Raw genomic sequence first — 288,358 nt, 5'->3', positions numbered from 1 at the left:
AGGGTTTCCACTGCTAACACTGTCAGCACCTCTGACAATGCAGCACTCCCTCACTGCGGCACTCAAGTGTCAGCTTGGCTTGCTGAGCAGTCTGGTGTGAGCCTTGAACCCGTGGCGCTCCAGGTCAGCGGCACCATCAGCAGGGCCGCTGCTGAACCTGGGCTGAAGCTGAATGCGTCGACTTAAATTGGACATTTGCAAGTGAATCATTTAAGAATAATGAGGTGGGGGTGGGAGAGGCAGCTCTCAAGAGGAACAGACGGCAGCAACTTTATGCTGACACATATTTATCAATAAATTTCACTGGCACATTCTTCCTGTGCTGCGAGATGTTCAACGGTCCTGTAGTGGTGCGTTATCATTCCAATACCAGTCACTCCGCGTTTGGTAAAACAGGAAGTTAATCACTCGGCTGAAACTTTCACGAGTATTAGTTTTAACTCCATTGTGAGTTTTGCACTTCTCCTTGTGTCATTGCTACATTTTAGATTCACTTTTAGATATTTTATTTGGGTTTCTCTTTGTACATTTTAGACCTTCTCTGGTTTCATTCCCCTGGCCGAAGGTAGGGGGGCAGGTTTGCCTCTCTGCCACTTGCACCTGACGTGGGTGGATAGTAGGCAACCCTCCTGGTTTACCCTGAAGTCTTAAGAATTGAAATCTAGGACGGAACCCTCCGGCTGTTGCCGGCAGCGCACCCTCACCCACCGGTTTCCCAGCGGCTTGGGATGGCTTCAATGGGAAACCCCATTGACAAGCGGCGGGAAGATAAAATCTCGCCATCAGCGACCAGCGCTGGAGGACTGGAGAATCCAGGTCCTAATCTTCAGCACACTGCTGCAAGCCAAACCCAGGAGGAAAATCATAAGAAGCATTAAAAAGAAATGTTTGGCTTTGACAATACTGATTGTAATTTTCAAGTCCAAACTCCATGTATGTGTTTTATGGCATGTCTCAAAATACCTCTATTGAAAAGTGCACACATGTGCAAGAGATATATTTTCTTCTAAAGCATTGTCATTGTGCAAGCAAGCAAATTGACTTGAAACAGAGAAACTTGACATTTACAGGGTGATAAAACCTTGGTGTTGCAAACAATAAACGACTCATTATTTCATCTCATTTTTCACTTAAGTGAAAGGTTCATGAAATAGATCTGTCCGACAGCTAATTATTGCTCCTTTATTTTGCTTTCTGTTTTTCTAAGTTATAAAATATAACAAACTTGCCGAGTCTGTACGTTCTTCTCTTTCTATCTCCGTCTGTGCATGTGGACTTTTTTTATTTACCCGTTTGTGGAATGTGGTTGTCAGCATTTATTGCCCGTTCTGCATTGCCCTTGAGAAGATTCTGATGAGCTGGCTTCTCCTACTGCCGCACCCATCTAATGTTTGCAATCCCGCAAGCTGCTGTTAGGAAGGGAATTCCAGTGACAGTAAAGGTGATGTGGTTTAAGTCCGGATGCTGTATGGCTTGACGGGGTGTGGGGGAGGTACTTGCAGGTAGCGATGTTACCATGTATCTACTGCCCTTGTTCAGGTCGTGGGTTTGGAAGGTGCTGTCATAGGAGGCTTGGCAAGATGCTGCAATGCACCTTGTAGATGGTACATGCTGCTACCACTGTACACTCTAATACAATAGCGGGGAAAGTGAATGTTTAAGGTGCTGGGTAGGATGTTGATCAAAGAGGTTTGCATTGTCCTGCATGGTGTTGAACTTCAACCATTCCTGGAGCTGCGATCATCTCGGCGAGTGGAGAGTCAGCTGGATCCTCCCAGCCACGTGTTTCTTGACCGCACGGAGTTTGCTGGTGGCAGAATTCTATCTTCCTGCCACTTGTCAATTGGATTTCCCATTGTAACCACCCAACTTCGGCAAAAAACGCGCCGGCAGGGATGTGCTGCCAACGGGAAAAGTGAATCGCAGCAGCCGGAGAATTCCGGCCAGTATTCTAGCACACTGCTTACATGTTTATACAATGATGAGGGGGATAGATAGAGTGGACGTTCAGAGACTATTTCTTCGGGTGGATGTAGCTGTTACAAGGGGGCATCATTATAAGGTTCGGGGTGGGAGATATAGGAGGGATGTCCGAGGTAGGTTCTTTACTCAGAGAGTGGTTGGGGTGTGGAATGGACCGCCTGCTGTGATAGTGGAGTCGGACACTTTAGGAACTTTCAAGCGGTTATTGGATAAGGACATGGAGCACACCAGAATGACATGGAGTGGGATAGCTTGATCTTGGTTCTTGGCACAACATCGAAGGCCGAAGGGCCTGTTCTGTGCTGTACTGTTCTATGTTCTATGTTTTATATCTAATTTTATTCATTACTGACAAAGGTATGAACAAAGGACACACAGGCTGTTTGACTGAGTCATCCAATTGGCTACCAAAGAGCCCCGTCATTGTCCAATGAGCTGCGAGTATGTGGAGGATCCCACGGATGGGAACTGACCAATGGTGGGCAAGCGAGGGCAGGATGTTTGGGGGCAGGGGTCAACGTGGTAATGCATGCAGGAATATACCAAACTGGGGTTTGGCAACGCCCGCAGAGCGTGGAGGAATACCAAGTCACTTGGAACAGAGCCCGCTGATTTCCCTTGGCCATGGAAGGGGAGATCGTGCCATGGTGGTAATGTCACTGGCACAGTGGTAATGTCACTGGCATCATAATCCAGAGGCCCAGAGTAATCCTCTTGGATCACAGGTTTAAATGGCAGCTGGTGGAATTTATTTGGGTCCCTAATGCATGAATCACACAAGGTTAGTGTGCAGGCACAGCAAGTAATTAGGAAAGCTAATAGAATGTTACTGTTTATTGCGAGGAGAATTGAGTACAAAAGTAGGGAGATTAAGGGCTGGATTCTCTGTTTTTGGGACTATGTCCGCACGCCGTCGTAAAAACTGTGGCCTTTCATACCATAACAACTGCCGTGAAATGGCCACATATTCCTCGCCCTGCAGGGGCTAGCAGTGAACCAGTGCGAAACTAGCAGTTTTTGCTGCATACATGGACCCCCGCACTTCCGGGTCATAGGCCGCGCATGCGCACGGCATGCCACAGCGACCAAGCCGTGCATGCGTGGCAGACTCAGATCGTGGAGCTGGACCTTAAAGATAGCGCCCCAGATTGGCCACGTGCCCGACCCGGACCGCCCGACCAAAAATTGCCCCCCCGCCCTCCAGTCAGTCCGCCTCAACCAGGGCGGCCGCAGCTGCCACGCTAGTATCCAGACCGGCAAGGCCATGTTAGATCTACGCCGTCAGGACCTCTGCCGGTCAGGGGGTGCAGAATGGCGGGGCCGGCCTCCAGCAATGGCCGCAGGTAGGGGATATGCGGCCCCTTTTACATTACAGAAAATAATAGCTCTTCTGGAGTTTACTATTAGTCAGTAGAAAGGCAAATGAAAGGAAATCAGCTCTTCACTGCTCATTAGATGGGGCAGTATTCCCAAAATGGCAACAACAGCGGCTCCTGGGGAGGGAAAAAGCATTGAGAACAATTTGGGATCAGATTCAGCAAAAGCTCAGAGAATTTGTCTCCCGAAGACAGTGTGAGCCAGCCTATCCTGACATATCACAAGATAAATTTAGTGAATTCAGAACACCCAACAGAGTCTCATATCTTCCTCCCTCAGGAACGATATAAATGTTCCCTTCAAGAATTGTAGCAGGCCCACGTACACTAGAACCTCAATCCCAACATTCTGCAATTAAACCCTTGCTCCCTAAAGTTTTAAAATCAATTATTAGGTTGAGTCAGTGTTCCCTTGATGCTGGGTCTTCAGATATTCTCTTCCTCAGGCGACCAAAGACTGTGCGGGCACACTGAAGGCGCATACTGTAGTTGAATAACAGAGGATGGGACAACTTTGGATCGAGCCTGCAGGTGGCAGTTGGAAAGATTCCCGTTTTTGGTGTAGCTTAGCTCCACCCCAGCTGAGGGGGAGATGGGAATTATATGCACCACACGGCAATAGTGTTTTTCCGACACATTTTCGTGTCTCGACAGGTATTCCATTTGCTCCAGGTGCCTTGTTGTCAGAGGTGGACTAGCACTTTTGGGGGTCCTGTGTTCTCCTCCATTGCGGGGCCCCACGTCACACCCCGCCCCCTGGAGACGTGGCGGTCAACCCACAGTGACATCAAGCCCTGCCCACATTGATGTCGAGCCCCACTCCAAATGACGTCAATGCCCTCCTGACTCCACCCATCCACAGCTCACACAATGCAGTGATGCGGAGGTGCCGGCTGTGGTGTATATTGTTTTTCTTCCGTGGCTCCGCCCCACTGGGTGTTGTATATAGTAGACTGATCTGTAGCCCTGTCTCCAGTCTGGGTTCAGCAGCAGACAGGCTACATCTTAGAGTATTAAAACCATTACTTCATTTCCTACAACTTGCCTCGTGTGTATTTGATGGTGCATCACCGGCGTTGGACTGGGGTGAGCACAGTAAGAAGTCTGGCAACATCAGGTTAAAGTCCAACAGGTTTGTTTCGAATCACTAGCTTTCGGAGCACTGCTCCTTCCTCAGGTGAATGAAGAGGTAGGTTCCAGAAACATATATATAGACAAAGTCAAAAATGCAAGACAATACTTTGAATGCGAGTCTTTGCAGGTAATTAAGTCTTTACAGGTCCAGATGGAACAGGTTAAAGAAGCAGGTCAACAATGCAAGGCACAGAAATCCAAAACTCACTCCCAGTTTGGTTTCCACCCAGCCCAATCCTCTCACTCCCAACCCCGCTGCCCGGCTGGCCTCCGGCTCCAGTCAAGTCGTCCTGCCCCCACTGGTCGCTGCTCCCCGATTGGTTGCCTGACCGCCCTCCTCAGCCCTGGCCTGGGGGTCGAGAGCCACCCCGCCGCTCCCCTCGACAGCCATTGGCCAGCCCGTCTTCCTCACCTTGCCGAAGGCTTCGAAGTATGGTGGACTTACGTTTTGGGGGCACACACAGCCACCTCTCAGTATGGAGCCTCCCTATTGGCCGGAGCTCCGAGCTGCTGCACTGTGCGTTTCATTGTAGTCCGCCACTGCGGATGTATGTAACCATCAAGACACCAACCATACAGAAGGAATTGGTTACCACATTAGTCGCAGATGAATTCATTCAGGGTCAGCTGGACGATCGCTGTCTTAAATTGTTGCAGAGCTTGGAAACAGGTCTGAGCTGTTATCCGCTCACTACTCTCAGCGACAAAGAACAAAGACTGAATTGATGTGCTGCATCGTATACCTACTAGTAATGTTTACAGATACATGTTCATATTCTTACAGGAATACCACAACAACAATTACTTTATACCCTACAGTATGGATAATAACGGGACTACCTCTATGCTCCAAATCACACATCATGGGAATGATAATGAATTAACACACTAGTGAAAAAAGTACTTTGTCGAGGAATACAACAAAATCGGCCTGTCCTGTTCATGAACAAGGAGGAGAGCGGCCATTGATTTATCAGATCCTGAACGGGTTTTTCTGTCATGTTTTATGAGGTTTGAAGGAAGGAAGGTATAAGAGGAAGCCATTCAACCCTTGAACCTGTTGCATCATCCAACAGGATAAGGGGTGATATGTACCTTAACCCCACCTACCCAGCTTGGAACCATAACCCTGAGCAGCTTGCCTAACAGACGTCTACCAATCTCAATTCTGAAATTTTCAGTTAGCCCCCAGTATCTGCCGCTATATTGGGGGAAGAGTGTTCTAGATGTCCACTACTCTTTTGTGAAGATGTGCTTCATGATGCCAACCCCTGAATAATCTGTGTAATAAGGCCAAAGATGTGCAGGTTAGGTGGATTGGCCATGCTAAATTGCCTTTAGTGTCGAAAAAGGTTAGGTGGGGTTACTGGGTTACGGGGAATAGGGTGCTCTTTCCAAGGGCCGCTGCAGACCCGATGGGCCGAATGGCCTCCTTCTGCACTGTAGATTCTGCGATTCTATGAAGGACACGGGGAGTCTGCACCGAGTAAAAATAAGAACAAAGTTTTATTTCCAAAGACTACATATACACCTCCCGTTAGACCCCTTCCAGGTTTCCTCTGGTCAGTGCTTTACTGCCCAATCTTATACATACTGGGTAATTGAGATATCCCGCGTACTCCACGACAAGCACGGGGAAGACAGGAATTCCCACCCCGTACGTCCCAAGCGGGATATTACAATCCGGTTATAAAATAGATTATTAAATCTAAAGCAAATTAAGTGTTTTCACGGTTCATGACCATGAGGCCACTGTCTGCCCCAATGTGGAGCCATGTTCTTTCACTGAATGTCCGACATGTAGCAAACTAGTATTTAATTCCCTGAGCCATCAGGCCCTGGACAGTCACGACCTTGAAGGAAAGTTTCAAGAATGCAATTCCACTTATTATTAATGCATTTCTCACTCCTCACCGATGTAAGTGTGAGCTCAGAGAAGTGAAACTCCACCAGGCTATTGTCCTTACGGTGGAGGCAACGTTGTTCAGTGAAATTCTTATTCTGCACTCTGCTGCACTTGGTGCAGACGCAGCTACATGGCCATTTCTGACGTCATGGTTAAACCAGTTTGTTTCAATGCAATGCAAAAGCGAAGCGTTGGGAATTACCCACCTCCCCAGCAAATTGCACATCAGGAAGCAAATGCCACAAAGAACCACATGCTTACTGTGCATTCCAAGGAGGTGAGTTGTATGATATGATTTTCTTGAGCGATGACCCTATCCCGACTCCAGATTAACTTCTCTGATTTTAAAACATATGGATCGGATTTAAATGCTACGAATCAGAGAATAATGCCTTTGGCAATCCCCTGCAGAGTCCAGAGAAATTATCACCATTTTGAATCAATTTATGGTGAAATTCAAACATGCAATTCCCTCAGAGCTCCAAATTAAGTCATGAATGAAAGGAATGTTGGTGCTGTACGATCCCAGCACTGACTCACATTACCACGGTGCTGGCGGTCTGTGAAACTGACCATTTCTCCTTGCACACCCCTCGCTCCAATCCCCACTCCCTTCAAAATCTCGGCAAAGGAACGTTTGGATTGAGGACTCAGATTTTGCTAATGATCAAGAAATGGAAATAGCCCGAGACAAGAATGTGGATTGGGATTCGACATGCCCGAATCTTTAAACCACATTCCCATATTTTGTTTTGCCAAAGGAACCGTGGTGCCCTCTGCCTTGATAGTGTGTGTATTCTAACTGGTGATTGGCTGCGGTGATTGTACATGTTGATTGGTCCCTGTGTGTGTCCATCAGTGTGTGTCTGCACCATGATATAGTGGCGTATATTATGACATCCCCCCTTTTATAAAAAAAATGTTGATCTAGGCATGTGATAATAAATAGTGTGGGTGTGTGGAGAATGTACCTAGCTACGTGTGAGGTGCGAAGACATATGTACAAAGCTATATACAGGGAACAAGACTATTTATAGAGGAAGGTGCCTGGTGCAGATGACTACCATGAACTGGAACAACCAACAAATCTATTTACAAATCACTGGATAACGAATGCAACAATAAAGGATATAGGAAAAAGAACATTTCAGAGAGTCCACATGTGTGCAGAGTTCATAAGTTCAGTCTCTGAGGTGGGCAACGAACTCTGGTTGACCAGATAATAATGTCGTCGACATATACCCGGACGCCGTCGGTCCCCTCCATTATCTGCTCCATGATCTGGCGGAAAACTTCGGACGCAGATATGATGCCGAATGGCATCCGGTTGTAGCAGAACCTGCCAAAGGGTGTGTTGAACGTACACAGCTTCCTGCTTGACTCATCTAGTTGGATCTGCCAGAAACCCTTTGAGGCATCCAGCTTTAAGAATAGTTTGGCGTGGGCCATCTCGGACGTGAGCTCCTCGCTTTTCGGAATCAGGCAGTTTTCCCGCATGATATTCTGATTTAGATCTTTAGGATCAATACAGATCCGCAGCTCACCGGACGGCTTCTTGACGCAGACCATGGAGCTTACCCAGTCTGTGGGTTCCGTGACCCTAGAAATGACTCCTTGGTCCTGGAGGTCCTGGAGGTGTTGCTTAAGGCGGTCCTTGGGGGGGCGCTGGGACTCTGCGATGTGCGTGAATGACAGGTGTGGCGTTGGGCTTGAGTAAGATTTTGTACGTGTAGGAGAGCGTGGCCATGCCTTCGAAAACTTCATGGTATTGCCGGATGATGGAGTCGAGTTGCGCCCTGAAGTCTGTGTCAGAGGATGCAGACACATTGCTTGAAGAGAGAGAGTGTACTCTCTGCACTAAGTGGAGCAGCTTGCATGCCCTGCACCAAGCAAGGAGGCTTTTGAGGCAGCAACAATCTCAAACGGGAGAATGGCTGCGTGAGCACGATGTGTCACCTCAAGGCGGCAGGAGCCGCTGGCAGTGATGGCATTGCCATTGTAGTCCAGCAATTTGCAGGCAGATGGCAGGACAGCAGGCTGTACGCAGAGCTTGTGAAAATCAGACAACGCAATGAAATTGGTAGAAGCGCCAGTGTCCAGGCGGAACCTGACAGGGGACCGGTTGACCGTAAGGGTGGCACACCACTCATCATCCTGGCTGACGCTGTGGACCTGGACAGGTTCAGTGCCACGCTTCGGGGACATCCTGTTCGTAGTAACAACGCCGATTTGGAACGGGACCTGTGGGTCATTGCAGGCACAGTCGGAATCAAGGTCGTGAGTAGGTTCATTGATGGCAGGCTGGATAGCCCTGACGTCTCTGTGGGCCTGGGTGGAACTCCTGAAAACAGCAGCCATGGAAGATCTGCACATTGCAGCGTAGAGGCCTCGTTTGCCACACTGTAGGCAGCGTCGGGATTTCGCGGGACATTGCCGCTTTAAGTGGGCGGAGCTGCAGATGCCGCACGGCGGAGCGTCGGGACGTTCGTCGCGCCACCGCGCATGCACGGGGCAATCCAGCGTAGCGTGCACCTGCGCGAATCGGTCGGTGACGTCAACACGCTCGCTGCGTGTAAGCGCGGGACTCCGCGAAAAACGCGCAAAATGGCCACCATCGTTCAGATCCAGAGCCTGAAGAGATTTAATCATTTGGACCCGTTCTGCCTCGTAAGGGGCTTGCCGCACCGTTTCAGCAGCCTGGATGCAGGAATAGTGCTTGGAGGCATGTTCATGAAGCACACAGGTCTCAATGGCCGTGGAGAGGGTGAGCTGCTTTACTTTTAGTAGCTGCTGGCGCAGGGGCTCAGATTGAACACCAAAAACAATCTGGTCATGGAGCATGGAGTCAGAGGTGAACCCGTAGTTGCAGGACTGCGCAAGGACGCAGAGGTGGGTAATGAAGGACTGGAAAGGCTCGTCCTTACACTGAGTTTGCTGCTGAAACATGTTTCTCTCGAAGCTCTTGTTGACGTCTACCGCACAGTGGCTGTCGAACTTCAGAATTATGGTCTTGAACTTCGATTTGTCCTCCCCCTCATCGAAGGTGAGGGAGTTGTAAATGTGCAGAGCGTGGTCACCGGCTGTGAAGAGGAAGAGAGCAATCTTATGTGCGTCCGAGGCAGCTTCCAGGTCCCTGGCTTCGAGGTACAGCTGGAAGCGCTGTTTTAAAAGTTTCCAGTTGGAGCCCAGATTCCCTGCAATGCGGAGAGGCGGCGGTGGGCGAACGGAGTCCATTCTGTAGGATGGCGCGAGACTGGTGGAAGGCAGATCACTAAAAGGTAGGTCTCAGAAGTGCGAGCATTCCTCAACTCCTGGTATCGTGAAGTGTTGGCTAGTGTAGACTTGAGAGATGAACAGACACTTCCAACACTGATGAAGGTTCAACTCAACTTTATTAACTACTTCTAACTAACTAACACACGATGACTGTGGGTCTAAATAATGCTAACTTAAAGTAGAGACCTAAACCTTGTCCGAACCAGTTGATTCTCTCAGCATGTGGTGTGAGTCTGTGCTGGGCTGGATGACTTCTTGTTACACTGAGAGGCAGCACCCAGGATGAGCGGGAACCATGGTGCCCTCTGCCTTTATAGTGTGTGTATTCTAACTGGTGATTGGCTGCGGTGCTTGTTGATTGGTCCCTGTGTGTGTCCATCAGTGTGTGTCTGCCCCATGATATACTGGTGTATATTATGACAATATCCATCTTATTAGAGGCAGAATTGCTTATCAATTGAGTCGTGGCTGACACCAGTGAGGCACCCACGAATGAATTTAAAATAACTCGGACATTTTATCCCATTTGGTTCTAAGAGTCGGCAAGTTGAAGAGACATTCCAGGCCCATGAAAAGAAAATGGAATTTTCGAATTAGTTTGGTGAAACGGCTCGCACAGACACAGAAGGTTGAATACCTGCTTCCAAACATTAACATCTGTGCCAAAAACAGAGCTGCGGGATTCTCCGACGGCGGGATCCTCCACTTCACCGGCAGTGCACCCCCGCCCACAGGTTTCGCGACGGCGTGGGGGTGCCGAAAATGGGAAACCCCATTGTCCGGCTGTGGGAATGGAGAATCTCGCTGCCGGCTAGGGCACGCCGCGCAGGAACACGGGACTGGCAGGATGGAATATCCCGCCCGGATATATGGAAAAACCCAGCAAGTCTGGCAGCATCTGTAGGGAGAGAAAACAGAATTAATGCTTTGAGTCCTCATGACCCTTCTTCAAAACTAAAGAGAGGGAATGATGTGATTATATATAGGGGGGGGGGGAGGGGTGGAACAGCTGGAACAATAATTGGGAGCTGGGAGGGGTTGAAACAAAGATGCAGCAAGGGGAAGCACGGTGGCACAGTGGGTTAGTCCTGCAGCCTCACGGCGCCGAGGTCCCAGGTTCGATCCTGGCTCTGGGTCACTGTCCGTGTGGAGTTTGCACATTCTCCCCGTGTTTGCGTGGGTTTTGCCCCCACAACCCAAAGATGTGCAGGGTAGGTGGATGGGCCACATTAAATAGCCCCTTAATTGGAAAAAATTAATTGGCTACTCTAAATTTATTTTTAAAAAACAAAGATGCAGCAAAACGTAAGAACTAGTGATAAAGGCCCTGTTGGGGAGTGTGTGGGGGTGGGACAAACAAATGCTTGGGATATTAATAAAAAGGTAAAGATGGAGGAGTAAGGTCACAGTCCAAAGGTGTTGATCTCAATGTTGTGACTTGAAGGCTGTAACGTGCTGACTCATATTCTGCCAGACCTGTCGAGATCTTCCACCTTTCTCTGTTTTTGTTTCGGTTTCCCGCATCCGCAGTATTTTGCTCATAACGCCTGTGCTATAGTTAGGTGAATTGGACATTCTGAACTCTCCCTCTGTGTACCCGAACAGGCGCCAGAGTGTGGTGACTGGGGGATTTTCACAGTAACTTCATTGCAGTGTTAATGTAAGCCTACTTGTGACGATAAAAGATATTTTAAAAAGTTTGTCTAATTATTCCCAACTATCTATGTTTTACAAGGCTAATGGCTTGAATAAGACAATGGATCAAGATGTGTTATAGGCCATTATACAGCCACGGGGTTGTATTAAGAAGCATTGATTTAATACAGTCAAGTACAGTTTTTTCCATAATATGATACAATACAATTAAATCAGTGACGAGAGGGATCCCTGCTGTACAATCACTCTGGCTCGCATGAGTGACATGTGTGTTGAATCAAGCTAACAGTGTTGTTTCTAATTAGCTGATTAACATGGCTAATTGTTAGATTGTGATTCAAGTCCAAAGACTTGCTCCCGATGGCTATAACATGGTCCAGGGATTAAACTTTGGAAGCAAAATGCTTGTGACTTGTGAGCATTATCCAGTTTCCCAGATTGCATTGCTGGGCATAACTCAACCTATCCCAGCCGTACACGCACATCAATGTTTCTGATGTCAGTAAGCACTGCTTCATATGAAGGCTGGTGGAGTGGAAATCAGGAACTCTCTACCCCATTGGAAGCCAATTGAATACGTCACAACTGAGATTGATAGGTTTTTGTTGGATAAAGAGATTACAGGTTACAGAATCAAGGTGAGAAGATAGAACAATGATACAGGTCAGCCATGGTCTAACTGAATGGCAGAACAGGCTCGAGGGGCTGAGTGACTTACTCTTGCTCCTGTTTGCTTCTATTAATGGTCACCTTGAGGGCAATTATTGTGGCGTATAACAAATTGAGGGCTTGTGAGTACACCACGGACCACCAGGAATGGAACATCACAAGGAAGCAGGCAAGATCATAGAATCCTTACAGTGCAGAAGGAGGCCATTCAACCCACCGAGTCTGCACTGACCATCCAAAATCACACCCCACCCAGCCTCACACCCCTGCCCTATTCCTGTACCCCCAACTAAAACTTGGACACTAAGGGGCAATTTTACCATGGCCAATCCACTGAATATTTGGACTGTGGGAGGATATCGGAGCTCCGGAGGAAACCCACAGAGACACGGGGAGAACATACAAACTCCACACAGGCAGTCACCCGAGGCTGGAATTGAACCCTGGTGCCTGATGCGATGAGTCAGCAGTGCTAACCGCTGTGCCATCATGCCAGATTTAATCCAGCCCATCATGGTGGGAGACATGGCAGCCGGTCCCACGTGGGGTATTATCATAACTGTAAGAACTTCAAGGGTTAATGAAGTGTCTAGAGTAGCCACTAGAGGGAGTTACAGTCTCAAGTATATAAAGCAGTGATGCTAAGCTTTGTGGGGAAGTGTATGCCATGTGTTAGCTAGAGAGAGTCAGAAGTACAAATAGTGTGAGTGAGAGCAGATTATAGTTTATATCAGTATTAAGATTAGCAGCAGATGAGTGTAGTTTAAATGTTAATAATCAACTAAGTATTCTTTAGGAGTACGTGTCAGATCCAAATTAGTTGTGTTAATAAATTTATAGCTTTGTTCAAGTGCAAGCTATTTTGTGGTCTTTGTGGACACTACACAAAGCATCCTGAAGTTACTAACACAAAGAACACCACACCACAGACCCACTTAATCATGGGAGGGACTGTGCATTGGTCTGAAGACAGCAGAAAATCTCCCTCAATTAAGTCGGGGGCAGGAAGGGGCCGATGCTAGAAACTTGCCCACTTGCACCACGATGTGTGTTAGACTCATTAATGAGCTAATGGCACTAATTATCCCCGAAGCCAGCAGAATTTAGTGGGGGAGCAGGATTTAAATCGCAGTGACCGATCGACTACCCAGCAAACCCAATCAGGACCTGCCATCGAAAGAGGAGGGCTGCTGAAAACCATACCTATGCCCCCAGCACTCTCTGCATCATCACCCTCTCAAATATTTCCCTGCAAGGCAGCAGGGTAGCATGGTGGTTAGCAGGGGCAGCAGGGTAGCATGGTGGTTAGCATAAATGCTTCACAGCTCCAGGGTCCCAGGTTCGATTCCCAGCTGGGTCACTGTCTATGTGGAGTCTGCACGTCCTCCCCGTGTGTGCGTGGGTTTCCTCCGGGTGCTCTGGTTTCCTCCCACAGTCCAAAGATGTGCGGGTTAGGTGGATTGACCATGCTAAATTGCCCGTAGTGTCGTACAAAAAGTAAGGTTAAGGGGGGGGTTGTTGGGTTACGGGTATAGGGTGGATACGTGGGTTTGAGTAGGGTGATCATGGCTCGGCACAACATTGAGGGCCGAAGGGCCTGTTCTGTGCTGTACTGTTCTATGTTCTATGTTAACCCTCCATCCAACCCTCACTTACCTATGTCCAGGGATTCATCCTTGGTGAAGTCTCTGTAGCATTACTTTGACCTGGAATTGACTGGAGCCTGGGACAGTCGGAATCACTTGGATAGATCTATTTTAATGTCCGTCAACTGGTCACTGGGGATCTCAGCTAAGGATATCGAGCTTTGATGATCACTCTGATCTATATATAAACCACATCTGTTTTAATCATTCAAGTACAAGGATGCATTTGGGAATATCGTTGTTTTGTTAAATTGAGAAAGAATCTTAATGATAAACCACTGGATGTAAGATCAATAACCTCCTCACTGCCGTTCAGTTTGGGTTCCACCAGGGTCACTCAGCTCCTGACCTCATTACAGCCTTGGTCCAAATAAGGACAAAAGAGTTGAACTCTAGAGGTGAGGTGAGAGTGACTGCTCTTGACGTCAAGGCAGCATTCGACCAAGTGTGGCATCAAGGACCCCGAGCAAAACTGGAGCAAATGAGAATGAGAAGGAAAACGCTCTTCTTGTTGGAGTCATTCTTGGAACAAAGGAAGATGGCTTTGGTCATTGACGGTCAATCATCTCAGTTCCAGGACATCAGTTCCTCAGGTTAGTGTCTGAGTTTCAACCATTTTCAACTGATTCATCAATGGCCTTCCCTCCAAAATAAATCCCCAGACGCAGGGATGTTCGGTGATGATTGGACAATGTTCAGAAACATTTGCGACTCCCCAGATACGGAAGTTGCCTGTGTCCATACACAGCAAGGCCTGCACAACATTCAGGATTGAGCTGGTAAGTGACAAGTACATTTACGCCACATAAGTGCCAAGCAATTACCATCTCCGACGAGATAGAATCTAACCTTCTCCTCTTGACATTCAATGGCATTACCATCACTGAATTCCCCATTATCAACATCCTGGGGGTAACCATTGACCAGAAACTGAACTGGACCAGCCATATACATACTGTGGCTGCAATAGCATGTCAGTGGCAGGGAATTCTGTGATGAGGAACTCACCTCCTTCAGAAATCCTGTCCACCATCTACAAAGCAGAAGTCAGGAGTGTGATGGAATGCTCTCTCCTTGCCTGGATGAGTGCAGCTCCAATAACACTCAAGAATCTCATGCCATCCAGGAAAATGCAGCCTGCTTGATTGGCACTACATCCACCAGCTTAAACATTCATTCACTCCTTCCACCACTGATGCACAGTCGCAGCAGTACGGACGATCTACAAAATGGACTTCAGCAACTCATTGATCTTCCTTCAATAGCACCTTTCAATCTGTGACCTTTACCAACTAGACGGACCAAGGCAGCAGATACATGGGAACACATCATCCTGACTTGGAATCATATTGCCACTGTAACTGGGTCATAGAATTTACAGTGCAGAAGTAGACCATTCGGCCCATCGAGTCCGCTCCAGCCCTTGGAAAGAGCACCCAATCTAAGCCCACACCTCCACCCTAGCCCTATAACCCAGTAACCCCAGCAACCTTTTTGGACACCAAGTGCAATTTTAACATGGCTAATCCACCTAACCTGCACATCTTTGGACTGTGGGAGGAAAACCATGCAGACACGGAGCGAACGTGCAGACTCCGCACAGACAAGGACCCAAGCCGGGAATCAAACCTGGATCCCTGGAGTTGTGAAGCAACAGTGCTAACCACTGTGCTACCGTGCCGCCCCGTGTGGTTCAAAATCCGAAGGCTTCCATCAATTACACATCATATGCAGATAAACATCAAAGGCCATTCTGACCATCGCTGCGACTACTGCAATCTTCCCTAGAACCTACCATTGCCGGCAGCATCTGTGGTTACGTTGTAGGTCCCTTTAAATATGCAAATCAAGATCCTATGATGTACACATTTGCCTTTCTAAGAAAGTACTGGTGGAGCGTACTCCTTGTCTTAGCCATACTGTTCGTCCCGTCACTCACACTATTGATTATCCATGAGAATTCTTGTGAGAGCTGGTGTTTAGCTTTACATGAAGCAGCCGAGATCATCTGGGAGTTTTGAAAGCCAGAATCATTCCTGTCGTGTTATCAAGGTGGCAACAGGTTACAAAAAGAGCATAGATTTTGTATAGCAGCAGCATATTGTCCTGAACAATTGTCTGGTGTGAGTGACTTAACAGGCTGGTAGTGTTTGAGCTATTCGGGCGATCTGTTAAAACAACCTTAGTTGTCAAGCAATGCTCTACTGAACCGTTCATTTTGATATGCACATAAGATATGTGTGTGTTTTCCAATGGAATTTCTGAGAAACAGTGAAGGATTTATTGAACAAGTCTGATGCACGTTTTACCTGACATATTCCTGTAAATCTCCCCTGACATTTCCTCAACCATGTTATACTGTGTTCAGGGTATCCTAACACTGCCGAGTCCCAGATCACATATTCCTTGTTTGGCATCAAGGCTGAAAGCTCTCACCAACAGACTTGACCAATGCCAACAGACCTGACACGCCCCCTCCCCCCTCCTCCTCCCCCGCCCTTATTGAGGGTCCATTAATTCTCCACTGGAGTAGATTATGTCCACAACTGGAAAAGCACGGATCGAACTGGTGACCTTTCATACTCACAGCTGAGCCAAGCTGACAGACTAGCTCGAGCACACACACACACACAGAGGTTGTCCAACAACACGTCAAGAGGTGGCTCAACCTCAGGCATCACCTGGCCGAGGTGTTCCTGGTAAACCTCCAGCTGAGAGCCTGAGTTCATTCTGTGGGTGGCTCTCTCGCCTGGGAGTCCGAAGTTGTAGGTTCACGTCCCCTCCAGGACCGTGAACACGAAGGTCAACACCCTGGGGAACTGCTGAGTGCATGTTGGAGGTGATACATTTTAGTGGAGACATTAAACTGAGACCCGCTGCCTGCATTCTCAGCTTCAATGTAAGAGATCCTGAGGCATGGTTTCAAAGGAGAGCTGTGAGGCCAGGACCATGATTTATCCCTTGACAGAGGATCTGGTCATTATCACACTGTTGTCTGTGGGAGCCTCCTCTGCACGAACTGGCTGCTGTCACGATAGTGAGTGACTATCCATTGCCTCTAAAATACTCCAGATGGGAAAGGTGCTCTATAAATGAAAGTTTTATTTTTTCTGCCCCCCTTTGTCACAATTCAACTTTTAGTTGATGAATTAACCTTGGACATTTTTTAAAAATTTAGATTAAATTATTAATTATTATTATTTTTAGTTTTTTTTTCCAATAAAGGGGCAATTTAGCGTGGCCAATCCACCTACTCTGCACATCTTTGGGTTGTAGGGGTGAAACCCACGCAGACACGGGGAGAATGTGCAAACTCCACACGTTCAGTGACCCAGGGCCGGGATTCGAACCCAGGTCCTCAGCGCTGCATTCCCAGTGCTAACCACTGCGCCAGATGCCACCCCTAACCTTGGACTTGTTTTGAACATAAGACTTCCTTCAGGGCAGACATGAGGAAAGAATTGGCCGGGGTAGGGTGGGGGGGGGGGGGGGGTTGTTTGCAAAATATTACTGATAATGGCATCTTGGCTCAATTGGTAACCTTTGGGCTGGAAGACTTTGGGTTGAGCCTGAGATCAGGATGTGAGCTCGGATTCTTGGGACAGAATGCTGCCTTGTCTTTCAAACTAAGCTCGTGTATCTTTGCTCAGGTAGATACCGTCCGGTTATTCTGTGGAAACGAAGAGCCGAAGTGGAAATTTGTCATTTGCATTTCGCTCATCTACTTTGAAGAATAAATTGTGCTTTTTTTATCGCCAGCGTCAAACTTTGCAGGAACGTTGTGCCGTAGGCTTATTTTAAACTGAAATCAGATTGGAAGAGACAGAAAACTGAAAAGAAATCGCCTGGCAAAACCAGACCTCCAAATGGAACCATTCCAATTTAACACACCACACTCTCCCTGATCAAATATCCCCTTTAATAATAAATCATTATTGAAAATAACTATTCCCAATAGCTTCGAGCATCTGACTCAATTAGGTCAAGGACTAGTCAGTTTAAATCCAATTCCATCTTTCCTTTCAAATTGAGTTAGTTATGATGGAGTATGTTTAGGTTACGATGCCTGAATGTGATTAAGATAATGTCTGTGATATTTATCTTTAAATTAATCTGAGCCAGACGCAGGCAGAGTCCTCCGAGCAGTCAAGCACGATGAGACCGGGCACACGAGTGCGCCTATCGAGCGGGTAATCTACAAAGGAGTGGATGAGGAGGTTGTTGAACAGTCATTAACTTCAGGAGCGAGGTTCAGGTTAAGCAATGACCTCCACTGAATTCTCTAACTTCGCTTTTCACGGAGCACATCGGGGCCCAGCATCTCTCTCAAGTCAATAAGGTGTCCCAATCCAGGCAATAGCGAGTCTTCAAGGTGATAATACGATTCTTTATGACTCACCACTATGTATTTTTTCTTCTGCAAAGCTTCCCCGCACCCTTTGTTCTTCCCCATGAAATTTACAGTTGCCCTCCCCCAGTGAAAGAGCTGCATTAATATGGCGCCTTCCACGACCTCAGGATATCTTTACAACAAATGAAGGACTTTGACAGTGTCATCACTGTTATAATGAATGAAGCATGCTGGGTAATGTTTGCACAGCAAGCTCCCACAAACAGCATTGTGATAATGACTAGCTAATCTTATCTCGTGCTGTTGGCTGTGGGATTCAAATTGTCCAAGGCGCCAAGATAACCCCCTGCTCTTCCTCAAAATAGTGCCACGGGATTGTTTATGTTACTTAGGAGTACAGACAGTCCTCAGCTTAATATTTCATTCAAAATTTCATTGACACTTTAGCACTTCTGCAGTTACAACACTGTAGTGTCAGCATGGACAGGATTTAACAGGAAAAGTTCTAAGTGCCGTATCAGGCGCGACTTCCCGTGTGCTTCCCAGCGGCCGAGCAGGCGAGGCTGCGGCCCGTATTCAGTGGCACTCAGTTTCGGAAATGATCCCTCACGAGCTTCACGGCGGAAAAGGTTTCCCCGCCAGCTGATTTGCCTGGACCGCATCCGGCACCTCCGCAGCTGCAGAAAAACGTGCCCTCTGGACACACTCCAGTTGGCAGACAGCCATGCCACCACATAAACTTGCTCCACGCTTCGGGGATGCCGAACTGGCCGGGCTGCTGGACGGCGTGGAGTCGAGTCGGGATATCCTGTTCCCTGAGGGGGTCAGACAAGCCACAGAGACGCCAATGCCGCTTAGGAGTCAGTGGTAGCGGCCGTCAATTCGGGCAGCGTGACCAAGAGGACCTCAGTCCAGTGCAGGAAGAAGACCAACGACCTCCACCGGGCCACAAGGGTAATTTGGCACCGACCCTCTGGCATCGGTCCCGCCTGTCACAACTCTGACCTTCACGCCCACACCAGCGCCCCACCAACAAGTCACCGGCTGGCACCTCGCACACCACTCCCCCAGCATATTGCCACAACTGTGCCACAGCACACCCTGATACCCACCTGCACACCCCGCCATGCACAGGGGCAATGCCCACACATGCCACCTACCATCGAGAACCCCCTGATGCACTAAGCTCACCATGCCCACTCAATGTCCCCGCAGGAGGCGCAAGGCCTTAATGGATGGAAAGAGCCCAGACGGGCAGCAGGTGTCTGGACATCAGACCCATCCCCCCCCCCCCCCCCCCCCCCCCCCGGGGGCTGCCCCAAGCCCCCGCTCCCGAGCACTGGGGCAGCAGCTCCAGTGCCCCTGGACTGCACGCCCGAATACAAAAACGGCTAACTCATCTCCTCCGATTCTCCTCAGCAGCCATTGCGCTCGTCCCCCATTTTTAAATAGGAGCGCTAAATGGAGCCCGCGTGACCTCTCGATGGGGAGCCAGTTAGTTCGCGGGAGGAGATTAAATTGGGCTTCCGTCTCGTCATAGAGATGGAGAATGGTCTTAATTGGCAGGATCCGGAACTCGCCAATCGGAGCAGGCCGGATAGATCGTGAACCGGTGGGCCATTTTCCCTCAGGTCAGCTGACTAACCAGGGCACCCGGACCAGCAACACCACAATTTAAAAAATCTCATCCTTGTTTGCAAATCTATCCATAGCCTCGTCCCTGCCTCCCACTGTAACCTCCTACAGCCTTACAATCATAGACTGATAGACATTTATGACAGAGAAGAAGGCCAATCAGCCCACCCTGACTGTGCTGGCCAAAAGAAAGCTATCCAGACTATTCCCAGCTCTGGATCTGTAGCATTGTAGATTACAGCTAATCAAATGCATGTACAGGTGTTTTTATTTTAGCTATGTTGAAGCTTTTGGACTCTACCACATTTTCAGGCAATGGATTATAGACTCTCCCCATCTCGCCCCCACCCCATCACCCTCTAGGTGGAAACATTCTCTCCTTAAATATCCTATAAAATGTCGACCATGTACTTTAAATCTGTGCCCCCTTTCTCGACCTCTGCTGATGGAAATAAATCTTTTGTATCCACTCTACCTAAGCCCTTCATTATATTGTACATCTCGGACAATTCTCCCCCCCCACCCAGCTTTGCCTATTCCAAAGAAAATAACGGCAGTCTATTTAATCTTTCCAGCCTTGGCAAAGGCGGCTTAAATCGCCACTTTGCCCTCGCTAATGCAAACACATCCTTCTGGCTGTGGTGAATGTGTAACCACTATAATTCACACTGTACATTACTGTGTCCCTGTGGGCTCCATCTGTCAGCCGTTGCGCGGCTCTGCCCACAGGGGGAGATGAGGAGCATGTACAGGGCTCCGCCCTTGGCTCCGCCCCCATCAGGAAGTATAAGTGCTGCGGTCCTGCGAGTCCGCCCTCAGTTCAGCACAGTCGCAGGCAGGCTCAGTTGTAAGCCGATTAAAGCCACAGTTTACTCCAACTCGTGTCTCTGAGTGAATTGATGGTCGCATCACTGGCAATGTGTTGACCAGAACTGTATGCAGTGCTCTGGCGCCTAACCAGTGTTTAGTAGTCGCAGAGGAGTCCGGGAAGGAGAGTCAAAAAGAATGGGTTTATTACCAAAGTAAAGTATGTACAAGTAGCAGTCCCAATTTCAGCACGGTAGCATAGTGGTTAACACAGCAGCTTCGCAGCTCGAGGGTCCCAGGTTCGATTCCCGGCTTGGGTCACTGTCTGTGCGGAGTCTGCACGTTCTCCCCGTGTGTGTGTGGGTTTCCTCCGGGTGCTCCGGTTTCCTCCCACAGTCCAAAGATGTGCAGGTTAGGTGGATTGGCCATGCTAAATTACTGTCCAAAAAAGGTTAGGGTTGATGCAGCGGACACTCTTTACAAGGGCTGGTGCAGATTCGATGGGCCGAATGGCCTCTTTCTGCACTGTAAATTCTGTGATTCCAGCCGGGACCACTCTGCAGCTTGGCTCCTACCTGCGCCAGCTTTTAAAGTCCAAACTATCCCACTGAGGGGCCACCTTATAGGTGAGTTGGGGAGTTGGGAGGCCTGGGTGGGTCACGTCAGGGGGTCGATAGATCGGGGCGCCAGTTAAAAATGCACCCTGATCTTTCTCTGCACTGAGGACCTCCACTCTGATTTTGTTTTATTAAATTGCAGCCAACATCCCTGCATCCAGTTTGTCCCACCGGTCAGAATTTAATACATTTCAATCAGGTCCCCTCTCATTCTTCCAAATCCCAGTGAACACAAGGCCAGGCGACACAACCTCTCCTCATCCAACAAGCCTGCCAACCCAGGAATCAGTCTGGTGCACAGGCTGTAACTGTGGAAAGAGGAACAGAGTTAACGTTTCAAGTCGCCGACCTTTCACCTGAGCTGGCAAAGGTTAGAGATAAAACGGGTTTCAGGCAAGTATAGAGGCGGGGAAATTAGGGGCGGTGGGTAAAGAACAAAAGGAAAGGTCTGTGATCGGGTGGAAGGCAGGAGTGGTAATTTTTTAAAAAATATTTCATGGGATGTGAGTGTCTCTAATTGCGGCCTATCCCTAATTGCCCCTGAGAATGTAGTGGTGAGCGTGAGCCACCTTCTTGAACCGCTGCAGTCCATCACCCGCAATGCTGTTAGGAAAGGAGTTCCACAATTTTGACCCAGCGACAGTGAAGGAACAGTGTCTGGCGTCAGGATGGTGTGTGTGGCTTGGTGAGGAACATGGAGCTGGTGGTGCCTCCATATATTTTCAGCCATTGTCCTTCTCGTTGATAGAGATCACAGTTTGGAAGCTGCTGTTGAAAAAGCCTGGGTGGGGTACTGCAGTAATACATCTTGTGGCCACTACACTTTGATGGTGGAGCGAGCGAATGTTTAAGCTAGTGAACGGGGTGCCAATCAAGTGGGCTGCTTTCTCCTCGATGGAGTTGATCTTATTGAGCGTTGTTGGAGTTGCAATGATCCAGGCAAGTGGAGAGTATTCCATCACACTCCTGACTTGTGTCTTGTAGATGGTGGACAAATTGCCCCTTTGTGTCCAAAAATGTGCAGGTTGGATGGGGTTACAGGGTTACGGAGATAGGGTGGGGAGTGGGCCTGGGTAGGGCGGTCTTTTAGAGAGTCGGTGCAGACTCGATGGGCCAAATGGCCTCCTTCTGCACTGTAGGGATTCTGTGATTCTATGACAGGCTTTGGGGAATCAGGAATTCACAGCGTCTGACCTTCTCTTGCAGCCACAGTATTTCTGTGGCGAGTCCAGTTATGTTTCTGGTCAATGGTAACCCCCAGGATGTTTATGGTGGGGGGTTTCAGTGTTCAGTGGGGGTAATTGAATTGAATGTCATTGCCATTGACTGCCAAGGGGAGATGGTTAGATTCTGTCTTGCTGAGGACGGCTGTTACCTGGCAATTGTGTTGGACAAATGATACAAGGCACAATGTATCATTGTCGGTTCAAGGCACAAAGAGACGGGATAGTCACTGATGCTCAGTGAGGGGGAAAGGAAGGAATTGGAAACAAAAAAATTCTCACTTACAAAAAAACAGAATCTATGCATAATGGCAGGAAACAGCAGTTAGGAAAAAACAAGCACACAGCTGTACTATGCTGATGTAACAAAACAGGTTAAAATGGAAAATGCCTTGAGGCTAACCAACAAACAGAAGCTCTTAATGATCAAATTAATAAACCCATAAACTGAATTACAGCAGCGAGGTTGGACCCATATGTCTCCTAAGACTATGGCCGGAGTTTTATGATCCCCTGGGGGAATGTCTGGCCAGTCAAAAGTCCACTGACGTTCAGCAGGACCTGACGTTTCCCGGTGGTGGACAAGGTGGGAAAATCCCGCCCTATGGCTGTGGCTGAACAAGAAAGTCAAGTGACTGGAAAAATGATTAGTCATTGAAAAAGACAATTTTAGAAGATTAATTCTGTCAATAAAAGCCTGTGAAAAGAAAGGTGGATCAGCACCTGCTGATAATGGACACTGAGGGTTGTAGACATTGTAGCAGATTCATTTGACTGACATAAGGATTTGGAAGAGTTCTTGGATAGTCAGTGACTGAGACAGTTGCATAGGGAGTTGGGAAGCAGCAGATTCAATGGGCTGAATGTCCCTATTTTCCCCCAAATTTCTAATGCTCACAATGAGAGATCCTGATACTGACAAAATAATCTGTTTTTAGGTCGTTTTCATTGAGCGATTACCATTGGTCAAGACATGCGATAATCAACTGCGATAGTCTTCAAACAATACGAGCAATCTCAACACGAAAAATCATTTATTCGTGATTACTGACACTGCATTCCATTTTTACTGCTGTATATTTTGTTCCCTTTAAATTTAAAATAATTTTACACTTGATTGTATCTTACCATGTTATCCAAAGGATTGGGATAAAGTAATTCCATTTGTACTCTTTGCAATTAGAGATGCATCAATGAATCAACTAAATTCAGTCCGTTCAAATTGATTTTTGGTCATGAGGTGTGAGGACCAATTACATTCATCAATGAGAAATTGGCGAGTCAGCGTTCAGAGACTACGATATTGGACTATGTGTCAAACTTTAGGCGAGATTAACCAGGACTGGTAAGTTGGCTAGAAAACATTTAAAATTGTCACAACATGTGATTATAAAAAGAAGCGGATAAGAAATCAAAAAATTGTAATTTTGATAGTGGGGAGAATGTATCAGTATTGTTACTAATTATAGGTGAACCATTAAATGCAAGATTTAGTTGGGCTTATCATATTAAAGGAAATTGAGTGAGGTGAATTATTTGATAAGATCTTCAGATAGAAGGAAAACTCACAGAGTATGTCATGTTAATATGATTAAAAGGTGTTTTGATAGAGAAGAAGGAGGAGATGTTAAATGTTGTAATTCAAGGAGAAGAGATGATTCTGAATTTGACATTCCTCAAATTAGATTGGACAATGAGGAAGTGATAAGAAATTGGGTTAAATTACTGAGTTACCTTTCAGAGGAAAAACAAAATGACGTAAAAAATTATTACAGTCACATATAGCTGTATGTGGGAATAAATTGGGAGTACAAAAGTAATTATACATGATGCAGATATAGGAAATGCTATTCCAATTAAACAACATTCATACAAGCTCAATTCACTAACATTAGCACAGGTATAAAAGGAGATTGGAAGCATGCTTCAAAATTGTATTGACGTAATTGCAGTGACTGGAGCTCACCTATTGTGATGGTACCAAAACAGAATGGAACATAACAATTGTGTGTGGACTATAGAAAAGTCAACGCAGTTACAAAGCCAGATTCATATCCTACTCCGCATTTGGAAGACTGTGTTGAAAAGATAGGACAAGCAAATTTTGGTACCAAACTTGACTTATTAAACAATACTAGCAGACAGGGCAAAGGAAGTTTCAGCTTTTGTGAAGCCAAATGGTCTGTATCATTTTATTGTCATGCCATTTGGAATGAAGAATGCGCTAACGACATTCCAAAGATTAACCAACAAGGTCAGTTCTGGACTAAACAATTGTGCAGTGTACATTTGTGGTGTTTGGTCAAACATCGAAGGAGAATTTGGAACATTTAAAGGAATTATTCTATCAACTACAGGAAGCTGGATTGATGGGGTTTTCTTATTTGTTCATGGGATGTGAGCATCACTGGGTGTGCTAGCATTTATTGTCCATCCCTAATTGCCCTTGAGGGGACAGTTAAGAGTAAACTTCATTGCTGTGGGTCTGGAGTCACATGAAATATGAAATGAAAATCGCTTATTGTCACGAGTAGGCTTCAATGAAGTTACTGTGAAAAGCCCCTAGTCGCCACATTCCGGCGCCTGTCCGGGGAGGCTGGTACATGTAGGCCAGACCAGGTAAGGATGGCAGATTTCCTTCCCTAAAGGGCATTAGTGAAGTCAGATGGGTTTTTACGACAATCGTTTCATGGTCATCATTAGACTGTTAATTCCAGATTTTTATTGAATTCCAATTTTACCCATCTGCAGTGGCGGGGTTCGAACCTGGGTCATACAAGGATTATCCTGGGTTTCTGGTTTACAAGCCCAGTGACAATACCACTACGCCACCACTTCCCCTTTCAGTAAACGTGGCTAAAAGTGAATTTGTGAAAGTTCAAGTCAGATTGTTAGGCTATGCAATTGAACATGGTCAGATGGTCCCGTGGAAGGTGAAAATGTTATTGAGGAATTTCCAATGCCATCGACGAGGAGAGAGGTTCTGAGATTTCTGGGCTTGAGTGATTTCTACCAGAAATTCATGCCAAATTTTAGCAGCGTGGTTGCTCCGCTGACTGACTTCTGAAAATAAAACAGAGGAAATTTCAGTAGATGTCAGAATGGCAGGAGGCATTCAACAATCTGAAAACTGTGTTAACCACTCACCAGTGTTGGCGACACCTAATTATGCCAAACAACTTATGTGGCTTTGATGTGAGTTATGTGGATGTTGGTCCTGTACTGCTGTAAGACGATGATAAAATAATAGAATGACCTGTTGCTTACTTTTGTCGGAAACTAAATACTCGTCAAAATAAATATTCAACCATCAGTAGGAGACATTGAGTTTGGTATTAGCGTCACAACATTTTTACATCTATGTTGCTAGCAATTCCTCGAAGGTGATTGTACATACAGGCTATAATTCATTCAACTTTTTGGAAAAGTTATAGGATCGAAATGCGAGACTGTTTAGGTGGAGTTTACTGCTACAACCATTTAACTTAAAATTCTCCATGCAGCAGGAAGAGAAAACGTGATTGCAGATGCTGTATCATGACTTTGACATGTGAGAAGACTGGAGCATTTGAAGGTGGAAAGGAAAAACCGAAATGGACTATGCTCCTGGTTAAATTTGCATGCTTAAATGTAATATGACATGTATCTCATAGAATATTAATTGTGTTTAATAATGAGGAATGTTTAGAGTTGGAAGGCATTGAAAAATGAAGGCATCGGTTTATATTGCTCATCATTTCTTTTTAAGGGGGGAGGTGTGATTAATATAGGAATATCAGATATCTTGTATTATATGTATTTGATGTACTAGGGTTAAGAGTGTATAACTACTGCAGTAGTGATTTTTTAAATCCTCATTTGCAAGACAGTTAGACTTTGTGGGAGCTGGAATTGCAATTAAAGCATCGTAAAAGCTTGGGTTAATTGAGTTTTGTTTGGATTAAAAGGGTTCCCTGTGGAGTATTCAATTGGAGCCACATGTTTCAGCTTGGTAAAATAATGTAACTAATGGGACGAGCAAGAGTACCGGGCACTTTAGCAGAGAAGCAGAGGCTCTCGGATGCCTTCACCAAAGATCCACTTCCAAGGTTTCAATCTCTCCTTTCAGTATTCCTTTGCCCTGGATTGTCTCATACATTCAAGTTTCCACTCAATTTTTCAGTTACCCAGCCATGCCAACAGAACACTACTGTTTCAGAGGCTGTGTTAAGGTATCACAAACCTTAGGACTACTTCAGATACATTGGGCAGGATTCTCTGATCCTGAGGCTAAGTGTTGATGCCATTGGAAACGCCATCGCGTTTATCGACAGCGTCAACACGGCCTCAGGATCAGCAATTCTGGCCCCTACAGGGGTTCATGCCGCTCCAGCTGCTGATCCGGCTGTGGAATGGGCACCTGTGGATGCGCGCATGTGCAGTGGGTCTGGTGCGAACCCGCGCATGCGCAGTCCAACCAGCATAATTTCCACGCATGCGCAGTGTCTCCCTTGTCCACGCTGGTCCCGACCCAACATGGCGCAGGAGTACAGGCGCCAGCGCGGAAGAAAGGAGGCCGAGAGACAGAAAGGCTGGCCCGCTGATCAGTGGGCCCCGATCGCGGGCCAGGCCACATCGGAGGCTTCCGACTGGCGCCGTGCCGACCACGCCGGCCCGAATGGCGCTGATTCTCCGCTCTGCGGAGAAACACGCCCCAGCGTCGGGCCGGCATGGCACGATTCGCGCGGCCCCCCCCCCCCCCCCCCGGCGATTCTCTGACCCGGCGTGGGGTCGGAGAATCCCGCTCCTGTTTCTTGCTAACCAAGTTCACCATGTCTGTCTTTAACTGGGAGCCTCTCTCTCTCTGACCCTTTCTTTAACTTCAGTGAACAGTACTTTGTTCAGATTCCGATTCTTTTGTTCTTTTGTCTTCTGTCTTCCCGGGGTCTCTCTTTCATTCCTGGTTTCTAGAACTATCTGTTCTGTAGCTTCTGGGACTTACTCCATTGTCCTACCTCTGCTTGCAGTTACTTTGAGAACTGTTTTCTTCTCAGGTACCTGGTTCCAACTGAAACACACGTGGTTATGCAGTTCAGTGTGGGCTCCTGGTTGCTAAGCAACAGCCAAGTCTTTCTTTAAACTTTATTTGTTTTCATGTCATTAACTCTTACAATGTAGGCACAGTTTAAAATGAAATGAAAAAGGCAGGTACCTTTGGTTCACATGAGCTAACATCAGCCTGGAGAACCTGAAGATTTTGGTGCAATGGACACTGTGCCACAGTGTCTCCTATACAGCCCATGAGAAACCATGAGAATTTGGACTGTTGGGTTCTGGGGAGATTCGTTCTTATAATATGCCTTTAATTTTAATTTTGAAGTCCAGGTATTGTCATACAAAAGAGGAATTTCTTCATCATCAAAGGGAAAATAATAATGAAATAATAGGCTTGTGTTTAAAATCATGTCATTTACTTAATTATGTATCCAACTTAGTCACGGATATAATAGTAAAACGTGCTTAGTAAACTCTTGGGGTTAGAGGATTATTGTTAGAATGTCTGCTTCTGAAACAGATAGAAACACAAGCATAATAATCTTCAAAACTGAATGGTTACCTCAATTCCATTGAAACCAACATACTACACACACCAGTGTCATAATTGGATGTAATATTTGGCTTCTCCCAGGGGTTAAATGTTTGTCCACACGTGTCTGGCTGCTCAATTTGGCAAGTTTATCCAGTGTATTTCGAAACCATCCTGACCATTTTGGTGGGAGGAATGAGGAGAGGCAATATTAAATTCATGGAAGAATCCACAGAATCCTTACAGTGCGGAAGGAAGGCACCTGGCCCAGTGAGTCTGTACCGACCCTCCGAAAGAGCACTCTACCTAGGTCCACTTCCCCACACTGTCCCCGCAACTCCGTGCATTGATCATGACCAATCCACCTAACCTGCACGTTTGTGGATTGAGGGAGGAAACCGGAACACCCAGAGGAATCATCTCTTCTCCTTCATGCAAGCTCCACTCATTCCCCCCAGGCCAGAATTGAACAGCTTTGCATACAATTTTGGATACAAAATTTAGTCTTGTGGCCCTAGGAGTGGGCCTAGGTCGGGTTTTCCTCTAAAAAAACAAAGGGGTGACACAGTGGTGCAGTGGTTAGCATTGCTGCCTCACAGCGCTGGGGCCTGGGTTCCATTCTGGCCTCAGGTCACTGTCTGTGTGGAGTTTGAGAGGTTCTCCCCGTGTCTGCGTGGGTTTCCTTTGGATGCTCCGGTTTCCTCCAACAGTCCAACATGTGTAGGTTAGTAGATTGGGCATGCTAAATTGCCCCTTAGAGTCCAAAGATGTACAGCTTTGTTACAGGGATAGGGCAGAGGAGTGGGCCGAGGTAGTGTATTCTTTCAGAGGGTCGGTGCAGACTCGATGGGCTGAATGGCCTCCTTCTGCACTGTAGAGATTCTATTCAATGGAGCAATGATAAAAAAGGAACGTGCTGCCAAGGTTCCTCTTCCTATTCAGATCACTCCCGATCTTCATCCCCAAATCCTTCTTCACCAGAATGGATAAACTGATCATGGCCTTCGCTCCTCACTATTTACAATACCACCAAATTTTGTGTCATCTGCGAACTTACTGATCATACCTCCTACATTCATATCCAAATCATTAATGTATACTACAAACAACAAGGGACCCTGCGGAACACCACTATACACAGGCTTCCAGTCACAAAACAACCTTCAACCATCAGCCTCTGCCTCCTACCATTAAGCCAGTTTTGGATCCGTTTTGCCAAATTGCCTTGCAACCCATGGGTTCATGCCCTCTTATCAGCCTCTCATGTAGGACCTTGTCAAAAGCCTTACTGAAGTCCACGTAGACTACATCAACCGCACTACCCTCATCTAACAGTCACCTCCTCAAAACAATCAGTCAAATTTGTAAGACATATCTGCCCTTGACAAAATTAAAGGGGGTACGAGGCCAGACTAAGCTTTGCACAAATCATTAAAGGTGGCAAGACAGATTGGGAAAGCGGTTAATAACTCATATGGAAGCCTTATGGGCCTTATGGATAGAGGCATGGGGGAGAGGGGCGAGGAGGGGGTTCATGGCTGATCTCGCCAATGGGATCTTCCAGTCCTGCAGATGGTGGACCCCGCTGTGGGTTACAGGGGGTGGATGCAATGGAAAATCCCATGGACAGCGGCAGGATCAGTAGACCACCTCAACGGCTGGCCAACTCCCGCCACCGTGAAACACGTCCCGGGTGGGGGAGGGGCGGGGTGCGGGGTGAGGAGTGCAGTGAATCTTCCCCCCCCCCCCCCCACACAACCATAGCAAAGAGGTTATGATGACCCTTTATAAATAAAACTGGTTTGGCCTCAACTGGAGTATTGTTTCCAGTCCTGAGCATCACACTTTAGGATTGACATGTCAGAGACGGTAAAGATTTATGAGAATGTTTTCAGGGCTGAGGGACTTCAGCTACATGCTTAGTTTGGAGAAACCGCTGCTGTTTTTCTCAGGGTACCGAAGGTTGAGAGTAGATTTGATGGGCATGTCCAAAATCACGAGGGGCTGCCTGGAATAGGTGGGGAGAAACTGTTCCCATTGGCCCGGGGGCCATGAGCCGGACGGAGCTGGTTTAAGATGAATGGAAAGATAACCTGAGGCGACATGAGGGGGAAGCATTTTGACACAGTGAGTGGTTAGGACAGGGGTGGGCAAACTTTTCCGTGCAAGGGCCACATTCAGAAATTCACAATTTTAAAGGGCCGCATAGTATATTAAGTAAAATAATTACTTCACCCGGTTATGATTCTGGGCGCCTCATATAGAACATAGAACAGTACAGCACAGAACAGGCCCTTCGGCCCTCGACGTTGTGCCGAGCAATGATCACCCTACTCAAGTCAACGTATCCACCCTATACCAGTAAGTAACCCAACAGCCCCCCCCCCCCCCCCCCCCCATTAACCTTAAAAAAAAAATTTAAATTTTTTTTTTTAAAATTTAGTTTGCCCACCCCTGGGTTAGGATCTGGAATGCCGTGCCGAGAGTGTGGGACAGGCAAATTCACTCGAGGTTTCGGAAAGAGAATTGGGGAATCATCTAAAGGGATAGAATATTGCAGAGCTACGGGGAAAAGGTGGAGGAGTTGTTCCTGCAGAGAGCCTGCATGGACAGGAGGGGCCGAAGAGACTCCTTCTGTGCTGGAACCATTCTGTAATTCCAAAGGGATGATAGGCTTCAGCCCAACTTGGTGTTTATTTAGATGATTAATGGACTCAGACCAGGTTCACCCATTCGGCCCCAGCTCACTGAGCTTTTCTTTCATTGGCATCACTTCAGGGCCGAGGACAACTTGCTTGCAGAGGAAAAATGAGGTCCCAGATGACTGAGCAGTCCAACGAGCCAGCTACTGTCCCTGTCCCATGTGGGGCAGATGGTGGTTGGAGGAGCAGATGGATGGGATGTCCTGGCTGCCAGGCGCTCCTTTAGCTGTTGACGCTTGGCTTCTCGCTCTCAGTGACGATACTCGAGGTTTTCAGCTCCTTCCCGGATGCTTTTCCTCCACGTCAGACGGTCTCGGGATAGGGATTCCCCGGTGTCGCTTGGGAGGTTACACTTCTTTCAGGAAACATTCAAGGAGGCTCGCTGTCCTCCATGAGCTCCCAACCAGCAACGTCTCAATTTGAAAGTTCTGATCCAGTGCTGTACCTAAGGAGAGCTGCACTGTCGGAGGTTCTGTCTTTCAGATAATATTGTAATCTGAGACTCTCTCCGATATCAGCGATGTTATTTGAAGAAAGGGTGGGCGGGATTCTCCTGTCGGGCAACCGGGTTTTCCTGGGCGGTGTGCCCTCGCCGGCAGCGGGATTGTACATTCCCGCCACCTTTCAATGGGATTTCCCATTGTGGTCACCCCAAGTCGCCGGGAAACGCGCAGGTATGGGTGCTCCGCCAGCGCAACGGAGAATCCTGCCGAGGGAAAATCCCGCTGGGTATGTCTTGGGCCTTATTTATCACTCACTAAAACAGATGATTTTGTCATTGTCATATTGTGAGACCCAGCTATGTGAACATTTGTTGTTGTGTTTCCTACATTGTAAAAGTGGTTATGCTTTGGGACGTCCTGAGATTGTAAAAGGTGCTATATGAATGCAAGGGAAGTCCTGAGATTGTAAAAGGTGCTATATGAATGCAAGGGAAGTCCTGAGATTGTAAAAGGTGCTATATGAATGCAAGGTCTTTCTTTCAATACTAAGAAGGAGACACTTGTCCAAGATATTCTCAATAATTGGCACTTATGAAAAACCCCAAGAGATAAAACCTCAAGCAAGATACTCCATCCGTGTGAATAAAGGAAGCAATTGTTGATTTTATGCCGATATCTCGTTTTTACAGTTAAATGCAGAGCAATTGTGGTTGGCCAGTTGCTTGTGATCTAAATACCCACATTTTGGTCACAACTATATCTGGACTTAGCTTTACAAACGGTCATTTACACTGTATTGCGAGAATCACATGTTGCTAATTACTCGGAAGGTTTTGGGGCCTATGTTTAGGCGTTCTGAATAGTTATCTTTGAAAGATTTCTGCTGCATTGACTGATTGTTATCTGAACATGCATTTGTTTTGGTCCGCGGCACAGTTATCTCTTTGTCTTCCAACTGATTCAGACCCACTCAGCGTGAAGCTGATAAACCTCCCTGCATGGAAGTGCCAGGTGATGCCGAGCTCCCTGTCCTGAAACCTGCTGGAGGTGCGATACTTTAATCCATCCTCAGGGTAGTTTCCTTCCTTTCTGTTTGATTTTTAAAGTGGCTGTGCCTTCAGCTACCTAGACTCTAATTTCCCCCTTAAAGCTCTCTCTCTCCCTCCTGCATTCAGCTCCTGTAAGACAGTCATTAAAAACCTACTTGCTTGACCAAGCTTTTGGTCTGCTGTCTGAGCCGAACACGATGGCGGACTCAGCTGGCAGACCTGGACCAACAAACAAGGTCTCAACAATCTGCCCCGCGCCGCTCCATCTAACCCACCCGATCACTGCCCCAGCCACCCATAAGGAACCCCCCCGCCTCGGTACATGACCCCCAGATTGCCACCAGGGTGGCCGCGGACTGAGTCCTCAACCGCCGCGCATGAGTCCCGACCGGCCAGACATGGTTAGAACCATGCCGTCGAGAATTCGGCCGGTCGGGACCGGAGTATCGCTGGAAGGGCCTCCGGCTATGGCCCCCCAGCCCCGTCGCGTAATTCACACGCAAGCGATTCTCCGAGGACCGGAGAATCGCGGGAGCGGCACCGGGCACGATTTCGGCACGTGGCTGCGGTGAATCCAGCCCCAGATTTACAGGGCGAGATTCTCCCATATGGGGAGAAATCGTAAAGCTGGCGTCAAATCCGGGCGGGTTTGACGCCAGTCCCCCCCTTCCCGACCGGGAACCGATTCTGGTCCCCGGTCGGGGCTAGCAGCCCGACGCCGTAAACTCCGGCATCACGGGCTTAACGAATTTCGTTAAGCCCGCTTGCCAGAGTTAGTGCCGGCTGACGCATCATATGACGTTAGCCGCGCATGCGCGGATTGGAAGACTCCAACCCGGGCCGGGATGCCCCTCAGCCGCCCCGCGAATGGATACTGCAGGGCGGCGGAAGGACAAATAGTGCGCAGGCATCGGGCCCGCTGCCCGCGATCGGTGGGCACCGATCGCGGGCCCATGGCACCCTTGGCACGGCCGTGGTACTGCCGTGCCAATCGGTGCCATGGTTATAAAAAGCGAGAGTTTACGGCCGTTTTTACGAACGGCCAGACCAGGTGTGTTTGCCGTTCGTAAAAACAGCCGTAAAGGGCTGGGAACTCGGCCCATCCATCAGCTGTGAATCGCTGCCGGCCGTAAAAAAACGGCGGCAGCGATTCGTGTCGGGAGTTGGGCGTGGGGGGGGGGGAGAATAGCGGGAGAGCGTCGGAACAGCGTGGCCGTAAAATTTTACGAGCCACGCTATTCTCCGCACCGTCGGGAGTGCGGAGAATCTCGCCCACAATTTTCATACCACTAATATCCTGCTCAAAACGTTTCTCGCCATGAAATCCTGCGGTAACGCGTCAATGTACCGCATTCATGTTCCTTAAAGTCCAGATAAACCAGTGAGCTGGAAGGAGATCTGCTCCAAAATAATCATCCATGGAGTGGAGATAGAGCAGGGCTTTTGGACTGAGAGATCTTTTGTCATTCTGGATTTTTTTGTGACCTTATTCAGGTTAAACATGAAGCAGACCATTCAGCCCCTCGAGCCTTACCCCATCATTATCCCCTTACCCTTCAAAGTCTTTACTATCTAGAAATCTCTGCCTTGAACTAATGGGGGAGATCATGGCATAATGGTAATGTCAGAGGGCAGCAGGGTGGCACAGTGGGCTAGCCCTGCTGCCTGATGGCGCCGAGGTCCCAGGTTCGATACCAGCTCTGGGTTACTGTCCGTGTGGAGTTTACACATTTTCCTCGTGTTTGCATGGGTTTCGCCCCCACAACCCAAAGATGTGCAGGGTAGGTGGATTGGCCACGCTAAATTCCCCCTTAATTGGACAAAAAATAATTGGGTGCTCTAAATTCTAAAAGAAAAAAAAACCTTATTCTGAGACTGTGTATCCTGGCTCTTGACCGGCCAACTCGGGGAAACATCCTTCCTACACCGACCTTGTCGAGCCCTGTAGAATTTTGTTTTAAATTTAGAGCACCCAATTATTTTTTCCAATTAAGGGGCAATTTAGCGTGGCCAACCCATCTACCCTGCGCATCTTTTGAGTTGTGGGGGCGAAACCCACGCAGACACGGGGAGAATGTGCAAACTGCACACGGACAGTGACCCAGAGCCGGGATCGAACCTGGGACCTCGGCGCCGTGAGGCAACAATGCTAACCACTGCGCCACCGTGCTGCCCTCCTGTAGAATTTTGTAGGTTTCGATGAGGTTGCCTCTCATTCTTCTAAACTCTATGGGTCTGGATTTTCCATGCCCTGCTCGCTGCCGGGATTGTCCTGTCCCATGAAAAGTCAATGGACTTTTGGCTGGGCTGCCGAATTTCCCGTGGTGGGTCCTGCCCCACCATGGCTGCAAAGTCCCAGCCGATGACCATTTAAAGATTAACTCCTTATCATTGTCAAATGGCAGGGATCCACATTTTCTTTAAGCAAGTGTATAATTTGTTAGAATAGACACCACGGTTCCTGGGTAGGTCGCTGTCTGGTGAGGTGCTGAGAAGAAGGATCAATTTTCCATGTTAGGAATGAGGTTCAGAGACAAAATTCCTTCAAGTTGGAAACTGGAGAGTAGAATCGAAGTAAAGGTATTTCCTTGATCAATGACATCCAGGGAAGGATCTTGCGCAGTCTCCCTTGGCGAGTTTGATTGTGGGGCTGAGGACATTCAATCAGGTGGGAGGGTGACAAGTGGCGGGTGACCATCCGTCGCCAATTGAGGCTCTTACTTGCCTTCAGAGCCTCCACTGGCCGCTGCTGGCATTAACACAACTGTGAGCAGGGGACTCAACCCTTTCATAGTTGCTTGCAGGTTCTTGGGGCAAGGGGCAGGTCCCTGGTTCAAAGGAGTTCACTGCGTGATTGAAGCTCCTGTTGCTGCCATAAGATTCCAACCCAGCATCAGTTAGAAAAGCCTGTAGGACGATAATTGAGAGAGATAAAGAACAGGGGTGGCATTCTCCCCTACCCGGCGTGGGCATTCTCCCCTACCCGGCGTGACGGAGGGTCCCGGAGTAGGGGAGTGGCGCCAACCACTCAGGGGTCGCGCCTCCCCAAAGGTGGGGAATTCTCCCCACCTTTGGGGGCCAGCCCCGCGCCGGAGCTGGCCGAAAGGCTCTCGCCTGTCCGCGCATGCGCCAGCAGTGGTCACTGACGTGACTGCCGGCGCATGCGCGATATGGGGTTCTCTTCAGCCTCCGCCATGGTGGAGGCCATGGCGGACGCGGAAGAAACTAGTGCAGCCAGGGCACTGGCCCGAAGTCTGAGCGGGAGGCCCCGATCGCGGGCCAGGCCACCGTGGGGGCACCCCCCGGGGTTCGATCGCCCCCCGCCCCCCCAGGACCCCGGGGGCCTGCTCGCGCCGCTGATCCCGCCGTTCCAGAGGTGGTTTAAACCTCGGCAGCGGGAGAGGCCTCCCAGCGGCTGGACTTCGGCCCATCCGGGCCGGAGAATCACCGCAGGGGCCTCTCCGATCGGAGTGGCGAGATTCCTGCCGCCGCCACTTCCCGGGTGGCGGAGAATCTCTGCCACGGCGGGGGCGGGATTTTAGCCGCCCCCAAGGCGATTCTCCGACCCTGCTGGGGGTCGGAGAATTTCACCCCTGATTTTCAACATTCTGGAAATGTGAAATGCAGGCAGAAGTTCCAGAGCTGCGGGGTTCTTGGGCAGGCTGGGTTAGGTGGAGATGGTGAGTTGAGGTTCTCGGGCAGGCTGGGTTAGGTGGAGATGGTGAGTTGAGGTTCTCGGCCAGGCTGGGTTAGGTGGAGATGGTGAGTTGAGGTTCTCGGGCAGGCTGGGTTAGCTGGAGATGGTGAGTTGAGGTTCTCGGGCAGGCTGGGTTAGGTGGAGATGGTGAGTTGAGGTTCTCGGGCAGGCTGGGTTAGCTGGAGATGGTGAGTTGAGGTTCTCGGCCAGGCTGGGTTAGCTGGAGATGGTGAGTTGAGGTTCTCGGCCAGGCTGGGTTAGATGGTGATGGTGAGTTGAGGTTGTCGGGCAGGCTGGGTTAGGTGGAGATGGTGGTTTGAGGTTGTCGGTCAGGCTGGGTTAGCTGGAGATGGTGAGTTGAGGTTGTCGGGCAGGCTGGGTTAGCTGGAGATGGTGAGTTGAGGTTGTCGGCAGGCTGGGTTAGCTGGAGATGGTGAGTTGAGGTTGTCGGGCAGGCTGGGTTAGCTGGAGATGGTGAGTTGAGGTTCTCGGCCAGGCTGGGTTAGATGGTGATGGTGAGCTGAGGTTGTCGGGCAGGCTGGGTTAGGTGGAGATGGTGGTTTGAGGTTGTCGGTCAGGCTGGGTTAGCTGGAGATGGTGAGTTGAGGTTGTCGGGCAGGCTGGGTTAGGTGGAGATGGTGAGTTGAGGTTGTCGGGCAGGCTGGGTTAGGTGGAGATGGTGAGTTGAGGTTCTCGGGCAGGCTGGGTTAGGTGGAGATGGTGAGTTGAGGTTCTCGGGCAGGCTGGGTTAGGTGGAGATGGTGAGTTGAGGTTGTCGGGCAGGCTGGGTTAGGTGGAGATGGTGGTTTGAGGTTGTCGGGCAGGCTGGGTTAGGTGGAGATGGTGAGTTGAGGTTGTCGGGCAGGCTGGGTTAGATGGTGATGGTGAGTTGAGGTTGTCGGGCAGGCTGGGTTAGGTGGAGATGGTGAGTTGAGGTTGTCGGGCAGGCTGGGTTAGGTGGAGATGGTGGTTTGAGGTTGTCGGTCAGGCTGGGTTAGATGGTGATGGTGAGTTGAGGTTGTTGGTCAGGCTGGGTTAGCTGGAGATGGTGAGTTGAGGTTCTTGGGCAGGCTGGGTTAGGTGGAGATGGTGGTTTGAGGTTGTCAGGCAGGCTGGGTTAGCTGGAGATGGTGAGTTGAGGTTGTCGGGCAGGCTGGGTTAGCTGGAGATGGTGAGTTGAGGTTGTCGGGCAGGCTGGGTTAGCTGGAGATGGTGAGTTGAGGTTGTCGGGCAGGCTGGGTTAGCTGGAGATGGTGAGTTGAGGTTGTCGGGCAGGCTGGGTTAGCTGGAGATGGTGAGTTGAGGATGTCGGGCAGGCTGGGTTAGCTGGAGATGGTGAGTTGAGGTTGTCGGGCAGGCTGGGTTAGATGGAGATGGTGAGTTGAGGTTGTCGGGCAGGCTGGGTTAGGTGGAGATGGTGAGTTGAGGTTCTCGGGCAGGCTGGGTTAGCTGGAGATGGTGAGTTATTTGCTTTGAACAGAGTGAGAGTGAATGGAGGAAGAACAAGGCTGGGCGATTCACTAGTTGGCAAAACAGAGAAATGGTGATGCCCTCCTGTGGATGGACATGCACCACCGCCACAACCAGTGGCTGCTATTCCTTGGCAATACTGAAAACAACAACCCACAATGTCACTTGGCAGCTTTGTGTGCGATGCTTATGGCAGAACCTACCTCTCAAGGACTGACCTCTGCATCACAGCAAGGTGGCACAGTGGTCAGCACTGCTGCCTCACAGCGCCAGGGACCTGGGTTCAATTCCGGCCTTGGGTGTGTGGAGTTTGCACTTTTCTCCCCGTATCTGCGCGAGTTTCCTCCGGGTGCTCAGGTTTCATCCCACAAGCCCCGAAAGATGTGCAGGTTAGGTGGATTGGCCACGCGAAATTGCCCTTTTGTGTCCAAAGATGTGTAGGTTGGGTGGGGTTATGGGATTATGGGGATAGGTTGTGGGAGTGGGCCTAAGTAAGGTCGGTGCAGACTCGATGGGCCAAACGGCCTCCTTCTGCCCTGTAGGAATTCTATGGTTCTATGGTTCGGCCATCAGCAAAGGTCCACCACATGAAGACATAAATGGATTGTTTGCTGCATGTCCATCACCTCTCATAGACGGGAGGAAGACAATGCACAGAGCAAGAAAAGACCTTGGCCGGGATTCTCTGTCCGGTGGGGCAAACCGGCGGGATGCTCCGTCTCGCCAGCTGGACAATGGGGTTTCCCATTGTGGGGTAGCCCCACGCCATCGGCAAACCCCTGGGCTGCGGGAAAAATGGAAAATCCTGACGCCGTTGAATTCAGCCCCTTACCTGGCCAGTTCTGAAAACAGTCCATGCATCGTAACCTCAATCATGGGTTGCCATCCTCCGACTAAAAACTCCACACCCTCTGGCTGGTTCTGGAGGTACAAGATTCATTTTCAAACAAGCTCTTAACTAGGCTTGTAAATAACTAGTCACTTGCCTTCAATTCTCTGGTCGGAGCCTGGAGCCTGGAAAAATGACATAGACAGTTAAAAATTCCCGTTCCCTTTGATTGGCCAGAGTTTCTCCTGCAAGAGAACTCTGTCAAAACTTTCACCAAATGCGCCTACCAATCTACCAACCGCATTTCAGTAAAACAAACACTCGACGTAATAAAGACGCACTTCAAAGCATGTAGAACGGACCACAAAGGGCTTCATCGTGAAGGGAAACCATATATGCAGAAAGAATTGGTGACACTTTAGAAATGTTGACTGCTGATAATGTTTTAATTTTGGCCCTGTCATTCTCTGCTATGTGAGACGCTGTGCTGACAATGAGCAGAAAACTATGTTGTCAGATGACAAAAAATGCTTTAAATAGTTCATCATGATAAGCACATTGCATTTGATACAAACATGGCCAATGTTATAATCATTACATAACTGCGGTATAACCTTTTCTTTTCATTTCACTGAATTGGTCTATGGACCTGAGGGTACCTCAGCACAAGAAGTAACGACAATTAAACGGTGACTTTGGTTACCCACCTCAGAAACCCCTCGCCTTGTAAATCATATGTCTTTTGTGGTGCGTGCCTCACATCAGCCAAGGGGCCCACAAAGAAGGTTCTCCCCATTTTGCTCAACGGGCAGCTAAAGCTGCTGGGATTCCCGCATGACGTGGGCCTCACCCCTTAGAGGTCAAAGGGCAGTGGTCGGATGAGATCCTTATGTAGTCATTAGCTGGCCACTTAAGAGCCTCTATAGGCCCGAGAGTGGGCATGTTGCCCAATGCCCTACCCACTCCTGGTATTATTTCAGACAGGTCAGGTCAGGCCGGCTAGGTGGCAGGAAGGCCACCCACTGGATTTGTTGTACTACCCGCTGTCATGTTCTTGTCGCATGGCCTGATGTATATTACAAAAACACTTGTAGCTGAAGGTACAATCTATTTATTAACATTAACTTTAGGTAAACTATATACAAAACAGATGAATAACAGTAAAGTGAAGCACAAGCAACCTCTGTAGCTTCCTCCAGCCAGTCTGAGGCGCCACCCGACTCTAACAGAATGGGGCTGGTTTAGCACAGGGCTAAATAGCTGGCTTTTAAAGCAGACCAATGCAGGTCAGCAGCACGGTTCAATTCCCGTACCAGCCTCCCCGAACATGCGCTGGAATGTGGCGACTAGGGGTTTTTCACAGTATTTTATTTGAAACCTTCTTTTTTTTTTAATAAACAATTTTATTGAGGTAGTTTTTGGCTTTGTAAACAGTTACAGACATCAACAGAAAGAAAGCAAAAACATCCACGTACTTTCAATACTTCGATCGTAACATACTGCACAAGCCCGCACCACTCCCGCCGGTACTACCCGCCATTTTATCCCTCCTACTTTACTATTTGAAACCTTCTTGGGACAATAAACAATTTTCTTTTTCATATATATGTTAATGAGACTCCTAGTGGTTAGTTTGTGAATTGCACCACAGCCATGATGTCACTGTACCCGCCCCAATTGCGCTGGAGTAAGGGAGCATAAATTCCAGCCTATGGTGGAGTTCTGCTTAAGAATCTAGAGCACGGTTTTTCAAACCTAGGGTCGCGACTGCGGATGGTTCGCGGGTGTCGGGAGGGTCACTGAGCGATCAGTCATGGCGTTCCCCATCAAGGGAGGAGCGCCCAACGGCCACGACCGGCTTTTAGATTTGGAATGCTGGCCGCATCTACCAGCACCCGCAGCATTTTGCCTTGCTCCAACCGATTGGCACCAAATTATCCAATGGGTGATTAGCTTTCCTAACGTCAAATCCGACATCTACTTGTTCCGCTGACCAATAGGAGGAGGTGGGGCCGGTACCTCCGGCAGTGGGACTGTTGGAGCTCGGAGCCTGTGAAGGACACTGAGAGGGGTAGAGTGAAGTTTGTCATCGTCATAGATGTTTCCAGCATAGATGTTTCCTTCGGCCCAACTTGCCCATGCCGCTCAGTTTCTATCACTTAAGCTAGTCCCACTTGCCCGCATTTGGCCCATATCGCTCTGTACCCACCCTGCCCATGTAACTGTCCAACTGCTTTTTAAAAGACAAATTCCTACCCGCCTCTACCACTGCCCCATGGCAGCCCGTTCCAGATGCTCACCACTGTGTGTGTGAAGAAATTTCCCCTCTGGTCTCATTTGTATCTCTTCCCTCTCACCTTAAACCTCTGCCCTTGAGTTCTAGACTCCTCTACCTTTGGGAAAAGATGTTGACTATCTACCTTATCTATGCCCCTCATTATTTTATAAACATCTATTAGATCACCCCTAAGCCTCCTACTCTCCAGGGAAAAAAGTCCCAGCCTGTCCAGCCTCTCCTTATAACTCAGACCATTAAGTCCTGGTAGCATCCTCGTAAATCTCTTCTGCACTCTTTCTAGTTTAACAATATCCTTCCTATAATAGGGTGACCAGAACTGAACACAGTATTCCATGTGTGGTCTGACTAATGTCTTGTACAACCTCAACAAGACGTCCCAACTCCTGTATTCAATATTCTGACCAATAAAACCTAGCATGCTGAATGCCTTCTTCACCACCCTGTCCACCTGTGTCTCCACCTTCAAGGAGCTATGAACCTGTACCCCTAGATCTCTTTGTTCTATAACTCTTCCCAACTCCCGACCATTAACTGAGTAGGTTCTGCCCTGATTTGATCTACCAAAAAGCATCACCTCACATTTATCCAAACTAAACTCCATCTGCCATTCATCGGCCGACTGGCCCAATTTATCAAGATCCTGTGGCAGTGAGGGGGTGAGAATGATGGGTCACGATGCTGGCAGTCAGCAGCAGTTCACTGGCTTCTGCAAGTACTTCAATGCCTACACCATCACAGGGAAGAGGAACGATTTGGTAGCTACGTAAGCAGGGGTTGCAGCAATTTGTTTGTACTTCAAACTGAGATCCAAGAAGAAGGCACCAGCAGCAATCACAGAAAATTAATTATGTGTAATTCTCCTCTGGGACGGGCAAGTGGAATGTAACACCAGCGTGTGAAATCTGTGTGAATGTTTGAAACCTCTGCAATCGTGTAACTATAATGGTGTATTATAAGTTCTCAGTCTTCACAAATTAAACTCATGTGCTGTGTAAAAAAAAGAAAATTACATCCATATACATAGTTAGGATGCATCGCCTGGAGAGGAAAACTGCAGGGGATGGACACAATGGAAATGTGGAGCATGTTCAAGGAACAGCTACTGCGTGTCCTTGATAAATAAGTACCTGTTAGACAGGGAGGAAGTGGTCGAGTAAGGGAACCATGGGTTACTAAAGCAGTTGAATCACTTGTCAAGAGGAAGAAGGAGGCTTATGTGAAGATGAGACGTGATAGTTCAGTTGGGTCGCTTGAGAGTTACAAGTTAGCTAGGAAGGCTCTAAAGAGAGAGCTAAGAAGAGCCAAGCGAGGAAATGAGAAGTCTTTGGCAGGTAGGATCAAGGATAACCCTAAAGCTTTCTATAGGTATGTCAGGAATAAAAGAATGACTAAGGTAAGAGTAGGGCCAGTCAAGGACAGTAGTGGGAAGTTGTGCGTAGAGTCTGAGGAGATAGGAGAGGTGCTAAATTAGAATTTTTCGTCAGTATTCACACAGGAAAAAGACAAAGTTGTCGAGGAGAATACTGAGATACAAGCTACTAGACTAGAAGGGCTTGAGGTTCATAAGGAGGAGGTGTTAGCGATTCTGGAAAGTGTGAAAATGGATAAGTCCCCTGGGCCGGATGGGATTTATCCTAGGATTATCTGGGAAGCTAGGGAGGAGATTGCTGAGCCTTTGGCTTTGATCTTTTAGTCATCTTTGTCTACAGGAATAGTGCCAGAGGACTGGAGGATAGCAAATGTTGTCCCCTTGTACAAGAAGGGGGGTAGAGATAACCCCGGTAACTATAGGCCAGTGAGCCTTACTTCTGTTGTGGGAAAAGTCTTGGAAAGGTTTATAAGAGATAGGATGTATAATCATCTGGAAAGGAATAATTTGATTAGAGATGGTCAACATGGTTTTGTGAAGGGTAGGTCGTGCCTCACAAACCTCATTAAGTTCTTCGAGAAGGTGACCAAACAGGTGGATGAGGGTAAACCAGTTGATGTGGTGTATATGAATTTCAGTAAAGCGTTTGATAAGGTTCCCCATGGTAGGCTATTGCAGAAAATACAGAGGCATGGGATTCAGGGAGATTTAGCAGTTTGGATCAGAAATTGGCTAGCTGATAGAAGACAAAGAGTGGTGGTTGATGGGAAATGCTCTGACTGGTGTCCAGTTACTAGTGGTGTGCCACAAGGATCTGTTTTGGGGCCGTTGCTGTTTGTCATTTTTATAAATGACCTGGAGGAGGGCTTAGAAGGATGGGTGAGTAAATTTGCAGATGACACTAAAGTCGGTGGAGTTGTGGACAGTGCAGAAGGATGTTACAAGTTACAGAGGGACATAGATAAGCTGCAGAGCTGGGCTGACAGGTGGCAAATGGAGTTTAATGCAGAAAAGTGTGCGGTGATTCATTTTGGAAGGAATAACAGGAAGGCAGAGTACTGGGCTAATGGTAAGATTCTTGGCAGTGTGGACGAGCAGAGAGATCTCGGTGTCCATGTCCATAGATCCCTGAAAGTTGCCACCCAGGTTGAGAGGGTTGTTAAGAAGGCGTACGGTGTGTTAGCTTTTATTGGTAGAGGAATTGAGTTTCGGAGCCATGAGGTCATGTTGCAGTTGTACAAAACTCTGGTGCGGCCGCATTTGGAGTATTGTGTGCATTTCTGGTCGCCACATTATAGGAAGGATGTGGAAGCATTGGAAAGGGTACAGAGGAGATTTACAAGAATGTTGCCTGGTATGGAGGGTAGATCATATGAGGAAAGGCTGAAGGACTTGAGGCTGTTTTCGTTAGAGAGAAGAAGGTTAAGAGGGGACTTAATTGAGGCATACAAGATGATCAGAGGATTAGATAGGGTGGACAGTGAGAGCCTTTTTCCTCAGATGGTGATGTCCAGCACGAGGGGACATAGCTTTAAATTGAGGGGAGATAGATATAGGACAGATGTCAGAGGTAGGTTCTTTACTCAGAGAGTAGTAAGGGCGTGGAATGCCCTACCTGCAACAGTAGTGGACTCGCCAACACTAAACGCATTCAAATGGTTATTGGATAGACATATGGACGATAAGGGAATAGTGTAGAGGGACTTTAGAAGGGTTTCACAGGACGGTGCAACATCGTGGGCCGAAGGGCCTGTACTGCGCTGTAATGTTCTATGTTCTATGTTCTATGTCCCCTCAGGCAGATCCGCCAGTGCACAGACCCGGTGCCCAGTGGAGCAGAATGCCACATCCTGACGTCAGCGTGCTATCCCAGTACCGTCTCCTCCTAACATTAGCGTGTTGTCCCAGCACCAAATTTCTTATTAAAACGGCAGAGTCTTCGCACCAGAAGTTGTGAGAGAGAGCAGCTCACGCGCCCGGCACCGATGTCACGCAATCCGTGCTTTGGCCTCAAAATCCTGAAGGAGAGATTCCTCCATTTTGTAGCTGCCAGCAAGCAACAGGCGTGTGAAAATAACTGAAGATGGATCAGTTTGTAAGAAGGAAGAGAGGGTCAGAGACCCAAACAGGCCAGGATCTCACAACCAAATCTGCTGGAGAGAGCTTCACAGGAGAGTCCACAGCAGGACAAAGAAGTGCTGGTATCCGCTCCCGGGCGTCTGATGAACAACCCATTAAGAAAAAGCTGAAATCGGAAACAAAGCAGTATGAAGATGATTTCTTGAGGTATGGCTTTATTAATTGTGCCGACGCAAATCAGGTTGCAATGCCCATGTGCGTTATGTGCAGGGAAGTACTGGCAAATGAAAATCAAACCCTCAAAACTTCAAAAACATTTCAAGACTAAGTGAGTTTGAGAACAAACCTCTTGATTTTTTTCAAAGGTTGCAGCGAGAACCTAAACCATCAGCTGAAGCCCTCAGCAGAAATGTACCATGGAATGACAAAGCAACTGAAATCTTGAGGACAAAGCAGGCTTACCTGTCGCATTAAAGGTTAGCAAAAAAAGTCATTCACGAAGTTCAGTCAGCATGGGTTGCAAAGGTTGGTCAGTGTGGGTCACAAAGATCGACCGGCATGGATCGCGAAGGTTGGCTGGTTGGTAAAAATGGGTTACGGGCAAAAAAAGTTTGAAAAACATCGATCTAGAGAGTCTGGGTTCAAGATCTCATTTCAATAAATCTGCTCAACAGTGGGCTGACAGTAGATGCTGACTACTTGAAGCTGGCCAGATTATCGAAAAAATGCAACTGCTTCAGGATAGTGAATCTGCTACATGTATCTGTAACACTTTGTGGATGGTCCTTAATGCCCCTAGAAAAGGGGCAAGAGAGCAAAAACACCTCCTAGTTCTGCACCATCCTAGACTTGGACCTTCATTGTTGCTGCTTCCTTGTCACTGGGTCAAAATCCTTGAACAGGATATGGGGGCATCTTCACCATCATTTTATAAAAAAACGTCCATTACCACCTTCTCAAAGGTGAGCGGGGACAGGCAATAAATGGCCAGTGATGCCCGTAACCTTGAATGTAAAACTGGAATATTCTTTTAAACAGGAATGGGCAATAAATACTGCCTTACCTGTATTGTCACCATCCCAAGAACAGTTTATTTCAGATCGGCGCCAGTGGCCATTGGAGTTTATAAGGATATTAGACAAACAAAAACTTGCATTTATTTAGCACCTTTGATCATAGCAAAATGACCCAAGGCGTTTGAAAAATAAAAATGCTGACGGGCGTAGCAATTCTTTGCACGCAAATTAAAGTTTGCGAAAATTAGCAGTCATCCGAATGGCAATCTTTCATAAACAATGTGGAAGGTTTGTACGCTTGAAATAAATAAATGTGACACCTCCATCAATGTAGCAAGTAGGGAAATGTCACGGTAACGCCCTAAACATTGCTTTCTGATGCTGCAAACCTGAATCGGTTCATTTCAGGTCTTCATGCAGAGTGACCCACACTGCAACCATGCAGAGAGGCCAGGGACTGTAAGTAGCTCCCACGTTTGCCCCTCAATCAGTACATGCCGATTAAATTGAGCGCGTTTAGTCAGTAAAAAGGAACAAAGTTCTTAGGAGGGCAAAAGGTTAAACTGGTTTAAAGCTTAAAAGGTGTGAAACATGTTGATAAACCGCCGGCTTTTTCAAATTGCAGCCCTGACACTTCGAGTGACCCAGCTTCGCAGTGAAACCAGAAACGAGACATGCCTGTGGTTTTAATGTTACTGATAAGAGTTTGCATATTCTGGAAACTCACAAAGACAAAGCAGTAACCTTTTGTAACTGGCCAGACCGCGTCTTAAATTAGAATTATTTGGTCGAGGTAAATAGTTTGTTTTGTAATTGTGATGCTGCTTATAGATTCCCAGGTTCTTCCTCGACTTAAATCTGAATGGACTGGATCAGAAATACTTGGTCACGTTGAGGAGCTGCAACAAAATGAAAAGGTACGGTAAGGTGTCACTTTCTCACCTAAAGTTATTGTCCACTTTCATTAAACGGATGGGGAAAATGACTCCTTTTATGAACTGAGAACATCCCAAAGCCTTTAGACTACAACCACCGCTGTAACGCAACAGCAAAATTGCTCTCTCAAAGCTCCCACTAACAGGAATGTCACATTGGCCGAATAATCTGTTTTAAAGTTAAAGATTGAGGGATAAATGTTCGGGAGGACACAGGGGAAGAACTTCAGCTCTTCTGCAAAGTACTGTCGTGGGATCTTCTACGTGCGCCTGCGAGGGCAAACGGAGCCTTGGTTTAACAGTTTTACCCTAAAGTAAAAGCACCTTTGACACTGCAGCACTCCAGCATAATCAACCTGGACCCTGGTCCATGGACGATCTGGCCAGTCCCAAGGGTGAAGGGTGGTGAAAGGTGACAACGATTGCTGCATTTGGCAAAGGTGGCACAGTGATGCTAGTTCTTCAAAGGCATTATCTGTGCCTAGCCACCAGACGTAGCTGTGTGCCAACATCTTCATTTTTCTCTGCCCTGGGTGGGCGCTATCTAGCTCATGAAGGGGGGGGGGGCCTTGGCCTGAGATGGTACGACATCACAGAATCACGCCATCTTCACATGGCAACTCGTCTTGACAAGTGAAATAGGGCTTCTGCTGCTTGGCCGTCTCGTAAGGCCAGCCAGTCTGTATCACTCGTTTAACCTTTGAAAGAATAGGGGGCTGGATTCTCCGATTTGCAGACTAAGCGCTGACGCTGACATGGGAACAGTGGTGTTTTACACCAGAAAAAACGGCGCAACAGCTACGCCGATTCCAGGACCGTTGGGCTGGCAGCCACACCAGGTAAAGCTCCCAGCTCCCACGGCAAAAAATGGCTGGAGAATGGCTGGATCCATGGTCGCGAATGCGCACGGCGGCAACATGGCACCGGACGCGCCTGGACCCGGCCTACCAAATAATGACGCCTAGTTACCCCCCTTGCCACTCCAGACCACCACCCCCCATCAGTCCCCCCAGCTCTCACCAAAGCCCCCCCCCCCCCCCGGCCAGCAGCACAACTTCCCCTGCACCATCACCCCCCCCCCCCTCCCTCCCCCCCGCCTGACCGTGGCGACGCTGGACACAGTCTGCAGCCGGCATGCGGGGTCGACAAAAAAAATAGCATAAGTGTTCCGCGCCGAAGGGCAAACGGAAAATCCAGCCCAGGATCCCTTTGAGTCCAGTTGCAAATGTGCCAAGCGGACACTGCCGGAGTGTTTAGGAAGCTTGCGACCAGAATAATCCCCAGGGGTACAGCTGGTGATGGAATGCTCTTGGGTAGGGGCAGGCGACTTAATGCACCTGCATTAGTAATTCGTGTCCGAGGCTGGCGCTGGAAAGTGTAGATGTAGCAACGCCCAACGCTGCATGCTCACCGCAGCTATGGGCTGTATGAGCTTCTATATAGAAACCTGCATAGAAAATAGGAGCAGGAGGAGGCCATTCAGCCCTTCGAGCCTGCTCCGCCATTCATTATGATCATGGCTGATCAACAAGTTCAATACCCTGATGCCGCCTTCCCACCACATCCCTTGATCCCTTTAGCCCCAAGAGCTAGATCTAATTCCTTCTTGAAATTACACAACGTTTTGGCCTCAACTACTTTCTGTGGTAGTGAATTCCACAGATTCTCCACTCTCTGGGTGAAGAAATTTCTCCTCACCTCAGTCCTAAAAGGATTACCCCTTATCCTCAAACTATGACCCCCTAGTTCTGGACTCCCCCACCATCGGGAACATTCTTTCAGAATCTACCCTGTCTAATTCTGTTAGAATTTTGTAAATTTCTACGAGATCCCCTCTCACTCTTCTAAACTCCAATGAGTATAATCCTAACCGATTTAGTATGGCAGTCTCACCATCCCAGGAATCAGCCTGGTAAACCTTTGCCGCACTCCCTCCATAGAAAGAACATCCTTCATCAGATAAGGACACCAAAACTACGGACAATACTCCAGGTATGGCCTCACCATTGCCCTAATCAATTGTAGTAAAACATCGCTATTCCTACCTCAAATCCTGTCGCTTTGAAGGCCAACATGCCATTTGCCTTCTTTACCGCCTGCTGTACCTGCCCGTTTACGTTCAGCAACTGATGCACGAGGGCACCAAGGTCTCGCTGAGTATCCGCCTCTCTCAATTTACACCCATTCAAATAATAATCGGCCTTCCTATTTTTGTCCAAGTGGACAACCTCACATTTATCCATGTTATATTGCATCTGCCATGCATGTGTCCACTCACTCAGCCTGTTCAAATCTCACTAAACCATCTCTGCATCCTCCTCACAGCTCACCCTTCCACCCAACTTTGTATCATCTGCAAATTTGGAGGGCGCGATCTAACCAAAACAAAATTCTGGGTGAGAATCGAGGGGTTGTTCCCGGCGCTACAAGAGGTAGGAACAACCCCGTTATCTGTCGGCACTTTGTTTCTGTTGTGTGGTCCAGTGGGGGAACCCCGCACCCCCCCCCCCTCCCCCCCGAGGCCACACTCAGTCGCATTTCCTGCACTCTGAGGAGCTCCACTCGCCGGAGGTACTCAGTGCAAGAGGAGATTGGGACGCCATTTTTATATGGCCGTGCAATGGCGCCCCGCTCTCTCGACCCCCCCTAACGCGACCCCCCCCCCAATGCCCCAACTCACCTATAAGGGGGTCCTCAGGCGCTCCCACAACCCACCTCATATGGGCAAGGCACCCTGGGGCTCGGTCCCTGGCAGGGGCAAAATGCCAGCTGACACCTTGGCACTACCAGTCGGGGATCGGGCCCAGAGGTGCCCGGCCCATGTGAGGTTGGGTGTGGGGGGGACCCGAGGACCCCCTCATAGGTGAGTTGGGGCTTTGAGGGGTCGGGGTGGGGAGGTTGAGAGATCGAGTTGCCATTTAAAAATGATGATCTCTTCCCCAGGGTGGGCCGCAGCCTCAAGCCTGCCCTCCTGAACACCGCCTGGGAGGCGGTGGCAGAGGTAGTCAGTGCTGCCAGCCTCACCAGAAGGAGACAGCTGGCGATCTGCAGGGATGTGGGTCATTGCTGAGACCTCAGCCTTGAGGGGGGGGGGGGGGCAGAGAACCAGGTAGGGTTCCGTAGGCCGCAGTACAGGTGTCCTCAGGTTGTGGTAAGCTCTGCTGATCCCCTGCATCCTCTGCAATGGGGCAGCGCTTCTGAGGAATGCCAACACCTGGTGGCCCCCAAGTAATCTTGGCCACACCCATCCCCTTGATGAAGCAGCTGGGGTATGAGGGTGTCCAGAGGGGTGTCTGAGCATTCGAAGGACACAGGCAGCACTCAGCAGTGTCAGCAGCCAGGAGCCTTAAAGTTGCATCAGAGGGGTGCGTTTGAACCACATTATGCTGCAGTGAGCCAGGCCACCCAATACCAAGGGGGGTATCCTGAGTGCATGGACCTGGTACCAGGTTGTTTCCCACTACTGCCCCTGGCCCAGGCAGCCACTCCCAGCAAGCTGAGCAATGTTTGAGGCTTTTTCAGAGGTTTTTTTAGCCTCCTGCTCCCACTCCACAATGTGGTGTAAGTTCATCTTCTTTTAAGATATGAAAATAACAAAGTTTAAAACACAGTATGGACTTAACTAGCGAAATATCGAAATAACAGCAACAGATGGAATTAGAATTAACGACGGTTAAATACAAATATTAGCTTATTGTCACAAGTCCAAAGATGTGCGGGTTAGGTAGATTGGCCATGCTAAATTGCCCGTAGTGTCCTAAAAAGTAAGGTTAAGGGGGGTGGGGTTGTTGGGTTACGGGTATAGGGTGGATACGTGGGTTTGAGTAGGGTGATCATTGCCCGGCACAACATCGAGGGCCAAAGGGCCTGTTCTGTTCTATGTTCTAAGTAGGCTTCAATGAAGTTACTCTGAAAAGCCCCTAGTGGCCATATTCCGGCACCTGTTCGGGGAGGCCGGTACGAGAATCGAACCTGCGCTATTGGCCTTGTTCTGCATTACAAGCCAGCTGTTTAGCCCACTGTGCTAAACCAGCCCCATATACACAGGTAACAACAACTAATGACATCACATCACTTACTGATTACATCAGCAATGGATTTAAATAAGAAGATGCATAATAATAACATTCCATGACACTTCTCCCCACCCCCCCTTAAATTTTAATCCCATTTAAAGGCAGGAATACATTTAAACCAATGTCTTAATTATGGATCAGTCTTTCAGGAGCTTTGCGATTACATTGTGATCTTTGCAGTACCACTGGTGACTCAGTCAACTCTGGTGATGCTCGACCCTGTTCAATTATATATTTCTATTTTTTTTAGATCTTCCAATTTTTTACAAATATCGCAAGAAAGAATAAAAAGGAAGTAATTTACAATGAAAAAGAAGTATTGTACAGAACAAGAATTATTGCCAATATATTAACAAATGAGACAGGATAAATTTAGAAGAAAATACTTCAGGAACGAGTGCCTTAGTTTGATACCAGCTCAATCCAATAACAGGTTCATAACAGATAAAGGGAAAAGGAGGATAAGGCCATGCAAGTATGAAAGGGTAACAGTTCAGGCTACACAATTTTGTACATTGCGAGATCAAGACTTACAATATGGCTCATGGTAAATGCACAAGTCAGACAAGGTGGAGCCTATAAATCTAGGATTGGGATCCTACACACTATGGAACGCATCACATTTAGAATGGATCACAGATGTCCAGGAATTCCATAGGAATACATTCCATAACTAATTAATGCCAGTTATAATGGAAGGATATTTGTCATCAATCCAGGGACTTAGGATATTCTTACGAGCTGCTAAAGTCAGGATATTGTACAACCTTTTTTCATTAGCATCTGTAATCCTCCCACTTGGAAGGCCCAGAATTCAGAACATAGGATTAAACTCTAAGTCTCTGTCAAAGATCTTCTCCAACTTTCTGACTACTCACCAATAGGATTGACTATTAGCATGGGCCCATACACAGTGTATGTAATCAGTCTTGACTACCAGGCACTTTAGGCACATCTAGGATTTAGCAGGAGCAAACCTATATCTAAGAGAAGGCGTGATATTCAAACATCCCTGTATCTTAAATTGAATCTCCTTCATTTTCTTGCAAACAGAAATTTTACTGGCATAACCCCATATACTATCCTATGTCTCCTCATCAATGTTAGTTGCCAAGTCTTTGTCCCAAAGGAGTACCCAATGTATTAACACAGGATCTAGAAGATAAGGAATCATAAAACTTGCTGACTAACTGTCTAGGCTCTGCAGAATTTGTTTCCACCAGGGAAGGTGGAGTCAAGAAGTAAAGTTGTCTTATTAAGGATAAAGTCTCTAAGTTGTAAATACTTTAAAAAGGAGTGTCTTGGGATGTCTAATTATGAGCAAAGATGCTTAAAGGATGATAAGGAAGCATCGCTGAACATGTGTCCTAGCCTACAAATGCCTCTATCCTTCCATGTATCAAATCCATGGTCTATTAGACCCAGTGAGAAGTCTGGACTGTCCTGGATGGAAGAGAGAGCGGAAGTCAGTTAAGATCTCCCTCCTAATTGGAGGACCAATCTCCATACTCCAAGAGTATTAATAATAATAGGATTTCCCTTCCCTGACTTCATTGGCCCCTATTTGTAATAATAGCCTTTTCCTACCAGCTGATTTGGGCTTGACATTTAAGTCTTGGGAGGGGAAGGATTGTGGAGAGGTTTGGGGGATCTGTTCATGGCGGGGACATTTGCTAGTTTTAAGGAATGTGTTAAAAATTCCAACTGCCCGGCTCCTGTCTTTCCATTGCCATCCGCAATGTCGATGAGCTCAACAAGCTGCTGGGTGGGGGGGGGGGGGGGGGGGGGGGGTCACCATCGCCCAGGATGGCGTCCTGCCCACCATCCAGACTGTGCTGCTGCCCTAGAAAGCCAGGAACACCAGCAAGGTTTATGCCTGAATAATAGAGAGAAAAGAAATCCCCAACTCTGCTGCCCCGCCCTTCCTTGTACCCTGATCATCCATTACCCCTATGCTCACGGGGCTACCCTGCCTCCCAGGTAAGCAGCAGCGTTTTAAAAATGCTTTTTTAAATTCTCATCCTGGTTTTCCAGGATTGGTCTGAACGCTCTCTCCACTTCCATAATCTCCTCCTCCGCCACAGCCCTCTGGAAAAAAAACACTGCGCTGCTCCAATTCTGACCCGCTGCACATTCCATGCTTCTTTTCCCCACTGGAAGTCCCTCTCTGCCTCCCTCTCTGCGATAAATGGACACTACGGTAGCACAATGGCTAGCACTGCTGCTTCACAGCGCCAGGATCCCGGGTTCGATTCCCGGCTTGGGTCACTGTCTGTGCGGAGTCTGCACGTTCTCCCCGTGTCTGCGTGGGTTTCCTCCGGGTGCTCCGGTTTCCTTCCACAAGCCCAAAAGACGTGCTTGTTAGGTGAATTGGACATTCTGAATTCTCCTCAGTGTACCCAAACAGGCGCCGGAGTGCGGTGTATAGGGGATTTTCACAGTAACTTCATTGCAGTGTGAATGTAAGCCTACTTGTGACACTAATAAAGATTATTACTATTATTAAGTTGATCCTTGAAACCGACCTCCTTGACTGAGGCACCTGTCTTCATATTTCTTTCTGTGAATCGGTGTCAAATATTGCCCGATTATAGTCTTGGAATGTTTTACTACATTAAAGGCGCACCGTAAAAGTGAAAGTTGGTGTTTGCGAGTTTTGTCATGTGAAGCTCTGGTTGTCATTTCTCCTCTATTTTGCTGATATTTTGCAGTTGTTAGGAACCTACTGCGTGCGAAGGTGCCACTACATTTTATTGCATAACAGCAGCGGCTACACTTCACAAATAATCCTTTGATTGTAAAATCATTTGGGACATCCCACAAAATCTACACCTGCATCTCATTTTGGCTCAGAACACTGTTCTGTTTCTGCCATCTGCTGGACAAAGGGTGACATGTCAAGTGGTTTTAGGCGACGAGTTCATGGTGTTGGACTGCCAGTTCGGCCAATGAACAGGATCACAACAATGGTTACTTTTCAAAATAAAAGTCCTTCATTGACTGTCCGGAGCTCTGGGATGTCCTGAGGTGCTGAAAGACACTTTTCGTCTTTTTCACCACAGTGAGCATCACCAGACTATTTAGCCATGAGGACTTCACAGCCAAACCTGACTTCCACACAAATGCAGTATCAGGGAGATACCCAATGAAAGATCAGCAAACTGAAATGTCAACTCATTTCTTTCTCCCTAGAGCAGGTCAGAGGCTGGGAATTCTGCAGCGAGTAATTCACCTCCTGACTCCCCAAAGCCTGTCCACCATCGACCAGGCAAAAGTCAGGAGTGTGATGGAATAGTCTCCACTTCAATGATGAGTGCAGCTCCAACAACGCTCAAGACATTCAGCAGCATTCAGGACAAAGCAGCCCGCTTGATTGGTATCCCATCCGCCAAATTAATTCACCCCCTCCGCCATCAACGCAGATGCACGCAGCAGTGCACCGCAAACAAGATGGACTACATCAATTCGCCAAGGCTCCTCTGATGGCACCTTCCAAACGGTGCTTTCTGCCACGTGGAAGGGCAAGGGCAACAGACACATGGGAACGCCACCACCTGGAAGTTCCCCTCTGAGCCACTCATCAACCTGACTTGGAAATATATTGTTGTTCCTTCACTGTTGCTGGGGCAAAGCTCTGGAACACCCTCCCTTACAGCACAAGGGGATTTCTTACAACACATGGACTGCAATAATGTGGCAGCTCCCCCACCACGTCCCATTAACCCATCCTGAACAGCTTCGATGGGCGGTTTGCGCAGAGTAGGTTTGCTGCCGCACTGTGCTTTGGCCTCAGAATGCCAGTGATAGGAACGGTGAAATCTCCCAGGGTCTCACTCCCGACTGCTACCCTATCCAAATGTATGAACAATGGACAACAACAGATTCAACCATAAAGCGCCACCCACGGCCACGTTTCAGACCCATGCGGCACAGAGGGAGGCCATTTGGCCCATCATCTCTCTGTCGACTCTTTGAAAGAGCTGTCCAATTAGTCTCACCTTCTCTACTCCCTCACCATAGCCTTTTAAAAATATTCCCTTTTCAAAGTTGTTAAATTTTATTTGGCTGAACTGATCTTAACCACTACTCTCCACAAATTTGACAAGCTCACAAGTAGCCATTTATTCCCTGGAGTTACGCTCAAAGAACAAAGAAGCAACTGTATCCCAACAAGTGTCAGCACCTTCAGGAGAGTAAGTGGGCAAGTCAGAAATCCAACTCGTGGGTCACATTTTCCGCCTCCATTGTAAGATATTGGCAATTGCTTACCCCTTGTTTGCAGCATGGCATCATTATGGGTGGCACAGGAGCACAGTGGTTACCACTGTTGCTTCACAGCAATCTGGGTTCAATTCCCGGCATGGGTCACTGTCTGTGCGGAGTCCGCACTGTTTTGTTATGCTCTTGACGTAGCATAAGCTGCTTCCTTGATGTACACTCTGACAAAGGAAGGTTCAGACTTGGAGATAGCTTTAACACATTTATTATTGTTAACAATTCTCCTACTTGGATTCGACTCGCCTGTTAATCCTGCTATAGCTACTCAGACTGACAAACCAGTCTGCTACAATCCAGGTGGTGGGTGTGATGTGTTTCAATAAACCCTGTATGTACTCACTAAGAGTCTCCACTGGAAAGAGACTGAGCATGAGTGCTGTGTCCTTTTATATGGGTTGGTGTAATGCCCCCCTGTGGTAGTGTCACCTCTGTGTGTGTCGTGACTGCCCATTGGTCGTGTCCTATCTTACTGACCTATTGGTTGACTGTCTGTGTGACATGTCTCTGGTGCGCCCTCTAGTGTCTCGCTAGTCTACGTGTACTTACATTAACCCCTTGTATATTTACAGTGATGCATATCACCACATCCGCCCTTTCTTCGAGTTACATATTTTCTGTACAGTGTTAAAGAAAATTGAGCAAAAACAGGTAGATAAGTGATGCTCTGTACAAGTTATGATAAGAGTGATCAGTAAACAATAAGTCCAAATCATATGCATGAGCCCAGAATTCATTAATTATTATGGTTGAGTGTCTTTCTTGTCTGGTTGGTGAGGTGGTGACGTTGATGGTGGCATTGCTTTGTAAACGCCATCAGTGTCCCTGTGCGTAAGGAACCAAGAAGTGGTCAAATCACTTCGCTGTCTGATGTGGACCCTTTCTTTCTTTCAATGCTTATCCAGTGTACAGGATGTTGAGAGTAGTGAGGTCAGGGATAGGGTTAAAAGTTCGAAAGAGGGCACCGGCAAGCAGGACGCTGGTTTGAAGTGTGTCTACTTCAACGCCAGGAGCATCCGGAATAAGGTGGGTGAGCTTGCAGCATGGGTTGGTACCTGGGATCTCGATGTTGTGGCGATTTCGGAGACATGGGTAGAGCAGGGACAGGAATGGTTGTTGCAGGTTCCAGGATTTAGATGTTTCTGTAAGAACAGAGAAGATGGTAAAAAGGGGGGGGTGTGGCATTGTTAGTCAAGAAAAGTATTACGGCAGTCGAAAGGACGCTTGGGGACTCGTCTACTGAGGTAGTATGGGCCGAGGTTAGGAACAGTAGAGGAGAGGTCACCCTGTTGGGAGTTGTCTATAGACCTCCGAATAGTTCCAGAGATGTAGAGGAAAGGATTGCAAAGATGATTCTCGACAGGAGCGAGAGTAACAGGGTAGTTGTTATGGGGGACTTTAACTTTCCAAATATTGACTGGAAATACTATAGTTCGAGTACTATAGATGGGTCAGTTTTTGTGCAGTGTGTGCAGGAGGGTTTTCTGACACAGTATGTAGGCAGGCCAACAAGGGGCGAGGCCACATTGGATTTGGTACTGGGTAATGAACCCGGCCAGGTGTTAGATTTAGATGTAGGTGAGCACTTTGGTGATAGTGATCACAACTCAGTTATGTTTACTTTAGCAATGGGCAGGGACAGGTATATACCGCAAGGCAAGAATTATAGCTGGGGGAAAGGCAATTATGATGCTATTCGGCAAGATTTAGGATGTATAGGATGGGGAAGGAAACTGCAGGGGATGGGTACAATCGAAATGTGGAGCTTTTTCAAGGAACAGCTACTGCGTGTCCTTGATAAGTATGTACCTGTCAGGCAGGGAGGAAGTTGTCGAGCAAGGGAACCGTGGTTTACTAAGGAAGTTGAAGCACTTGTCAAGAGGAAGAAGAAGGCTTATGTTAGGATGAGACATGAAGGCTCAGTTAGGGCACTTGAGAGTTACAAGTTATCCAGGAAGGACCTAAAGGGAGAGTTAAGAAGAGCGAGGAGAGGACACGAAAAGTCATTGGCGGATAGGATCAAGGAAAACCCTAAGGTTTTCTATAGGTATATCAGGAACAAAAGAATGACTAGAGTAAGATTAGGGCCAATCAAGGATAGTAGTGGAAAGTTGTGTGTGGAATCAGAGGAGATAGGGGAAGCGTTAAATCGATATTTTTCATCAGTGTTAACACTGGAGAAAGACAATGTTGTCGAGGAGAACACTCAGGTTCAGTCGACCAGGCTAGATGGAATTGAGGTTCAAAAGGAGGAGGTGTTAGCAATTTTGGAAAATGTCAAAATAGATAAGTCCCCTGGGCCAGATGGGATTTATCCTAGGATTCTCTGGGAAGCCAGGGAGGAGATTGCAGAGCCTTTGTCCTTGATCTTTATGTCGTCTTTGTCGACAGGAATAGTGCCGGAAGACTGGAGGATAGCAAATGTTGTCCCCTTGTTCAAGAAGGGAAGTAGAGACAACCCTGGTAATTATAGACCTGTGAGCCTTACTTCGGTTGTGGGTAAAATGTTGGAACAGGTTATAAGAGATAGGGTTTATAATCATCTTGAAAAGAACAAGTTGATTAGCGATAGTCAACACGGTTTTGTGAAGGGTAGGTCATGCCTCACAAACCTTATTGAGTTTTTTGAGAAGGTGACCAAACAGGTGGATCAGGGTAAAACTGTTGATGTGGTGTATATGGATTTCAGTAAGGCGTTTGATAAGGTTCCCCACGGTAGGCTATTGCAGAAAATACGGAAGTATGGAATTGAAGGTGATTTAGCGGTTTGGGTCAGTAATTGGCTAGCTGAAAGAAGACAGAGGGTGGTGGTTGATGGCAAATGTTCATCCTGGAGTTCAGTTACTAGTGGTGTACCGCAAGGATCTGTTTTGGGGCCACTGCTGTTTGTCATTTTTATAAATGACCTGGAAGAGGGTGTAGAAGGATGGGTTAGTAAATTTGCAGATGACACGAAGGTCGGTGGAGTTGTGGATAGTGCTGAAGGATGTTATAGGATACAGAGGGACATAGATAAGCTGCAGAGCTGGGCTGAGAGGTGGCAGATGGCGTTTAATGCGGAAAAGTGTGAGGTGGTTCACTTTGGAAGGAGTAACAGGAATGCAGAGTACTGGGCTAATGGCAAGATTCTTGGTAGTGTAGATGAACAGAGAGATCTCGGCATCCAGGTACATAAATCCCTGAAAGTTGCCACCCAGGTTAATAGGGCTGTTAAGAAGGCATATGGTGTGCTAGCCTTTATAAGCAGGGGGATTGAGTTTCGGAACCACAAGGTCATGCTGCAGCTGTACATAACTCTGGTGCGGCCGCACCTGGAGTACTGCGTGCAGTTCTGGTCACCACATTATAGGAAGGATGTGGAAGCTTTGGAAAGGGTTCAGAGGAGATTTACTAGGATGTTGCCTGGTATGGAGGGAAGGTCTTACGAGGAAAGGCTCAGGGAATTGAGGTTGTTTTCGTTAGAGAGGAGAAGGCTGAGAGGTGACTTAATAGAGACATATAAGATAGTCAGAGGGTTAGATAGGGTGGACAGTGAGAGTCTTTTTCCTCGGATGATGTTGACCAACACGAGGGGACATAGCTTTAAATTGAGGGGTGATAGATATAGGACAGATATCAGAGGCAGTTTCTTTACTCAGAGAGTAGTAGGGGTGTGGAACGCCCTGCCTGCAACAGTAGTAGACTCGCCAACTTTAAGGGCATTTAAGTGGTCACTGGATAGACATATGGATGAAAATGGAATAGTGTAGGTCAGATAGGCTTCAGATGGTTTCACAGGTCGGCGCAACATCGAGGGCCGAAGGGCCCGTACTGCGCTGTAGTGTTCTATGTTCTATGTTCTATGTTCTATAGTAGCGATGTATGCAATCTGTCCTGAAAGCCAGGTTGCCTGTTGGTAGTGCAGCAAACGTGAATTGGTAAGATGCATCGTCCTGCCATGGTATGTCATTGTACTGAGCTGAGCAGTAACAGTGTCCCTCATGGGCAGTGTTGTACCATGTCATACCAGTCGTGGTTCCATTGTTGTTGGCTTTGTCGTGCTTGATGTTGACGTTGTTGCCTTTGGTATGCTTCTTGCTATTGTCTTTGATGTTGTTGTTGTATTGGTGGTTTTGTTGTCGTGTTTGCTGCGGTCAAGGACCACACTCTGTGGATAATACGAGTCCTTCACACAGTTACTCGTGTCAGCGTCCTTTGTGGCATCTGCTGTTTCCTTGAGCGTGCCGTCACTGAGTTTGCGGCGCTCCCCGTCTGGAGTCATGTCCGGCTTACTTGAATCAGCTTTGGCTTGTCGATTCTCCCCGTCTGGAGTCGTTTCTGGTTCACCTGAATCAGCTTTGGCTTGTCGATGCTCCCCGTCTGGAGTCGTATCTAGTTCACCTGAATCAGCTTTGGTTTCTTGCCGCTCCCCGTCCGGAGTCAAAACATTCAGGAATGTATTTGCCTGTGGAGAGGCTCGAGCGGATGAGGTTTGAATTAACGTGTTGTCATGGAGTCACCAGTAGTCTCACTGTGATCGCCAAGTGCCTCTGTACACACTAGCTGAGGTCTGTCACGTTGCACATCTTGTATGGGAAGTGGGATGCCGTCGTCGCTTGTCGCACATACAGTGGGTAGAGCCTCAGTGTCTTCTTGTCATTCACTTGAGCTGGGTAGACTGTCAGAGTCTTCTTCTTGTTCACTGGAGCGTGGTAGACTGTCATAGTCTTTCTGTTGTTCACTTGAGTGTGGCAGACATGCATTGCTGCTGGTTGCTCAGAGGAGGTTGCTAGACCCTCATAGTCTTGTTCATGCAAGGACTGCGCTTTGGAGTCTTGCGTTGCTTCTAACGTGGAAGCTGTCCACGAGCTTGCTATGGAGGCTTGTGTCATTCAAGTCACTTCTTGTTCATGCAAGGACTGCGCTTTGGAGTCTTGTGTTACTTCTATCATGGAGTCTGTCCACGAACTCGCTGTGGAGTCTTTCATCGCTTTCTGTGTGGAGTCAGGGTCCTTCGTGGTGCGTGGACCATTCTGTGTGTGGAGTCAGTGACTCTTCATTGTGCGTGGACCACTCTCTGTGGGGCAGCAGGCTGCTCTCTGTGGGCTTGTACCACTCTCTGTCTCTTGGCGTCAGGCCGTAGCATAACCCTGCACTCACGAGTCGGGCTGCCATATATGCTGGGCTGAAGATTCCCCAATCCGAAGAACTCGTCATCGGGGTCTTCAATGTACAACACGTCTAGTTGCGGTTCGGATTTGGTACTGGGGTAGCCACCTCCCAAGGTGAAATCTTCGTCTGAGTCGTTGTCTTCCAAGACCATATCTTCACGTTTGGTGTCGGAGCTGGCATTGGGCTCCCGATGTCTAAAGAAGAATTCAAGGTCTGAGTCATAGTCTTCAAGGACTGTATCATCTCTTTGGGCGGTGCTAACTGCTTGTTGCAGGGTTCTCCGGAGGTTACTTTCAGCTACTGGTCGAATTTCAGGCATTGCGCTGTCGTTCCAGGTGAAAGAATCGCGTTTTACTGCTTTAAAACTTTTTTGCGTGTTTTGGGACATTTCCCCTTTAAGTGGGCTTTGTCCGGGGCCTCTGACGTCACGAAACATGTGAAGTATGTCGTAGGAAGCGATTTTGCATGCGCATATCGCTATGCATTTACTTGGGGCCTCTTTCGCAATTGCGCATGAGCGGCCTCTCGCGCATGCGCAAATGGACCCTCCCGTTCTGTGCGCTCTTCGCGCAACTTTGCCAAGATGGCTGCACATCAAAACTGCCGTTTTCTTCAATGGAAAGCCTACCTTACCCTCGTGATGAGTTTTAGCGCCTCTTTTACTGTTTTTTTTTGTATGTTCCTCGCAGAATCCTTGGAATTTGTCCAGGACTGCCTGAAAGTCGCTCTTGTTTTGCCCCTTTGAATATTTGAAGGTATAGTAATACTAAAAGGAATAAAACTGGAGATGTTAAGATTCAAAACAGAGGTATAAAAACCAACATAAGTGTACTTTACCTGAATGCTCGTCGTATTCGGAATAAAGTAAATGTGTTGATGGCACAAATCATCGTGAATGACTATGATTTAGTGGCCATTACTGAAACATGGTTAAAGGATGGTCACGACTGGGAGTTAAATATCCGAGGGTATCAAACTATTCGGAAGGACAGAGTGGATGGTAAGGGTGGTGGTGTAACTCGGTTATTTAAGGATGACATCCGGGCAATAGTAAGAGATGACATCGGTGCTATGGAGGATAAGGTTGAATCCATTTGGGTGGAAATCAGGAATAGTAAGGCGAAAAAGTCACTGATAGGAGTCGTCTATAGGCCACCAAATAGTAACGTTATGGTGGGGCAGGCAATAAACAAAGAAATAACTGATGCATGTAGAAATGGTCTAGCAGTTATCATGGGGGATTTTAATCTACATGTCGATTGGTTTAACCAGGTCGGTCAAGGCAGCCTTGAGGACGAGTTTATAGAATGTATCCGTGATAGTTTCCTAGAACACTATGTAATGGAACCTACGAGGGAACAAGCGGTCCTAGATCTTGTCCTGTGTAATGAGACAGGATTGATTCATGATCTCATAGTTAGGGATCCTTTCGGAAGGAGCGATCACAATATGGTGGAATTTAAAATACAGATGGAGGGTGAGAAGGTAAAATCAAATACTAGTGTTTTGTGTTTAAACAAAGGAGATTACAATGGGATGAGAGAAGAACTAGCTAAGGTAGACTGGGAGCAAAGACTTTATGGTGGAACAGTTGAGGAACAGTGGAGAACCTTTCAAGCGATTTTTCACAGTGCTCAGCAAAGGTTTATACCAACAAAAAGGAAGGACGGTAGAAAGAGGGAAAATCAACCGTGGATATCAAAGGAAATAAGGGAGAGTATCAAATTGAAGGAAAAAGCATACAAAGTGGCAAAGATTAGTGGGAGACTAGAGGACTAGGAAATCTTTAGGGGGCAACAGAAAGCTACTAAAAAAGCTATAAAGAATAGTAAGATAGATTATGAGAGTAAACTCGCTCAGAATATAAAAACAGATAGTAAAAGTTTCTACAAATATATAAAACAAAAAAGAGTGGCTGAGGTAAATATTGGTCTGTTAGAGGATGAGAGGGGAGTTTTAATAATGGGAGATGAGGAAATGGCTAAGGAACTGAACAGGTTTTTTGGGTCGGTCTTCACAGTGGAAGACACAAATAACATGCCAGTGACTGATAGAAATTAGGCTATGACAGGTGAGCACCTTGAGAGGATTGTTATCACTCAGGAGGTAGTGATGGGCAAGCTAATGGGGCTAAAGGTAGACAGGTCTCCTGGCCTTGATGGGAATGCATCCGAGTGCTAAAAGAGATGGCTAAGGAAATTGCAAATGCACTAGTGATAATTTACCAAAATTCACTAGACTCTGGGGTGGTCCCGGCGGATTAGAAATGAGCAAATGTGACACCACTGTTTTAAAAAGGAGGTAGGCAGAGAGCGGGTAATTACAGGCCAGTGAGCTTACCTTTGGTAGTAGAGAAGATGCTGGAATCTACCATCATGGAAGAAATAGCGAGGCATCTGGATAGAAATTGTCCCATTGGGCAGACGCAGCATGGGTTCATAAAGGGCAGGTCTTGCCTAACTAATTTAGTGGAATTTTTTGAGGACATTACCAGTGCGGTAGATAACGGGAAGCCAATGGATGTGGTATATCTGGATTTCCAGAATGCGTTTGACAAGGTACCACACAAAAGGTTGCTGCATAAGATAAAGATGCATGGCATTAAGGGTAAAGTAGTAGCATGGATAGAGGATTGGTTAATTAATAGAAAGCAAAGAGTGGGGATTAATGGGTGTTTCTCTGGTTGGCAATCAGTAGCTAGTGGTGTCCCTTGGGGATCAGTGTTGGGCCCACAATTGTTCACAATTTACATAGATGATTTGGAGTTGGGGACCAAGGGCAATGTGTCCAAGTTTGCAGATGACACTAAGATAAGTGGTAAAGAGAAAAGTGCAGAGGATACTGGAAGTCTGCAAAGGGATTTGCATAGGTTAATTCAATGGGCTAGGGACTGGTCAATGGGCTAGGGTCTGACAGATGGAATACAATATTGACAAATGTGAGGTTATCATTTCGGTAGGAATAACAGCAAACGGGATTATTATTTAAATGATAAAATATTAAAGCATGCTGCTGTGCAGAGAGACCTGGGTGTGCTAGTGCATGGGTCACAGAAAGTTGGTTTACAGGTGCAACAGGTGATTAAGAAGGCAAATGGAATTTTGTCCTTCATTGCTAGTGGAATGGAGTTTAAGACTAGGGAGGTTATGCTGCAATTGTATAAGTGTAGGTGAGGCCACACCTGGAGTATTGTGTTCAGTTTTGGTCTCCTTACTTGAGAAAGGACGTACTGGCACTGGAGGGTGTGCGGAGGAGATTCACTAGGTTAATCCCAGAGTTGAAGGGGTTGGATTACGAGGAGAGGTTGAGTAGACTGGGACTGTACTCGTTGGAATTTAGAAGAATGTGGGGGGATCTTATAGAAATATATAAAATTATGAAGGGAATAGATAGGATAGATGCGCGCAGGTTGTTTCCACTGGCGGGTGAAAGCAGAACTAGGGGGCATAGCCTCAAAATAAGGGGAAGTAGATTTAGGACTGAGTTTAGGAGGAACTTCTTCGCCCAAAGGGTTGTGAATCTATGGAATTCCTTGCCCAGTGAAGCAGTTGAGGCTCCTTCATTAAATGTTTTTAAGGTAAAGATAGATTTTTTTTTAAGAATAAAGGGATTAAAGGTTATGGTGTTCGGGCCGGAAAGTGGAGCTGAGTCCACAAAAGATCAGCCATGATCTCATTGAATGGTGGAGCAGGCTCGATGGGCCAGATGGCCTACTCCTGCTCCTAGTTTTTATGTTCTTATATTCTTATGGAAGATTTCAGCTGCTTCTGGACCCGCAATGGTAAGTAGAAGCTTTATTTTTCTGCATCCGCCACGCCATCTAGGGCAGATGCTACCAGGTAGATCTCGAATCTTTGCCTGAACCAACGCCAGTTTTCACTGAGATTGCCTTGGTACCTGAGCTGCTGTGGAACCGGAATCCTGAACAGCATCTTGCCTGGCTGCTGTTGCTGGTTGTCACTGTTTGCTGAGTTGTAACTATATGGATTTAAACAGGTCACTCCTGGGTACCATGTTTTGTTATGCTCTTGACGTAGCATAAGCTGCTTCCTTGATGTGCACTTTGACAAAGGAGCGTTCAGACTTGGAGATAGCTTTAACACATTTATTTAAACTGTTAACAATTCTCCGACTTGAATTCGACTCTTCTGTTAATCCTGCTATAGCTACTCAGACTGACGAACCAGTCTGCTACAATCCAGGTGGTGGGTGTGATGTGTTTCAATCAACCATGTATGCACTCACTAAGAGTCTCCACTGGAAAGAGGCTGAGCATGTGTGCTGTGTCCTTTTATATGGGTTAGTGTAATGCCCTCCTGTGGTAGTGTCACCTCTGTGTGTATCGTGAATGCCCATTGGCCGTGTCCTATATTACTGATCTATTGGTTGAGTGTCTGTGTGTCATGTCTCTGGTGCTCCCTCTAGTGTCTAGCTAGTCTACGTGTACTTACATTAACCCCTTGTGTATTTACAGCAGGGGTGGGCAAACTACGGCCCGCCAAAGGTATTTCTGCGGCCCTCCAAGTCATTTAAAAAAATTTAAAAAATTTTAATTTTTTTTTTTTTTTTAATTTTTTTTTTAAGGTTAATGGGGTTTATTTTAAAAAAGAATAAATATTTCCCAGCCGTTCTGATTCAAGAGCTAATGTTGGGTTACTTACTGGTATAGGGTGGATACGTTGACTTGAGTAGGATGATCATTGCTCGGCACAACGTCGAGGGCCGAAGGGCCTGTTCTGTGCTGTACTGTTCTATGTTCTATATGAGGCGCCCAGAATCATAACCGGGTGAAGTAATTATTTTACTTAATATACTATGCGGCCCTTTGTGAATTGTGAATTTCTGAATGTGGCCCTTGCACGGAAAAGTTTGCCCACCCCTGATTTACAGTGATGCATATCACCACATGCACGTTCTCCCCGTGTCTGCATGGGTTTCCTCCAGGTGCTCCAGTTTCCTCCCACAAGTCCCGAAAGACGTGCTCGTTAGGTGAATTGGCCATTTTGAATTCTCCCTCTGTGTACCCGAAAAGGCGCCGGAATGTGGCGACTTGGGGCTTTTCACAGTAACTTCATTGCAGTGTTAATGTAAGTGTTCAATATCAGTAAATGGCTACTCTGTTGATTGATGGAAAATATATTTTGGTTTTGTGAGCCGCCTATAATGCCAGAACTGTATGGTGACAGTGACATTACCTTGGCCAAGTCATTTGGGGTTTGTTTAGCAGAGGGCTAAATAGCTGGCTTTTAAAGCAGACCAAGGCAGGCCAGCAATGCGGATTCAATTCCCGTACCAGCCTCCCCGAACAGGCACCAGAATGTGGCGACTAGGGGTTTTTCACAGTAACTTCATTTGAAGCCTACTTGTGACAATAAGCGATTTTCATTTTCAATTTTTCATTTCATGAAGATAGCTCTTGAATCAGAACGGCTGGGAAATATTTATTCTTTTTTTAAATAAATTTAGAGTATCGAATTCATTTTTTCCAATTAAGGGGCAATTTAGCGTGGCCAATCCACCTACCCTGCACATCTTTGGGTTGTGGGGGCGAAACCCACGCAAACACGGGAGAATGTGCAAACTCCACACGGACAGTGACCCAGAGCCGGGATCGAACCTGGGACCTCGGCGCCGTGAGGCAACAGGGATAACCCACTGCGCCACCGTGCTGCCCTGGAAATATTTACTCATGACTCATCTCTTTGACAAATAGAATGGCTGAATGCAATCAGAAATGCAATCAGAAATTAAATTGGGGGTCAAAAACAGAAAACACTGGACAATCTCAGCAGGTCTGACAGCATCTGTGGAGAGAGAAGGGAGCTAACGTCTCAAGTCTGGATGACTCTTTATCAAAGTTGAAGAGAACTGGAAATAAGGTCAGATGTATACTGTTGTGGGAGACGGCGGGTGTGGAGCAGGAGGTAGAGGGCTGGATAGAGGGCCAGTGGAGATTGACAAAGATGCCGTGGACAGAAGGATAAAGGGAATGTAAATTGGGGTGATCAAGGCCAGGAAGGGTGCTGATAGTGGCACCGTTGAATCCAGCCATTAAAATGGGGTACTTCTTTTTTTCAAGCTACACATTTAGAGAAAACCTATTGCCCCCCCCCCCCCAACATCCCCAACCCCCCCCCCCCCCACCCCTCCCCCCCCCCCCCCCCCACCCCTCTCCCCCCCACCCCTCTCCCCCCCCCCCCGGTCGGGGATGACGATTCGTCGAGCCGCTTATGAAACGCCTCAAAAACCCCATTCACCCTCACCGGTACCACTCTTCCCCTCCCGTCGTTCACCCTCCTGATCTCCGTCGCCGCCTCCTGCATCCTAATTTGGTGAGCCAGCATCCTGCTCGCCTTCTCCCCATATTCATTCACTGCCCTTCTGACCCTCCGCAAATGCCCCACTGCCTTCCCCGTGGACACCAACACAAATTCCATCTGAAGCTTCTGCCACTCCTTCAGCAAACCTGCCTCCGGGGCCTCTGAGTATCTCTTAACCACCTGCAGAATTTTATCCACCAGCCTGTTCATCACTGCACGTTCCACCTTGTCCCTATGCGCCCGGTTCATTATAACGCCCCCTCCCGACCACTGCCTTAAGCGCCTCCCATCGCGTGGTGGCTGAGATCTCATCCGTTTCGTTCAGCTCCACATACCCCTATCTGGCGGCCCTCACCCTCCTCGTCTGCTAGCAACTCCATATCCAGTCTCTACTGCGGGTGCTGCCCCCCACCAGCCACCACTGCAGGCGCTGTGCCCCCACCCCATCCACTTGCAAGTCCACCCCGTGCAGCACATGATCAGAGGCCACAATCACCGGGTACTCCGGATCAACCACTCCAGCCAGCAGCGTCTTATCCACCACAAAATAATCGATCCGCAAATACACCCTGTGCACATGGGAGAATAACGAAAATTCCTTCGCCCTCGGCCTCCCAAACTTCCACGAGTCTACCCCCCCCCCCCCCCCCCCCCCCATGCACTCCATGAACCCCTTTCGCTCCTTCTCCACCGGCGACACCTTCTCCGACCCCAAACCCGACAGATCCAAACTTGGTTCGATGACCGTATGGAAATCCCCTGGCAGAACCCAAACTAAGTGTCCATGAGCAGATTATTGCTGAGTAGCTACCACTTGATGGCGCTGTTTATGACCCCTTCCATCACTTTACTGATGATCGAGAGCAGACTGATGGAGCAGTAATTGGCAGGGTTGGATTTGTCCTGTTTCTTGTGTACAGGACATTCCTGGGCAATTAGGGCAGCACCGTGGCGCAGTGGTTAGCCCTGCTGCCTCACGGCGCCAAGGTCCAGGTTCGATCCCGGCCCCGGGTCACTGTCCGTGTGAAGTTTGCACATTCTCCCCGTGTCTGTGTGGGTTTCACCCCCACAACCCAAAGATGTGCCGGGTTGGTGGATTGGCCATGCTAAATTTCCCCTTCGTTGGAAAAATGAATTGGATACTCTAAAATTATTTTTAAAAATAATAGATGCCTGTGTTGTAGCTGTACTGGAACAGCTTGGCTAGGGGTGCAGCAAGGTCTGGAGCACAAGTCTTCAGTACTATTGCCAGAATATCGTCAGGACTCAGAGCCTTTGCAGTATTCAGTGCCTTCAGCTGCTTCTTCATATCATATGGAATTGATCGAATTGGCTGAAGACTCACATCTGTGATGCTGGGTGAGGTGGATCAAACACTCGGCTCTTCTGGCTGAAGATTGTTGCAAATGTTTCAGCATTGTCTTTTGCACAAATGTGCTGGGCTCCTCCGTCACTGAGGATGGGGATATTTGTGGAGCCTCCTCCTCTAGTGAATTATTTAATTGTCCACCACCATTCATGGCTGGATGTGGCAGACCTGCTGAGCTTAGATCTGCTCACTTGATTGTGAGATCACTTGGCTCTGTCTCTTACTTGCTGCTTATGCTGTTTGGCACACAAGTTGACACCCCATTTTTCAGTGTGCCTGACGTTGCTCCTGGCATGCCCTCCTGAACTCTTCATTGGACCAGGGTTGATCCCCTGGCTTGGTGGTAATGGTAGAGTGAGGGATAGGCCAAGCCATGAGGTTACAGATTGTGATTGTGTTCAATTCTGCTGCTGCTGATGGCCCACAGCGCCTTATGGATGCCCAGTCTTGAGTTGCTAGATCTGTTCTGAATCTATCCCATTTTGCACGGTGGTAGTGCCACACATCACAATGAAGGGTTTCCTCAATGTGAAGATGGGACGTTGTCTCCACAAGGACTGTGCGGTGGTCACTCCTACTAATACTGTCATGGACAGATGCACCTGCGGCAGGCAGGTTGGTGCGGATTAGGCTAAGTAAGTTTTTCCTTCTTGTTGATTCCCTCACCACCTGCTGCAGATCCAGTCTAGCACCCATGTCCTTTAGGACCCAGCCAGCTTGGTCTGTGATGGCAATCTGGGTCATTTTTTCCCAAAATTTAGAGTACCCAATTCATTTTTTCCAATTAAGGGACAATTTAACGTGGCCAATCCACCTAGCCTGCACATATTTATTTTTGGGTTGTGAGCAGAGACTGCCTTACCTTTTTTGTTGGAAGAATAGGTGACACAGATCGAGGCCAATGATCAACATGCAGACAGAAGCAAGGATGACATGAGGGTTGGTTTTTAAATGAGTTGAAAGTGTAGCAAAGGGGTGTCGGGGAGGGGGAAATATAAGATAAGGTCTGGGAGAACGATTCTAAGAATAAAACAGAAGAGTTGGATGAGGAAAAGGAATGAAATGAACAAAATAGGACATTGGAACATCCTCGCGTGCGTTGGCTGTACTTAGTGGCAGTTGAACTGTCCCAGGGGAACTCAGAAGAATTACCACCTATTTATATAAATGGTGCAAATTGCATTGGTTCAATGCTCTGAACGTCACGAGGGAATTGCATGAGGAACACACATGTTAGCGACAGGCTCTGAAACTCGTCATTGGCAGCAACAGCAAAACATTGTAACTTGCATTTACATAGCACCATTTTATAGCCTCTGGAGGTCCCACGGAACTTTCTAACCAAAGTAGTACTTTGGAAGTCTAGTCACTGTTATAATGTAGAAAATGTGGCAGCCAACGTGTGCACAGCAAGCTCCCACAAATGGCAATGCAATAATGGCAGAACAATATTTATTTTAATGTTGATTAGAGGCATAAGTATTTTCCAGTACACCTGGGATAATTCCCCTGCTCGCCTTTCAACTGATGCCAGAGGATGTTTGTGTATATGTTAGAGACCAGCTGGACTTCATAAGAACATAAGAACTCGGAGCAGGAGTAGGCCATCTGGCCCCTCGAGCCTGCTCCGCCATTCAATGAGATCATGGCTGATCTTTTGTGGACTCAGCTCCACTTTCTGGCCTGAACACCATAACCCTTAATCCCTTTATTCTTCCAAAAACTATCTATCTTTATCTTAAAAACATTTATTGAAGGAGCCTCTACTGCTTCACTGGACAAGGAATTCAGTTGAAGCATTGCACCTGAAAGACGCCATCTTTAACATGCCAACACTACTCATCCTCGATTTTCTTTGTGTTCCAGTCACTGGAGTGGGACTTGAACCCACCACCTTTGACTCAAAGGCGAGAGTGCTGGCAACTGAGCCATGGCTGACAAAGGACATTTAACCAAACTATGACACATTCTGGAGGTATTGAACATAGAGGGATAGATATATGACCACTCTTCAGGGGATTCAGGAATCTTCTTACACAATGGTAGTGATAACACTTCAGATGTACATCATTGGCTGTGAAGTGCTTTGGGACATTTATGGATCATCATACAAATACAAACTCCTGATTTCCTAACAAAGGTCACTGGGATAATCTGACACTTCCACACTCCCGGTCAGATCATTAGACCTGCAATGTTACAATCCTATCTCAAATCTAATGCTAATTGCTGCTGTGGCTCTTGAATTGTGGAATTGATCACTGTGCATCTTTTGGGTTTCCTCCGGGTGCTCTGGTTTCCTCCCACATGTCCTGAAAGACATGCTTGTTAGGTGGATTGGACATTCTGAATTCTCTCTCAGTGTACCCGAACAGGCGCCGGAGTGTGGTGACTAGGGGATTTTCACAGTAACTTCATTGCAGTGTTAATGTAAGCCTACTTGTGACACTAATAAAGATCATTAGATTATTAGATTCAAGAGTTTGCCCAAATGAAACAGGAAGGTCGTCAGACTCTTTTCAAATAGCCAGTTCTGTTGTGCGTAATTTAAATGGCTGGTGCTTAGATTTTCCCACAGATGCTTTGAAACGCTAGCAGTAAACCACTGGAATTAAAATGGCCCCAACAATATCAATGTGTGTGCCTCCAAGAAGGTTTTGTTGTTTTAGCTCTGTGATCCACCTCAGTTGCAAATATACTTGAATACCAGCTTAGCCTGAAAATTGGTCTAACTGTGTCATGTATTACAGTAAGAAGCCTGACAACACCAGGTTAAAGTCCAACAAGTTTGTTTCGAATCACTAGCTTTCGGAGCACAGCTCCTTCCTCAGATGAATGCACCTGAGGAAGGAGCTGTGCTGCGAAAGCTAGTGATTCGAAACAAACCTGTTGGACTTTAACCTGGTGTTGTGAGACTTCTTACTGTGCTCACCCCAGTCCAACGCCGGCATCCCCACATCGTGTCATATATTGATAGCAAAGCTATTGGCGAGCCGATGTGAGGAACGTACCACAATTAATTATTACGCTAGGGCCACACTGATATCAATATCGCTAAGAATGGAGTTGCCAGTTTCATTGTGGAAACCACCATCCAGCTGTTAACACGGCAAACTGTGACGCGGGACGAAATCTTCAAATGTCACAGGAGCCTCAGTTCAGCCTCTCATCCGTGGGGTGGCATTTCCCATAATACGGCATTCTCCCCATACTCAATTGCTGTGATCGCCTAGCTCATGTCCTGGCATGGGTCAGAACCTTTGGAGCAGAGCTGGTGCTGACATCTCGTCTAGATGTAGGCTGGGAACAAATGTTTCAGGGTAAATTATCCAATCGCACATTCCACAATGAACAAGGGGACAATTAAAGGTAAATTGGGTGGAGGCAAAGAATGTGCAATCGCCTGTGATCAGTTACATTTTCCTCAATTAAGTTTATGCAATTTGAAAATGTATCCCTTTTCGTCCAATTTTTAGTCTTGTGTATCAGCAATAACAAATTAGTGAATACACTCAAAGACAAGGCATAATTTTAAAGCATTTATTTAATTTAATCAAATTGTGCTATTGTGAAATATGCATTTTTTATATCTCATCATGTTACAATATTTTCTTATTTTCAATATTTCCTATACTTGTAGCTAGCTAGCTAAATATAGATATGGTCATGCCTCAGTATCAGGCTCGAAGGACCGTATGGCATACTCCTTCTCGTAGTTGCTATGTTTTATATTATGAACTTTCAGTCAATACCTTTAAAAACTGGACACAGATTATAAAAATGGCCACAGGGAGGCATGTGCTGTTTAGTATTCTGAGATGCAGGCATCCTAAGTCTCTAGCGAGTACCTAATTAAATATGGACGTTCATGGCCATCTGGGGAATTCACACATCCTTTTGTTTAAGGATGGATCAACATGAAAGAATGATAGAATTGAAGTCGACCTGACTCTATTTCACCCTGGACAAAAGGGGAATATGTGTAAGATACAGGTGAATGGATCCTATAAGCCACTGCATCATAATGGTTTCCCTCAAACAAACTAGACTAGGTGAATCTCAAGGTGTCAGACAAAACAGGATGATTGGAAACAACATACACACTGCCCTTCTGTTTGGAAAAATACTTTAAACTGGTGGTAGCCGCAAGGTGATGGAACCATTTTGCAATCTGCTTTAAAATCAGCAAGAAACTGTTTTGCAAACAGAGTTCCACCCATCAATCTGGGTGCAAGTTCCAAGCAGCCAAGGAAAATAAAACACAGTAAAGTGGGGAGATCCTGACAGAGAGAAGGGTTCCCCAAAAAGTTCACTTCCTAGAAATTCAACTTCAAGCCTGCTGAGAATCCTTTGCTTTACCAGACCTTCACTTGAATTTTAATGCATCAGTTTCATCTAAAAAATACTACAGGCCTGTCAGAAAAGGGACTGAGATAATTATAGGCTGTAACAATATATTACTATCAACTGCTCCTAATCATTGTGTGTGTGAGAGTGTGCGCGATACGTGATGATTAATTCAGGTTAAGCTTGTGAGAATAAATAGCATTCTTTATTTTTAAACTCACAAATTGCTTACTGCTGGAATTATTTAACTGGGACTCTCACACTCGGGGTAAGAAAACATAACTTTGGGGCAAGAAAACATAACTCTCTTGCACAACCATACTGACCATGGGCATTGACAATTCTTCCTTGACAATATTGAGTGATTTGACTGAGCCCTCTATTTAAATTAATCAATAAATGATTACTCACTCATCCCTTGATGCAACCAAATTAAATGTCAAATATATCTCCAGATAGTGTTCAATTCTGGTCGCCACACTACCAGAAGGATGTGGAGGCTTTGGAGAGGGTACAGAATAGATATACCAGGATATTGCCTGGTACGGAGGGCACTAGGTATGAGGAGAGGTTGGATAAACTCGGTTTGTTCTCACTTGAACGACGGAGGTTGAGGGACGACCTGCTAAAAGTCTACAAAATTATGAGGGGCATGGACTCAATGGATAGTCAGAAGGTTTTCCCCACGGTGGAATAGTCAATTACTCGGGGCAAAGATTAAGGTGCGAGAGGCAAGGCTTAAAGGAGATGTACGAAGGCAAATTGTATTTGCCTTCCAGGCTAATGGGAGCCTGGAACTCGCTGCCAGGGAAGGAAGTGGAAGCAGATACGATAGTGAATTAGTGACTTTTAAGGGGCATCTTGACAAATACATGAATAGGATGGGAATAGAGGGATATGGTCCCGGAAGCGTAGAGGGTTTTAGTTCAGACAGGCAGCAGGGTCGGTGCAGGCTTGGTGGGCCGAAGGGCCCGTTCCTATGCTGCAATTTTCTTTTACCTTTGTTCTTTATAACATCACGGCATGTTAATGAATAAGACTACCAACCAAATCACCTCTTCCACAAGCAACACTGCATATTACTAAACAAACCAAGTGATTGACTAATGATATTCAATATAATTAAACAAAACCATAAATATTTAAATCCTCTCTCTTCCAGCTATATTAAATCCTACAGCTCTTTCATTTACTATACATATCAGGCTGGCTGTTTTCCTTTCTATTAATTATCTTATGTTGGCCTCTTTCCTAAGTTTGACACTGAACCTTTGGCTTCTGCTTGGTATTCACATGTATTTGCATTCCCTAACAGAGTTCCCAGAGGGTGCCAACACATGTATTTCCATTTATAATGTTTTAAGCTGCCAACAGCAACACTCCTGGATGGTTGGGCCTGAAACCCGATGGTTGGAATACAAGGAGGTAACAGTCATGCTCAAGTTATACAAAGCCCTTTTTAGACCACACCTGGAGTACTGTGATTCTGGCCACCACGTCTCAGGAAGGATATATTGAGCTAGGAGTGAATGCAGCGTAGGTTTACCAGGATACCGCCTGGACTTCAGGTTATGAAGAGGGATTGCAAAAAACTAGGGTCATGTTCCTTGGGAGTTAGAAGCTTAAGGGATGATTTGACTGAGGCTTTCAACGGACAGTGAAATTGCAATGAGTCAAATTGGTGTGGCATTATGTAGAATTATCTAGAATATAAATCTAGATTCACCTGAGGAAGGAGCAGTGCTCCGAAAGCTAGTGATTTGAAACAAACCTGTTGGACTTTAACCTGGTGCTGTAAAACGTCTTACTGTGCTCACCCCAGTCCAACCAGCATGTTCACATCATAGAATATGAAGGGTTAATGTAATGTCATAATTGACCACTAGATGGAGCTAGATGCAGAACTATGTAAAGCACTGACTCTCAGGCTTCTGGGAGAGGGCTGAAGAGCGTGCAGAGGAGAGGTCTGGAGAGTGAAGAGTGCAGGTATAGATAGAGTGTAGACACTAGTGTCAGCTGAGCAAGGAGCAGTGCTCCGAAAGCAAGTGATTTGAAATAAACCTGTTCGACTTTAACCTGGTGTATTACTTCTTACTTAATAGAGTGTAGTTTGTTGATTACTAAATTATTGCTTGCTAAAGGAATAAGTGGTTGAGCTTTAATAAGTAGTGTAATTAATGTTAACTTTGTTATTGAACTTAGCTTCTGTGGCCTTTGTGAACACTACGACACCCATCCTGAACACCACAATTGGGATAACTCAAAATTCCCATTGTGTCAAAGTCGTCAACCATTCGTGTTGGCACAATGTCAAATGGAAAGATGAATTCCACACTGGTAACTTTGGATTAATCCAACTTGTTTAAACAATCAGAGTGGAGTTAGACCGCACAGGCGTGCAACATCATGGAGCACTGGGCAAGCCATTATTTGGCATCAAAATCTCCCTGTGAAAAGATAGGCAAAACCTGCTCAATCAGTGAGAAATTTCATAGTGTTGTCAATCAGAGAGGAGGCGAAGTTGTCACAGCATGTGAAAAACCTTGGTGTGAAGCAGAAAGTGGATATTACAAAGGAGTTTGTCCATTATTATGAAACAAAAGGCGTGGGGTGTCTTGGTGGCACAGTGGTTAGCACTGCTGCCTCACAGCGCCGAGGTCCCGTGTCTGCGTGGGTCTCACTCCCACAACCCAAAGATGTGCAGGGTAGGCGGATTGCCAACGCTACAAATTGCCCCTTAATTGAAAAATAAAATGAACTGGATACTTAAAATTTTGGGTACTTTAAACTGCCTTGAGAGGCAATCCTCGGGGTATAGAATAAGCCAGAACTACACATGGGAAAAGGGATGACACACCTTACCTTTGCTTGTCTAATTGCCCGCCAGGAAATCCTGCTCGGCTGGCGATCTGCAGCACCACACGCAGCTGTTGACTGGCTGGTAGACCTGTCGGAATTTCTCCACATGGAGAAGATCAAGTTCATCATCTGAGGGTCAGAGTATGGCTTCCACAAAGCGTGGAAACCATTCACCAACTTGTACTAAAACCTGTTCGAAGCCAACAACCAATACAGTGGGGGGGGGGGGGGGGGGGGGGGGGAGGGGGCGGGGGGGGGGGGGCACATGGGAGTCAACGGGACCACAGGAGACGGATAGAAATAGGAGGGGAGGAAATAGAAGGGGGGAGACCAGAGGAAACCATAAAGAAGAGGCCAAAGAGTGGGTGACACAAAGACCAGAGGGCCCAACACAAGGCCACACAAAAGAGAACCCTCAAAAACAGCTGACAACAGGGTGAGGAGGGAGGGGAGGCCAAGTGATAGGGAGGGGGAGGAAGGAGAAGGAGGACACTGCCCACATATAAACACCAGACAACTACCCATGGTGAGGAAAAGGGCCAAGGAAAGGACCCTGAAACAGCGACAGATGGGAGATTGTTTGGGGGCAAGGGGGGAGGGGCGGGGGGGGGGGGGGGGGGGGGGGGGCGGCGACACCGATAAAGAACAATTTGCTAATTGTAATTGTCGCATCTATCTTTAACAAATGTACAGTGTATAAATGTATAAATTTGAATAAACATATTTCAAAGACAAAAGAAAATTTCAAAATGGTTTCCACATTTGGCAAGGTTGCCGACAACCCACCACACACGTCTGTGTAAATAAGCTGGTGGTCTTGAAGCACTGAGCTCATCATTATCGATTAAATTAATGAATTGATTCACTTCATCTTCAAAGCATATGTTGTCCCAGTAGAATTCACTTAATTTCTTACTGCAGAAGATTTTTCTATTCTCACCCAAATCGTCTGTCGAAAAGTACGCAAAATAAATCAAGTTTTATTCAGAGATTCACTTCTACTCTGCAATTGCACCATTATTGTATCCAAGTAACATTGACAGTCTCAACAGTGATCTTCTCTTTCCATTTTAACATGATTTAATTGCCTCTAGTTTCATTGAAAAATAACTTCCTGTGCCTTGTATGGTTCTCATTGTCAGAGGGGCCTGTAATGTTTGTTAATGTCAGTGCCTCTTCTTCCACTGTGCTGTAGTCATTTTGAACTTCCATGCCAAAACTTTTAACTGAGGCTAACAAATGTGCACCATTTAATAAAATGTAATCAACATTTTGATGTGATTTGCTGATGATATTCATCTTTAAGTAAATGGTTCCGCACAACAGTAAAAACAGCAATGTTGTACCTTTCAAACTTCTCTGCTTAGGGCTTTGTTTCAACTTTCATATGTGGTTTCCTTTATATCAACAAAGTTCATTTACAATGCCAAAACAGCATCTGCCACGAATTATTTTTACCGTCAGATGTTTTCCTTGGCCTGCTCTAAGCAAGGTTGCAATATGTTCCACCGATGTGTGGAATGTGGAAAAAAAAGGCAGACACAGTTTAAACAAGGTCAATAAAGTGTACAGCTCCCTCACAGGATTCAGCTGCAGCATTGCATATTAAATTCAGGGTGTGACTGGAACATGGGATGAATGGGGTGCAGGGGCTTGCATTGTTCAGTCTTGCTTGTAGACCTGAATATTTTCTTGCCATATTTGTGGTAATCTAGCAGCTCTGCCCACGTCAGTTTATGATGTTCAAACCTAAATTTGCAATGATTTCCAAAACTGCTGCCTCCGGAGACTCAGAAGTGTGGGAGTGCAGCTGGACAAAGCAAAGAAATGGCTCTTCAACTTCACCATCGCTGGTCACATATTTCAAAATGAATGTTAATTGGTCCACATGACTCACAACTGGTGCTGAATCAACTATTGTTGAATAATATTTTGCATCCGTTAATTCATTAGTGAATTGGTTTCTGAGTTGCTCTGCCACGATAGTGATGTAGTCATTGTGATTCTATGCTTGAAAAAGTTGATCTTCCCTGAGCCACAATATTGCTAACTTCAAATGCTCTTTGAGGAGCTCGTCAAATTCACTGAGATATCCAAGGCAGGCTAAGAAATGACCTTTCCGAGTTGACACCGATGATTCATCATATCCTCTTAAAGGAATTCCCAAAGAAGACAGAAGTTTGACTGTGGCAACAACAGGTCTCAGCACTTTCCTCCAGACAGGACATTCCTTTCCAAACAAAGCCAATAATGCAGAATCAGTCTGTCATAATATCCACTCATGTATATAATGAGATGCAGACAGGCAGTGATTGACACATAGGATGACCAGTAAGCCTACAACACAGTACAGCCAATCACCAGACAGGATACTACCACTATAAATCCAGAGGGCACTAGGTTTCCCGCTCTCTCGGGACCCAGCTACTGAGACAGTCAGAGTCCATGAGCTAGCAAGTGCAAACACCATGCGGTAGCTAGTAAGTCTGGTCAGGCTACTACAAGGTCACCAGTCAGATCAGTGTCGACCCACAGCTGAATATGTATAGCAGTTCTATAGTTGAATAAAACAGTGTCGGATCTTCTCCAGTGTTAGACGTCTGTTTCTAACTTCCCTGCATCGAGTGCAGTCCACATCGAACCAACCAGCCGAACACATCACAGTCCTTCCAGATAATTTACATCTTTGAATGAACGCACACACAGCTTTAATATGAGCTTTGGAAGTTTCATGATCAGTAATATCTCTTCCACATTTCTTCAGTTGGTGTACCCATTGACAAATTATTGAATTATTCATTTTGCTTTGGCTAATGATGTTTTTTAAGAACAAAGAAAAGTACAGCACAGGAACAGGCCCTTCGGCCCTCCCAGGCTGTGCCCGATCATGATACCCAAACTAAAAAAAAAACCTTCTGCCCTTACTCGGTTAGTATCCCTCTATTTCCTTCCTATTCATGTATGCAGATGCCTCTTACATGTTGCTAATGTGTTGCTAATTAGTTCGGAGAATTTATGTTGATCAGCCCAAGATCCTGGAGTACAATTTGTATCACATTTGTTGTTTGAGGTAGTCTAAACTAGAAGATGCAATCTTCTAAGAGTTGTGAGAGAGGGCGCTGAGGACCCGGGTTCGAATCCCGGCTCTGGGTCACTGTCCGTGTGGAGTTTGCACATTCTCCCCGTGCCTGCGTGGGTTTCACCCCCACAACCCAAAAGATGTGCAGAGTAGGTGGATTGGCCACGCTAAATTGCCCCTTAATTGGAAAAAATAATTGGGTACTCTAAATTTATTTTTAAAAAGAAAATTTTTTTTTTAAATTTTAAATTAAAGATGGCAGGATAGATTGAGAAAGCGGTTTTTCACGGTAACTTCATTGAAACCTACTTGTGCCAATATGCACAAAAACAATATATGGGATCCTGGGTACACGCTAAGACTGGGAAAGCAAGGAAGTTGTAAAGAAACTTTAGAAATGCTTGTTTGCCCACAGTGAGTAAGTGAACGCAGTTAAGAAATGAACATAAGAATTCGGAGTGGGAGTAGGCCACTCGACACCTCAATAGGATTATGGCTGATCTGATTGTAACCTCAACCCCACATTCTGCCAGCCCCCTAGTTAATCACTCTAGCTTTGCCTTAAAAATATTCAAAGACTTCCACTGCTTGTTGAGGAAGAGAGTTCCAGAGACGTACGATCCTCTGAGAGAAAAGGTTTCTCCTCAACACTGCCTTAAAAATGAGTGACTCCTCATTTTTAAACAGTGACCCCTAGTTCTACAATCTCCTACACGACGAAACCCACAAAAGGAAACATCCTCTCCACATCCACCTTGTTGATAGCCCTCAGAATCTTAAATGTTTCTATCAAGTGGCCTGTTACTTTTCTAAGCTCCAGTGGCTACAAACCTAACCTCTCCGACCTTTTCTCAAAAGACAACCCACCCATTCCTGGTATTAGTCCAGAAACCTTCTCGGAACTGCTTCTACCGCATTTCCATCTCTCTTTAAATAAGGGGACCAGTACTGTGCACAATACTCCAGATGTGGTCTCACCAACGCCCTGTGCAACTTAAGCATCACCTCCCTACTTTTGTAATCAATTCCTCTCACAATAACAGATTGCAGCATTGAGTGCAACTCCAGGCACAGTTTGAGTTTGAAAATTTGCTGAGTGAGGCAATTTTAGGGGATAATTGTTCATCTCTTTCTGAAGTTCAGGCGTGTTTGCCTTTGGCATTTAACGACACTTTACTGTTAAAGTTACGTTTCTTTCAGTCTTAGTCAGGGATAATCATGCTCCCAACAGGAGGTGCAGCTACAGTTGATGAGGTAACCAGTTAGAGCTGTTTCTCTTGACAGCTGTATTGACTCATCTCTGTAGGATTTCAGCTATTATAAATACAGCTGACCTTGCTCAGCACAAAGAGTAAGCATGCATGAAGATAGCAGTCGCTGATTGCAGCTTGACACAGAATGTGAGCTTGGGAATTTGGTGAGTTAGGAAACAAGTGCTTTTCTGGCTGGAATGGACTGAGAGAGGAGCCGGTGACCAGCAGCTGACAGAAGGCATGAAGCCCAGAAGAATTATTTAGGTGAAAAAATAGGTGAGTGGCTGGTAAGTTTTAAATGTTGTTTCTCTAAAAAGGGCAGTAGTTTAAATTGGTACAGGGGAGATTTAAGTATTGCATTAAATTTACAGTTTAATGAGTTCAATCACTTGATATCACTACAGATAATCATTGATTGATACTTTTAAACAAAATTAGTTAATTAAAGAAACAGTGAAGGTGATGGGACAGGTGGTGTGTTGCAGCTGTTGCACGTGGGAGCTGCTGGAGAACTGTGTGATCCATGCATTTGTAGCAAGGGTCTGCAGCTTTGGCTCAGAGTTGATGAGCCAGAGTCTGATCTTCAGACACGATGATTCATTTATTGATTCATTTATTGATTCCTTGATTTGACACTATGATTCATTGATTTATTGTCATATGTACCGATGTACAGTGAGATGTACTTTTTCTGCGACCAAGGGAACGTACACAGTATGTACATAATAGACAAAAACAATTAACAGAGTACATTGACAAGTAGTACATCGACAAATAGTGATTGGTTACAGTGGGGAACAAGGGCTAAACAAAGCAAATACATGAGCAAGAGCAGCATATAGCTAAAAGAGTGCTAAGCATTAAAAGTGCCTTGGCTGTGGGAACTCAGTCAATGTCTCATATAATGAATTAACCATTGCATTCCAGTGTATTCAGCACTGAGAATGTATTGTTCTCCATCTAATCAACTAATCAATTCTTAAAGTCTCTGCCAAGCTTTGGGACATAGCAAAATGTGGGAAAACATATGCAGTACTTTTCTTCAGACTGTGCCCATAGACGCTAAGCTAGTTTTGATAGGCACCAGTCAATCTTGAGTAATTTCCAATACTTCATGAACAAATCATCCTCTGAGTAACAGACATTCATTTGAACAAACTAGAAGGTCTCAGCAAAGAATTAGAAGCCATGAAAGTAAATGAGATGTTAAACCAGAGAAAAGAATTGCCTTAAAAGTAGGACCTCGTGGTCAAGGTCTTTGTTCCTGAATTCCTAAATTTTTGAATCATCTATCTGTTTGCGTTTAAAGTGATTTATTTTTGTGCTTATGCTTTTTGCCATGGGCTTAACTTTTTTATGTATTGATTGATATTTCATTTCTAAGTTTTTATTCAGTTCTTATTCAAGTGAACCAGTGAGTAATTAACAATAATAAAGTCACATTTTTGACACCTCTCACCAACTGGACTATCGATTCTTATTAGAAGTGAAAATCAGACTCCCTACATAGTCTTATGTACAGGAGCTAAGAAACCTGAAATAATTGAAAGCTGAGCAATATATTTAAATATATGAGGGCTAGGCCGACCCAAAATTTCGAGAGAAAAAAAGAGAGCGTTTCAACGGGAACGAGAAGTGAGGGAGTTTAAAAGGCAGCAGCGACCAAAAGGTTAGAGTAGATGGCAGAGGAAAGTGGTTCTAACGGGAACCTAGTGGGGAGATGTTCCGATATATACGAGCCCCACTGAAATTTGCCGAGAGAGATGCCAAAACATTTTTTGTGCTTTTGAGAAAATTGCTAAACCGTTGAGATTGCCACAAGATTGTTGGGCCCTACTCTTACAGGCTAATCTTGTGGAATGGGGCTAGTGAAATCTATGCGCCTTTATCTGAGAAAACGTCTAGAGACTATGAGATAGTGAAGAAAGCTATATTAGGGCATATGAGCAAGTAGCAGAGGTGTACAGGCGGAAAATTAGAGTGATAAGAAAACAGACTGAACAGATTTATGGTGAATTCGATAGGGTTAAGCAAAGTCATTTTGATAGGTGGGTAAGGGGCTTGAAAATAGGAGAAACCTATGAAGGTCTTAGAGAGATAATTCTGTTGGAGGAATTTAAACATTCATTACCTACCATGATTAGGACTCGTGTTGAGGAGCAGAAAGTTAGAACTGCCAGACAAGACATGGAGCTTACAGACAACTATGAGCTGTTTCATAGGCCAAAGCCCTTCTTTGGACCCAATTTCAAATCAGAGAATGTTAGAATGTGGGAAGGTGCAAGAGAGGACAGGTCAGCCAGAGAAGGAGTGGTCGGAAACTCAAAGGAGGTCTCACCTCAGAATACAACGGAGCCTGTTGAAGGGGTGAGAGATATGAAAAGGTCAGATGTATTCATTGTAATAAATTGGACTACACCAAATCATTTCACTATGCTGGAGATTAAACAGTCAGCCACAAGGTGTTATGAATCTTCAAACTGGAAATATAAAATTAGAGGCTGGAGAACAGGAGAGGCAGGTGGGGTTGAGTGAAGGAACAGACAATAGGAAGAAACATGTGTGCACCGGAGAAGAGTGACCAGCAGGTGCTGGACATGTTAAACAAATTTGTGTGCCGGGGTACAATAGTTCCATGTGGATAGGATCAAAGGGGAAAAGATATTAAAATGTTATGAGATACAGGCATGAGTCAATCCATAATGTTGTGGGACAAAGGCATTAGTTCTCCAGAAGGGATATTATAAGAAACAATGCAGCATTCTCGGAGAAAGGAAATAACTTCTTTTAGTGAAAATGTATCGAATCAGAGATTTTATAGTGCAGCAGGAGGCCATGGAGTCTGCACCGACCCTTGGAAAGAGCACCCTACTTAAGCCCACACCTCCACCCTATCCTCGCAACCCAGTAACCCCACCTAACCATTTCCTTTTGGACACTAAGGGACAATTTAGCACAGCCAACCCACCTAACCTACACATCTTTGGACTGTGGGAGGAAACCAGAGCACCCGGAGGAAACACATGCAGACACGGGAAGAACGTGCAGACTCCGCACAGACACTGACCCAAGCCGGGAATCGAACCTGGGACCCTGGAGGTGATAACCACTGTCTTACTGTGCTGCCTGAAATTTATTTTAAAATTAAGAGGCAATTTAGCGTGGCCAACCCACCAATGCTGCACATCTTTAGGTTGTGGGGGTGAGACCCACGCAGACACGGGGAGAATGTGCAAACTCCACACAGGCAGTGACATGGGGCTAAGATCAGACTGGGGTCTGCGGCGCCGTGAGGCAGCAGTGCTAACCACTGCGCTATCGTGCCGCCTTCCTTTAGTAAAAATAAGCTGACAAAGTAGCTTGAAGATAGGGGAGGTAGCAGTGGATGTGGTAGAAACCTTGCCCATTGCAGGCGTTCAATTCATTCCAGGGAATGATTTCGCAGGACTCCAGATGGTAGTGATGCCCACTGTGGTCAAACAGCCAATAAAGAAACCTACCACAGAGAAATTAAAAACAGACCCCCCACCCCTGCCCCCCTGGAGATTTCTGGATTGCATGGTGGTGCAAGCAGAGGCTCATAAACTAAGCCAAAAGAGGGAGGAGTTGCCAGCCCAGGGAGATCAGGTAATCCGATACCAATTTTAGTCAGCTGAATGACGACAATGAGACAGACACAGAGAATGAGGCAGATGTATTCAATTCAAAGAGGTTGATTGAACTGCAGAAGAGTTATTCAAAAGTAACACATTTAAAGACAGCCCAGCAGGGAGTACATCCAGGGTTGATAGGAAGGCTGAGACTTAGTGTTTTAGAACTGGAGAGCGAGCACCTGTGTTGTAAACTGTGTCAGATGCACCCTTGAAAACTGGATTCAGTGAGCCATGGTGCATTTAAAGGAAAACCATCTGGTACACACCCCAGAAAGCTGCAAATCACACAGTGGGTCGAGAGAACACATTGAAAATGTCTTGGGTTAGAGGAGTTGAGGCCAAGCATGAGGCCTTGTTAGTAATGAAGCAGGGGCATGATGAGAGGTCAACTCCGACAGTGACCAGCAGAATGCTTGCACAGCAGCTTAGAAAGAGGGAGGCAGCCAGGGAGATAGGGAAAGTAAATGATGGAGATGGAGATTCAGCAGGAATGAATAAGGCGTTTAGCCTACAGTAGGCTGTACAGGTCAGAACCCCCTCCGGGGCCGGAGGGGATGAGGCACTTCTTGGAGGGGCTGAATTTCCCAAAGGTGGACGGGGAGCTGGTAGAAGGCCTGGGGGCCCTGATCGGGTTGGAAGAGATAGTGGAGGGTCTGAAGGCCATGCAGGCAGGTAAAGCCCCATGGCCGGACGGGTACACAGTGGTGTTTTATAAAATTTTCTCTGGGATATAGGGGCCGGTGTTGATGAGGATGTTCAATAACGCAAGGGAAAGAGGGGTGCTGTCCCCGACCATGTCACAGGCCACGATTTTGCTGATTCTGAAGCGGGACAAGACCCCGGAGCTGTGTGGGTCCCACAGGCCGATATCCCTGTTGAATGTGGATGCCAAATTGCTGGCCAAAATGTTGTCCACCAGGATTGAGGATTGTGTTCCGGATGTTATTGGGGAGGACCAGATGGGGTTTGTTAAGGGTAGGCAGTTGGTGGCCAAGGTTTGTTAAACGTGATCATGATGCCCCCAGAAGGTAGGGAGGTGGATGAAGTGATCGCAATGGATGCAGAAAAGGCTTTTGATCAGGTAGAATGGGATTATCTGTGGGACGGTTCGGATTTGGGCGGGCCTTTATTGCTGTGTCAGGCTCCTGTGGCAAGCATACGGATGAATAGGACAACATCGGACTATTTTAGACTGCACCGGGAGACGAGACAGGGATGCCCCCTCTCCCCGCCTTTGTTCGCACTAGCTATATAGTTGGCAATTGCTCTGAGAGCCTCAAGGAGCTGGAAGGGGCTGGGTGGGGTTGGGGGGGGGGGGGGGGGTGGGGGGGGGGGGGGGCACAGAGTCTCGCTCTATGCAGACGATCTGCTTCTGTATGTATAGGACCCAATAGAGGGGATGGAAGAAATCTTGGGGATTCTAGGGGAATTTGGCCGGTTTTCGGGGTATAAATTAAAATGGGGAAAAGTGAGATGTTTGCGGTCCAGGCGAGGGGACAGGAGAGGCGATTGGGGAGCTGCCGTTTAGATTAGTAGGGGGAAGCTTTCGGTACCGAGGCGCGGGAATGGGACCGGCTGCATCAATTAAATCTGGCCTGACTAGTAGACCTAATGAAGGACGATTTTCGGAGATGGGACACGTTTCCGTTGTCACTGGCTGGGAGGGTGCAGGCAGTGAAGATGACGATCCTCCTGAGATTCCTGTTTGTAGTACAGTGTCTCCCCATCTTTATTCCACGGTCCTTTTTCAAACGGGTCAACAAAGTGATCACTGGCTTCGTTTGGGTGGGCAAGACCCCGCGAGTAAGGAAGATAATTCTTGAGAGGGGTCTACCATTCCAGTAAATAGCATCGGCAACCTCTTAAGGACCCACTCAGTTTTCTCAAGGGATGGTGACCATATGGGCGGCACGGTAGCAAAGTGGTTGGCGCTGTTGTTTCACAGAGCCAGGGACCCGGGTTCGATTCCCAGCTTGGGTTACTGTCTGTGTGGAGTCTGCACATTCTCCCCTTGTCTGCTTGTGTTTCCTCTGGTTTCCTGCCACAAGTCCCGAAAGACGTGCTTGTTAGGTGAATTGGACATTCTGAATTCTCCCCCAGTGTACCCGAACAGGCACCAGAGTGTGGCGATTAAAGGATTTTCACAGTAACTTCATTGCAGTGTTAATGTAAGCCTACTTGTGACACTAATAAAGATTATTATTAGAACAGGACACAATACACTAATTGTGGCCAAACCAGAGCTTTACAAAGACTCAGCATAGCCTCCCTACTTTTGTACTCAGTACTTCATCTATGAAACTCAAGATCCCCTATTTCTTTGCGAGCCACTGTCTCAATATCTGGCCACCTTCAATGGTCTAAGCACACATCTCAGATCTCTCTGTCCTTTCCCATTCTTCAGAATGGCGCTATTAAGTTCCTATTGCCCGTCCCCATCCCATCTGGCAAAATACTTGTCTGTATTAAATTCCATTTGTCACTTATATTCCCATTCTGCTGGTCTGTCTATTTGCTGTTGCTGTTGATTTCTATCATCCTGACTGTTTGTCACTCTTCAATGTTTGGTATCATCAGCAAGTTTTTAAATTTTACTCTGTGCTTTATTCCAGTATCCAAGTCATTTATATATGGCCAGAAGCCAAAAGATATTTCATAAATATGTCTATCTCTCCCTTCCCTTTGGGATGTGGGTCAAGAAAAAAACTTTTCCTGTTATTCTCAAAATCAATTAGAGCCATCCTAGCCTGAGTCAATCAATTGCCATAATCTTGGTTTGAATTAGATTCTGAGCTATGACACTCTACACACTAACTCATCAAGTTTTCATTCACACTTTGAGCGCCTGGTCTGTTAATAAATCTACACTTCATCAGAATATTTTGAACTTAGGGCGGCACGGTTGCGCAGTGGTTGGCTGAGGTCCCAGGTTCGATCCCGGCCCTGGGTCACTGTCTGTGTGGAGTTTGCACATTCTCCCTGTGTCTGTGTGTGTTTCATCCCCACAACACAAAGATGTGCAGAGTAGGTGAATTGGTCATGCTAAATTGCCCCTTAATTGGAAAAATATAATTGGGTACCCTAAATTTATTTTTAAAAATAATTTTTTGAACTTGTGAATTTAAAAAATAAATAAATCTAACTTCAACTTCAATGAAAGAAAAAGATTTAAAATGTAAAATGGGAATGCTTTACAGAATTAATGACTGTTGGATGTGCAAAATCCAGTAACTGAGCTCCTGAGGTTTGAGCCAAGTACAAAGATTATGTAAGGGAAGCCAGCAGTGGTACTTTAAGAATTTGGAACAGTATGATGGAAGGGAGAGCATTGCCAATTCGAAAAAAATGTCAAGGGGCACTTGCTGCTCATTTCCACTTCCAAGAAGAAATGAAGAATTTGCATTTATATAGTATCTTTCATGTCTTCAGGACTTTCCAAAGTTCTTCACAGACAATTAGGCACAGTAATTGTTGTTACAAAGTGAAACATGGACAGAATTTGAGCACATTAAGGTCCTGAAAACAGCAATGAGAAAACATGAGCAGGTAATTTGTTTTAGTGATGTAAATTGAGAGATAAATATCTGCACATAAATATCTTCCTTTTTAAAAATAAATTTAGATTACCCAATTCATTTTTTGCAATTAAGGGGCAATTCAGCATGGCTAATCCACCTACCCTGCACATCTTTGGGCCCTGGGGGCGAAACCCACGCGAACTCGAGGAGAATGTGCAAACTCCACACAGATAGTGACACAGAGCCAGGATCAAACCTGGGACCAAGGCGTTGTGAGGCAGCAGTGCTAACCACTGTGCCACCGTGCTGCCCCCCCCCCCAAAAAAATGCACATTCCAGATACTAACCACTCTACCTCAAAAAATTGTCCCCTCCTATCCTCTCTCTGGTCCCTTGTCTTTACTGTATCCTTATATATGTTAAGTAATGGGTTAAGAGACATTGCAATTAGTTGTCTCATTTATGTTAAGTGTTCAATGATTGTCTCATTTATGTTAAGTGTTCAATGATTGACACTGATATGTAAAGGGGCTTCAGGTGGACTCTGGAGCTTGTGATGATCTGTAGAGTTCTGTGTAGAGTGAGTTTGAACCATTAAAGGCGTGTTGGTGAAAAAGGAGCTGAACTCTTGTCACTTCATACCACAGCATCTAGTACATGCTAACAATGGTAGCAGAGGATGGTTGCTGTGTAAATGTGAAGGCTTGAAAGATACAATTTTTCCAGATCAAACCAAGGAGTGGAAAAAAAAGGGAAACATGGTTGAACCCAGGACAAAGATGGCTGGTTATGATTATCCTCCCCTATTTTCTGAAAGGGAATCATGCGACCAATGGAGAAGTGCGGTAGTTATCTGGACTAAGGTGACTGCTTTAGGAAAGAGAAAACAAGGTATGGCATTGGCTCTTTCTTTACCATATGGCAGTAAAATCCAAAACATAGTGCTTTCTGAGCTGGAGTAGGAAGAGTTAGACTCAGAAAAAGGTCTGGCGACTTTATTACTTTATATGGACAAGATTTATAAGAAAGATGACTTGTTAAGTGCATATGAAGCATGGTCGGATTTTGATAAGTTCCAGAAAATGGAGGATTTATCTATGGAAGACTATATAATGGAATTTGGCAGACTATATAAAAGGTTGCAGAAACACAGGCTGGAATTTCCACAGTCTGTGTTGGCCTTTAAATTACTTGACTGTGCTAGAGTGAGCAACATGGATAGGCTCCTGGTTTTGACAGGAGTTCAGTTTACGGATAACGATACCTTATTCGAACAGATGACAACAGCTTTTTAAAAAATTTTGGGGAAACATTCAATTCCAATGGCTCTGATGACACAAATAGGTCAGCCTGCTATAAGGCAGAATATGGAAGATACACTACTAACAGGATGGCAAAATCGTATGGCTATGAACAGGCCTCAAGACTATAAAAGAAGACCGAGACAAGGAAATTATGAAGACAGAAACCCAGTTAGAACCTACAATAGGAGGATGAACCCCAGAAATGCACAGGGCATGATAAATCGATGTTTTCGATGTGACTCTTAATACCATTATGCTTTCAACTGTTCAACTCGTTATGATAGAGTATTTGAAGCGACACATGACACGAAGAGTCAGAAGAGGAAAAAGATAGTGACCAGAAAGAAGGCATTGTCCTATTAACAAGCTGTTTTACGCCGGTAATGAGGGTGTTGGTTGCAGAATCTTTTAACTGTGCTGTATTGGACAGTGGCTGCACATCTACTGTGTGTGGGATTGATTGGTTAAAATGTCATCTGGACTCATTGAATGCTGAAAATCGTAACAAGGTTAAGGAATTTAAAAGTTCCACAAGTTTCAGGTTTGGTGATGATAATACTCTGAAGTCGCTGAACAGAGTGGTGATCCCTTGCAATATTGCTGGAGTGAATCATTTTATTAGCACGGATGTTGTATCAAGTGAGATACCTTTGCTTCTGAGCAGACCGTCGATGAAGAAAGCACACATGAAGCTGGATATGGAACAGGATAAGGCAACAGTTTTTGGAAAGACGGTGGACTTACAATTTACACATTCGGGACATTATTGTATTCCATTATTGACAAATAATATTTCAAGTAGAGTGGTTAATGATGTATTAATGACAGTTGATAATGCGACTTTAGCAGGTAAAATGCTTATTGTAGTAAAACTGCATAGGCAATTTGCACATCCGTCTCCTCGGAGGCTGAAAAAATTTATTAAAGGATGCAGGGGTAAGGGATGATGACTATTCTAAGCTGATAGAACAGGTTAGTGATCGCTGTGAAGTTTGCAGGAAGTACAGAAGGACACCAGCACGACCGATAGTAACCCTGCCTTTGGCCAGGGATTTTAATGACATTGTGGCCATGGACCTTCATATCTGGTATAAAGCAAATAATATATTTATTTTGCATTTTGTAGATTTAGCTACCAGATTTAGTCAATCAACGATTGTACGAAGTAAAGAAAAGAGAGTAATTTTGGACAAAATTGTGGAAAAATGGATCGGGACAGGAATGGGTCCACCAGCAAAATTCTTTACGGACAATGGGGGAAAATTTGCTAATGATGAGTTTAGGGATATGTGTGAAAACATGAATATCAGAGTTATGAACACGGCTGCCGAAAGCCCGTTTAGTAATGGTGTCTGCGAAAGAAATCATGCTGTTATCAATGACATGCTTCGGAAACTTTTGGGAGATCGACCAAACTGCACGCTAAATTCAGCTTTAGCATGGGCGGTACATGCAAAGAATTAATTGCAGATGGTTGGGGGCTATAGTGTTTGGTAGAAATCCTAAAATTCCCTCCATTTTGGATGACCAGCCTCCAGCTTGGGAAGGGACTACAATTAGCTCAGGTTTTGCTGAACATTTAAACGCGTTACATTGCAGTAGAAAAGCTTTTTTGGAAGCCGAAGTCTCTGAAAGAATTCGCAGAGCTTTAAGACATAATGTACGGCCATCAGATGCCGTTTTTCAACAAGGAGAAATGGTATACTATAAGAGAGACAATTCTAATGAATGGAAAGGCCTAGGGAAGATCATAGGCATAGATGGCAAAACATTTATTTTGCAACATGGTAATCAAACTGTTAGGGTACATTCATCAAGGATAATGGCTACCGATTACAAATTTTCAAATTTAGACGGAGCAGACAGACAAGACGAGGAACCAGAGTCATCTGGTATGCATGTGTTACAGAACTATGAGGACCAGTTAACTGATATAGACAGGGTTTCTGTAGAGGAACACGACACTTCTGATAAATTAGATCAGGCCATTTTTCCGAAAGGGCAACTGCCAAAGGTTGGTACAAAAGTCACATACTTGCCTGAAGGGTCTAGTCAATGGAAGGATGCAACTGTTATTAATAGAGCAGGGAAGGCCACTGGAAAGTATAAACATTGGTTGAATGTACAGCATTCAGGGGAGGAAGTTAAGACAATGGATTGGGAAAACGAAGTTCAAAAATGAAGGGCACAAAAACGCAGTGCCAGTTCAGATAGTACATCGGATAGTGAACAGGTTCGCAGAAAAAGGTCGAGAACTATTGAAAGGACATCCCGCTACAGAAGAGAAAGATCAAGCAGTAGCAGTACAGAACGAGATACCAGGCAGGAAAGGGGATGTAGTTTATCAAGATCTCAGAACAGGAGTAAGACTACGAATACTAATAGAAGTAGAAGCCCGCATACATGTGAGATTTTGGTGGCTTCAAATAAATTAGATGAAAAAGTTATCAAAGATGCTAAACAGCAAGAATTGCATAGTTGGAGTGAATTTGGGGTATACACGGAAGTACCGGATAGGGGACAAAAAGCTCTATCCCACAGATGGATTTGTACAGAAAAGGTTCTTCCAGATGGAAATTTTAAAAGGCAAAGGCTAGGCTTGTGGCAAGGGGATTTGAAGAAAACTTAGACGATCAGGACTTAAGGGTAGATTCACCTACAGCAGGAAAGGTTATTTTAAAGATCTTCTTTGCTCTATTAGCCACAAAGGCATGGGACTGCAAATCTATAGATATGAAAGCTGCCTTTTTGCAGGGGCATCAGCTCCAGAGAGACATTTTTCTCCATCCTCCTAAAGAAGCAGCTAACACAGAAGGAGTACTCTGGAAGTTGAACAAATGTGTATATGGATTAAATGATGCATCTAGAGTGTGGTACTTTTCGGTGAGGTCAGTCTTGTTAAAGTTAGGCTGTTGCCAGTTGAAAGCAGGTCCTGCAATGTTTTACTGGCACTATAAAGGAAATCTTGCTGGCATCTTCATGATGCATGTCGATGATTTTTTGTGGGATGGGACTAGTGATTTTGAAGCTATTGTAATCTCTGGTTTGAGGAAAGAATTCAAGGTTGGAAGTCAGGCTTCCGGTGCATTTAAATATATTGGTTTGGAAATCGGACAGACTCAGTTAGGGGCAACTTTACGTCAGCAATCTTACTTGGAAAGCATCAGTCCAATAGCAATTAGTCGTGGCCGGGTTTCACAAAAAGACGCAATGGTTTCGAAGATAGAAAAAGAGCAACTGCGAAGTTAATTGGGCAACTGAACTGGTTAGGAAGACAGACTAGACCGGACGTGAGTTTTGATGTCTTAGAGTTGAGTACAAAGGTGAATGATCCCAAAGTGGAAGACATAATAAGAGCAAATAAAGTGTTGGCCAAACTAAAAATGCAGCAGTGTGTTTTGAAGTTCCCTGTTTTAGGTGATCCTAGGCATTTGAAACTCATAGTTTATAGTGATGCGTCCTATGTAAATTTATGTGATGGAGTTTCAAGCGCAGGAGATTTTATAATTTTTCTTTTGGGGAACAATGGTAAATGTTGCCCTCTTGTGTGGGGAAACAAAGAAAATAAGGAGAGTGGTCAAAAGCACTTTGGCTGCTGAGACATTAAGCTTAGTGGAAGCGATGGATATGGCCTTTTATATAAGTCAGATATTGACAGAAATCTTGGGATTAGAGGATTTAGGTAATATACCTATTGACTGTCACATTGACAATAAATCTCTGTGGGAAAATGTGCACTCTACAAAAAGTGTCAATGAAAAGAGGTTACGGATAGACATGGCAAGTTTAAAGCATCTGTTGGACAGAGGGGAAATAACAAAAATTAAATGGGTTGACAGTAGCTATCAACTGCCAGACTGTTTCACGAAAAGAGGGGCTAGTTCACAGAAACTTTTAGATATCGTGAACGAAGGGCGCCTGTTTCTGTGAATGTTTTTTTTTTCTTCTACCTAAAAAAAAGGGGGAATCAGGTGTGTGTTTTAGTTTCTTGAAATGTTAGTTTCTTGAAATTTTGTTTTTACCTAATCGGTTTTTTTTCTCCAAGGAAGGGGAGACTGTTAAGTAATGGGTTAAGAGACATTGCAATTAGTTGTCTCATTTATGTTAAGTGTTCAATGATTGTCTCATTTATGTTAAGTGTTCAATGATTGACACTGATATGTAAAGGGGCTTCAGGTGGACTCTGGAGCTTGTGATGATCTGTAGAGTTCTGTGCAGAGTGAGTTTGAACCATTAAAGGTGTGTTGGTGAAAAAGGAGCTGAACTCTTGTCTCTTCATACCACAGCATCTAGTACATGCTAGCAATATATAGTATTCTAAGTCAGAGTATTTCAAACCTTTTTGTCAGGGACCCATTTATACCAACCGACTATCCTTCGGGACCCTCACTGGCCGACCGTTGTGACCGACGCCAACCACGCTGCAACCCACGCCGGCAACCTTCATGACCCACGCCGTCTGACCTTTGCGACCCACGCCAGCCGACCTACTATTTTTGCGTACCTTTAATATGACAGGTGAGCCTGCTTGGTCTTCACAATCTCACTTGCTTTGATATTCAATGTTACATTTCTGCTAACGACGTCAGCTGATGATTTAATATCTCACTGCATCTGTTGAAAAAAATCAAGAGGTTTGCCCTCAAACATGTATTGAACCTTCAAGTGCCTTAGAAGTTTTGAGGGTTTTTAAAATATAAATTTAGAGTATCCAATTCATTTTTTCCAATTAAGGGCCAATTTAGCATGGCCAATCCACCCAGTCTGCACATCTTTTGGGTTGTGGGGGCGAAACCCATGCAGACAGGGGGCGAATGTGCAAACTCCACACGGACAGTGACCCAGAGCCGGGATCGAACCTGGGACCTCGGCGCCGTGAGGCAGCAATGCTAACCACTGCGCCACCGTGCTGCCCGTGTTTTGAGGGTTTCAACCTATCATTTGCCAGTACTTCCCTGCCTATAACACACATGAGCTTTGCATCCTGATTTGCATTTGCACAGTTATTAAACCCATACCTGAAGAAATCATCTTTATGCTGCCTTGTTCCTATTTTCAGCTTCCTCTTCATTCACACCAGCAGCACCGGCAGCTATAAATGGAGGAATCTCTCTCGTGCCCAGAGCACGTGATGTCAGTGTACCTTGACCTGCTTCTGGAGTGAGACTCCATTGATTTTTTAAAAAAAGAATCTGCTCCTGGCTCGGCATTCTGTTCTGCCCGGCTGGGCTCCAGGCCTGTGCACTGCTTAGGGGGCACGCATGCACGGGACGGCCGGCATTCTGAAAGCTGGTTGCAGCCGGCATTTTTAAAAGCCGGTCACGACAGTTGGACGCTTCTTCCCACAATTGGAAATGTCTTGACCGATGGCCCCGTGACCCTCCCAATATTCACCCTCCACCCACCCGCGGGTCACGACTCTGACTTTGAAAATGACTATTCTGTATAAATGTAAATTATTCTGATTACTTTCAAAATTAGTTTGTTTGTTTGGTTTCCATTTACTTCTGTGGGATCAAATCGTACTCCAGGGATTTGAATGCATGACCTAGGCTGAAACTACCAGCCCAATGCCATCTTTTGGATGTGAATTAAATCCAGGCTCTGTCTCCTCTCTCAGCAGGACATTAAACAAAAAATAAATCCCATGGCACTATTCAAAGGAGAGAAGGGGAGTTCTCCCTGACGTCTGGACCTAACCAACATTATCCCCCAATCAAGAGTCAGGATTAAATCAGATTATTTCAGCACTTGTGACCTGCCCACGCTCCTGCGGACAACTCCCGCTCTCCCATCACATGACCTCCTTTGTAGGCGTGTCATCACATTTTCACATGCCCACTCTGTCTAAAGTCAGTATTGGAGTGCGGTTAAAGGGAGCTTGCTGTGCACAAATTGGCTGCTGTTTCCTGCATCAAAATGGCGAATACCGCTATAAAGTCTTTATTGCCTAGGCTCTAAGCTTTGGAATATCCTCTCCACACCTCTCTGCCGCTCTACTTTACTTTCTTTCTGTGATACACTCTTTAAACCCTACTATTTTGATAGGCTTTTGGTTATCTGACCTAACATTTTCTTATGTGGCTCAGTGTTATACTTTGTTTTATAATGTTCCCATGAAGTGCCTTGGGATGTTCCATTATGTTAAGGGTGCTATATAAATATAACTTGTTGCACTGCATTTTGGGACATCCTGATGTCGTGAGAGAAACATCTGTAATGATCGTTCTGATGTAAGGTCATCTCGACCTGAAAAGCTAACTCTGTTTCTCTCCACAGATGCTGCCTGACTTGCTAATAGCATTGCCAAACCTCCAGGCTTGGCCTGGGGTCTCCAGCAGTTGCCGTTCAATCTCCAGGACGCACATGTGTGCCGCCAAGGAGAAAATTCATCGGGACATGAAAAAAGATGGTCTTTAAAAAGAAAAAATTGTTTCTACATTTCTCGTATCACATTTAAAAAGAAACCATGGTGGGTTATGAGTCTCTTTCCTTATCAATTGGCGCAGGAAGGCAGTCCATCACAAGGATGGATGTGTTCGCCGACTAATGGATGGTGGTGGAGGGGGGGAATTGATGTGATGGAATCTTCAGGAATACATTTATTCACAGTTGGCAACCCTACCTGCCGAGCATTTCCAGCATTTTTTGTTTCTTTATCTCCCATTTCCAGCAACCCATTTAGATTTCAATGCAAGTTTCTTTTCCACCTTTTCATAAATACAAAGCCCTGCCTGATTTTAAATATTGACAGAAACAGAAAATCCTGGATAAACTCAGCAAGTCTTGCAGCATCTGCGAAGAGAAAAACATAGTTAATATATTCATTACGTCAAGGGTGCTATTTCAATTTAACTTGTCGCACTGCGTTTTGGGTTAAAAATAAAGGGGCTAAATTGCTGGCTTGTAATGCTGAACAAGCAATAGCACAGGTTCAATTCCTGTACTGGCCTCCCCAAACAGATGTCGGAATATGGCGACTAGGAGCTTTTCACAGTAACTTAATCGAAGCCTACTTGTGACAATAAGCAATTATTATTAACGTTTTGAGTTCACCTGGCTCTTCTTCAGAACTGAAGTGGGGGTAGAAATGAAAGTCGGGGTAGGAATTCTTCAGTTCCATAGAAGACTCAAATTAGACTCAGAACGTTAACCCCCGTTTCTCTCTCCACAGATGCTGCCGGACCTGCTGAGTTTTTCCAAGCATTTTCGTTTTTATTTCAGATTTCCTGCATCTGCAGTATTTTGCCTTGATTTATCGGCCTGGATTTCCAAAGCCTTTGCTCAAATCTGGCCTTAACCTGCTCTGCTCCATGCAGAATCCAGCTGGCTCCCATCTCCCCAATAATAACTTGGAAGGCCCTCATCCCCAGAGGCCAGCCAGACCACTTTGATGAGTTGGGGATGGAGAGGTGGGCGTGGGCAATGTGGACTGATGGGCATGGGCAATGTGGACTACAACTCCCGGCGTGCCTAGCGGCCCCCTCTTGCCGCGTCTGCGCACTGCCGCTTCCCGTCCGCGCCCGCCCCCGGGGTTCTGGGTGGCTTTTTTTTCTGCGCTAGCAAAAATGAATGCGTGAGGGCAGCGTCAGAAACTGCAGGTAAAAACAAGATTGCAATTCTCTCCCTTCCAATTCAACACTTTCTTCCTCATCTTTGCACGTTGTTGAATGCACCGAGACCATTCGACTGGTGAAAACAAAAATTGCAAACCTCTTGATTAATGTTGAGGAAAAAAAACATTTGGGGGGGGGGGACGAGTGTGTGTGTGTGTATAAGATGTTAACTTCCAAAATGTCTGGCCTTTGTGGCTGCTTCCTTCATGTCAATGCCCCCCACCCCCTCCCTCTCGTTGCTCCTCCGAGCTTCATGTTGTTGAGAGAGAGAGGGGGGGGGACTAAAGTCTGAAGAATTTTCCTGAAAATTAAAAGGATTGTGGCAAATCCTGAGGAGGAGAACGTCGGGGAAACATTGTTGCTCTTTTCGGTAACAATTTTAGTTCGTGTTCGAAATGGTGAATGGAAAAGAAACATTGTGTCGGATTGTGACTAGTTTCTCCTTGGCTTCCCATCCCCCAGATACAGTTGCTATCTGGTGCCAGCGTGTATTTGCGGACGCCTCTTGGTGCAGTGCTCTCTCTCTCTTTTCCTTTCACGTGATTTTCCTGCGTCTGGCCTCCTTGTTTTCTGTGTCTCTATCTAAAAATAAGTGTTGAAAATGTGTCCCCTCCCTTCCCCTGTAAAAGGCGGCCTTATTGTTTGAGGAAATGCGTCGTGTAATGGAGTCAGGCCAAACCCACGTCTCTCTGTGTGTCTGTGGGCCAGTCCCCCTGACTCATGTTCACAAAAGCCACAATTGCTGCTGATCAATGCCATTTGTGCCCTCCCGCCCCATTCACTCGGGGCCCTCTCTGTCTCAGTATTGTTGTGAAGGTGGGGAGGGGACCTATATGTGTGGACTCGCTCAGGAGTGTTGATCTTTTTTTTTAATGGATGGGCTGAATGCTGCTCCTGCAACGGGGCTTGCAGTTGCATCATGAAGATTGGGCCTGTTTTGCGGCTGCACAGTGGCTTTTGTTACAACAAGGCGGAGACTCCTGCAACGCACGGTGGGGGGGGGGAAGGAAAAAATTCTGCAAAAGTTGGTGCTTCTTTTGCAAGAGGCGTCTTGTGCAGAATGTTCCAATCGTGCCTGTGTCTCCTGCCCCCTTTTATTGGGGGATGTGTGGGGGAGGGAGAGGTGCATTCATCACAGTCTTTACCCTGTAATGCTGCTTTTTCACTCGCGTCGTTGGGGTTGGAAAAAGTAATCTCTGGCGGAATCCTTGGCTCCCTTCACCATGGTGACGGTGACGCTGAGTGGACGCATTTCAAATGGATATTAGCACCAGTTTCACACTTTGCAGGTCTGCACTGCATTTGATCACCCATCCCTCCCTCCACTGTCATTACTTTCTATGTCAAACATATTAGGATTGGAGAATAATATAAAGGCATAAAGTTTGGAAGAAAAAAATAATTTGGAGTACCCAATTCATTTTTTTCCCAATTAAGGGGTATTTAGTGTGGCTAAGCCATCTAACCTGCACATCTTTGGGTTTACATAGATTACATAGAATTTACAGTGCAGAAGGAGGCCATTCGGCCCATCGAGTCTGCACCGGCTCTTGGAAAGAGCACTCTACCCCCTATCCAAGGTCAACACCTCCACCCTATCCCCATTACCGAGTAACCCCACCCAACACTAAGGGCAATTTTGGATACTAAGGGCAATTTATCATGGCCAATCCACCTAACCCGCACATCTTTGGACTGTGGGAGGAAACCGGAGCACCCGGAGGAAACCCACGCACACACGGGGAGGATGTGCAGACTCCGCACAGACAGTGACCCAAGCCGGAATCGAGCCTGGGACCCTGGAGCTGTGAAGCGATTGTGCTATCCACAAGGCTACCGTGCTGGTTGTGGGGGTGAGACCCACTCAGACACACGGAGAATGTGCAAACTCGACACGGACAGTGGCCCAGGGCCGCGATCAAACCCGGGGCCTCGGCGCCATGAGGCAGCAGTGCTAAGCACTGTGCCGCTCTTTAGAAAAACACAAAGCTAAACTGTTGCACCTTAGTCCAAAGCGAATGGAATGGGCAGCATGGCAGCATAGTGGTTAGCACAATTGCTTCACAGCTCCAGGGTCCCAGGTTGGATTCCCGGCTTGGGTCAGTGTCTGTGTGGAGTCTGCATGTTCTCCCCGTGTGTGCATGGGTTTCCTCCGGGTGCTCCGGCTTCGTCCCACAGTCTAAAGATGTGCAGGTTAGTGGATTGGCTATGATAAATTGTCCTTAGTTGCCAAAAAGGTTAATTGGGGTTACTGGGTTAAGATACTGTCTAGGAAGGTGGAAGATGTGGTCCCGCTGGTTATCCATGAGGACCAAATGGGGTTTGTGAAGGGGAGGCAGCTGAATGTCAATGTACGGCGGCTTCTTAATGTTATGATGATGGCGTCGGCGGATGGGGAGGCGGAAATAGTAGCATCGATGGATGCGGAGAAAGCCTACGATAGGGTGGAGTGGAGCTACCTGTGGGCGGGGTTGAGGAGATTTGGGTTTGGTGAGGGATTCATTAGCTGGGTGAGGCTGCTGTATAGTGCCCAGTAGCGAGCGTGGTGACAAATGGGAGGAGGTCGGCGGACTTTCGGCTGGCCCGTGTCTCCCCTGCTCTTCACGTTAGCGATTGAACACCTGGCCATGGTGCTGAGGGATTCGAAGAACTGGAGGGGCATTGTGCGGGCTGGGGGAGGAGCACCGGTTGTCGCTGTACGCGGATGATTTACTGCTGTACATCGCGGATCCGGCGGGGGAGATGCCAGAGGTGTTGAGGATGTTTGGGGACTTTTCGGGCTATAAGCTCAACGTGGGGAAGAGTGAGCTGTTTGTGCTGCACTTGGGGGACCAGGAGAGGGAGATGGGGGAGCTCCCATTGAAGAGGGCGGAGAGGAGCTTTAGATATCTTGGCGTCCAGATAGCTAGGAGCTGGGGGGCCCTGCATAGGCTAAACATTTTGAGGCTGGTGGAGCAGATGGAGGAGGAGTTTAGGAGGTGGGATGCGCTGCCGCTCTCTTTAGCGGGCAGGGTTCAGTCGGTTAAGATGACGGTGCTCCCGAGGTTTTTGTTTCTCTTCCAGTGTCTCCCCATCTTGATTCCGAAGGCTTTTTTTAGGAGGGTTAATAAGAGTATTCTGGGGTTCGTGTGGACGCGGAAGACCCCGAGAGTGAGGAGGGTATTCCTGGAGCGAGGTAGGGAGATACATGGTTTGGCGTTGCCCAACCTGTGTGGGTACTACTGGGCTGCGAATGTGGCAATGATTCATAGGTGGGTGATGGAGGGGGAGGGTGCCGCATGGAAGAGGTTGGAGGTGGCGTCCTGTGTGGGTAAGAGTTTGGAGGCACTGGTGATGGCCCCGCTCCCACTCCCCCCGGCAAGGTATTCTACAAGTCCGGTAGTGGTGGCTTCCCTCAAAATTTGGGGACAGTGGAGGCGGCACAGGGGGGAAGTGAAGGCCTCAGTTTGGACCCCGATACGGGGCAACCACCGGTTTGCACCGGGGAGAATAGATGGTGGGTTTTTGAGTTGGCATAGGGCAGGCACAGGCGGATGGGGGACCTTTTCCTCGACGGAAAGTTTGCGACCTTAGCGGAGTTGGAGGGGAAGTGGAGTCTCCCCCTGGGAATACTTTCAGGTATATGCAGATTAGGGCGTTTGTTAAGTGGCAGGTGGCGGAGTTTCCGCTATTGCCACCAAGGGGGGTGCAGGATAGGGTGCTCTCGGGGACGTGGGTCGGTGAGGGTAGGATCTCGGCAATTTATCAGGTGATGCAGGAGGGGGAAGAGGCCTCGGTGGAGGAGCTGAAAGCGAATGGCAGGAAGAGTTAGGGGAGGAGATCGACGAGGGGACGTGGGCGGACGCCCTGGGAGGGTGAATTCGTCCTCTTGCGCACGGCTCAGCTTAATTCAGCTGAAGGTGCTGCATAGGGCGCACATGACTGGGGCCAGGCTGAACCGGTTCTTTGGGGGTGAGGACAGGTGTGGGAGGTGTTCGGGAGGCCCGGCGAATCACGCCCACATGTTCTGGGCGTGTCCGGCGTTGGAGGGGTTCTGGAAGGGGGTGGCGGGGACCTTGTCCAAGGTGGTCGGTTCCATGGTGGAACCGGGCTGGGGGCTCGCTATCTTTGGGTAGCATCGGAGCCGGGAGTGCAGGAGGCAAGAGAGGCCGGTACCCTGGCCTTTGCGTCTCTAGTAGCCTGGCGTAGGATTCTTCTACAGTCAAGGGACGCGAAGCACCCGAGCCCGGAATCCTGGGTTAACGACATGGCTGGGTTCATCAAACTGGAAAGGGTCAAGTTTGCCCTGAGGGGGTCGCGGTGCAAGGGTTCTTCCGGCGGTGGCAGCCTTTTCTTGATTTCCTGGCGGAGTGTTAGGGGGTGGTCAATCTCAGCAGCAACCCGGGGGGGGGGGGGGTGTATTATGGGTCTGTTAAGGGGGTTTGTTTTTACAACTATATGTTTGTTACTTTCTTTTTTGTTAATTTATTGCTTTGTATTGGGGAGGGGCTTTTCTTTCTGTTTTTTCTATGCCTTGTTTATTTTATTGTTGGGAGAAAATTTGTTGAAAAATTTGAATAAAACTTATTTTTTTAAAAAGGGGATGGAGGTGTGTGCTTGAGTGGGGTGCTCTTTCGAAGGGCAGGTGCAGACTTGATGGGCCGAATGGCCTCCTTCTGCACTGTAAATTCTATAATTCTATTTTTGTTTCCAGAGTTATTTTGTATGTCCGGTGCAGCATTAGAAATTTTTCTTTTTTTTAATATACATTTAGAGTACCCAATTCATTTTTTCCAATTAAGGGGCAATTTAGCGTGTTCAATCCACCTGCCTTGCACATCTTTGGATTGTGGAGGCGAAACCCACGCAAGCACGGGGAGAATGTGCAAACTCCACACGGACAGTGACCCAAAGCCGGGATTGAACCTGGGACCTCGGCGCCGTGAGACTGCAGTGCTACCACTGCGCCACCGTGCTGCCCTGCAGTATTGGAAGTTAATCATATATTTGAGTTATTGCTAGAGGTGTAGCTATGTGCAGTATATTACCGATAATTTGGCATCAATTTTGCTCTGCAGGATGAATGATTCAGTATTTTCATTGAGTGGTGTAAATAATACTGGGGATGGGGAATCATAGAATTGCTACAACGCAGAAGGAGGCCATTTGGTCCACCCAGTCTGCAACGACCCTCCAAAAGAGCCCCCTACCTAGGCCCATTCCCCATCCTATCCCAGTAACCCCACCTAGCCTTTTGGGCACAAAGGGGCAATTTAGCATGGCCAATCCAACAAACCTGCACATCTTTGGATAGTGGGAGGTAACCCACGCAGACACAGGGAGAACGTGGGATCTCCGCAAGACACCCAAGGTTGGAATTGAACCGGGGTCCCTGGCATGGTGAGGCAGCAGTGCTAGGCACCATGCTGCGCCAAAATTGGGGCCTCACGGTAGCATGGTGGTTAGCATCAATGCTTCACAGCTCCAGGGTCCCAGGTTCGATTCCCGGCTGGGTCAATGTCTGTGTGGAGTCTGCACGTCCTCCCCGTGTGTGTGTGGGTTTCCTCCGGGTGCTCCGGTTTCCTCCCACAGTCCAAAGATGTGCGGGTTAGGTGGATTGGCCATGCTAAATTGCCCGTAGTGTCAGGTTAATGGGGGATTGTTGGGTTACGGGTATACGGGTTACGTGGGTTTAAGTAGGGTGATCATTGCTCGGCACAACATCGAGGGCCGAAGGGCCTGTTCTGTGCTGTACTGTTCTATATTCTATAAAATTAAAAAATATACATGGGGCAGCACGGTAGCACAGTGGTTAGCACTGTTGCTTCACAGCTCCAGGCTCCCAGGTTTGATTCCCAGCTTGGGTCACTGTCTATGCGGGGTCTGCACGCTCTCCCTGTGTCTGCGTGGGTTTCCTCCGGGTGCTCCGGTTTCCTCCCACAGTCCAAATCTGTGCAGATTAGGTGGATTCGCCATGCTAAATTGCCCTTAATGTCCAAAAAAAAAGGTTCAGTGGGGTTACGGGAATAGGGTAGAGGCGTGGGGATTGGGTGAAGGTGTGGGCTTGGGTAGGATGTTCTTTCCAAGGGCCGGTGCAAACTCGATGTACCAATTGGCCTCCTTCTGCACTGTAAATGCTATGAATTCTATTAATTAGTTTTTTAAAAACATTTTATATGAAATATAAATCAAAACAACAAACACTGTATCAACACTCTCAACAGACTCCAACTGGCCAAAAACAGAGCCCCCCCACCGCCACTAACAGTGAGCAGATCCTTAAAATGCAACATAAACAGAAGCCATCTCCAATATAACTCATCAGTTGCTCCCCTCACTGTGAACTTAACCCTCACCAAGATACAAGAACTCCATTAAATCATCCAGCAATGTTGCGGCACTGGGCGGTGCCGACTGTCTCCAAGCGAGCAGGAGCCGTAGCCAAGCCAGCAATGAAGCAAAAGCCATCACCCCAGTCCTCGGTTCCAGCTGGTCTGACGCCCCAAATATCGCTACCATTGGGCAGGGCTCCAAATCCACATTTAAAATTGCTGAGATGGTGTTATTAAAAAGAAAAAGGCCCCCAAAAACCCACCAACTTGGGGCTGGACCTGAACGTGTGGGTATGGCTCTCAGGCCCCCTCGAGTACCTCTTCTCAACCCTTTCCAAAAAAATGACTCATTCTGACCTTGGTGAGATGCGCTCTGAGCAACACTTTGAGTTGCATCAACCTTAACCTCGCGCAGGGTGATGTCGTGTTCACGCTCCGGAGAGACTCACTCCACACCAGCTCCTGCATAATGGGCCGCCCCAAACGTGAAGCTTGAATTATTAGATTGACTGACTTTCGAATTCAGAGGACACCAGGCACAGAGCGGGTAGGGAAACTAAATTCCAGTTCAACAGTAACCATAAAACCAAATCATTCTTTTTCATGAACTATCTACACAAAGACAAATGTTTCAGTGTACCATTTAGCCTCTCGAGCCTGATCTGTCATTTCAGTGAGATTTTTTTTTTTAGATTAAGGGGCAATTTAGTGTGGCCAATCCACCTACCAGGCACGTCTTTGGGTTGTGGGCCGACACGGGGCGAATGTGCAAACTCCACACGGACAGTGGGTCGGGATCGAACCCGGGTCCTTGGTGCTGTCAGGCAGCAGTGCTAACCACTGCACCACCGTGCTGCCCTGTTTCAGTGAAAGTTTGGCTAATCTGTCACCAAACTCCACATACCTTCTTTTGTCCATATCCCTTAATACCTCTACTAACAGTGAGCAGATCTTAAAAATGCAACATAAACAGAAGCCATCTCCAATATAACTCATCAGTTGCTCCCCTCACTGTGAACTTAACCCTCACCAAGATACAAGAACTCCATTAAATCACCCAGCCTCCAGTTGTACCTCCAGTTAACAAAACCTATAAGTCTCAAATCTGAATTTATAACAATAATCTTTATTAGTGTCCCAAGTATGCTTGCATTAATACTGCAATGGAGTTACTGTGAAAATCCCCTAGTCAACACACTCCGGCGCCTGTTTGGGTACACTGAGGGAGAATTTAGAATGTCCAATTCACCTAACAAGCACATCTTTTGTGACTTGTGGGAGGAAACCGGGGTGCCCGGAGGAAACCTACGCAGACATGGGAAGAACTTGCAGATTCCACACAGACTGTGACCCAAGCCGGGAATCAAACCCGGGTCCCTGGCGCTGTGAAGTAACAGTGCTACCATGCTGCCCATGGCATGGCAGTATCCGTATCTAGTATCAGTTGCTGTTCGTGAAAGAGTTCCAAACTTCTATCAGCCTTTCCGTGTTTCACTCCGAAAAGGTCTGGCTTTAATTTTTAGAATCGACCTCTTTGACTTCTCAACCGGCAGAAATAGTTTCTTTCTTATCTACCCTGTCTGTTCCCCTTAATGTCTTGAAGACTTCAATCAAGAAATTGGTTCTTAACCTTAACCTTCTAAATTCTTGGCAATTTTAGGATTAAAGGCATTTGCACCAGTATGCGGTTTGAGTAAAATGTGCATTCTTTACCTTTTGAAATTGAGAACATGTATCTTATGGAGTTTAATGCTGGTATTTCAGTGGGGTTTTTAAACCACCTTTCTTTCCTGTCTATTTGAAGAACAGGGCAGTTGTCTCTGTCTCCTGGCCTATATATCCCTCAACTAACAAAATTTAAACAGATTGTCTGGTTATTTATCTCATTGCTGTCTATCCTGTGTGAAATGTGGCTTCCTAAAATTGCAACTTTTTGACTGCACTTCAAAAGAAAATTATTAATTTAGTCACTTTGGATGTCTTGAGCTTGTGTGATGTGCTTTATTTCTGGGATGTTTAGTACTTCACCAAACTGATTGGTTTTCATCTTCTCACTTTCCTTTTTAAAAAATAAATTTAGAGTACCCAATTCTTTTTGTTTTCCAATTAAGGGGCAATTTAGCGTGGCCAATCCACCTACCCTGCACATCTTTTTGGGTTGTGGGGGGTGAGACCCATGCAGACACTGGGAGAATGGAAATTTCAGTGGCCAGGGGCTGGGATCGAGCCAGGGGCCTTGGTGTCGTGAGGCAGCAGTGCTAACCACTGCGCCACTGTGCCACCCCCATCTCACTTTCCTACTGTTGTCAAGATGCTAACTCTTGCTGGGATTTAGTTTCACCAGTCCCGGTAACTCTTGGATACTGTGCAGTGGAGTTGTACCTCGTGAGACAAGTCCAGTAAGCACTGGCAATGGGGTACAGCAGGCATAATCGTGGCCTCGGATGATTTGCTGGATGGGGATTCTCCCTCCTTACATTTTCTCTTTTCCTCGCTTTCTAAGGAGGTCACACTGTATTTTATATTTTTTTATTATAAATTTAGAGTACCCAATTAAATTTTTCCAATTAAGGGGCAATTTAGCGTGGCCAATCCACCCACCCTGCACATCTTTGGGTTGTGGGGGCGGAACCCACGCAAACACGGGGCGAATGTGCAAATTCCACACGGACAGTGACCCAGAGCCAGGACCGAACGTGGGACCTCAGCGCCGTAAGGCAGCAATGCTAACCACTGCGCCACCGTGCCGCCCGCACTGTATTTTATTTTGACAAGTCGGGTGTCGTGATCCTGGGCGAGCTACTGCCAGGACTCTCAAATGAGCATCAGATAACCCGAGTAAAACCTTCAGGATTCCCTCTTAGTATTTCCATTGATTGCCTTGACACTGCACCTCAGACTCCGTCGAAGATTTGCTTTGGTAAGTGAGTGTTAGGCATTACGTGACCAGTCCAACTCAGTTGCAATGGTTTTAATACGGGATGAGCGCTTTCCATACCAGCTTGGGTGAGCACCTCGCTGTCTGTATCGTCCTGTCATCTGATCTTCAGAAGTTGCCAAAGGCAGCACAAGCTAAAGTGGTTGAGCATTTTGGGCATGGCGCAAGTGCACACAGTATTGCATGCGTTGAGCAAAGTGGGCTCCATAGATTTTCAGTTTGGTATGCAGACTGGTGTGTGTTCATGTTTCCTGGTTGAAACAAGGTCACCAGAGTCCCATCCCGTGATGTATTGTGACATCATCGGCTGTTTGCGCGGGTTAACGGGCAGCTTATCCTAACAGCCTGTGCAGCAAACACCTTTCCGCTAAAGCTCTTGTTTCTTTGTGGCATCGTGGTCTGCAAGCCTATACCTTAAAAAATACCAGAAAGAAAACTGGTGGCTAGTTGATCGTAACCACGCTGGGACACACCTGGAGAAGCAAACCAAAATATCGAAAAAAAACGTCACTGCACCAAGGCTGGCGGCAGAGGGGTGCCAAATATTGGTAGCAGACATCAAATGAATCAAAATTTAAATGTAGATTTTGGAGGATACAACATCAGCCATGTGCTCTGCCCAGACGGACAGGGAGCACTGTGATTAGCAAGGAGCCTGCAACAGTAGTTTAGAGCTGGGGGTGTTTCAAAACGCAGAAGGAAACAGGCTGAACTCAAGGGTACTATGTTTGAAAACAAAAGCAAGGTGGTGCTAAAGAATTCATGGTGCATCGTGCTTATGCAAGCCCTTTCCACAGTAAAAGTGGTGGGAATGTTTGGCGCTGTGGAACTGTATGATGAGCACGCTGAGCAGTGGAGGTCATCGACTGAAAGATTTGGTTATTTTGTCTAAGCAAATAAAGTTGTGGTAGATATTGTAGTCCCCGCTTTCCTGAGTACACTGTGGCAGGCAGCATGGTAGCACAGTAGTTAGCATGGTTGCTTCACAGCTCCAGGGTCCCAGGTTTGATTTCCGGCTTGGGTCACTGTCTGTGAGGAGTCTGCACGTTCTCCCCGTGTCTGCGTGGGTTATCTCCGGGTGCGCCTGTTTCCTCCCACAGTCCAAAGATGTGCAGGTTAGGTGGACTGGCCATGCTAGATTGTCCTTGGTGTCCAAAAAGGTTAGGTGGGGTTACGGGGATAGGGTGGAGGTGTGGGCGTAGGGGTGTTCTTTCCAACGGCCAGTGCAGACTCGATGGGCCAATTGGCCTCCTTCTTCACTATAAATTCTATGATTGTGTGGGGTGGTGGGAGAATTCGACCTCTTGCAAAGTCTGGTGCAGAGAGAAAAAACAGGTTCAAAAATCAATGATGAGCTTGTGACGATATTGCTGGGCCACTTCTCACCTAAACTGTTGGTCATCGCTGAGAGGTTCCAATTCCATAAATGCAGCCAACAAGAAGGTGAATCAGCCACACAGTTCGTAGCTACTTTGAAGAAATTAGCTGAATACTGTGAATTTGGAGATATCTTGAACGACACCATTAGAGACCGACTAGTGTGCGGGTTAAGAAGCAAAGCTATCCAAAAAATGCTGTCAACAGAAAGCAGATTAAACCTAAAGAAGGCCTTAGAAATCCTGATCGCCAAGGAATTAGCAATTAAGGAAGCCCAATAATTAAGTCTGAGCACGCGAATCCCTAAAATGTCAGCTGAGACCCGTACATAAGTTCGGAATTGCCATCGATGTGCAAAGATGTAAAAGGCAGGAACTGAGGCAACTATCATTTGCACAAATGTCATTATGAAGTGCTTCGCTAGGTTGGTCATGAGACACATCACCTCCAAACTTTCAGACTGTCTTGATCCAGTGCAATTCGCATACTGCCACAACCAGTCCACAGCAGATGCCACTCCCTGGCCCTACACCCATCCCTGGAGCATCTCGTTACAAGGACTCCTACACCAAACTCATTCATTGACTACAGCTCCGCCTTCAACACCACAATCCCAGCCAAGCTCATATCAAAACATAGTTCTTGGCTCCTCCTGGCTCCACCCACGTCAACACTACAACCAAGAAAGCACAACAGCACCTATATTTTCTCAGGAAATTGAGGAAATTTGGCATGCTCACATTGATTCTTACCAATTTTATCTGGCTGCACCACAGCCTGGTATGGCAATGCACAAGACCACGAGAAACTATAGTCATTAACATAGCCCAGTCCATAACTCAAACCCGCCTTCTATTCATTGACTCTGTCTACACCTCCTGCTGCCTTGGGAAAGCAGGCAACATAATCAAAGACCCCTTCCACCCGGGTTATTTTCTCTTCCATTGGGCAGGAGATACAAAAGTCTGAGAACACGCACCAACAGGTTCAAAAACAGCTTCTTCCCCACTGTAACCAGACTCCTGAATGACCGACCCTCTTATGGGCTGAACTGATCTCTCCACGCATCTTATCGACTGAGTAGTACTGCATTCTGTAGCTCACCCGATACCTGTGTCTGTGTATTTACATGGTGTATTTATGTACATCCTATATTTTTTTCCATGAATGGAACGATCTGTATGTACTGTACATAGAACAATACTTTTCACTGTACCTTGGGACACATGACAATATATCACATCAATCAATAAATTGTGGTTATCAGGAGCACATCAAACATGCGTGTTGGGGAAAGAAACAACAAGTTCCAAACGAAAATTATAAAGAGCAACAACCAAAAATATCAAATGGGAAACTGAACGGAGGAAAGAGGATTGACGTGATGCAAAAAAGGCGTGAGAAAGGACCTGAGTCACACGATGAGCTGTCATTGAACACACTGGTCATGGCAGGCACAGCCAAACATTACTGGCTCACTCCTTTACTGGACAAAGAACTGGTGAAAGTAGAAGTGGACACTGGAGCAGCAGTTTAGTTGATACCAGAAACTATTTACCAAGAGAAGCTACGATGTATCACCTTAAAACCCTCAAAAGGTAACACTAAACATGCTACGCGTGGTTCCGATAAGGGGCCGTGTCAATGTAAATGTGCAGATAAAACGTACAGACTGCAAGCTTGTGTTTTAAAAAAAAAATTCCAATTAAGGTGTAACTTAGCTTGGTCAATCTACCTACCCTGCACATCTTATGGGTGGCACGTGGCATAGTGGTTAGCACTGCTGCCTATGGCGTTGAGGACCCGGGTTCAGATCCCGGCCCTGGGTCACTGTCCGTGTGGCGGTATGCGAATTGCAGTGGATCAAGGCAGTCTGGAAGTTTGGATTGCTATGTCACATTCCTCTGGTGTCTGCGTGGGTTTTGCCCCCAAAGATGTGCAGTTTAGGTGGATCGGCCACGCTAAATTGCCCCCTAAATTGGAAAAAAAAAATAATTGGATGCTCAAAATAAAAAAAATACTCTGCACATCTGATGAGGTCCACGCAAACACGAGGAGAATGTGCAAACTCTACATGGACAATGACCTGGGGCTGGGATTGAACCCGGGTCCTCGCCGGCGTGAGGCAGCAGCGCCCCCGTGCCGCCCCCTCCCTGCACATTTGTTAATGGTAACCATCCACCCCTAATGGGGAGAACGTGGCTGAGGAGATTAAAGCTAAACCAGGTCGAGGGGAATCTCATGTCGGAGTTCGAAGCTCGAATACCGAATCTTTTAAAGAAACATGCCATGGTCTTTAATGGAGAGCTGGGAAGCATGGCAGAGATCTCCAACGAAGCCTGGAAGCGATCTCCAATCAAGCTAAAGATTAAAGACGAAAGCCAAAGAAGATGCTTAAAGGCAAAGTCAATGCCATATGCCATCAGTCCGAGGGTCGAGACAGAATTGGAGAGGCTGGTCAAGACGGTGGCCCTCAAACCCGTTAATGTAAGTGGTTTAAGGGGAAGGAGATAGGAAAATAGAGGAGAAGGCAGGCATGTAAAGGTCCTCAATTGTCATTATAACCATGGGAATGGTCAGAAGGGCCATGGCAAAGAGTTCATATAGATTATGCCGGACCATTCGAAGGACGAATGTTTTTCATTGTTAGATGTGCATTCGAAATGGCCTGAAGTTGCCATTATGATGATAAGCCTACTTGTGAAACTTTATTATTATTATTATTATTATTGCATCCTCTGAGAATAGTAGAAAGACTGGGTGAGATTTTTGCAAGATTCAGTTACCCTGAACGACTTGTTAGCGACAATGGGCCACAGTTCATTTTGCAAAAATTTACCAATTATCTGAAGGAGAACGAAATCCAGCACGTCCAAGCCACTCCTTATTATCCTGCGTCAATTGGGTTGGCTGGAACGTTTGTTCAGACAATGAAGCATTCATTGAAAGTAACTTGTGAGCAAGGATCATTGTCTTCAATGAAAAAGCTAATTTCTTTTTGAAAATTAAAAAAAATAAATAAATCTAGAGTACCCAATATCTTTTTTTTTTGCCAATTAAGGGACGATATAGCGTGGCCAATTCACCTACCCTGCACATTCTTTTTTGGATTGTGGGGGTGAGACCCACGCAGACACGGGGAGAATGTGCAAACTCCACATGGACTGCGACCCGGGGCCGAGTTCTCGACGGCGTGAGGCAGCAGTGCTAACCACTGCGCCACCGTGCTGCCCCTGACAAAACTAATTCCTGATGACATACAAGAATACAACACATTCGGCAACAGAAAGTTCTACTGGCGTTACTCGTGGTAAAATGTCAGTTGCGCTGAAGTCACCCAAGACAAGAGAAATTGTTGAGAGGAAACATCAAAGTCAGGTCTTTGTGAGAACAGGGCTAAACGCCCTGTTTTTTCCCCCCGAAAGGGTGGGAAATACGGACAAGCAATTATACCATCAGTGATACCTGCCACTGCCTTAGCACAGACGGGACTGATCTTCTAGACTGTTCAAAGTCAGGGCGATGTCATGTGGAGGAGGCACACTTAGATCAACTTGCAGCAACTAGAACTAGTTTGCCAGAGGCAGAGTCAACCGAGAGTCCGCAACGAACTGAGCCAAGTGACGACCTGGACATTCCTGAGAACCTGACGGTACCGGAAACAACTGTGGAAGACGGTGCCGCAGTTGAAGACACTTCAACGCCGAGTCAACCTCCGAAAACTGGGTTGACCGAGGTTGAGACAGCCACAGACATCATCCAAATTAAACCAAAAATACCAGAGGTTGTAGTCAACATGAAAAAGCAGACACCTGAGGTTCACCGACAACCACACAGCAATCAGCTCCTCTGAAATGTCCACTTATGGACTGTTTTGCTTATTAATTGTTCATGTTTTATTGTTTCATTACAGGAACCTTGAATGTAAAGGGGAGGAAAGTGTTGTGTATTTATGTTTGTACCTAGCTGGAACAAGTTCACTTTAAGTTCAATCACATGACGTCTTGATGACATCATCGACCAATAGCGCGGGCAAATGGACAGTCTACCCTAACCACTTGTAAACACCTTTGTAATAGAGGCCTGCAGGTCTATCCTTAAAAATACCACTCCTACTCGTGGTATTTTTACCACTACTCTTCTTTCACAAGAAGTCTGTCAAAGGCTGCACTTCCTTTGGCAATACTTGCCTATGTCTCATATGTCAATGCAAACAGCTCGCGAGAGGGAGAGAGAGAGAATGCTGCTGAGATAAGGGTACTTCTCCACTGCTGACACATCCTGGTCGCGGACTGAAACCTTGGGCTCGAGACGGGGCTTTCCTGGAGCGGGCTCGTATGGTACATCAGTTCAGCTCATGCTGATTGTAAGACTGAAGTTGTCGCATGCGTCGGAGAACAGACCATGCCACATTGCACGGTCATCAGCAAACAGGAAATTGCGAAGTGTATCACTGCAGACCTTGGTCTTTGCCTGGAGACGTGTCAGATTGAGCAGCTTGTCTGATCAGTTGCCTGATATCAGTTTGCGGAACACAGGCAGTTGAAAAGAGAATATTATTTTAAAATAAATTTTGAGTACCCAATTATGTTTTCTCCAATTAAGGGGCAATTTAGCATGGGCAATCCACCTAACCTGCACATCTTTGGGTTGTGGGGGTGAAACCCACGCAGACATGGGGAGAATGTGCAAACTCCAAACGGACAGTGACCCAGGGCCGGGATTCAAACCTGGGTCCTCAGTGCTGCAGCCCCAGTGCTAGCCATTGTGCCACATGCCATCCTGAACAAAGAATACTGATGTACGCTTCTACTTCGCGCCTTCATTGTTGCAAACATCCCAATGTGCTTCACAGGAATGTTATCAGGTGTAATTAGACAAGGAGCTGCATGGGATATTAAGCCGTGACCAAAAGGGGTAGGTTTTCAGGAGCGCATTGAATAAGAATTAGGGAAAGAATTTCAGGGTTTGGGAGCTGATGGCTTGGTTGCCAGTTATGGAGCGATGGAAATCAGGAATGTGCAAGAGGCTAGAATTGGAGCACTGCAGAGATCTTGGAAAGTTGTAAAGTTGGAGGAGACTATCGTAGCAAAGAATGAGGCAGTGGAGAAATTTGAAAACAAGAATTCCAATTTTGACAACAGTTTGCTGGACTGGAAACCGGTGCAAACTTTGTAGAGGTGATGGATGAATGGGAGTTGACATGAGCAAGGATTCGGGCAGCAGCATTTTAGCTGTACCTGGGACCTCAGTAATATTATCATAGAATTTACAGTGCAGAAGGAGGCCATTCGGCCCATCGAGTCTGCACCGGCTCTTGGAAAGAGCACCCTACCCAAGGTCAACACCTCCACCCTATCCCCATAACCCAGTAACCCACCCAACACTAAGGGCAATTTTGGACAATAAGGGCAATTTAGCATGGCCAATCCACCTAACCTGCACATCTTTGGACTGTGGGAGGAAACCGGAGCATCCGGAGGAAACCCACGCACACACGGGGAGGATGTGCAGACTCTGCACAGACAGTGACCCAAGCCGGAATCGAACCTGGGACCCTGGAGCTGTGAAGCAATTGTGCTATCCACAATGCTACCGTGCTGCCCGTCAAAATGAAAATTGCTTATTCTCACAAGTAGGCTTCAAATGAAGTTGCTGTGAAAAGCCCCTAGTCGCCACATTCCGGCACCTGTTCGGGGAGGCTGGTATGGGAATTGAACCGTGCTGCTGGCCTGCCTTGGTTGCTTTCAAAGCCAGCGATTAAGCCCTGTGCTAAACAGCCCCTTAAATATTGGCTGGTGCCTTTTCTAAGTGTTAAAGTGGTAATGTTCCCACAGGTTTCAAGATGGTTAGTGACAAGAGTTGCTTAAACATGTCATAGGCCAGTCCTGTCACTGTCTAATACTTGGATATTAATGATTTCTACCGGGGTCACGAGGCATTTGTTTTGAATTTTCACTGTGTGCATTGAATTTACTCTTGCTTGCAGAAGGACATTTTTTAAGTACTTGCACAAATTGCACATCAGCATTGAGTTCATCAACAGCCTCCTGCTTCACAAATTAAAGTTGAGAATGAACTTCCATAAATAATTGTGAAAGCAGCAGTCGGACAATTAAATGGGCCAGGCACTAATCAAAAAAGAGCAATGGAGTTATTGATGTTCGGCCCAACATGATCTGGTCATCAATCTAATTTTCTTCTTAAAGTGGAAGCCATGCTTTCTTACATTGCTGCATGACGTATTAGTGAGAGGCAGCATGGTTTTGTGAAGGAGAGATCATGTCTCACTGACTTGATAGAGTTTTTCGAAGAGGTCACAAGGATGACTGATGAAGGTAGGGCAGTGGATGTTGTCTATATGGACTTCAGTAAGGCCTTTGACAAGGTCCTTCATGGTAGATTGGTACAAAAGGTAGAGTCACACGGGATCAGGGGTGAGCTGGCATGGTGGATATAGAACTGGCTAGGCCATAGAAGGCAGAGAGTAGCAATGGAAGGGTGCTTTTCTAATTGGAGGGCTGTGACTAGTGGTATTCCGCAGGGATCAGTGCTGGGACCTTTGCTGTTCGTAGTATATATAAATGATTTGGAGGAAAATGTAACTGGTCTGATTAGTAAGTTTGCAGACGACACAAAGGTTGGTGGAATTGCGGATAGCGATGAGGACTGTCAGAGGATACAGCAGGATTTAGATCGTTTGGAGACTTGGGCGGAGAGATGGCAGATGGAGTCTAATCCGGACAAATGTGAGGTAATGCATTTTGGGAGGTCTAATGCAGGTAGGGAATATACAGTGAATGGTAGAACCCTCGAGTATTGAAAGTCAGAGAGATCTAAGTGTACAGGTCCACAGGTCACTGAAAGAGGCAACACAGGTGGAGAAGGTAGTCAAGAAGGCATATGGCATGCTTGCCTTCATTGGCTGGGGCATTGGGTATAAGAATTGGCAAGTCATGTTGCAGCTGTATAGAACATTAGTTAGGCCACACTTGGAGTATAGTGTTCAATTCTGGTCGCCACACTACCAGAAGGATGTGGAGGCTTTAGAGAGCATGCAGAAGAGATTTACCAGGATGTTGCCTGGTGTGGAGGGCATTAGCTATGAGGAGCGGTTGAATAAACTCGGTTTGTTCTCACTGGAACGATGGAGGTTGAGGGGCGACCTGATAGAGGTCTACAAAATTATGAGGGGCATAGATAGAGTGGATAGTCAGAGGCTTTTCCCCAGGGTAGAGGGGTCAATTACTAGGGGGCATAGGTTTAAGGTGCGAAGGGCAAGGTTTAGAGGAGATGTACGAGGCAAGTTTTTTGACACAAGAGGGTAGTGGGGGCCGGACACTCGCTGCCGGAGGGAGGTGGTGGAATCGGGGACGATAGCGACATTTAAGGGGCATCTTGACAAATACTTGAATAGGATGGGAATAGAGGGATACGGACCCAGGAAGTGTAAACGATTTTAGTTTAGACGGGCAGCATGGTCGGCATGGGCTTGGAGGGCCGAAGGGCCTGTTCCTGTGCTGTACTTTTCTTTGTTCTTTGTTATGACTGGATGCTCTAAGGTTGTGAAAGGCGATTCATTGATAGAAGGGGTGGAGCAAGCTTGCAACAGAATTTTAGAACTGAAAATAATAATAAGGCAAGGACTTCAATTTTTGTAACTCCCCAGTGGCTTATCAGACAAATAGACCACCCATACAGGATCCCAGGTTACCTTACAGTTCACTGTATCACTCCTGGACTAGAGGGATTGGATTGGTTTATTGTCACGTGACGAGGTAAAGTGAAAAGTTTTGTTCTGTGTGCAAGAGAAGATTACGTACATTACGTACATTAAAAGAAAATACATAAGAGGTCAAATGTAAAATACACAATGTAAATAGATAGGCACAGGCATCGAGTGAAGCATATGGAAGTGTAGCACTACTCAGTAGAGAAGATGTGTGAAGAGATCAGATCCGTCCATAAGAGTGTCGTTTTGGAGTCTGGTAACAGTGGGGAAGAAGATGTTTTTGAATCTTTTAGTGCGTGTTTTCTGACTTTTGTATCTCCTGTCTGATGGAAGAATTTGAAAGAGTGAGTAAGCTGGGTGGGAGGGGTCTTTGATTATGCTGCCCGCTTTCCCCATGCAGTGGGAGGAGTAGATGGAATTAATGGATGGGAGGCGGGTTCGTGTGATGTACTGGGCTGTGTTCACGACTCTGTAGTTTCTTGCGGTCTTGGGCCGAGCAGCTGCCATACCAGGCTGTGAAGCCAGATAGGATGCTTTCTGTGGTGCACTAGTAAAAGTTGGTGATGGGGTTCAGCCAGAGTTACTGCTAACGATTGCTGTCAAGTGAGCCCGGTTTTAAATGAGGACAGTCCCAGTGCAGTTCTGTTTTCAGGACTTTGTAAAGTAATACATTCCGTAAATATGTGGCGGGATTTTCCAACCCACCGCGCCAGAAACGCGCCCGCCAGTCCCGCGCGCAGTCGACACGGGGGCGGGGGGGGGGGGGGGGCGTTGGAACAGGCCCCCGCGGCGATTCTCCGCGGTCGACCGGCCGAACTTCCGCCGGTGTGGTTTGCTCGTGGTACCACCCGGCGGGAGCTGGGACCCGCGGTGGCGGTCCTGGTGGGAGGGCGGGGGTATCTGACTCCGGGGAGGGGGTGCTCAGTGGTGGCCAGGCCCACGATCGGGGGCCACTGATCGGTGGGCCATCGCGATCTGGGAGGGACCTACCTTCTTCCACACGGGCTCCGCCATGTCGGCAGCGCCCGCATCGAGGTGGGCCGCTGCCGCGCACATGCGCGGACCCGCTTGCGGCCGCGTGCGGATGAGCGGCCGCGTGCGGATGAGCGGCTGCGTGGTGTGGCTAGCAGGGCCCTGCTGGCAACCAAAGCTGCGGGATGCACGCTGGGGCTCTGCTAGCCCCCTGGAAAACGGAGAATCACCCGAGACCTTCGAGGAAAAAGTCCGGAGTGATTCTAGCCAGTTTTCCGGCCCATGGTGCTCAGTGAAAGGGGTAATACTTACTGGGGAATGGGCTACTTGCTTTTTGCCTCCAACCCAATCACAGACTACACTGTTGGGATGGGCTAGTATAAATGGGCCAATATGACTAGAAGACTTTAGGAATGTTTGATTCTAAGTATTGGGTAATTTATGGGTTAAAAGCAGGGCCTGGGTGCTTTTAGCAGCCAGAAGGTGCAATTGACAATGGAATGTGTTTTTCAGTCTGGGCTAATGGACTGTTGTTTGACTGGGTAAGTCCCTGGAGAGTTACTGTGCTTTGCAACCTGCAGAGATAATTTGTTTTTTAGCTTGGAGAGGTGAGATCATTGCAGACATTCTGACGAGACTCTGGGCCATGGGCGTCACCGACTAAGCGATGCCTTGGACACCTTCACTCGTGACGTCGTGCACCAAGCTCTCCACTGCGATCGCCACCCGAGCAATGTTGGCCTCGGTGCCACGCATTGCCGGTACCATCTCCTGCGCTTATAGCCTGTGGGACTCCTCCAATCGGCTATGGATCTGCTGGAGTGATGCTGACATCTCCCTCTGAATGTTCCGGCCGCCCCCTATCTTCTCCATCAGCTCCGGGTAACCCTGTTCCAGAGGCTCAGCATCAAGCTGTGACCCAGCCGGGACCTGGGATGCAGCAGCCCTCCAACCGCAGCCTCACCTGCCTACACCTGATGTCCATGGTGTGGTGCTCACCAGATTGTACTCCAAAAGCCTGTTCACTCACATGTCTCACCGAGGTGTACGTATCTGCACTGGTGGAGAGTGGGGATAACAGCTGTGCTGCAACTATTATGGTGGCAACCTCAGAGCTCTCCTCCAAGGTGTTCTCCTCCCGAGTCAGGAGAGGGGGCTGCCCGGGATCGGCTGGCGCTGTCGGCTAGGGGACTTGGATACCACTGGCAAGGCCAGCATCTTTTGCACAATTCTAATTGTCTTTGCAAAGATGGCGAGATGCCGACTTGAACCATTGAGTATCTGGTATCCGTAGCAAATTGGTACAACTAAGTGGCTTGCTCGGCCATTTCAGAGGGCTGTTGAGTGTCAATCTGATTGCTCTGGGTTAGGAGTCGCCTGTAGGCCAGACCAGGTAAGGACGGCAGATTTCCTTCCCTAAGAGGCGTTAGTGAGCCAGATGGGTTTTTACAACGAGCAGATAATTTCATGGCAACATTACGGAGACTAGCTTTCAATTCTAGATTTAGTAATTAAATAAATTTAAGAGACTAGCTGACGTGGTGGGATTTGAACCTGTGTCCTCGAGCATTAGCCTGGGCCCCTGGCTTACTAGTCCTGTGACCGTGCCACTACATAACCCTCTCCCCATCTACAGTAAATGCTTTTGCAGTCTCAGAGCATCCTGAAGCTCTTTACGGTCAACAACGTATTTTAGAAATGCCCTTCTTGTGATGTGGCAGACTACTTATACAGAGCAAAATCAATACACAGCAGTGAGTTGATCACCCAATATATTTGGACAATCGTACTCGTTCACGAATGATCGCCAAAGAAGGTAGTGATATTAGTTGAGGGGGAAATGTCGGCCTGTACCCTCACAGCTGCAATGAAGTGTCAGCTTGGGTTAGGTACGCCAGAATCTGCATTAGGATGGGAATAGGATAAGTTTTGTGACAACTTCGAAGTGGGTAAGAACCTTTTTTTTAATGGTACCCAATTATTATTTTTCCAATTAAGGGGCAAATTAGCGTGGCCAATCCACTGACCCTGCACATGGTGGGGTGAGACCCACACAGACACGGGGAGAATGTGCAAACTCCACACGGACAGTGATCTGGGGCTGGGATCAAACGCAGGTCCTCAGCGCCATGGGGCAGCAATGCTAACCATTAGCGCCACCGTGCCACCCCATGGCTAAGAACCTTAAGGCCGTCAGTAAACCAGTTGGATATTTATGACAATCCGACATTTTCACTATGTAAGATTTTTATTTGAACCAAATTCACATTCTCAAACAATGCTGGTGGAATTCAAAATCATATTTTTGTGGATGTTTTTGGGGTTATTCTTCCTGACCTTTGGATTACTCGTCCAAAAACCTCTGCCATTGTACCCCGTAAATGACAGGACAGGGTGACGATAAAGTGTTTGGATAACATGAGCTGCAGGATTGAAGCGTTATTGCCTCATCAATCCAATCTGCTCTCTACCAGTGTGTGCATTCTTCACACCACGGGGCAATTTCAATTCAATTTTCTGTGCATTGTATAAATGGAGTTGGCTGACAAAGTGTCTTCAGGATGAAACTAAATGATTTGGATGGACTGCGGTAGTGCTGACATTCCGTTGTTGTACTTTACAAAGGAAGTGCATTGATATTTGATTATATACTTTACTGATATCAGTACAGTTCCGTTTCCCGCTAATTTTCTTTCCTCGTTGACTCTTGACTGAAGTCCAGTTCCATTAAATACCAGTCACCATCCAATCCTCTCCTGAGTGTTGCTGTTTTATTATTGGTCAAGAGGTAGAAACTACCGGCACCCAAATGTATATTTACCTCCCCAGTCGCCAGCCCCCCCCCCCCCACACACACACACACACAAACAGTTGCCTACTTGTGTGTTGTAAATAATCTTGCCCACTGTACAGAGTTGCTGCATTTGAGCTGGTGCACAATACCCTACCAGTTATTCTATTTACTTGTTTATTTTATTTTTTATTTTTATTACTTTTTTTCTGGTATGTTTGGGTGTGTCCTTCTCTTCTATGTATTTCTTATTCTGTGTACATAACAGTAAATATACTTTGTTCAAAAATCCAATAAAAAACATTTAAGAAAAAAGAGACGGAAACTAATTGTTATGAGAATGTAAAGCCCAAGATGCCACATTTCACTGTCATGCTGCAGTCATGTGCTAGATAACAATGTGTTAGTCCAGAAACCACATGGGGAACTATGAGATCTGAGGCCCCATCGCTGCCAACGCCAAATGTGAAACATTAAAATGGGGTCACAGCGGGAAAAGGTGTGTGATCATTCATACTTATGTGAAACCAGAAGGCACAGCAGTCGGTATTTCATGAGCGACTGTGGACAAGGGTGTCTTAGTTGGTTATTTGGCTGCGTGGGGCAAGTCCAATTCTTTCATCTGCCCACCCTGACCTCGGCTGAGGATAATAAGTTTATGACCAGGTTTGGGGCCAGGAGTCAGTTTACAAGCCTACCTGAGATAATTGGGGTGGGGGGAGAATTTGGGACACACGGAACATTGAATCTGGGAACGTTGCGGCCTGCATGACTTGGCTGCATGCTACTTTAGCTTTGTTTTGCGCTGTCGGAATGGTCTCCCTGAAATGAAGACTAATCATGGGGACTGCGCTCAATGCTCAGGGACCATAACCTTTCAGTTTACCAAATGTAAGATCCGTGTACAATCGTAACAAATCTGGGTTGAAGGAAGAAGTTGCATTTGTCTAGTGTCTTCCACAACCTCGGGATATCTCAGAACCAGTGAAGCACTTCTGAATTGAAGTAACCGTAGGGACAATGAAACCACACAAACAGCAATGTGATACTGACCAGATAATGGTCCGTGGCAATGTTGGCTGTGAGGTAAATGTTGCCGGGGCCACTGGAGGAACCTAATTTACTTTCCATAACAGCATGACAGCAACTGTAAAAATCATAGATTTAGAATCCAAAGTTTAAAGTACAGACATGGGTGAGTCGAAAGCTGATAAGAGCATAGCACTAGGGCAACAGGAAATTATAATCTTTCCAAACACAGACATTTTTCTACATTTTTCTTTGACAGCACATCATTTTACCTCTTCTGTAAGACTGTTTTTCACCAAATAAACTTATGTTTTACATAAATACAGCAACAAAAACTCCGATGCATTTTTGGGAGAATTATAAAATGCATATTTTTTGAACCAACTGTAATTATAAATCTTCCTGAAGCCTATAGGCACCGTGCCTCGAGGAGAACATGTAGTGTATAGCTATACATAAACAGACTACTCAGTAAACCACATCCTTCAGAAAGGTCATTGTACTGTAATAATAAGCCATTCTTCACAAGGCCAACTGCAGTAGGAATGGAGTATGTTTCACTGCTCACCAGCGCTTTTCTTGTATTTGAAAAACAAATTAAAATGCACATCTTGTGAGCAATAAGCTTTTAACAAATTTTAGTTCGCTGATCTGATAAAGAGCAGAAGATGTTCGAGTGCCGGAATTGCAGTGAGATGATACTGATGCATGTGCAGCCACATTCTGGGTGTTTGTTCCCCCTGCTTAGATATTATCAATGCCTCAAGGTGCTTCATAGTTAGATGCAACAGACAAGGAGGGAGGGAGTGACTAGGAGAGGTGTCTCCAGCAGTTTGGGTGTTGGGTAGGCTTTTCAAGGAATGACTGTATGGATGGTGTTCCTGAGAATTGGATGGAACAGATGAAGAACGGAAGATCACGTCAGTATGGGCATGGGGGATGAAGGGTGAAGGACAAGTCCCTCTGTCACTGTGACAATAGTGTCAACATAAATTTGGCAATCAGGTTTAGTAATAAAGTGGAGCAGAACATTTATGTGTCAATACAGAGGACTATCACATCTTCACTGCACCAATCCAAAGGGTCAGTACATGTCTACAAGTGGTCATTAGGAAGAATAGTATATATCCAAAGAAGTCCATAATTTCGGCAAAGGAAGGAGGTTAAATCCCTCCAGATCGAGCCATATCATTCTAGGTGATGTAATATTGGTATAACTCCCAACTCATTGGTCTGACCAGTTCCACGCCACTTTAGTTTCTCATCTCGCACCCCCACCCCTTCCTTTCCGAGGTGTCAGTTTTCTTGGGCAGCAGAACAGCCTGGATGCTGGGCAGAACAGCGCCCTGGGCTATGGTGATCCCTGCAGGCAGTTTGTTGAGGTCATCGTCATTGCAGATGGCGAGCTGCAGATGGCAGGGGTTGATGCCACAGTCCTGTTGCCCCGGACTGTGTTGGCGGCCAGCGCGAGGAGCTCAATAGTCAGTTACCCCAGGGCAGCAGACGGGTGGGTGGGACGCCAACCCGTTCGGCATATTGGTCCTTGCGCAGCAGATGGTCGACAGGGAGCAGAAGACCCGCTGTGGAGGAGCGGTCTTGACCTTGGTGCACCCTTGGATCCAGTTCTCCTGCAACCGGATATGTTGCTGTTGAAAACCTTCACTGACCTTCAATAAAAATCACTCGGTTAGTATCAGCCTCAGAATTGGGACTCGAACTTATAGCACTCTGACTCCAGGGTAATAATGCTTTCTATTGAGCTACAGTTGACCCTGGAAGTAAACAGTACAGTTATGCATTACCACCCTGCATCGAGGCTGACTGGTCTACTTTTGTTAGGTTTTCAGGTTGTCAAGTGTGATCGAAAACTAGTCAACAAATTAATGGTAAATGGGTGCAAAGGTGATAATTGAATCATGTATGGCTAGACATGCTGGGAAGGAAATTGACCCTTAGATTACGATGATACGACACAGGTATGTCAGTTAAAAGATGTGCAAGTTCATGACTGCATCAAGAAGATGAAGAGCAGAACATTGGCTGGCTCATAGAACATACAGTGCAGAAGGAGGCCATTCGGCCCATCGAGTCTGCACTGACCCCCTTAAGCCCTCACTTCCACCCTATCCCTGTAACCGACCCACTTAAGCCCTCACTTCCACCCTATCCCCGTAACCCAATAACCCCCCCCCCCCCTTTTTGGTCACTAAGGGCAATTTATCATGACCAATCCATCTAACCTGCAGGTCTTCGGTCTGTGGGAGCATCCGGCTGAAACCCACGCAGACACGGGGAGAACGTACAGACTCCTCACAGACAGTGACCCACCAGGAAATCGAACCTGGGGCCCTGGCACTGTGAAGCCACAGTGCTAGACACGTGCTACCGTGCTGCCCAATCTTAAACTAGTTATATCTTAAACTATAAAATGTTACATCCACCTCAGGAGGGGCTTTGGTTTAAAAGATCCCATGGCCCTAATTGAGGAAGAGTAAGCAAATTCTTGCATTGTGCCAGCATCAACATGACTCAGTTGGTGACGTTCTAGTCTCTGAATAAAAAGCTGTTGGTTCAGAGGATTACGGAGCTGGAGGCCATTCAGCCCATTGTCTCCATGCTGGAGAAATTCTGTTTTCATGCCCCTCCCCCCGTAGCTCAGCAATTTATTTTCTTCTCTAGTGCTTGTCCAATCCACTTTTGAAAGCTACTATTGATCCTGTCTCACCACATTCTTAGGAAGAGCATTTTTGATCTTAACCCCATGCCGCACAATGGTTTTCCCACATGCTTCAAACCATAATGCAGGACTTGCGACTTGAGGCTGATTGCCAAATGTAATACCGAGAGAATGCTACCTGGTCAGAGGGGGCTTTCCTTTGGATAAAATAGTAACCAGATTGAATTCTTGTCTCTTACTGTAATATAGGTGGACATTAAAAAGAATCCACAGTGTTGGAGAAAGTTGGGGGAGTTCTCAGTTCTCTTAGTGGCCTGACCAAATATTCCTCCCTCGGGCAACAAATTAATTGGACATGTCCCCAACTGCTAGTCTTTGAGATTGCATTATGCTCAAATTGAGTCGTGTTTGTTTACATAACAGCAGTAACTGCACTTGGAGGGTCATTCATTGTAGTTCGCACATTGGGATCATCTTTAAGAATTTGATACAGATCTCTATAAATGCAAGTCTTTTTCAATTGCTCCCAAAGTGTCACCATGATGACCTTAATCCACCTCTTGTCAGTACTTGTGAAGCGCTGATGTAAAATCATTTCACATTAACCTTTTTAAAGGATTGTTTTCTCCCAATTAATTCCAACAAAATCTGCAATTGTCCGAGCCAAATCAAAGGACACAAAGCTAGGATGCCAGATGGACCAATGCCAGACCCCAGAGAAGACTATCTCTGTTCTCTTTACCCCGTCCATCCGTCTCTCTCTTTCTCTCTCTTATTTCCAGCTCTATTGAATCACAATGCTGCTGGGATATAAACGTGCCAACATAAATCATCTTACCATCTTTTTTAAATAAAATCTTAAAGATTGGCCTCCAAGTAGTTCCACTATTGGCTTGTGCCAAGTGCATTTGAGTGGCATGTTGCCAACCTGTGCTGTATTATTTAATATAATAGAAGAGAAAATAAAGACTTGCTTTCATATACTACTTTTCACGTCTTCAGGCCATTCCAGCTAATAGATCTGTGATGCATAATCACGGTTTTGATGGTCTGGGAAAAAAAAGCAACTGCTTGGGGCATTCCGCGTCAACCGTTTATCGCGGGAAATAAGAGTTTATGGTGCTGGGGTGATATATATCCTAGATAGAAGATTGGTTGGCTAACATTAAATGAAGAATATGCTTAAATGGGTGGCCAGTGGAATCCTGTTGGGGTCTAAACCAAATGTGGGGGACAGGGTTCAGTTGTATGGAAAATTAGAAAATCAAAGTTAAAGGAGAAGGTGAGAGTGCAGGTTAATGATGAGGAATTTAAACAAGTTAAAGGGGCGGGAGCTCAGGAGAGGTTAGTAAAGCTTCCAGAACACGTAATAGAGCAGAGAGTATAGAATTTACAGTGCAGAAGGAGACTATTCGGCCCATCGAGTCTGCACCAGCCCTTGGAAAGAGCACAGGAAAACGACTAGAAAGCGGCACGAATCTAACTTCAGGCAGAGCAAAAAAGGGGACAAATATGAGAAGGGGTGGCGGTCAACGCAGGACTGAAGGTGTTGTACCTAAATGCGTGCAGTGTACGAATCCAGGTAAATGAGCTTGTTGCGTACATTTAAATTGGCGGGTACGATGTGGGCATCAAGTGGATCGGGGCTGGGATCTTAATATTCAAGGATATGTGAAAGGACGGGCAGAGGGAGCGGGGTTGCATTGCTCATAAGAAATGTAAGAAATTAACTTAAGTCGATAGCAAGAAGCGACATAGGGTCGGAAGGCATAGAATCTGTGTGGGTCGAGTTGAGGAATCGCAAAGGAAAAAATACCCTGATGGGAGCTATGTACAAACCCCCTAGCAACTGTCAGGATGTGGGGCATAAACTAAATCAGGAGATAGAAAAGACATGTAAAAAAGGCAATATTACAATAATCATGGGGGACTTTAATATGCAGGTGGACTGGGAAAATCTGAAGGATATAGCTGAGGAGAATGTAGAGCCATTGGTGGTGATCTTTCAGGAATCACTGGAGGGTCCCAGAGGATTGAGAATGGCTAATGTAACACCGCTGTTTAAGAAGGGAGGGGGGCGGGGGCAGCACGGTGGCACAGTGGTTAGTATTTCTGCCTACGGCGCTGAGGACCCGGGTTCGAATCCCGGCCCTGGGTCACTGTCCGTGAGGAGTTTGCACATTCTCCCCGTGTCTGCGTGGGTTTCACCCCCACAACCCAAAGATGTGCAGGATAGGTGGATTGGCCGCGCTAAATTGCCCCTTAATTGGAAAAAATAATTGGGTACTCTAAATTTTTTTTAAAAAGAAGGGAGGGGGGGCAGAAGACAGGAAATTATAGGCCAGTCAGTCCGACTTTGGTTGTTGGTAAGATTTTAAAGTCTGTTATTAAGGATGAGATCGCGGAGTACTCTGAAAGTGCACGGTAAATTAGGACTGAGTCAGCACAGATTCATCAAGGGGAGGTCATGCCTGACAAATTTGTTAGAATTCTTTGAGGAGATAACTAGGAAGTTAGACAAAGGAGAACCAGTGGACGTGATCTATTTGAATTTCCAGTAGGCCTTTGACAAGGTGCCAAACAGGAGGCTGCTGAATAAAATAAGAGCCCATGGTGTTGGGGGCAAGGTGCTGGCCTGGAGAGAGGATTGGCTGACTGGCAGAAGTCAGAGAGTGGCAATAAAGGGGTCCTTTTCAGGGTGGCAGCCGGTGTCTAGTAGTGTTCTGCAGGGGTCAGTTTTGGGACGACAGCTATTCACTATATACATTAACGATCTGGAAGAAGGAACTGAGGGCATTGTTGCTAAGTTTGCAGATGGTGCAAAGATATGTAGAGGGACAGGTTGTGTTGAGGAAGCAGAGAGGCTACAGAAGGACCTGAACAGACTAGGAGAGTGGGTAAAGAAGTGGCAGATGGAATACAATGTGGAAAAGTGTGAGGTTATGCACTTTGGTAGGAAGAATAATAGACTATTTTCTAAATGGGAAAAGACTTTGGAAATCGGCAACACAAAGGGGCCCTCGTTCAGGATTCTCTTACGGTTAACATGCGGGTTCAGTGGCAGTTTGGAAGGCAAATACAATAGAACATAGAACACTACAGCGCAGTACGGGCCCTTCGGCCCTCGATATTGCGCCGACCTGTGAAACCATCTGAAGCCTATCTGACCTACACTATTCCATTTTCATCCATATGTCTATCCAGTGACCACTTAAATGCCCTTAAAGTTGGCGAGTCTACTATAGAACATGGAACACTACAAAAATTTAGAGTACCCAATTATTTTTTTCCCAATTAAGGGGCAATTTAGCGTGGCCAATTCACCCATCTGCACATCTTTTGGGTTGTGGGGATGAAATCCACGCAGACATGGGGAGAATGTGCGAACTCCACACGGACAGTTACCCAGAGCTGGGATTCGAACCCGGGTCCTCAGCGCCGTAGGCAGCAATGCTAACCACTGTGCCACTCTACATTAGCGACTATGTTAGCATTCATGTTGAGAGGGCTGGAATACAAGGGCAGAGATGTACAGTTGAGGCTGTACAAGGCTCTGGTCACACCCCATTTGGAATATTGTGAGCAGTTTTGGCCCCCATATCTAGGGAAGGATGTGCTGGCTTTGGAGAGAGTCCAGAGGAGGCTCACAAGAATGATCCCGGAATGAAGAGCTTGTCATACGAGGGATCCAGGTCTGTACTCGACGGGGTTTGGAAGGATGAGTGGAGATCTCATTGAAACTTACAGAATACTGAGAGGCCGAGATAGAGTGAACGTAGAGAGGATGGGCTGGATTCTCCGTCCCGCAGCACCAGAGTTCTGGTTCAGCAGGCCGGTGGGATGCTTCGTTTCGCCGGCTGGTCAATGGGTTTGCCATTGTGGGCCAGCCCCACACCACCGTGAAACCCCCGGACTGCCGGCAAAAGCATCCCGACGGCGGAGAATCCAGCCGATGTTTCTACTAGTAGGTGAAATGTGAACCCAAGGCCACAGCCTCAGATTGAAGGGACGATCCTTTAAAACAGAGCAGGGATTTCTTCAGCCAGAGGGTGGTGAATCTGTGGAGGCCAAATCAATGAGTGCCTTTAAGACAGAGATAGATAGGGTCTTGATTAATAAGGGGATCAGGGGTTATGGGGAGAAGACAGGAGAATGGGGCTGAGAAACATATCAGCCATGATTGAATGGCAGAGTGTACTAGATGGGCCGAATGGCCTAATTCTGCTCCTAAGTCTTATGGTCTGTGCTGGGGCCTCAACATTTTACTATTTATATCGATGACTTTGATGAGGGTTACGAAGGCATGGTAACTGAATTTGTAAATGTCGCAAAAATAAGTGGGAGAGTAGGTTGTAAAGAAGACATAAGGATATAGATGTGGATATATAGATAGAGTGGACAAAATGTCTGGCAGGTGGCGTGTAATGTGGGAATGTGCGAAGTTGTTCACTTTGGCAGGAAGAATAAAATGGCAGAGTGTTACCTAAATGGAGAATGCTGTAGAATTGCAGGTTGCAGAGGGATCTTGGTGTTCTCGAAGTTAGTGTGTGATTAAGGTGGCTAATGGAATGCTATCCTTTATCCTGAGAGGAATTAAACATGAAAGTTGTACAGGGCATTGGTGAGATCACATGTCTTTTTATTCGCTATGGGGATGTGGCCCCACTGGCTGGGCCAGCATTTATTGTCGATCCTAGCTGCCCTCCATGGGCAGCACAGTAGCACAAGTGGATAGCACTGTGGCTTCACTGCACCAGTGTCCCAGGTTCGATTCCCCGCTGGGTCACTGCCTGTGCAGAATCTGCACGTTCTCCGGTGTCTGCGTGGGTTTCCTCTGGGTACTCCGGTTTCCTCCCACAGTCTAAAGACGTGCAGGTTAGGTGGATTGGCCATGATAAAATTGCCCTTAGTGACCAAAAAGGTTAGGAGGGGTTATTGGGTTACGGGGATAGGGTGGAAGTGAGGGATTAAGTGGGTCGGTGCAGACTCGATGGGCTGAATCTTTCTGCACTGTATGTTCTATTTCAGAGGGTGTTTGAGAGTCAACCGCATTGCTGTGGGTCTGGAGTCACATTTAGGCCAGACCAGGTAAGGATGGCAGATTTCCTACCCTAAAGGACATTAGTGAACAGATGGGTTTTTGCGACAATCGACAATGGTTTCATAAAATCTACCATGGTGGGATTTGAACCTGGGTCCCTGGATCTTGCCCTGGGTCTCTGGATTACAAGTCAGGTAACTATACCACCATGCCACTGCCACCTCAAAGAAGGTGGTGGAGGCGGGATCATTGAATATTTTTAAGGCAGAGGCAGATAGGCAAGGGAATCGAGGGTTATTGGAGGTAGATGGTGTTATGGGCCAGGATTTAGAGAACCCCAAAGTGTATCATGGAGTTCACCTGACCCACAACTTTTAACAGATTGTGGTTATGGTGAACACACAGGCTTACCGTACAGGTTTATCTACTACAAATATTTTTATAAACACCCAAACACCCATTTCTTAAAGGTACTCTCACATGACAATGGGAATGTGGATTTCGAAACACAAGCAGATCAACCATGATCTTATTGAATGGCAGAGTATGCTCGAAGGGCCGAATGGCCTACCTCTGCTCCTATTTCGTATGTTCGTACATGATGGTGATCCAGATAATTTTTTAAAGAAATAAATATTAGCCCAGCTGACGAGGAGACCTTCCCTGTTCTTCCTCCAATAGTGTCATGTGACCTTTTTGAGCAGTCAGATGAGAGCCTTAGTTTGACGTCTTCTCCAAAAGACAGCATCTCCGATAGTGCCGCACTCCTTCGGTAGTGCACTCGAGTGTCTTTGTGGATTACGGGGCTCAGGTCTCTGGAGTGGGTGGGGTGGCTGAGGCAGGCGAGCTACCACCAAAGCCGTGATTGACGCGTTCAATTTTTAAAAAGAGGTGTGTACATTAAGATTCGACCTAGGTTATGTCTGCATGAAAATAGAGTGAAGCATGCAGATCGGTTGCTGGTGAAAACAGGTTTGAGAGATGTGGCACACATGAGCTGTGTTGACACAACATGGAGTCCGACTGGCTTGAGTACACCACTGAGTTTAATACATTTGGTATCAATACAGCCAGTGAGAACGATGAGGAATGCAGTAAGTTTCTTTTTTTCCATTTCCTTTCCATTGGCAGTCAACAATCTGGCCAACGGCTGAGAAATGTATTAGTTCAAAGTAAGCCAGAAAACTAATGACCAAGGATAAATACATTTTGAAAAGTGAATTTAAAAGAGAAATCAGGAAGAACTAATTCCTTTACTCAGAAAAAAGGGGATAATCTGCCAAACAGGGGTCGGAGAGACACGAGCCTGCCTTGAAAGGAATGTTAAATAAGGTGCAGTGTAAAATGGTCATCCAACACAACCGGACCAATTCCCATTGGGGAAAAATGAAAATCATAATTAAAAACTTTGAGTAGTCTGTAAATGTTGTTGGATGGTCAATGGGGTTACTAAATGGCTCAAATATACTTTCTAAGGCATGTATGTCCTTGGGCTTTGTGCTTTCTAAGTTTTGGAGACTAGGTGTGTGTATGTACGTACATTGGGGGGGGGGGTGGGTGGGGAGTGGTACAAATTCAGGGGTCGCAGATACTGAAGGTATTATCTGCTTTATCAGATTTATACAGATTTTAATTCTGGAAGTAAAAATTGCTGAGTTGGATTCAGACATAACCTCATTAGTGGGAATACACAGGATGCCCGGTTCTGCTGGAGTGATGCACTCAAAATCCATTGTCATTCGGGACAACCTTGGTTGACTAGAAATTATACCATCACAGAGTCTGAGAACCTATTTTTCCATCAGCGGAAGGTTATTTGCATATGAATGATATAGTTCTGTTCTTTTGCATAAACGGGAGTGAGCAATCAGCCAAGATAATGTTAATAGGGTTCGAGCATGGAAACCCGAGAGAATCTTTGTTTGAGGGGCTGGGCGGAACTTAGAGAGAGAGAGAGAGAGGAACAAATGCTGCTTTGAACAGTTACAGGAGAAGGCTGTTGAAACCGACCAGAGAGATCATGAAAGTTGCCACTGAGGAAGGTTTTGGAAAAGGTTTCTGACCAAATGCCCCAGACAAAAGAAAAATGCGTTCTCAATGCAAGCAATGCCTTTGACTGCCTGTGAAAGTGGCACGAGAGATGCATGTTCTGTTGCAGTATTGTCTAATGGGAAGTAGGATGTTAAGGTTAAGAAACTGCCTGTAATCTGTTAGTGTTAGAGCTGAAGTGAAAGTTTGAATATTGCTTTCTTTTAAAAAAAAGTTTGTTTACAAAATAAGCAAGCCGTATTTCTTATATTGTCATTCCTGGAACAAATCGATCTTTCTGCACCGCATTAAGGCTGAAAGTGGTTATGGTATCTGGTCCAGTATCTTAGCCACTGTTGAGAGCTGACCAGGAATCCGTATCAAATTCATTCAGTGCTTTGTACCCAACAGTGGGTATTAACATTGTTACCCGTGATAGGTGGAAAGTAGAAAGAAAATTCCGTGTTCATCGTGGGTAGGGATGCTAACATAGTAAAATGAATCTATCCCTAATGCCATAGTAATAAAAGCATAATACTGCGGATACTGATCTCTGAAACAAAAACAGAACGTGCTAGAAAAACTCAGCAGGTTTGGCAGAATCTGTGGAGAGAGAAAATAGAAGAATAAAAATGACGTTTAAGAGTAACATTTAAGAATAAAAATAACGTTTCCAGTTTTTAAGCTCTTCAGATCTTAATATTGCTGTCTGACAAATATTGGCTGCGCGGTAGCACAATGGTTTTAGCACTGTTGCTTCAGAGCTCCAGGGTCCCAGTTTCGATTCCCGGGTGGGTCACTGTCTGTGTCGAGTTTGCTCATTTTTGCTGTGTCTGCGTGGGTTTCCTCCGGGTGCTCCGGTTTCCACCCACAGTCCAAAGATCTGCAGGTTAGGTGTATTGGCCATGTTAAATTGCCCCTTAGTGTCCCAAAAGGTTGGATGGGGTGACTGGGTTACAGGGATAGGGTGGAAGTGTTGGTTTAGGCAGGGTGCTCTTTCCAAGGGTTGAATGGCCTACTTCTGCACTGTAAATTCTATGATTCTATGATTTAACAAAATAGAACCTTGTTACGACATCCCGATTCCAAAGTCACACTTGTGGCATGTTCCATTGTGATTCTTATGCAGTTTGTATCCAAGAAGCAGGGAGGCTAATGCAAATCAGCCTGAGCTAACTGAACACAGACAGAAGTTCAATCACGGAATCTTTTTTTTTAATGTCTTCCTTCCATATTGTTCCACATTGCGCAGTCATACGATTGGAACTAGGTCATTGGAACTCGGGCAGCCTGCAGGAACGTCCAAGGGATCAGTGAATTTAGCTGATTTCTGTATTTCTTGTTTTACTGGTATACTTGCTGCAGATGAATAAAGCATTTATTTTTCAATGCTAACAGTTTACATTTGGATGGGTAACACCAGTTCGATTTGGGAAAGGGCAGCCGTCAACATCGCAGGGTTGCTTGTGACAGTGTTTATGGCGGGTCATGGCGCAAACTTTGAAGAAGGATCAGGACATGGCATTCGCCAGCAATTGATGTCTGGGGTAGGCCTTTCACAAGCTCTGCTAAATGTCACTCCTTGTATCACTGCCTGTTTGATACCTCAAATTTGGTGTTGCAAACTCAATGCTCGGATATTAGTTGAAATGACTTCAATTTAGCTGGAGCTCCTGCCTGATTCAGAGAGAAGAGATTCTGGTCAATATGTCTTGGTTGGGTTCCAACCTGGCGTCTTTACAATTACTCACCTTGACAACTTTTCTAAGATTTCTTTGTTTTACAAAGATTTGCTGTTAATTGTAGTATTGATTTGTCTCCTTGAACATTTATAATCGATGTGCCCAGCTTGGTCGATGGAATTGACTGCGAGGAGTTCTTGAGCCACGTAACTGTGAGGTAACAGAATTGAAATCGACAGGTGGCGTATGTTGGAACTCAAAGTGGCAGGAAGGTAGTTTCCCCCAAGGGGTTTGATCTGCGTCAAGGCTGCCACTCCCCACGGTGCCAGTTAATTGTCACTCGCTCAGAAAAATCAGGCTCAATGCCAGCAGTCTGTGTGCATAAGTCTTTGCCTTTCTGAAGAGCTAAGGGGTTTGCAGACCATGTTCGGGGCTCCTGATAACCCCTTCGGCCTGAGTTGGGCATCACCAGTTTATGTTGCACGTTGGGTGTGACTGCTGGCTCTGGGCACGGTTACTGGAGCCACTTGGATCTGTACCACTCTGATAATTACCCTTCCTCTTGTGCCGGCATCAGACCAAGTTGACTGAAATTGTCAGTAAACAAAGAGATTCTGGAGCTTTGAAAATGATTACAATCTTTCCATCCCAAGTGGTTAAGATGGGAATCGCTTTTTTGAAAGCATCCAGTCATTTTCCTGCCTTCAGTTGTATGTATCGCTTTGATATCCAAGGACTTTGACCTTAATCATGAGGTACAGTTGACCTTCCAGAAGTGGGTTTTAATGGGAATTGTGACAAATATAATGCAGTGTTACTTGGGATGCAAGTACACAGTCTGTCAGGTTGTTTGCAAGAAAGAATTTGGAGAGTGTCGTCCATGACTTCAGGATGCCACACAGCTCTTCCTGGAGTACAGGACATCTTGCCGGTATTTGGCTCACACCAGTCAAACCAATGATACCTGTTTAAATCTGCCTGATATTGGTTGAGGATCAATATTGGCCAAGAGATCTAGAGACAGCAGAATGGGCCTCAGTTCAATGTATCCGAATGACAGCACCGCTGACAATGCGGCACTCCGGCAGTGTAGCTCTGGAGTTTCAGCCTAGATTTTAGTGTTCCGGTCTCTGGAGTGGGGCCTGAATCCAAATCCTTCTGCCTCCAAGGCCAGAATGCTACCTACTGAGCCACGGCAGACTCTTGGAGTTGAGGGTAGTGGTGGGATTCTAAGCTTCTGCTCATAGGAGTTCACCGCTTCAATATGTACAGTCTGTCTGGTGGACAGATCGGCGAGGTGCGTTCTAACTCACAGCTGCCAGTAGTTTTCCATTGCCTTGAGCACCAGCCCAAATCTGACACTTGTTTCCCACAAAAGCACCTTCCTGATGGTCCTCAGCACTGGGTTGCATCAACTGGAGGAGCTGGTGAGACCACAGGAGATAGAGGACCGCAGGGGAAGGCCATTTATTTAGCCCATTGTTCCCAGAATTCTGTAAATCTCCCCTCTTCAACTATCTGTTCAATTCCCCTTTTGAAAGTTTAAAAAAAAATTTAGTGGACCCAATTAATTTTTTCCAATTAAGGGGCAATTTAGCATGACCAATCCATCTACCCTGCACATCTTTGGGTTGTGGGGGCGAGACCCACGCAAACACTGGGAGAATGTGCAAACTCCATACGGACAATGACCCAGAGCCGGGATCGAACCTGGGACCTCGGTGCCATGATGCAGCAGTGCTAACCACTGTGCCATCGTGCTGCCCACCCTTTTAAAATTGGAGACGTTCTTTGTCAATATGAACAATTCAATATTTTGAATGTACCACATGCATTTCATTGAAAAAGGAAAGACCGCTGCTGCAGGAAATCTGAAATAAAAACGCACCATGTGGAGATGCTTTATCTGTCGCTCTGCAACAAGAGTTTGAATCCGAGGTCAAGCACCTGAAACCGTAACTCTGCTTTTCTCTCTCCACGGATTCTGCTGGAAGTGCTCAGTGTTTCTGGCATTTTCGGTTTTGATTTTGTGTTTGTTCATTGATGTTGTTTCGGTTTTGCCTTGGTCCTGTGTTCGCTGTTGATGGACGGTTAAAGGGCTTTCTGGGCTGCCACGTATTGCTTATTTTCTAACTCCTTGCAGATGACAGTGACAGGTTTTGTGGGCCTCCCCCATTTGACACTTTGTTGAAATAGAAAAACAAATTAGTTGTAAAATTAGCCCTTGCCGAAGAAATTGGATGTTGCAGAGGACCTAACAAATCTTCCACCTTCCAGTCGACTGGTTTGTCTTTATAAAGAGCTTGTGTGTGTGTGTGTATAAATATTGTTTAATCACAAGTTTGCACAACTCTTTTGACGAGGAATCCAGTTAGCCTCTCACTTTCCTCATATCTCTGCAATTTGTCCTCCTTCGAAGTATATATCCAGTTCCCTTTTGAACGCCAGTATTGAACCTGTATCCACCACTCTATCAGTAGAGGTGTTCACAGATAGGGTAGATCGGGAGAAATTATATCCACTAACAGGAGGGCTGGCAACTACATGATACGGATTTAAGATAATTGGCAAAAATGCACTGTTGGAGAATTGCAGTATTCATTTGTAACACACTGATTTAGTATGATCCAGAATGCATTGCCTGACAGGGTGATGGATTTAGTTGAAATAATGATTTAAAAAATGGAATTTGACATAGATTTACGGAAGAAAACTTTGCAGAGCTTGCAAAAGAGCCCGGGGTGGGGGGGGGGGGGGGGGGGGGGGGGGGGGGGGGTGTGTGTGTGGGGGCATGTGAGACTAATTGAATAGCTCTTTCAAAGAGCTGACACAGGAACGATGGGCTGAATGGCTACCTGTGCTGTTTGATTCCATTACACTGGTATCATTATGGTTTAGTTCAGGTAATTGGACAGCTGGTTTGTGAATCAGAACAAGGCCGTCTGCGCGGGTTCAATTCCCGTACCGGCTGAGGTTATTCCTTCTGCCTTCTCAACCTTGCCCCTCGCCTGAGGTGCCGTGATCCTCGGGTTGAATCACCACCAGTCAGCTCTCCCCCTCAAAGGGGAACGCAGCCTCTGGTCACCTGGGACTATGGCGACATTACCTTTACCTTCCCCGTTACCCTGTGACCAGTGTAGTCATGGCCTTGTTAGTCATGGTCTTGTTCTTGGGTCTGTGAGTCTGCTGTCAGACGCCTCTTCTCTCTGGATCCAGTGCACCTTGTGGGTGACTGCTGGCAGGTTTTTAAAATAGCTGAGGGCTGGAGCAAAATTGTTTCTCTTAGCTCAGCAAGGGTCTGCTTTGTGCTGTGCCGCGATGCAAACGTTCCTTCAGGTGCCCAGACAAGCCTGTGTATGTTGTGTACTGGTTAGTGAATAACAAGCTAGGCCACAAGCCCTCCACAGCAGTTTTGAGGTTCCTATTCTGAAGATGCCTTTCTATTCTGCTGCTGCTTCTTGCCTGTTACTGTACATTGTGGCACTCTTTGTTTTCAATTAAGTATTCAGTGCTCTATTCAATTCCCTACCTCTTGGCCATTATCCTAGACCTATCTTCCATAATATTCTAGCTTTTATGTGGGATGAGGGGAGGGGGGCGGTGGGGGAGATTCATTAACTCAGTTGGCTAGATGGCTAGAGAGTGATGCATAATGCCGACGATCGGCTTCAATCCTTATACTGGCTGTGGTATTTCATTGAGGTCTGCCTCTTCGCCTTGCCCCATGCTTGCACACTGGTGTCCCTCAAACTGTGTAATCAATTCTCTTTCTCCCTCTAATGGCAAGAGATGCCTACGGTCCTTTGTGGGCTCTGTGGCTAATCACCTAAATATTCCAGCGCTGCCCTTGGTGCTTGGTTACTGTGGGTTATATTCCCACAGTCTCCCTCCCATTGTCCTCATTCCATTGTTGGGGATTTATGCCCTAGCATCTTACTTCCTTTTTAAATATTTGCCATTTAGCTTAGCTGGTCCACACAAAGCGTTTATACTGCGCATGAGCCTCTCACCCCCCCCCCCCCCCCCCCCCCCCCCCTAATCTAACCCTATTACCATACCCCCTTGTCCTTACGGATTTGTTTAATGCATCTTTGCTATTTGATTCGAACGCTACCAGTGCTACTGAGTTCCACATTCGCACACATTTCGTCTGAATTCCTGATTGCATTTATTTGCAACTTTCTTATATTTATGACCTCCACTTCTGGGCTTCTCCAGAAGTGAAGACACCTTCTCTGTTTCTGTTGTGCTGGAAACTTACTGAATTTTAAAGACCTCTATTACATAAAACAGTACTGCACAGAACAGGCCCTTCGGCCCTCGATGTTGTGCCGAGCATTGTCCGAAACCAAGATCAAGCTATTCAACTCCCTATCATTCTAGTGTGCTCCAGGTGCCTATCCAATAACCGCTTGAAAGTTCCTAAAGTGTCTGACTTCACTATCACAGCAGGTAGTCCATTCCACACTCCAACCACTGAGTAAAGAACCTACCTCGGACATCCTTCCTATATCTCCCACCCTGAATCTTATAGTTATGCCCCTTTGTAACAGCTACATCCACCTGAGGAAATAGTCTCTGAACGTCCACTCTATCGATCCCCCTCATCATCTTATAAACCTCTATTAAGTCGCCTCTCATCCTTCTCCACTCCAAAGAGAAAAGCTCCAGCTCCCTCAACCTTTCCTCATAAGACCTATAGTGCAAACCAGGCAGCATCCTGGTAAATCTCCTTTGCACCTTTTTCAATGCTTCCACATCCTTCGATCGCCCTTCTCTCTGTTGCGGGAGCAAAACGCTGCCGCTTTTTTGGTGTCTCCTGATTGGTATAAACCCCTCGGCTTTGAAATCATTTTTGTAGATTTATATTTGCATCGTCTCCAGTGCACCTGGAAAGCACCCTTGCCATCAAATCCAAGCACACGAGCCCAAGCAGAGGAAATAAAAATGTATAGCTTTTGCTTGTGGCATGATCTGCTGTTTTGGCGGTGATCTGGTGATTTGGCAGTGATCTGGTGATTTGTCGGTGATGTGCTGATTTGTCGGTGATGTGCTGATTTGACGGTGATGTGCTGATTTGGCGGTGATGTGCTGATTTGCTGATGATGTGTTGATTTTGCGGTGAGGTGCTGATTTGGCAGTGAGGTGCTGATTTGACGGTGAGGTGCTGATTTGGCGGTGAGGTGCTGATTTGGCGGTGAGGTGCTGATTTGGCGGTGAGGTGCTGATTTGGCGGTGAGGTTCTGGTTTGGCGGTGATCTGCTGGTTTGGCGGTGATCTGGTTTGACGATGATCTGCTGGTTTAGCAATGGAGCTCCAACGTTCTCTGTTTTCCTTCAAAGGTGCTGGAAGCCAGATCACTGTGTTTGTGCCATAACGCACCAGCGCAGTTTCTGTGTCCAGTCTCAGTGCTTTCACTGAAGAATTGTCACTTATATCAGCATTGTCCACTGATGGCAGGTTCAGAAAATGAAGACTGATTGTTATGGGTCGGGGTTTACAGAACCCCAAAGTGTTTCATGGAGTTCAACCAACCCACAACTTTTAATAGATTGTGGTGTGGGAAGCACACGGTGTACCCTCCAGGTGTACATATCATTTATGTAAACAAAACCATGTTTATTCTATGAACTCAAGTTAACCCTTTTAAAACAAACATTGAATATCTTAACACCCATTACTTCAAAGATAACCCCAAAAGACTACAACACTAAATAATCCTTCAAACTGTTCCTTTAAACATCCAAAAGACTTCAAACCTTCAAAAATAGGAGCACATTAGGTTACATTCAATATATTTATAGTCTTTGGATTGCAGAAATCAACAGACCAGCTCTGTGTTTCTTCATGCAGCTCACAGAAAAAAACACAGACACTCCCAGCTGCCTTCTCAAACTGAAACTCAAAAAGCAGAAGTGAGCTCAGCTCCACCCACCCTCTGACATCACTTCAGTGATATGATCAGTTCTATTTCTTAAAGGTACATTGCTTAAACATCCATTTCTTAAAGGTACTCTCACATGACATGATCGTGTGTGCTTGTCAAATTGACCATTAATAGGCCTCCAGAAGAGTGAAGAGGAAGGCTAATATAAATCTGGGACAGTAGTACCTAGAGGCCAGTTTGACATTGTGCACTGACTAGCAGAATACAATGTAAAGACGCTTTGCATCCCAACAGTAGTTGCTACACTGTTATTTGAGTGAGGTTTCAGAATCTCTTCAGTAAGCATAAGAAAATGCTGGGAACACTCAACAGGTCAGGCAGCCTCTGTAGAGCAAGAAGCAGAGTTACATTTTGGCTCGATGGCCTTTCGTCAGAACTGCAAGCTGCCTGACCTGCTGAGTGTTCCTGCATTTTGCTGCTTTTTATTACAGGTCCGCAGTGTTTTCCAACATTGTGCCTTTGTTCAGAATCTCTTTCCCAGGCCCCCAATCCCTCCCCTTGCTTTCACAGACTCTGAAGTTGTTTTCATAGAATCATAGAATACCTACAGTGCAGAAGGAGGCCATTCGGTCCACCGAATCTGCAACGACTCTCTGGAAGAGCACCCCTACTAGGCCCACTCCCCCCTCAACCCTGTAACCCCGTCTAACTTTTGGACACAAAGGGGCAGTTTAGCATGGCCAATCAACCTAACCTGCATATCTTTGGCCAAAGAGAGAATGCTGGAAAATCTCAGCAGGTCTGGCAGCATCTGTAGGGAGAGAAAAGTGCTAATGTTTCGAGTCCAGATGACCCTTTGTCAAAGCATATATTTGGACTTTGGGAGGAAACCGGAGCATCCGGAGGAAACCCACTGAGACTCGGGGAGAAAGTGCAATCTCTGCATAGACAGCCACCCAAGGCCAGAATTGAACCCGGATCCCCGGTGCTGTGTGGCAGCAGTGCTAACCACTGTGCCACCGTGCCGTCCTCTCTGGGAATAGATGGATTTGGAGCGAATTTTGCCACACAGTCGTTTGTGTATAGAGAGTATAGTAGGGGGCTAAGTAAGGATGGGAGCATCGCAGCTCTCTGCCGAGCCTCAAATTATGTACGAATGAGCACCTCGGATTAACATTTTATCTGAAAGTTAGATTAAATATCTTAAATTTTGGCGTAGGGCATGGGCCCACAGTTTGTGTGTCCTGGATAGAGTTAACGTCTGCAGCTTGTTAATGTGAATGGTGAGAACATAGTGTGTGGGAGAACATTTCACAAAAGTGCAGGAAATGATATGTAAACTACAGCTACATTTAGAGAGGTCAGGGCACAGATGTTACAGTTAAATTGTATCACAGGCATTGTTGCCATTCGAGAAGAGATGTGGGGCCTGATTTCCCCCTGAGAAGACGTAACCGTTGTTGTGGTTGGAATAACTGATTTATTCTAAAATATCATGTTCTGCTCATTGGTGGAAAATGTGCAAATTTGCCCATTCTAGTTACCACAAGCTGGGCTTCCTGTACTCTACTGGCCAAGTTCCTTAGCCCAAAGGAACAGGAATGGTAATTCCTCAGATACTGAAGCAGTCTGGGCCCATAAGAAGCACGACCTGGACAACACTGGAGGCTTGAGCTTATAAGTGGCAAGTAACAGTCATTGCCTGGCAAGAATATCTCCAGCAAGGGAGAATCTAACCTACTCCCCTTGACATTCAATGGCATTACCATCGCTGAGTCCCCCACAATCAACATTCGAAGGGTTAACATTGACCAGAGATGGAATTGGACCAGCCATATAAGTACCGTGGATTTGGATTTGTTTATTGTCACGTGTACAGAGGTACAGTGAAGAGTATTGTTCTGCGTACAGTCCTGATAGATCATTCCATACATGAAAAAAACATAGGACGTACATAAATGCACATTGTAAATACATAGGCACAGGCATCAGGTGAAGCCTACGGAGTGCAGGAGTACTCAGCAGAGAAGATGTGTGAAGAGATCAGTTCAGCCCATAAGCGAGTCATTCAGGAGTCTGGTAACAGCGGGAAGAAGCTGCTTTTGAACCTGTTAGTGCGCCTTCTCAGACTTTTGTATCTCCTGCCCAATGGAAGAAGTTGGAAGAGTGAATAACCCAGGTGGGAGAGGTCTTTGATTATGCTGCCCACTTTCCCCAGGCAATGGGAGGTGGAGACAGAGTCAATGGATGGGAGGCAGGTTTGTGTGATGGACTGGGCTGTGTTCACGACTCACTGTAGTTTCTTACAGTCTTGGGCCCAGCAGTTGCCATACCAGGCTGTGATGCAGTCAGATAGGATGTTTCTATGGTAAGAGTCAATGTGGCCTTGCCAAATGCACTTAGTTTCCTGAGGAGGTATAGGCACTGTTGTGCTTTCTTGGTCATAGCATTGTTGTAGGTGTTCCAGGACAGATTGTTGGTGATGCACACACCTAGGAATTTGAAGCTGGCAACCATCTTCAGCTCGGCACCATTGATACAGACAGGGGTGTGTACAAAAATTTGCTTCCTGAAGGCAATGACCAGCTCCTTAGTTTTGTTGACATTGAGGGGCAGATTGTTGTCATTGCACCACTCCACTAGGTTCTTTATCTCCCTCCTTTACTTTGACTCATCATTGTTTGAGATCCGACCCACTACAGTCGGTTCATCAGCAAACCGGTAGATGGAGTTGGAGCCAAATTGTGACACAGTCATGTGTGTATAGGGAGTGCAGTAGGGACGAAATACGCAGCCTTGCGGGGCCCCGATATTGAGGACTATCGTGACATTGTTTATCCTCACTAATTTGTGGTCTATGGGTCAGGAAGTCCGAGGATCCAGTTGCAGAGTGAGGAGCCAAGTCCTAGGTTTTGGAACTTTGATATGAGTTTGGCTGGGGTTATGGTGTTGAAGGCGGAGCTGTAGTCAATGAATAGGAGTCTTGACGTAGGAGTCCTTGTTAGCGAGATGCTCCAGGGATGAGTGTAGGGCCAGGGAGATGGCGTCTGCTGTGGACCGATTGTGGTGGTATGCCGGATTGCAGTATATCGAGGTAGTCGTTGAGGCACGTTGCCTGGTTCTTCTTTGGCACTGGTATGATGGTGGTCTTTTGAAGCAGGTGGGAACCTCGGAATGGAGTAGGGAGAGGTTGAAGGTGTCTGCGAACACATCTGCCAACTGGTCCGCGCAGGATCTGAGTGCACGACCAGAGACCCCATCAGGACCCATCGCTTTCCGATGGTTCACTTTCAAGAAGGCAGATCTGACTTCGGAAGCTGCGACAGTAGGTGTGGGTTCGTCCAAGGCTTGTGGGGCAGTTGACAACAGTTTGATGGTTTCCTGCTCAGACGGAACATAGAATGCATTGAGTTCATCGAGGAGGGGTGCGCTGCTGACGGAGATTCTACTCGACTTTGCTTTGCAGCTTGTTATGTTGTTTAAGCCTTGCCACAACTGACGAGTCCATGACGTTAGTCTGTGATACTAGCTTGTCTCTTGGCATCCTTGAAGATTTTACTGAGGTCGTATCTGGATTTCTTGTATAGGTCGGGGTCGCATGTCTTGAATACCTCAGAACTGGCCTTCAGTGGGGAGTGAATCTACCAATTTAACCATGGTTTCTGGTTGGGGAACGTGTGTCCCAGATTCGATTCCCGGCTTAGGTCACTGTCTGTGCGAATTCTGCATGTTCTCCCTGTGTCTGCATGGGTCTTCTCCGGGTGCTCCGGTTTCCTCCCACAAGTCCCGAAAGACGTGCTGTTGGGTGAATTGGACATTCTGAATTCTCCCTCCGTGTACCCGAACAGGCGCCGGAATGTGGCGACTAGGGGCTCTGCACACTAACTTCATTGCAGTGTTAATGTAAGCCTACTCGCGACAATAAAGATCATTATTATTAAGATAGTTTAATTGTGCGATGTGAAAGATATTTTAACACTGTGTTAGTCTGCGTGGGTTTCACCCCCACAACCCAAAGATGTGCAGGATAGGTGGATTGGGTACACTAAATTGCCCCTTAATTGGAAAAAATAATTGGGTACTCTAAATTTATAAGAAAAAAAAAACACTGTGTTAGTAATGAAGTTTGTTTTAATATACCATATCCTTCCCCCTTCGTGCAATCACTCCGGGAGTGAGGGTTCCGCACAGTGTTACAAAATTAAAATAAAATATTGGGATGTCTGTCCAGTTTCCAAGCCACTGTTCAAAGATCATAATAATTAGAATAAATAAAGAGAACCTGTGATGACTGATTGGAGGGTTGGCATATAGTAGTTGTTTTGATCTAAAAGTCACTGCTTGGAAGGGTGGCATATTCAATGGTAGAATTAATATGAAAATTTCATATGAACATGAAAGGCACAAGTTTGTAGAGCTCTGGGGATGAATCTGGGTCATGGGCTAATTAGGTGGATTTTCTGAAGAGCTAGCACAGGCTCAGTGGGCTGAATGGCCTTGTGTGCTGTCCAGACATCCACACATGCATGTTCTTAGCAGCAGGCGCTGTACAAGTGCTAACTTGTTTCTATTCCCTGCCTCCTCTTTCCCCAACCCCTACCTCTCCAAATTACATATGTCTTTCTGCCAGTTCTTATCAGTAATGGTGACCATGACAACTATCATAAATTGTGGTAAAAAACATCTGGTTTAATGCCCTTTGGGAAGGAAGCCTGCCATCCTTACCTACTGTGATTAATGTAAGAATTAGGTGTATATATATATATCTATATAGTATGTTATACCGGTTGCAGTAATGTTATTAAAAGCCTGAGATAAGGTGTATATATTCATTGCAGAATTATTTTAAAATTAGGTTTTAACATACAGGCAGGTGATGTGTCCCCTAGGGCTGTAATTAAAGTATTGTAAAGTGAGATCATCATTAATTCAAATCAAATATTTATTTATCTGTATGGGGGTTAATGGAATATTGTGTATTTTAGATAGGTCTCCGTTCATTTGTTCTCTTTTGCTCCCTCCCACCCCCATCTCTCATGCTCTCTCCCCCCCATCTCTCATTCTCCCCCTCTCTCACTCTCCCCCAATCACCCTCCCTCTCTCTCGCTTAATCTCCCCCTCCTCCTCTCTTCCTCTCCCCCACGCATTCTCGCTCTCCCCGATCCCTCTCGCTCTCCCTGATCTCTCTCGCTCTCCCCGATCTCTCTCGCTCTCCCCGATCTCTCTCGCTCTCCCCGATCTCTCTCGCTCTCCCCGATCTCTCTCGCTCTCCCCGATCTCTCTCGCTCTCCCCGATCTCTCTCGCTCTCCCCGATCTCTCTCGCTCTCCCCGTCTCTCTCGCTCTCCCCGTCTCTCTCGCTCTCCCCGTCTCTCTCGCTCTCCCCGATCTCTCTCGCTCTCCCCGTCTCTCTCGCTCTCCCCGTCTCTCTCGCTCTCCCCGTCTCTCTCGCTCTCCCCGTCTCTCTCGCTCTCCCCGTCTCTCTCGCTCTCCCCGTCTCTCTCGCTCTCCCCGTCTCTCTCGCTCTCCCCGTCTCTCTCGCTCTCCCCGTCTCTCTCGCTCTCCCCGTCTCTCTCGCTCTCCCCGTCTCTCTCTCGCTCTCCCCGATCTCTCCTGCTCTCCCCGATCTCTCTCGCTCTCTCCCCGACTCTCTCGCTCTCCCCGACTCTCTCTCGCTCTCCCCGATCTCTCTCGCTCTCCCCTATCTCTCTCGCTCTCCCCGATCTCTCTCGCTCTCCCCGATCTCTCTCGCTCTCCCGATCTCTCTCGCTCTCCCCGATCTCTCTCGCTCTCCCCGATCTCTCTCGCTCTCTCCGATCTCTCTCGCTCTCCCCGATCTCTCTCGCTCTCCCGATCTCTCTCGCTCTCTCCGAATCTCTCTCGCTCTCCCCGATCTCTCTCGCTCTCCCCGATCTCTCTCGCTCTCCCCGACCTCTCTCGCTCTCCCCGACCTCTCTCGCTCTCCCCGACCTCTCTCGCTCTCCCCGACCTCTCTCGCTCTCCCCGACCTCTCTCGCTCTCCCCGACCTCTCTCGCTCTCCCCGACCTCGCTCGCTCTCCCCGATCTCTCGCTCTCCCCGATTTCTCTCGCTCTCCCCGATCTCTCTCGCTCTCCCCGATCTCTCTCGCTCTCCCCGATCTCTCTCGCTCTCCCCGATCTCTCTCGCTCTCCCCGATCTCTCTCCCTCTCCCCGATCTCTCTCCCTCTCCCCGATCTCTCTCCCTCTCCCCGATCTCTCTCCCTCTCCCCGATCTCTCTCCCTCTCCCCGATCTCTCTCGCTCTCCCCGATCTCTCTCGCTCTCCCCGATCTCTCTCGCTCTCTCCGATCTCTCTCGCTCTCCCCGATCTCTCTCGCTCTCCCCGATCTCTCTCGCTCTCCCCCTCTCTCGCTCTCCATCCTCTCTCTCGCTCTTCCCCCTCTCTCTCGTTCTCCTCCTCTCTCACTCGGTCTTCCCCCTCTCAGTTCCCCCTGTCTTTCTCGATCCCCCTCTCTCGCTCGTTCCCCCTCTCTCGTTCCCCCTCTCTTTCTCGTTCCCCCTCTCTTTCTCGCTCCCCATCTCTTTCTCGCTCTCCCCTTTCTCTCTCGCTCTCCCCCCTTTCTCGCTCTGCCCCCTCTCTCTTGCTCTCCGCCCCCTCTCTTTCGCTCTCCACCCTCTTTCTCGCTCTCCACCCTCTTTCTCGCTCTTCTCCCTCTCTCCCCCTCTCTCTCTCTCGCACGCCCTCTCCCCGCTTTCTTTCTCCTGCCCCGTCAAGAAATCCATCCATAATAGTACAGCAAAGGTTTATACCAACAAAAAGGAAGGACGGTAGAAAGAGGGAAAATCGACCGTGGATATCTAAGGAAATAAGGGAGAGTATCAAATTGAAGGAAAAAGGCATACAAAGTGGCAAAGGTTAGTGGGAGACTAGAGGACTGGTAAATCTTTAGGGGGCAACAGAAAGCTACTAAAAAAGGTATAAAGAATAGTAAGATAGATTATGAGAGTAAACTCGCTCAGAATATAAAAACAGATAGTAAAAGTTTCTACAAATATGTAAAACAAAAAAGAGTCGCTGAGGTAAATATTGGTCTGTTAGAAGATGAGAGGGGAGTTTTAATAATGGGAGATGAGGAAATGGCTAAGGAACTGAACAGGTTTTTTGGGTCGGTCTTCACAGTGGAAGACACAAATAACATGCCAGTGACTGATAGAAATTAGGCTATGACAGGTGAGGACCTTGAGAGGATTGTTATCACTCAGGAGGTAGTGATGGGCAAGCTAATGGGGCTAAAGGTAGACAAGTCTCCTGGCCTTGATGGGAATGCATCCGAGTGCTAAAAGAGATGGCTAGGGAAATTGCAAATGCACTAGTGATAATTTACCAAAATTCACTAGACTCTGGGGTGGTCCTGGTGGATTGGAAATTAGCAAACGTGACACTACTGTTTTAAAAAGGAGGTAGGCAGAGAGCGGGTAATTACAGGCCAGTGAGCTTACCTTTGGTAGTAGAGAAGATGCTGGAATCTACCATCATGGAAGAAATAGCGAGGCATCTGGATAGAAATTGTCCCATTGGGCAGACACAGCATGGGTTCATAAAGGGCAGGTCTTGCCTAACTAATTTAGTGGAATTTTTTGAGGACATTACCAGTGCGGTAGATAACGGGGAGCCAATGGATGTGGTATATCTGGATTTCCAGAATGCCTTTGACAAGGTACCACACAAAAGGTTGCTGCATAAGATAAAGATGCATGGCATTAAGGGTAAAGTAGTAGCATGGATAGAGGATTGGTTAATTAATAGAAAGCAAAGAGTGGGGATTAATGGGTGTTTCTTTGGTTGGCAATCAGTAGCTAGTGGTGTCCCTCAGGGATCCGTGTTGGGCCCACAGTTGTTCACAATTTACATAGATGATTTGGAGTTGGGGACCAAGGGCAATGTGTCCCAAGTTTGCAGACGACACTAAGATGAGTGATAAAGCGAAAAGTGCAGAGGATACTGGAAGTCTGCAGAGGTATTTGGACTGGTTAAGTGAATGGGCTAGGGTTTGGCAGATGGAATACAATGTTGACAAATGTGTGGTTATCCATTTTGGTAGGAATAACAGAAAACGGGATTATTATTTAAATGATAAAATATTGAAACATGCTGCTGTGCAGAGAGACCTGGGTGTGCTAGTGCATGAGTCGCAAAAAGCTGGTTTACAGGTACAACAGGTGATTAAAAAGGCAAATGGAATTTTGTCCTTCATTGCTAGAGGGATGGAGTTTAAGACTAGGTAGGTCATGCTGCAATTGTATAAGGTGTTAGTGAGGCCACACCTGGAGTATTGTGAACAGTTTTGGTCTCCTTAATTGAGAAAGGACATACTGGCACTGGAGGGTGTGCAGAGGAGATTCACTAGGTTAATCCCAGAGCTGAAGGGGTTGGATTACGAGGAGAGGTTGAGTAGACTGGGACTGTACTCATTGGAATTTAGAAGGATGAGGGGGGATCTTATAGAAACATATAAAATTATGAAGGGAATAGATAGGATAGATGCGGGCAGGTTGTTTCCACTGGTGGGTGAAAGCAGAACTAGGGGGCATAGCCTCAAAATAAGGGGAAGTAGATTTAAGACTGAGTTTAGGAGGAACTCCTTCACCCAAAGGGTTGTGAATCTATGGAATTCCTTGCCCAGTGAAGCAGTAGAGGCTCCTTCATTAAATGTTTTTAAGATAAAAATAGATAGTTTTTTTGAAGAATAAAGGGATTAAGGGTTATGGTGTTCGAGCCGGAAAGTGGAGCTGAGTCCACAAAAGATCAGCCATGATCTCATTGAATGACGGAGCAGGCTCGAGGGGCCAGATGGCCTACTCCTGCTCCTAGTTCTTATGTTCTTAAGTGACCCTGTGTTTGATATTTGATAAGTGGCTTTTGACCTGTAATAGGCTTTGCTACATTGGAGATAGAGAAGTTAGAAGTTAATAGTCAGTGTTTCCATGTATTTTAAGAATTGTTTAACTGTTAATTATAAAGCTATTTTCTGTGATGTTAATGTGGTCAATGCTGTATTAATAATAAGGTTTGGTTTGATATAAAAGATTCCCATATGCCAGTGGAATCACTCTGGGACAAAGTAGCCTTTCCTCACAGTTCTACAAATTAATTAATTGTTGGGATCTCGTCTGATTTCCTGACATAAGTTGGGGTCTGGCCCGGAACTGTAACACTGGTTACTGGGGCTCGTTTAGCACAGTGGGCTAAACAGCTGGCTTGCAATGCAGAACAAGGCAGCAGCGCGGGTTCAATTCCCCGAACAGGCGCCGGCATGTGGCGACTAGGGGCTTTTCACAGTAACTTCATTGAAGCCTACTTGTGACAATAAGCGATTATTATTATTATTATTATTATTATTATTATTATTATTATTATTGGTCTGGCTTACACATGACTCTCGACCCACAGCAATGTGGTTGGCTCTTAACCGCCTGCTGCAATGGGATGGTCAACAAGTATCGGCCTTGCCAGGTGGCACCCATGTCCCATGCTAGATAAGAGAGGCGAACTTTGGCATTGTATCAAGGTGGGCCAAGTTTTATCATTGACTCTGCCCAGGATCATTACAACACCAATGAATTACTATTCATGAACACTAAGTCTGAAGGTGAATCACAGGGGTGTTATCAAACATAATTTTACACAGAATGTATGTAATTCTACATCGGGTGATGCGTTCTGTTGTGTTTTTGCTCCCATCAGTCCCTCAACCCAACTTCAGAAAAAGAAAGGCCTGCATTTGTTTAGGTCCCTTCCACATTCTCGGGATGTCCCGAAGTGCCTTTGAAGTGTACTCGCTGTTAGAATGTTGGAAACGGAGCAGCCAATTTGCTCACAGCCACCTCCCGCAAGTTAGCAATGGCAATACATCTGTTCTCAGTGTGGTTTATTGAGGAATAATTATTGACCACAACATCAGGGATAAGCACCCCGCTCCCCTTTGGAATAGCGCCACGGCATCTTTTGCATCCTCCCAAGAGGGTAGAGAAGGCCTCGGTCAATGCCTTCTCCGAAGGACAGCGCTTCCAACAATGCAGCATTCCCTCAGTGCTACCCTGTAATGTCAACCTGGTTTTTTTGTGCTTTTTTTTTTGTTGTTTTGTTATTTACAGCACAGAAGGAGGCCATTTGGCCCATCGTGCCCCTCCCCTCCCCCCTCGGCTCCCATAAGAGCTACCCAGCTGGTCCCATTCCCCGGCCCTATCTCCGCACCCTTCACTTGGCCCCATGACCTTCTGACTTGGGAGACTAGAGCGTTACCAACCGAGGCAGGGCAGATACTGAAATAATCACTTCAGTCATTGTCACAGCGCTGTTTGTGTTACACAAGATTGACTGCCATGTTTCCTACATTACAACACTGACTACATTTCAAAGGAATCCCCACTGACTATAACACATTTTGGGATGTTCAACAGTTGTTGAAAAGGACCATGTAAATGCAAGTCTGTCTGTCCTTTCCTTTGCCACAGTGAAACTGCCTGTGACTTGGTGTGTTCCTTTCAAAACACCTCATCTAACTGCTGCACCTTGCTGTGGTCAGTCAATAGCTTGCAGTCTTGAGGCAGATCTTGAGGTCAGAAAGAAGTGGCTGGCTTTTCACTGTCTGAAATATATTTTGCAGGTGTGGTACACATAAGTATGACTTTGGGCATTCACTTTTTTAAAAAAAAAATTGTTTTCCATGTTTTATAACTAGCAAAACTGCCATGCCAAGTTGAGTTGCTTTATGGGAGCCTTGTTTGAGGCAATGTGGTTTGTCAGAATGTGCTGTTTGATAGAATAGGTTCATACAACACAGAATGAGGTCATTTGGCCCATTCTACCTGTGTTGACTCAATAAAAGTGTCATCCAATTAGTCTCATTATCCTATTCTTTCCCCAAGGGGCTGGTTTAGCACACTGGGCTAAATCGCTGGCTTTTAAAGCAGACCAAGGCAGGCCAAAGCACGGTTCAATTCCCGTACCAGCCTCCCCGAACAGGCGGCGGAATGTGGCGACTAGGGACTTTTCACAGTAACTTCATCGAAGCCTACTCGTGACAATAAGCGATTTTCATTTCATTAAATTTTTCATTTCATTTCATTTTTATTTCATTTTCATTGCTCTGCACATCTTTCCATTTCAAGTATTTATCCAAATCCATTTTGAAAGTTAGTCATAAGAATATTCCAGCGCAAAAATAGACCCAGCCTTCTGCTCATTATGTCTCCGCTGGCCATCAAGCACCTATCTATTCTAATCCTATTTTCCAGCACTTGGCCCGTAGCCTAGCCTGCTATTACATTTCAAGTGGTCACCTAAATGCTTCTTGAAATACTGTCAGGGCTGGCGCCTATACCGTCCTTTTGGGCAGTTAGTTACAGATTCCCACCACCCTCTGGGTGAAAACGTTTTTCCTCAAATCCCCTCTGAATCTCCTCCCACTTACCGTAAATCTATGCCCCCTGGTTATTGATCACTCTTCCCCTTCCGATCTACCCTATCTATGTTCCTCATAATTTTGTACACTTCACTCGGGACCCCTCAGCCATCTCTGCTCTGAGGTATTAACCTCAGTCTAACCAGCCTCTTTTCATAGCTAAAACGCTCCAGCCCAGGCAACATCCTGGTGAATCTCCTCTGTATCCTTCCCAGTGCAATCATCACTCCTATAATGTGGAGACCAGAACTGCACATAGTATTCTAGCTGTGGCCTAACCAGCGTTTTTTACAGCTCCATCATAACCTCCCAGCTCTCTTGTTGCTCGGCTAATAAAGGCAAGTATCTCAAATGCCTTCTTAGCCACCGAATATACCTGTCCTGTTGAATCTGCTTTTACCACCCTTTTGGACAGTACATTTCTTAATCACAGCAACTCGCTAATTAATTATTTTTCAAAAACTGAATTGTTGGTGGAATCTTACTAGAATTTGGCGAAGTGTCAGGCTCTGACTGAAAACTGACGTGTGACTCTCCAGTCGGACAGACCGGTTTTTTCTCCAAATAGTGAGCCTGGCAGAGACAACAAAATGAGTGGGTGTGGTTTATACCGTCACTCTGGCAGGACTGGCAACCGGCTCCACAGAGATCGGGCACAATCTTTAAAGGGTGCCATGATCATCATTGCAGCCTACTGGCCCCCTGCCCCCATCATAGAGGCATTGGGGCGCTACACCCCCCACTCCCCACCACCAACATCGCAGAAGTATAACCACCCCCGGTGTCTACTCCCCCGCCCACCCTCCCTCAAATGGGGTTCCGACTAGGGCCCGACCCCGGTACTACTGCTGTCACAGTGCAGGGACCCGAGTTCGATTTCCGCCTTGCATCACTGTCTGTGCGGAGGCTGCACGTTCTCCCCGTGTCTGCATGGGTTTCCTCCGGATGCTCCGGTTTTCTCCCACAGTCCAAAGATGTACAGTTTAGGTTGATTGCCCATGATCCGTGTCCGTGGTTTAGGGATAGGACGGGGAAGTGGGCCCAGGTAGAGTGCTCCTTTGCAGGGTCAGTGCAGACTCTTATGGGCCAAATGGCCGCTTCTTGCACTGATTCTATGTGTCTCTGCAGATTCCCTACCTCACAGGATTTTTGGCCTTGCCACCGATCCCGCACACAGCTACAGCGGGCTCAAAATCGCTTCCATAGGATATGACCATTGTGGAGAGTTTACGGAGCAATGGGGAAATTGAACAGTGCAGATTTAATTCAGTCCTCATTTTAAAATTACACAGTGCATCTGAGCATTTATATTTTCACTATTAATATTGGTGGCCATATTTATATTGGGAAATGTGTTTATAAACCTTTCTTCTGTAATTACATAGGATGAGGTGACATTACTTCACCTCTACTGGTGGGAGAATGTCACTGCAGTGCGATATGTTTACACAGACAATTTCTGGTATACGTTTTTTTCAATTCGCAATAATCTTTATTAGTGTCACAAGTAGACTTACTGTAACACTGCAATGAAGTTACTGTGAAAATCCCCTATTCGCCACATTCCGGCGCCTTTTCGGGTACACAGAGGGAGAATTCAGAATGTCCAATTCACCTGACAGCACATCTTTCGGGATTTGTGGGTGGAAACCGGAACACCCGGAGGAAACCCACACAGACAAGGGGAGAACGTGTAGACTCCGCACAGACAGTGACCCAAGCCGGGAATCAAACGCGGGACCCAACTGGAAGTTCCAGGATTTGGACCCAGCGATGATAAGGAATGTCAGACACATGCTCAAGTCAAGGTGACTGTGACTTGGAGGTGATGGTGTTCCCATGATCTGTTGCCCTTGTACCACTGGGTGGCGGAGGACATGAGGAGATGTCATCAAAGATGCCGTGGCAAATTTTGCAGTACCCCCCACAAATGGTACGCATTGCAGTCAGTGTGTGCCAGTGATGATAAGAAACCTACAAATGTTGGATATCAAAATAAAAGATCAAAACAGGAACAGTAGAGAATGCACAGCTGGCTTGTTTGCACCTGCAGAGTAAAGATAGGTTACCATTTCAACAATTTTTAAATCTGTACTGTCAAAAGCTGCAACTAGGAGTGGAGGAAACTGTGCAGGAGTTCCTCATTGAAGCAATTTATCAGCTTCACTGAAGGTGATGTGTCCAAACGAAGCCATGATATTAATTTGTCCCGATGGAATGAGTATGCCATGAAAATCGCTTATTGTCACGAGTAGGCTTCGAATGAAGTTACTGTGAAAAGCCCCTAGTCTCCACATTCCGGCGCCTGTTCGGGGAGGCTGTTACGGGAATCGAGCCGTGCTGCTGGCCTGCCTTGGTCTGCTCTCAAAGACAGCGATTTAGCCCTGTGCTAAACAGCCCCTCATATGCAGAATTTGAACTTGCCTCTGGTATCCTTGACCAATTCCTAGGCTCGTTCAAAAATTTGGTGGAACTCCCGTTACCTGCTGATTTAGAGGGACATCCCATTGCATAATGGGAATTGATGAATCCGATCCTAAATTTTGTTCTTGCCGATTTGATAAAACAGCACCATATGTGTGGCAGATGCAAGTCAGTTCGGACATAAATGTTATAAATGAGACCAAATCGTTATTATGCTGTGAGGTCCATTTGATGTCGCAGTTAAACCAATGGGGGATGGTGGGCTGTGCAACAGGATGATGGCTCACCCAAGCAAAGGTTTTGGTGGACCACCAGAAGTTGAGTAACTGGAGCACGGACCATGGAAATTCTGCTGTGAGTTCACGCGTATTAATACTATTTTGTTGGGCTCTAGTTTTTTTTTAAAAACTGCGTCGTAAATTTAACTCGTGTTGGACACGAAGTGCTGGCAACCAGCATTGTTAGTTTTTTTTTGGCTGGGAGTGGAGAATTTTGGGGATGTCTGTATTACATTTAATGCTCCCCATGAATCATAGCTAGTGTTTGTTTTAATACTAAATTTGGAATAGGTCAGGTCTGAGCAGTCGGTTCTAAATTTTCCATTGCATGAGTGACAATACAATCTTTGAGCTGTTCTAAAATGGTTTAAAAATCCACCACCTGCCACCCAAACCCTGTTACTTTCTCTCTTGCTGCCTTATCTCGCATTTTATTGCACTTCCAAGTTTAGGCAAAGGCTCTGGAGCCTTGGCTCTTAGACGCATTATTGTTGGGAGTTGAAAAGCCAAGCAGAAGACTAATCTCGGCCATCTGAACGCGTAAACACAGCAGTTGCCGCTTGTACTGGCTGCGTGTGCTGTGGAGGATTTAGAATTTATGCTTTGAAGTAATCAAATGTTTTCTTGCCTGATCTCTTTGCAGAGTTACTGGAATTCATGTGAACATGTTGAAGAGAAAGAAGCCTCATAGGTAAGTGTGGACCCTGGGAAGAAAATGCCACTCTTGCCTGTTTCATTTGGGGCATTGATTCAGCTGCTGGGGCAGTTCCAAGTCAAGACCTGGGACCTATTAGTAAGGCTGGTTTCTTGAAGTCACCAGGACCCCACTAGAGGTCTATTACATTGGGACCTGTGGAATTTTGGGACCAGAGGGGACGGAAGTGTGGAACGTATGTCCTGGGGACGGAAGTGTGGCACTTATGTCCTGCATACGTGTGTGCCAACGGGCATGAGTAAGGTGTGGGTCTTCTGGACAACATACTGCTAAAGGAAAGTGCTCTTGAAGTTGCAGAATTTTGAACTTTGCAAACTGTATATTCCTTTAATAATAATAATGATTATTAGTGTCATAAGTAAGTTTACATTAACACTGCAATGAAGTTACTGTGAAAATCCCCTAGTCGCCACACTCCGGCGCCTGTTCGAGTACACTGAGGGAGAATTCAGAATGTCCAATTCACCTAACAAACATCTTTCGAGACCTGGGGGAGGAAACCGGAGCGCCCGGAGGAAACCCACGCAGGCACGGGGAGAATGCAGATTCCGCACAGACAGTGACCCAAGACGGAATCAAACCCGGGTCCCTGGCGCTGTGAAGCGACTGTGCTAACCACTGTACTAGGTGGATAGTATAGATGTTCATATTGGAAAGCTAGATTAATACATGATGGAGAAAGGAAAGGATGCTAATGCTAATGGGGGTGAGAAGAAGTAGGATGGTAAGAGGCTTGTGCGCGACACAAACACTATTGTGGTCCGGTTGGGCCAAATGGCCTGTTTGTGTGCCGAGTAATGATGTACAGAGTTACCAATTACCGAATGGCCTCTCCAATTGCTCAATGGGTGAATACATACCGAGCGTGAACCATACTGAGCAGAGAAGTCCCAGCATGTACCCTGGTGTTGAGCTGAGGCAGACGTGAGAGTGGCGCAATCACTATCTATTTCCTTGCGTTTAGAGAGGTCAGCCAAACCTCCCACTCTTGATTGTTCTCAATTAGCTCCCAACCCCAATAGCAAGTGGATTAGTAAGAGGACGGGCTGCTGCAGTGCCCCTTTAGTCAATTCACAGATCGATTCCCTCCGACTTTCCCATGAAGATTGGCCACTTGCATGAGAAGAGGGCAGCCAATTCTCTGCATCTATGCCCAATCAAGAGTTAGCATGGTAAGGGGGAGGGGGGTGAGAATGAGGCTCAAACAAAAGGGAAAAATTGGGATATGTGCAAAAGAATCTCCAGCTATGGATGTGGCATGGTATTCTTGACACTTTGCTCAACACCTGGCTCCAGGAGTTGATAGTCTGTCTAACACTCCTACGTCATGCCGTGCTTATAAGTAACACATTGCGCTGAACATGAACACAGATGGAGATTAATGACTTCAAAGATGGTTCTACATAGCATAGCCATCGGTGAATTAAAATGTCACGCACGAATGAGTTTCATTTTATTTTTGCCAAAGGCATTGACAGCTCTGAGGAAATGCCTCACAGAAACTGACCTTCCCATGCCAATCCCTTCTGTGAAAACTTGGATTTAGAGTCGTCGGTTTGCAAAATAATTTGATAGCTTGTGTGTGTTTTTTTGGGGGGGGAAAATCTTTTGTCAGAAGGAAACATAAAAGCATCTGGTGAGGAAGGAGGCTCTTGATGTCATTTTTTAAAGCATTTTCTATCCTGAAGTTGCTGCATCAACCCCTCTTTACCAGGTTAATAAGCCAGAGCTGAGCCCAGGGAATGAGTGTTGGCAAACTGTCTTGCCATGAGGGGCATCAAGGACAAACTCCAACTCTTCCAGCAAAGGGTCCTTGGCTAGCGATCAGGAATTGGGATTTAATTTTCACCCTTTTCTCTTTCTATTTTCTCCTCCCTCCTGCCCTGGATGACATCCACAAAGTAAAAGTAAACTTTGGATAAGACAATAAGGCATAGGAGCAGAATTAGGCCACTCGGCCCATCGAGTCTGCTCTGCCATTCAATCATGGCTGATATTTTCTCATCCCCATTCTCCTGCCTTCTCCCCATAACCCCTGATCCCCTTTATGAATAAAGAACCTATCTATCTCTGTCTTAAAGACACTCAGTGATTTGGCCTCCACAACCTTCTATTGCAAAGAGTTACACAGATTCACCATCCTCTGGTTAAAGAAATCTCTCCTCATCGCTGTTTTAAAGGATCGTCCCTTTAATCTGAGATTGTGTCCTCTGGTTCTAGTTTTTCCTAGAAGTGGAAACATCCTCTCCACATCCATTCTATCCAGGCCTCACAGTATCTTGTAAGTTTCAATAAGATCCCCCCCCCATCCATCCAAACTCCAATGAGTACAGACCCAGAGTCCTCAACGGATCCTCATACATTCCAGGGATCATTCTTGTGTTGCTCGTAATGCTTTCCTTAATTTGCTCTGTTTTGATTACCTTTGCTCAAGAGTCGCCAGGTATCTTGTTGATACCACCACAAAGTTCAAAACCAAATACTGATCAATGACTCGATACACCAGTTAGTAAGTTTGAAATCAATGCACATTTATTTACACACACAGTCACTTATTACTCATGCACAAACTCTACTCACTAAACTACAACTACTACTAAAAGCCTATACTTAGCTTCGGGTGCCCACTCAGTCAGAGGAACAATGGCCGTTGTCTGGTTCTGATACTGCTGGCTTCGAACTGGTATAGAATAGTAGCTAGGAGCGCCTATCTCGTAGCGTGCATTGACCTTAGACTTACTTGGCCGGTGCTTGGCGGGTCTCTCGTCGCTGAGAGCCAAGGCCAATGTGAAGGTGAAGAAGAAGAGAGCGATCTGTCTTTGGGGACTCCTCTTTATACACCAAAGGGTTTTGTGCCCTTCTGGTCGGTTCCTGAACTTGGCCCCAATTAATTGGACCATGTCCCAATCATTTGTATTGATTCTCTCCAATAAAGGTGTCGCTCCTTGATCACTGGGCGGGCCCTGGGTGACCATTGGCCTGCCTTTGTTTTAGTCTCCACTGGCGCCGGGGTGTCTGCCCTGGAACCGATTGCTTAAATGTTTCTCTTTTGTCCCCGGAGATAGCTCATTACTATGCTAATGGCTTGTAGTATCAGTTCTGTCTGGGAGCTGCAAGTTCCAATCCACAGGCAAACCTTGCACCTGCTTGTTTTCCTAGCACTGTCCAATTTTCCCTGTGCTCTTTGCAAATGTTCATTTTGAAATCGGGACGTGGCCATCCCAGGTGGCTACACTTGCGAATCTCCTCTGGACCCTTTCCAAGGCCAGCATATCCTTCCTTAGATTTGGGGCCCAGAACTGCTCACAATACTCCAAATGGGGTCTGGCCAGAGCCTTATACAGCCTCAGATGTACATCCCTGCTCTTGTATTCTAGCCCTCTTGACATGAATGCTAATATTGCATTTGCCTTGCGAACTGCCGACTGAACCTGAACGTTAACATTCTTGACTCTGAGCCACGTTGGTTTAATTCCTTTGACCCTTTGGGGAGCCGGAAATGCAGTTTTGATGTGGAGAAACATGAGTTGTACTGTACAAACTTTAATGGAGATGAGGCTGGTGGATCAGATGGCCTACACTTGCCCCCTCTTCCCTTCGCGGTTTTCATCAAACATTCTCTACGCATTTGGTTCAAAGCTGGTGACTATTGTAAGTTGTGCACTCCGAATCAGGCAAAGAACAACCTTCAAAAACAGGGGTGGGCAATTATTTGGGCTGGAGGGCCACTTAAAGCTTTGGTGAGCTTTTGACGGCTAAGCACATGAGATGCATTGTATTAAAAAGAGCTATTTGGGTATTAATAGAATATTTAGAAGTCTATTTTTTAAATTTACAGTGGTCGGCATCCACCTTCTCTTTGATTCCTTAATTTGGGTTACGGTTCAAGGACATTTTTATGGCCAGGTCTTAAAATTAATGAAACCCAGCAAGGCCCAAACAGATACTTACTATCTGATATTCAAATATTCCCCCAGGATTGAATCTGTGTTATGGACTGAGTCGTTGAACAGCAGAAATGCTTGTTTGCCGGATCAGTGAAAGTATTTGATGGGCACAGCAGCTGTTAAATTTATTAACCTACCTATGCTATGCCCACTGACAACGTTGAACCACTTCAGTTAAATCTGCACCAGTTCTCAGCGCACAACCAGCAGAAATCAGAAGACAATCCACAGGTTATTCTTTTTTTAGAGTATTTAAATTTAGAGTACCCAATTCTTCTGTTTTTTTTAATTAAGGGGCAATTTAGCATCACCAATCCACCTCGCCTGCACATCTTTGGGTTGTGAGGGTGAGACCCACGCAGACACAGGGGGAATGCGCAAAATCCACATGGACGGTGACCTGGGGCCGGGATCGAACCTCGGGTCGTCAGCGCCATATAATTTCACAGAATTTACAGTGCAGAAGGAGGCCATTCGGCCCATTGAGTCTCCACCGGCTCCTGGAAAGAGCACCCTACCCAAGGTCAACACCTCCACCCTATCCCCATAACCCAGTAACCCCACCCAACACTAAGGGCAATTTTGGACACTAAGGGCAATTTATCATGGCCAACCCCCTTAACCTGCACATCTTTGGACTGTGGGAGGAAACCGGAGCACCCGGACGAAACCCACGCACACACGGGGAGGATGTGCAGACTCCGCACAGACAGTGGCCCAAGCCAGAATCGAATCTGGGACCCTGGAGCTGTGAAGCAATTGTGCTATCCACAATGCTACTGTGCTGCCCATGAGGCAGCAGTGCTAACCACTGTGCCACCATGCCGCCAATCAACAGGTTATTCTTCGTGCCGCTTCAGTGCTCCTCATTATGACACTCACACCGCCCTCCTCTCATGGTCGCAACTCCTCTCAAGGTTCACAGATAAAAACCCGCCTCCAGCCTCTGCCCACTTTACCTCCGACCTCTTCCTGTGGCCACTCTGAACACAATGCAGCTCTGAGGCTGCAAGAGGAATGGTGTGACCCACGGGGCTGTAGTCTCTCACCGTTGTTCTACAATGTTCATGCACTGAGCCAAATTTGGAATTGCTTGGCAAATTCTGCTGATCATCTGTCGCGCACCACCGCTTTGTAAGTTAATGGCGTATGAGAGATTTTAGCCGGGGCTGGTGTGAATATTACAACAGGAGCATGGCAGGGATTGAGCCAGCTCTGTAAACTGGGCTCCTTCACCAAATCTCCATTCAAGGTTTTGATTAATGAGTCTACTGTCAGGTACTGTCGAGCCTTTTGAGTGACCCCCAGAACTTGTGTGAAGTTGGGAGACCAGCAGAGGTGAACCGAGTATTTCTTTCCTTGTAATCTTTTTTCCAACTGCTAAGGTGTTGAATGCCTCAGTTAGACATTGTCATCACTCCACACTCTTAAAACAAATCAGGATTGAATCTAATGTATTTATGAAACGTAACATTACAAGTGATAAGGTGGGATGCTTACCAACGATTAAACTGCAAGCAGGTGTGGAAACCGTCAATACAGCGTTAAAACAATGAACGTGAAAGGGAACCAATTAAAATTCTGAAAATGCTTTTGAGCACTATTTTGTTTTACCAGTTTCTCATGGATGTAGTTGCTAAAATTATTTGTTCTCTAACAAATGTGTTCAAGCTCAGCATGAATAAACTTATCCAAACTGTTGTCTTAAGTGCAATTTCAAAACGTTGATGATGGTTGGCGGCCGAGACCTACTGCTCTTTTCAAATGCCGAGGCTTGAGTTCCATGGACTTTCTGCTGATATCATTGCAATCAACGATGAATGAAGCAGTTCAACTAGAAAGCAGACGAAAATACAGTAGAATTTGTTTATGATTGGCAAGAAGACTGTCTATTCAAGGAAAATGCCAGGACGTAGCATTTTAGAACAGCATCTGACACCCTCCCCAGTTCCCCATTCCTGTCCAACGTATGGAAAGTTACACTGCAACCCAAAGGAATCATTAATGGGGCAATGCTTGGACCGCTCGCCTTGGGTTCCCGAAAGCATCTTCGACCCATGTGTTGTGGCCGGGGGGGTACTTGACCTGCCTGACTCGGGCCATGATTCTGCCTGTCCCTGGATGGTAGGAAACAGGTCCCACGAGGTTTTCTCCCCTGTGTCCAGGGTCAATGTTTATCCCTTACCCAACCATTAGGTTGCCGTTTTTACTATCTGGTCATTATCACATTGCTGTTTTTATGGAACTGGCTGGTCACTGTTTTGCTGCCATGTTTCCTACATCACCATCTTGACCACACTTCAAAAGTGCTTCATTGTCTGTGAAGTAAGTTGGGACATCCTGATGTTGTGAAGGACTCTTTAAGTGCAAATCTTTTACCTATGAGACACTCTAGAGTAAGCCTTTAAGGCTTCCTGTTTAAGGTAAATCCAAGCAATTCCATGAACCACTGGGAATATCCATTCCAATGAGGAAGATAATTCAACTTGCACTGCGCGGTGTGAACTGGAAACAGCAATGGCCTTCGCTGCGATCCATTGTCACGTTAACATGTACAGGGCTTTTCAGAAGAAGGATTGTGGCATGCGAATGCCCATGTAAAATGGGAGTAGCCTCTGCTGTTTCTGTGACCAAGGGACCTGATTTACCCCTTGCACTCGTACCAGCATTTATAAAGGTCTTCTATTAAAGGGTGACTTGAGGCTTAGCTTTAATAATTTGGTAGCACTTCTGCTTCAGTGTGATTCATGAACTTGCAATGACCTGACTTAAAGACGTGAGATCATCTGAGCCTCGTGTTCAAGGCAGTGCTGAGGGACTGTTGCAAAGTGGAAGTTCCATCTTCCTACTGTTGACCCAAGCATGGCATGAAGTTCAAACTCTTCTTATACTGATGCAAAGTGCAAGTAAATCACCACGCTTCAAAGACATCAGCCGAACAGCTAGGAAGTGTAAAGCATGGAACTGGGCCTTTGTTTGAATCTCGACAATCCAGCCCATTGAAGCAGGTTCCAGCCTAGATGGTTCTTGCAACACAATCTGCTTTAGGATTGCTAAACTTTTATCAACTACACCATGGGGGGGGGGGGGGGGGGGGTAGTAATCATAACACCTAAAACTGTCATGCCTTGCTAACTGCACCCTAAATAAACCTTAAACACCTGTATTTTGACCGATCTTTTGGTCCTCCCAGCTCCTGCAGTTCCACCCATTGCCTGCTCCTTGGTCATTTTATCCATCTTGAAAGTGTTCTGAGATGTTGCTCAGTGGGAGGAGTACGGTTCAAATGTTAATTTTTTTTTAGGATGACCGTATTGGAGGGGCAACTATCTTTTTTTTAAAAATAGTTTTATTGAACATTTTTCAAATATATAAATACAAAAATGATGAACAACTCCCCCCCCCCCCCCCCCCCCCACACAAACCCTTGGGCGATATTCTTCCCCCCCAACGCCGGGTGGGAGAATCACCGGGGCGCTGCTTGTGCCACGCTGCCCCGGCACCCGCACGCGATTCTCCCACCTCCCCCCCCCCCCCCCCCCCCCCCCCCCAAAACCAGCGGCGCGAGAATCGCGCCGGGCCGCTCGGATCGGATGGGCCGAGCAGCCGGCGAAAAAAATGACAGTCCTGCCAGCGCCGTTCACCCCTGGCCCGCGATTGGGGTCCACCAATCGGCGGGCCAGCCTCCCCCCCCCCCCCCCCCCCCCCCCAAAGGCCTACGTCCTTCCGCGGCCGGCCCCAGAACCCCGGCGCCATGTTGGTGAGGGGCCGGCGGGCGTAAGAAGTTCCCCGCGCATGCGCAGGAATGAGCTCCCACAACTGCGCATGCGCGGGTTGGCTTGGCGCCCCTGTGGGGGCCAGAATCGGTCGTGCCCGGGCCCTGTTCGTGCCGTCGTGAAACGCAACAGTGTTCACGATGCCGCGGGCACTTAGTCCTGGGGGCGGAGAATGCCGCACCCTAGCTTTTGATGGTGACCAGTTCTTTGAATTACATGACAAATGGCTGCCAATTTATGTAAAACCTCCCAATCGAACCTCTCGACGTGTGTTTCATAGAATTTACCGTGCAGAAGGAGGCCATTCGGCCCATCAGGTCTGCACCGGCCCTTGGAAAGAGCGCCCATCCCAAGCACACACCTCCAACCTATCCCCATAACCCAGTAACCCCACTCAACACTAAGGGCAATTTGGACATAATGGCAATTTAGAATGGCCAATCCACCTAAACTGCACATCTTTAGACTGTGGGAGGAAACCGGAGCACCCGGAGGAAACCCACGTACACACGGGGAGAAGGTGCAGACTCCGCACAGACAATGACCCAAGCCGGGAATCGAAACCTGGGACTCTGGAGCTGTGAAGTAATTGTACAAACCACTATGCTACCATGCTCAAGGTAAAACAAGCTCCGTGCCACTCCCTGCCACTCCGAGGCACTGGGTGGAGAAGCTGACCTCCATTCCAACAGAACTCACCTGCGAGCGATCAAGGAGGCGAACGATAAGACATCTGCCCCCACCCCTGTCTCCAGGTTCGACATCCAAAAATGGCTTTTGGGGATCAGATTCCAATCCCCTTTGTAAGATCGGCGACATGGTGCTGAAGAAGGAGCCCCCAAAAGCTTGCTAGTTTAGGACATGCCCAGAACATATGTACATGATTCACAGGGCCTCTCCCACACCAGTCACACCTATCTTCTACCCTCAAACATTCAACACATCCTAGCCCCTGTGAAGGTTTAGCACAGTGGGCTAAACAGCTGGCTTGTGATCAGAACAAGGCCAGCAACGCGGGTTCAATTTCTGCACCGGCCTCCCCGAACAGGTGCCGGAATGTGGCGACTAGAGGCTTTTCACAGTAACTTAATTGAAGCCTACTTGTGACAATATGCGATTATTATTATTATGTGCCCAATGCATCGCCTTTAGTTGTATGAGCCCGAGCCCTGCACACAACGAGGTGGCATTCACCCTCCGCACAGCTTCACACCACACCCCCTCCTCAACTTCCCCTCCCTAATTCTTCCTCCCACTTGGCCTTAATTCCCTCCAGTGTCACTGTCTCCACCGCCAAAAGATTTGCTTTTTTTGTAGCCGGAGAAAGCCCCAAACCACCGTAACAGCTCCATTATGTCCCTCATCGTGGGAAATGGGTCCGTAATGTACAACAAAAGATCAATGCATAAAGCCCCCATCCCCCTCATTATCCCCCACCCCCTTACCTAACTTCTCAAAGCGATGGCCAACCGCCCAATCGCCGACGTGAATAGGGTGGGGTCAAAGGGCGTTGTTCCATCACCTCTGCCAGTGTCTCTACCATCATGCAGGCGGGCGCACCTGGCCTCCTTCATCTTCCCTGCCAACGCACCTTTCGCTGTGCTCGACCTTACTTGCGCACTGGCGTTCCCATCCTTCTTCCCAGTATTCTTTCGCAGGCTCCTAGACATTCCTTGCCAACTTAGTCTCCCCAGGGACAAATATTCTGAAGATTTTCCCACCAAAAACCGGTGGAAAGGACCAAAAACCCAGAATGCTAGCGGGAGCTGGAATGTGCGACCTCCTCCCACATGTCGCCACCGGAGGTTGGAGGAGCAACCATCTGAAGCAACCCTTTGGGTTTTTTTTTCCAAAGCCGTATTGATTTGCTTTTATAACAAAAGCAAAATCCCCCAGATTCTGAATTTAAACCCATAAAATACTCCGGAAATACTCAGTAACTCCGTCAGCATCTGTGGAGACCCAAACTCTGTTTACACTTCAGGTTGACGAACTTCCCTCAGCAGCAGCACCTCATTAGGCATTTTCTAACCTTCCAAAACCAGCACTCAGTTCATCAAATTCACATCATATTCATTCTCCCATTTCTTCCAGCCACTAACAGCTGGTAATGATTCTATTGTTAGTTGGTGCAAGACTCATTTTGTTTCCTTATTTGTCTCATTACTATTGTGTTCTGCTGCTGTGGATAACACAGGCTGCCACTTGATGCAGTCTTAACTAAAGGATGCTCCAGACTCTGAAATGAGTTCAACGTGTTTATTGAGCTATTAACACAGTTCTCAAATGTGTTTGACTCTCTGCTAATCTAACTGCAGTAACTCAGTCCAACTGTACCAGCTTGCTCTAAGCCACGTGCTGGGGTGTGATGCTGCTGATCAACCCTGTCTAACTCTCTAGATGTCTGTCTGTGGAAAGAGGCAGGGTGTGAGTGCCTCAGCCCTTTTATACTGTTTGTCATGCCCCCTTGTGGTGATGCCACCTCTGAGTGCCCTGACTGCCCATTGGTTGTGTCCTATTCTGAGTGTTCATTGGTTGCATGTTTGCATATCATGACAATTACCTTCCCATTTTACCTTCCGCCATCATTGGGACAGCACGATAGCACAGTGGATAGCACAGTTGCTTCACAGCACTAGGGTCCCAGATTCGATTCCCAGCTTGGGTCACTGTCTATGCGGAGTCTACACGTTCTCCCTCTGCCTGCGTGGGTTTCCTCCGGGTGCTCCAGTTTCCTCCCACAGTCCAAAGATGTGCAGGTTAGGTGGATTGGCCATGTTAAATTGACCCATTAGTGTCCATAAGAGGTTAGTTGGGGTTACTGGGTTAGGGGAAAGGATGGAGGTGTGGGCTTAGGCAGGGTGCCCTTTCCAAAGGCAGGGTGCCCTTTCCAAGGGCTGGTGCAAACTCAAAGGGCCGAATGGCCTCCTTCTGCACTATAAATTCTACCATTCTATGATCCCATTTGTCATTTAACCTCTCCGACCTTCTACCATTTCCCAAGCACTCCACTTTTCTTTTCTTCACCCTTCTCCTTTTTCCCCACCTCTGTTCTTGCTAAAATACCGTTACTCATTCCAATGAAGGATTATCGACCTGAACCGTTAACTCTGTTTCTTTCTCGGCGGTTGCTGCCTGACCCGAGTATCTTCGCCATTTTTATTGCTTACGAGATATTCATCTTTGACATCTTCCAGTTCTCATGTTGGCTTTGTGCAAACGGCCATGACAACTGTCGATATAATAAATCCCATCACATCACAGTAAGTCATTGCATGCAAAGCACTTGAGATTTGCAATATGATAGGTTCTACGTAAATACAACCCTTTAATTTGTAACAGAAGTGAGAAACTGGGTCTCTAGTTTAGAAATTTGGGCATCTGGTATCTTTTAAGGAAAACACAGACGTGCCTTTTGCTACCCCCCAGCAGACTTGACAACCAGTGAAGTTTAGTTACATCGTAGGCACCGTTGTAATGTAAAAAGCACAACAGCCAATTTCCCCGCAGTATAGTCCCACACCGAGATAATGATCAGATTCTGTTCTATTGATGTCGGCTGAGGGGCGGTGGTAAATATTATGCAGGGAGAGTACCGCTGCTCTCCTTTGAAGTGGTTTCATGGGATCTTCTGCATCCACCTGAGTGGGCTGACAGGTCCTCGCTTGACACCCGATCCAAAAGGCAGCATTTCCCGTGGTGCATCTCCCTTTCGAAGTAGGATTTGGAACCCGCCTACTTACCGCTCGAAGCCCAAGTTACCACTGAGCCAAGGCTGCTTTATATTCCGGAAAAACGGCTTCTGAGGTATTTTGCCCAGGGCTTTTCTGGGTCACGCACTGGAAAAAAAAAATCACACTGCATTGGTTACAAACAGGCAGCTAACAACCCTGACAGCAGTGGGACGAGTTGAAAAAGGAACAGGTGCAGTAAGCCATTAATAATAATAATATTACTGTCACAAGTAGGCTTACATTAACACTGCAATGAAGTTACTGTGAAAATCCCCTAGTCGCCACATCTTTCAGAATTCAGAATGCCCAGTTCACCTAACAAGCACGTCCTTCGGGACTTGTGGGAGGAAACCAGGGCACCCGGAGGAAACCCACGCAGACATGGGGAGAACGTGCAGACTCCGCACAGACAGTGACTCAAGCCGGGAATCGAACCCGGGACCCTGGCGCTGTGAAGCAACAGTGCTAACCACCGTTAGAGTAGAACTTGTAGTTTTCGGTGAGAGAGTGGTTGTGTGGCCGATACAAAAGCAAGCCTTTAATTCACATTACAGGTGTGGCTTGCTTTCTCACTTGCCCCGGGGCAAGCCTGCAAGCAGGATTTCATTCCCAGATCCGCCTTAGTGACACTGGTTGTTTTGCTTTGGCGATCCAGTCATTTCACAGCTCTCTCGCAAGGTAGATCTGAGCAGAGACCTTGCACTAAAATGGTTCCCAACCTTTTCCTTTATGCAGACCGTAGGTCGTCATCAAAAGCTTTTGCGGACCACAAAGTATGCAGGCCGTTTTAAACATTATTTTTCCCGTAGTCTACAGCTGGCGGGATAGATCGACGGGTATTAAAAACGCAGCTGTTGCAGTGGTTAGCACTGGGACAGCAGCGCTGAGGACCCGGGTTCGAATCCCGGCCCTGGGTCACTGTTCCGTGTGGAGCTTGCACATTCTCCCCGTGTCTGCGTGGGTTTCACCCCCCACAACCCAAAGATGTGCAGGGTAGGTGGATTGGCCACGTTATGTTGCCCCTTAATTGGTGAAAAATAATTGGGTACTCTAAATTTATTTAAAAAAGGAAAAGAGAAAAAAACGCAGCTGTTTCTAATAGTTTATGGTGCACACTCACAAATACATTGCACGTTATATTAGACAAGGATGTTTGTGAAGCAAATTACATTGTGAGTAGTAATGTAATGTGGATTATGATACATCTGAGCGCTACACGGAATTGTATTCCCCTGTATTTCTTTTCCCCGTGAGCCACCTGCAGTACTGGCACGGGCCACCAGTGGTCCGCAGACCACAGGTTGGGAGTCACTGCACTAAATCCTGCCAACTCCAGCAGCCCAGTCGTCTTGTTCGATTACTTCAATGTTTTGTCAGTTAAAATCTGCATCCCATCCTCCTCCACGATGCCCCTCGCTTCCAAATTTGATTCTTTTGCTTATCCTGGCAAAATGCAACAACACCAACTTGCATTTATATGGTAGTCAAACGCCCCAAGGCACTGCACAAGGATGGGACCGGATTTTAAAAATTGATGATCGACGAGGTTTAATTGTGCTGCGCCATAATTACACGGGTGCATGTAACACAGGGCTGTTGAGGTTCTTTGAGGATAAATGGCATGGTGCTGTAGTAATCATTAAACGTCATTCGGGAAGTCCCAGGTTTAATCCTTGGGTTTTGCTTAATTGTCGGGTTTCAGCCATGTGACGTGTAGACACTATAGCTGGTTATGGGTTCCCCAGAGGAAAATGTCGTGCCGGTTTCCTGCTGCTGCTGATTATTCCAGTGACCACGTATTGAAAGGCATGTGCATGTTGGATGAGGACCGTTTCAGACTGGAGAACTCCCCTGGGTTCTTTCCCTTCTGCCCCTGCCCTACCCAGCTATTTCAAGCATCTTTTCTCCTGCCAAACATAACGGCAGTGGGAGAATAGACGGCGGAATGATCCATGGTTTTAGCTCCTCTAGCATTCTGAATTTCCGACTCCTATTAATTTCGCACTGGCTTAAAACTGCAGCTGTTGTGCTGTCCGGAACAGTTGCTCTGAGACTGCCGTCTGGAAGTTTATATTTGCACCCTGTTGATGTTCTCCTCCTCCTGTATTTAATTTCAGACTCTGTTGCTTGTCATGCTGAAGTGAAATGAAATGAATTCCTGGGGGGTGCAGTGGTTTGTGGTCCAGCTTCATAATGCTAGGAATCTGCAGCCGACCTTTGGTACAGCTGGGTTTTTAAGAAGATAGTTTAATTGTAAAAGGCCCACTGTGGGGGAGGGACGGCGACTCTACAGGCTTTGAATGCACCTGTGTACAATTTGGCACTGGACTGTTACCCCAGCGCAGATGTGGCTCACTGCAGAGATGCGTTGTCAACCACTGGTCATCCTTCATCCTGCATGGTGTAGAAGCGTTACTCCATAAACCCGCACTCGACAACAACTTGGCCTTTGTGTAGAACCTTCACCATATTACGAAGCCCCAATACGCTTCACAGGAGCGGCTGTCGAATAACATTTTGATCCTGTGCCAAATGGGGAGAAAGCCAGGACAGACGGCCTCCAGCTTGGTCAAACAAATATTGAGGAGCATCTTGAAATGAGAGAGGTGGTGTGATGATGGAGAATTTCAGGAATATGGGATTCCAAATATTGGGGCAATTTAAGGGGTTAAAAGCCTGGGGTTATAGTGTGTGTTTGACTGCAGCGGTCATGTTTCTAAAAATTATTAAGTTCTGTAAAGGCCTGGGAGCTTTTAGGAGCCAGAGGTGAAATTGACCAGACAAACGTGTTTTTCAGTCTGGGCTAATGCACTGTGGTTTGACTGGGGGGAAAGTCCCTGGGGAATTAATGTCCTTTTAGTCAGGAAAGTTAATTTGTCTTTCAGCTTGGGGGGGGATGTCATTGTTGGGTGGAGCGAAGAGATTCAGAGACATTTTGAGAAAGGTTTGGAGAAAACTTGAAGTCTGATCTGCCTGACACTGAGTCCACAATTTCTCTCCAATCGGATAGATATAAAAAGAGCAGGATAGTTATAGTTAGGATAGTTATTAAAGCAGAGCAGTCTTGTCTGAGGACAAGGAAGAAGCTGCAACACGTCAGGTGAAGCAGCTTTTTGGTGACATCTCACCAGAGTTCTAATCTGTTCTGTGAAGCAAGTATTATTCTATACCATGCTGGTTTTAAGATTGATTGAGAGCTGTATGTTTTTTTTTTTCTTTTGTTTAATGGGGAGTTGAATGGTGGTGTTTAAGGGGTAATTGTAAGCTGCTCTTTTCAGGTATGAGGTTATAGAGTGTTTTACTCATAAGAAAGTTTTGTTTTAGAACCACCAAAGCCTTATTTCTTTGTGCAGTCACTCCTGGAGCGAATCGCACAGTCTTATAAAATAAACTAAAATATAATAATAATCTTTTTTCATAGATCATAGAATTTACAGTGCAGAAGGAGGCCATTTGGCCCATCGAGTCGGCACCGGCCCTTGGAAAGAGCATCCTACCCAAGCCCACACCTCCACCTTATCCCCATAACCCAGTAACCCCACCCAACTAAGGGCAATTTAGCACGGCCATTCCACCGTACCTGCACATCTTTGGACTGTGAGAGGAAACCAGAGCACCCGGTGGAAACCCACGCAGACACGGGGAGAACGTGCAGACTCCACACACAGTGTTTGGGCGGGTAGGCTTAAATTAACATTGCAACAAAGTTACTGTGAAAATCCCCTAGTCGCCACGCTCGGGCGCCTGTTCGGGTACACGGAAGAGAATTCAGAATTCAAACCGTCCTTCGGGATATGTGGGAGGAAACCGGAGGAAACCCACGCAGATACAGGGAAAACGTGCAGACTCCACACAGACAGTGACCCAAGCCGGGAATCGAACCTGGGACCCTGGCACTGTGGAGCAACAGTGCTAACCACTGCGCTACCGTGCTTGGGGGTTCGGTCCAGTATCATTGGAAATGTTATTTTTAGATTCATTTATGGGATGTGGGTGTCGCTGGTTAGGCCAGCATTTATTACCCATCCCGAGTTGCCCTTCATAAGGTGGTGGTGAGTTGCCTTCTTGAACCACTGCAAGCCCTGAGATGTAAGTACACATAATGTGCTGTTAGAGAGGGAGTTCCAGGATTTTGCTCCAGCGACTGAGAAGGAACGGTGATATATTCCCAAGTCAGGGTGCTGAGTGACTTGGAGGAAACCTCCAGGTGGTGGGATACCCAGGTATCTGCTGCTCTTGTCCTTCTAGATGGTAGTATTCACGGCTTTGGAAGGTGCTGTCTGAGGAACGTTGGTGAGTTACTACAGTGCATCTTGTAGATGGTGCACACGGCTGCCTCTGTTCGTCGGTGGTGGGGGGTTTGAATGTTTGTGGAAGGAGGAGCAATCAAGCGGGGCTACTTTGTCCTGGATGGTGTCGAGCTTCTTGAGTGTTGTTGGAGCTGCACACATCCAGGCAAGTGGTGAGTATTCCATCACACTCCTGACTTTTGTCTTGTAAATGGTGGACAGGCTTTGTGGGGGGGTCAGGAGTTGAGTTACTCACCGAAGGATACCTAGCCTTTGACCTTCCCTGGTAGCCACAGTGTTAATATGGCTAGTCCAGTTCAGTTTCTGATCAATGGTAACCACCAGGATGTTGATTGTGTGGGATTCAGCGATGGTAATGCCATTGAATGTCAAGGGACGATGGTTAGAGCCTCTCTTGTAGGAGACGGTAATGGCAGTACCTTTAAACTGAGAAGCTGAGTTAACGTTTCAGATTGATGACCGTTTACCAGAACTGTCATTGGCCTGAAACGATAATTCTGTTTCTCTCTTTCTCTTTACAGATGCTGTCTGACCTGCTGAGTATTTCCAACATCTTCTGTTTTTATTCCAGTATGAATAACCTCAGTGCAAAAGGTCAGGGATGAGTGCACAATGCTCTTTTGGCACAGGAACAAAAAAAGACTTGAGTACAAAGCACCGAAACTAAGAAAAGCTGGAAATTATAGCGAGAGAGAGAGGGAGGGAGAGGGTAGGGTGATGAGGAAGTCATAGAGTTTTACAACACAATAAGGGGGCCCTCGGCCCTTTGTGTTTGTATGGCCATCAAGCACTTATCTATTCTATTCCCATTTTCAAGCACTTGATCCGTAGCCTTGTATGCTGTGGCGTTTCAATGCTTCTTAAATGTTGTGAGGGTTTCCACTTCTGCCACCCTTTCCAGCAGTGAGTTCCAGATTCCCACCACCCTCTAGGTGAAAAGGCTTTCCTCAAATGTCCTCTCAATCTTCTGCCCCTGACCGTAAATCTATGCCCCCTGGTTATTGGCCTCTCTACTAAGGGGGGAAACTTCCTTCCTATCCAACCTATCTATGTCCTTCATAATTTTGTACATCCTGATCAGGGTCCCACTCTGTCTTCTCTGCCCTAAGGAAAGCAACACCGGCCGAACCGGCCTCTCTTCATGGTTGAATCGCTCCAGCCCAGGCAACATCCCAGTGTATCTCCTCTGTTCCCTTTCTAATGCATTCCTCTGATAATTCCTGTAGTGCGACGACCAGAACTGCACACAGTACTATAGTTGTGGCCTGATGATTGTTTTATATAGTGGTGATGGGGGGCGAACTCTCCTGCTCTCTAAAATGGTACCGCAGGAACCTTTAACATCCACCCAAGAGGGCAGAGGTTTCATTTTCAAATGATAATGCCCCTGACAGTTCACACTCCCATCAGTGCTGCAGTGGGGCATCAGCTGGGATATTTAATGTTCAGGTCTCTGTTGTGGGTCTTGACTGCACAGCCTGCTGACTCAAAATGATGTGAGTGCCAACCACTGAGTCTCGGACATAGTGACAACTTGAAGCAATCCCTAGCCCAAGGGAAACTTTGCATAATATGAAATTAAATTGTAATTAGGAGATGGGAGTCCCATGGTAACATCCTTTGGTATTGCATCCAGTGACTTAAGCCCTGGCAACCCTGCTACTATGGATACAGTTGCTAAGTACTGACAGAAGGCAGTTCCCAAGACTGGTCTGCGTTTTGTTTTCTGTGGTGTTAGCTGCTTGTTAGCTGAGGCCCAGTAATGGGTTCCGTGAACTCAAGGCTCTCCTTTTATTTTCCTGTGGTTGCTACATCCACAAAAATGTTTCCATTTTAAAGCAATGTAAAAAAAACACACTGTCGTGTATTTAACTTTTGGCTTGACAAATATGTTAGCGTCTTGGTTTGCGGTTAGAAACCACTTTCTCTTCTCGCGTTCCGAATATTGGCTGTGCCGTTATGGGAATCTTGCACAGTGTCGGGTTCAAGATCAGGCACTTGAATTGGCAGGCGATTCGAAACTGCGCCTGGCCACAGCACGGTAGCACAGTGGCTTCACAGCGCCAGGGTCCCAGGTTCGATTCCCCGCTGGGTCAGTGTCTGTGCAGTCTGCACGTTCTCCCCGTGTCTGCGTGGGTTTCTTCCGGGTGCTCCGGTTTCCTCCCACAGTCCAAAGACCTGCCGATTAGGTGAATTAGCCATGATAAATTGCCCTTAGTGTCCAATAAGGTTAGATGGGGTTATTGGGTTACGGGGTTAGGTTGGAAGTGAGGGCTTAAGTGGGTGGGTGCAGACTCGATGGGCCGAATGGCCTCCTTCCGCACTGTATGTTCTATGTTCATCTTCAGTCAAATGGCATACTGGCTCTTGAGCCATGCTTTTCGTCGTTTTTAAGTTTGACATGCCTTTCAACTCGTTCTCTAAGATGTCCAGCTTCAATTGTGTGGAACCGTGGTTAGACAGCACTTGGGAATATGATGTGTAGTTATGGCCCCCTGGCCTAATTGAGGATATACTTGCCATAGAGGGAGAGCAGCGGATATTCGGCAGACTAGTTCCTGAGATCCATGAGGATAGATTGAGGAAAGTGGGCCTGTGTTCTCTCAAGATTAGAAGAATGATGGGCGATCTTCATTGGAACAAGCAAAATTTTTAAAGGGCTTGACACAGTAGATTCAGAAAGAATGTTTCTCCTGGCTGAGGGATCTAGAGCTGTCTCAAATTGGGAGCAGGCCATTTAGGACAGAGGAGAGGCAGAATTTCTTCACTCAGAGGGGAGTGAACTTTTGGAATTCTCTACCTCAGCGGGCTATGGAGGCTCAGTATTTGGGTGTGTTCAAGATGGAAATTGATAGATTTCTAGATACGAATGACATCAAGGGATAGGGAGATAACGTGGGAATGTTGCATTAAGGTAGATGACCTGTCATGATCTAGTAGAACATTGGAACAGGCTTGAGGGGCTTAATGGCTTACTTTGCTCCTATGTCCCTTCCTAAATTACAGAACTCTATAACCAAGCATGGAGTTGTCTGTATGATCCCAGGTCTTCAGCATTGCAGCTTTTGAGGTCATGGCTCTGTCTACTGATTTAGTTCCTCATCTACCTCCTTGGCTGTTTCTTACCCCCAGACTATTTCATTGCTCTTGAGGACTGAGCTTCACGTTTTTTGAAATTGCAGCCAGAAATCCAACATTACCCCCTCTTACCTTTGCCCCACCCACACCCACACACACACCCACACACAAGCAGTTCTCTTTCGCCAAAATAGCCATTGATCGCGTGGAACATCTTGAGCATTCGGTGAGTTCCAGCACAGTATTTACACGATGCCCGTGCACCCAATTATTTGACTGCACGCTCTGAGAGCAGTGGAATAGTCTTGATAAATTAAAGACGCATAGTGGTCACCCTCCAGCAGATGGATTAAATAGGCTTGGATCTATTGTGCAAGTAGTGTTTGCTTGGAACAGACACCTTGAGCTAGTCTACACGCTAGGAAAGCAGATAGTTATAGCTGATGCGCTATCGTGTGCAACTGATGACAGACATCGTACAGATCATTGAAGCTCAAGCAACTCTTATTGAAGAAAACCTACCTGTCTCTGAAGTCAGGTCGAAGCTCATCAAAGAAGAAACATGCAAAGATGAAACTACCCAACGAGATACATGCTGAAGTATTCAGGATTGTAAAGTGGTGCTGAAGCACCTAATGTGTCGATATAAACATTGGTTCTGGACATGCCTTTACGTATATTCGAGCAAGTGAAACAGGAGCAGAAGCAGGCCATTCAGCCCCTCGAGCCTGCTCCACCAATCAATGACCTTTGATTCCCTTGACTATCTACCTCGGCCTTAAAAATATTCAATGAACCCGCCTCCAAGGCTTTCTGAGTCAAAGTGTTCCAAAGTTGGGAGAGAAAGAAATTCTCTTCGTCTCTGTCCTAAGAGGGCAACCCCTAATTTTAAATTGGTGCCCCCTAGTTCTGGACCCGCCCACAAGAGGAAACATCCATTCCACGTCCACCTTGTCAAGACATTCAGGAGCTTGCATATTTCAATCAAATCACCCCCTCACTCTTTTATGTCAATCAAGTTGTCCCTCACTAATCTAAACTCTAGTGGAAACAAGCCCAGTTTGTTCAACCGTCCCTCATAAGCTCATTCCAGGTATCAATCTAGTAAACCTCCTCTGAACCGCCTTCAACACATTTACATCCTGCCTTAAATAAGGAGACCACAACTGCACACAATATTCGAGATGAGGTCTCACCAATATCCCGTATAAGTTGAGCATGACATCCTTACTTTTATTTTCAATTCCTCTCATAATAAAGGATAGAATTCCATTAGCTGTTGTAATTACTTGCAGTATCTGCATACTAACTTTCTGCATTTCATGAACTGGAACACCCAGATCCCTCTGCAACTTGCAATTTTGCAGCCATTCCCCGTAAGCAATACTCTGCTTTTTTTCCCCCTTCCTGCCAAAGTGAACAACTTCACATTTTCCCGCATTATACTCCAGATTATTGCCATTCACTCAATCTATCTGGTGTGTTATGTACTCTGGGATAACACAGGCTGCAACTCGATGCAGCTTTGACCAAAAGATACTCCAGACCTTGAAGTAAGTTCAATGTGATTTATTGAACCATTAGCACAGTTCTCTACGAGTTCAACTCTCCTGCTAATCTTGCTATAGTAACTCAGTCTAACTAACCAGTCTGCTCTAAGCCATGTGGTGGGTGTGATGTTTCTGATCTGCCCCTGTAATACTCTTTAAGTGTCGCCTGTGGAAAGAGACAGAGCATGTCTGCCCTGTCCTTATATATGGGTTGCCCCCTTGTGGTAGTGTCACCTCTGGGTGTCTTGACTGCCCATTGGTCGTGTCCTATTTTATGTGTTGATTGTCTGCATGTCATGACATCTCCGGTGCTCCCTCTAGTGTTTACTTAGTTGTAGTGTATTTACATACTCCTTGTGTATATACAGTGATGCATATCGCCACACTATCCATATCCATTTAGCTGGTTTATGATGCAGAGCGAGGCCAGCAGTGTGGGTTCAACTCATGAAGGCCCCACCTTCAACCTTGTCCCTTGCCCGAGGTGTGGTGACCCTCAGGTTAAATCACCACCAGTCAGCTCTCCCACTTAAAGGGGAAAGCAGCCTATGGTCATCTGAGTTTATGGGAACTTTACCTTACCAAAACCATCTGCAGCTTCCTTATGTCCTCTTCGGAACATACTTTCCAACCTATCTTTGCATCATCTGCAAATTTAGCTACCATAGCTTTGCTCCCCTCATCTAAGTCATTGATATATATTGTAAAAGGTTGAGCACAAAGCCCTGCAGGACTCCACTCTTCACATCCTGCCAGTCAGAAAATGTGGTGATCCTTGGATTAAATCACCGCCAGTCAGCTCTCCCCCTCAAAAGGGGAAAGCAGCCTATAGTCAGTGGGTAACTCTCTCCCCTCTTTGTCAGATGCTGGAGGTTCAAGTCCCACTCCTGAGATTTGAGCAGCAAAATCAGGGCAACCAATCCAGTGTGGTACTGAGCTGCAGAGGTGCCTTCTTTTGGCTTGGACGTGCACATTAAAGATCAGCACACGTAGGATCTTAAAAAGATAGAAACATTGAGTGGTTACAGCACATAAGAGGCCTTTCGGCCAGGCATGCCTGTGCTGGTTCTCCACAGAAGCAATTCACCGAGTGCTACCCAGTCTTTCCACTGTGGATACCTCCAAAGTGAGAGGCCTTAAATATAGGATAGTCGCTAATAGGTCCAGTAAGGAATTACGGCAAAACTTCTTCGCTCAAGAGAATAGTTAGAAACACCAGGAGTAGTTGTGATGAATGGCAAGATGAGCACATGGGAGAGAAAAGAATAATACAACAGCGTAAGGTGGAAGAGACTTGTGTTGAGCAGAGCTGGCCAATTTCTATGGTGCAAATTCTATATAAGATGCAAGACTCATAAAACCAGTATGGTTGGCAATGAAGTTGGGTCCTGTTATTGTTATGGGCCAGGGTTTAGAAAACTCCAAAGTATATCATGGCGTTCACCTGACCCAAACTTTTAATTTTAACTTGGTTATGGGGAACGCAAGGGTTTACAGATGTGATGCAACAGAGATCTAAAAGTATTTTTAAACAAAAACAATGTTTATTCTATGAATTCAGTTAACACTTTATAAACACACAGTAAACATCTTATCAACTACAAACACTGATACTTTCCCAAATACAATATTCTATAGGTAACCCTTAGTAATTTTCCTAACAACATCCATAAGCCAAAACATTTTTTAACAAAGACTGTAGGTTTGAATTCTCTACAGAAACAGGTATTACTTTGAAATCATCAAATGAGCTGAAGACATTCTTTAGCTTGTAGAGAGATGCCAGTATACATCTGCTTGCTTTGACTGCAGCTCTCCAACTCAAAGCAAAATTAAACAGAGCCACAAAGCAGCTTTTCAGCACAGAAGTAAAAGCAGAGCAGAGCCCAGCTCCACCCACACACTGACATCACTGCAGCAATTTGATAAACACCCATTTCTTAAAGGCACTCTCACATGACATTATCAATACAGTAAAAGTGCTTCAAGTAGCTTTACATGATTTTTTATATATTTTTTTGGAAATGCTTTTATTGAGTTTTCATATTTTATATCCAACAAATTACAAGTTATTAGAAAAAAACACGCAAAAATTAACATGTATATTTACAGGTAAGCATCTTCATAATAACAACTGTGGCCACCCCCTTTAACCAGCATACATATTTTACATTCCCCAATATGGCCGAGGCACATGTTTGTAGGCATTTATTTACAATTTGGTTTTGGGCCTTAGCTTGCCATCAGACTGTCGTTTGCGGCTTTGTCCTTTTTTTTGGAATACCGTATATACTCGCGTATCCTTCGATCTCGCGTATCATGCGACCCCTAAATTTTCGGCCCAAAAACATGCTTTTATCGTATACCTCATGTATCATGCGAGTCACTTTTTTGACATGACAGCTGACACTCGGGTAAGCTTTCCGCCTAAAACTGCCGAATGAGAAACAGCTGTTTTGCTGTTTCTAATCACGGAACTAAGCCCGATAATAAATAGTCACGGTACCTAACAGGTGACACAATCGACCCGTAGCAAAAATGGAGAAAAGATCAGCGAAGAAATATACAGCCAAATTGAAACTGCAAGTTGTTGCCGAAGCGGAACAAAGCAACAATGTTAAAGCTGGAAACCTGTTTGGTGTCGGAGAAAGCTGTGTCCGAAACTGGAGAAAGCAAAAAGAACAATTGATGGCAAGTCCTTCCTATAAATGCGCAAATCGCGGGTCGAAATGTCATTGGCCGCAGTTAGAAGATGAAGTCTCAAAGTGGGTGTCCGAAAATCGGGCAAATGGTTACATAATAACACGATCTAAAATAAGACTTTATGCTTTACGAGAAGCTAGAAACATGGGCATTCGTGAGTTTACTGCAAGTCCCGGATGGTGTACGCGGTTCATGAAAAGACATGACTTTGTGTTAAGAAGAAAAACAAAAATTGCACAGAGACTAGATAGAGATAGAGATAGAGAAATACAGCACAGAACAGGCCCTTCGGCCCACGATGTTGCGCCGAACTTTTGTCCTAGGTTAATCATAGAATTTTGGACAATTTGTCATGGCCAATCCACCCAACCTGCACATCTTTGGACTGTGGGAGGAAACCGGAGTACCCGGAGGAAACCCACGCAGTCACGGGGAGGATGTGCAGACTCCACACAGACAGTGACCCAAGTCGAAATCGAACTTGGGACCCTGGAGCTGTGAAGCAATTGTGCTATCCACAATGCTACTGTGCTGCCCTTAAGAAGTTAACCTACACTCCCTTATTCTACCCTAATCCAAGTACCTATCCAATAGCCGTTTGAAGGTCCATAAATTTTCCGACTCAACTACTACCACAGGCAGTGCATTCCATGCCCCCACTACTCTCTGGGTAAAGAACCTACCTCTGACATCCCCTCTATATCTTCCACCATTTATCTTAAATTTATGTCCCCTTGTAATGGTGTGTTCCACCCGGGGAAAAAGTCTCTGACTATCTACTCTATCTATTCCCCTGATCATCTTATAAACCTCTATCAAGTCGCCCCTCATCCTTCTCTGTTCCAATGAGAAAAGGCCCAGCACCCTCAACCTTTCCTCGTATGACCTACTCTCCATTCCAGGCAACATCCTGGTAAATCTCCTCTGCACCTTTTCCAAAGCTTCCACATCCTTCCTAAAATGAGGTGACCAGAACTGCACACAGTACTCCAAATGTGGCCTGACCAAGGTTTTGTACAGCTGCATCATCACCTCACGGCTCTTAAATTCAATCCCTCTGCTAATGAACGCTAGCACACCATAGGCCTTCTTCACAGCTCTATCCACTTGAGTGGCAACTTTCAAAGAACAATGAACATAGACCCCAAGATCTCTCTGCTCCTCCACATTGCCAAGAACCCTACCATTAACCCTGTATTCCGCATTCAGATTTGTCCTTCCAAAATGGACAACCTCACACTTGTCAGGGTTAAACTCCATCTGCCACTTCTCAGCCCAGCTCTGCATTCTATCTATGTCTCTTTGAAGCCGACAACAGCCCTCCTCACTATCCACAACTCCACCAATCTTCGTATCATCTGCAAATTTACTGACCCACCCTTCAACTCCCTCATCCAAGTCGTTAATGAAAATCACAAACAGCAGAGGACCCAGAACTGATCCCTGCGGTACGCCACTGATAACTGGGCTCCAGGCTGAATATTTGCCATCCACCACAACTCTCTGTCTTCTATCGGTTAGCCAGTTTGTTATCCAACTGGCCAAATTTCCCACTATCCCATGCCTCCTTACTTTCTGCATAAGCCTACCATGGGGAACCTTATCAAATGCCTTACTAAAATCCATGTACACTACATCCACTGCTTTACCTTCATCCACATGCTTGGTCACCTCCTCAAAGAATTCAATAAGACTTGTAAGGCAAGACCTACCCCTCACAAATCCATGCTGACTATTCCTAATCAAGCAATGCCTTTCCAGATGCTCGGAAATCCTATCCCTCAGTACCCTTTCCATTACTTTGCCTACCACCGAAGTAAGACTAACTGGCCTGTAATTCCCAGGGTTATCCCTATTCCCTTTTTTGAACAGGGGCACGACATTCGCCACTCTCCAATCCTCTGGTACCACCCCTGTTGACAGCGAGGACGAAAAGATCATTGCCAACGGCTCTGCAATTTCATTTCTTGCTTCCCATAGAATCCTTGGATATATCCCGTCAGGCCCGGGGGACTTGTCTATCCTCAAGTTTTTCAAAACGCGCAACACATCTTCCTTCCTGACAAGTATCTCCTCAAGCTTATCAGTCTGCTTCACGCTGTCCTCTCCAACAATATGGCCCCTCTCATTTGTAAATACTGAAGAAAAATACTTGTTCAAGACCTCTCCTATCTCTTCAGACTCAATACACAATCTCCCGCTACTGTCCTTAATCGGACCTACTCTCACTCTAGTCATTCTCATATTTCTCACGTATGTGTAAAAGGCCTTGGGGTTTTCCTTGATCCTACCCGCCAAAGATTTTTCATGCCCCCTCTTAGCTCTCCTAATCCCTTTCTTCAGTTCCCTCCTGGCTATCTTGTATCCCTCCAGCGCCCTGTCTGAACCTTGTTTCTTCAGCCTTACATAAGTCTCCTTCTTCCTCTTAACAAGACATTCAACCTCTCTTGTCAACCATGGTTCCCTCACTCGACCATCTCTTCCCTGCCTGACAGGGACATACATATCAAAGACACGCAATACCTGATCCTTGAACAAGTTCCACATTTCACTTGTGTCCTTCCCTGACAGCCTATGTTCCCAACTTCTGCACTTCAATTCTTGTCTGACAGCATTGTATTTACCCTTCCCCCAATTACAAACCTTGCCCTGTTGCTCGCACCTATCCCTCTCCATTACTAAAGTGAAAGTCACAGAATTGTGGTCACTACCTCCAAAATGCTCCCCCACTAACAAATCTATCACCTGCCCTGGTTCATTACCAAGTACTAAATCCAATATGGCCTCCCCTCTGGTCGGACAATCTACATACTGTGTTAGAAAAGCTTCCTGGACACACTGCACAAACACTACCCCATCCAAACTATTTGATCTAAAGAGTTTCCACTCAATGTTTGGGAAGTTGAAGTCGCCCATGACTACTACCCTGTGACTTCTGCACCTTTCCAGAATCTGTTTCCCAATCTGTTCCTCCACATCTCTGCTGCTATTGGGGGGCCTATAGAACACTCCCAACAAGGTGACTGCTCCTTTCCTATTTCTAACTTCAACCCATATTACCTCAGTAGGCAGATCCCCCTCGAACTGCCTTTCTGCAGCTGTTATACTATCTCTAATTAACAATGCCACCCCCCCACCTCTTTTACCATCCTCCCTAATCTTGTTGAAACATCTATAACCAGGGACCTCCAACAACCATTTCTGCCCCTCTTCTATCCAAGTTTCCGTGATGGCCACCACATCGTAGTCCCAAGTACCGATCCATGCATTAAGTTCACCCACCTTATTCCTGATGCTTCTTGCATTAAAGTATACACACTTCAACCCATCTCCTTGCCTGCAAGTACTCTCCTTTGTCATTGTTACCTTCCCCACTGCATCACTACGTGCTTTGGCGTCCTGACTATCGTCTACCTTAGTTGCTGGACTACAGATCCGGTTCCCATTCCCCTGCCAAATTAGTTTAAACCCTCCCGAAGAGTACTAGAAAACCTCCCCCCCAGGATATTGGTGCCCCTCTGGTTCAGATGCAACCCGTCCTGCTTGTACAGGTCCCACCTTCCCCAGAATGCGCTCCAATTATCCAAATACCTGAAGCCCTCCCTCCTACACCATTCCTGCAGCCACGTGTTCAACTGCACTCTCTCCCTATTCCTAGCCTCGCTATCACGTGGCACCGGCAACAAACCAGAGATGACAACTCTGTCTGTCCTGGCCCTTAACTTCCAGCCTAACTCCCTAAACTTGTTTATTACCTCCACACCCTTTTTCCTACCTACATCGTTGGTACCAATGTGCACCACGACTTCTGGCTGCTCACCCTCCCCCTTCAGGATCCTGAAGACACGATCAGAGACATCCCTGGCCCTGGCACCCGGGAGGCAACATACCTTTCGGGAGTCTCGCTCGCGACCACAGAATCTCCTATCTATTCCCCTAACCATTGAATCTCCTATTACTATTGCTTTTCTATGCTCCCCCCTTCCCTTCTGAGCCCCAGAGCCAGACTCAGTGCCAGAGACCTGGCCGCTGGGGCCTTCCCCCGGTAGGTCATCCCCCCCAACAGCATCCAAAACGGTATACTTGTTTTGAAGGGGAATGGCCACGAGGGATCCCTGCACTGTCTGCCTGTTAGTTTTCTTTCCCCTGACTGTAACCCAGCTACTCTTGTCCAGTACCTTTGGTGTGGCTACCTCCCTGTAACTCTTCTCTATGACCCCCTCTGCCTCCCGGATGATCCGAAGTTCATCCAGCTCCAGCTCCAGTACCTTAACACGGTCTCTGAGGAGCTGGAGTTGGGTGCACTTCCCGCAGGTATAGTCAGCGGGGACACCAGTGGTATCCCTCACCACCCACATCCTACAGGAGGAGCATGCAACTGCCCTAGCCTCCATCCCCTCTTACTTTACAGAATTAGCTGCCCTGTGGACCAACTGGACCTCCGCCCTCCGACTCTGCTCCCAGTCAGCTGTACTCTAAACTCCTGGTTCCCTTCACGCTCTTTGATAAATATAGGAAATTAAATGAAAGGAGTACCTTACTCCCTCCTCACCTAACTCCCTCAGTCACCAAACTCTCACTGTAGCACTCAAATGCCACAAGCTCAGCACTCCCTCAGTCACCAAACTCTCACTGTAGCACTCAAATGCCACAAGCTCAGCACTCAGTGCAAACTCCCAAAAGAATTAGAAGAAAAAGTGTTAAGTTTTCATAGATTTGTTATCAAACATCGCAAAGCTAACAGCTATAATTTATCGTACATTTGAAACATGGATGAGACACCCGTGAATTTTGATATGCCATCAAACTCAACCGTTAATAAAGTCGGCGAAAAAAGTATCTTTATCAAAACTACAGGGCATGAAAAGACACATTTTACGGTTGTACTAACGTGTATGGCAGATGGGACGAAACTTCCTCCAATGGTCATCTTCAAACGGAAATTAATGCCCAAGCTAAAATTTCCAAGTGGTATCATTGTCCATGTCCATGAAAAAGGTTGGATGAACGATAATGGCTGCATGATTTGGCTGAAGAGAGTTTGGGAATCAAGAGCAGGCGGTTTACTACGCCAAAAAAGTTTACTTGTTTGGGATATGTTTAGGTCACATCGAGTGGATGCCGTTGTGAAAGCTGTTCGCGAAGCGAACACCGATATAGCGATCGTTCCAGCTGGCTTGACTAGCGTCGTTCAGCCACTTGACGTATCCATCAATAAGCCATTTAAAGACAATCTAAGGAAGAAATGGAATGACTGGATGATGGAAGGAGAGAAATCATTTACGAAGGGAGGGAATGTGAAGGCTCCGGATTTGGCTCTATTGTGCTTGTGGGTAAAAGAGGCATGGGCTGGGATAGATGGCGATTTGATCGTTAAAGCATTTTAAAAATGTGGAATAGCAAATGCTTTGGATGGAAGTGAAGATGATGCTTTATTCGAAGATGTAGGAGAAGAGGATGAAAATATTGAAGACCTGGAAGATGATCAGTATGACGACTGCCTCGATGAAGAAGAATTCCAAAAGTTTTCAACAACAAATTTCATCACAACAGAGAAAAACAGTAACCCCTCCCCTCCAATACAAAAACAATAAGTTAACAAGAAAAAGAAATAAGCGTAAAACCATGCGAACAAACCCCCATAACGAACCCGTAGCCCCCCCCCCCCCACACCCGGCTACCTTCCCCCGATTCCCGTCCATTTTCCCCTGATTCTTGGCCACCCGACTATTCTTCCTCTTGTTCGTTGGCCACAAACAGGTCCCGGAACAGTTGCATGAATGGCTCCCACGTTCTGTGGAAGCCGTGGCCCGACCCTCGGATGGCGAATTTGATTTTCTCCATTTGGAGAGATTCCGAGAGGTCGGACAGCCAGTCTGCAGCTCTGGGCGGTGCTGCTGACCGCCAGCCAAACAGGATTCCACGGCAGGCGATCAGGGAGGCAAAGGCAAGGGCGTCCGCCCTCCTCCCCAGGAATAGATCTGGCTGGTCTGAAACCCCGAAGACCGCCACTATCGGGCATGGCTCCACCCTCACCCCCACCACTTTGGACCTAGCCTCGAAGAAGGCTGTCCAGTACTCCACAAGTCTGGGGCAAGACCAGAACATGTGGGCGTGGTTGGCCGGGCCTCTTTGGCACCGTTCACATCTGTCCTCCACCTCCAGGAAGAACCTACTCATACGGTTTCTTGTTAAGTGGGCTCTATGTACCACTTTTAGTTGCGTCAGGCTGAGCCTTGCGCACGTGGAGGTGGAGTTGACCCTATGCAGTGCTTCGCTCCAGAGTCCCCACCCTATCTCAATCCCCAGGTCATCCTCCCATTTCTTTCTTGTTGCGTCCAGTACGGTGTCGTCCCTATCTACCAGTCGGTCATACATGTCACTACAGTTCCCTTTCTCTAGGATACTTGCGTCCAGTAGGTCTTCCAGTAGTGTCTGTCGTGGCGGTTGTGGGTACGTCCTTGTCTCCTGTCGTACGAAGTTTTTGAGCTGCAGGTACCGTAGCCCGTTCCCCCCGGCTAGCCGAAATTTCTCTGTCAGTTCGTCCAGTGTTGCGATCCTGTCGTCCGTGTATAGGTCCCTGACTGTCAGTGTCCCCCCGTCCTGCCTCCACCTTTTGAAGGTGGCGTCAGTCAGTGCTGGTGTGAACCTATGGTTGTTGCAGATGGGAGCCTTGTCCGACATTTTGGTCAGGCCAAATTGCTGCCGCAGTTGGTTCCAGGATTGGAGGGTGGCTGTCACCACTGGGCTGCTGGAGTGTTTTTTGGGTGGGGATGGGAGTGCTGCCGTGGCGAGGGCCCGGAGGGAGGTCCCTATGCAGGAGGCCTCCTCCGCACGCACCCACTCGGCCTCTGGCTTCTGGATCCATCCCCTTACTCGCTCGGCTGTTGCCGCCCAGTGGTAGAATTGTAGGTTCGGGAGGGCTAGCCCCCCCCCCCGGATTTTGTTTTTTGTAGGACCTTCTTTGGGATCCTAGCATTTTTACCCCCCCCCCCCCCCATACGAACGCCATGATAAGTTTGTCCAGCACTTTGAAAAAGGCCTTGGGGATGTAGATCGGAATTGATCTAAACAGGAGGAGGAACCTGGGCAGTACATTCATTTTGATCGTCTGGACTCTCCCCGCGAGGGAGAGTGGGAATGTGTTCCATCTTTGCAGGTCCTTTTTTACTTCCTCCGTCAGGCTGGTGAGGTTCCATTTGTGGATCCCTTTCCAGTCATGTGCTATTTGGATCCCCAGGTAGCGGAATTTGTGTCGGGCTTGTTTGAACGGCAGCCCCTTTAGTGCTGTCTCCCCCCATTGCGGGTGTACTGGGAAGATCTCGCTTTTGCTCATGTTGAGTTTGTAGCCCGAGAAGGCTCCAAACTCTTTCAGGAGCGCGATGATTCCGTTCATGCTGCTTTGTGGGTCCGAGATGTAGAGGAGCAGATCATCTGCATAGAGTGAGACTCTGTGCTCTCTGCCTCCCCTTCGGATCCCCCTCCAATTTTTTGCTGCCCTGAGCACGATTGCTAGCGGTTCGATTGCTAGTGCGAACAGCAACGGGGACAGTGGGCATCCTTGTCTGGTGCCCCTGTGCAGCTGGAAGTATTGGGAGTTGGTATTGTTGGTCCGTACACTCGCCATGGGAGCGTTGTATAGGAGCTTTACCCAAGCGGTGAACCCTGTTCCAAGCCCGAACCGCTCCAGTACCTCTATGAGGTGTTTCCATTCGACTCTGTCGAAGGCCTTTTCTGCGTCCAGGGAGATGATCACCTCTTGTGTTCTCTCCCCGGAGGGGGTCATTATCACATTCAGCAGGCGCCTGATGTTCAAGGTAAGCTGTCTACCTTTGACGAAGCCCGTCTGGTCCTCTGTGACCACCTCAGGTACACAGTCTTCTAGCCTTTTGGCTAGGATTTTGGCCAGTATTTTGGCGTCTGCGTTCAGCAGAGATATGGGTCTGTATGACCCACATTCCGTTGGGTCTTTGTCTTTAGCTTTACATGATTGTTCAATTGTGCTCGGTCTGGGGAATTGCTAAGGAAGGTGCGCTGAAATGTAACCAATCAAAATTAATATTGTTGTTCTTGTGTTTTAACTTCAAGGAAGCGTACCAAAGCAGATTCAAGTGACCCAGTTGCCTATAAACAGCGCAGTATTGTTGGCAGTAAAGTGCAGCATGGATGGAGGGAGAAGACTGGAGTGGTTACCCAGTGGAAGGGGACAGTTCTGGACCAGCTGCCAGTTAACCCCTCACTCTTCTTGGTCAAGTATGACGAATTTGACTGCGTGTACGGGATCGAACTTTTCAAAGATGAAAGAGTTTCAGGTCTTGAAATTCTGCCCGATAAAAGTGGTAAGTCATTAATTGCTGGCCTCCTGTTTTCTGTACTTGTGCTGTGTGCGTGTATTTGCAATTAAACCCAAACAGCTTCGAGAACTCTCTTCCCATATAGTTTAAAAGATTTGTAAAGTTAAATAAAATTCCTCATAGTCCACAACAACAACATCAACCTGCTTTTATAGAGCTCCTTCAATGTGGGACAATATCCCGAGGTGTTTTACAAACACCTTAGCAAACGAACGGCGTTAGCAAACGAACCGTAACACCGAGTCAAATGAGCAATATTAGAACAAGTGACCAAAAGCTTAAAGAGAATCTTAGAATCATAGAATTTACAGTGCAGAAGGAGGCCATTCGGCCCATTGAGTCTGCAACGGCCCTTGGAAAAAGCACCCTACTTAAGCCCAGGCTTCCACGCTAACCCAGTAACCCTGTAACCCCACCTAACTAAGGGGCAATTTTAGGATGGCCAATCCACCTAACCTGCACATCTTTGGACTGTGGGAGGAAACCGGAGCACCCGGAGGAAATCCACGCAGACACGGGGAGAAAGTGCAAACTCCATGCAGACTGTCACCCGAGGCCGGAATTGAACCTGGGACCCTGGAACTGTGAGGCAGCAGTACTAACCACTGTGCTACCCTGCCGCCCCTTAGAGGAGAAAGGTAGAACTGAGCCAGAGAGCTGAGCTCCAAACCCCAAAGTGAGTTTGCACAGGTTTCTTTCAATGTCCACCATTGTTGGAAAGACCCTGTTGACATTTTGAATACATCAGAGAGCTTGGTGAACTCCATTATGCGTGTACTCTGCATTCATATCCATAGTGAGTTTGGCTGAATATGAAAGAGAGCTGTTAACCAATGTTATCAGATTAAAACCTCCTTCAAGTCCTCACAGCTTTGCTTTTCAGATTTGCATTAATGTGGTGTAAAGTCATGCTATACGATCTGAACTGAAATGTATAAGTCCCATCTGTATATACTGTGGCAGTTGATTTAATTTAAGATCTGATTTACATATCTGATGCTGTGTCTTGCTGTGATCCTGGAGAAGAATGGGGGAGTGCAATGATAAATCACCATCAAGTGAGTCAAGGTTGACACTTTTTTAAACAGTGGCTATGTTCCATTCCCTGTTAAAAAAAGATTGAATTACCTGTTGCTCTCTTCCATTCCGTGCTTTCCGTAATTGCAGAGCTTACTTGAATCATGACAGCCTTGAGTACTGTTTCAGAGACTGGAACTAAATAAGAGTTTATCTGTGGTGATGGGGTGTTCAGTCACTGTCGTTTAGTTTTTTAGTTTGTTTTTCCTCCTGACGATTTATTCTCCCCCCCCCCCCCCCCCCCCCCCCCATTGTGCCGCTTCCCCTCCCATCTGAGGGCCATGGTCCAGGTCCATGGTGTGACATTGAGAGATCAGAATTCCTCCATTATCCTGCTCAAAAGGCTGATGAGCGCATGCACGTGTGAGTGTATGCAGTGGACATCAACTGCATTGGAGGGGTGGGCGTATCATGTGATCTACAGCACAGGCGCAGGCCATTTGGCCACTTATCTGTGCTGGCGACCGAGGCTTATCCTGCCTACGAAATCCACGTAAGTGCAATTTCTAGCAGCAGAACACTGCATAATCGTCGGTACTGGTACAAGGAATAAAGCCAAAGGCACCACTGTTGACTGACGAAGAATAGCTAACTTGCTAAACAGTGGGGCAGTACATTTTACGACCATCTTGGTAATGCAATCCAAATAGAAATCACCTTTTCTTTAGAAGAATACCACTGCTACAAATATTGACGTGTTCCTGGGGACACCCTTTATGATTTAGGAACTCTGAAGAAACCTTATTTATCTGTCCTCTGTATTAAGTACAAAATGATGATAGTTTCCACCTGCCAGCTTGCATTTCTAGTGTCATAATGGATGACTGTTTGCATGCCGGGTTCCGTAATAAATCCATTATGTTGCTGATGGAAATATGAGATGCTTCATCTCCTCTAGTTCCCTGTGATAGATGGACAAATAACACGTAGCAGGCCATTTGGTTCAACATGCGAGCTGAATCGGGAGAAAACGCAGCAGTATTTACTGGAGTTCAGAAGTTATTGTCCTTATTTACAAAAACAGTAATGTTTCCAAATCTTTCCTGTTTTCTGCAATTATACATCACATTGCAGACGCTGGAGCAAGTTAAATTTATGGCTGAAATAGCATTCCTGCTCGTCCCTGCTTGCCCTTGACTTGGCAAGTCAGCAATCTACAAAGCCCGCTGAGACGTGAGCAATAAGTTAGACCCATTCTCTGCTTCATATACGACGAATGAACATCAAAAGAATGTTTTTCGCGATTGAGTTGGGTTCAAAACCAGCAAGTCAGTTTCTCAGAAAACGGGCATGAACATCAAATAAGGACACGGCTGCGCCCAGCTGTGATGGTCCACATGCAAAATAGCCTCTTGGCATTTGGTATCCTGGCTTCCACAAGGCCACTCGTGCCTGCTTCCAGTGGGTTCCCATACAGCAGCTGCCCAAAAAAGCCAACTTCTGGAATGGAAATTGTTTGGCAAAACCCACATTATTAACCTGAGTTGCACATCAATTGGAAACTATTTCCAATGACGAAAGAGTTGATGGCCAGAGAACACAGATCTAAGGTGATTTGGCCACCGAACGAGAGATGACATGACCTTTCTTTACACAACCAGTGGTTAGGAATGGAAAATGCTGCCTGACGAGCTGGTGATTACAGATTCAACAGCAACCTTCAAAAGGGTATTGGGTACATACTTGAAGGAGGGAAATGAGTTGCAAGGTTATGGAGAAAGGGGTGGAGGAGCAGGGATGACTGGACTGCTCTTCAGATGAACTAGCACAAACTCTGCAGCTCAGAAGGCCTCCTGTGCTGCACGATTCCATAACTGGATTGATTTGTGGTTCCGTTTTTCCCAACAGGTCGAACAAAAATAATGGACGGTGATCTGGCAGAGCTGATCGTGGGGAAAGCGGTCGAACACATGTTTGAAAAGGATGACGGATCGAAGAATGAATGGCGAGGGATGGTTTTGGCACGTGCACCCGTTATGACGACTTGGTATTATATCACGTATGAAAAGGACCCTGTTCTGTATATGTACCAGTTACTGGAGGATTACAAAGAGGGAGATCTCCGTATCCTGCCAGATTCAGGTACATAATGCTCAGGTTTAGTTGTAACATTGTACACTCAAAGCAGGCACATGAGTGCCTAGGACAATCCAGTTTTGGCTCCAGGCAAATTAAAATGCTGGTAATAATAACTCCCCAGGTCAGATCATATCTGTGGAGAGAGTTTAAAAAAAAAAAAATTTAAGATACCCAATTATTTTTTTTCCAATTAAGATGGATTGAACGTGGCCAGTCGATCTACCCTGCACATCTTTGGGTTGTGGGGGTGAGACCCATGCAGACACAGGTAGAATGCGAGAGAGGAACAGAGTTAATGTTTCAGGTCACTGACCTCTAGTTTCAACCCCACCTTGTTTTTGGACTATTCAGCTTAAGAGGCCCGTTAGGTTTGTGTGGTTACCATTGGCTTCACCACGTCACAATTTACTACCAGTGGTAAACTAACCCGGTTATTAGCTGGAATGGTCAGATTTGCCCGCTCGATTAGTGATTGATTTGAGAAGGTGAAGTGAGAGCACGCTGTTGAAGGAATCAAAGGCTAAAGAATACGTGGCAGACCACGGATGGACCCTGTTAGAGATTGACGTGGTTAAAGGATTATCGGCCTCAAAAAGCATCCTTGAAGGTGTAGTAGCATTTAACCTATTATCAGGTAGGAGTCGCCATTGAGTGGAGGGAGGGGTGGCTCAAGTTTCCAATAAAAGATCATCAGAATCAAGCATTTTTCCATTGAGAAATTTGCTCAATGATGATGGAACGGAGAGGACATGTCACAGATTTGTGAGGGGGGGGAGAAGCCTCTTTCCGAGACTGAAGAACCATTTGCAGGACTAATGCATCTTCAGAAGCATCTTAGCTCTGACTCTGCTCCCAGTTTGGGTAAGACACAGAGTTTTATTTCGTTTGTTTTTAATCTTTGAGAAAACAAAATCTTCTGATAAATGCATGCTGAACTGCCTGCAGTAAAGTCTGTGTCGAGAACCAAGTTATTACCTGATGTTCTCAGGGTGTATGCTGTGCTAGCTGTAGACTAATTGGTGATTCTCTTGTCTTCCAAAGCTGTTATCGTGACAAAAACATTGGAGGTTTCTGCACAGTCCAAAGGCCCTTTTATATCTACCACAGATGATTCTGGTTGTACCATAGCTGAATTTGTATGTTAGAGAAGACAAATGGCGATTATAGATGATGAGGAAACTATGAACACAGCTTTCAGCCGTTGAAGAATTGGGCCCTGTGCACTGCAAATTGTGCTAGTGGAACTCACTCCTGTGCCAGGGGATCTCCCATGGGGCGAGGGCGGGGTCTTCTGCCGTGCCACCGAGTGGGCCCGAAAGCCCTCTGCAAAAAAGCCCACCTCAGTACAGGCACAAAGGTTTGGTTTGAAAGCTTCCGGGACGCTGGGGGAACCAGGCTGTGCCGCTCATGATGCTGCCCAAATGCCTGCCACTCCGGTGATGGAGACAGACTGAGCCGCCCGGTGTTTATGCTGTACCAGTTAGAGCTAGCGCAGTTGATGCAGAAGCTTTCAAGTTTATCCGATCGTCCTGTTGGAAAGAAGCCTGTAGAACTCATACTTGCTGCGCCCTCTACTGCCATAGTCCGGTTATGCAGAGCTGGTGGGAATGAAAGTTGCCGTAGCCCCAGAGGACCATATGCTGCTCTCTCTTAGAGAGAGAGAGAGAGCGCTGACTGGTTGTGATTTAACCTGAAGGTCACCACACCTCAGCCAAGGGGCAAGGTTGAGGGGCAAGCATGAATAACCTCAGCCGGTACGGGAACTGAACCCACGCTGTTGGCCTCGCTCTGCATCCCTGACCAGCTATCCAGTCTACTGAGCAAACCGACCTCCTCTAACTCATGGCTCGACATCACATCCAGGGTGAGACCCAGAAGAGAATCTTTCACGTTAATGAGCACCCCCTTCTTTTTTTTTTTAATTAAAAAGTCTACAAATGTAAATAGTTTTAAGGTGGAAGGCATGTTAAAGCTGGTCCATCGATGTTTCTCTGAGCTACAGAGATCTGAAATACCCCCAATCTGCATCCACTGTCTGCTTTTGCTGATCGGTCTTTGGTTAGGGCACGATAAAGCCTGTGACAATTCTACTCAGTTGCTGTTTAGTGATCCATATGTCCATTTTGGAGTGACTCTGGGGGAAACACAGTTACAATCCCTTCCGTCATCAAGTTACAAGGTGTCTCGGCCCATGCATGAATATTGGACCCTTGAGCAGCACCCCGGTGAGGGAGACAATAAATTGAAGAAAGTAGTTGCCGCAAAATGTACATGACAATCTTCTCATATATTTGCATTCTGGTAAGATTGCCGAGATACATACTGAGGTGTTGACTGTGGGTCCCCTGAAGCTACTGGAGAGGAAAGTAAGTTCAATCTATTAAAGCAGGACACACAAGAGGCCAGAGATGGCGGAGGAACACTGCATTTTCTGAAGTTTGTAGGACTGTGCAAGAAGTGTGTGTGTGTGTGTTGGCTGATTGATTCTGATTCTACACCTAACGGTGTAGGGACCGTGAGCTGATGTAGCGTGGAGAGCACATGGGCGCAGGTGAGTAAGACTGGATGTGGGGTTGCATACCAACAGTAGAATTTTGGATGAGCGTATGTTTATTGACTTTGGACGATGGGAGGGTGGCCAGGAGAGCATTGGAATAGATGCATCCGGAGGCACGAGAGGAAAAAATTAGGGCTTCAGCAGCCGTTGAGCTGAAGTGGAGATGGGCGATGTTATGGAGTCTTGATGACGCAAATGTGCTCATAATAATTGGCCCCACTTAAAACAATGCATGCAATATTCACACCGTATACCAACCATAACACAGCTATACTCCACAAACGGCCATCTTCATGTGGAACCTGGTTTCATTTTATATTTGGAAAATTGTTTTTCCATTTTTAATCTCCTGCAGACATCACAGGTACCAAGACAACTCTGATGGAGACTGGTTTTCCTGAGCAGGATTGTATGTGGTGGCTTCAACTGTGGTTATTCGCTTTTATTCCACTAAACGTTGCACAAAGTAACGTGTCTGTATTTATTCACCCTGCAAACCATGTACTCAGGAAGATTTCATTTTTCGCTTATTTGTATTTACCAGTTCAGAAACTGCATAAAAATATGCAGATCGAGTAGTACAGAAATTATTAACCCAGAGCATTAAGTTATACTGTAGTGTAATTCAGGCAAGTAGGACAAGATGATGGTGATACAAATGGAAATGAGTGAAAAGTGAACTTAAAAAAATGTTTTAAAAAGGATGACAAATGTTTGGAACCATGTAGGTTATTGAAGCCACAATACTTTCAAAATACATTTCAGATCTCAAATTGGGGTTAGCACTAGAGGGACTGGCTCGATGGAGAAATGGGTCTTTATTATCGTTTGATGTATTTAACTTGAACATACTGTAAGTAAAGACAGTAGCCAGCCAATAATATAAATATGTCATTATTTGTTGATTGCAATAGACATAACTCAGCACGTTGCTTTGGATTAAGTATTGATTGGTACGTTTTCTTACAACAGAGAACAAGCAAGTTTTGCCAACTGAGCCCGGTGAAGTGATCGAAAGTCTTGTGGGGAAACAGGTGGAGTATGTGACAGAGGACAGCACAAAGAGAACGGGATTGGTGATTCACCAAGTACAGGCCAAACCATCCGTCTATTTCATCAAGTTTGATGACGATTTTCACATTTATGTCTATGACTTGGTCAAAACATCCTAGCTGCATGCAACGCTTGCCATTGCCTTCACTAAGAGATTTTTACTGTGAACTGTGAGCAGATCACTGAAGAGACTTGTGTTCTTTATGTTAGCCCCTCCATGTGTTTATTTTCGAAACTACGAAAGGTGAAATTTTATCCGTCTCCCTTTTGATATCCCCAGCAATTGGTGCACATGGTGTTTGTCGTGCCTGCCATAGTGATCATTGCAGCTTCCATGGTTGTAACGCTGACTGTGAGGCCACAGGAAAGGTCTTTCACTGTAGAAGTTCTGTGGTCCCAGCACCAATGGACACCTTGTTATGGATTGTCGGTTTCCGGTGAGATCTTTTTAGCTAGGAGCTCCCAGCGATGGAGAATCTTGCCCCAAAAGTGGGCAAATATGACTACGACCACTTTGGGCTGCAACAAGCATGTTCCCAGTGGCTATGGAAGCACTCTTTCTGAAAATAGTGCAAACCTTTAATATGGTGGCAGTAGGGTGGTGGTGAGGTGTGGGGGGGGGGGGGGGGGGGGGGGGCATCGTGGGGCGTGGTTTTGGTTCTTGAAGAAGATTGGATAGGATTCTGCCCAATTTAGTCAAAGTTGGTTGAGAAGATCCTGAATTATTGAAAGGATTCACGTTTGGTTTTGATATGCAGGGTTTCCTGAAGATAGAAACTGTTTTCTAAATTATGGCAAAGGAACAAATTTAACGAAACCATAAGAAATAACTTGGGAAAGGAATTATGTGAAGGTACCTTTTTTTAAACTGTTTTGTGATATCTTCTGATTTGCCATGACCTCTCACAGGTAGGAGGTGCATTTGAGACCAGGAAGAGATCAACTATGATCCGATTGAATGGCGGAGCAGACTCGAAGGGCTGAATTGCCTACTTCTGCTCCTAATTCCTATGTTCCTATGATCCACATGTTCAGTGGGCCCCTTACAATACAGATGATCATGTAAAGCATCCATTTGTTATGACGCACTTTTTCTATGGCTCCCATAGGCCGCACATAAGGAAGGTCTACTGTCTGTTCGTGTTTATATATGTGTGCGCGCGTGTGTGTGTGTGTGTGTGTGTCATATCTACCATACTCAGGCTAACAGAAAGAATATTGGCTCTTTGTTGTGCAACTTTTGCAAAACTCATCAGATATCCAATCCGTCTTTTATTGTGTCTTCTGCTTTGTTTTACAAAAGTAAAGGCAAATAACTGAGTAGAATTTTGGACTTAATGGCCTTATTCCTTTCAGCGCAAAACTGGTTTATTTTCCAGTCTCAGCTGTGTGCTTCATTGTAGGAGTTGGGCGTTCCTGTGTTTTATTGCTTCTGTCTTAAGTGTATCGAATTTGTAAAGGGAGGAAGGTCCAGCATAGGGTTTCTCATGGAGAACTGAAAAGGGTCTCCACATGTCCTTGCCCATTAGAACCTAGTGGAGTTATAATAACTTTACTGATGGTACTGCCAGCAACCTAGATACCCCCACCCCCCACACATCCTGATTTCATCGCCGCCCCCGGCAGCTTCATTTGGATTTCACTGAAATGTAATCGCAGAAACGTGAGACATTTTCATACCAGGTCCTCTTGGAACTGTGAAAAATGGTGGAATGGTGACGTTCTTTATTGTCCTTTGTGTTGTATCTGAATTGAGGGGCAAGTGCTGATGTTTACAGATTCTGTCAGTAGCAGTGGCAATGCTGAGGTGATGAATTAAGACCATTGCACAAGGCGGATTATTAAAGTAATGTTGGCTTAGATATGATTTTTTTCATCTTGTTAACATATTGCACAATCCTAATAATAACACTGCTTGAGGAGTGGGAAAAATCTCCACCTCCGTCGAAAATAGTTCATTTTTACATTGTTTCCTTTTCCTTGTTCATTTCTGACCGTATATTTTTTTTTAAAGCCCGTCATCGTAGTTCTTACTCCGCTCTAGGGATGTCCCCCAAAGTACACATTCATAGAGCCAGGACACCCATAGATTCCTTCCAGAAGATGTTATGTTTCAAATTCCTGATGCACTTATGGAAGATAGCCAGTTTGCTTAGGTGTACAATATGTTATCAGTTAGAGCGGGTTAGAAGGAAATACAGTGGCATTTGGCATTCAAAGACTTTGGAATAGGTCAGATACTGCTTTCCCAGGTTAAATCACCTGACTGGAGAGGGCAAGGGTTAGAGCTCGTAGGAGATCTTGGCAGTGCAAGTAATTTGGGATATTGAGGCCCACGGTTTTCTGACCAGGCATTTAAATGAGAACACTAGAGTGAAGAAAAGATGGAAATCCATTGAGGAAACAGGGATGTGACCTCCTCTTTACCTGCGGGAAAGTCACCACTCTACTGTCAGATCACTGTTGCCTACCCAACTCCCAGGTTTCGTCACCCCTTCCAAATTATTGTTTACCAGCTATGGTGGTGAATTGAGAGTTAAACAGTACCAGCGGCGAGCCTGTGACACGTGATATCAAGCATACTTTCTGGGGCTGCTATTTAAACTCGGCAGCTTTGTCGAGTTGTATGCTGCTAGCATAGATGCCAAGACGCTTTCAAGATATGTGTACATAGTTATAAAATATACAACGCGTAGAGGATAAATATACTGGTTATTGGTTTGGGTATGTAAACCAAGGTTTAGTTTGCTCTTTGCTCTTGGAGCTGGGAAGGCGTATTACTTATGCGCTGCGTCCATCACTCCACAAGTGATTGCTGTCTGTATAAGTAACTTAACAGCCTTCTGCATGCTTTTTAACCTAATTCAGCTAATTCTACACTACTTGGTCATAACTATTTTTGCTGATATCTTGAGAAGAGAGAGTGATTATGTTCACTGTACCTACACTCTGGTTAGATGTGTGGCAGTCAGAATAATAGAGCCGGTCCAACCTATGTTAACTTCTCTGTTACACACGCAGTAGCTGTTGTGAACACCAAATTTTCGCCACCCGATTATTTGGCTTCCTGGGCCAAGCTTTCTTAGCTGAATTTTTTTGACACCTCCCAATATAATAACATTATATTAAAATAGGAAAGACGCCTACAATCTATAGTAATATCTTTTCCATCAAGTCGATTCACTTAAATGTTTTTCAGCATATTCCTTGTAGCATATTGCATTATTATCAATAGGATAAGTTGTTTGGCGCAATGTGGCATAATGTCATTTGAATTTGTTGATTTAACCCTGTTTGTTCCGGAGTGGGGAAAAATGGCAGGAAATGCAGGTCTGGCAGCATTGGTGCAGGGAGAAACAAAGTTTTTAAAAATAAACTTAGAGTGTCCAATTCATTTTTTTCCAATTAAGGGGCAATTTAGCGTGGCCAAAACACCTACCCTGCACATCTTTGGGTTGTGGGGGCGAAACCCACACAGACACGGGGAGAATGTGCAAACTCCACACGGACAGTGACCCAGGACCGGGATCGAACCTGGGACCTCGGCACAGTGAGGCAGCAGTGCTAACCCACTGCACCACCCTGCTGCCCTGGGAGAAACAGAGTCCAGGTTTCAGGTCTGCGACCTCTCATCAAACAGATTTCCCCGGGGTGAGGCTTTGAGTCTGAAACTGAATGGGTTTTACTTCTGGAAAGCTGTCGGAAGAGCAGGCAGGATTGGAGCCGTTACGTTTGCCCATTTGGTTGCAGTCAAATACCTGCAGGATAGTTTAGGAACTGGAGATTTCATGGTGTTGAAGTATAGAATTGGAAAATATGTATTTTCATCAGAATTTTTTTTTTCCTCTGTCCAACGCTGGAGAAGCTTTGGGAGAAATATCTCATCATCATTCTCTGAATTTGGGCCTCGCAGGCAAGGCCAGCTTTTATTATCCATACCTCATTCCCCGTCACAAAGTAGTTGTGGGCTGCCGCCTTGAATCGTAGTCAGGTTAGTGAATTTGCTTCCACAGTGCCATTAGGTAGGGGCATTCCATATTTTGACCGAGTGACACTGAAGATATGCTTTTATATATATCATATATCCAAGTCAGGGTATTGTGGGAGTTGGAGCTGATGGTATTCCTACCTGATGACCCTGATGGTGACCCTGTCCTTCTGAGTCATGGAGGCAGTGGATTCACTAGATGCCGCTGAAGAAACTGCGTTAAATTCCTGCAGTGCATCTTATAAATGGTGCCCATTACAGCAAAGGACCACCAATGGTTGGTGGGTGAGGTGCTGATGAAGTGGACTGCTTTGCCTTGGATGGTGCTAAGCTTAATTAATGAGTATTGTTGCTTTTTCAGCCATGCAGCCAAACGTAGAGTATTCAAACACAATCCCGTCTGGTGCCAGGATAGGTGATGGGAGAAGGTTTGTGGAATTAGGAAGTTAGTTTCTCACTGCAGAATACCCTGATCTGTAGTGGAACCATAGAAATGTTACAGTGCAGAAAGAGGCCATTCACCCAGCTTGAAAAAAAAAGAAAAGTAGATGCTTGTTTTAATCCCACTTTCCAGCACCTGGTTTTTTAAAATTTGTTTTTATAAATTTAGTGCCCAATTCGTTTTTTCTAATTAGGGGGCAATTTAGCGTGGCCAATCCACCTAGCCTGCACATTTTTGAGTTGTGGGGGCGAAACCACGCAAACACGGAGGGGGGGGGGGGGGGGGGGGGGAGAGATGTGCAAACTCCATTAGGACAATGACCCAGAGCCGGGATCGAACCTGGGACCTCGGCGCCATGAGGCCGCAATGCTAACCCACTGTGCCACCGTGCTGCCCCTCCAGCACCTGGTCTGTTTCCTCGCAGGTTACAACACGTAAGGGGCAGGTCCGGGCACCTTTCAAATGAGTTGACCGTTTCTCCCTCAACCACCAATTTGGGCAATGAATTCCAGAGGCCCACAGCCCACCACCCTCTGAGTGAAGTCGTGTTTCCTCATTTCCCCTCTGGTCATTCATAGAACATACAGAGCAAGAAGGAGGCCATTTGGCCCATCGAGTCTGCACCAACCCACTTAAGCCCTCGCTTCCACCCTATCCCCGTAACCCAATAGCCCCTCCTAACCTTTTTTTTTGTGGACACTAAGGGCAATTTAGCATGGCCAATCCACCTAACCTGCACGTCTTTGGACTGTGGGGGGAAACCAGGGCATCTGGAAGAAACCCACGCAGACACGGGGAGAACGTGCAGACTCCTCAGACAGTGACCCAGCAGGGAATCGAACCTGGGACCCTGGCGCTCTGAAACCACGGTGCTAACCACTGTGCTGGCCTTAGTCCTCCTTGGCTGAAAACCAATCATTTTCAACTTATGCCCCCTGATAATTGACCCCTCAGCTAGGGAAAACAAGTCTTTCCTGTCTAGGCTCCTCATAATTTTGTTACACCTCAATTCATGGCCTCCTCTGTTCTAAGGTAAACAACCCCAGCCTGTTCAATCTCTCATAGCTGCAATTTTCAGGTCCTGGCACATTCCAGTAAATCCCCTCTGCCATGTGCAACAATCACGCCTTTCCTGTAATGTGGTGACCAGAACTGTACACACAACACCAGCTGTGGCCTAACCAACATTTTTTACAGCTCCAGCATTACATCCCTGCTTTTATATTCAATACCTCACTGTGTTTTCTTATCACCGTATCCGCTTGCCCTGCCACATGCAAGGAACTATGGATGTGCATTCCCAAAATGTATCACTTCCTCTACCACTCTTAATATCCTCCCATTTATTGTGTATTCCTTTCCCCCCAAATGCATTCCCCCACACTTGTTTTTCCGGTTCAAATTCCATTTGCCCCTTCTCTGCCCAGTCAACCATTTGAACCATTAAAATCATTCTGAGGACAACAGGTATCATTTACACGGATAATATTGGTGCCACCTGCAAAATTGGGCAGCAGGGTAGCATTGTGGATAGCACAATTGCTTCACAGCTCCAGGATCCCAGGTTCGATTCCGGCTTGGGTCACTGTCTGTGCGGAGTCTGCACATCCTCCCCATGTGTGCGTGGTTTTCCTCCGGGTGCTCCGGTTTCCTCCCACAGTCCAGAGATGTGCGGGTTAGGTGGATTGGCCATGATAAATTGCCCTTAGTGTCCAAAATTGCCCTTAGTGTTGGGTGGGGTTACTGGGTTATGGGGATAGGATGGAGGTGTTGACCTTGGGTAGGGTGCTCTTTCCAAGAGCCGGTGCAGACTCAATGGGCCGAATGGCCTCCTTCTGCACTGTAAATTCTATGATCATCTATAATTCTATGAATTACCAATCATACTTTCCAGCAAACATTGGGTCCAACTCTGAGCCCTATGGAACACCACTGGAAACTGTTCTTCTTTTGAAGAAATTGTAGTTTTGGCCCTAACTCGCCCTTTTTCCACTCTATCCCTTGGGATTTTCACTTTTCTGACCAGTCTGCCATGTGGGACCTTGACAAATGCCTTGCTCACATCCATGTGGACAACATCCACTGCACTACCCTCGTCAATCCTCCCTTGTTGCTTCCTGAAAAATTTAGATGAAGTGTTTAAAAAAAAACAATAACTCGTGAAGAAGACAGCCCACCATCACTGTCACTTCAATAGAGGCAAAATTCTACGGATATTGAACATCCAAAATAAAAACATAATATGCTGGCAAGACCCAGCAGGTCTGGCAGCATCAAATGGAATTAACGTTTCGGAGTCTGCATGACATCTTCAGAGCTGAAGAAGCTCTCTGGTCGTCTGCGCAACACACGTCTTGTGAGCATTTTTATACTTACATTTTTACATAAACCTACCTGACTACATTCAGAAGATTAATGAAGATCACCTATGACAATTGAAAATGAAATGAAAATGAAAATCGCTTATTGTCACGAGTGGGTTTCAAATGAAGTTACTGTGAAAAGCTCCTAGTCGCCACATTCCGGCGCCTGTTCGGGGAGGCTGGTACGGGAATCGAACCGTGCTGCTGGCCTGCCTTGGTCTTCTTTCAAAGCCAGCGATTTAGCCCAGTGTTCTAAACAGCCCCTGTTGTGGTTATTATGGAGTGGTGGGGGGGGGGGGGGGGGGGGGGGGGGGGGGAGAAAATATTTCATGCAAACTTTTTTTTATTGGATTTAAAGCAGAGTGCTGTAAAAGCACAGCAGGTCTGTCAGTATCTGAGAAAAGACGGGTTAATTTTGAGGACTGTGAACCACTGTGGCAAGATTAAGAAGCATTTTAGGTTGGACAAATTACTCTTGTTTCAAGGGCAACTCCTTAGCTCCCAAACATTCATCCCAACTTGACACTGAACTACATAAGCAAATACTAGGACGGAAGACAAGTTTGGTAAAAGTGGTAGGTTTTGAAGAGGTTGGGGGGGGGGGGGGGGGGGGGGGGGTGCAGTTGTGCAGGGAGGGAATTCTGGTTGGATTTCGGGTCAGTGGTTCACGCCATGGGCAATTCTAGTCAAACCGGGTCAGGTAGGGGGTCAGGGTTCACTTGGAGAACTTAATAGACAGGTACGCAAGTCGGAAAAGGAGATGCACACTGCGCCAACACAATACCTAACATGTCCAGGTAATGTTTTTAAAATTCTACTCTGTTAAAATTGATGCATGGCACATTCTTGAAAACATCCGTTTTTCGGAAAGCCGGATTTGAGACACTGTACTGTAGTCGTTTGTATTGATTCGATATTTCGATTCAGCTACCTGGTAAACTGCTACATCAGCAGACCAAAGTCGCAAGCTCAAGGCCTTAAAGATAACGCCCTTCTCTCAGTTGTTGGACCATGTTTGCACAAAATTATCCGAGTAAATATGACTATTTGGTCCAACCCCAGTCAAAGTCTGTGCTAATGCTCCACCTGAACCTCCCTCCTATCTTTCCTCACCTATCTCTCATCCAAGTTACCTTTTATTCCCTTCCCCTCAGATTCTTATTCAACCTCTCCTTAAATGCATCTATATTATTCACCTCAACTACTCCTTGTCACTTCTAGATTCTCACCACGCTCCAGGTAAAGAAGACTCTTCTGAACTCCCTATTTGATTTCTTGGAGACTGTTTTATGTTGATGGGCTCCGGTTTTGCTCTTCCCCACAAGTGGAAACACCCTGTTTGAGGGCTGACTTGTAGTAATAATAATGATCTTTATTCGTGTCACCGGTAGGCCTATATCAACACTGCGGTGAAGTTACTGCGAAAATCCCCCAGAAAAATCTGTTGTCAACCTGGGAAAATTAGACTTTTTGGAAGGATGCAAACCCAAAAAATGATTGTGAATCCAATGAACAGGGAGGGGGAACAAAGGACGGCTTTTCACTCCACAGTCTACACTGTAACGTGACCAACAGGGGATAGAGTTTGGGGGAGGTTTGTTCATTTCTGAGCCTGATTAATGCAGTGTACTGGTATGGTGGCCATGGTGTGAAGACTTTGGTCCGTGGTTTCCTCTGGTGGGAGACGGTGCTCATCCACGATGGGGATAAAGGGCAGGAAGACACAAGTTGACATGGGCCTTGGGCCTGCTGCTGACCAGAACCACGCGGCGCCTACTCTGAGCTGGAGACCGTAGAAAAATAACCAAATTAGGAAGGTTAAAAGTCTATGTCTGTTTTCACCAAATTTTGTAAATTTTTTTTAGTTTTGAATGCAAGAAGGTTTGTTTGACTTTAAATTTAAAAAGTATTAAGTAGATCCCATGCAGAATGGGCCATTGCGCGGTCACATGGCATTGCTGAATTAAACGTAAACAATAGTGAAACCAGAAATTCAGACTCTAGCTAAGGCTTAGTTTAGTTACACTTTGAGGATATTTCTATTACTAGATTTCGGATCGGCAACTCGCAACTGAAAGAATTTGTGGCCTTCTGACATTTCTTTAAAACTGTAAAGCTAACACCTCTGTTAAGGGTCAGTTGACACCCAGTCCCCCTTCGCTCCCCATCCCAGCCCCCACACGCTGCAGCAGCAGAAAACCTGCTCGTCCAACCATTTTCTTTCCACCATTGTCAGTTCTGAGAATAAAGGAAAATTGAAACCTTGCTTACAGTGGCGGAGAGTTGTACCACACTTGAGCTTAAAATGGCTCTGCGCTTTAAGACCACAGCAAGCGTTAAGCGTGGTCTGTGCGATCGGTTTGCCACATCAACAATAAAGTTGGGGTCTTTGTTAAAAGTGCTGAACTGCCACCAATTCTCTACCATGTGAACGGGAAAAGGAATACAGGCCTGGAACTAACCAGCCTCTGGCTGTGTCTTGACAATTAAAGGGTTAAATCGTTCAAAAATATATATATATTTAAAGGCAAGTGTCTGGGAACAAGTGTAAATGTTGCAATGATTAATAGTTGTTGGTGGATTGCTAAAGGCATTGTAAATGTTACAGTTTTATTACTCTGAATATTATTTGCAATGTATATGTTCTCATTGTCAGGAATGTTCCCGTACCACATTGTTGGGGAAGACTTGAACTCCTCCCGGAAAGATTTAGTTACTTCTATCTTATGGAAACATTTGACAAACCCTCTGTGCTGTTGGTTACTCCCCATTGTCTGTCATCGTTTTGTTTTGGATATGGGGAGTCGATCAGGACGTTTCGATTTGAAATGACGTTTTAAAAATATTTACAATAAGGTCGGAGGAAGATGGATGGAATTACAAAACACCAGTAACAATCCCATGTAATAAAAATGTAAACCTTTGCCACATACCTATTGTGATTTTTGCTCACACTTCTGGTGAAGACCGTTGGAGGTACCATTCTAATCGGTTAGACTGCGAGTTCAATCAGGAAACGGGTCTTGGTGACACTGCCGTGCAAGCCGTAGCTGCTAAGTGACCTTGTAGTTCCCCTGTCTTCTGTGTCACTGTCCCGCGTTTAACATCCACAGGATCTATTTCAATTCTTTGCTTTCAAGGTGTCACCCAGTTTGGCATTGAATAAAGGACTCCAGGTTCAACTACTAGTCGGGTGTTAACTGGACGCCGGTGCCCCACCGATAGTCTCCACACTCCTCTAGGCTCGGGAGAGGGGAAGACGTATAAAGTATTTGGGATTTCCCACTGCTGCTCACCAGCTGCTTGGAAAATGTGGATGTCAGGTGAGGATAGGGGTGAGTCTGATCTCGAGCCACTTTTCAAGCGCTTGGTTAGCACTGCTGCCTGACGGCGCCATAGAGGTTCCTCTGGATGCTCCCGTTTCCTCCCACACTCTAAAAATGCGCAGATTAGGTGGATTGGCCCTGCTAAATCGCTGTTTAGTGTGCAAACGGTAAGGTGGGGTTACAGGGATAAAGCCGGTGGGGCGTCTGGATAAGGTGCTCTTTTGGAGGGTCGGGCCAGACCTGGGCAGAATGGCCTCCTTCTGCACCGTAAGGATTCTATGATTGAGTGTCCGGGTGCACAATTGAAAAATTGGTTGTTTTAAGCTGGGAATGCCAGTGGAACTGAACCCCAGGAAGAATCATTAATGTTTAGTTTGCACATTCTGCCCGTGTTTGCGTGGGTTTCGCCCCCACAACCCAAAGATGTGCAGGGTAGGTGGATTGGCCACGCTAAATTGCCCCTTAATTGGAAAAAAATGAATTGGGTACTCTAAATTTAAAAAAAAAAGAATCATCAATGTTTTTCGGGGTGGGGGAGGGTTCATGAAAGACTTAAATGGATCATTAAAAAGGTTGGGAAGAAGTTCAAGTCTTCAGCCACATCGGAACAGGAGAACATTACACTCTATCTGCCCACAAGTGTTGCCTCTGTGGAAAGACACCCGTTCTGTAAATAATTGCTATGTTTAACATTTAACTATTCAGTGTTAGAACTGATTTGTTTCTCAGCAGGCGGAATCTTGACAGCTTTCAGAGCAACTACATCATCAAAACCTGCACTAACAACTGCTTTGAAGCAGCAGCATTTTAAAATGGGGTTGGGGTGGGGGGGGGGGGGGGGGGGGGGGGGGCAGGAGGGGTGGTACTGGGCCCGGGGGGGGGGGGGGGGGGGGGAAGAGAAGAAAATGCTGCTTATTAAACAAAAACAAATGTTGGTATTTTTTCTAGTTGTGATGTGCTGCAGTCATTTCACGGAGAAACACAAAAAAAAATAAAAATCCATATTATTGAGGTTGCGGAGTGAAATGTATTCATTCTTCCCCAGCTGTTTATCTTCCATGTCTCTCCTTCGATCCCAGTTCGTGTCATTTCTTCCTGCTCTGAGCCCATTACCATTGGGACAGCTGGGGGGAACGATGGCACAGGAGTTTAACTGCCAATCTCCGTGACTACGCCCAGCCGATTTAAAGGTAAATGTGTCCGCGTTCCCGTCTCTGGGTCACAAGAGTCCGAGTCCCATTGAACACAACAATCAAAGCTGACACTCTCGGCGGAGTGCTGCACTGTCAGAGGTGCCGCCTTCCCAAGGGGACATTAAACCAAGGGCCCACCTGTCCCCTCAAATGATCTCCCTAAAAGAAGCCATGATGTGGAGATGCTGGCGTTGGACTGGGGTGAGCACAGTAAGAAGTCTTCCAACACCAGGTTAAAGTCCAACAGGTTTGTTTTGAATCATTAGCTTTCGGAGCACTGCTCCTTCCTCACGTGAACCATCCTCACCTGAGAAAGGAGCAGTGCTCCGAAAGCTAGTGATTCGAAACAAACTTGTTAGAGTTGAACCTGGTGTTGGAATACTTACTGTATTCAAAGAAAAGCAGGGGCATCCCCCCTCAGTGTCCAGGCCAATAATCCTCAAACGACATCTGAAAAGGCTGATTGTCTGGTTATTATCGTATTGCTGCTTATGGGAGCTTGCTTTGCACAAAGTGGCTGCTGTGTTTCCAACGTTATAATGGTGACTAAACTTCAAAAATGCTTGATTGGCTGCAATGTGGCGTCCTATGGTCCTAAAAGGACTGCATAACTTTAGGCCTTTCTGTCCAATAATACTTGGCTTCCTTGATTTGTCAATGGATAAACTCAATAACCAGTGCTGATCTGACCAGCAAGATGCCAAGTTTAACTCTCTGAGCAGTTTGCTGATTTCAGGACAATGTAAGGACATAACACTTGGCAACCGTGCTGCAGGGTGAAGGATGAGACAAAGTTTCCCCCTCCTCAGTATCCAGTGGTTGGTGGTGGTATAAACCTGGGTGTGAATGTTGAGCGAAGAGCATATGCCATTCAGTTCATCCACCATGATAGGAGGCAGTTCCGCCCTTCGCACGGTTGATCTGTAGCTTAACATCAATCATCGGCCTACGCTCCCTTATCCTTAATCTTTTTGTGACACCAGGGTGTTATCAATTTCCGTTTTGAAATTTTCATTGGTATCAGCAGCTTTGACGGGGAATTGTAGATTCCCTAGCTTTCCGTGAAGAGGTGTTTCCTGCTACACCCCAAATAGCCTGTCTAATTTGAAGATTGTCCCCTTGTTCTGGACTCCTTTCCCCCTCCCCCACTTCACAAGATCAAATATTTTTTCTCTCTCTACCCCATCAGATCCTTTAATCATTCCATAAAGACGTCATGAAGTTAGGTGGTCAGGCAGGTAGTGCTGAGGAAGTGGGGAGGCTGCAGAAGGATCTAGACAGTTTGTGAGAGTGGTGCAGGAAATGGCTGATGCATTTCAACGTGAGAAAATGTGAGGTCTTGCACTTTGGAAAAAAGAATCCAAGCATAGACTACTTTCTAAACGGTGAGAAAATTCATAATGCCAAAGTACAAAGGGATCTGGGAGTGCTAGTCGAGGATTCCCTAAAGGTAAACATGCAGGTTGAATCCGTGATTAAGAAAGCGAATGCTATGTTGTCATTTATCTCAAGAGGGTTGGAATATAAAAGCAGCGATGTGCTACTGAGCCTTTATAAGGCTCTGGTTAGGCCCCATTTGGAGTACTGTGTCCAGTTTTGGGCCCCACATCTCAGGAAGGACATACTGGCACTGGAGCGTGTCCAGCGGAGATTCACACGGATGATCCCTGGAATGGCGGGTCTAGCATATGAGGAACGGCTGGCGTTCCTGGGATTGTATTCATTGGAGTTCAGAAGGTTAAGGGGAGATCTAATAGAAACTTACAAGATAATACATGGCTTAGAAAGGACGGACGCAAAGAAACTGTTTCCGTTAGGCGAGGAGTCGAGGACCCGTGGGCACAGCCTTAGAATTAGAGGGGGTAAATTCAAAACAGAAATGCGGAGACATTTCTTCAGCCAGAGAGTGGTGGGCCTGTGGAATTCATTGCCGCAGAGTGCAGTGGAGGCCGGGACGCTAAATGGCTTCAAGGCAGAGATAGATAAATTCTTGATGTCGCGAGGAATTAAGGGCTATGGGGAGAATGCTGGGAGGTGGAGTTGAAATGCCCATCAGCCATGATTGAATGGCGGAGTGGACTCGATGGGCCGAATGGCCTTACTTCCACTCCTATGTCTTATGGTCTTATGGTCATTTAGATTGTCCCTTGATCTTCAATAATCAAAGGAACGCCAGTTTTGTCTGTGTAGTTTGTCCTCATAATTTAACCCTTTTATCCGGGTATCATTCTGGTAAATCTGCTCTGCACTCCCTCCATGACTCTGAGATACTCCAGGTGGCGTAAGTCAGTGTTTTATATTTTAATATAATCTTTTCCCCTTTGTATTCTGGACATCTGGAGATAAACGCCCATATTCCATTGGTCTTAATTTATTTCCTGTACCTGTCCATTATCTTGTAATGATAATTATTCGTGAACCCCTGAATCTACTCTCCAACAATTCCTCATTTCTCACTCTTTACAAATATCTCCAATCTATTTATCTTGAGTACAAAGTGGATGACCTCAACACTTGTTCCTCATTGAACTCCATCTGCCAGAGTTTTTCCCCACTCGCTTAAACTGTCTGTGCCCCGTTGCAAATTTCTACTCCCATTTATACACTATTTAAAGTACCAGACAACTTGATTTCATCAGCAAGTTATGAATATATGGCTGCACCGAGGACCCAGGTTCGATCCCAGCCCCGGGTCTCTGTCTGTGTGGAGTTTGCACATTCTCCCCGTCTCTGCGTGGGTCTCACCCCCACAACCCAAAGATGTGCAGGGTAGGTGGATTGGCCATGCAAAATGGCCCTTTAATTTGATTTTTTAAAAACATTTTTATATATGGCTCTTCAAGTTTTTTAAAAGATTGTTTTTATTATGACATTTGTAAAATATATATATATGTATACATTAAACACAAGCAAAACGCAAACAGGAAATCTAACAAATAAATAACCAAAACCACTGCGCCCCATCCTCTCTGCCATGCCCCCTATTCACTCTGCCTCCTTTTTTAACCCCAAAGTACCCCCACCTCCCCACCCCATCCATTGCTGACTTGACTGTCTTGGAAGAAGTCGATAAACGGCTTCCGTCTCCGGGAAAACCCCTCCATCGACCCTCTCAAGCTGAACTTGATTTATTCCAGCCTAAGGAATTCCGTGAGGCCGCTCACCCACAGTTTTGGTGGCTCCGAGTCCTACCATCCCAACAGGATCCGTCTCCGGGTTACCAGAAAGCCAAAGTACAAAACGCGGCCTCGCCCACCCTCTGGACTCCCGGATTTTCCGACACTCCATAAATTGTCAATTGTGGACTCTGGACCACCTTCATCCTCAGCATCACGTCAGTGCGTCCCTGCCAAAATCTCTCCAGCTTCGGACAGGCCCAGAACATGCTCCCACACCTATCCTCCCTTAATGAAAGTTATTTGTATATGTGGTGAAATGTCAGGGCCCAGTGTAGATTCCTGGCCTTCATTTTTACATGGTGTGCATTTCTGAACATACTGGTCACTAAGGGCAATTTAACATGGCCAATCCATCTAACCTGCACATCTTTGGACTGTGGAAGGAAACCGGAGCACCCAGAGGAAACCCACGCAGTCATGGGGAGAACGTGCAAACTCCGCACAGACAGTGACCCAGCGGGGAATCGAACCTGGGACCCTGGCACTGTGAAGCCACAATGCTATCCACTTGTGCTACCGTGATGCCCTAGTATATGTATTTTCTTTTTCTTTTCATGTACTAAATGATCTGTTTGAGCTGCTCACAGAAAAATACTTTTCACTGTACCTCGGTACACGTGACAACAAACAACTCCAATCAACACAGTCCAAATGTCAAGACTGTGGAGAGCTGAATCAGTCAACAGGATCTTGTGATCAAGACTTAGAGTTGCTGTGACTTATTAAGTAATTGGTCATAGTTTGGCTGCACCTTGTTCGGGTCTGCCTGGTTTTCATGCAGTTCAATAATGTTCAAAATAAATGTGGATTTCCAACAATTCACCCTGATGTTTTGACAACTCTTCCCATTTTATCCTGGTATCTTTTGTTGCTGAAAGCAAAAACTGAAAGCGCAGGCAATACTTAGCGTGAGTTACCCCAAAAATCATGCTCCTTTTCTTTCCCTCTCTGAAGGCATGCACTCCATGCTGGAGTACAGACAAAAGATCGCACATCCGCCACCCACCCAGTCCCTCACACCCCTGTAGCTATCACAGTGGGTCTATTCAAATCCCCACTACCACCCCACACAAAGCATTGCAATTCCAGAGGCACTGAGGCCATTTGAGAAGATCTTACCAGTAACAGCTGAGCACAGGCTAGCTCCATTCTATACAGATCTGGTCAATGTCCTCCGCATCCATGGCAAGGTCTTCATTGACTATTCCAATATGTTCCTGACTACGCTTTGTATGATCTGCTGCCCAAGTCTTAACATGATGTGGAGATGCCGGCGTTGGACTGAGGTGAGCATAGTAAGAAGCCTTACAACACCAGGTTAAAGTCCAACAGGTTTGTTTCAAATCACTAGCTTTCGGAGCACTGCTCCTTTCTTTGGTGAAGTCCTAACAGGTGCCACGCCCTGCTTCCCCCATCACCTGTACTGGCTGACCTATATAGGGCAGCTCGGTAACACAGTGGTTAATACTGCTGCCTCACAGTGCCAGGGACCCGGGTCCAATTCCAACCTTGGGTGACTGTGGAGTTTGCACATTCTCTCCATGTCTGTGTGGATTTCCTCCCATAGTCTAAAGATGTGCACATTAGGTGGATTGGCTGTGCTGAATTCCCCCTTGGTGTCCAAAAGGTTAGGTTGGGTTACAGGGATAGGGTGGGGCGTGGGCCTAGATACAGTACTCTTACAACAAAGGGTCATTGCAAACTCAATGGGCCGAATGGCCTCCTTCTGCAGTGTAGTGATTCTATATTCACTCCCAGTCTAGCAACAACTTTACTTTCAAATCCCTTCCTGTTTTTGCCCGTCTCTTCAGATTCTGGCCTCTAGTGCATTTCCAATTTTAATTTTGCCAAGACTGGTGGGTATGCCTTGCATTGCCTCGGCCCCAAGCTCTGGAAATCCCTCCCTACCTCACTTTCCTCTTTAAGATATGCCTTGAAACCTTCCTCTTTGGCAAAGTTAAGTCATTTGCCCTAATGTCATACTTTATTTGATAATGCTCCTTTGTAGCACCTTGAATATTTCATTATGGCAACGATGCAAGTTGTTTTTGTTGTATGGTTCGGCATCATTAGTGCCAGATCTCTGAACCACCAAGTCTTTGTACACGTTTCAGTGTGCTGGAACCGAGAAGCCAACATGAGGCGTTTTGTCACTTCCCCATAACTGAAATTATACAGTCGGTAAAGTGTGACTTCATCCTGCCCAACCCTTACATTCCATTCAGGATTCTGGGCCACCTATCCGGGCTCGTCTTAGTTTCCATTATGCTACCCGGATAGACTGGGGTCCTTTATTATTCTACCAAAGCCCCAGCCTGTAGGTGGACTGCACAAATCAAGCTGACCAGAGTTTATAAATACACATCAAACTAACTTTTGCTAGCTTCTGAGTGTCAAACATTAACTCCCTTTCCCCACGGCTCTGATGCTCAACGTAAAACCAGGAATTGATCACATACAAGTTCATAATACATTTTATTACCATCATATAAGTATTTACATTTTGTTACAGTCTGTGGTCATGAACAAAAAGTCTTCTGTTAATGATGGAGCCCTTCACCCTGTTTTGTCGGCCACGGTCTTCTTGACATACTGCCAGCCCATCTGAGCGTATTCGGTGCATTTTGAAGGTGCAGCTGAAAAGAAGCTCGCGGTTGCATCAACTCCTGCAAAACATTGCAAACCAAACTGGTTCATGTGCTTTTGGGAATCCTCAACAACAGTGAAGTGCTCAGTGTACCCACTTCAGTTCAACATTTACCAACAAGGTATTGCAACTTGGCTAAGAGGCAGGAAATGTATGACCTCACTTCTGGACTTAGACCATATGACATAGGAGCAGAATTAGGTCACTTGGCCCATCGAGTCTGCTCCACCATTCAATCATGGCTGATATTTTTCTCATCCCTATTCTCCTGCCTTCATCCCTGATCCCCTTATTAATCAAGAACCTATCCATCGCTGTCTTAAAGACATTCAGTGATTTGGCCTCCACAGCCTTCTGCGGCAAAGAGTTCCACAGATTCACCACCCTCTGGCTGAAGAAATTCCTCATCTCTGTTTTAAAGGATTGTCCCTTTAGTCCGAGATGGTGTCGTCTGCTTCTAGTTTTTCTTACAAGTGGAAACATCCTCTCCATGTCCACTCTATCCAGGCCTCGCAGTATTCTGTAAGTTTCAATAAGATCCCCCCTCATCCTTCTAAACCCCAACGAGGATGTTATAGGATACAGAGGGCCATAGATAAGCTGCAGAGCTGGGCTGAGAGGTGGCAGATGGAGTTTAATGCGGAAAAGTGTGAGGTGGTTCACTTTGGAAGGAGTAACAGGAATGCAGAATACTGGGCTAATGGCAAGATTCTTGGTAGTGTAGATGAACAGAGAGATCTCGGCATCCAGGTACATAAATCCCTGAAAGTTGCCACACAGGTTAATAGGGCTGTTAAGAAGGCATATGGTGTGCTAGCCTTTATAAGCAGGGGGATTGAGTTTCGGAACCACAAGGTCATGCTGCAGCTGTACATAACTCTGGTGCGGCCACACCTGGAGTACTGCGTGCAGTTCTGGTCACCACATTATAGGAAGGATGTGGATGCTTTGGAAAGGGTTCAGAGGAGATTTACTAGGATGTTGCCTGGTATGGAGGGAAGGTCTTACGAGGAAAGGCTCAGGGAATTGAGGTTGTTTTCGTTAGAGAGGAGAAGGCTGAGAGGTGACTTAATAGAGACATATAAGATAGTCAGAGGGTTAGATAGGGTGGACAGTGAGAGTCTTTTTCCTCGGATGGTGATGACCAACACGAGGGGACATAGCTTTAAATTGAGGGGTGATAGATATAGGACAGATGTCAGAGGCAGTTTCTTTACTCTGAGACTCGCCAACTTTAAGGGCATTTAAGTGGTCACTGGATAGACATATGGATGAAAATGGAATAGTGTGGGTCAGATAGGCTTCAGATGGTTTCACAGGTCGGCGCAACATCGAGGGCCGAAGGGCCCGTACTGCGCTGTAGTGTTCTATGAGTACAGACCCAGAGTCCTCAACCGTTCCACATATGACAAATTCATCATTCCAAGGATAATTCTTGCGAATCTCCTCTGAACCCTTTCCCAAGGCCAGCACATCCTTCCTTAGATATGGGGCCCAAAACTGCTCATAATACTCCAAATGGGATCTGACTAGAGCCTTATACAGCCTCTGAAGTACATCCCTGGTCTTGTATTCTAGCCCTCTTGACATGAATGCTAACATTGCATTTGCCTTCTTAACTGCCTACTGCACCTGCACATTAACCTTAAGAGAATCGTGAACAAGGACATCCAAGTCCCTTTGTGCTTCTGATTTCCTAAGCATTTCTCCATTTAGAAATTAGTCTATGCTGAAATTCCTCCTTCCAAAGTGCATAACCTCACACTTTTCCACATTGTATTTCATTTGCCACTTCATTGTCAACTCTCCTAGCTTGTCCAAATCCTTCTGCAGCCCCCTTGCTTCCCCAATCCTTCCTGTCCCTCTGCAGACTTCTTTGTCACTAAGATTGTGACACTCCAGTCACCAGCCTCTACTATACTATATCCCTCCCTTCCAATCCCCAACCAGGCCAGACATCCACTAAATTCCCCTTGTTCTAACCCTGAACTTGAATCTTTCTCTAGTTTTTCTCCCATAACCCCTCACCCCCACTCTCGGAACTCATCTTGTCCACTCAATGACATTACCATTGCTGAATTGGTCACTATCATCCAGGGCGTTTATCGTTCACCAGAAGCTGAAGTGGACTAGCCTTTAAATACTGTGGCTACCAGGGCAGCTCAGAGACTAGGAATCCTGCAAAGAATAACTCCCCTCCTGACTCCACCATCTACAAGGAACAAGTCAAGAGTTTGATGACAAACTCTCCACTTGCCTGGATGAGTACAGCTTCAAAAGGCTCAAAAAGCTGGACACCACCCAGAACAAAGCAACTCACATGACTGACACCCATCCACTACCTTAAACATTCACTCCCTCCACCACCAGGGCACAGTGTCTGTAGTGTGTACCATCTACAAGATGCACTGCGGCAACTCACCAAGGCTCCTTTGACAGCACCTTCCAAAGTCACAATGTCTATTGCCTAGAAAGAGAAGGCAGGCAAATACACGAGAACATCACCACCTGGGAGGTTTCCCTTCAAGCCTCTCATCATCCTGATATGGAAATATCTCGCTGTTCCTTCACTGTCTTTGGGTCAGAATCCTGGAATTCCTCCCTAACTGCACTATGGGTGCGCCTACACCATAGAGACTGCAACAGTTGAAGGCAGCAGCTCACTATCACCTTCTCAACAGCGATTAGGGATGGGCAATAAATGTTGCCTTAGCCAATGGCACCCACATGCCAAGAATGAATCAAAGGCTGTTCAGCCCACTTGGCCTGTGCTTGCTCTTCAAGGGGAGCTACCTACCATAGTGACACAAAGCTAGCCTCTCCCTGTGTACTCTTCCTTTTCCAAGCAGCTATCCAATTCTGCTTTAAACAGTGTCATGGTCTCCGCATCAATAGCACTTCATATTTCAGTAACCGTCAGTTTATGTGGTCCTATTTTATTTGATCCAGCCTCCGTGACCACGTGTCAGCTCTTTGGCCCCCTGTCCTGGTGCCTCTTTATAAAGATTGGTGTCAAAATATGACTGGTATGCTCCTGTGAATCGTGTTGAAGATACTATATAAATGCAAGTTGCTGTTATGGTAAATAGCACAGACGTATTTAAGGGGAAGGTAAGTAACCACAGTAGAGAAAAAAGGAACAGAGGGAAGCGAAGCATTGCTGGAGAAAACTCACGTGGCAGGAACTCAACTTTGAATTTTAACTACACAATCTGGTTATCAGATGACCTCTTTGGATGGTTTTATGACCAAACAAATAAATCATTAAAATAAATCTACAAAAACATGAGTGGTGTTGCACAGTTATGTAGTTCTTAAACAGTGACTTAAGCCGTCAAGTTTGTATCAAAATCTTCCTAACTACAAGATTAAAACTGAATGCTATTCTATATCAGACTGCGTGGAGTCAGCTAAATTGGATGCGAAATGGCAGATTCTGAACCTCTGCCTATGAGTCACAATATTTAAGATTCCTGTTTTTTTAATATAAATTTAGAGTACCCAATTCATTTTTTCCAATTAAGGGGCAATTTAGCTTAGCTAATCCACCTACCCTGCACATCTTTGGGCTGTGGCAAAACCCATGCAGACACGGTGGGGGGGCTAATGTGCAAACTCCACACGGACAGTGACCCAGGGTCGGGATCGAACCTGGGACCGTGAGGCAGCAGTGCTAACCACTGCGCTATCATGCTGCCCATTGGAATCCTGTTTTTAGCCTAGTCGTTAGAAAGTACCATCAGACCACTAATGGCTTCACTTCACAAGTTATAATGTTGACAATCAGAAAGAAAAAGAACTAGGATTCCTGTCACTGCTACATATCCAGCAGCTCCTGTGAGTTGAAGGATCGAGAGTCAGTGGAGCCTCTCCACAACATAACTTCTGTCACTCCAAGTCTAGGTTCACAGCGGAATAACATGTTCTACGAGGTGCGAAATGAAGGCTGATGCTCGTGAAGCTGTACAGACTCTGGCTAAAGTTTATTCATGGGCATGCTTACCTGTATTCCACAACTCAGCTGCAGGCACATTCAGCTTGGGAAGTTCCGGTAGCTGTGGAGGAAAGGTAAACCATTAGTCATCACTCTTCCGTTAGAAAATCCTCTCTTGCGGATGAGGGCATCACTCGCAAGGCCAGCATTTGATGGCACATCCCTCATTGCTCTCAAGGCACTGATAAAACTGGCTGGCTTGCTGGGCCATTCCAGATGGCATACAGATGTGGGACTGGAGTCACATCTCAAACTGGGCAAGAATGGTGGGTTCTCTTAATAAAAGAAAATTACTGCGGATGCTGGAATCTGAAAATAAAGAAAAATTGCTGGAAAATCTCAACTTCAGATGATTAGCTCTACCCCACCTCGACCCCTTCGTTTTCATCCCATTTCATTTCAACTGTATTTTACCATTTCTTTCTTTCTTTCTTTATATATATCCCCACCATCTTATTCTCCTTTTCTCCCCCTTGCTTCCCCCTCCCCCCACATCTATATCTGACGTAGTTTGCCCTCTGATGTTAGTTTCTCTACTGTTCGGCCTTTCACACCTTTTCTCTCTGGGGACTGCCATTAGCACTCTGTTCCCTTGGTTTCTGTGGCTATTAACGCCCTGTTCCCTGGGTTTCTGTGGCTATGACTCATCTGTCATTCTCACTCCACAGTATAAACATTTCCTTTTAGCTTTGATAAAGGGTCATCAGGACTTGAAACATTAGCTCTTTTCTCTCCGCTACAGATGCCGCCGAACCTGCTGAGATTTTCCAGCCTTTTCTCTTTGGTGGGTTCTCTTCCCTGTCACAGAACTAACACAACAACAGTGGTTTTAGATTGAGGAGATTTATTCTCTAGTTAATTATAAGTCTCAGGAAGTAATGGGCACTGGCTGATTGTATGAATACACACGCACACACACAGCGCTTCACCAATGCACGTCCCTCGTTCCCTCCACCCAGGGTAGCATATTCATGCACACCAGAAAGCCCCAAATTCAATCTCTGGTTCACACAGTCCAATTTCAGGCAGCGCATCTGTCAGGATACAAAAGTTGGACTTAGCACCATGGCCTCCCCGTTTAACCACACTCCCCTTCCACCCGAACCCCAGCTACTCTCAGCCCCAACAAAAAGAAAATACCAGGAAGAGAGAGCAGTAGGGGGAAAGAAAGCCAGTCTGGCATCTCCCGCCACCTCAATCTCAATCCAGAGACTCTTACTGGAAAAGTGTATAGAGGTCAGGCAAGGGGTTTCAACTTCCCACTTTGCTAGATAACTGGGGGGTTGGGGGAACGTTCATTCGGAGCTCACAGCAGAAGAAAAGCTTTGCCAATGGAACAGAGGGTGCTGGTGTCAACTAAAGCCCACCTCAGACAGGAGGTGAATAGAGAACAAGGCAATGTGTTTGGATAATGTACTGTACCTCCACTCCAAAATACTTCGCCGCCTGATCCACAGCAGCGGGTACGGCGGTTGATACCTTCTGCAAAATCTCAGAACTGTGTTCCCCATTCCCCAATAAGTCTTGGTCATAAACGACGTACGCAGTACCTCCAATGATACCAACTTTTGTAAAGAACCTTGAAAAGAAAACCATTAGGGGGGAGAAAAACAAAAATATTTTTGTCCCATTTCATCAAGAAACAGTCAACTCATAAAACATAGTTGTACAAGGCTAGCAACCATGGATATTTGTGTAACCCTGCCAAGTAAAAGATTAGGATTTGTATTTGGAGTGCTGTCATGAGCTTACTTAATGGATTGGTACAATAAATACTTTGGACAAATCAAAAATAACAGTATCATTTACACTGGTCTTCCTCTGACTCAGATTCCAGAGAACTGTCCTGCTTCGACTAACCAGAAAACTCTATCCAAAGAACAGAGAATCATTGAGGCAACATCCCAGCCTCAACCAGCATGTCTAAAAGGCAACTAATCAGTCACTCATATCAGCATTGCTGAGCAATCTTGCTGTGTACAAAATGGCAGCCACACAAGTTGCAGCACATTGTAATTCATTCTGTGTGACGTCCTCTTGGCTGTTTCTGAGTGATAAATGATAAACGCCCCGTAAAATGCAAGCTTTATTAAAAAAAACTTTTGACAGGAATTTCTGGGGTAACGTTGACAACATGATTACATTGATACTGATATGAGGTTATCTGCAGTAACAACTTGTACTCCAGTTTACATATTTAAGTTCAGTTCAGAACCGTAATTCATCCCTCAGGAGTTTGAATCTGTTCATACCCGGGAAAAATTGCAGCGACCAAATCCCAGGAATGTCCAAACTGGAGACAGGTTGAGGAGGACTTGGCAGGATTGTTGAAAGGTGACCAACATGGCAGTCCTTAATACTAAGATTTATGCCATCAGCTGGCTTTGCAGCCTTGGAGAAATTGATTAAACGGCCGTGAAGCCCCAGGCGTGACCTATACGAGGTTTATCTTAAAGATCTTGCATTGATGTAGCATTTTTGTGACCTCAGGAACATCCCAAAGATGAAGTTTCAGATTTTGGTTGAGGGATAAATATCGAACAGGATAGAGTCACAGATGTTTACAGCACGGAAACAGGCCCTTTGGCCCAGCTTGTCCATGCCGCCCAGTTTCTATCACTTGAAATAAAATGAAATGAAAATTGCTTATTGTCACGAGTAGGCTTCAATGAAGTTACTGTGAAAAGCCCCTAGTCGCCACATTCCGGCACCTGTTCAGGAGGCTGGTACAGGAATTGAACCATGCTGCTGGCCTGCCTTGGTCTGCTTTAGAAGCCAGCGATTTAGCCCAGTGTATCCCACTTGCCCGCATTTGGCCCATATCGCTCTGTACCCACCCTGCCCATGTAACTGTCTAACTGCTTTTTAAAGGAAAAATTGGACCTGCCTCTACCACTGCCTCTGGCAGCCCGTTCCAGATGCTCACCACTGTGTGTGTGAAGAAATTTCCCCTCTGGTCTCATTTGTATCTCTCCCCTCTCACCTTAAACCAAGGTGAGAGGGGAGAGATACAAATGAGACCAGAGGGGAAATCTAGTTGTAGACTCCTCTACCTTTGGGAAAAGATGTCGACTTTCTACCTTATCTCTGCTCCTCATTATTTTATAGACCTCTACAAGATCACCCCCAAGCTTCCTACGCTCCAGGGAAAAAAGTCCCAGCGAATCCAGCCTCTCCTTATAACTCAGACCATCAAGTCCTGGTCGCATCCTCGTAAATCTCTTCTGCACTCTTTCTAGTTTAACAATATCCTTCCTATAATAGGGTGACCAGAACTGAACACAGTATTCCATGTGTGGTCTGACTAATGTCTTGTACAACTTCAACAAGACGTCCCAACTCCTGTATTCAATATTCTGACCAATAAAACCTAGCATGCTGAATGCCTTCTTCACCACCCTGTCCACCTGTGTCTCCACCTTCAAGGATGCTGGGAAGTTCTCTGTAGCTTTACTTCAAAATCTTTTCCAGAGGGCCTCAGTTTAACTCACCCATACGAAGGCACCCGTGGCAGAGCAGCATTCCCTCAGGGGCTGGTTTAGCACAGTGAGCTAAATCGCTGGCTTTTAAAGCAGACCAAGGTAGACCAGCAGCACGGGTTCAATTCCCGTACCAGCCTCCCTGAACAGGCGCCGGAATGTGGCAACTTGGGGTTTTTCACAGTAACTTCATTTGAAGCCTACTTGGGACAATAAGCGATTTTCATTTCATTCATTTCAGTGTTGCACTCAAGTGCCAGCCTGGATTTCTGGAACGGGACTTGTGCCATAGCTTTTTGACCCGGTGTGGGGGCGCAAACCACTCAGCTACAGCTGGTCGACACTTCCTGCACAGTGACAGAGAGGCTGCTGGTGTTACTGCTTCAACACATGTATAGACTTGACACACACATTATAATAAACAGTGCGATGCTGTGAATGGTGTCCCGGTGCCAACCATAACTCGGTTACTTTTTGGAGTGCAATCAAAGTGTGGCAGTCAGGACGAATACAAAGTCCTGCAGACAGGGGGATAAATTAACCCAAAGAAAAGAAAATACTGCAGAAGCTAGAAATCTGAAATAGAAACAAAGTTCTGGGAAAACGCAGCAGCTCTGGCCGTATCAGTGGTAAAACAGAGTTTACATTTTGAGTTCAATATGATCTTCAGAACTGAAGGGAGGAGGAAATGTGATGGGATTTGTGCGGTTGAAAAGTAAGGGGGGGGGGGGGGTCAACCAAAAGGGTAGATCTGGGCTAGGTTAGAAAGTGAAAGAGACTAAATAAAAAAGATGCCATGGAAGAAAAGACATCCCATAATTGAATTTAAAAACGGGCAGCTCTGTCCGAAAGCAAAAACGTGAAAACAACATTCAGACTGGCACTTGGCAAAAAATTAAATCAAAATGGAAGACATAGTCCATGATCTGTCACTGTTCAACTCAATGTTGAATTCAGAAGGTTGTAAAGTGCCTTATCGCAAGATGAGGACTGTTCCCCAGGCTCGTGTTGAGCTTCGTTGGAACACTGCAGCAGGTCAAGGATAGAAATGGGAGCATGAGGGGCGATTAACTTATGTCTTTTTATCTTGGTGCTGCTTGGCCAGGCGACTGGGAGAACTCCCGGCTCTTATTTAACTATAGCCAGTGCTGTGTTTCACATCCACTTCATCACACAGAGCACCTTAAGACTTGCTCAGCGGAACAGCTTCTCCGACAACGCAGACCACCTTCAACGCTGCATGGAAAGGACAGCTCGGATCAAAAGCTCAGTTACTGAGCGGGATCTGAAGCCACAGTCTTCCGGGTTCATATCGGCAGCTCTGGAGAAGCTTACTTTTCTCCAGAGGCCTTTTTGAACCTGTCAGCAGATTCAAGTCTCGAACCAAAACGTGAATGTGTATTTCACAGATGCCAACTGGGTGGGTAGGAGGAAGCAGAGGTACACAAGGTCAGAGGTAGAGTCCTGGATAGGAGTAAAGCTTCAGAAAAGTTACAATACTGAGGCGAGAGGCTGAATTAAGGGCAAGGATGAGAAATTAAAACCTGATACTGTCGGAGGAGTTATTGAAGATCAGGGAAGGCAGGCATAATGGATATACCAGACTTCACAAGGCACAGCACACATCCATTCTACATATGTTTACATAGCCAAAATCATAGGAGGGAGACAACTTGCATTTATATAGACTTATCACAACCACAGCACTTCACAGCCACTGAAGTAGTATTTGAGGTGTTATAATATGGTAAACTCAGCTGCCAATTTGCACACAGCAACCGCCCACAGACGATCAGATATTAGGGGCGGGATTCTCCCATCGGGTGGCTAAGTGCCAACACCGGCATAAAAAGGGGAGTGTTTTACCCCAGCGTCAGCGCCCGTTCCAGGACCCGATTCTCCAGGCCACAGTGGCGCGGAGGAAAGGAGGCCCCCCAGACAGAGAGGCCGGCCCGCCGATCGGTGGGCCCCCTTCAGGGTCGGACCCCTCCTCCTCTCCCCCCCCCCCCCCCCCCCCCAGTGGCTGCCCCTGACCCTTCAACGTCGAGGTCCCACCGGCTCAGAGAATTTTAGAACGGCACCAGCTGGACTCGGCTTTTTGTTGACAGCTGTTCAGCCCATCCGGGCTGGAGAATCAGCACGCTAGCCCAGGTCGGCAAGTCGCCACATACCCTAACCGGTGCCGCTCCGACCACACCAGCCCCAGTGGCGCTGATTCTCCGCTCTGCAGAGAATCGTGTCCCGGGATCAGGATGGCGTGGCGCGATACACGCGGCCCGCCGGCGATTCTCTGACCAGGCGGGGGTGGGTCGGAGAATTCCACACCCTGTTTTTGTGATGTTCATTGCCCTAATCTGGTTGCAGTGCTGTTTACACCCACCCGAGCAGACAGTCAGGTCCTTGGTATACTGCCTCAGCCAAAACGACAGCTGGCAGACAGTGCGGCAGTCCCTCAGTATTCCACTGAGAGGCCAGGGTGACCAGCTGTCCTGGATTTTCCGCAACTAGTCTTGCCCGATGTCCTGTACCATGCCTTCCCAGGATGCGTTTGGTCCCAGTATTCAGCTGGCACTCCATTCTGCGTGTATGCTCATGTGTTGACCCGGAAGCACAATGGTTTGATTGGGATTATCAGTGGGTGTTCGTACAAACAATGAGCAGAGGGAGGCCATTCAGCCCCTTGAGCTTGCTTTGCCGTTTAACAAGATCATAGCTGATCGGATAATAACCTCAAGTCTGCATCCCGGCTGCTCCACGATAATCTATCACCCCCTTGCTTACCAAGAATCTATCCAAGCTTGCCTTAAAAACATACAAATGCTCTGCTTCCCAGGAAGAGAGTTCCAAAGACTCACCACCCTCAGAGAAAGTTTTTTTTTGCCTCATCTCCCTTCTAGATGGGTGACTCCTTATTTTTAAACACTGACCCCTAGTTCTAGATTCTCCCATAGGAGGAAACATCCTCTCCACATCCACCCAGTCAAGACTCATGAGCTTACGACCAAGTCACCTCTTACTCTTCTAAAGTCTAGCGGATAAAAGCCCAGCCTGTTCAACCGTTCCACATAAAACCCACTCATTCTGGGATTAGTCCAGTAAACCTTCTCTGAACGGCTTCATTTCAGATGGGCGGCACGGTAGCATAGTGGTTAGCAGAGGAGGAAAATTTAAGGGAGATGTGCGTGGAAAGTTTTTTTACGCAGAGGGTGGTGGGTGCCTGGAACGCTTTGCCAGCGGAGGTGGTAGAAGCGGGCACGATAGCATCATTTAAGATGCATCGAGACAGATATATGAACGGGCGAGGAACAGAGGGAAGTAGATCCTGAAATGAAATGAAAAAATGAAATGAAAATCGCTTGTCACGAGTAGGCTTCAATGAAGCCACATTCCGGCGCCTGTCCGGGGAGGCTGGTAAGGGAATCGAACCGTGCTGCTGGCCTGCTTGGTCTGCTTTAAAGACCAGCGATTTAGCTGAGTGAGCTAAACCAGCCCCTTGGAAAATAGGTGACAGGTTTAGATAAAGGATCTGGATCGGCGCAGGCTGGGAGGGCCAAAGGGCCTGTTCCTGTGCTGCAATTTTCTTTCTTTCTTTGTTGTTTCACAACGCCAAGGTCCCAGGTTCGATTCCCAATTTAGGTCACTGTCAGTGCAGAGTCTGCACGTCCTCCCTGTGTCAATGTGCAGCTTCCTCCCACAAGTCCCGAAATATGTGCTGTTAGATGAATTGGACATTCTGAATTCCCCCTTGGTGTATACGAACAGGCACCTGAGTGGCGACGAGGGGATTTTCACAGTAAATTCTTGCAGTGTTAACGTAAGCCTACTTGTGACACTAATAAAGATTATTATTCTAATGCATTTACATCTTTCCTTAAATAAGGTGACCCACACTCCAAATGCGGTCTAACTGGTGTTCTGCAGAACGGAAACATAAGCTCCCTACTTTTGTATTCCGTTCCCCTTGCAATAAATTATAAATTGTATTATCCTTTCTAATTATTTGCTGTAACTGCAGGCTAGCCTTTTGTGATTAATGCACTCGGACATGAAATCCCTCTGAATCACAGAGACTGCATATTCCCACCATATGCATAATAAGTTTCATTTTTGTTCTTCCTGCAAAAATGAACAATTTCACAGTTCCCCACATTATGCCCCATTTGCCAGATCATTGCCTACTCACTGAACTGATTTGTCTTTTCCACAACTTACTTTTCTCCACAACTTACATTCCTACACCCACCCTTGTGTTTGGGAACTTTCCACTGAGCTCAGACCAGAGCGTACGGCCAGAGCACCGCGCGGCCCACCCTCTGCACCATGTTTCCGACAGCGCGGTGCGCCCTCGACAGCGCGTCCCTACCACTGACATTGCAACACTCCCTCGGTGCTGCTCCTCTGACGGTGCAGCACTCCCTCAGTACTGACCCTCTGACAGTGTGGCACCCCCTCAGTACTGACCCTCTGACAGTGCAGCGCTCCCTCAATACTGACCCACTGACAGTGCGGCACTCACTCAGTACTGACCCTCTGACAGTGCGGCACTCCCTCAGTACTGACCCTCTGACAGTGCAGCACTCCCTCAGTACTGACCCTCTGACAGTGCAGCATTCCCTCAGTACTGACCCGCTGACAGTGCGGCACTCCCTCAGTACTGACCCTCTGACAGTGCGGCACTCCCTCAGTGCTGACCCTCTGACAGTGCAGCACTGCCTTAGTACTGACCCTCTGACAGTGCAGCACTCCCTCAGTACTGACCCTCTGACAGTGCAGCACTCCCTCAGTACTGACCCTCTGACAGTGCGGTGCTCCCTCAGTACTGACCCTCTGACAGTGCGGCACTCCCTCAGCACTGACCCTCTGACAGTGCAGCACTCCCTCAGTACTGACCCTCTGACAGTGTGGCACTCCCTCAGTACTGACCCTCTGACAGTGCAGCCCTCCCTCAGTACTGACCCTCTGACAGTGCAGCACTCCCTCAGTGCGGTGATTAAAATCTCGGTGGGTTTTATCCCCGAGGCCAGGGATGGGGGGGGGGGGGGGTAAGGTCGCTGAAGGACAGAGGCGGTCGCGCCAGGGCCTCCCCGCGGGGGCCTCGGTCCTCTCTTCCCGCCGGGGCCTGGGGGGCCTCTCTCCCCGCGGGGGCCTCTCTCCCCGTCCCGGCCGCTCCCCGCCCCGGGCCTCACCTGACAGCTCCCAGGAAAGCCGCCATTAGCGAGGCTGCAGCTCCCGGCGACCTTTCACCCTCTATCGCGCGTCACTGACAAGCGACGCCGTCCCACTCGCCCCTTTTTTTAAAATCCCCAAACCTTCAATTTGACACGGGCGCCGCCATCTTTGATACTGGCGACCGCTTTATGCCAGTCTCTCTGCTCCCCTTGGCCAGCAGGGCTGCCAGTGGTCGTACCAGGCGATATATGAACGTGGGACCTGATTCCTATCCTTCCTCCAAGTTATTAAACGGTTTTTTTAAATGTTTCCAATCAAGGTGCAATTTAGTGTGGCCAGTCCACCTACCCTGCACATCTTTGGGTTGTGGGGGTGAGACCCACGCAGACACGGGGTGAATGTGCAAACTCTACACGGACAGTGAAGCTGGGCTGGGATCGAGCCTGGGTCTTCGGAGCCATGAGGCAGCAGTGCTAACCACTGCGCCTCTGCTCACACTGTCCTTGGTGACTGTGAAATTTGCACTTTCCCCCATGTCTGCATGGATATCCTCCTGGCGCTCCGGTTTCCTCCCACAGTCCAAAGATGTGCAGGTTAAAATAATCATAGCTTATTGTCACAAGTAGGCTTCAATGAAGTTACTGTGAAAAGCCCCTAGACGCCACATTCCGGCGCCTGTTCAGGGAGGCCGGTACGGGAATTGAACCCGCGCTGCTGCCTTGTTCTGCATTGCAAGCCAGCTATTTAGCCCAGTTTGCTAAACCAGCCCCTGGTTAGGTGGTTTGGCCGTGCTAAATTGCCACTTAGTATTCAACAGCGACACGGTAGCATAGTGGTTAACACTGTTGCTTCACAGCGCCAGGGACCTGGGTTCGATTCCCGCCTTGGGTCACTGTGCAGAGTCTGCACGTTCTCCCCGTGTCTGCGTGGGTTTCCTCCGAATGCTCCTGTTACCTCCCACAAGTCCCGAATGACGTACTTGTTTGGTGAATTGGACATTCTGGGCGAAATTCTCCGCACCCGCGGAAAGTCGGCAAACCGTCGTAAAAATCGGGACCGTTTTACGACGGTCGCGAAGGCTTCATTTCCCGACGGATTCACTTCCTGGAAATGGGCTAGTAGCGCGGCCGCATCAATTACGTGCGTGATGACGACGGAACGCGACGACGACACGAACCCGCCCATGTGACGCCGCCCGACGCCGTAAAAAGGCGCGGGCGACCACAGAATCTGTCGGGCAGGATGTCGGAGCCGAGGAGAGCTGCTCCTCGCTTTGTAGATGCAGACGTCGAGGCGCTGCTCGATGCCGTGGAGCAGAGGAGGGGCATCATCCGCCCGCGGAGAGGGCATCGCCAACCTGCCAGCACGGTACGCCAGGCCTGGCGTGACGTGGCTGCTGCCGTCAGTGCTGTGGGGCAGACCGCTCGCTCAGCAGAGCAATGTCGAAAGAAGCTACACGACCTCACCAGGTCTGCCAGGGTAAGTGCCATGAGGGTGCCCCCTAGTCACAACCATCCCTCCCCCTTAACTGCCCGGGGGGGGGGGGGGGGGGGGGGGGGGGAGAGGGATTGGGGCAGAGTTATTTGAGGGTGGTTCACAAAGTTGTCACAGACCCAGCGCTCTGGCCCCGAGGAGAGATGCAATCGTCTGATGACAACTTGCCCCCCCCAAACTGTGCCAGTATCTGAACGGACTGCTGATACCTACCGTTTTGTAATGATCTACCTATGTTCCCTCCCCCAACAGGCCAAGGCCGGTCATAACCACCGTGAGCGGCACAAGACTGGAGGGGGTTCGCCCAACATGCACCCCCTCAGCACCTTTGAACAGAGGGCACTGGACCTTGTTGGGGGGTCTGCCACCCGCGATATCGCTCAATGCGAGGTTGACGGAACTGCAGCAAGTGAGACAACCCTCCCTGACAAACATCCCCCCCCTCCCCCATCCTCTGTCCCTTCACAAACCCTGCCCACTGGGACACCTCCCCCATCCTCTGTCCCTTCACACACCCTGCCCACTGGGACACCTCCCCCATCTTCTGTCCCTTCACACACCCTGCCCACTGGGACCGTCCAGCGGCCTGCCGAGCAAATCGAAATAACCCGTCTCATTCTCTTCCCTAGGACGTGATGCCGAACGACCAGGGCCGTCTGGCTGCAGACGGAGACAGGAATCTGCCGCCACCTCACCCGAGGCCTCACAACAGAGGGTGCCCGATCAGCGGGCAGCCCTATCCGCCCCAACCCAATCTGCGGACCAGGACGCACAGAGGGTTCGAAGTCCACCACCACCACCAGAAATGGCCAGGGACAACCCTCCTGTCGCTGAGCAGCCCCACACCATGGACGAGGCCCTAAGCATTGAGAGCGTCGGGCTTGCGGCACTGCTTTCTCCCACCACATCCATCATCCCAGAGATACACACCCCGGCGGGCCTATTTAGTGATGAGTCTCCTGGGGCACAGTCTGGTTGGCACATCACAGATGAGCAGGTACAGCAGGTGGAGGTCGGAGCACCAGAGGGCCCGGACTCACGGAGGCCAGACCAGGCCCAGGATGCAGCTGGCTCCCAGACGTTTTCTGAGTTCCTGGAGTTTATCAACCCACCCGCACAGCCGATGCCTCAGGAAACCCAGGGAAACAATGACGGGATGAGGGCTTCCTTCCAGACTCTGCAGACGCTGTTAGAGGAGTCGAACCGCGTCCAAGAGCAGGGAGTGGTGCCGCTCATGGCAGAGACCCAGTCCGACACCGCATCCGCGGTGGAGGCAATGGGTCAGGTTATGCAAGACGTTGGGGTTAATGTGCACGCGTCATCCTCGGCCCTGGACAGGGTTGCCCTCTCACAGGCAGCAATGTGCCAGAGCCAAACCGACATTGCCGGCGCCCTGCGGGCCATGGCCGAGTCTCAGCAGGTCATTGGCCAGTCGCACCACGCCATGGCACAGTCCCAGCAGTCGATAGCACAGTCCCAGCTGTCAGTCGCGGAGACCATCAACCGCCTGACACATGTGCTGGATGGCGTCGTGCACACACAGGTTGAGATCGCACAGTCCCTGGCGGGAATGTCTAACTCACTGGACTCCGTCTCTGCAAACCTTCGGATCCTGGTGGATACCGTTGCAGGCCTCCAGGACTGGCAGCGCCAGGTGTCGGTGGTGCGACGGGGAACCTCCCCGCTCGCACCTCTGTCCCAAAGTGAGGCCCGGGGGCCACCGGGCTCCCCGAGGGAGGAGGAGGTTTCGGGGCCCGTCCCATTAACTCCATCACGGGACGTCCCGGAATTCTTGGCCTCCCCCCGTCCCATCCCTGGTGCATCGGGTGGGCAGCAGGCAGAGCAGGGTGGCACAATGTCACCCGAGACGCCCGCAGAGCAGCCTGGCCCATCAAGGCCGGGTCGCCCCAGGAAACGCATAGCCAAGGAGAAACGAGTCGAGGGGGGCGATTCGCAGCAATCCTCCTCCACTCCTGCTGTATCATCTGGGGATTCACTTAGACGTAGTGGGAGGGCCTGTAAGGCAACTAAGATAGACACTGAGTAAGTTGGCACGGGTGAAGGGCACAGTTTAGTTGTCGGGGCTAGGGCACCTGTAAATAATTGTTAATATTAAACGCACTGTTCCACCTTACTTGTAATACCGTGTGATTGTTCCACAGCCACAGGAATCGTGATGGTGACCGAGTGTCGCTGGGGGTGACGGGTGGTGAAACCTCGGTGCCGGGTGTGCAGTCCCTGCCCCTACCCCCCTCCCACAGCTAGCCCACGCGGGCACGTGATGGAGTGTCAGTGACGAACTCAGCGGCCACCAAGGTGGATGGTTCAGCTATTGCCATGGGTCAGACTCTCTCTAACGATTCTGAGCTCACAGCTCTTCGCAGAGCGGGCTGTCATCATTCCACATGGCACTGATCACACCCGCTGACACAGCCATCAATGTTGTGCCATTCCGTCTGTACCCAGTGATAAGCGTCATGTCGAAGTGGAGCAGTGTACACTGAGGGGGGGGGGGGGGGGGGGGGGGGGGGGTTGTGGTGGTGGCAGTTGTGTGGTGACCCTCTGCATGACTAGCGATGCAGGTGGTGGTTTGGTGTTCATCGGGGACGTCACATGCGATGCATGAACCGTGCTGCCACCAGGGCGTCGCGTGCCCGCCGTCCTTGCCGGGTCCGTCGTGCCGCCTCCTGGACATCACCAGCACCTGGGTCGTGTCTGCGTGCTGCGCCCGCCACTCCGCCAGCGTCCTCCTCCTCCTCCTCCTCCTCCTCCTCCTCCTCCTCCTCTGTGCTGGCACCACTGCCACTAGCTTCTCCCTCCGCCTCCTGCAACAGGTCATCTCCCCTCTGCATCGCGATGTTGTGCAGCGCACAGCAGACCACTACAATGCGAGCGACCCTGTCGGCCTGGTACTGCAGGGCCCCTCCGGAGCGGTCCAGGCACCTGAATCTCATCTTCAGGAGGCCAAGGCAGCGCTCCACCACACCCCTGGTTGCTGCATGGGCCTCGTTGTATCGTGTTTCCGCATTGGTCTGAGGCCTCCGTATAGGCGTCATCAGCCAAGACCTCAGCGGATAACCCCTGTCACCTAGCAACCAGCCCCTCAGCCGGGGGGGACGTCCCTCAAACATCGCAGGGATGAACGACTGCGCTAGTATGTAGGAGTCATGCACACTCCCTGGGAACCTTGCACAGACGTTCATGAACCTCATGTGGGGGTCGCATACCACCTGGACATTAATGGAGTATGTCCCCCTCCTGTTTGTGAACACTTCCTTGTCCACAGCAGGCGGGCGCATGGGGACGTGAACACAGTCGATTGACCCCTGAACCCTCGGTATCCCGGCCACACTGGCAAATCCACGGGCTTGTGAGTCTTGACTTGCTCGGTCCTCGGGAAAGGTGATGTAGCGATCGGCGATGGCATAGAGGGCGTCGGTCACATCCCGGATGCACCTGTGCACCGATGACTGGGAGATCCCAGAGACGTCCCCGCTCGGAGACTGGAAGGAGCCGGTAGCATAGAAGTTCAGAGCGACCGTCACCTTGATGGCTACCGGGATCGCGTGTCCTCCCCCCGTTCCACGTGGGGCGAGGTGCGACAGGAGTTCGCAGATATGTATCACCGTCTGCCTACTCAGCCGGAGTCTTCTCCTGCAGGTGATGTCCGGCATTGTTAGGAAAGAGACCCGGACACGGTACACCCTCGGCTTTGGTCGTCGCCTCTGACGCCGTGGCTGCAACCCTCACTCTCTCCTCTTCCTCTTCCTCCTCCCTCCTCCTCCTCCTCCTCCTCCTCCTCCCCCCCCCCATGCTGCTCGACGACTGGCAACTCCTCGGCCCTTCCCTCTGCTGCTGCAGCTGGCCCTGCAGCCACTGCGGGTTGTGGGTGTGGATGCTGCTGCATCTCCAAATCCAGTAGAGCGGCCCCAACCACTGCGCAGAACATAGCCGTTCTGTTCCCATGCATCGTGCTAACCTACAGAAGGGTGGTAGGAGGCAGAGAAACGGGACATGTTAGACGGACGTTAGTCGACACCTCGGCAGCCGCCAGCCATGGGATACCAGTGTGTCCCGGTGGCCTGGTCGCGCTGCTGACACGCGGTCAGCCTAACCCCTGGTCACTTTCTGCATCCAACGGCCAGTAAACTATGGCCTCCTCACGGGTGCGTCAGTGGCCTGTGGCCGGAAGCCACAGGGGAACCAGCGGCCGTGTCCTCGTCACCTGCACACCATGGCATGCTGGCAGACATTTTGTTACGGGGTTGGACGGCTCACTCTCTACCTAACCCCCCCCCTCCGTCTCCCCCACTGCCTCCCCCGTCTCCCCCACTGCCCCCTCCGTCTCCCCCACTGCCTCCCCCACTGCCCCCTCCGTCTCCCCCACTGCCCCCTCCGTCTCCCCCACTGCCCCCTCCGTCTCCCCCACTGCCCCCTCCGTCTCCCCCACTGCCTCCTCCGTCTCCCCCACTGCCCCCTCCGTCTCCCCCACTGCCCCCTCCGTCTCCCCCACTGCCTCCTCCGTCTCCCCCACTGCCTCCCCCGTCTCCCCCACTGCCTCCCCCGTCTCCCCCCCACTGCCCCCGTTCTGGACCCCCTCCCGTTCCCAGGGATATGAAGTTAAAACTCACCACTATTCTTAGAATTCCCCCTATACCAAAAAAAAGGTTAATATTCTAAATGGTGAACAGGGATTCTCACTCCCTGACTCCAGTGCAGGCTTCTGTGAGTGCTATTCAGGTCAAACTATCTTTTCAAGTTATCCCCCGGTATAACCCATACCTTCACCGAAGAATTTTACCTACTTACCCCTTAATAGCATCGATGTCCTGGGTCCTGCGTTATTAAGGAAGTGAAGTAAGCTAATAACCACTTTTTCAGGTTAAGTTATTTTTATTATTATATTTTTTCTTTTAAAAGCTGCAAACACTTTCTTTACAGAAAGGAAAAAAGATCTTGCTTCTGGCTGCTTCAGGCCCAACTTGGCAATCGATCTTCTTAAAATCTGGTCTTCTTGAGTTGTATTCGCTGGTGAACTCGGTTGCTGTGTCCTGTTCTTCCCATGCACCGAGCTGTGAGAGCTGGCTCTGCTAGCTATCTCTGACTCCTGTTTAAATTCTAGTCTTCCTTAGATGTATAACTGTTTAAACTCGGCTGCTTGCCTTGTCTTTCCCATGACCGAGCTCTGTCTCTCTCTCTCTCTCTGAGTTCTCCTCCCCTTCTCTCCTGTTGCTGGTTTCTCCTGTCCTCTGTTTCTGCTCCCTGGGTTTATATTCTCTTTCGAAGAGTTATTAAGTTTTAACGACTTTATTGTAAATGGGCTTGTTTCACTTTGATAGTTTAAAATTATCTTTGATGTAAACATCTTACTACAACTAATTATTCATTTTGGGCATATCGTCTCCTCTCAGATCTGATTAAAAAATGCTTTGGTTTCAATAGTTAACTTTTATTTCTGTAATTTCGAATCGTTTAATTTTCCAATTGTCCCCAGCTCATAACTTTGCCTTTGATTTTGACTTACATGATGTTTCTCGTAGACAGGTCGTCTCCAATTTTCTTTTAATTGTCCTGATGTTCATAGAATTTTACACTTTAAAATTGACACCAAATTTGACTGAGCATCTTCCATCCTTTCCAGCTGTTTACTAAGAGAGTTTATTTCAATTAAGGTGTGAAACTTTGCTTTTAGCGGTATGCTAAAATTTAACTTGGTTATGACTTGAAAGACTTGCCTGTTTTAAACATTCGTCACTTAATGCAATTGAAACTCTCATCCATGCTTTTTCAGATGCTTCCTGAGATAGTTACATTCCATGAAGGTGTGAGCCATTGTTTTAGCTTACCACATGAGACTGGTGTGTTTGATTAGCCTGCTTGTGAGCAAGAATCTGCATTTTACAACCCTGCTCTTTGAAGCTGCTATGAAACTTTTGTGGGATCTTTCCCTGTACCCTCTCAAACCAGATATTGCCAGACTTCCATGTTTCAAATGACACATTTTTCTGTATTTTCAAGAACAGATGCCTTCCCCGTTGTGGCCAGACTCGAGCGGTGCGCTGAACGGTGCGCTGAGCGGTGCGCAGAGTGGTGCCCTGACCTCCTCCAAGCAGTCGTCAGCCAGGCCGACTGGTTGATGAATTTAAAAAGCAGGTGTGTTTCACGACGTCCAAACAGGGCGCCATGACGTCGGGACTTCGGCCCATCCGGGCCGGTGAATAGCGGGGGGGGCTCTCAGTGGCGATTCTGGTCGTGTCAGGGGCGGGAAGGAGGCGTTTGTCGGGAAACGCGACTCCGACAATTTGCGGGGTTCGGAGAATAGCGGGAGGGCGTCGGAACAGCGTCGCCGTAAAAATTTCCGACGCCCGCTATTCTCCGAACCGTCGTGAGTCCGGAGAATCGCGCCCTCTGAATTCTCTCTCAGTGTACACGAACAGGCGCCGGAGTGTGGAGACTCGGGGATTTTCGCAGTAACATCTTGCAATGTTAATATAAGCCTACTTGTGACACTAATAAAGATTATTGTTATTATGTCTGGATCCTGCAAAATGCATGATCAGCTGACATGTCATGCTGCATCTAAAATCTGGTCAATTTTCAGCGATGTCTTTTGGTGCCAGGAGATGATCTTGCCGACTATTTGGAATATTGATATTATCTGTTGTTTGAATGTGAGAGCATGATAGCACTGCATTGTTGAACTCCGGAGAGTATTTGCACTGTGTGTTGTCTGTACTCAGGGAGATTCCAGTATAAGTATCGCTATGCCATACTCCGCAATCCAGAGTGAATACACCACTCAACTCTTCTACTAATTCCACCTTTGATCTCCACATTCAATGCAAACTACTACATAATCACTGAACATCAAAAGTACATTAAAGTATCGTCAGTGTAACAACATGAAGTATAATGTGTCAAAGTTTGTAGGTGACACTAAGGTGAATGGTAGAGCAAAGTTCAGTGCAGAGAACACTGAAAATCTGCAGAGGGATATGGATAGTTTGAGTGAGTGGGCAAGGGTCTGGCAGATGGAGTACAATATTGGTAAATGTGAGGTCATCCATGTTGGTAGGAATAACAACAAAATGGCCGAAGATTTAAATAGTTAAAAATTGGGGCAGCACGGTGGCACAGTGGTTAGCATTGCTGCCGACAGCGCTGAGGACCTGGGTTAGAATCGCAGCCCTGGGTCACTGTCCGTGTAGAGTTTGCACGTTTTCCCTGTGTCTGCGTGGGTTTCACCCCCACAACCTAAAGATGTGCAGGGTAGGCAGATTGGCCACGCTAAATTGCCCCTTAATTGGAAAAAATAATTGGGTACTCTAAATTTATAAAAAATGTTAAAAAAAATTTAAAAGTAAAAAATGCAGCATGCTGCTGTACAGAGGGACCTGGGCATCCTGTGCATGAATCGCGAAAAGTTGGTTTGCAAGTGCAGCAGGTAATTAAGAAGGCAAATGGAATTTTCATAGGATCAGAGAAGTTACAGTGCAGAAGGAGGCCATTCAGCTCATCGAGTATGCACCAGCCCTTGGAAAGAGCACCCCACTTAAGCCCACACCTCCAGCCTGTCCCCTTAACCCAGTAACCCCAACTAACATTTTTTTGGACACTAAGGGCAATTTAGTATGGCCAATCCACCTAACCTGCACATCTTTGGACTGTGGGAGGAAACCGGCGCATCCGGAGGAAACCCACACAGACACGGGGAGAATGTGCAGCCTCCGCACAAACAGTAACCCAAGCCGGGAATTGAACCTGGGATCCTGGAGATTTGAAGCAACAGTGCTAACCATTGTGCTACCAATCTAGAGGGATGGAGTTTAAAACCTGGGAGGTTATGTTGCAGCTGTATAAGGTGCTGGTGAGGCCACACCGGGAGTACTGTGTACAGTTTGGGCCTCCTAAATTGAGAAGGGTGGGGTGCAGAGGAGACTCACTAGGTTGATTCCGGAGTTGAGAGGATTGGTTCATGAGGAGAGACTGAGTAGACTGGGACTATGCTCATTGGAACTTAGAAGAATGAGGGGTGATCTTATGTAAATATATCAAATTATGTAGGGAATAGATAAAATTGAAACAGGGCAGGGGGCAGCACGATAGCACAGTGGTTAACGCTTCTGCCTCACCAATGACCCAAGTTCAATCCCGGCCCTGGGTCACTGTCTGTGTGGAGTTTGCACATTCTCCCCGTGTCTGCATGGGTCTCACCCCCACAACCCAAAAAGATGTGCTGGGTAGGTGGATTGTCCACGCTAAATTGCCCCTTCATCAGAAAAAAAGAATTGGTTACTTTAAATTTTTTTAAAAAAGAAAACAAGATAGAAGCAGGGATGTCTTTTCCCCTGGCGTGTGAAACTAGAACTAGGGGGCACAGCCTCAAAATAAGGCAGAGCATATTTATGACTCAGTGAAGCAGTTGAGGGTACCTCGTTAAATGTTTTTAAGGCAAAGATAGATTGATTTTTGAACAGTAAAGGAATTAAGGGTTATGGCGAACGGACGGGTAAGTGGAGCTGAGTCCACAAAAAGATCAGCCATGATCTTATTAAATGGCGGAGCAGGCTCGAGGGGCCAGATGGACCACTCCTGCTCCTAGTTCTTATGTTCTTATGAAGCCAGCAAAATGTTTAATAATCAAACAGTACATCCCAAAAAAGAGCAAGAAGTACAGCCAATGGCACAGCAACATTCTGACATGCTTACAAAAAGATACATTACACCATGTTTTTTCTTTCTCTTTCTTCAGGTTGTTTTACAAGTTACTGTAAAAAAAATAAACATACCTTATGAAACGATTAACTTTCACAGTGAAATAATACCTTCGCTATTCTTAGACAAAAAAAGTTTAAAGAGTTCGAGCTTTCCACCATTTCTGAGCTACCGCACATTCAAACCAGAGTCTTTATCTAAAATCTGATCAAAAGTTTTCCTCAACACTGGGAGAGCACTCTTAAATTGGAACAAACGCACTCTACGATTATATGACTTCCATGCTTCCATACAACTGAGAAATATTGATGGATACAAACTCAAATTGTCAAATTTAGCATGACTATCCCAGATCTCGAGTGGAGGGAGCATTCACCCATTTCACACAATTCAGAGCCAAAAATATGACTCAAGTTTCTCAAACAAAAATGCTTTTCTATCCACATAGAGCAAGGATTATGAAAGCTTGAAACAGCAGCTATAATTAAATAAATGACTTTCCGTCCCATGAAAACAACGGATGTCAAATGAATACATGGTTGAAGAGATGGTGTGAGGGGCAGGGTTTCCGATTCATGTGACGTTGGGAATGGTTCTAAAGGAGGTGAGACCAGTATACCTGGGCAGGATCAGCACTGATGTCCTAGGGGGAGTGTTTGCTATACTGGTTGGGGAGGGTTTAAACCAAAATGGCAGGGGGAGTGGGAACCTATGCAATGAGGCAGAAGAGGGGGAAACACAGAAAAGATCAAAAGACAGAAAGGGGAATAAGAAAAGCGATAGGCAGAGAAATCAAAGGCCAGAATCAAACATTCCTGGGTGGTGGGACTGGCATATGAGGTGATATTGAGTTGGTTAGGTTTACATTCGCTGGAGTTTTGAATAATGAAGGGGGAATCTCACAGAAACCTGTAAAATTCTTAACAGGACTGGACAGGGTAGATGCAGGGAGGATGTTTGTGATGGTGGAGGAGTTCAGAACCAGGGTCACAGTCTGAAGATACGGGGTAAACCATTCAGGATTGAGATGAGGAGAAATTTCTTCTCTCAGAGAATGGTGAGCCTGTGGAATTTGCTACCACAGTAAGCAGTTGAGACCAAAAGATTGGGCAGGATTCTTCCGCCCCGCCCGCCGCACGATCGCCATGGGGATGACGCAGGCCATGTAAAGGTCCATTGACCTTGGGCGGGAATTTCTGGTCGCCGGGCGGGCGCGGCCGGAGAATCCCACGTTTTGGATGTTTTCAAGAAGGAGTTCGATATAGCTCTTGGGGCCAAAAGGATCAAAGGATAATGGGGGGGGGGGGGGGGGGGAAATGGGAATGGATTACTGAGTTGGATGGTCAGCCATGAACATAATGAATGACGCAGTGGGCTCGAAGGGCCGAATGGCCTCCTCCTGCTCCTATTTTCTATGTTTCCATGAATGATGTGATGCTCACACCAAAAACAAACACAATACTCTCTCTATAAAGGCAGTTTCTCATTGGGTGAGGGATCTTGCCACTTTCACACACACACTCAGAAACAAAATCCAGCTGTCTCTGAAATAAAAATAGAACAGTCTGTCTATTTCTTGCCCACAGCAATTTTATCTTTTACTGTGGTCTTTTTTTAACTTCCTCTTTTTCTCAAACTCTCTCATACATCTCAAGTATTGGATCTAGCTTTTTTTTATGGAACTCTTTTGCAACATTTGCATGTCCGTCTTCTCCTGCACAATTCCTCTTTTTTTTTTCCTGTCATGTTCTGTAACTTCATCCCTCCTCTGGTCATTCCAGGCAATCCCCCCAAATCACTACGGGCAGTGTTGCCTTCACAACCTCCATAACAAAGGATTCAGTGTCAGGCTGTCAAGATGCAGTTTCACAGAGTTCATTGATGAACACAAAATAGGATTTATTAATAAGAACTAAGAAGGCATTTGATATATTTGCCTTTATTAAGCGAGGCATAGAGTTCAAGAGCAGGGAGGTTATGCTGCAACTGTATAAAACGTTAGTTTGGCCACAGCTAGAGTATTGTGTGCAGTTCTGGAATTCACATTGGGGGGGGGGGGGGGGGGGGGGTGCGGTGGTGATTGCACTGGAAAGGGTGCAGAGGAGATTTACCAGGGCATTGCCCAGGCTGAAGAGTTTTAGTTATGAAGAGAGATTGGATAGACTGGGGTTGTTTTCCTGAGCGCAGAGGAGGGACATGATTGAGATGTATTAAATTATGAGGGGCATAGATAGAGTAGACAAGAAGAAACTTTTCACCTTGGTGGAAGGACCAGGGGGCATTGATTTAAGGTAAGGAGCAGGAGATTCAGAGCGGATGTGAGGAAAACCTTTTCACTAAGAGGGAGTCTGGAGCTCGCTGCCTGAAAGGGTGGCGGAGACAGAGACCCTCAAAACATTTAAGAAGTATTTAGATGTGCACTTGCCGGGGCAGCACGGTGGCGCAGTGGCTAGCACTGCTGCCTCATGGCGCCGAGGTCCCAGATTCAATCCTGGCCCTGGGTCACTGTCCACGTGGAGTTTGCAAATTCTTCCAGTGTTTGCCTGGGTTTTGCCCCCACAACCCAAAAAATGTGCAGGTTAGGTGGGTTGGTCACGCTAAATTGCCCCTTAATTGGAAAAAATGAATTGGGTACTTCGATGTGCACTTGCGATACCAAGGCATTCAAGGCTACGGGCTAAATGGTGAAAAATGGGATTAGAGTACTTCGGTGGTTGTTTTTGACTGGTACAGATGCGATGGGCTGAAGGGCCTTTTCTGTGCTGTATACCTTGATGACTCTAATTGTTCAGCAGCCGCACAGCTGCCGCTGGCTCCCAACATATCTCTTTGGCGAAGAGGGCACCATCCCCTGGGGTAATTCCTCACTATCAGCCCCAATTGGCCCCCAGGCCAGGTGACCCTTAATTTGCTGTGATGCCCTGAAAGTGACAATCACCAAACAGGCCTTGTCCTCCTGAACATACTTACACATTACTGGAAGATAGGGTGAAACATGATAGAACACAAAGTGAAACTGAACATGCTTCTCTGCATTATTGGAAGATAGAGTGAAATGTTTGTGGAATCATAGAATCCCTACAGTGCAGAATGAGGCCATTCGGCCCATTGAGTCTGCACTGGCCCTTGGAAAGAGCACCCTACTTAGGTCCACGCCGCCACCCTATTCCCGTAACCCAGTTAACCTACCTCTCCTTTTGACACTAAGGAGCAATTTAGCAGGTCAATCCACCTAACCTGCTCATCTTTGGACTGTGGGAGGAAACCGGAGCACCCGGAGGAAACCCACGCAGACACGGGGAGAACGTGCAGACTTCACATAGACAGTGACCCAAGCTGGGAATCGAACCTAGATCCCTGTAGCTGTGAGGCAGCAGTGCTAAACACTAGGCCACCGTGATGCCCTTAATAACAAGTTCTCCATGATAACAAGTGTCTGAGGAGCCAAAGAGGCATCTAAATGCTTCAGCCTCCATATCAAAAGATTTTACTTGACCCGTGCAGGTTTGGGGCGGTCAGTGAAATTAAAGGGACTGCAGAAGAGAGCGGTGGCTACGGAAGCCCTGCCCCAAAGACCCCTCATTGACATTTGGACCTCCTATTCTTACAGACATATCGGCCATTAATCTTGGACTGCTCCAAATCCCATATCAAAATAAACAGTTAATGTATTACAGCCTCCTCAGGCACAATTAAGGATGGCCAATAAAGGCTGAATTTGCCAACAACGCCCAAAGCCCATGATCTCTTGTTTGTCAGATACTTTCGGTAGAATTTAGAGAGTCAGAAATGGCAGGGTTTAAAAAGATTTTCTTTCTTACTTTAACAGTTTCTGCTGGATTTTTGGCAATATTCTGGAGAGATACTTTTGATTCTGGTAAGGGCTTTTAAGATTCTTCATGCAACTTATTCTACAACTGGAAGCTCTGTTAAGGAAAGTTGATTGAAGTGAATGAGCAATGAGATTCACCTTCATCAGTCTGTTTTGAGCTTTGCCGATTTTAATTGCTCCAATATTGCGCTCTGGGGAGGTGAGTGAATTGATTTCACTTGGCAGTTTCAGTGCTTGGGAGGAGCTGAAAGGGAGCGGTAAGATTCCCTACTTTAAAAAAACTTAACTTGCAGTTTTGCAGTGAGTGGGAGGAGCCGAATTGCGCTCTGGGAAGGTGAGTGAATTGATATATTTGGGCAGCGGCTAAACCCGAGACACTACACGTGTAGTGTCTCCCACCCGCCCTCCTCCTCTAACCAAAAAAAAAGACTGTGTTGAAAAGGAGCAACGGACATCAGGGTCTCGGCGGAGCAGTGGTGAGGGGCCGTTGGGAAGGTAAGTTTACCTCTTTAAAACTTTAAAAACTTACCTGAAAGAGCGACATCACAGTAAAGCAGAGATCTGATTGGCTGGTAAGGAAAGTGCTCCAATTAGCAGCAGCTGGGAGAAATTTAACCCTTCGTGTGTTGGTAAGTATTGTGATTGGTAAGTAAAATCTTTGTTCCTTTCACTTATTAATTATTTGATAGTATAGTTTGTAGTCAGTTAAGGTAAAGGGTAAAAATGGCAGGAGATCCCAGACCCGTGTTATGTTCCTCGTGCTCAATGTGGGAGTTTAGGGACGCGGACGATGCCCCTGACTCCTTCATGTGCGCAAGGTGTGTCCAGCTGCAGCGTATGTTAGACCGCATGCCGGCTCTGGAGCTGCGGGTGGACTCACTTTGGAGCATCCGCGATGCTGAGGAGGTCGTGGATGGCACGTTCAGTGAGTTGGTCACACCGCAGATTAGGATTGGTGAGGGAGACAGGGAATGGATGACCAAAAGGCAGAGAAAGAGCACAAAGGCAGTGCAGGTGTCCACTGCAGTCATCTCCCTTCAAAACAGGTATACCGTTTTGGATACTGTTGGGGGAGATGACTCACCAGGGGAAGGCAGTAGTAGCCAGGCTCATGGCACCGTGGCTGGCTCTGCTGCACAGAAGGGCGGGAAAAAGACTGGCAGGGCTATAGTCATAGGGGATTCAATTGTAAGGGGAGTAGACAGGCATTTCTGTGGTCAAAACCGAGACTCCCGAATGGTATGTTGCCTCCCGGGTGCTCGGGTCAGGGATGTCTCCGATCGGCTACAGGACATACTAAAGGGGGAGGGTGAACAGCCAGTTGTCGTGGTGCATATAGGCACCAACAATATAGGTAAAAAAAAGGATGAAGTCCTACAATCAGAATTTAGGGAGTTAGGAGATAAGTTTAAAAAGTAGGACCTCAAAGGTAGTAATCTCAGGATTGCTACCAGTGCCACGAGACAATCAGAGTAGAAATTCAAGAATAGTCAGTATGAATACGTGGCTTGAGAGATGGTGCAGGAGGGAGGGGTTCAGATTTTTGGGACATTGGAACCGATTCTGGGGGCGGTGGGACCATTACAAACCGGATGGTCTACACCTGGGCAGGACTGGAACCAATGTCCTAGGGGGTGCTTTTGCTAACACTGTTGAGGAGGTTTTAACCTAATGTGGCAGGGGGATGGGAACCAGATTAGGAAGTTAGAGGTCAGTAAAGAAGCAGCAACTAAAGCCGGTAAGGTACGAGATAATAAACTCCATGTGACTAAGGGGCAGAGTCGACAGGGAAGAGATGATGAACGCAAAGGGACAGGTGGTCTGAGGTGCATTTGTTTTAATGCGAGAAGTGTAGCAGGTAAGGCAGATGAACTTAGGGCTTGGATCAGTACCTGGGAATATGATGTTATTGGTATTACTGAGACTTGGTTGAGGGAAGGGCAGGACTGGCAACTGAATATCCCAGGGTATAGATGCTTCAGGAGGGATAGAGAGGGAGGTAGAAGGGGTGGAGGAGCTGCATTACTCATCAGAGATGATATCACAGCTGTGATTAAGGAGGGCACGATAGAGGATTCGAGCACTGAGGTAATATGGGTGGAGCTAAGAAATAGGAAGGGTGCAGTAACATTGTTGGGACTTTACTACAGGCCACGCAGCTGGCCTCGCTCTGCACCACGAACCAGCCGTCCAGCCAACTGAGCTAAACTGGCCCCCAAAAATGAATCTCCCCGTCGGGGAATTGAACCCCAGTCTCCTGCGTGACAGACAGGGATACTGACCACTATACTAGCCATTGGCCTGCTCTGGTATCTTCTAGTCGCAGCTCTCCTAATGGGGCTTCCCATTGTAAACACCACCACACCCCCCACCCCCCACCCACACACCCCCCCCCCCCCCCCCCCCCCCCCCCACCCACCCACCACCACCACCACCACCACCCTGCCCCCGCTGCCGGCAGAGGAGGTTCACTATTGGTGGGACTTGATGTCCCACCGGCAGGAATGTGAATGAAATGAAATTCGCTTATTGTCAAGAAAATTCCAGCCAACATCTCCTCATGCGAATCTTTGTAAAATTTAGTTTTATATTACTCCCATGAAGCACCTTGGAAGGTTTTATTTACCCTAAATGTGCGGCATAGATTGTTATTGCTTATCTAGATCTCTCTGGATGTGATAGGCCCGAATGTCAACTGGCTACGTTGGTAGGACCCAGTAAACCCAACTTTTAATTGGGTTCCCAAAAATGGACATTTGCTTTATTTGAAACTTTCATACTTATAGATTGACATACATAAAAGATTGATATATTTTATGAAGTTTGTTACCACTCTTGTGTCTTTTTGGATGAGATGTTAAACTCTGGGGGGATGAAACTGATCTATTCCAGTAATGCAAGATGGAATGGTGGTGAATTGGTCACCATTTCATCATGTTTTTCTGTCCATTGTCTTGGAATATACTGCTTAGAATTTCAGGTTCAAACCAAGCCGCAGTGACAGTAAGAAACTAGCCTCCAAAGAGAGTTCAAACTATTGTTCTGTGGACTTCTGTGGGAGGAAGGTCAGGCGCGGTGAACAATCAAGGGCCAACTCACCACCAGCTTGTTTTGTCCTGGTAGTGTAGACAAATTGCACACCCTCCATCTGCTTATTCAAGTGAACACAGTCATGGAGTCGTATAGCACAGAAACAGGCCCTTCAGCCCACCATGTCTATTCCCAATATTCTATGGGCAGCACAGTGGTTAGCACTGTTGCATCAATTCACTAGACACGTGCTTTAAGATATGAACAGTGGTTTTAATCTACTTACTACAGAGCCAGCCTGTTACCCGTTGAACTCTCGATGAACTGCAGGCTGGCTCTGGACAAGGGTATTTATACAGCAAGTCCAGGGGGAGGAGTCATGGGCGGAGCCAAGGGTGGTGCCCTGTCCAAACTCCTGAGCATTTCCAGAGCTACTCCCCCTTGTGGTCGGATAACGCTACTGCACTTACAATGGTATTGGTAAATTCAGTGAGAATTACGAAGTTACATTTACAACATTCAACCCCTGCAAACAAAATCAAGTCCGGCGGGGGTGGTGATCTATAAAGTAACTCTGTCCGGTGGTTGAACTGTCCGCTGTGATCTGCGGAGCACCGGGGTTGCAGCCTCTTGCGGTGGCTGGATGGGTGTTGTGTGCTGGGGTACGATGGCGGACTCCAGGGAGGGTTGTGTCTGAGCTTCATACTCTTCTGGTCCGACCGGGGACTGGGGGCGCTGGGGGCTGGCCGGGTGCACGGAACTGGTGGAGCGGGCTCGTGGGCTCAGTGTAGGGTGAGGGGTCCTTCTGTGGGGGTAGAGGGGGCGCTGGATCCCGGAGGGAAACTGTGTCCTGACGGCCGTCAGGGAACTCGACGAAGGCGTACTGGGGGTTGGAGTGGAGCAGGCGCACCTTCTCAGCAAGGGGGTCAGTTTTGTGTGCCCTGACGTGTTTCCTCAGGAGTACGGGGCCCGGTGTCCTCAGCCATGCCGGAAGTGAGACCCCCGTGGTAGTGCCCCTGGAAAATATGAAGAGCCTCTCGTGAGGGGTCTGATTGGTCGCTGTGCATAAGAGGGACCTAATAGCGTGGAGCGCGTCTGGGAGGACTTCCTGCCACTGGGAGAATTGGAGCTTTCTAAACCGGAGCGTCAGTAGGACGGTCTTCCAGACCGTCACGTTCTCCCTCTCCACCTGCCCGTTCTCCCTGGGGTTGTAGCTGGTAGTCCTGCTCGAGGCAATGCCCTTGTCGAGCAGGTACTGACGCAGCTCGTCGCTCATGAAAGACGAACCCCGGTCGCTGTGCACGTAGCTGGGGAAACCAAACAGGATGAAGATGCTATGCAGGGCCCTAATGACTGTATGGGAGGTCATATCAGGGCACGGGATAGTAAATGGGAAATGGGAGAACTCATCTAGATGTTTAGAAAGTAAACGTTCTTGTTAGTTGAGGGGAGTGGCCCTTTGAAATCAATCGCGAGGTGTTCAAAGGGCCTAGAAGCCTTGACCAGGTGGGCCCTGTCTGGTCTATAGAAGTGCGGTTTGCACTCCCCACAGATTGGGCAGTCCCTTGTGACCGCTTTTACCTCCTCGTTGGAGAAAGGCAGGTTTCGGGCTCTGATGTAGTGGGCGAGCCGGGTGACCCCCGGGTGGCAGAGTTCGTTGTGGATGACTTTCAGTCAGTCAATCTGCGCGCTGGCGCATGTCCCGCGGTATAGGGCATCCGGAGGCTAGTTGAGCTTCCTGGGCCGATACTTAATATCGTAGCTATATGTGGAGGGTTCGATCCTCCACCGAAGAATTCTATCATTTTTTATTTTGCCCCTTTGCGAGTTATCAAACATAAAGGCAACCGATCTTTGGTCGGTGATGAGGGTGAACCTCCTACCTGCGAGGTAGTGCCTCCAGTAACGAATAGCCTCTACAATGGCTTGTGCTTCTTTCTCGACTGAGGAGTGTCGGAGTTCTGAAGCGGAGAGGATACGGGAGAAAATGCGACTGGTCTCCCTGCCTGATTTAATGTGGCTGCTAGAGCTACCTCTGAGGCGTCGTTCTCAACCTGGAATGGAGGGGATTCATCCACCGCCCGCATGGCCGCTTTGGCGATGTCCTCCTTGATGTAGTTGAAGGCCTGGCGTGCCTCAGCTGACAGGGGAAATCGTGTGGCCCTAAAGAGTGGGCGGGCTTTGTCCGCATATTGAGGGACCCACTGGGCGTAGTAGGAGAAGAAGCCCCAAGCACCGTTTGAGGGCCTTGGGGCAATGGGGGAGGGGGAGTTCTAAGAGTTCTGAGCATACGGTCTGGGTCTGGGCCCAGGACTCCATTTTCCACGACATAGCCGAGGATGGCTAGTTTGGTTGGGCGGAAAACGCATTTCTCCTTGTTATAAACCTGTTGGACTTTAACCTGGTGTTGTAAGACTTCTTACTGTCCTTGTTATAAGTGAGGTTTAATTTCTGTGCCATCTGGAGAAAACGGTGGATGTTGGCGTCGTGGTCCTGCTGGTCATAGCCGCAGATGGTGACATTGTCCAAGTACGGAAACGTGGCCCGCAGCCCGTACTGGTCCACCATTCGGTCCATTGCTCTTGGAACACCGAGACCCCATTAGTGATGCCGAAGGGGACCCGGAGGAAATGGAAGAGGCGGCCATCAGCCTCGAATGCCGTGTAGTGGCCGTCCTTCGGGCGGATTGGGAGCTGGTGGTATGCAGACTTCAGATCCACCGTGGAAAAGAGCCGATACTGGGCGATCTGATTTACCATGTCTGCAATTCTGGGGAGGGGATAAGCATCTAGGAGCGTAAAGCGATTGATGGTCTGGCTATAATCGACGACCATGCGGAATGTTTCCCCGGTCTTAACGACCACCACCTGAGCTCTCCAGGGACTATTGCTGGCCTCTATAATCCTCTCACTGAGTAGCCTTCAGACCTCTGATCTGATAAATACCCTATCCTGCAGGCTGTACCGCCTGCTACGAGTGGCTACAGGTTTATAGTCCTTTGTGAGATTGGCGAAGAGAGGAGGGGGGGAGATGCGCAGCGTGGCTAGGCTGCAGTGGGTGGGGGCAGGGGCCCGCCGAAGCTGAGGGTGAGGCTCTTGAGATTGCACTGGAAATCCAGGCCTAATAAGAGTGGCGCGCAGAGGTCAGGCAGGACATAAAGTTTAAATTTTGAATAACTAGCGCCTCGAATTGTGAGTGTCGCGGCGGTGCGCCCCTGGATCTGGACAGAATGGGAGCCTGAAGTGAGCTGTGGTGATTGTAGATCTGAGTAGATGCAATACAACTGAGCAAGCACTAGAGGGAGCACGGGAGAGCTATAAATACACAGGGACAGGAAGTGAGGACACACTTCACGGAAGGCAGAACTGGTAGCAGGACACAGACACAGGCAGGCAGTATTTGAGGTAGCCGTAAGTTAAGCTCTGAAGGCAGAACGAATTCACAATAAAGCATCTTCTCCAACTTTGAGACTACGAGCTTTATTAAGACACAAGGAACAACACACGAGCGAGATAGTTTGCCGCACGGGGAAAACGGGGAACGAACAGCGTCTTACCAGGTCTGGGTGTATGAAGCTCTCAGTGCTCCCGGAGTCGAAAAGGCATGGCGTGTTGTACCCGTTGATTTGGACCACTGCCATCGAATTTCGGAGATGCCTCGGGCGTGATTGGTCCAGAGTGACTGCGCTGAGTTGCGGGTAGTCGGCGGCTCGATCAGCTGTGCTGGAGTGGCCCCGTGATGACTGCCCTCTGAGTTCGTAGTCGTACTCTTCCGATGAGTTGTCCGAGCGTGGAGATGCAGGTCGGGCCCGTGAATCGCACGTGGTGGGCGACGAGGAAGGTGGCGTCCAAGATGGTGGCCCCCATGAGTCGCACGTGGCCGGCCGCGTGGTGGAGTTTGCGAAGATGGCGACCCCCATGGATCGCACGTGGTGGGAGGGGGCAGTGTCGGGGCACAGGCCGCAGCGTTTCGGGCCCCGCGGGCCTGCGGGTGTGGGGAGCGATTACTTCGTGCCGCTGGGGAGTTGGAAGCTGGGGCCCTATTTGCGAGGCACACTCTTGCGTAGTGGCCTTTCCGGCCGCAGCTACTGCAGGTCGCGATGCGGGCCGGGCAGTGCTGCCGCGGATGCTGATTCTGGCCGCAGAAATGGCAGGCTGGGGCAGCATAGTGGCTGGCTGGGGCAGCATAGTGGCTGGCTGGAGCAGCATAGTGGCTGGCTGGGGCAGCATAGTGGCTGGCTGGGGCAGCATAGTGGCTGGCTGGGGCAGCATGGTGGCTGGGCGGCCACGTGGCACAGACCTGGGGGAGTCGCTGTTCGGGGGCCCATGATTGGGTCGAGGGGTCCGCGGGGAACGAGGTGAGGCTGCGGAAAGAGACCTCCATCGTGGTAGCAATTTCCACAGTTGTTTCTAAGTCTTGGGCCCCCTTTTCCAGCAGTCATTGTCGCACATAATTAGACCTGAGGCCCGCTACAAAAACATCGCGTACAGCAAGTTCTCTATGTTCAGCCGCGGTAACCGCTTGATAGTTACAGTCATTTGATAAATTATTGAGCTCTCTTAAAAATTCGGCGAGTGATTCAGTAGGCTGCTGGCGGCGAGTCGTGAACACATGGCGTGCGTAAACTTTGTTAATGGGCCTTACATACATCTTATCGAGTATCGCTAGCGCTGCTGTATATGAACTGGCCGAGTTTAGTTGCGTAGAGATTCTGTGGCTCACCCACGCGTGCAGTAGGCTTAGCTTCTGTTCCTCTGTTGTTTCGGCTGAGCTCGCTTCTGCCAGGTAGGCCTTAAAGCACCGCAGCCAGTGGGAGAAGATTTCTTTTGCCTCTGCATCCTGTGGGTCGAGTTCCAGGCATCCAGGCTTGAGGGCTGATTCCATGATCGATCCTGACTGTTCTTAAGTAGATTAAATTGATGGAACCATCAATTCACTAGATATGAACAGTGGTTTTAATATACTTGCTACAGAGCCAGCCTGTTACCCGTTGAACTCTCGATGAACTGCAGGCTGGCTCTGGACAAGGGTATTTATACAGCAAGTCCAGGGGGAGGAGTCGTGGGCGGAGCCAAGGGTGGAGCCCTGTACAAACTCCTGAGCACTCCCAGAGCTACTCCCCCTAGTGGTCGGATAATGCTACTGCGCTTACAATGGTATTGGTAAATACAGTGTGAATTAATAAGTTACATTCACCACAGGTCCCAGTTTCGATTCCCGGTTTGGGTCACTGTCTGTATGGGGTCTGCACATTCTCCCCGTGTCTGAATGGGTTCCCTCCGGGTGCTCCAGTTTCCACCCACAAGTCCCGAAAGACGTGCCGTTAGGTGAATGGGACATTCTGAATTCTCCCTTCATGTACCCGAACAGGTGCCAGAGTTTGACAACGAAGGGATTTTCACAGTAACTTCATTGCAGTCTTTGTGGAAGCCTATTTGTGACAATAATAAAGATTATTATTATTAAATACCAATTTATACTAATCCCATTTACCAGCACTTGGCCCATTGCTTACTGTGCCCTGGAGATTTAGATGCTTCTTAAAAGTTGTGATAGAACCTACCTTCACCACCCTATCAGGCAGTGTGTTCCATATTTTCGCCACCCTCTGGATGAAAATATGTTTCCTCAGTCCCCCTCTAAACAACTTAATCCTCACCTTAAACCAGCCCTCTGATTTAAGACACCTCTGCTGAGGGGCAAAGCTTCTTACAATCCCCACTATGTATAATTCTGGCCTCTCATAATTTTGTATACCTCTATCAGATGCCCCCCTCAGCCTCCTCTGCTCCAGGGAAAACAGATCCGGCCTATCCACTGCAGCCAGCACTGCTGCCTCACAGTGCCAGGGTTCGATTCCGGCCTTGGGTCACTGTCTGTGTGGAGTTTGCACGTTCTCCCTGTGTCTGCGTGGGTTTCCCCCGGGTGCTCCGGTTTCCTCCCACAGTCTAGAGATGCACAGGTTAGGTGGATTGGCCATGCTAAAAGTTTCCCCTTAGTATCCAAGGATGTGTGGGTTAGGTGGAGTTACGGGGACAGGGTGGGGGAGTGGGCCTAGCTATGGTGCTCTTTCAGAGCGTCGGTGCTTGTGGGAAGGACCAACTGGCATCCTTCTGCACTGTAGGCACATTCCATCACGTTTCTCTTCATCGCTGAAACAATCCATCCCAGGCAACATCCTGCACTCCGTCCAAGACCTCCCTGCTCCTATATTCTGTATCCTGGCTAATAAATGCAAGCAATCCATTTGCCTTCTTCACCACCCTGTTGTGTTCTGCTGCTTCGTGTAGCATAAGCTGCTTCCTTGATGTATACTTTGACAAAGGAAGCTCCAGACTATGAAATGAGTTTAACGTGTTTATTGAACTATTAACACAGTTCTTAAATGAGGTTTGACTCTCTGCTAACCTAACTGTAGTAACTCAGTCTACCTTTCCCAGCCTGCTCTAAGCCACGTGCTGGGTGTGATGCTGTTGATCAACCCTGATGCACTCTCTAGATGTCTATCTGTGGAAAGAGGCAGAGCATGTGTGCCCTGTCCTTTTATATGGGTTGCGAAGTGCTCCCTTGTGGTAATGCCACCTCTGGGTGTCCTGATTACCTATTGGTTGTGTCCTGTTGTAATGACCCATTGGCTGCATGTCTGTGTGTCATGGCATCTCTGGTACTCCCTCTAGTGGTTACTTAGTTGTAGTGTATTTACATTAACCCCTTGTGGATATACAGTGATGCATATCACCACACACCCTATCTAAATGTGCTGCCACCTTCAGGGATCCATGGACTTGTACACCAAGATCTCTTTGTTCCTCAATTCGCCCCAAGGACCTACAAGGTGCTGTTTTAATTCCCATTTACCCATCTTAATCCCATAACCCTCAATGTTCTTGCCTAACAAAACTTAACAAACTCAGTTTTGAAATTGATCCCCAGCCTCAATAACAATAACATTTTGAGAGGGGCATTTCCAGGTTTCTGCTACTCTTTCAATTGAAGAAATGCTTCCTCACATAGGCCTGAACGACCCTCTTCCTAGACTCCCCCACCCCCCTCCCCACCAGAGGAAATATTTCCTCTCATCGATTCTATCAAATTATAAATAGAGATCATAGAATTTACAGTGCAGAAGGAGGCCATTCAGCCCGTCAGGTGTACATCGGCCCCTGAAAGAGCACCCTATCCCCGTAACCCAGCAACTCCATCCAACTTTTGGACTGAAGGGGCAATTTAGCATGGCCAATCCACCTAACCTGCACATCTTTGGACTGTGGGAGGAAACCGGAGCACCCGGAGGAAACCCACGCAGACATGGGGAGAACGTGCAGACTCCGCACAGACAGTGACCCAAGCCGGGAACTAAACCCGCGTCCCCGGTGCTGTGAAACAACAGTGCTAACCACTGTGCTACTGTGACGCCCTTCGGGCATCTTAAATTCCTCAATCTTCTATGCTCCAGAGAATATAATAAACTGTCCTCATAATGTAACCCAATAGCCTGACTTCACATTACATTGTACCAGTTACATGCGACTGTGTGAAAAGTAATGAAGTAACCAGCACGGGAATGGCACTATTTGGCGCCGCCCTTTTGGCGTCGACCTTTTGGCACTCACCTGTTTTGGCGCTGGCCTTTTTTGGCGCTGGCCTTTTTGGCGCCACCAACATTTCCGACGTACTTCATTATCTGTTTAAAGGGCTTTAACTTGCCCCCGAGGCCCTGAAAGGCTACATAAATGCATATCTACCTTCATGCTTTTTTCATCTTTTGAAACGTGAGCTAAAAGGTTGCCCCGCAATCCAAGTGTGGGTGTGGAGGTGAATGTGCCTTTAAGGCTGTGTGTCTATTTACTGACTCTCGCCATCGGCAGGAGGTTAGAAAGTCAAACGGCTTCCAGGAGCAGAGTTAAACATTGCATCGCACAGTGAAGAAATGATTCGCAGCAGGCGCTATTATTTTTTTAAAGAAAGTTTTAATTAATGGAGGATCCCTTTTGGGGTCAGAGTTGCGAATGTTTAATGCGAAGGTAGCTCATGAAACTTTCAAAATGGAAAGCGGAACCGTTTAACCCTTCAGGGGTCACCATGCCCCGTGTAAAATCCCAGATGTCTCTGCAGATCTATTCCTGCTCTCTTCAGCATCCCGATATAAATTGATTCGCCATCGGCCGCGCCCCCAGCTGCTTTGGCACCAATCTTTGGGACCCCCCCCCCCCGCCCCGAACCTCTCTGCTTATCTCGCTTCCTTTAAGATTCTTCTGATCACCTTTCCAGCCGCCCGCCTTCAATATCACCTGGTGTCACTGGGAGTGACACTCGTATGCCGCCGCGCTAATTGGAATTTTGGCGTTGATAATTTCGGCGTTGAAGTTAAATAACTAGATTCTATAGACTATTCAGGCTTCTAAGGATTACGGAGGGGGGGGAGCCTGTGAGAGAGAGGGGAGGGTGCCTCTTGTGGGACACATACACAGGCTTTCCGAGGTTACTAACGGAGGTTTATTACATGCTTTAATTTTGATTTTGGCGCCAAACCGTGGTGGGCCAAGAAAATGAGCGCCATAACAACTGGCGCCAAAAAAACGGCGCCAAAAGATCGGGGCCAAAAAGGCGCCGCCCAAAAGCACCCGACCCACCAGCACCTCTTATTACTAACTCAGTTAACAAGCTGTTTAAGGAGCCCTTTAAATAGAGAATCCTGTATAAAGGTTCTTCGGCATTGTCTTTATGACTTAACAAAGAGACATAGAAAATAGGAGCTGGAAGAGGCCATTCGGCCCTTCGAGCCTATCCGCCATTTATTATGATCATGGTTGATAATCCAACTCAATAGACTGTTCCTGCCTTCCCCCCATATCCTTTGATCTCTTTTGCCCCACGAGCTGTATCTAACTCCTTCTTGAAAACATACAGGGCCGGATTCTCCGTCGATGGGATCCTCCCTTTCGCCGGACGCGCACTCACGCCCGTGGATTTGCCGACGGCGTGGGGGTGCATGCAATGGGAAACCCCGTTGGCCGGCTGCCGGGACGGAGAACCCGCTGTCGGCGGGGGCGCGCCGCACCAGGAAATGGGTGCGGTGGGGCGGAGAATCCCGCCCACAATGTTTTGACCTCAACTATTTTCTGCGGTAGCGAATTCCATAGGCTCACCATTCTCAGTGAAGAGATTTCTCCTCATCTCTGTCCCAAATGATGTACCCTGTATCCTCAGACCCTGACCCCTGGTTCTGGACACCCCCACCTTCAGGAACATCCTTCCTGCATCTACCCTGTCCAGTGCTGTTAGAATTTTATTGGTTTCTCATTCTTCTGAACTCCAGCCAATACAATCCTAACCCACTCAATCATTGCTGAAACATCAGTCCCACCACCCCAGCCTGGTAAACCTTCGCTGCACTCCCTCTTCCTCAGATAAGGAGACCAAAACGGCACACAATATTCCTGTATATTGCCTGTATAATTTGTTTTTGCCTCTAATAGACTCAGCATTGTCTGAAAAAACATCCCTAACATGTCTCCAAATAGCTGACTCAGAAAAGACTTGCATTTATGTTGCACCACGTATAACCATGGACTGTAGTTGAGGTAAATAGTATTGATGCATTTAAGCAGAGGTGGCATATGAGGAGGAAGGGAGTAACATCATAGGGGTGGATGAGGAAGGATAAGAGAGGCTTGAGGGGAGTATGAATGCTGGCACGAACTAGTTGGACCGAATGGCCTGTTTCTGTACTGGATATTTCAAGTAATTCTGTATAGATGAGTGCAGGGGCAGCCCGGTGGCGCAGTGGTTAGCAAGGTTCCAGGGTCGATACAGGCCCTGGGTCACTGTCCGTGCAGAGTTTGCACATTCGCCCCGTGTTTGCGTGGGTTTCGCCCCCACAACCCAAAGATGTGCAGGCTCGGTGGATTGGCCACGCTAAATTGCCCCTTAATTGGAAAAAATTAATTGGGTACTCAAAATTAAAAAAAAATAAATAATGAGTGCAGGAATAGGTAGGAGGGTAGAAACAGTCACTTGTCAGAGGGATTTATACACAGAGGTGCTTAATGCCGGTGCATACATGTCAATGGGCAAGGTGCACTTGGCTACAGTTTAGACCAACCGTTGATACATTCACTATCTAATCTCTGCAATTAGAATACAACTTTGGTGCAATTGTGCACACATCATTACTGCTGACTTTGCACTCAAAACAGCAAGAGCAACCTTTTCTTTTCCTTGACTAAAGTCTTTAGTAAAAAAATGGACCTACATGCTTTGTGACATTCTAATTCTTTTATTAATCTTTGAACAGAGTTACTGTCGGGTTCGCATGTCCTACTGACTGGTGCTAGTAAAGGAATAGGTGAACAGCTGGCATATCACTATGCCAGATTTGGTGCTAACCTTGTAATAACGGCACGGAATGAAGCTCGTCTGAAACAAGTAAGAAGTAAATAAGGACATAAGAAATAGGAGGAGGGGTCAGTCATTTTGTGCCTCAAGCCTGGTCTGCCATTCAATAAGATGATAGCTGATCTCTACCTCAACCCCACTCTCCTGACTTATCTTCATATTCCTTGCCCAAAGATTTATCAATCTCAGTCTTAAAAATACTCAATGACTGAGCATCCACTGCTCTCTCGGATTGAGAATTCCAAAGAGTCACTGTGACATTATCATAAGTGTAAGAATGGCAAGGGTTAATGAGATGTCTGGATCAACCACCAGAGGGAGCTAGAGTTACAAGTATATAAGACATTGATGCTCAGTCTTGTTGGAGAGAGAAATGACAGATATAGCTAGAGTACAGACTAAAGGAAAGATAGTGTGAGTGAGAGCAGATCATAGTTAATAGAATAATGTAGGGATTAGTAGTAGATTATATGTTAATTATCAACTGTGTATTATATAGGAGTAAGTGTCGAATCCAATGAAGTCATGTTAATAAATTTATAAGCTTTGTTCAATTTACAAATTATTTGTGAGCTTTGTGAACACTACGCCTACCATCCTGAATTTAGCAACACAAACCCGTTGTGTGAAGAAACGTTTCCTCATCTTAGCCTTAAATGGCCTGAGGTTAAGACACTGGGGGGGATAGTCTGTCGCTTCTTGCCAGGCGGCCCTTCCAATCCTCTCACAAGCAAGCCCCCCCGAGGTGGGTTCCCTGTTGGCAGGGAATCTGTTACACTCCTTCTGAGGGAGGTGTATACAGGTACTTCCTTATGAGAGGAGAGAAAAACAATTATATAGTGCAATTCACAACCTTGAGATGTCTCTGAGAGCTTCACAGTTCTTATAGTATTTTAGTCACATTTAAAAGGTGGGAAATTATCGCATAGCAACCCATTTGTGCACAGCAAGGTATCATAAACAACAGTTCAGTAAAAGACGTATTCTTCGACCACAGGAGAAAAAGACAAAATCATAAATTTATCTGGCATGTTTAATGTTATAAAATCTTCCACTGTTCTTTATAGAAACATTTTTTTAGCCAAGTTTATTTTTATTAATTTAGAGGACCCAATTCTTTATTTTTCCCAATTATGCAGCAATTGAGCGCGACCAATCCACATACCCTGCACCTCTTTGGGTTGTGGGGGTGAGATCCATGCAGACACGGGGAGAATGTGCAAACTCCACACGGACAGTCACCCGGTGCCGGGATCAAACCCAGGCCCTCGGCGCCATCAGGCAGCAGTGTTAACCACTGCACCACCATGCTGCCCTATTAATTCATGGTTGACTTACACATTAACTCTATTTAGCTGGTGGCACAGTGGTTAGCATTGCGGTGTACGGCGCTGAGGACCTGGGTTCGAATCCCGGCCCTGGGCCATTGTCCGTGTGGAGTTTGCACGTTCTCCCCATGTCTGTGTGGGTTTCACCCCCACAGCCCAAAGATGTGTAGGGTAGGTGGATTGGTCATGCTAAATTGCCCCTTAATTGGAAAACAAATTAGGTACTTAAAATTTATTTACCTCCTATGTACCCAGAACATTGATGATCCTAATGTCCTTACTCAAAAACAAAATCTGTTTTACTTCCATACCCAAGTTTATTTCTATTAAAATCAAAGAAAATAGAATTAAGGAGAAATACGGCACAGTGGCACAGTGGTTAGCACTGCTGCCTCACAGTTACAGGGACTCAGGTTCAATTCCGGCCTTGGGTGACTGTGTGGAGTTTGTACATTCTCCCCGTGTCTGCGTGGGTTTCCTTTCGGTGTTCCGGTTTCCTCCCACAGTCCAAAGATGTGCAGGTTAGGTGGATTAGCCATGCTAAATTGTCCCTTAGTGCCCAAAAGGTTAGGTGGGGTTACTGGGTTATGGGGATAGGTTGGAGGCGTGGGCTTAATTAGGGTGCTTTTTCCAAGGGCCAGTGCAGACCCGATGGGCCAAATGGCCTCCTTCTGCACTGTGGGGTTCTATGATTCTATGATAATAGCAGCTTCCGATTAACTATCACCCACTCTATGTGACCTCAGAGTCAGAATCTACTCCGCAGAGTTGAACGGGACTTCATACTGGCCGGGGTTCTCCTGGTGTTGGGATTCACTTTTCCTGCTGGCAGCGCCCCCTTCGCTAGCGGGGTCCTCGACGACGCTGGGTAGTTCCAGTGGGAAATCCCATTGACAAGTGGCGGGAAGAGAGAACCCCTCCACCAGTGAATGATGCGCAGCCGGGGAACACGTGGCTGTCGGGCCGGATAATGCATCCCAGTATTTTGAATGCTACCCTGTACCAATCCCTACTCCAATTTTCTTATACCATTGTTTATGATGTATTCCTGAAGAAGTTTAGAGATTTGTTGAACCACCACTCACCCCCCCCCCCCTCCCTCCCCCATTGCGGGTATTTTGTACGTGTTCCCTGGCCAATCCCGGATTATAAATAGGGAATATCTGGTGCTATTGTCCTGACAGTGGTTAGGAGCAGGTACCAAAGCTGGTTTCACTCATACCCACTCCTCCCCTTACCGAGGTTAATAGGGGTCCCCTGACTGTTGGTGTGATTGGGACCAGGTAACTCAGTACGGTCAGGAAAGCAAAGCTGGGACCCAAGGTACCCAATTCTTTTTTTTAAACCAATTAAGGGGCAATTTAGCGTGGCCAATCCAACAATGCTGCACATCTTTGATTTGCCGGGGTGACACTCACGCAGACACGGGGAGAATGTGAAAACTCCACACGGACAGTGACCCGGGTCTGGGATCGAACCCGGGTGCTCAGCGCCATAGGCAGCAGTGCTAACCACTACGCCAGCGTGCCGCCCCTTCAATGTTCTAAATGTTAAACCATGTTGTGCTCTCGTTTTGAAAGATTGAGGAGAAATGTTTGGAACTGGGTGCAAAGAAGGTCTATTCGTATGCTGCAGACATGGCAGATCCAAGGAATCCAGGGATGGTTGTGCAGTTTGCCCTGGAGAAGCTGGGTACGTGTTTTAATCTTCAAGATTTGTCAACATTGTACCACATTTAAGAAGGGCGTGAGGGACAGGCCAGAAAACCATTGGTCGGTCAGTCTGACTTCAGCAGTGGGCAAATTATTGGAAACAATTCTGAGAGACACGCTAAACAGATTGATCAGGGATAGTCAGCATGGTTTTGTTAGGGGAAAATCGTGTATTACTAACTCAATAGAACATTTTCAGCAAGTACCAAGGAGGATTGATGAGGGTAGAGTAACAGACATTGTCCATATGGATTTCAGTAAGGCATTTGACAAGGCCCCACATGGCAGAGTGGTCAGGAAAATGAGATCTCATAGTATACAGGGGAAGTTGGGATGGCAGATTGAATACAAAATTGATTCAGGGTCAGGAAACAAAGGGTAATAATGGTCAATGGATGTTTTTGCAAAAGTAAAACAGATTCCCGTGGTGTTCCACAGGGCTCAGTGTTGGTGGCCTTGCTGTTTGTTGCATGTATTCATGATTCAGGCTTAAATGTGGGAGGTATGATTGGGAAATTTGCAGATGACGCAAAAATTGCCCATATAGTTGATAGTGAAGGGGTGAGGTGTCAACTCCAGAATTCCATTGATGTCTTGGTTGAGTGGATGGAGAAGTGGTAAATGGAATCTGATCCAGAAACGTGTGAGGTAATGCATTTGGGAAGGACATACAAAGCAAGGAAATAATCAATAAATGGGAAGATATTGAAAGGGGGCGAGGAAGTGCGAGATCACGGAATGCATGTCTACAGAGTCCCCAAAGGCTGCAGAACAGGTGGGCAAGATGGTCAATAAAACATTTAGAACGCTTCCCTTTACTGGACGAGGTAGTGACTACAAAAGCAGGTTGTAATGATGGAACTGTATAAAATGTTGGTTCGCCCACAGCTGGGGTTTGTGCACAGTTCTGATCACATTCCAGGAAGGACATAATTGCTCCGTAGAGAGGGCAGAGGAGATTTACAGGAATGTTGCCAGGGTTTGCAAATCGCTGCCATGAGGAGAGATTGGACAGGCTAGCGTTGTTTTCCTTAGAGCAGAGGAGGCTATGGGGTGATCTAACTGAGGTCTACAAATTATGAAGAACCCAGACAGGGTAGACAGGAAAGATTAGATAAGGGGTTAATAACCAGGGGGTATAGATTGAGGATGATTGGTAGAAGGATTGGAGGGGACATGAGGAAAAGCTTGGGGGGGGGGGGTGGTTTCTGGTCATTTTCGCCAGCTGGATCTTCCGGCCCCACTGACGATAAACCCTCGCAGATGATTTCCCGGCGATGTGGCATGGGGAGTGGGGTGGGGGGGGGGGGGGGGGGGGGGGGGGGGGGCTGGTGTGGCGCTGGGGTGGAGTCAATGGGAAATTCCACTGGCAGTGGCAGAACCAGAAGATACCACTGCGGGCCAATGGTGGACGGGCCGCCGCCGGGGAAACATGCCGTGCGGGATACGCAATACTCCCCCCAGATGGTGGTGGGCGTTCTCTGCCTAAGTTGATGGATGAGGCTGAAACGCTCAATTCATTTAAAAGGTACCTGGATCTGCAACTGAAGTGTTGGAACCTACAAGGCTAATGACCAGGTGCTGGGGGATGGGAGTAAAATGAGCAGCTAGTCTCTTTTTTCTCCAGCACAGGCATGATGGGCTGAATGGCCACTCCTTACAGCATTACATCTCCACGTTTCTATGATTCTAAATTAAATGGGGGGGGGGGGGGAGCAGGGGGGGTGGAAAGAAGAGGCGGCAGTGGTGGTGGTTTCCTGGCAGTGTGAGGTGGCTTTATTGGAAAATCCCATTGACAAGCAGTGGGAAAGGAGAATCCCGCTGCCAGCAAATGGGCCGCTTCAGAAAAACTGGGGAATTCCACCCATGGTTTTTGACCTGTGATGGGTTTTGCTTGATTGGAGATAAATAAGGTATCAGTTCAAAGTTAAAGTGTTTCTTTTTATTGTTAAGCATTGTTTAATGGTAATTGTAAGCTGTATTTCTGTGATGTTCAGGGGGTTCAATACTGTGTTAATAATAGAGTTAGTTTTAATTCACCATGTCCCTATTTGTGCGTGGAATCACATCAGGAGTGAAGTATCCTTTCCTCACAGTTTAACAAAGTTTAAAAAAATTATTGGGGTAATATGTCCGGTATCCTGACAAATGTTGGGGTCTGGTCCTGGATCGTAACAAGGTGGCTAGTATTGTTGCTAGTATTACTAGTAAAGTATAATAATAATACTCGCTTATTGTCACAAGTAGGCTTCAATGAAGTTACTGTGAAAAGCCCCTAGTCGCCACATTCCGGCACCTGTTCGGGGAGGCCGGTATGGGAATTGAACCCGCACTGCCGGTCTTGTTCTGCATCACAAGCCAGCTGTTTAGTCCACTGTGCTAAACCAGCCCCTCTAGGTGTGCATACTATGAAATCGCACTCAGGGTTACAGTTAATATCAGGGGTAAGAATTTATTATTAGCAGGACCTATGATGAGAGATGTTACAATGAGCTTTGCATTCAGCCGAGGGTGAGGGGAGAGGTGTAACTGTGTTTGGGACTTGGGAGGAGGTGGTCCAATCAGGCAATGGCCACAGTCGAATGGATTGTGTAACTTTACTTGCTTCGTGTTTCTCCCAGGCTCTTTGGATTTTCTGGTTTTGAATCACGTTGGATATGATCCTTTAATGATGTGGAATGGAAATGCTGAGAACACCAATTGGTTGATGCAGGTAAGCTTTGGGTTCCATTGAAAATAAGTTTCTGTAAATGTGTTGTGGCTGAAATGCTAAAAGGCAACATTGTGTGATTGTGTGATGCTCATTCGAGCTTAGCAGATATCCTCACAACATTTTTTTTTAATAAACATTTTATTGAGGTATTTTTGGTATAGTAATAACAACAAAATAAACAATATTTATGAAACCATAAACATAGTGCAAAAGCCATTTACCTTCTGTACAGGTCCCACCCTTATTGACCCCCTATTCTAATCTAAACTACTAAACTACTCCCCCCCCCCCAATCCCATCTGCTGACGATTAATTTTCCGTAAAGAAGTCGGCGAACGGTTGCCACCTCCGAGTGAACCCTAACAGTGACCCTCTCAAGGCGAACTTCGGGGCTTTGAGTCCCTCCAAGTTAATAGCATCCGAATCCGGGCTACCAGGGAAGCAAAGGCCAGAACGTCTGCCTCTTTCTCCTCCTGGATTCCCGGATCTTCCGTCACCCCGAAAATCGCCACCTCTGGACTCGGTGCCACCCTTGTTTTTAACACCGTGGACATGACATCTGCACATCCCTGCCAAAATCCCCATAGCTTCGGACATGCCCAGAACATGTGGACATGGTTCGCTGGTCCTCCCACACATTTTGCGCACCTGTCTTTCACCCCAAAGAATCTGCTCATCCGGCCCACTGTCATGTGAGCCCGATGAACAACCTTACATTGTATCAGGCTGAGCCTGGCACATGTTGTAGACGCGTTGGCTCTACTCAACGCGTCTGCCCATAGACCATCCTCTATCTCTCCTCCCAGCTCCTCCTCCCACTTGCGCTTCTGCTCCTCGGTCTGCGTCTCCTCCGAATCCTCACAACATTTAAGAAGCATTTAGATGAGCATTTGAAATGTCATAGCATACAAGGCTACGGAACACGTGCTGGGAAGTGGGATTAGAATAGATAGGGGATTGATGCCCAGTGCAGACACAATGGGCCGAAGGGCCTCCTTCTGTGCTGTATAACTCCCTGACTCTATCAGTATTCCTCACTCACCGTTCTCTCAACAATCACTATCCCAAGCAGTGTACCATCGAGTACCATTTGGAGCCTGCAGCTTGCTGGGATGTGTTCCCACTCCTTTCATCTATTCTTTGTCCTGTGGATTCTGAAGTGACTTGGATTTGTTACGGCATTTGCCTTGTTTCCAATCATTAAGCAACCAGAAAAGAGATGGAAGCGTGCTGCAGTCCAAATCTCACAGCATCCTAAGGTTGGGTAGTTTGTGAAGGGGTGCTTGAGGATGAGTGTTGCAACGAGTTTTCTCAGAGCCGCTTGTTGTGGACTTCGAGTCTCCTCAGCAACACAGGTACCGGACCCCTTAACCGGGATCCCAAAGTCCTGGCACCCTGGATAGAAATTTGAATAACACTCTTTAAGCCTCAGACCCAAAATCCAGAAATTCCCCAAATCCGGCACACATCCAGTCCCAAGCTTCCCAGATACCGGGTCCGCTACCTGTATTATCAGTAAGAAGTCTTACAACACCAGGTTAAAGTCCAACAGGTTTGTTTCAAATCACTAGCTTTCAGGCACTGCTCCTTCCTCAGGTGAGTGAAGAGGTATGTTCCAGAAACAATATATATAAACAAAGATGCCAGACAATGCTTTGAATATGAGCATTTGCAGGTAATTAAGTCTTTACAGATCCAGAGATAGGGGTAACCCCAGGTTAAAGAGGTGTGAATTGTTTCAAGCCAGGACAGTTGGTAGGATTTTGCAAGCCCAGGCCAGATGGTGGGGGGGTGAATGTAATGCAACATGAATCCAAGGTCCCAGTTGAGGCCATACACATGTGTGCAGAACTTTGCTATAAGTTTCTGCTCAGCGATTTTGCGCGCGCCTTGGAGAATGCTTACCCGGAAATCAGAGGCTGAATGCCCTTGACTGCTGAAGTGTTCCCCGACTGGAAGGGAACATTCCTGCCTGCCGATTGTCACGTGATGTCCGTTCATCCATTGTCGCAGCGTCTGCATGGTCTCACCAATGTATCACGCCTCGGGACATCCTTTCCTGCAGCATATGAGGTAGACAACATTGGCCGATTCACACGAGTATGTGCCGCGTACCTGGTGGGTGGTGTTCTCACGTGTAATGGTGGTACCCATGTCGATGATCTGGCACGTTTTGCAGAGATTGCCATGGCAGGGTTGTGTGGTGTCGTGGTCACTGTTCTGAAGGCTGGGTAGTTTGCTGCAAACAATGGTTTGTTTGAGGTTGCGCGGTTGTTTGAGGGCAAGTAGTGGGGGTGTGGGGATGACCTTGGCAAGATGTATTATCGGCACCACTGCGATTGACAACAACTCCCTTGTGACATTTAGAGAGCTTTGAAAGTAAATTGAGGGTATGTTGCTTGCTTGCTACAGAGAATGAGGGAATCATAGAACCCTTGCACTGCCATTCGGCCCATCAAGTCTGCACTGACCCCCTGAAAGAGCACCCTACCTAGTCCCAATCCCCTTGCCTACCCCCATAACCCCACCTAAGGGCAATTTACCATGGCCAATCCACCTAACCTGCACATCTTTGGACTGTGAGAGGAAACCGGAGCACCCGGCGGAAACCCAGGCAGACACGGGGAGAACGTGCAGACTCCCCACTGACAGTCACCCGAAGTGGGATTTGAACCTGGAACCATGAGGCAGCGATGCTAACCACTGTGCCACCGTGCCGCCCTTGTGTTTATTTTGCCTCTTTTATGGCCTCAGGATGATCAAAAATGCCATGCAGCTCATGAAGTACTTCTGTGTAAACGTGACAACCCTTTTGATGAAAGATGCACTGATGAGTGTTGAGTTGAGCACAGGGAGTGCACAGAAAGATCCCACAAAAAGCCATGTGATCATGACCAGCTGATCTGTTTAGTTGAGGGATGAATATTGACTCGAACACTGGGGAGAATGCCCTTTCTCTACGAATAGTGCCGGGGGTTTTTTTTTATGTCTTACCTCAGAAGGTAGTTAGGGTCTCGATTTAATGTCTTTTCCAAAAGACAGGACCGGCAACAGTGCAGCATTCCCGCAGTACTGTGCCCTGGAGTGCCAGCCTGAATTATATGCTCCGGTGCCTGGATTGTCAATTGGACACAGAGCCTCCTGTGCTCAAAATGACCTTGTCCAAAACAAAGGGGTTTCGCAATAAACACCAGCTGTATTTTAATTTCCAAAGAGCTCTGTCTGTGTCACCAAAACACTACCAATTCATTAATGGCACAGATCTTATTGCAGGTTTGTCGCTGACTGTATAGGGCGCCACGGTAGCACAGTGGTTAGCACCGTTGATTCACAGCACCACAGTCCCAGGTTCGATAAAAGCAAATTACTGCGGATGCTGGAATCGGAAACCAAAAGAGAAAATGCTGGAAAATCTCAGCAGGTTTGGCAGCATCTGTAGGAAAAGAAAAGAGCTAATGTTTCGAGTTCAGGTGATCCTTTGTCAAAGCTTTGACCAAGGGTCATCTGGACTGGAGTCTGCACATTCTCCCCGTGTCTGCGTGGGTTTCCTCCGGGTGCTCCGGTTTCCTCCCACAAGTTCCGAAAGACGTGCTTGTTAAGTGAATTGGACATTCTGAATTCTCCCTCTGTGTACCCGAACAGGCGCCGGAGTGTGGCGACGAGGGGATTTTCACAGTAACTTAATTGCAGTGTCAATGTAAGCCTTCTTGTGACATTAATAAAGATTATTATAAGGTTATTAGATTATTATTATTATTTGCGTTTCTGCACGCTATTGCATGAGTTTTTCTTTGAAAGTATTACTTTTTCTTAACCGTTTCAGGTGAACTTCCTGAGTTATGTCCAGCTCACAGCTGCTGCTCTTCCTGCTTTAACCAAAAGCAATGGGTCCATCGTTGTTGTCTCCTCACTGTGTGGTATGTGTTTGGCTGGGATTCTCCTCCCAGTGTTGTTCTCTTTCACCCTCGGCTGATACCCTCTCCATCTGAAGCTAACACTGGCCTACACCAAATAGACAGTTCTAGAAGGCGGTACGCCATCACCTGCTCAAGGGCCATTCCACAATCATCCCATGGTTAAATAAGTAGCCAATGCACCATCTGATAGAATAAATAATACAGGCTGGGTTACTTTTCTCTTGAAAAGAAAACGGTTGAGGGGAACGGAAGCCGTTAAAACTGTAGAAGTTTTTGAGATAATGGATACATAGAGAAAGTTTCCTGTTGTGTGGAAGAGCATCACTGCAGCAATATGAGGTGGTCACCAAGAGTTCCAATCGGGAATGCAGGAGAAACTACTTTAATCGAAGAGTGGTGAGAATGTGGAACTCGCTACCAGAGGGAGTGATTGAAGCGGATAGTATAGATGGGCTGCAATTCTCCGGCCTTTGCGATTCTCTTTTCCCGCCGGCAGCGCATTCCCCACCCACGGGTTTCCAGGCGGTGTGGGGCGGCTTCAATGGGAAATTCCATTGACAAGCGGCGGGTGGATAGAATCCCACCGCCAGCGAATGGGGAGGCAACAAGAATCATGCAGCTAGGGTACAGGAGAATCCAGCCCATGTGTTTTAGGGGAAACTGGAATGTCACATGAGGAGGAAGTGAATGGAGGGTTATGATGGTCGATTTGGATGAGGAAAGATGGGAGGAAGCTCAGGTAGAGCATAAAGTGGGCTAAACGGCTGGTTTGTAATGCAGAACAAGGCCAGCAGCACGGGTTCAGATCCCGTCCCGGCCTCCCCGAACAGGCGCTGGAATGTGGCAACTAGGGGCTTTTCCCAGTAATAAAAGCAAATTACTGCGGGTGCTGGAATCTGAAATGAAAGGGAAAATGCTGGAAAATCTCAGTAAGTCTGGCAGCATCTGTAGGGAGAGAAAAGAGCTAACGTTTGACAAAGAGTCATCGGACTCGAAACATTAGCTCTTTTCTCTCCCTACAGATGCTGCCAGACTTGCTTTTCACAGTAACTTCATTGAAGCCTACTTGTGACAATAAGCGATTCTTATTATTATGAAGACCAGCAATGACTCGTTGGGATGAATGATGTGTTGTCCTGCCTCAATATAGGTTGACACGTAAATGGCAACTTGGCGAGAGCTCAGAGGGCAGCCAAAGCCACAATGCCGCAGAGAAACTGGAACGTGGAATCAACTTACTGGTTTATTTTTCCCCCCACAGGGAAAATTGCCATCCCGTACGCGGCCTCGTATTCAGCTTCAAAGTTTGCTCTGGATGGATTCTTTAGCTCTCTGCGTCAAGAGCTCGCATTGCAGGGGAGGGATGTCTCCGTGACACTGTGCATCCTAGGAATGATTGACACCGATTCGACTAAAGAGAAAGTCAAGTAGGTTTGTGAAGTGCGAACCGGCACACCATGAATGGTTTCCCAAATCGGAACAAAATACGTTATAAATTAACAAGTGGTGGAGGGGGGGGGGCACATGGTGGCATAGTGGTTAGTAATGCCGCCTCACGGCGCCGAGGACCGGGGTTCGATCCCGACTCCGGGTTACTGTCCAAATGGAGTTTGCACATTCTCCCCGTGTCTGCGTGGATTTCACCCCCACCCCCCAAAGATGGGTAGGTACATTGGCCACACTAAATCGCCCCTTAAATGGAAACATTTGAATTAATTAATTAATTAAAACGTGTTTACAGCACAGAACCAGGCCATTCGGCCCTGTTGGCCCATGCTGGTGTTTATGCTCCGCCACCATCTAACCCCATCAACACGTCATTTCTCCCTCATCTCGCTTTCTCTTCTCGGATATTCACCTCATCTACTCCCTGTGACAGTTGGTTCCATATTCTAAACGCTCTCTGGGTAAAGAGGGTTCTTCTGTATTCCCGACAGTGACTACATTATGGATCCTAGTTCTGGCCTCGCTGTCTCAAACAAAATTAAGAACAGAAAATGCTGGAAATAATCCGGACAGTGGAGAGAAACAGAGGTGATTATGTTTCGGATCATGATATGATGCTTCATCGGACTGGTCCTTGCAGACACAATGGGGGAAATTGGGCATAGGTAAAGCTCAAAGGTCAGAGGTCACTGCTGGGAGTGCAGGTCACACAGAATAGTGCCACCCACCCCACCCTGCCCTCTGACAACGTTTCAGTCCAAAGACATACCTTGCCGAATTAAAGCTAATATTTGGACAATTACTTTCCTGTAACAGAATACAACTTAAAAAATTTTTTTTTTAGAGTATCCAATTATGGGGCAATTTAGCGTGGCCAATCCACCTACCCTGTACATCTTTGGGTTGTGGGGGCGAAACCCACGCAAACACGGGGAGAATGTGCAAACTCCACACGGACAGTGACCCAGAGCCGGGATCGAACCTGGGACCTCAGCGCTGTGAGGCAGCAGGGCTAACCCACTGCACCACCGTGCTGCCCCTTAACAGAATACAACTTGCTGCGGATACAAGTAATTGTCTTTTTATTCTCTAGTTCTCAGATATTATACCTTCCTTGTCACTTTCCTACCTCCACAATGAATTTCTGGCATTTACTTATGTAATGAGTTCTTATTGGTTTTTTAAATTTCTTTTTGTACTCCTCCCTCTTCGGAATCTTTATTCTCACATTATTTACAAGGGGCTTGATTCTCCCCCAAAATTTCGAAGTTAATTTGTGGTGGGTTTTTCAGGGAGATTCCCGTCGCCTCTGTCCACTTCATTGGGCCCTGGGGAGTTTCTCACCTGTTTAGCCCACACTTGGAGGGCTGAATTCTTCCACCTGCCGGCTGTCGGATCGCCACGAGCGAGCCACAGACAATGGGGACGTCCATTGATCTCGGGAGGGATGCTTCGGTCTCTGGAGGGGGGGGGGGGGGGGGAGGGGGGGGGGGGGGGGTCCTCCACCCTTTCCGCCTTTGCCAAAAACCTGACTTAACCTTTTTGGAAGGGCGATTTATCCTGGTCAATCCACCTGACCTGCACAACTTTGGACCGTGGGAGGAAACCCACGCAGTCACGGAGGGGGGGAACGTGCAGACTCCGCACAGACAGTGACCCAAGCCAGCAATCGAACCTGGGACCCTGGAGCTGTGAAGCAGCTGTGCTAACCACTATGCAGCCGTGCTGCCCTGGAGTTTGCACATTCTCCCCGTGTTTGTGTGGGTTCCCCCCCCCCCCCCCCCCCACAACCCACGGTGGATTGGCCACGCTAAATTGCCCGTTAATTGGAAAAAATGAATTGGGTACTCTAAATTTATTTTAAAAAACAATGCAGCATGAGAACCTGGTATTGATTGCCTTAATGTTACTGAACAGTAGCTTACCGAAAAATGTTAACCTTAATCATCTTATTTGCTTCTATGTATGCATTTAGAAACTTGGATGTGGGACTAGTGACCGCTTACCCAGTGCCTGAGTCTGCCCTGTCCATCATTAAAGGTGGGGCTGTCAGGGCACGAGAAATCTATTACCCCTGGTGGACAACTCTACTTGTGAGCGTCCGAGACTGGTTTCCTGAAATGAGGGAGAAAATTATTCGCAGCTCCTTCCAGGAAAAAAGCCAAGAAGACGGAGACTAGCCGGCAGCAGTTGCCGGTTCCTGGGGAGGTGCAAAAAGTCACAGCAAGGTGTGTTGTTCCTCGTGTCTTAATAAAGCTCGCAGTCTCAAGTGTGGAGAAGATGCTTTATTGTGAGTTCGTTCAGTTTCCAGAGCTCGACCTAGAACTACCTTCCAGTGCTAACTACCAGCTTTGCTTGCTGTGTGTCCTGCTTGCCAGCCCGCCTGCTGTGAAGAGTGTATCCTCACTTCCTGTCCTGATCTATTTATATGGCTCTCCCGTGCTCCCTCTAGTGGTCGCTCAGTTGTGTTGCATCTGGTTAACTTGTGATCACCACATCCCCCTTTTTCTCTTAACATATTTTCTGAACATCGTTAAAGAAAATTGTACATCCTGTCCCAGTGTATTTATAGCTCTCCCGCTCGTGTTTGCTCTGTTGTTTTTGTATCTGGTCAATCTACGATCACCACATCCCCCTCTTTCTCATTACATAGTTTCTGTACATCATTAAGGAAAATTATACAAAACAGTAACTTATGATATGCGTATCTATACAAGTGATGATGCTATTGCCTTAGTTAACAAAGCCAATGTATTTATATGTCCAAACTTAATAAACACATTTATGAGTCCAAACTTGATGAATTTGTTCAGAGCTTTTTTTTTTTTTTCTTTTTGTTGTTGATGACGTGGTGATATTGATATTGCAAGTCCGCTGTGAATGTTGTTGGTGTTCCTTGTTGTCTTAAGTACCCAATGCGTCATCCCGAGGTGTTTGCATGGTCACATCACTGATGTTGACTGGCATGGACTTTTTTTTTGTGCTTGTGGTGTTGATTTATTGTCTCATCCGCCTTGGATGCTGGTGTGCTTGCTTGTTCTGGAGCAGACGTGAGTTTGTGCGATTCGTTGTCATCCCATGACATGTTTGTAGTCTTGTTATCGTTTTGCAGTGTGCTGTGGCATCGTCCATCATGTGCCAAGTAGTGCCATTGTGTACAAGTCGTTGTTTCATTGCTGTTGTTTCTGTCGTTCCTGTTTTGTTGTTTCCGTTGCCGTACTTGTCGCTGTTTTTGTCGTTTCCGTCTTTGTTGTTGTCGCTATCTTTGCTCCTGACTTTGTTGTGTTTGTTGCCATTCTTGTTGTTTCTGCCTCTGTCGTTGTCGCTATCTTTGTGCCTGACGTTGTTGTTTGTCTTGTTGCTTCATGTTGCTTTTATTCTTGCTGTTGTCGTTCTCGTTTCTGCTGTGCTTCTTGCTATTGTTGTTTGTCTTGTCGCGCTTCATGTTGCTTTTCTTCTTGCTGTTGTCGTTCTCGTTTCTGCTGTGCTTCTTGCTATTGTTGTTGGTCTTGTCGCGCTTCATGTTGTTTTTGTTCTTGCTGTGTTTCTTTTGACTTTTGTTTTTTTTGTTATACTCTATGAGTGTCCCGAGTGGATAATTTGAGTCATTGAGCATTCCGTCTCGCGAGTGGTGCGAATGATCCGATGTTGCATCGGTGCAGGTGACATCAATCAGTTGTGGAGAATTGGATTCCGCATCTTTGCTTTCTTGGTGCTCGTCTTCCGGAGTCAAAGTCTTCTTGATTACATTTGACGCGGTGTCTGTGGACTCTCGGCGCTCCTCTTCTGGAGTCCAAATCTGCATGATTTCAGTTGACGTGGTTTCTCTAGACTCTTGGTGCTCCGCTTCTGGAGTTAAAATCTTCATGATTTCTGTTGATGTTATCTCACTGGACTCCAGGTGCTCCTCTTCTGGAGTCAAAATCTGCATGGTTTCTTTTTGTTTGATGTCTCTGGACTCCAGGTGCTCCTCTTCTGGAGTCAGAATCTGCATGGTTTCTTTCGGCATTGTCTCTGTGGACTCCAGGTGCTCCTCTTCTGGAGTCAAAATCTGCATGTTTTCTTTTGGCGTTGTCTCTCTGGACTGTTGGGTGGCCCGACTCTGTGCTTCTGTACAGACAAGCTGAGAACTGTCAGTCTCACTGTGATCCTGTACGTCGAGTGCGAGCACCTTGTCACTGTTTTCGCTCTGTGCTTCGGTACAGACAAGCTGAGAACTGTCAGTCTCACTGTGATCCTGTACGTCGAGTGCGAGCACCTTGTCACTGTTTTCGCTCTGTGCTTCGGTACAGACAAGCTGAGAACTGTCAGTCTCACTGTGATCCTGTACGTTGAGTGTGATCACCTTGTCACTGTCTTCGCATGCAGTGGGCAGAGGTGCATTGTCTTCTTCTTGTTCCTGTGAGCGTGTTGGACTTTCATAGTCCGCTCTTTCTTCTTGTTCCTGTGAGCGTGTTGGACTTTCATAGTCTGCTTTTTCTTCTTGTTCCTGTGAGCGTGTTGGACTTTCATAGTCCGCTCTTTCTTCTTGTTCCTGTGAGCTTGGTAGACTTTCATAGTCTGCTTGCGGTTGCTCAGGTACAGCTGGTTTACCTTCATGGTCTTGTTCATGCTTGGTGTCCGCCCGGGAGTGTTTGCTGGCATCCCTATTGGCGTCTTTCATCACTCGCACTGTGGAGCCTGTCATCGCTCGCTCCGTGGAGTCTTCCTGTGCTCTCTGTGTGGCGTCGTCTTAGTCTTGGGTATTGCTGTCATCCAATGTATCGACGAGCTGCCATGGCACCATGGTGTTGGATTCATCCACCATGAGTAGAGTCATGTTGAGCTTTGCAACGGTGTCGCTGATGCTGTGATCAGCATGTCCAAATAACTCCTCCATGTCTGAGTAGTATTCTTTGAAACCCATTTCATCTTCGTTGGCTTCTTCTACCACGAGTTGATTCGTGTTGAACTTTGCGACCGTGTCGCTGATGCTGTGATAAGCATATCCGACTGACTCAGCTGTGTCTGAGTAGTATTCTCCGAAAACCAAATCATCCTGGTTGGATTCTTCTACCATGAGTTGATTCGTGTTGAATTTTGCGACCGTGTCGCTGATGCTGTGATAAGCATATCCGACTGACTCAGCCATGTCTGAGTAGTATTCTTTGAAAACCAAATCATCTTGGTTGGATTCATCTACCACGAGTTGGTTCGTGTTGTACTTTGCGACCGTGTCGCTGATGCTGTGATAAGCATATCCGACTGACTCAGCTATGTCTGAGTAGTATTCTTCGAAAACCAAAGCATTTTGGTTGGATTCATCTACCACGAGTTGGTTCGTGTTGTACTTTGCGACCGTGTCGCTGATGCTGTGATAAGCATATCCGACTGACCCAGTCAGGTCTGAGAGGTAATCGTCGAAAAACAAATCATCTTTTGTTGTTTCGGAATTCTTTTTGTTCGCTTCACTGTGTGTGGTGAAGGCAGCTTTTTCCAAGGTTTTGTGCAAGTTGTTTTTTACTGTTGGTTTAAGTTCAGGCATTTTTCTGTGTTCTGAGGCAAGAAAATTTGGTTTTACCACTTTAAGTGTCTTGTTTTCAATTTTCGGGCATTTCCCTTTTAAGTGGGCGTGGTCAGGATTCTCAGACGTCATGACGTCACGCGTAGGAACGACTTGCACATGTGCAAATCGGCTTTCTTTCCTTGTGCGGTTCGGTGCCCATTGCGCATGCGCGGCTTGCGCATGCGCATGACGGTCCGCGACGAAGACTTTTTTTGACTGCGCATGCGCGGCTTGCGCATGCGCATAACGATCGGCGCCGCGATCTTTTGTAAACTGCGCATGCGCGACTTCCGGTTCCGGCGCATGCGCGACTTCCGGTTCCGGCGCATGCGCGACTTCCGGTTCCGGCGCATGCGCAGACGCGATTTGTAGTTCTTTGCTTACCAGAGACTGCAAAATGTGCTCCGACGCCATTTTATCGCGGATTTCAGCGTTTTTTCTTTCTAAAAGTTGTAAGTTACCTTTTCTTTCCGATCTGGACTGGATTTCAGCGTTTTGGCTTTGTGAAAAATTCATGTTATTTCTTCTTTTTGATCTGTACTGTGCATTCGCGATTTCCTGATCTTTTTGTGATTTTTTAAGTCTTGCATCACTCAGTCTCTGTGCAGGTTGGACTGTGAGCATGCCTTGCTGTTCAAATTTCTCACAGTACTCTTCAAATTTGTTTAGTAACGTTTGTAAGCTGTTCCTGTCTTCACCTTTTGAGTGTTTAAATCCATTATACACTTTCCTATTGACAGGCCCTTCGATGAGAATTGCTATTTTAATTTTGTCTGAGGCCTCTGCTACATCATTAGCTATGAGATAAAAATCGAACATTTGTTTAAACCTTTTCCAGACATTTCTTACATTACCAGTCGTGTCCAGCTGAGGTGGGTATCCATGCCACATCCTCGAATTAGCGATGTCTTCCCCAGTCAAATGTCCAGTAGGAGATTTCCATGCCATTTTGTGCTTTCTGTATCTGCAGCTGAGTTGTCCTGTAGTAAGCGTCTGAAATCACTGCTGGTACCATGTGTTGTTCCTCGTGTCTTAATAAAGCTCGCAGTCTCAAGTGTGGAGAAGATGCTTTATTGTGAGTTCGTTCAGTTTCCAGAGCTCGACCTAGAACTACCTTCCAGTGCTAACTACCAGCTTTGCTTGCTGTGTGTCCTGCTTGCCAGCCCGCCTGCTGTGAAGAGTGTGTCCTCACTTCCTGTCCTGATCTATTTATATGGCTCTCCCGTGCTCCCTCTAGTGGTCGCTCAGTTGTGTTGCATCTGGTTAACTTGTGATCACCACACAAGGAATTAGGTCGAAGTCACCAGACAGAAAGAGGCCATTTGAAAAAATGAAAATCGCTTATTGTCACAAGTCAACTTCAAATGAAAAGCCCCTAGTCGCCACATTCCGGCACCTGTTCGGGGAGGCTGGTCTGGGAATTGAACCGTGCTCCTGGCCTGCCTTGGTCTGCTTTCAAAGCCAGCGATTGTGCTAAACCAACCCCATGAAAGAATTTAGCTGCTTTGGTGGGATTTGAACCCATGCTCCAGAGCATTAACCTGGACTATAGACTAACTACCCCATTGACATTACCATTACACCGTGGGACTTGGGACTAAGTGGCCTAATAAATGACATTTATTCTAATTGGTTGGTGTGAAATGTTAACTCTGATCCTCTGTCCAAAGATGTCTTTCCAGGATGTTCGTTTTTTAAATTATTTGTTTGAGGGATAAATATTGGCAAGGAAAAGGGGGAATATGCCCTGATCATCTTTGAAATAATGCCAGGGGGTCTTTTACATCAACCAGAGAGGAGGCAGAGGCTCAATTTAACATTGCAGCTGAAGGATTGTGGCACTCCCTCAGTACGGACCCTCTGACAGTGCGGCACTCCCTCAGTACTGACCCTCTGACAGTGCAGCACTCCCTCAGCACCGACCCTCTGACAGTGCAGCACTCCCTCAGTACTGACCCTCTGACAGTGCAGCACTCCCTCAGTACGGACCCTCTGACAGTGCAGCACTCCCTCAGTACTGACCCTCTGACTGTGCAGCACTCCCTCAGTACTGATCCTCTGACAGTGCAGCACTCCCTCAGTACTGACCCTCTGACCCTCTGACAGTGCAGCACTCCCTCAGTACTGACCCTCTGACTGTGCAGCACTCCCTCAGTACTGACCCTCTGACAGTGCGGCACTCCCTCAGTACTGACCCTCTGACAGTCCAGTACTCCCTCAGTACCGACCCTCTGACAGTGCAGCACTTCCTCAGTACTGACCCTCTGACAGTGCGGCACTCCCTCAGTACTGACCCTCTGACAGTGCAGCACTCCCTCAGTACTGACCCTCTGACAGTGCAGCGCTCCCTCAGTACTGACCCTCTGACAGTGCAGCACTCCCTCAGTACTGACCCTCTGACAGTGCGGCACTCCCTCAGTACTGACCCTCTGACAGTGCGGCACTCCCTCAGTACTGACCCTCTGACAGTGCAGCACTCCCTCAGTACTGACCCTCTGACAGTGCAGCACTCCCTCAGTACTGACCCTCTGACAGTGCAGCACTCCCTCAGTACTGACCCTCTGACAGTGCAGCACTCCCTCAGTACTGACCCTCTGACAGTGCGGCACTCCCTCAGTACTGACCCTCTGACAGTGCGGCACTCCCTCAGTACTGACCCTCTGACAGTGCAGCACTCCCTCAGTACTGACCCTCTGACAGTGCGGCACTCCCTCAGTACTGACCCTCTGCCAGTGCGGCACTCCCTCAGTACTGACCTTCTGACAGTGCAGCACTCCCTCAGTACGGACCTTCTGACAGTGCAGCACTCCCTCAGTACTGACCCTCTGACAGTGCAGCACTCCCTCAGTACTGACCCTCTGACAGTGCAACACTCCCTCAGTACTGACCCTCTGACAGTGTTGCACTCCCTCAGTACTGACCCTCTGACAGTGCAGCACTCCCTCAGTACTGACCCTCTGACAGTGCAGCACTCCCTCAGTACTGAGCCTCTGACAGTGCAGCACTCCCTCAGTACTGACCCTCTGACAGTGCAGCACTCCCTCAGTACTGACCCTCTGACAGTGCGGCACTCCCTCAGTACTGACCCTCTGACAGTGCGGCACTCCCTCGGTACTGCACTAGCGTGCCAGTGTGGATTACATGGTCACTTCTGAAGAGTTGGGTTTTGAAAATGCTGTGTGTTGGGCAGCAGCTCAAACCAGTAAATGGATGTGGAGCCCAAGAAGAACCTTCATCTTGGTCAAAGACGTTGGTTTGCAGGAGGAAGGTTGCTATGTCAGTTTAAGTTGGCGCCTTCAGGATATGAACGGAGTTAATTGGAAGCAGGGAATCAGATGAAGGAACATCTGCTTGTGTTTTCAGAGTGTCAACAAATCATGGGAACTTGTCTCTAAACTGATCAACAGAGTTTCTTTGTTGCTGATAATAGTTGTTGAGTTTTCTCATTCCATGTGTACAGCAGATGTGGAGACAAGTTTGTTTTTCCCCATGTTGATGCAGTTACATATATCTGCCAGCAAGAGGCGATGCTGTTCCATCTAAATATAAGTCATCGGTCCATCAGTGTGAAAATAATCCCACAGTGCCACCCAGTGGAAGTGCCGAGCCCCAGTTGCTCAAAGTCACAAATAACTTCTTCCCCAGTCAGAGTTTGGAAAGGAAATTTCCTGCCCAAATTTAATCATGACTCGGGCTGCAAATGTACTGCCTGGGGGAGTTCGTCCCTCTGTTGAGGCTGAGGTATTTCCTTCAAGCAACACCTCGAGCAACACCAGGAGCCACTCATTTAGCCCATGTTTGTTGGAGCTTGCTGTGCACAGATTGGCTGCCGCATTTCCTCACTGTCCCAATTAAGTGTTGACTTGCCAAGGCAGCATTGGTTCCCGCACAGTAACAAGCCGTTTGACCGATCAGACTTTACATCCACAAATCGGTGGGGTGGGGGGGCATCCCTCCTTCTTCCCCCACCCTAACTCCCTCCACCCCACACCCTTCCAAAAACAGAGGACGGGACAGACCGAATATAACGTCAGTCAGCCGAGCCTAGGGATAGGCAAATTATTGGAAACAATTTTGACAGACAGCATAAATCATCATTTGGAAAGGCCAAACGGCATGAGAAAAAAGGTTGTGCCTGACTAGAATAATCTTTATTATTGTCACAAGTAGACTTACATTAACACTGCAATGAAGTTACTGTGAAAATCCCCTAGTCGCCACATTCCGGCGCCTGTTTGGGTACACAGAGGGAGAATTCAGAATGTCCAATTCACCTAACAGCACGTCTTTCGGGACTTGTGGGAGGAAACCCACGCAGACACGGGGAGAACGTGCAGATTCCGCACAGACAGTAACCAAACAGGGAATTGAACCTGGGACCCTGCCGCTGTGAAACAACAGTGCTAACCACTGTGCTACCGTGCTGCCCTTTACAATTTTTGAGAAGCGAGGCGGGTCAATGAAGGTGGCACATTTGATGCCACCTGCATAGAATTTAGCACAGCTTTCGGCAAGGTCCCACACATCAGGCTGATCAAAAAACTGATCATCATGGCACCCAAGAGAAAGTGGCAAGTTGGATCAAAACTTTGCTGAGCGAAGAAGCATGGAGACACAATCACAGGTATTTTTTATGACTGGCAGGATGTTCCATGGGGCACAGCTGTTCATGGTATACATCAATGATTTAGACTTAAATGCAGGGGGCTGGATTCTCCGTTACGCCGGCCGGTCAATGGGGTTTCCCATTGTGGGGCAGCCCCATGCCATCAGCAAACCCCCCCGGGCTGCCGGCAAAACGGAGCATCCCGCCGGCGGAGAATCCCACCCCACAAAGTCTGTAGATGAATCGAAAATTGGCCATTCAGTTGACAGTCCAGAAGGAAGCTGTAGACGGCAGGAAGATATCAATGGCCTGGTCAGCTGGACAGGAAGGTGGCAAAAGGAATTCAGTCTGGATAAATATGAGGTGGGGAGGAACAGAGGGACCTTGCAGTGAATATCTATAAATCTCTAAAGGGTTTGGGGTTTTATGCAAATAGCTGGAGAGGTAGAATCATGGAAGAATCATCGAAGCCCTCCAGTGCAGAAAGAGAACATTCGGCCCATCGAGCCTGCACCGACCCTCTCAAAGAGGCCCTACCAAGGCCCATTCCCCCGCCCTATCCCCGTCAAGTTTTCTCCTGGACTTTTAGATCATCGGTTGAGTTGGGAATATGGTGCTGGGTTGACTGCAATGTTCCCCGACCGATGGGCCTGCAGGATGCACGGCAGAAATATTCCATCCGAAGGCTGCTGGTTACGATGTGATTGCAGATGGAGCCGCTGAAGGGTTTTACACTGTGGAAGCAGGCAATTGGTGCACAGAGTGCAGTGGATCCTGCCGGTTTTTAAATTCCTGCCATGCAGTTTTATCAGGTTCTGAAAGGGGTTTCTAGGCGACAGCTCCTCGGCGTTTTGGTGTGTGACGTGGATCAGATTTTTTCTTCCCTGTCCAGCTGCAGATGCTGTTGCCGGTTGAGTCCTCTGTTTTTTATTTGATGTCACGAGTTCATCAGCTCACCTTCGTCGTCGCCCTTCGTGGGTTTTCGGACTTTGGGGCGGGTGGGAGAGGACTAACCTGCGCATGGGACGTCCAATTGAGGACAATTGTTTCCCTGTGCTGATTGGGAATGCAAGCTCCCCCTCCCCCTCGGAGGTAAAGGTCAGCCAGTGTGAGGCTGACTAAAAAGGAGAGAGGACCTGGTAAGCTGTCGCCGGGCCTCACGTATATAATGCCGTGTAAATCAATGTCTCTGCAACTCGCCTTGGACTCCCCGTGCCTTTATTAAAGGACAGTAAGAAGTCTTACAACACCAGGTTAAAGTCCAACAGGTTTGTTTCAAACACGAGCTTTCGGAGCGCAGCTCCTTCTTCAGGCTTCACCTGAAGAAGGAGCTGCGCTCCGAAAGCTCGTGTTTGAAACAAACCTGTTGGACTTTAACCTGGTGTTGTAAGACTTCTTACTGTGCTCACCCCAGTCCAACGCCGGCATCTCCACATCATGGCTTTATTAAAGGAAGCAAGGCGGCTGAGGAGAGATTTAGATGATGTGTATGAAATTAGGAGGAGCCTAAATAGAATGGATAGGTAGGGTGCTGCAAATTAATGCAGACAGGTCAATATAACCAGAACGTTCAGCTTTATAGTAAATGGTGGCAGGATTAGAGGGCAGTTTATCATAGAATTTGATTATCATAGAATTTCCAGTGCAGAAGGAGGCCATTCGGCCCATCGAGTCTGCACCAGCTCTTGGAAAGAGCACCCTACCCAAGCCCACACCTCCACCCTATCCCCATAACCCAGTAACCCCACCCAACACTAAGGGCAATTTTGGACACTAACGGCAATTTATCATGGCCAATCCACCTAACCTGCACATCTTTGGACTGTGGGAGGAAACCGGAGCACCCGGAGGAAACCCACGCAGACACGGGGAGGATGTGCAGACTCCGCACAGACAGTGACCCAAGCCGGAATCGAACCTGGGACCCTGGAGCTGTGAAGCGATTGTGCTATCCACAGTGCTACCGTGCGTGCTGTTGAGGGGGTAATGATTTCACCCAGAGGATGCTGGGGTTCTGGAACTCCCCTGGCTGACAGGATGGTAGAGCATGAAACACTCATCGCATTCAAACAAAGCACCCGCAACATGGGTTGGAATCTAAAAGCAAGAAGATGGATTTAGACTGAATAACTCTCTCAACTAGCTTAGGCAAAGCGGGCCAAATGGCCTCCATCCGTGCTGTGAATCCTTTTGATGTTTCTCTGTAAGAACCTGTTGTATGGATGTCCCATGAGGCATGTAAGATTGAACAATAACTGTTTATTAATAACGCATACCGATAGACATATATACACAGGATACAGTCCTGACTCGGTGCATCTTCGTGACAACTTTGGCCAGACTTTCCATGTGTCTGGGAATACATTCCTGCTGGTTCTGTGTCACGTGACATGTAGTGACACCAGCAGAGTGTTTGTGCAGGCTTTGGGCAGATCCCTACCTTTAACTGCATTGAGCAATACCCTTAATAATGTTTTACGTTATTGTGTTTGATCACGTTTTACAAGAATTCAGAGTGCGCGCACCTCCATAGCTTTTCTCTTTGGGGCAACAGAGAAATATAACAGGAGTGAAACTGGCGACAAGGATTGAGGTCGGTCAAATGGCTGAAAAGGAAGATTTAGTTGACTCACGGTGGGACGGCAATGGGGGTGGCGGAAGATTCTCGGCACTGGACTCGCACATGCACAGCCTCCGGATGAAGCACGGCTGCCGATGCAGAAGGTTTAAAAAAAACTCGCGCAACTGTGAGTAAGAAGATCGACCGTCGGGGAAGACTTGCTTGCGTTGAAGTGAGTGGGGTCTCGGCTGCAGGGACTGCGCATGTATCAAAGCTAAACGGTCATGTGGGGAACTGGGATTTCGAAGTCTGCACGGGGCCATGACACCGGGAAACAGGCAAACTACAGTCAGGCAAAACAGAAAATAATTCCTAGTTGCCTGTTCAAAGGAATTGTTTGTGCTATATTTTCGATTAAAAATCAGAAGGGAGGAAATGTAGACCCTCGGAGCTGGGATCCAAAAGTGGCGGGAAAAACAGGCGCCATGGATGCGTTTGATGAGGACTATGAAACATGGAGTTCATATGAGGATTCCAATTGGTTATATAGCAAATCGGACACGGGAGTACCTAATAGTCGCAACATTTCTCAGCTCAATTTGTGGTAAAACGTTGATGCTGCTACAGAATTTTGTTTCAACAAAGGCAGGAGATAAGTGCTATATTGAATTAATGAAAATCTACGAGGATCATTTCTATCCAAAACCGTTATTGATTGCACAAAGGTTTTGGCTCCACAGACATTGTCAGGAGGAAGGTGACACCTTTGTAGCCAATTAGCTAGATATTGTGAATTTGGTGCAACACTTGATGATACTCTTCAAGATAGGCTGGTTTGTGGACTCCACAGTGAAGCTATTTGGCTGAAGCTGCTTACGCGTAAGTGATTTAACTCTGAAAGCTGCTGTGGACATTGCCACATCTATGGAGCTTGCAATGAAAGAAGCTTCAAGATAAAGATAGATAGTTTTTTGAAGAATAAAGGAATAAAGGGTTATGGTGTTCGGGCGGGAAAGTGGAGCTGAGTCCACAGAAGATCAGCCATGATCTCATTGAATGGCAGAGCAGGCTCGAGGGGCCAGATGGTCAACTCCTGCTCCTAGTTCTTATGTAAGTTTTGCAAATAGGGGCTGGAGTGAAGATCAGCAAAATGGATGCCACAAGGAACAATACACAGGTTGGACACTCAGGGAGGCATGCTGGAGCAAATCAAATACATGCAAGAACTGTGGTTAGAAAGGTCACATTGCCAAGGCATGTTCATCTCAGAAAACCTCTCTTATACCAAGAAGGTGTAAGAAGAAAACCACAGCTAGGAGTTTTGTCAATGGAGGATGATCAACAACGTTTTTGGGCATATCCAAACCTTGACGGTCATGAAATTAAAATGGAAGTGGATTTGGGCACAGCAGTATCACTAATACCTGAGACAATTTATCATCAAAAGCTGAGGCATCTGCCTTTAAAGCCATCAATTTTGATTCTGTGGACGTACACTGAAGAGGTTGTACCATTACAAGGATGTATTATGGTGAAAGTAGAAGCAAATAGACAGATAGAGACGTTCCCTCTTCATGTTGTCTGTGGCCTTCTCTATTTGGCACATTGGCTAAGATGAGGCTTAACTGGGAAAAAGTGAATCACTTAATGGATTAAAAGAGCAACTTGCAGGAACCTGTGAAGAAGTGCGAGAAAGTGTTTGAAGATTCACTAGGCCCTATGACTAGAGTTGAGGTACACCTAAAAATCAATCCAGATAGCACACCCAAATGTCTCAAAGCTAGAACTCTACCATATGCCATCAAGCCTAAAGTTGAAGGCGGATCTGGTGGGCCCCCTGTGAGCTTTGTTTGGGCGCATGGGACCCCGAGGGTGAAGAGGGTCTTCTTGGAGCGGGGTAGAGATGGGGGGGGCTGGCGTTACCCAATCTCTCGGGGTATTATTGGGCGGCCAATGTGTTGATGGTGCACAAGTGGGTAATGGAGGGGGAGGGGGCGACATAGAAATGGATGGAAAGGGTGTCCTGTGGAGATTCAAGCCTGGGGGCCCTGGTAACGGCACCGTGGCCGCTCCTTCCTATGAGGTATACCACGAGTCCGGTGGTGGCGGCTACCCTCAAGATTTGGGGGCAGGGGAGGCGACATAGGGGAGAAGTGGGGGGCTCGATGGAGGCTCCGTAAGGACATGAGTCATCGAACCTGTTGCTGCAAGTGATTGGGCGACACCAATTGTTCCTGTATTAAAACATGATGGCTTAGTGAGAATTTGTGGAGATTTTAAAAATACCTTTAACCCAGTATTGTTCACAGATCATTATCCACTACCGTTGATTGAAGACTTTTTTGCTGGACTTTCTAGAGGGCAGATATTCAGTAAAATTGATCATTCACAGGCGTATCTGCAGGTGAATGTGGTTGCAGAGTCACAGCTACTACTCACCATAGTGATGCACAAAGGTCTGTTTCGTTACAGAAGACATGCCTTTGGAATAACGCCTGCACCCGCTCTTTTTCAATGATCGATGGATCAAATTCTGAGTGGGTTGAAGGGAGTGCAATGTTATTTAGATGACATACTCGTCACTGGTTCAAGTGAACAGGAACATTTGGAGAGTTTGGAAGCTGATCTGAAGTGGTTACTGAGCCACAATCTGAGAGTTAAAAAGGAAAAGTGTGACTTTTTCAACTCATCCAGAAATTACCTCGATCATGTTATTGGCAAAGATGGTTTATACAAAGAATGAAATAAAATATCAGCAACCTTAGAACACCACATCCTCAAAATGTGACACAATTAAGGTCAACTTTAGAATTGATTAATTATAATGGGAAATTTGTGTCGAATTTAGCAACACGATTGAAATCTATACACGTGTTGCTATGTGTCAAACAGGCATGGAACTGGCCAGAAGAATGTGAAAATGCAGATAATGAAGTGAAAGAAACTTTACTGGGCAGCACGGTGGCGCAGTGGTTAGCACTGCTGCCTCAGGGCGCCGAGGTCCCAAGTTGAATCCCGGCTCTGGGTCACTGTCCGTGTGGAGTTTGCACATTCTCCCCGTGTCTGCGTGGGTTTCCCCCCCCCCATAACCCAAAGATGTGCAGGTTAGGTGGATTGGCCACGCTAAATTGCCCCTTAATTGGGAAAAAAATTACTTGGGTACTCTAAATTTATTTTTTTTAAAAGAAAGAAAGAAACTTTACTGAAGTCAGAGCCTTTGGTTCATTATAATCCCAAGATGAAGTTGCAATTAGCTTGCACTGCCTCACCCTATGGGGTTGGCACAGTCATCTCGCACATTATGCCTTCAAGAGAGGAAAGACTGATAGCATTTGCAACATACTCTTACTAACGCAGAAGTGAATTACACTCAGCTAGAAAAGGAAGCTTTCAGCATCATTTTTGGTGCAAGAAGATTCCGCCATTATCATTATGGCCATCATTTTATTCTTTTGTCAGACCATCGACCCTTGACTACAATCTTTGGGTATAAAGGTATACCTTATCAGGAAGAGTGAACACATTTCTAATATCTTATCAGAACAATATACCTGCTGCCACGCAAAGTTCATTGGCAATGCTGTTGTTTAAGAGGAAACTACGAACAAGTTTGAGTTGTTAACTCCACCTGATACATCAGAGATTGTGAAACGACAATAAGCACAAATTGCTGGGGGGGAGAAAATTTCTAAAAAGCGAATATTCAACCAGGGAGACAGGGGGCTAGCTAGGAGCTATACCGCCAACGTGAAATGGGTACCGGCTATGATCTGGGTGAAGACAGGCCCAGTATCGTACACCATGCAGACGGATGATGGGAGTTTGACGAAGTCATGCTGATCAGTCGCTTGCTGCGTGAACTGAGTTTGAAGAAACCTCTCAAGAGATTCTATCGTTGGAAGATCTGGAGTGAAATGAAAAAATGAAAGTCGCTTATTGTCACGAGTAGGCTTCAATGAAGTTACTGTGAAAAGCCCCTAGTCGCCACATTCCGGGGCCTGTTCGGGAAGGCTGGTACGGGAATCGAACCGTGCTGCTGGCCTGCCTTGGTCTGCTTTCAAAGCCAGCGATTTAGCCCAGTGTGATAGACGCTGGAACAGAGACCAGAGACAGTGAGGGGTTCAGATTCCGTTTCTGAGGACTTTTCAATGCCGACAGAGACAGATACTGAAATAGCTACTCAAGAAGGACCATTTTCAAGCAGTGGTTAGCACTGCGGCTGCACGGCACTGAGGACCCGGGTTTGCTCCCGACTCCATCTCTGGCACTGGAAAACATGCCGTGGGGAGGGCCAATAATTCAGAGTCCTGAAGAAAAGTCAGAATCCCGGCCCTAGGTCACTGTCCATGTGGAGTTTGCACATTCTCCCCGTGTCTGCGTGGGTCTCACCCCCACAATCCAAAAAGATGTGCAGGTTAGATAGATTGGCTGCGCTAAATTGCCCCTTAACTGGAATACAAGAATCGGGCACTTTAAATTAAAAAAGAAGTAACATCTACAGAACGGAATGAGGACACATCTGAGATCACAAGTAGCTGAGTTCAAGATCGCCAAATTCTACCAAAAAGGATTAGATGTCCACCATAAAGACTGTCTTACTGGTTTGTGTAGAATATATAAAGAAATAATACTTAACGAGATCCGTTGTATAATTGTTAATTGTAGTTGTTGCATCAATGAAGTAAAGAGGGAGGGGTGTTATGTATCCGGAAATACATTTCTGCTGGTTCTGCATCACATGTTGTGCAGTCACGTCAGCAGAGTGTTTGCGCGGGATTTGGACAGATCACCTTGATTCTATTGAACACCCTTAATAAACCTCTCATCGCATTTTACAAGAATCCAGAATGTGGGCACCGCTATACCTGTTATCTTTGAGACAACAAAGAAATACAACATCATGACACTCTGTCACTCCCATGTGACTGCTCCATCATAATGTGGCCAGTACTGTTTCCCCAGCATGGTAGCATTGTGGATAGCACAATTGCTTCACAGCTCCAGGGTCCCAGGTTCGATTCCGGCTTGGGTCACTGTCTGTGCGGAGTCTGCACATCCTCCCTGTGTGTGCGTGGGTTTCCTCCGGGTGCTCCGGTTTCCTCCCACAGTCCAAAGATGCGCAGGTTAGGTGGATTGGCCATGATAAATTGCCGTTAGTGTCCAAAATTGCCCTTAGTGTTGGGTGGGGTTACTGGGTTATGGGGATAGGGTGGAGGTGTTGACCTTGGGTAGGGTGCTCTTTCCAAGAGCCGGTGCAGACTCAATGGGCCGAATGGCCTCCTTCTGCACTGTAAATTCTGTGATTTCTATGAAAAACCCCGCATTAACCCTTACAATCCCAACTACCCTGACATGACACAACCCCGGCTTATCCAGTCTCTCCTCTCAGGATGTGCAGGTGAGGTAGATTGCCCCTGATCAATGAGCAGGGTTACGGGGATAGGCTGGGGGAGTGGGTCTTTTGGATGGGTGATGCAGCCTCAATGAGCTGAATGGCCTCCTTCTGCATTGTAGGAATTCTGTGGGACTGAAGTCCCTCAGCCCTGGAAATTTGTAGTGAATCTCTTCTGCATGTTGCCCATGGATTTCACCTCCTTCCTAAAGTGCGGTGTGTAGAATTGAACACAATACTGCAGTGGAGGTTCAAATAATCTTTCAAGGTTTAGCAAAAACATGCAAATAGTTATTTGATTGGGACCTAAGCAATTATCAGGAGATCTTGTGCAGTGGGCTGTGTCCCTCCCTCTGAACCAGAAGCCCTGAGGTCGAGTTTCACTCCAGGATTTGCTGACCAAGAAAGGTGTGTTCATAATGAGGCCAAGAAAGATTAATTATCAACTTTAAAAACCCTTCCAACACACATCAATGACAGCCGGGAAGAGTGGTTATAGATTCCTTGTCAGCCACCTGATGGAAAGAGAGTTGGAGCCAGTTACCTTCACGATTCATAGCTGCAGATTACGACATACGTGTAAATTTGCATATTGCTATGGTGACTTGGACTCCTGGAGTGAACTGTAACACATCGGCAAGTTGTTATTAGATCAGACCTTTCGGATGTGGATCTGCAACTAATCATTCAAGCATCTCGCCCAACAGCGTAGGGAGCTCATTTCTGTTTCCCAAACACCTGGATGCACACAAACATGTAATAATGTCGATTCCTGTGCTCCGGAGAAAACCTTGGGATTTTCCTGATTGTGACAGGTCTGTCCTTTAGCTTCCTTTCCTCCTGAATTGGGAAAAGCTGTCCGGACCAGGTGTAATTACTGCAGCTTTGCACCGTATTCTCAGTTAACCATGGTGAACAGTTACGTCGAGAAGAATCCAGTTTTAGCTCATTGAACAAAGGACCCTGAGAATCCCAAAACACTTTGTCATTTTCGTCTTTGAAAATCCAATTATCGTTGAATGCTGCCCAGCGCACTACTCAAATCCTGCTGATTAATTTTGTTCCTACATAAATTTACATCTCATAATAAAGGAGATCTTTGCAGTTTAGTCTAAAATTTATGGTCCGTGAGATGGCTGCTGTCCCACTCTTTGAATGCATCAAGGAACGGAGGGAGGGGGGTGGGGGGGGAGAACAGTTTTCATTTAAATAGCACCTATCACAACCTCACGATATTCCAAAGTGCTTTGCAAGCCCTTTTGAAGCACTGTCGTTGTTATAATACAGGAAATACAGCAGCTGATTTACAAAGATTAAGCTCCTGGAGGGACAGCACGGTGGCACAGTGGTTAGCACTACTGCCTCACGGCGCCGAGGACCCGGGTTCAATCCCGGCTCCGGGTCATTGTCTGTGTAGATTTTGCACATTCTCCCTGTGTCTGCGTGGGTCTCACCCCCACAACCCAAAGTTGTGCAGGTTAGGTGGAATGGCCACGCTAAATTGCCCCTTAATTGGAAAAAACGAATTGGGTTAATCTAAATTAATTTTTTTTTAAAGTTTAAGTTCCTGGTGTGTCTCCTTGTGAGTCGGTGAGTTTGCACCCTGCCCTCCAGGTCAGCCCACCCCAGCAACTTGAGCTCGAAGTCAGAGCCGGCAGTTCTAGTGCAGTCCTTTTTCTTTTATAAATTTTGTGTACCAAATTCATTTTTTTCCAATTAAGGGGCAATTTAGCGTGTTCAATCCACCTATCCTGCACATTTTTGGGTTGTGGGGGCAAAACCCACGCAAACACGGAGAGAATGTGCAAACTCCACACGGACAGTGACCCAGAGCTGGGATCGAACCTGGGACCTTGGAGCCGTGAGGCAGCAGGGCTAACCCACTGTGCCACTGCGCTGCCCCTGTTCGAGTTGCAGTCCTGAGAGAATACTGCACGGTCGAGGTAGTCGTTCAGGTGAGCGGTAAAACGGATGACCTGTCTGTGCTCACGGGTGGATGTGAAAGATCCCATGGTGCTCACATGAAGAAGGGCGAGGGAGTAATTCCCGATGACCCGCTCAATATTTGTCCCTCAGCCACCGTCATGAAAATCTGCTCATTATCGCATTGCTGTTTGTGGGAGCTTGCTGTGCGATAATCGACTGCCGTGTCTTCCACCTTACAAAAATGGCTGCACTTCAAACGCACCTCATTGATTGTAAAGTGATTTGTGTCATTCTGAGACCTTGAGAGGTCGTTTTTAAATGCAAGTCCCTTATTCCCTTATGTCGGCAATGCAAAATTAGATTGCTCACCCTAAGGTTTGTTTTTCCATCTGATTGTTGGGCGGCACGATGGCGCAGTGGTTAGCACTGGTGTCTCACTGCGCCAAGGACCTTGGTCCGATTCCGGCCCCCGGTCACTGTCCGTGTGGAGTGTGCCCATTCTCCCCGTGTCTGCATGAGTCTCACCCTCCCACAACCCAACAATGTGCAGGCTAGGTGGATTGGTCACGCTAAATTGCCCCTTAAGTGGAAAAAAAAGAATTGGCCACTTTCAATTTTATTTTAATAATTCATCTGATCTTTGCAGGAAATAAGCTCAAAGAGCTGGGAAGAGGTGATCTCGTAGTGGCACTCTCTACCTCTCACACACAGCTGGAAGTGTTAACAGTGAGCTTCACTACGGGGCAGCACGGTGGCGCAGTGGGTTAGCCCTGATGCCTCACGGCGCCGAGGTCCCAGATTCAATCCCGGCCCTGGGTCACTGTCAGTGTGGAGTTTGCACATTCTCCCCGTGTCTGCATGGGTTTCGCCCCCATAACCCAAAGATGTGCAGGCTAGGTGGATTGGCCACGCTAAATTGTCCCTTAATTGGAAAAAAAAAATGAATTGGGTACTCTAAATTTATAAAAGAAAACAGTGAGGTTGACTACGACAGTGAAGACCTTTGTTGACAGTTCAGTGTTTGTCTTCTCATCCAGCAATAGTGAAGACCATCCAATATCCCGTCATCTCTGAACAATCCCATGCACATGTTTGAATAAAAATACTTTCATCTCATTATTCAGTTTGCTGCATAGGCCTCACTAATAAATTACCCACGGGGTTTCCCTGGTGCAATGATGACATGAATTCTGAACACACAACCACAAAGAAATTCACAGCGCCGGGGTCCCAGGTTCGATTCCTGGCTTGCTCACTGTCTGTGTGGAGTCTGCGTGTTCTCCACGTGTCTGCTTGGGTTTCCTCTGGTTTCCTCCCACGGTCCAAAGACGTGCAGGTTAGGTGGATTGGCCATGATAAATTGCCCTTAATGACCAAAAAGGTTAGGAGGGGTTATTGGGTTACGGGAATAGGGAGGAAGTGAGGGTTTAAGTGGGTCGGTGCAGACCCGATGGGCCAAATGGCCTCCTTCTGCACTGTGTTCTAAAGCAGCAATCTTTGGAGTAAGGTCTCAAAAGCTTGCTCCACAGCGTCACCTACTGGGCCATGCACTGCACCTCAACCGTGACAGATAAAGAGGCCAGATTGAATGGAGAGTGTTGACATAGAACTTTGTAATAGTACGTATTGTCAGATATATGTGACCAAAAGTTGTGCCAGCGTTTTGTTGACAGGAGATACACATTTTACGTAAGGTTCTTAACAACTTGAAGTGAAGCAACACAAAAGAAATGAAGGGCTTCCAACAGCCCAAAGCTCCTGGTAAGTCAGAGCAGCATCCCGAATCCCCGAACAAATTTGGCACCTCATGCCTTCGTCACTTGGTTATTTTTCATCACAAAGTTTTCTTCAGGTTTGGAAGTTCTGGAGTGATTTCTGTGAAGGGAGTTTAAAAAAAGGAAAGGGGAGACAGGGGACCAATGTTAGATTCTGTAAGAGTAAGGTTTGACCGTGTACACATAGTCCGCATAGTAGCAGTTTAAGTAACCTCTGATTACAAGAACACTAAGTCACTGTCAAATATGCCTTGAGGGGGTTTTTCATTTTCTTGGAGCACCGCTCCAGTACTTGACCATGACGTGATTCCAAGTATAGGTCTGGGCAAACAGAGCAAAGACAATTATCTGAGGGGTTCCTCGCTAATAATTCCGTTAGTCAGTGCCACAGACCCTGGCAAGGTGCCACAACCTCCCTACAGCTGACTTGCCTGTTCATTTATTGAGGTGCCTCTGTTTTTATTAGCAATGTATAAACACAGACCAGCTGGATTTAGCCCTTCCACTGCAGGCTGTAATAAGTAATTGACAGACCTGTAGATATCAACACCAACCACAGCCATTTTGGGGATGTTGACATTGGATTTATATTGGATGAGATTTTATTTTAGATGCTCTTCTATGGTGTTATCCCTGCAACAGATCACACACACCCACACATACCCACGTACACACACACAGACACACCGACCACCACCCCCCCACACACACACACACACCCCCCCCCACACACACACACACACACCCGCCCCCACACACACACCCACATACACACCTACTCAGACGCACACACACTCCACCCACACACACCCACATCCACCCACACACACTCCACCCACACACCCACACACATAGCCACGTACACACCGACACACACACATACCCACTCCACACACACACACACACATAGCCACATACACACCGACACACACACCCGCACACATAGCCACATATACACCGACACACACACACATACACACTCCACCCACACACACCCACATTCACCTACACACACACTCCACCCACAGACACACCCACACACATAGCCACATACACACCGACACACACACACACACACACACACACACTCCACACACACACACCCCCACACACATAGCCACATACACACCCACAGACACACACACACACACATTCCACCCACACACCACACTCACACACTGCCAGGGTGCCCAGGTGGCACTGTCAGAGTACCAGGCTGGTAGTGCCAGGGTGCCATACTGGCATTGTGTCCCCACCGTGGACGGGCACGGGGTTGCCGCGCGGGTATGTGGTGGGGTGCGGAGAGGCTCCAGAACCCCCCCCCCCCAACTGATGGGGCATTGGGGATCTGGAAGTTGCATTGGGGATCACGGGATTTTAAAAAAGCAGTGCCAGGGTGGCAGTGCCAAGGTGCCTGGGTGCCACAGGGAGTGCCAGGGTGCTACCGTGCCCTGTCCCCGACCACCCGGGGGTCTTTAGTGTCCTGAGAGACCCCTCCAGGTGCTGTTACCCATGTTTGTGTGGACCAGTACTCAACAGCATCCTGGCATTCACCCTATCAGACCCACTCACAGATTGTCTCTTATTCTTCTCAAACGCAGAGAATAATCTAATGTTAACCGTGGGGTTGGTAACCATTTTTATTGAAAAGCAAAGATGGGATATTTAACCCCGACTGTAATTGGAAAGCCGATAATTTGCTTGAATTGAGGCCCTCAACCTGCATTTAAAGGGAAGGGTGGGGGATGGGGGGGAGGGGTTTGGCGGGGGCAGCATTGTTTACATTAACAAATGACGTCTCCCAAATAACATCTCTCACCTCACTGAATTCTAAGGAACGCTTCCAGGCTGCTTTGAAACTCGAGACCGGACTTTGAAGTCCAACTTTACTGATTAATGCCACATACATCAGAGTAATTGCACAGGTCCTGTGAGAAGGCATTGCCTCTGCTACGGAAGAAACTATTTTGTCAGTGAGAATGTTGATTCAGAACCGCCACCTGCCTGTGGTGCAAATTAAAAAGTGCAGAGAGCACCTTAAAAGTACGCAGCCTGAAGATTGCTAATATATACAGAACCGTAGGAATGATGACAAAGGGGTGGCACGCTGGCTCAGTGGTTAGCACTGCTGTCTCACGTCGCCAAGGACCCGGGTTCGATCCCAGCTCCGGGTCACTGTCTGTGTGGAGTTTGCACATTCTCCCCGTGTCTGCGTGGGTCTCACCCCCACAACCCAAAGACGGGCAGGGTAGGTGGATTGGCCACGCTAAATTGCCCCTTAATTGGATAAAAAAATGAAATGAAATGAAAATCGCTTATTGTCACTGAAGTTACTGTGAAAAGCCCCTAGTCGCCACAATCCGGCGCCTGTCCGGGGACGCTGGTACGGGAATCGAACCATGCTGCTGGCCTGCTTGGTCTGCTTTAAAAGCCAGCGATTTAGCCCAGTGAGCTAAACCAGCCCCTAAATAATTGGGTACTCTAAAAAAAATTTTTTAAGGAATAATGACAAAGGCTACAACTTAAACGGTTTATCATATAATTTGTATCATAGAATTTACAGTGCAGAAGGAGGTCATTCAGCCCATCGAGTCTGCACCGGCTCTTGGAAAGAGCACCCTACCCAAGGTCAACACCTCCACCCTATCCCCATACCCCAATAACCCCACCCAACACTAAGGGCAATTTTGGTCACTAAGGGCAATTTATCATGGCCAATCCACCTAACCTGCACATCTTTGGACTGTGGGAGGAAACCGGAGCACCCGGAGGAAACCCACGCAGACACGGGGAGGATGTGCAGACTCCGCACGGACAGTGACCCAAGCCAGAATCGAACCTGGGACCCTGGAGCTGTGAAGCAATTGTGCTATCCACAATGCTACCGTGCTGCCCTAACTTTACTGGAAGACCATCAGCAGCCTTGCCTGTAGCCACATTGGTGAGAGCTCGTGAGCGACTGGCACATCACGTCCTGTGTACAGGCCCTGGCAATATATACACACGTACCCTATCCTATGAAGAAAGAGTGAACAGGTTGGGCTGATACCCACTGGAGTTGAGATTAGAGGTGACCTTATTGAAGTAAAAAGATCCAGGAGGATATTTTCACTTCTGCGGAGACTAGAACTAAGGGACACAGTTTAACAGTAAGAGGCCTTCCTTTTGAGACTAAGGTGAGGAGAATGTTGATCTCTTAGAGAGTCATTAGTCTTTGGAATTCTAATCCCTAGAGATCAAAGAAACACAACAGTGCAGAGAAAGGCCATTTGGCCCACCGAGTCTGTACTGACCCTTTGAAAGAGTACCTTACCTAGACCCACCCTATCCCTGTAACTCAATAACTCCATCTAAACGTTTGGACACTAAGGGGAAATTTTAGCATGGCTAATGCACTTAACCTGCACACTGTTGGACTGTGGGAGGAAACCGGAGCACCCGGAGGAAACCCATGCAGACACGGAGAGAAAGTGCAGATTCCGCACACACAGTCACCCGAGGCTGGAATTGAACCCAGATCCCTGGAGCTGTGAGGCAGCAGTGCCAACCACTCTGTTACCATGCCACAGTGGAGGTTGGGTCTCTGAATATCTTCAAGAAGAATTGGACAGATCTTTGATCTTCAAGGGTTAGGGGAGGCAGCAGGAAAGTGGAGTTGAGACCACAACCAGATCAGCCATGATCTTACTGAATGGCGGAGCAGGCTCGATGGGCTGAATGGCATCCTCCCGCTCCTAAGTCCCCTACTCCTATGTTTTCGGGTGGAATGGAGTGGAGCATTTTTGTGCTCTCTGCGGAAGTCAGCTGTGTTCCACATGACTGGCCATGATAGGAAGAAAGGCCTGTGCCATACAGGTTCAATCCACAGATGTGCAAAGATGTGCAGGTTAGGTAGATTGGCCATGCTAAATTGCCCTATGTGTCCAAAAGGCTAGGTGGGGTTACTGGATGGGGTGGCGGTATGGCCTTAAGTAGGGTGCTCTTTCCAAGGGCCGGTGCAGACTCGATGGGCCGAATGGCCTCCTTCTGCACTGCAAATTCTATGATAATCAACACATTACTCAGTGTTGTGATGCATTTAAAAAAAAAAATTTAGAGTACCCAATTCATTTTTTCCAATTAAGGGGCAATTTAGCGTGGCCAATCCATCTAGACTGTACATCTTTGGGTTGTGGGGGTGAAACCCACGCAAACACGGGGAGAATGTGCAAACTCCACATGGACAGTGACCCAGAGCCAGGATCGAACCTGGGACCTTGGCGCCGTGAGGCTGCAGGGCTAACCCACTGGGCCACCGTGCCGCCCTCTGATGCATCATTAAGGAGCATATCTTAACTTGCAATCCACCAAGAGACAGGATGTGATGGTATCACGTGTCTGCGTGGGTTTCCTCCGGGTGCTCCAGTTTCCGCCTACAGTCCAAAGATGTGCAGGTGAGGTGGATTGGCCATGCTAAATTGCCCCTTAGTGTCCAGGGATGTATAGATTGGGTTACAGGGGTAGGGCAGGGGAGTGGGCCTAAGGAGGGTGCTTTTTCAGAGGGTCGGTGCAGACTTGATGGGCCGAATGGCCTTCTTCTGCACTGTAGGAATTCTATGATTCCATGAAGAAGAGTCATTCGAATTTGAAACATGGTGTGAAATTCTTTGGCTTCCCCGCGACATGGGTCTTGATGGCGGGAGGCTTGAGGTCGGCAGCGGGATTTTGCTGCTCCCACCGCTGTCAATGGGATTTCCCACTGAATCCACCCCTTGTCGCCGGGAAGCTCATGGCAGGGGTGTATTGGCAGTGGGACCGGAAGATCCCACCATCCTGGAGAATAGGAAGTTCTCGCCCGCTCCCTCTCCACTCATGCTGCCTAACCCGTTGCGTTTTTCATGCTCTTCCTGTTTTTACTATTGTTTGAACGATCCCGGTTGTATGATTGGTAGGTCTGTGCTAATCGGAAGAATGCAACAGTTAGCACTCTCGTCTCTTCCCCCCCCCCCCCCCCCCCCCCCCCACCCCCCCAATCAGAAGGCTGTGGGCTCAAGTCCCACCAATGCATTAATTGAGGTGGACACACTCACTGCAGTTAGAGGTTGGATGGTGCTATCATCTGGGTGAGGCGTCGAGGCCCTATCTCAGTGGGCAGGGGAGTTCTCCTTGGTGTCTTAGTCAAAACGTATCCCTCAATTATCGTGACAAAAAACAAACAACCCGATTGTCCTCACGTGACTTTTTGTTGGGGTTGGCTGTGTACAATTTGGCTGCTGCGCTCCTGTGCAGTGCCTTCACCGATGAAGTCTGTAAGACACTTTGGGATGATTCAAAATGCTGCTTCTTTCTTCCTGCATGTCCCACATTGCAGGAGCTAACAGGTCTTTGTGCCTTTTTGCAGGAAGACACCCTTTTCAGATTTCCAGGTCATTGAATTGCAAAGAGATAAACTACATCAAGGACAAAATTTAGGCACAAGGACAATCGAGATCCGTAATGTTTGAGGACCTAATTGTGAAAAAGGAAGGCAGGCATAGTCCCCGAGGACCATAGTCTGCCCTCCGCTTTTGAGAGAGAGCTGACGGGCGGTGATTTAACCTGAGGGTCACCGCACTTCAGGCAAAGGTCAAGGTTGTGGAGGAGGGGCCTTCCATGATAACTTCAGTCACTACGGGAATCCGGGCTGTTGGCGTTGCTCTGCATCACAACCCAGCCGTCCAGCCAAGCGAGCTAACCAACCTCCCAAACTAATTGTGAAGGTTCATTTAGGATCTCGGTGGTCTTTAGAATGCAGACTGGCTTCTGTTGATATCAAGATACCTCTCTCACTGAATTCCCCTAGCTACATTGGAAATTCCGCCACATTCGAAGATTTGTGTGCGTGAACATTCAGGTCTCTCTGTTCCTGCTCGGGCCCCTCAGAAACCTTGAGTTGGTTGAGTTGAATTCCTCCCTTTCCGGCATTTGACCTGTCTCACCTGGCGAAGGCCTGCTGGGTGGAGGGAGGTGTGGATGGACAGTCAGCAGGCAGAGAGAAAGAGAGAGGCAGCAGGATTCCTGTTCCTAATTTCTAACCAGCGAACCCAGTGCCAGAAAGTGCGATCCTTTTGGATGTTGGGTGACGCCCTGTGCAGTCAAATAGCCCACAGTTAACGAACGGGTACTCGGTTGGGACACAGGAGCGCAGGTATGGGCTCTCATGGAACCGTAGCCCCGTGAGTGAAAAGACAAAGAAAGGCGAAGGTGAAGAAAAATCAGCAAAAAGTAGAAATGAATTAATTCCTCCGAAAGTAGGCCCCACAAATAAAGGAGTTGTAATGACAGGAACCCAGGGGTAAAGTAATAGGCCCAGGCTCTTTTTCTGCGACGCGCAGTATTCTTTAATGAGGCGAGAGTTAGTAGTTTGGGCGTGAATCATCCGGTGATGGATTCACACCATACTGTGTGAACTGTGGGGATCTATATGCTTGGAGAGGGCTGGGGTTTGGTGTAAGGCGCTGCTGGGAATCCGGTGCCTTGTGCTTGCCTTTGTCGGCACGGGGACTGGGAGGAGTGACCTTTGCTGGTCATGGGCCTTTGTTTTCGTTTCGTGGGCCTGTGATGTGTGCAGCTTTTGTTCACGGCTCTCTTCCCCCCGTAGATCAAAAAGAAAAGAGGCTTTCTTTCCTGTGAATCTGGGTTTAAACACCTGCAATAGATTAGTGGTGCTAATGTGGGTCTAATAAAGGGCCTCTCCACAATCCTCGCCTCTTCCCACCCACCCCCTCCCCCCCCCCTTCCCTTTGCTGACTTTTCATCCTCCCGTGAACTGGTGGCCCTCTCTGCCTATTGTTTTCCCTGGTCCGCTCTTTTCTGAGGAAGTTTGGTCCCTGCCATTGATATGTAACGAGAAAAGCTGCAGGAACTGGGAGACAAGGGGGCCAGCGTGCTTCACTGCTTTGATAATGTGGCAGACAACGGTTGCTGAAGAGTGCAGTGTGGCATGTACAAGGGGAAAGCTTCGCGGCAGAATCCAGATGAAAAGCCACTCCTCATAGACACTTAAATTGTGTTTCTTTCCCCTATTTTCTCAGGTTTTTCCTCAGCTTTAAAATGTAAAGTGTTAGACCTACCCCCCCCAACGCCCACCCCTCTCCTACTGCTGCACAGATCTCCCCCTGTGACCGCGTCTTACACGTGGGCAAGAAATTAGGTTTTGTCAACAATTCTTGTTTCATTCTACCGGTCCCTTCCTCCTTCCCTCAGGCCTGGGGCCTAAGCTCTAGGATTTCCCTAGGATAAGCTCTCCGCCTCTCGCCCCTCCTTTACGTCCTATCTCTTTGACCCAGTTTTTGGTCATCTGCCCTAACATTCCTTCGTGCGACTCACAAATTTTATTTGATAGTGTTCCCGGTATCAGCTCGGGGTGCTTTATTACATTTAGAGGAGTTAGATGGGTGAAAGTTGTCGTTATTGTTCAGGAAGCAGGTTCCAGGGACTGACTCTTCACATTGGCGGTGGGGAAACAGGGGCCAGGCCTAATTTCCAGGTTCTGAACCCACCCCCGAGAAAGGGGGGGGGGGGGGGGGGGGGGGGGGGGGGGTGAACTGTCACTATTTGGGATTTTGACGGGGGGACACCCCTTCATTGGCCCAGAGGCAGGTTCATGCATTCCCTGTCCAATTAACGGCAGCAGGCGGGCTCTTCAACATGAAGGCCAATCTGAGACCTTCCAGCTTCAGAGGTGCACCCGACTGCACTGGGAGGGTGTTGCAGCACGCTGCCCTCTCACACACTTTTAAAAAAAAGAAATGTTTAATTTAACGCCGGACGAAAACAGCCAAGCCACGACTGTTGTGGGGGTGGGTTGGGGAGGAAATTCCTCTCCAGGGAAAACCTCAGTGCTGTTGTCCCACTCATTCAGGCAGGGAGGGCCTTGAGGGCTACCAAGAGCATTGCCGACTCTCCGGCTTGCTGCTGAGCACTCGCATCCTTCCAGTTGACCAGCACCACCATTCCCACAGCATCGGAAAACTGTCAGGCAGTGAAGTCTCAGTCGGGCTCAATTACTTATCCTAAACAAGGCTGTACTGTGATTGATACCCACAAGACCCTACCCATCACCATTGAAAGCAAACATGGTGAGTATTGAGAGTTTCAGGGTTAGGACACCATGGGCTAGTACGCGGCCAATTCCAGCCCCACTAGACCCAGAGTCACAACACAGTTGAATTAATCAATAATTCTTAGAAAAATACCTGAAATCTTTGGCCCTTGGCTGCCCAATAATTACAGTTACCAGGTTTGTAAGTTTAAACACAATTACTTTTTAAGAACTATAATGAAGGATGCAACAAATACAACTGGTTAACTAACATCTATTTCCTAATCCCTCACTTTAATTTATCCCCACTCTCTGCACACACACAAAAGGCGATTTGAAAACAAGGATGCGAGTTTTAAAATCAGAATGTTGCCTGACCAGCAGCCAATGTAGATCAGGGTGCACTGGGGTGATTGCTGAATGGGAATTAACGCAAGTCCAGACAAAGACAGCGGAGTTTTGGAGACCTCAGGTTTGTGGAGGGTAGAAGGCAGGGGACCATCGAGGAGTGGCTGGAGGTAAAGCATTTTGGGTCATCCTGTAGTCGTGAAAGGCACTATATAAACGCAAGTATTTTTTCTATTACATTTCTCTTATTAAAGTGATAGATGGAGTATTGCAATTTAATATAATCCAGTCCCAAGATTGCCATCCATCCTCCCACCCTGTCTCCTTTCCTATCGCCATCCAGGTTTGTGTGGATTTTGGCGCTGTTATCACCATCTTTTCTTGCTTTTGCAGTTTGCATCTGTACCTTGTGTAACGATTGAGACAGTTGTGTCTTGCTGGAGTTGAGACAGGCTCTTGGGGTAGGTCATCAATTCCACAAGCCTTCCTGTTAGACACAGTACTGAAGGTTGAAAATCAGCTTCAGTGTGGCTAATGGGGGTCATAAATGAGGTAATTGTTTTCTGTTGGCCCTTATTTAAATATTGAGAACTAATCACAGCGGTTGTTATCTCATTTATTGAAGAAGGTTTTGGCAGTTAATGCACATTTCTGAATCAGCAAAAGCTCTCTAAATTTCAACCTTCAGTACTGTATCTAACAGGAAGGCTTGTGGAATTGATGACCTGCCCCAAGAGCCTGTCTCAACTCCAGCAAGACACAAGGCTCTGTCTCAGTCATATACACAAGGTACAGGCTGCTCCATGTGGTCCCTGCTTATAATCCCAGCTCAAATGTATATATATCACAGTGCAATGACAGCTGAGGACTTACTCCTCCCATCCTGCTCCTTTCCAATTGACCTTCACACATCCAGGGCTCTCGGGTAACCTGGTTGTCAACATTGTTACTCAAACTCAACACTCAACAGGTGGCTATAGATCCAGAGCAAACCCTTATCAAATACCAACGCTTCGCTGAGTCTGCAGGGAGATTCTGCGAAAGGTGCTCAAAACAGACCTGGAAAGAGTAATAACTTGTTTCACTTTCTATTTTTAAAAAACATTTTTAGAGTACCAAATTAGTTTTTTGTTCCCCAAATAAGGGGCAATTTAGCGTGGCCAACCCACCTAACCCGCATATCTTTGGGTTGTGGGGGTGAAACCGACGCAGACATGGGAAGAATGTGCAAACTCCACACGGGCAGTGACCTAGGGCCGGGATTCGAACCCAGGTCCTCAGCGCCGTAGTCCCAGTGCTAACCACTGCGCCACGTGCCGCCCCACTTGTTTCACTTTCATCCTTCAATTCCCTCTGTTGCTACTCCTCTCTCGAAGCTGCTGCCCCTTACCGGGCAAAGGCACCATAATAATAATCTTTATCATTGTCACAAGTAGGCTTACATTAACACTGCAATGAAGTTACTGTGAAAAGCCCCTAGTCGCCACATTCCGGCACCTGTTCGGGTACACAGAGGGAGAATTCAGAATGTCCAATTCACCTAACCAGCACGTCTTTTGGGGCTTGTGGGAGGAAACCGGAGCACCCGGAGGAAACCCACGCAGACACGGGGGAAACATGCAGACTCCGCACAGACAGTGACCCAAGCCGGGAATCGAACCTGGCACCTGCCGCTGTGAAGT

At 47.1% G+C, this 288,358-nt stretch overlaps 3 protein-coding genes, 1 long non-coding RNA gene and 1 pseudogene across 5 annotated transcripts; 4 read left to right on the top strand and 1 right to left on the bottom strand.

Annotated features, from left to right (window-relative positions):
* Positions 1-40,996: 40,996 nt before the first annotated feature.
* On the top strand, positions 40,997-41,179 carry LOC119952891 (annotated as a pseudogene).
* A 37,402-nt stretch (positions 41,180-78,581) lies between these two features.
* Positions 78,582-93,525, top strand: LOC119952821. The gene is made up of 3 exons (XR_005457893.1): positions 78,582-78,738; positions 91,287-91,455; positions 93,217-93,525. It is a non-coding gene; the product is annotated as an uncharacterized LOC119952821 (long non-coding RNA).
* A 909-nt stretch (positions 93,526-94,434) lies between these two features.
* LOC119953024 (spindlin-1-like) lies at positions 94,435-188,704 on the top strand. 2 transcript variants are annotated; one of them, XM_038776798.1, is made up of 5 exons: positions 94,435-94,538; positions 149,808-149,855; positions 181,066-181,316; positions 184,257-184,490; positions 188,017-188,704. In XM_038776798.1, the coding sequence occupies exons 1-5, from the start codon at positions 94,510-94,512 to the stop codon at positions 188,214-188,216; spliced, it is 762 nt and encodes a 253-aa protein (XP_038632726.1). In that variant the 5' UTR covers positions 94,435-94,509; the 3' UTR covers positions 188,217-188,704. The 2 variants fall into 2 exon arrangements, with proteins under 2 accessions (XP_038632726.1, XP_038632727.1); XM_038776799.1 differs by lacking the exon at positions 94,435-94,538 and adding an exon at positions 141,882-141,912 and having other exon boundaries at positions 188,017-188,216.
* Positions 188,705-205,046: 16,342 nt separating this feature from the next.
* Positions 205,047-218,042, bottom strand: micos13 (mitochondrial contact site and cristae organizing system subunit 13). The gene is made up of 4 exons (XM_038777749.1): positions 217,895-218,042; positions 210,652-210,808; positions 209,239-209,290; positions 205,047-205,254 (listed from the first exon to the last, which is right to left on the bottom strand). The coding sequence occupies exons 1-4, from the start codon at positions 217,918-217,920 to the stop codon at positions 205,145-205,147; spliced, it is 345 nt and encodes a 114-aa protein (XP_038633677.1). The 5' UTR covers positions 217,921-218,042; the 3' UTR covers positions 205,047-205,144.
* A 13,819-nt stretch (positions 218,043-231,861) lies between these two features.
* Positions 231,862-263,636, top strand: LOC119953314 (hydroxysteroid 11-beta-dehydrogenase 1-like protein). The gene is made up of 8 exons (XM_038777474.1): positions 231,862-231,963; positions 245,246-245,376; positions 248,255-248,366; positions 251,008-251,099; positions 254,923-255,016; positions 256,278-256,443; positions 258,438-258,690; positions 263,294-263,636. The coding sequence occupies exons 1-7, from the start codon at positions 231,876-231,878 to the stop codon at positions 258,640-258,642; spliced, it is 888 nt and encodes a 295-aa protein (XP_038633402.1). The 5' UTR covers positions 231,862-231,875; the 3' UTR covers positions 258,643-258,690; positions 263,294-263,636.
* The last annotated feature ends 24,722 nt before the right edge of the window (positions 263,637-288,358 follow it).

Source organism: Scyliorhinus canicula, chromosome 18 (genome assembly GCF_902713615.1).
Source record: "Scyliorhinus canicula chromosome 18, sScyCan1.1, whole genome shotgun sequence".
NCBI classification, from domain to species: domain Eukaryota; kingdom Metazoa; phylum Chordata; class Chondrichthyes; order Carcharhiniformes; family Scyliorhinidae; genus Scyliorhinus; species Scyliorhinus canicula.
Note: the sequence above shows the minus strand (reverse complement) of the source record. Positions and strands in the feature narration are given on the sequence as shown.

What these genes read in the sequence shown, in the direction of transcription:
- LOC119953314 (XM_038777474.1), top strand. Translation starts at nt 231,876, where the DNA reads ATGGCAGGGTTTAAAAAGATTTTCTTTCTTACTTTAACAGTTTCTGCT. An exon ending in ACACCAATTGGTTGATGCAG is followed by an intron (nt 251,100 to 254,922) that starts GTAAGCTTTGGG and finishes TAACCGTTTCAG; the next exon opens with GTGAACTTCCTGAGTTATGT. An exon ending in TCGACTAAAGAGAAAGTCAA is followed by an intron (nt 256,444 to 258,437) that starts GTAGGTTTGTGA and finishes GTATGCATTTAG; the next exon opens with AAACTTGGATGTGGGACTAG.
- LOC119953024 (XM_038776798.1), top strand. Translation starts at nt 94,510, where the DNA reads ATGCGTGAGGGCAGCGTCAGAAACTGCAG. An exon ending in GGCAGCGTCAGAAACTGCAG is followed by an intron (nt 94,539 to 149,807) that starts GTAAAAACAAGA and finishes ATCTCTTTGCAG; the next exon opens with AGTTACTGGAATTCATGTGA. An exon ending in CCGTATCCTGCCAGATTCAG is followed by an intron (nt 184,491 to 188,016) that starts GTACATAATGCT and finishes TTCTTACAACAG; the next exon opens with AGAACAAGCAAGTTTTGCCA.
- micos13 (XM_038777749.1), bottom strand. Translation starts at nt 217,920, where the DNA reads ATGGCGGCTTTCCTGGGAGCTGTCAG. An exon ending in CGAAGTATTTTGGAGTGGAG is followed by an intron (nt 209,291 to 210,651) that starts GTACAGTACATT and finishes TTTCCTCCACAG; the next exon opens with CTACCGGAACTTCCCAAGCT. An exon ending in AGCTGAGTTGTGGAATACAG is followed by an intron (nt 205,255 to 209,238) that starts GTAAGCATGCCC and finishes AATGTTTTGCAG; the next exon opens with GAGTTGATGCAACCGCGAGC.